This window comes from Urocitellus parryii, chromosome 10 (assembly GCF_045843805.1).
Source record: "Urocitellus parryii isolate mUroPar1 chromosome 10, mUroPar1.hap1, whole genome shotgun sequence".
Lineage (NCBI taxonomy): Eukaryota > Metazoa > Chordata > Mammalia > Rodentia > Sciuridae > Urocitellus > Urocitellus parryii.
In genome coordinates, this window is record NC_135540.1 from 88673573 (window position 1) to 88961930 (window position 288358).

General features: G+C 34.4%; 2 protein-coding genes, 1 non-coding gene and 1 pseudogene across 9 annotated transcripts; all 4 read left to right on the forward strand.

The window, feature by feature from the left end:
• The first annotated feature begins 78317 nt into the window (after nt 1–78317).
• Ankrd17 (ankyrin repeat domain 17) lies at nt 78318–227692 on the forward strand. Of its 6 annotated transcripts, none has more exons than XM_026402588.2 (34): nt 78318–78798; nt 144222–144375; nt 151110–151266; nt 156227–156374; nt 156694–156841; nt 157946–158179; nt 160368–160462; nt 162197–162434; nt 163774–163965; nt 164447–164556; nt 166729–166816; nt 168800–168927; nt 169164–169307; nt 169784–169886; nt 171383–172135; nt 176231–176379; nt 184580–184691; nt 184854–184999; nt 188694–188836; nt 189457–189670; nt 190562–190737; nt 191779–191941; nt 194715–194810; nt 196460–196576; nt 205094–205265; nt 207253–207700; nt 208156–208311; nt 209623–209772; nt 211701–213334; nt 217497–217694; nt 222995–223243; nt 223758–223936; nt 224333–224497; nt 225488–227692. In XM_026402588.2, the coding sequence occupies exons 1-34, from the start codon at nt 78406–78408 to the stop codon at nt 225545–225547; spliced, it is 7812 nt and encodes a 2603-aa protein (XP_026258373.1). In that variant the 5' UTR covers nt 78318–78405; the 3' UTR covers nt 225548–227692. The 6 variants fall into 6 exon arrangements, with proteins under 6 accessions (XP_026258373.1, XP_077659584.1, XP_026258375.1 ...); XM_077803458.1 differs by having other exon boundaries at nt 207256–207700; XM_026402590.2 differs by having other exon boundaries at nt 176234–176379.
• LOC113192420 (DDB1- and CUL4-associated factor 8 pseudogene) lies at nt 101435–103019 on the forward strand (annotated as a pseudogene).
• Nucleotides 144418–144490, forward strand: Trnaa-ugc (transfer RNA alanine (anticodon UGC)). Its single transcript has one exon. It is a non-coding gene; the product is annotated as a tRNA-Ala (tRNA).
• A 3305-nt stretch (nt 227693–230997) lies between the features above and the next one.
• Nucleotides 230998–241407, forward strand: Cox18 (cytochrome c oxidase assembly factor COX18). Of its 2 annotated transcripts, none has more exons than XM_026402581.2 (6): nt 230998–231527; nt 232775–232875; nt 235307–235470; nt 235828–235952; nt 238248–238355; nt 241032–241407. In XM_026402581.2, the coding sequence occupies exons 1-6, from the start codon at nt 231186–231188 to the stop codon at nt 241203–241205; spliced, it is 1014 nt and encodes a 337-aa protein (XP_026258366.2). In that variant the 5' UTR covers nt 230998–231185; the 3' UTR covers nt 241206–241407. The 2 variants fall into 2 exon arrangements, with proteins under 2 accessions (XP_026258366.2, XP_026258367.2); XM_026402582.2 differs by having other exon boundaries at nt 230999–231527; nt 235831–235952.
• Nucleotides 241408–288358: the final 46951 nt, after the last annotated feature.

Genomic DNA, 288358 nt, shown 5'->3' on the forward strand with positions numbered 1-288358 from the left:
CTCAATGCAAAAGACACAGTAGGTGTAAAGGGTCTAATAGAGGGTGGCTCTACTAGAGTGAACAAGTAGAGAGCGAGGGAGATGAAGCCCAGAGGGAGGCAGAAGCTAGGCTCTCTCTACCTCAGTAAAGAGATTGAACTCTATTCTGGTTGTTGTATTTTAGGTCAATTCTTAAGAAGCATCATAAGAAGATCTGATTTAAACATTAGAAAGATCACTGAATGTGAAGACCACAATGGTCATGACTAGAGATCAGAAAACAAGCAGGCTGTGGCAATAGCCCAGGCGAGAAAAAACAAAGGTCCAGAGTACCAGGATTATAGCAAAGGAAATGATAAACTGTGGCAAGATTCTGAATGTACTTTGGGATTAGAGCTGTCAGCAATAACCAACAGAATTGAAGTGTAAGGGGAAAAAAATGTTCTCTCAATGATGACTCTTAGGTTTTGCCCTAACAGCTGAGATAATGCTGGAGCCATTTATGAGGTGAGGAAGGTTAAGAAAAAGGGCAGATGGGGAGAGGGAGGTGGGAAGATATAAACTGGATTTAAGGAAGGTAATTAATACTTCTGTTTCATCTTATTAAGTTTAAAGTCAGACATCCTGAGAGATATGTTATGTTATTCCACATATGAATTTATAACACAGGGGACAAATCCTGGCTACTGGTAAAATTTGAAAAAGATCTTACATAAATAGTATTTAAAGCAATGGATTTGAATAAGGTATACACCCAGGAAAGGAGTATAGACAAGAAAGAGTTGGGTGCTGAGGATGCAACCCTCAGGACTGTACCATTTAGAGGTCTGAGGTTAGAGGAAGAGACAGAGAAAGCCAACAGAAAGGGGCAGTGAAGCACAGAAAAACCAGGAGCATGCAGGGGTCTAGAAAAGAGGACAGGCACACATGCATTGTGATGTTGCTGGTTAGTAGCACAGCCCAGACTTCTATTGTCACCTTATAAGTAATTTATATGCACCTTGAAGACAGCAGGGGCCTTAAATTATTTTATTTCTCTATCACCAACACAATTTAATGGAGCTGTCTATATGGAAACATGGGGAGAACTCATTGAGTTATTGTTGATTGATTAAACACATATGCAACACAATGAAAAACAAATTTACCTTGATATAAAAGATAATAAACTTCCATTTTTACTTACTTATAGTCCTACTGAGTTGTCAATGGATAATTTTGCATAACATCACTTGATTATTATCCTCATGGACAATTATTGGTTAGTCACATCACACTAACCAATGTCATAATGACATATTACCTGCTTTGGTAACCCTGCTTCTATATCCTGACTGCAAGATTTAAATAATCTTGTGCAAAGAACGAGATAGATTTATTGTTATGTGACTGGAAAGAAGAGTTAACTTGAAATTCTGTCTTGAGAGTTAATGTTCTATTAGGAACAGTACTGAGTATTTATGAGACACACAAAAATATAAATGTGCACATTAACTCCTTTTAATGATTTTATAAATTAAAAGCAAAGGCAAGGGGGAAAAAACTTTATAATACAAGAAAGAAGGCCATGAGTGCTAGAGTTACAAGCATTATGTACTTCCATTCACTCATAGTACTTTTGAATTTTGAAATTAAGAAATATTCAACACCTTAAACCTTAGCATCACCTCTGACCATAGTTAGAGACTTTGACATACAACAAGTCTCCTGTAGAAATCCTATAATGTATTAAAGGATGAATTTATTTAAACATTTTAAAAATATAATGCTCATCCAACTGCCTTTAAAGGCCTCTGACCTGATGTTTACACTATAATCTTCTGCCACAGATAATTCACAAAATCCAGACAGACAGCAAATACTCTACAACCCTAATTGACAAAGACTGAACTATGTCCATTGAAAAGTATACACTGAGCAAATGAATTACAGAAAGTCCACACACAAAAGCATGCCTTCCAAGGACGATGAGTTTGGAGGAAGGACAAATGCTGAGTCCAGCATTTGTGTATCAACTGGGATATCTCACAAGCAGAGGGTCAACAAATGAGTCTCATTATCCTCTAATGTGGGTGACAGTATAAAACTCTGAAAACCTCCAGTGAAAAACATAATAAAACAGTCATTCAATTAAATATAAAGATTTCATTTGAAGAAACACCAAAATAATATTTTATTGTTAGGTATCATGTTTTATCAAGTCCATTTTTAAGACATAAGTGGAGAAACATTTGTAAGGGACAATGTGGTGAGGTCATATTTCTATAATACCTGCAAATATCACTTTATGTCCTCCAATGTGAAAAAAATCCTTAAAAAAATTGCAATGTGTGCTATATTACACACAAATTAGAAAGATTTTTCCAGATACATTGGGCTTATGTAAAGAAGACTTTCCACTCTAAACCACTGTCAAAAACCCATGATGTAAGCTGAGCAGGCTGGTGCATACCTGTAATTCCAGTGACTCATGAGGCTGAGGCAGAAGGATTGAAAGTTCAAGGCCAGCCTCAGCAATTTAGTAAGATACTCAGCAACTTAGCAAGACCCTGTCTCAAAATGAAAAACATAAAAGGCTGAGGATGTATCTCAGTAGCAAAGTGCTCCTGGATTCAATTCCCAATGCAAAAAAAAAAAAACCATGATGTACAATAAGAACATACAGCCCTGATATCCTTCTAAATTCAGATGAAGAAGTGACTAAGAACATGGTCTGCCTGAGTATGATCCTCTTTCTGCCATTTACTAGTTTTTACTATTGGACAAGTTAGTTTTTTGTGTCTCAACTTCCTCAACCACAAATTGAGGACATAACTTTGTTTTGAGGATCCAGTGATTAAGTATATCCAGAGTGCCTAGAAAATAACCAGGCATATAAAAAAATTAGTTTCTCCATTTCAACAGGTTCAAAATAGAAACAAATTTGACTTATAAAAATTAAGGAATGTTTTCAGGAACAAGGCAAGAATGTCTCCTCTCAACACTTTTTTTCATAATTGTACTGGAAGCCCTGCATAATGCAATAACATAAGAAAGGGAAGAAAAGGTATACAAATTTGGAAGGAAAAAGAAAAGTTGTTGCAAATGACATAATCATAATCATCTATATAGAAAATCTGGAAGATTTTGTTGTACTTACAGCAATGTTTAAGGGTATAAGGTTAATTCCCCAAAGTAAATTGCTGTCCTATATATCAGAAATGAATAAGTGGAATTTTAAATGAAAAAAACAATACCATTTACTTGAGCATCCCCAAAAAATTATATCCTAGGATAAAAATCTAAGAAACTGTGTATAAGATCTATATAAGAAACTACAAAATGTATTAAAGAAATCAAAGATATAATAAATGGACAGATTTTCTATATTCATGGATAGGAAAATGATATTGTTCTGATGTTAGTTCTTCCCAAGTTGATTAATAGATTCAATGTAATATCCTAGTGAGTTATTTAGTAGGTACTAACAAAGTGAATCTGAAGTTTATAGAGAGGTAAAAGATCTAGAACAGCCACAATATTGAACAAAATCAGAGAACTGACATTACCTTATATTTTGAAAAAAAAATTTTTTTGTTGTAGAAAGACACTATACCTTTATTTTTATATGTTGCTGAGGACCAAACCCAGTGCCTCACATGTGCAAGGCACACGCTCTATCACTGAGCATAACCCCAGCCTCCTGACACTACCCTATTTTAAGACTCACTATAACTCACAGTAAACAGGCAGAAGAACAGGCAAGTAGATCAAAGGAACTGAAAGGAGAACCAAAAAATGGACCCACATATATATAATCAGCTAATATAGTCAACTAATCTTTGACATAGGACTAAAAGAAATACATTGGAAAAAAATTTGTGTTTTCAACAAATGGTGCTAGCACAGGGAAACATCCACATTCAAAAAACTGAATATAGACACAGACTTTATAAATTTCATTAAAATTAACTTAAAAAAAATATTACAGACCTAAGTTTAAACACAAAACTATAAAACTCCCAGGAAATTATATAAGATAAAATCTAGAAGGTCTCAAGTTTGGCAGTGACTTCTTAGGCATGCAGGGTTTTTTTTTTTTTTTTGCCTTCATGAATAAATTCTTTCTAAATGAAAGAACTGATAATCTAAACTGCATTAAAATTAAAATGTTCTTCTCTGCAAAAGACACTGCCAAAAGAATGAATGGACAAGCCATAGACTTGGAGAAAATATTTGCAAAAGAAAACTGATAAAGAATTGTTATCAAAAATACACAATGAATTTTTAAGACTCAGTAATAAGGCAACATCAACCTGATTAAAATATAGGTCAAAGACACTTCAACCAAAGAAGATATAAAGATGGCAAATAAGCATATGAAAAGATGTTCCATATCATATGTCATCCGGAAAATGCAAATTAAAACAACAGTGAGATACTACTACACACTTATTAGAATAGCTAAATTCCAGAATGGTCACTACAGCAAATGTCAGAAAGTTCTCATTCATCGCTAGCAAGACTACAAGATGTACAGCCACATTAGAAGACAGTTAGGAGTTTCTTAAAAAACTAAACATACCTTACCCTTACCATATGATCCAGCAATCGCACTCCTTGCTGATTACCAAGAGGAGTTGAAGACATATTCACACAAAAACCGGTCCACAGATGTTATAGAACCTTAAATATTTGTAGAACATCAATTTGTAATTGCCAAAATTTGGAAGCTGTCCTTTAGTGGTTGAATGGATAAATAAACCACAATACATTCAGACAATGGAATTCTATTCAGTACTCAAAAGAAATAAGTCAACCCATAAAAATCATGGAGGAAATTTAAAGGCATATTATTAGGTTTAAGAAGCCAATCTGAACAGGTTACATACCCCCATATGACTCCAACTATATGACATTATGGAAAAGGCAAAATCAGGAAGATAGTAAAAAGATCACCAGAGACTGGTGGGGAGGGAAAGATGAACGGGCAAAACAATGAGGATTTTTAGGGCAGTGAAACTACTCTGTGTGGTACTAAAATGGTAGATATATACCATAAACCTGTCCAAACCCACAGAACGTACAACACCAAGAATGAACCCTGATTAATGTAAACTATGAACTCCAGGTAATAAGGAGGTGTCCTTGTAGAATTATCAATTGTAACAACTGTGCCATTCTGGTGGAAGATGTTGGACACAATGCATTTAAGTATAGGGGATAAGGGAAAATGCAAAGTTTCTGTATTTCTGCTCAATTTTGCTATTAACCTAAAAGTGCTCTAAAATATACCCAAGTTTTTAATTAAGGAAAGTTACATTCTTACACAGTTACTCTATTTACAAAACACACCTGAACTCTCTCACACATCACACACAGCTAACACACACATATACAAATATACCTATACCTGTATGTAGCCAAGTAAATTAAAACTAATTTTGCTTTAAAAATTTATCTACATTTCCCCACATGTTTAGCAAACCCCAGGGGTTTCACAAATTCATGATACAAATAAAGACCCAAGCTATCACATATAATGGGGAAAATCATCAAACAGATTAATCATTCAGCATTATTTCTTCTCTTATTTATAAATCATATTAATTTATTAATCTGGTATCTTTTTGTTTCTATTCCACTATTAAGTATATTTTTAGAGTTTACTCATATACCCTAGTGAAGCTTTTTAGAGAAATCTTGAGTTCATTTTAAAATACATTATGCTTCTTTGAAATATTCATTGTTTTACTTACTCAGTCCACAAATATTTACTGAGTACCTACTGGCAGTGTGCCAGGAATTGTACAATAGTTAAAGGCAAAATTGCCTAAGCCCAATGAGCAATGGTTGAATAAAGCCACCAGTGAATATGTTTTGATAAAATCTACTGTGTGTATGGAGATTATAAGTACACATGATTACAGTACTAGAATTCAACAGTTTGCAAAAACCTTTGGAAATAAGAAAAAGAATTTTATTTATTTCAAAATCCATGGGAATAATTTCCCAATTTGTTTGTTTCTTAATTAAATATCTTGTATATAATTAAAACTGACCATCTCATACTTTAGACTGGATGTACATTATTCTTCAATTTTAATATGCTATCTGTTGTAGATAGAGCATCAATTTAATAAATGTTGGAAGGAAAGGAAAGGGGGAAAGATGCATAACACTAAAAATCAATTGCAAGAGCTTCTTAATTTAGAAATATTGCAATGATAAAACAAATGTGCATCTGACATTAGGAAACCGTGACATTTTTGAAATTGATATTTATTTCCATCCAACAGGATTATTTGTGCACATGTACACAGTTTGGTGCAAGAGTATAAATATAAATGCCCCTGTTCTTAGAAATTCATAGACTTAACTTTTTCTGGGAGAATCTAGCAAAATTCATGCTTTAAATAATTAATTTTTGCAACTTAACCATAAATATCAGAATTGATAACCTGATTTTAGCATCTCAGAAATCACATGTACCTTTTCACATACTCTATCGATTTGGAATATGCATCAAATTTTTCGATCACTGTATTGTGATGGTCTGGTCTCAAGGAATTTTAAAACTAAATTTTGGCAAATTATGTGTTTACCTTAGCAAGCTTTCTATTCTAACCAAGAAATTGTAAAGCTAATGAATTCAGGACATGTTTTAACAGAAATTAATTCAACTCAATTTACATTTAAACAAAAAGTGATATTCTAAGAGCTTGGAAAAATAAACTAAGAGATATTTAATAACAGTAAAATACTTAGAGAATCAGGAAAAGTAGAAATAGTATGACAGACTTCATTTCTTAGACCTAATGACAAAAACCCTTCTATAATATACATCCTTTAAAAGACTGAAATATATGAGAGAATATACAGAAGTCCTTTAAAATTGTCTTCTTAGCTCCCATAACTTTCTTAATTAACATAGAAATGAGTTACTGAAAAAAAAATTCATGAAAAGTAGAAACCCATAAAACAATGCTAAAATGATTGGCTGGTGTATTGTACATGAATAATAAATATTTGTCCAGTGAATGAGAGAATTAGTGTCTCACTCCACATTCTAACATCCTCATTTAAAACAAATGCCTCAGAAAAATTCGAAATTTGTATATGCAAAGCATCTTTAGAGTGACTTTGAACATCAAAACTTTGAATGTTATATCTGCAACTACTTTTTCTTTATCTGTCTTTATCTCTAAAGACAGCTCTTTTTCATCACAGATATGTCTTTGAACATAGGAGAGTGGCATAAAAGTAAACTCACTGAGAGTTAACAAGAGTTTCAGTTGACCCCAATAAAGAATTATCACATAAGAAAATCTTTATAGAAAAAATAAAAAATACTTTTATAGAACTGACCCTACAAGTAGTAGCTCTCCCTTAAAACAATACAACTTTTCCACTATGGTGGACATGTGATTGATTATTCACATCATAGTATATTCAAATCAAGTATATTTGTAGCCTTGAGTAAGCCAAAGCTCTCACATCTCAGCTCAACTTGGTGGATCTCTATAACCCACTGGCTCAAATAATTTGGATATTTCATGATCCTTGCTGAATTTTGGTGACCAACATTACTAAACTAGATCAAGTTGACCTACCTACTAGATTATTTAAAGTGATATTATACAAATAACTAAATTTCTTTAAATCTTGATTTCTTCCTCCATAAAAGGAAGAGATTGTGCCAGATGACTCATAGGTTCTTTTTTATAATTTTGATTCCTTTGAAACCATTATAAATGATAGATGTTTCCCTCATGTCTAAAAACCAAAAGAAATGACTTATAGTCAGGGCCGAGTAGCATAAGGCAGGGGAAGCAGTCTTCACTCCTCCAAAGAAACCCCTAAATAGCACTTAATGATGGACCAGATCCTGAAAATATGCATATATCTAATCTGCACAAAAAGTTAGTACTATTATTATGCCATTCAACAAATGAAGAGCCTAAAGCATTAGGCCAAATAATGTTTTCATGAGTGGACAATTAGCAAGTAATTGGGTCAAGATGCAAATTCAGGTGGTTTTGGCTTCAAAATCAGTGCTATTAACTACTCCACTCTGCAGCATGCCTAGAGTCACAGAAACCTCATACTTTATTCACATGGCAAACACTGATCATTTGAGACCTATAGAACTCTTTGAGTTTCCCTAAATATTAACCAAAGGCAAAGAGTAGGGCTGAACAAACATTGTGTTGTCAGAGTTCCAAAAGAAAATGTGACTCAGAACTCCTGACACTGCAAATTTAATTGACACTCTGGTTAAAAGTAACCAGAAGTAACCTATCTTTGCAAAAAATAAGTAAATATATATTATTATATTTTGAAAATAAAAGGCTCATGATTAATTCAGTTCTTTTTTGACAATCCTTATTATTATATTCTGAATTCCCATCCTCCTCTTGAAAGCCTTCAGTGGACTTTGTTTCTTTATCATAAAACATTTCTCACTGAAAATGAGAACTCAAAGGTTCTTTGAGAATTGAGACTTAACCACCTTAATTCTTACTCTGTCTCCATTGAGTAAAATATTGCACATTCAATAAGTATTTCTTAAATAAGTGAGCACATATGCAACAAGTGTTCTCTGAATTAAAAACAAAAATTTTTCAATTATTTTTTTAGAAAAGTTATTGATTTTCTACTGTTTCTTCTCCTTGCAACAAAATAAATACATTTAATAGAGAGAAATGTTACCCAAAATATTTTAAATGATCAAATTACTGGTTTCAGAAATGGTTTGATTCCGACACATGGCAAATCACAATCTAAATCTTCGGAAACAAACTAAATTTTTATGTAATTCTAATATATTCAATATTATCTTCAGATAAAGATAATTGAATAATTATCTTTCAAAATAAAGATAAAAACATACATGAATATGAACTTAGGTTATACATTTTAAGTCTTCCCACTTAAATTCACAAAGAAAAATTAAATCTTTTGTTTGACAATAATTTTTGCTCAAAATATGACCCTCATAATTTAATTAAACAGGAATTATCTTTAATTACAAGACCTAACAAGAATGGTAACACTATCATCTATGCAACAAATTACTTGTAGAACATTAAATACAATTCTTCTAACAGCACTGGAAGGCAATGAGGAAAGCCTAACAAGAAGAACAAACTTGCCCAAAGTTCAAATGCTAGTAAACGATAGAGCCAGAATGAAAACCTGGTTCTTCTAAGTCTAGTATTCTCCCATTATCCTAATATTCATTTAAAATATGCAACCCAATAGAATAATAGACTTACTAACTACTTCACAAATATCCAAGAAATATGTATGTTAAATATAGATGTCAAATAAAAGAGTGTGAGAGTAACATCTACCCCCCCCAAAAAAAGCTTTATTTTTTATGGCATGTGAAAGGATGAAACCAGGTGATTACAACTAACAGCAGATAACAATTGTGGTTTTGTTACACATTATAAAGTGAAATGCAAATCTTTCTTTCAGAAACCATAAAAGAAAACAGAGAACTGATCACTTGAAAAATGGAAAGGGGGAAGCCTAAATGATAAACCTGAAGGTACTCATGTAGTGTATGTTCTTGCACATTAAAACCCCTATTTAATGAGTTTGATGAGGTTCAATCTTAACTAATTTATCTTTAAAATTTTCTTTGACTGTTTGTTGACTGGTATACAAAAGACCTTTCCAATTAAAAGTGGAACATCTAGTTTATAAGACATAATTAAGATGTATTTCCATTTTATCTATAAAACAATAAATTCCTAAACTTGAATTTAGCATCAATTCAAAAGCCCAATCCTATTATTTACAAGGAGATCAGGAAGGATCCCTATTAACTGCATTCAGCCATCTTTCAGTAAGTTGAATAATTCTGACTGATATGAAATTGTAGAAAGATAATTTAAAATGGCGGAGCATGAAGAAAAGCAAATAAGATATAGTTACCCAGCTTTAAGAACCAAGTAACCTGAAGTAGAATTATGTGATTGCCTGAAACTCAAGGTAAAGGTTAATAAATCAAGTGTAGAGGGTGGGTCTCAGATTAATAAAACTGTACATCTGCTAAAAGGGCGTAAAGGTTATCACAGCTTCTCTAAACAAATTCTAAAGCCCATGCATGGTGACCTTTGAAATTTTAACAGAACATCACCAGAGTTGCCCTGATTGGATTTGCTTATATGCCACTGTTCGTAGAACTTTGAACTGGCCATTTTTGTTTGGAAACTTGTAGATATTGTATCTCTTTAACTTAAACAAACTCTTGGACATACACACATGCTGTTTAAGGGGTTTTGTCCCCTGAAACAGTAAACTTCACTGGTTAGGAATGCAATGGAAGAGTACAGACCAAAGCTTGTAATCCTCATGTTCAAAAACTACCCATATTTCCCATTTTCTCTGGCACCTACATTTCATATAAAAAGACACCTCTTCCTTTCTGCTTTATTCTTCAAGAGAATGATCCTGTATGAACTTGAGTTATAGCTACTTACAAATAATGCTAAAATATCTTATGGAATCATAAACTTCATTTGCTTTGCTTTATAATATTCTGCATTGAAATGCAAAAGTGTTCTTAGATTTTCTAATAGTGTAATTCTGTTGTACTATTGGATTTTCTGGAAACATTATAGGCTTATTTTTATAGGAAAAAAAAGTAACCTTTTGATCAATTAAAGCCACACAATTATATACCAAAGGCACTTTCAATCATTTAATTAAATAAATGAAATTAATTGCCTTTAAGTACTGACAATAGTGTTAATAATACTAATAATATTAATTGGCTGTGATTACTACTATTTATTTTGGAGTGAAAATACTAAAGAGAAAATGAACAACCAAGGTAAATTCTAAGAAGATCCACTTATCCCTTCCTTACTAAGAATTTTAACATATTTTGTTTAACATCTTTTTGTTCTGTATTGTTCTCCTACTTCCGAGTAGGCTGAAAGTAGGGGAGATCAGAGTAAATATAAATAGTAACACTGCAAAAATTGCCTTTTCCAAACATTGGGGTAACATCATAGCCAGAGATAGAGACAATTCAAGTGAGTAACTATTATCACCCTTTCATGTCCTAAATTTTTAACTCAATAAAAAGCAAAGATATGATATAAAATCTGAGATCTGAGGTCTAACCTAAACATCCATTTGATAGAAGTCAGGTTGTATGACCATTCCATAATGCAAGAGGTCTTTCCCTCTACACGTCAATCTAACTTATGCATTACTAAAACTCATTGATCAGTTACATAGATATTCTAGTTATTTACTTGGTGGTAAAAAATGTTTTAAAAGCATTTTAATCTGCATGTCATTAGGTAGATCATGGGCCATCCAGTTCACCACAGAACCTCACTCCCAATAGTTCTACCCTGGCCTAATTCACACATTTCTGTCATACCACTCTCCATCATTGCTCTGAAACTGCATTCAAGTCACTATTCAATCCCAATGAGAAAGAACTGGCTACATGTTCCATGCATATGAAAGAACACAGTCAATGGCATTTTATTAGCCTCTTTCACATTGATCTCAGTGAAACCATGTCCTTTTTACCCCTATATTTTTATTGGTGCATCATCATTGAACATAATGGTGGGATTGTTGTTCTTACATATTCATATATGTACACAATGAACCAATATAATTTTGGCCAATATTCTCCAGTATTGAAATCATATTATTCTTATTCCCCATCTTCTTTGTGAAAAATTTGTGCACTTTTTTATTTGCTCACAACTCTTTGTATCTTTTATCTTTTTGTGTTTCTTTGCCCCCTTTTAAACAGTCAATAAGTTTTTAATTCTTTCAATCTATTTGTACTTTCTCTTTCTGTCAGTTCTATTTTATTGTAGTGATGTATTAAGGAGTAGATCTACTTCAAACATAAGCTATCTTGCACATTACTCCCACAAATACAAATACCTTTCTGGAATTTGATATGCATTTGCTTATCTTACAAAAACTTACAATGGCTTTCCATTGCTTATAAAATAAAATCCAAACTATAATAATGTGATTGGCTCTGTGTTTAGTACAGAAAGAGAACAACCTAAAAGTGAAAGTCTTTCATAATCTGAATCATTCAGCCAACATAGGTGACAAATGCAAGCTCTTTAAAGCAGTGAAAGATCAATAGATGGGTAAAATATAAGGCTCCAAAGAAGAAGGCTGTACACAATTGATGCCTACTGTTTATTAGCAAGCAAAAAAGTAAGCAAAATCAAGGCAAGGAGGTATAGAGAAGAGATAAGAAATAGGCCAGGTATAAAAAGGCTGGAGATACAATCATGTTAATGCACCAAAGCAGGTAAACTAAACGAAATGAGACAGCATGGACTAGATGAATGTACATCCACAGAAATTGGGTGAAGATACAATGATCTGCTAGAATCTCTCTCTAAAGGAAGAGAGAAGAGGACTTTTGGAAGAGAGAATACAATCATTTCTGAAAAAATGTTATGGGTGAAAGCTAATTTATTAAAGGCAGGAAGAAGAAGGCAGAGGAAAATAAATAAACGAAACATGAATACATACATTTAATGGGGATAATTTTTAAAAATATTTTTCTTTTTTTATTTCCCTATATGCTTTGGGGAAGATTAAAATGTTATAGCAGGATTGAAAAGAGAAAGAAATGTCAATATCCATCTGTCATTATAGAGTTTTCAGGATGCAATAATCTTGAGACCTTTTTTTGCTAGAAGAGAAAGATTTTACACTTTAATCTTGTTCATCTACATATCAAAAGCAAAAGCTGAATGGTCTCAATCTTTTGGTTTTGTGTTTTTATGTCATTTTTGTTGATTTCTTCTTTTATAGGCTGTGGATAAAACTCTGAATGTAAATAAGGGACATTCCATTCTACCTAAAAATGAAATAAGGAGACTTTCCAGAGGAAGAATAAGTAAAGCAAAAGAGAATCTCAAAAAGAATAACAATAGGAAGAATACTTCCTAATGTCACCCTTAAAGGGAAGTAAGATGAGAGAAATATAGATAGGTTGAGGAGAAAGCCAAAAACAATTTTGCACCACTTCTCTTCTTATTTGGAAATTTCAGAACAATTCTCTCTCAAAGTAACTGCCTGGGCCAAACTAGGGAAGCCCTTGGAGAGTGGATATAAATACAATTACTTAGTGACAAGAAGGTTCTTAAACGGTCTTAATCACTGTGCCTTGAATATTTATAATCACATGCCCCATGAATGGATGAGAAGCATATGCACTAAGATCATACACCAGCTCTTGGGTCTGAAATTGGTGTAGGACAGCAGTATTTGGTAAATTCATCTGCCATACAGTCTTCACAAATCTTCATTGTTGTGATATTGAATCCTGGCTTTTTCACCTATACAGAGTTTGAAATATCTACCCAGGATAGTTCACTGTGTGGATAGAACCCTGTAGAATCCTGTGCAATAAGAGAATTAAATTCAAGTATAGTGAGAAAAGATAAAAGTACTTTAGAGCAGCGAAACGTAGAACCATATAAGATAGTGGTAAATCTTAATCATCCCTTTAGGTGAGCTCCAGATTAGAAAAGAAATAAAGTCCTGAAAAGTGACCATCATTCTGTCCTTGTGATAACATTGTCTTGGGATAAGAACATGGTGTTCTGGAAAGGTCTCGGGCAGACTAGCCCATGTCATTAGAGGGTAACTGTCCCTTTGGCAGGAGTTTATCACTAAGTCCAATATCACATGAAAAAACATCTAGAACATTCACAATGTGTCTTCTCCCAGAAAGCCTATCCACACATTTGTGTGCTCTGATCTCTCCTACAAAACTTTATCAATCCTAATGAAACCTTGTTGGCTCTGGACATGAAATACCACAGGAATTAAAGGTCACATATGATCAAGTTAAAGAGCTCACTCCCACTCCAAGTGATACCAGCTTCCAAAAAAAAAAAAAAAAAAAGCCTGGGACAAGTATCCCTTCCTTCTGCTTCTTCCATTTCTATTTCCAGGATTTCCACATCACTCTCAATACAATTTTCATGTTTCCTGTATTTCAAACAAGTCTCTGCACTTATTTCCAAAGTAAAGAGTTACTCAAATTCTTTTTTTCTTGTGTGACTCCTTTTCTCACTAGCATGGAAGAGTTCCTACCCTCTGAACCTTTATTTATTCTAAGTTGTTGTTCAGTGGGACTTTAAACTCTTTTTCCATGCAAGAAGTATAAGTGTATAAGTGTATAAGAGTGTAAATGGGAAATGACCAGTATTATTGACCATTCTGAAGTCACCATGATGAACACGACCCAAAGCAACACATGCATGGTTCTACTATCCCTGTGGAGGAGTAGGTTTCAATCTTTCATGCACATAAAATCATCAGTAGGGTAACGGGATATCACTTAGTGAATCATATTCCTCCAACAACATTTCACACTGTGAATAATTAATCTTGATTTAAAAATGATCTTCCAACCATCAAAACGTCCTCCACAATGCATCAATTTAATATTATGCCTTGCAGAGAGAAAGAGAAAACTCCTTACAAATTCATATACAATGGTTTCCAAAATATTTTGTTCAGAAAAAAATCAAAGTCAGAACAAAGTATAATATGTTACCACTTAGGTTAAAAGAAAAAAAATGAGGAAGAAAGAGAGCATGTGGGAGGAACATAGATATATGAACTATCTTATAATAAAACAATCTCTGGAAGGATGCATGATAAAGTGTAAAAGTCAACTTATAGGAAGAGCATTGGAAGACTATGGAACATATAATTTCGTTGAACTCATTTATGCCTTTGTGAAGCATGGATCATGTTAATGTATTAGCCTTTTAAAAATAATAAATGTTCAAAATGGGCCACTATCTAAGACAAAAGTCATCATTTATAAATCAAATTGCTGGGAAATTTTATTCTACCATCACATTAATCATAGGAAAGTGTCTCTAATCCTAGGAAACATAATGTCTGAAATCACATATTTCAGATACCCTCTCATATAGTTTACAGAGTAAAAATTCTGAAAAAACGTTCCTGCTGGACTTGGTCCATACCCTGATCCATCTAAGATCATGTTATTTTCTAAGACTGGTACCATCTCTTACTCATCCTTGCAGCACCCAGTACCTAAAATAGTGTCTTTCAATAATATCTTATGTGTGTGGAACCGTGGAATGCCTTAGACATTGGCAAATATTTGACTTGATTTACTTCTTTAAAAGTATATATAGATGGGGATCCAAGATGGTGAACTAGAAGGGAGGTTGCATTCCTTGTTGTTCCATAACTTGGGATTCAAGCAGAGGAAATACTGTTTTTCTGTGAGACAGACCTCGCTGCCCACTAACCCCCTGCTCCTTGCCCCTTATTTGTCCATTGTGATCACCAGCCCTTTGCCAGTCTATTGCCTTCCTTTTGCATGCAGATCACTTGCTGATTACCAATGACAGCCCACCAATTTCCTATCTGCAGCCTTTAGCCTGCCCGTGGCTCCCCACCCAATGTCTACCTGAGGAGCACCACCCTTTTCCTGCAGACACCCACAGAGCACCTGCACTGCGCCTTCTGCCCATTGCTGCCTGGACATCCATTGTCAGGGCACCCACAGGTTTGGTTACACATGGCCACTCCCATCTTGGGACACCCCAAGGGTCTGGGAGTCCAGGGACAAGGGGCCTGCAGGTTTGTCGCCACCACTGCCATCTCAGGGCATGGTTGCCTCTGTCTGGGAACACCAGCCAGGGTTTGGAGATATATTGTTGGGGAACCTGCAAGTCTGGTTGTACCTGAGGTCTTCCTGTTGGGAGTGCTAGTGGCCGCCATCTGGCTGCCTCTTTGCAGGGCCACTCCTTTGTGTGAGCATATCCCTAGTGGTCTCTCTGCAAGTTGAAATGGCATTGAGATCTTTGGACTGAAGCAAGGCAGAGCCTGGGGAATCTGAAGCCAGTGTCTGTCAGATTGCAGCTGCAACTGTATGGGCCAGTCTGTGCCTGGCAAGCCTGTGGAAAGCTGGAGACTGGGATCAGTTTCCCTGGGGGAGCACAGGATGGAGAAACTGGAAAAAATGGGCTCTCTCCTGCTCAATGACTCCTGAAGTGCGTGGGAACAGAAGGGGCCCAGCTACAATGGTGGGAAGACTGGAATAGGTCATGAGGGCATCTTGGTATGGGCTCACCAAGTCATCTGGTCAGGCACCCACTGGACTGGAGCTACGATTGAACTTCAGACAACCCCACCTATCAGCACTAAAAGGAAGCTGAGAAAATTTCTGAAAGCTAATAGAAGCAGTTGGTCAATTTTTCATATAGACTTTACCTTTTATTTTCCCCTCTCTCACATCTCTACCATCTTTGAATCCAAATATTTTTCATGAATCAATTTATTGAGGTGTGGGTTGTCTAAATAGTATATTACAGTTTGGTTGTGTATTCTTATATTTTTATTTATTTTCAATTTGTATATATTTTCTCTCTCACTTATCTGGCTCCCTGGATTCTCTTTCTCACTTCTCTCATGCTAACAGCCAACCTCTATTAATTCCTCCTTTGCTCTGTCAGATAATAATGGAATGAAACTAGAAATCAAGGGTAAAATAAAAAATATAAGCTACTCCAACACCTGGAGACTAAATAACATGCTATTGAATAATGAATGGATAGAGGAAAACAGGGAGGAAATTTTAAAAACTTAGAGACCACTGATACAATGTATCAAAATCTCTGGGACACTATGAAGGCAGTGTTAAGAGGAAAGTTGGTTACATTGAGCTCATACATTAAAAGACTAAAAAGTCAACAAATAAATTACCTAACATTACATTTCAAAGCCCTAGGAAAAAAAGAAGAAATCAACACCAAAAGCAGTAGAATACGGGAAATAATTAAAATCAAAGCTGAAATCAATGAAAATTAAACAAAAGAAACAATTGAAAAAATTGACAAAACAAAAAATAAATAAAATTGATAAACCTTCAGTCACACTAACAAACAAAAGGAGAGAGAAAATTCAAATTACCAAAATTTATGATGAAAAAGGCAACATCACAATGGACACTACTGAGATACAAAAGATAATTAGAAACTATTTTGAAAAATTATACTCCAATAACATAGAAAATCTCAAAGACATCAACAAATTTCTAGAGAAATATGATCCACCCAAATTGAATCAGGAGGACATACACAATTTATACAGATCAATTTCAAGCAGGGAAATAAAGATGTCATCAAAAGCCTATCAACCAGGATCAGACAGATTCTCAGCCAAGTTCTACAAGACCTTCAAAGAAGAATTAACACTAATAAAACTCAAATTATTCTATGAAATAGAAAAGGAGGGAACACTTCCAAACTCATTCTATGAGGCTAATATCACCCTGGTACCAAAACCAGACAAAGATACATCAAGGAAAGAAAACTTCAGACCAATATCCCTGATGAACATAGATGCAAAAAATTCTCAATAAAATTCTGGCAAATCACATACAAAAACATATTAAAAAGATAGTGCACTATGATCAAGTAAGTTTATCCCAGGCATGCAAGGTTGGTTCAAGATACAGAAATAAATAAACATAACTCAACACATTAATAGACTTAAGACAAGAATCATATGATTATCTCAATTTATGCAGAAAAAGCATTTGACAAAATACAGCACCTCTTTATGTTCAAAACACAAGAAAAACTGGCAACAGTAGGAACATACTCAACATTGTAAAAGCTATGTATGCTAAACTCAAGGCCAATACCATTCTAAAGGGAGGAAAAGTGAAAGCATTCCCTCTCCAAAACAGAAACTTTTTTGGATTGCTTCATTGGTAATTTTCTCCCTTTCTTACTCTCTTTCTATAAATCCTGTATCTTGAATTTTGAAATCTTGTATAAAACCTCTAGATTTCTTATCATTTACATCCCATTCCCTCAATTTTCTTTCTTTATATTTTTGTTCTACTTCTTGTGCTATTTCCTCAACTTTGCCTTACAACTCAAATTCTTTTGATATTTCTTTTGTCTTCTATCATACTTTCAGTTTATTTTTGGTTCTTCAGTAATCATCCATGTTTCTGTAGCCTCCTGTTCTTATTTCATTGATTCTATGATATCTTCTCTTATCTACAATTAACGACAAACATTTGTCCTCCTGTTACCAGCATTTCCTCTTTTCTTTGAATTGTTTATTCAAAGAAAATATTATTGTTTATTCAAAAATAATTTATTACAACCAGAGGTATGAAAATTGTGCTCTGTATGTGTAATATGAATTGTAATGCATTCTGCTGTCATATATAAAAATTTTTAAAAATGAAAAAAATAATAATTTATTATTTTGTTCTGCATTTTCAGTGTAAGAGACTCCTCAAATGTCTAGTGATCCTTGGTTTTCCATAAATACTTATAAATAATATGTGTTATTGGGTAATTTTGAGGCTTTGTGAAACTTATTGACTGTGTTTTTCTGGAAGGTGATCATATGCAGACATTTTGTTGTTTACTTGGATCTACTAGTTTCCTTATATTTCCTAATTTTCCTGATTATTTAAGTCCAGTAGTCAGTGTTCTAAAAAATCACTGGAGAAAAGGGCTGAAGTCCCACTTTTTAAAATACTTTTTAAATTTTTTCTTATTTTCAGTATAGTATCTTATCCTTGCTTTCTCCTGAATACAGATATTTTCTGATTCAACAATTTTATTGAATAAATCTGTGATCTCCTGCTATAGTACAGAGAGGGTAGTTTGCACAAAAAGGAAGGGAGATCTGAAGAGCTAACTTCTCTTTTAAATTCACTTAATCCTTTAGTTTTCCAAGCATCTTTCATGGCCATGTCCAAAGTTACTGGTTTCTCTTTTTACTGATGATACCCTACGTTGTGTGGCACATGTACATTGGATTTTTATTGGCCTCCATATTCATTTGTGAGGGATGTCATAACAAAATGAAAAAAACTGGAGGGCTTAAAATAACTGACATTGATCGTCTCATGATTCTGGAGACCAGAAATCCAAATCAATGTTTCAGCAGGGTAAACAATGTTCTCTCTGAAGTTTCTAACAAAGATCAATTCCAGGCCTCTCTTGACTTGTGGTACGGTGCCTAACTCCACTCTCCATCTTCAGGTGGTATTCTTTCTGTGTGTCATCACATTGCACCATCTTTTGGTGCATGTCTGTTTCTGTGTTCAAATTTCCCCTTTCTATAAAGATACCAATCAAATTGAATTAAGATCCACCCTAAAGACCTCATATTAACTTGGTTAAACATGCAAAGTTCCTATTTCTCAGTAAGGTCACTTTCTGATGTAGTGGAGTTAGAACCTCAACATACCAACATACCTTATTTGAATGGACACAATTCAACCCATGACAGTCCCTCCCTCACCACTTGTCTTAGGTTATAGCTTTGTCCAGCCTATTAAATATGCTAGATCTTTTCTATCTATTTTTCAGACCTCAAATTTTTGTTTGAACATGGCAGCGGGCGCGGAGATATCAAGTCTCTGACCTCTTCAGCTGCGCGGGCATAGGGAGTCTTAAACCGTCTAAATGCTGTTTGCTCAGGATCACTAGGCAATGCTGAGCTGACGTGGATCTGGGGCGAACAGTCTGGGCCTCTCAGAACACACACCGAGCCCAGATCGGCTGAATTCAAGCTCCCGTTCGCCTGCATCTCGCAGACAAACTTCTGTGACTCAGCACTAAACGATCCCGCTGAAACAACTGGTCGGCCCTTCTGAACCTGCGGAGGTTAAAAGCAACTGAGCCTTCATAGGCAGTGGCCACAGGATTGAGACGGGGCTTGGGAGAGCCAGTCAGGACCCACCCATTGCATTGGTCACCCGGCAAAGGGAACGAACTGTCGCCATTTGCATGGGATACCACCATGGCAGAGAACTGACGTCACCAGAATGAGGTGGAGGAGATAACTTCATTGAAATCTACACAGCCTTCCCTCTCCACACAACGGGGAAACCTTTAGGGCCCCTCCCAGCTCTCCCATGAGTGCAATAGTCAGACTGAGGGAATCAGGAGTGGCGCGGGACCCGCAGCACAGAACCCCTGGCTACCGCTCCCACCAGTGCTGACAACTGAGGTCTCTTGCACCAGCTACCTGGGGCGTGGCTACCGGAGGGCAAGCAAAATACACTGAGGGTTCTCAGCCCCAAGCTCCACAAACTTAGGGTCTGAGGGAATGGCAAACAGGGAGAGTGTGCCCTGTCCTTCAGGAAAATAGGGCTCCCAGGAGCAGCAGACCTGGCGTGTAGCCAGTATTGTGGTGAGCGTCAACGGTGAGCGGGGCCTGGCTTGAGGAAAAGTGGGGAAGTGACTAGACACAAGAAAAGGCCCTAGGCACTCAGGATTGGATACCTGCCCAGTCTGGGAGGAGGAGCTGCTGCACAGTGATTGGTTCCCGCGTATTGAGAGGAGAAGCTTGGCCCGGTGGGCAAATCTCCACCTACTGGAAGAGAAGTTAATCAAACTCTAAGACTGCATTTATTAAAATTTTTTTTAATTTGGGTTTTTTTCATTTTTTTATTTTTTAAATTTTTAAAATTTTTTAAATTTTTTAAAATATTTTTTTATTTGTTTTATTTTTTATTTTTATATTTTTTGATTATTTTTTTAATTTTTTTTATTTTCTATTTTTTTCTTTTGTCTTTTCATTTCTTTTCAATTTCCTTATTCCTCCTTCCTTGAATTCTACCTGTTTACTCTCATTCTCTTTAGAGACTTCTTCCCTTCCCTTCTAATACCTTTCCTCCCAAGCATCAAATAAATTTATAGGAGTAAACAGTAACTCAGCAGTCAAACAGAACAAGAAGTAACATGAGCAGCATGAAAAAGCAAGGAATAAAAGGAGTACAAACAATGCAGGACAGCCTAAATATTCAGGAGGACCTAGAGGCATCAGAAAAATGGTCAAATAAAGAACTCAAGGAATACCTTAGACAGATGGAATGGAATCTTAAAGAGGACATGAGACAGCAAATTCAAACAATGAAAGAACACATTGAAAATGAATTACATAAACAGATAAAAGAAGCAAATAAGCATCTTTATCAGGAGATAGAGATTATAAAAAAATCAAACAATAATTCTAGAAATGAAGGAAACTATAAACCAAATTAAAAACTCAAATGAGAGTATCACTAACAGAGTGGAGCAAGTAGAAGCCAGAATGTAAGATAATGAAGACAAAATATATCATCTTGAAAAGAGTCTAGCCAACTCAGAAAGGCTGGTAAAAAACCATGAGAAAAACATCCAAGAGATATGGAAAAACATAAATAAACCAAACTTAAGAGTCATTGGGATAGAGGAAGGTATAGAGGTTCAAACCAAGGGAATGAGCAACCCGCTGAATGAAATAATTATAGAAAACTTTTTAGAAATAAAAAAGGAAATGGATGTACAAATTGTAGATGCATACAGGACACCGAGCATACAAAATCACAGTAGACCAATGCCAAGACACATTGTTATGAAGATATCAAATATACAGAACAAAGAGAAAATATTAAAAGCTACAAGAGAAAGGAGGCAGTTTACATTCAGGGGTAAACCAATAAGGTTAACAATGGATTTTTTATCACAGACGCTGAAAACGAGAAGATCCTGGAACAACGTATTTCAAACACCGAAAGACAATGGATGCCAACCAAGAATTTTGTATACAGGAAAATTAAGCTCCAGGTACAACAACAAAATAAAAATCTTTCATGATAAAAAAAAAGTTAAAAGAATTTGCAGACAGAAAACCAGCATTGCAAAGCATCTTGAGCAAAACACTACACGAGGAAGAAATGGAAAAACAGTAACCAAAACCAACAGTTGGAAGTACCTCAGTAAAGCCAGAGGGCGGCGGGAAAGCTAATCATGGAGAAACAAACCAAATTAAAAAAAAAAAAAGATAAATAATCAAACATGGCTGGAAGTATAAACCATATATCAATAGTAATCTAAACGTTAATGGCTTAAACTCTCCAATAAAGCTACATAGGCTGGTAACATGGATTAAAAAACAAATCCAACAATATGCTGCCTCCAGGAGACACATCTGATTGGCAAAGAAATGCACAGGCTGAAGGTGAAAGGTTGGGAAAAAATATACCACACACACCATCCTCGTAAGCAAGCAGGGGTGGCCATCCTCATATCGAATAAAATCGATTTCAAGACTAAGTTAATCAAAAGGGATAAGGAAGGACTTTATATACTGTTAAAAGAAACCATTCACCAACAAGACATAACAATTATCAATATTTATGCACCAAATAAGGGTGCTGCAACATTCATAAAACAAACTCTCCTCAAGTTCAAGAATCAAATAGACCACAACACAATAATTATGGGTGACTTCAACACACCTCTCTCACCATTGGACAGATCCTCCAAACAAAAGTTGAATAAATAAATTATAGAATTCAATATCAAAATCAATAACATAGACTTAACTGACATATATAGAATATAGCAACCATCATCAAGTGGATATACTTTTTTCTCAGTAGCACATGGATCCTTCTCAAAAATAGACGATATATTATGTCATAGGGCAACCCTCAGTAAATATAAAGGGGTGGAGATAATACCATGCATTTTATCTGATCATAATGGAATGAAACTGGAAATCAATGATAAAAGAAGGAAGGAAAAATCCTACATCACATGGAAAATGAACAATATGTTACTGAATGATCAATGGGTTACAGAAGACATAAAGGAGGAAATCAAAAAATTCTTAGAGATAAATGAAAATACAGACACAACATATAGGAATCTATGGGACACAATGAAAGCAGTTTTAAGAGGAAAATTCATCGCCTGGAGGTCATTCCTCAAAGAAAAAGAAAAAAACAACAAATAAATGAGCTCACACTTCATCTCAAAGCCCTAGAAAAGGAAGAGCAAAACAACAGCAAATGTAGCAGAAGGCAAGAAATAATTAAAATCAGAGAGGAAATCAACAAAATTGAAACAAAAGAAACTATTGAAAAAATTGACAAAACTAAAAGTTGGTTCTTTGAAAAAATAAATAAGATCGACAGACCTTAGCCATGCTAACGAAGAGAATAAGAGAGAAAACTCAAATTACTAACATACGGGATGAAAAAGGCAATATCACAACAGATGCTACAGAAATACAATTAGAAATTATTTTGAAAAGCTATATTCCAATAAAATAGAAGATAATGAAGACATCGATAAATTTCTTAAGTCATATGATTTGCCCAGACTGAGTCAGGAGGATACACACAATTTGAACAGACCAATATCAATGGATGAAATAGAAGAAGCAATCAAGAGGCTACCAACCAAGAAAAGCCCAGGACCGGATGGGTATACAGCTGAGTTTTACAAAACCTTTAAATAAGAATTAATACCAATACTTTTCAAGTTATTTCAGGAAATAGAAAAAGAGGGAGCTCTTCCAAATTCATTCTATGAGGCCAACATCACCCTGATTCCGAAACCAGACAAAGACACGTCAAAGAAAGAAAACTACAGACCAATATCTCTAATTAACCGAGATGCAAAAATCCTCAATAAAATTCTGGCGAATAGGGTACAAAAACACATCAAAAAAATTGTGCACCATCATCCAGTAGGATTCATCCCTGGGATGCAAGGATGGTTCAATATACGAAAATCAATAAATGTTATCCACCACATCAATAGACTTAAAGATAAGAACCATATGATCATCTCAATAGACGCAGAAAAAGCATTTGACAAAGTACAGCATCCCTTTATGTTCAAAACATTAGAAAAACTAGGGATAATATGAACTTACCTCAATATTGTAAAAGCTATCTATGCTAAGCCTCAGGCTAGCATCATTCTGAATGGAGAAAAATTGAAGGCATTCCCTCTAAAATCTGGAACAAGCCAGGGATGCCCTCTATCACCACTTCTATTCAATATAGTTCTCGAAACACTGGCCAGAGCAATTAGAAAGACAAAAGAAATTAAAGGCATAAAAATAGGAAAAGAAGAACTTAAATTATCACAATTTGCAGACAACATGATTCTATACCTAGAAGACCCAAAAGGGTCTACAAAGAAACTACTAGAACTAATAAATGAATTCAGCAAAGTGGCAGGATATAAAATCAACATGCATAAATCAAAGGCATTTCTGTATATCAGCGACAAAACTTCTGAAACGGAAATGAGGAAAAACACTCCATTCACAATATCCTCAAAAAAAAATAAAAATACTTGGGAATCAACCTAACAAAAGAGGTGAAAGATTTATACAATGAAAACTACAGAACCCTAAAGGGAGGAATAGAAGATCTTAGAAGATGGAAAAATATACCCTGTTCATGGATAGGCAGAACTAACATCATCAAAATGGCGATATTACCAAAAGTTCTCTATAGGTTTAATGCAATACCAATCAAAATCCCAATGGCATTTCTTGTAGAAATAGAGAAAGCCATCATGAAATTCATATGGAAAAATAAAAGACCCAGAATAGCAAAAGCAACTCTAAGTAGGAAGTGTGAATCAGGCGGCATAGGGATACCAGATTTCAAACTATACTACAGAGAAATAGTAACAAAAACAGCATGGTACTGGTACCAAAACAGGCGGGTGGACCAATGGTACAGAAGAGAGGACACAGAGACTAATCCACAAAGTTACAACTATCTTATATTTGATAAAGGGGCTAAAAGCATGCAATGGAGGAAGGATAGCATCTTCAACAAATGGTGCTAGGAAAACTGGAAATCCATATGCAACAAAATGAAACTGAATCCCCTTCTCTCGCCATGCACAAAAGTTAACTCAAATGGATCAAGGAGCTTGATATCAAATTAGAGACACGGCATCTGATAGAAGAAAAAGTTGGCTCCGATCTACATACTGTGGGGTCGGGCTCCAAATTCCTTAATAGGACACACATAGCACAAGAGTTAATAACAAGAATCAACAAATGGGACTTACTTAAACTAAAAAGTTTTTTCTCAGCAAGAGAAACAATAAGAGAGGTAAATAGGGAGCCTACATCATGGGAACAAATTTTTACTCCTCACACTTCAGATAGAGCCCTAATATCCAGAGTATACAAAGAACTCAAAAAATTAGACAATAAGATAACAAATAACCCAATCAACAAATGGGCCAAGGACCTGAACAGACACTTCTCAGAGGAGGACATACAATCAATCAACAAGTACATGAAAAAATGCTCACCATCTCTAGCAGTCAGAGAAATGCAAATCAAAACCACCCTAAGATACCATCTCACTCCAGTAAGATTGGCAGCCATTATGAAGTCAAACAACAACAAGTGCTGGCGAGGATGTGGGGAAAAGGGTACATTTGTACATTGCTGGTGGGACTGCAAATTGGTGTGATCAATTTGGAAAGCAGTATGGAGATTCCTGGGAAAGCTGGGAATGGAACCACCATTTGACCCAGCTATTGCCCTTCTCAGACTATTCCCTGAAGACCTTAAAAGAGCATACTATAGGGATACTGCTACATGGATATTCATAGCAGCACAATTCACAATAGCTAGACTGTGGAACCAACCTAGATGCCCTTCAATAGATGAATGGATAAAAAAATGTGGCATTTATACACCATGGAGTATTACACAGCACTAAAAAATGACAAAATCATGGAATTTGCAGGGAAATGGATGGCACTAGAGCAGATTATGCTAAGTGAACCTAGCCAATCCCTAAAAACCAAATGCCAAATGTCATTTTGATATAAGGAGAGCAACTAAGAATAGAATAGGGAGGAAGAGCATGAGAAGAAGATCACCATTAAACAGGGTCGAGAGGGGGGAGGGAAAGAGAGAGAGAAGGGAAATTGCATGGTAAAGGAAGGAGACCCTCATTGTTATACAAAATTACATATAAGAGGAAGTTAGGGGAAAGGTGAAAAAACAAGAGAGAGAAATGAATTACAGTAGATGGGGTAGAGAGAGAAGATGGGAGGAGAGGGGAGGGGAGGGGAGGGGGGATAGTAGAGGATAGGAAGGGCAGCAGAATACAACAGACACTAATATGGCAGTATTTTAAAAAGTGGATGTGTAACCGATGTGAATCTGCAATATGTATACGGGGTAAAAATGGGAGTTCATAATCTGCTTGAATCAAATGTATGAAATATGATATGTCAAGAGCTTTGTAATGTTTTAAACAACTAATAATAAAAAAAGATATAAAAAATTTTTTTGTTTGATATTTCTTATGTGTTGTTACTTTCTAGTTCTCTTCATTCTTTTGTATTTATGTCATGGCAGAGTAGAGAAAAATGTGTATGCTCAGCGTGTGACACTTAATCTCCATAAGAATTATTTTAAAACTTAAGTCATATTACATCAGTACCCAGCTCAATCATCCAATGGCTTCCCAAAACATTAAGAATAAAATCCTGGGCTGGGGATGTGGCTCAAGCGGTAGCGCGCTCGCCTGGCATGCGTGTGGCCCGGGGTTCGATCCTCAGCACCACATACCAACAAAGATGTTGTGTCCACCGATAGCTAAAAATAAATATTAAAAAATTTTCTCTCTCTCTCTCTCTCACTCTCTCTTTAAAAAAAAAATAAAAGAATAAAATCCTAAATCCCTATCATAGTTCACAGGATCAGTACAACCTAACCTTTCAAAGTGTCTCCTCCCTCTCATCCTTTGCATGCCCTATTCCAACCACGTGGCCTCTTTGCTAGTCTTCCGAATTGCCAAGTATGTTCCCACTTCAAGCCCTTGGGATTTACTGGTTTCTCTTCTTCAGATATTCATGAGTTTTGCACCTTTACAACATGCAGGCTTCTATTCAAAATTCTCCTCCTAAGAAATAAAATTTTGGGATCATTGTCTTAGTTTGGTTTCTGCCAAGGCCAACTTTGAGACCAAGATTACGTGCAAAGATTTTAATATGTAATTCCTGTAAACAGGGTAAGGAGACAGGAAAATGAGGAATAGAAGTCAATGAACAGTATGTTTTGAGAAAATCACTACTGTGGGCATCTGAGGCTCAATCTACTGGAGATTCCCTGAAAGACTGAAACATACTAAAAAATTATCACTAACACTATTCCTCATTGGTTGAAGATTGTTTGGGGGAACTTAAATTCCCAGCCTGCCTCACTCAGACCATTGAACATAGTAATCTCTCAACCAACACTTATTTAATAAACAAATGGAAGGTGGAAAATTTTCTGGAGATAATAATTAAAATAAAAATAAGAAATCTTAAAGGAATTTTAATGATTACTAATGATTCTCTAAAAACAAAAAAGTTAGATATAAAATAGTGCCATAGTATGTTTCTGGGTTTCTAAAAATATGTATATATAATCATGAACCACATACTATTTCTGTCAATGATAGACTATGATATATAAAAGTGATCCCATAAGATTATAATAGAGCTAAAAAATTCCTAACTCATAGTGATGCATAGCCATCAAAAAATCATAGTACATTTAACAAGGCAGTAAGTAACTCAGTGAGACCCTGTCTCTAAATAAAAAATACAAAATAGGGTTGGGGATGTGGCTCAGTGGTTGAGTGCCCCTGAGTTTAATCCCCAGTACCCCCAACAAAACAAATTATAGTACCTATCTGGGGATGTAGCTCAGAGGTAGATTGCATGCCTGGCTCATGTGAGGCACTGAGTTCAATCCTGAGCACCACATAAAAATAAATAAATAAATAAATGGTGTCCTTCAACACCTAAAAATGTTTTTTTTTTAAATTCATAGTACAATGTACCACTCATATGATTGTGATGATACTGGTATAAACAAACTTATTGCATTGCCATGAATATATCTAGGAGTATAGTGTATACTGCTAGATATACCACATTATATTTAATAATGACAATAAACAGCTATGATACTTGTTTATGTATTTGTCATCCTATACATTTTATCATTATTTTAGAGTATATTCTTTCTACTTATTAAAATATATTTACTGTAGAATAGAATGCCTTGTTATGCTGTTTAGCAGCATCATACATCTTTGCTGAACTCTATCCCTTGATTGCTTCATTTTCTTTTGTATTTGCTTTAATCTCATGTTGTTTTTTTCATCATGGCACTAGGAGCAATAGACTATCCCATATAATATACCATACAGCATAAGTGCATTGTGGGCTATACAAGCTTTTGTAAGTACACACTATGATGTTTACACAAAACAAAAATTACCTATTGGTGCATTCTGCAGAACAAATTTCTGGGTCAAGATGGCTGCTCCACTCTCTCCATGCCCCAGCTAGCGGAAAAGGGGGAGAGAGATAGGGAAAAATGGGCCTAATCTTTTTAAAAACATAATATAGAGAAGGCACACATCATTTTTATTCATAGAATTGTCTAAATACACATCACATGAGCAAGTCTAGTTCCAAAAAAGGCTAGAAATGCAATCATTAATTGAGGGCACTTAGTCAAAACTTAGGAGACTTTTATTTAAAAAGAAAGGAAAATAAACATCAGTGAACCAAGAGCAATGTCACTCACAATTCAGTATACTTGAATATGAACAGAAAAATTCTGAAAGAGTAGTAATAGGTTCTGGGGATGTAGAATAGTATCACAGAGGTCTAGGTTAGGAAATGGCCTACTTATTTGGTTAATCACCTTATATTGTTTGGAATAATTTCTAGGTATGAATATTACAACATTAGAAATGCACTCAGTTCATTTCCATGCAATCTCAGTGCACTCAGATGTTTTCCATAATTGGTCTTACATCTTCTCCCCCAGTGAGCATTAAGAGATAAATTTTAATTTTTTAAATATGTTATCTTTAAACTACATTAAGGAATTATTTGCATAACTCAGTCTTTTTTGTTTTGATTTGCCTTGTTTAAGCATCCACTCTCGAATCACCCCCATTCCCTGCCATCCTTCCAAACGGGCACAAAGCTGTGTGATGGAGAGGGGTCGTGTGTTCTCGTGGCATTGGGGAAAATGAGAGCTCTGTCTTCACTAATGCTTGCCTTTAGATTTGGGCAATTCTTGCACTGTTGGTAGTAAGGATCCATCTCTGATACTTTGCCATCTGTTCCTGAGGCTCCTGGAGAAGGAGTCTGACACACATCCTGTCTCTGCCCATTCACATTGCTACACCATTCCAACCCATGCCAAGCAAGACCTCCCTATAGAAGAGTGGACACCCAGCATACTACAGCAATGAGACCAATTGTGCTCTATTCTCAATGTGCTCTTGCAAGAATAATTGTTCCCATCCCCTCAAATGATCTAACACTTCTCCTCTCCAGGATTTCAGTCTGGAGAGGTGAGGCGAGGATATCCATATATAATTTTCTTTCTCTCTCTCCTTCTCAGTCTCCTAGTATCATAATAGGCAGATTCGGGCTTTCTTCTTTATTTTTTTTTAAATTATATTCATATAAGAACATAGGAAACTTATTTCTGATTCATTCTACTGTCTTTCCTATTCCCAATCCCCCTCTCTTTCCTTCATTCCCCTCTGAGGCTTTCTTCTTTATTCAATCCCTCTTCCACCCTAGAATAGCAAGCTTTATGGCCTAACTATCATCTTTTGAGGCAGTACCATTTCAAAGCTAGAAAGAAACTCTATAAGTTAAACTTCCAGACATGTCTTGATATAGTAATGGGAGATACACAATTTGAAAAATTCTTTTTCTCAATAAAGCCTAGATTTCAAAGTTATTATAAGAATTGGGGAGGTAGTTACAAGTGTACCTCTTTGTTCTTTTTTTTTCTTTTTATTTAAAATTTGGAAAATCACACATTGGTAGAGAGAAATAATAAAATGTCAGTATTGTAAAGATTCGAAATTATAAACATTGCCATATTGTTTCATCTGTAGCCCTCCTTTTTCTGCTATACTGTTCTAAAATAAATTCCAGGTATACATATTATTTTTCTGTCTCTTTGTATTCTTTTAGTAGGTTCAAATTCACCAACTCCCAGGAAAATAGCAGTTGGGTGTTTTAGACTAACTAGGAAGAAAATCTTGAGCACAGCAATGCATTAAAAAAATTTCCTGGGAAATATCAAATTAAAAGACAAGTGGTTTGGGCTGGGCTTGTGGCTCAGTAGTGGAGTGCTTGCCTAGCACATGTGAGGCACTGGGTTTGAACCTCAGGATCATGTAAAAATAAATAAATTAAATAAAGACATTGTATCCATCTACAACTAAAAAAAAAAAATTAAGACAAATGGTTTACACAAAAACGCCCCTTTTTCCATTTGGAATTGTAAATGCCAAGATTTCTCACCTTAACTTGACAACATTCACATGAAAGTCTCTTAGGTTTGGAATACTCACTCTTTCAGTGGCTCTTTCTTATTTACTCTCAATTTAAAAAAAAGTATTAGAAAATTTCACTTTTCTTTTTGAATTTTTTAATTTGAAAGTATAATGTTTATTTTTTATTATATTCAATGATAGAAAATCAGAATGGAAATTGTAGATTCACTATGAGTATAAATATGGTTTTTTTAAAGGGTTCAGAAGGAGCAGTATAAACTGTAACCATATTGATGTGATTAGGACATTTGTAGAATTGAATAGGAATTTTTCCACTTAAAGTTTCCAGATATTCTATTATGTAACTATAATACTTCTATAGAAAAATAACATTTTAAGAAATAGGAAAAAATAAAGATTCTAAGGATTTTCTTTTTTTTTTTAAAGACAGAGTGAGAGAGAGGAGAGAGAGAGAGAGAGAGAGAGAGAGAATTTTTTAATATTTATTTTTTAGTTCTCGGTGGACACAACATCTTTTGTTGGTATGTGGTGCTGAGGATCGAACCCGGGTCTCACGCATGCCAGGCGAGCACGCTACCGCTTGAGCCACATCCCCAGCCCCTAAGGATTTTCTTAATGTAATTTTCCAAACTCTTTGTTTTTCATTTTACCTGGTAGTCTTTGCCAAATTACAAATTATTTCCAATATTTATCCAATTACACACTATATACCAAAAGTTCCAGATGGCTTCTCATAACAAATTTAAAGCAATCTTGTTTCTATTAAACACACTCCATGAAAAAATTTCAAAGGATAAATGATGCAAATGTATTTTGGCAGGGAGACCAAACACTTTAGGATGCATAAATCTCTTTTTGCACTCTGGGATATGTGGAAAGGCTATTCAAATGGTGAGAAAATTCTGCTGGGTGTACAAAGCTGGGTGAATAGGGGCTAAGAAAACCTGAGTTCTAATCTCTTTTCTGTTCTAACTTGATCTGCAATTCAAGAAGTTTTCTAACCTACCTGAGCCTGTCATCATATGCAAAACCGACAGAGAATCAGCCTTTCCCATCACAGACAGTATTGTTAGGCAAAGCTAAAGAGTAATTTTACCATTATTGGTTTTGAACAAGTGTCTATTCATCCAAAAAGAATTAGATGATAAGCTAGGTGCAGTGGCACACTCCTATGATCCCAGTGGCTCAGGAGGCTAATGAAGGAGGATCATGAGTTCAAAGTCATCCTCAGCAAATCAGTGAGGTCCTAAACAACTCAGAGAGACCCTTACTTTAAATAAAATATAGAAAAGGGCTGGGATGTGGCAAAGTGGTTCTATCCCAAATAAATAAATAAATAAATAAATAAATAAATAAATAAATGGCAATTGAGAAAAGTGTCCTATTAGTAGTAATGTTAAACAGGCCTAATTCAATTCCACAAGCTTAATGGAAATCAGAGTGAGAGAAAAGGAGTAAGTTCAGAAATAAAGCAATAAAAAGAAGAATATAAGCTGGAAAATACCACAGACTATGCAAAACAAAGATATTAAGTGTTTTAGAAACATTAACTTTAATTAAGCAAAATTGTATGTTAATTATCTTTAGGAAATCGTGTGAAGCTATAGACTTGCCCAGGTAAACCCCTTCCTGAGGACTTACTAGTGAATTTTTTAAAATTCATGTATTCAAATAACTAATACTTGGTAAAAACGATAATAATAATGCCCCCAAAGTTTTTCTTAGAGTATCACAAAAAGTTAAAATTTGTTGTTATTGTAACCACATTGGGAATCAGTGTTTTGGGAGCCTAAATAGATAGGCAGCACACTGCTATAGCTCTCTTGCTAAAATAATTCTCCTAATAGTGGTTTTAATTGATGTGCTGTGCTATCAGTTTCCAGGAATACATACACATAACATATAGTCTTTTTCCATAGAAGCACATTCTGTTACCCTGTTATAGGTATGCAGATATTTTTGAGGGACTGAATTGAACCAATTATGCAGATTGTTGATTGCCATTTAGCATATAGACTTCTGCAAGGAAAACTGCCCAGTTCTGATGGGGCCAAGAGTCCAGGTGAACTTGCTGCTGCTTCTTGCAACAATTAAAGTAGCTAATACACTTCAACTTGCCCATAAATTATAAGGCAAGAAATGTACAAGTAATGCAATTCATAGAAAAGAAAAAGAAAATGGCACTGTAAATTTTTTTTCTTTGACATCTAAGAATAAGAACTCTTTCAAAGTCAGTATACCCATTCACTTACAATATTAAAATATCTTATTTTCTTAATTCTTAGGTAGCTTAGGAGAATTAAAAGATGAACATATTACACATCTACAGAGAATGTTTTGCTTTATCTTTGTGCACCATTAAGCAACCTAAATTTTTTTTGCCAGTCTACCAATATTTTAATCACCTCTGGCTTTCTTGATGTTTTTCTAAATGTTTGCTTTTTCATATCATGTTCACTCCATGACCATGGTAATTTTGAAACATTAGGTTCTTCTACCTTTGAACATCAGGGAATTAATAGATGATAGGCATTTCAACAATGTTTTATATGAGAAAGAAAAATTCTCCATAGTGGTTGCATATGGGTAATTATAATAATAAGATAGCTTTTACTGAAGATTTATCATGTGCCAGGCACATGACTTTTACTGGTATTGCTTAATCAGGAATTTGGGGCATGCTGAGAAAGACTTGGACAACATAATCTTTTAAGTTCTTCTACATATAACTATTTTCTCTGTGCCCAAAGCTGTAACTGAAGAAGAGAGAAGTGAAGAAAAAGGATGTGTGTGTGTGTGTGTGTGTGTGTGTGTGTGTGTGTGTTGGGAGTATGCCAGGATTGAGCCCAGGGGCGCTCTACCACTGAGCTACATTTCCAGATTTTTTTTCATTTTATTTTGAGACACAGTTTTGCTAAGTTGCCTAGACTAGCCTCGAACTTACCATCCTCCTGCCTTGACCTCAGGAAAAGGATCTTTAAAAACATTAATAAATTCTTAAAACTTCTGGTAAAATTAAACAAGAAAAAGGGAGCAAAAGCATGCAAAAAAAATCAAAGAAAGAATACATAATTAGAACTACAGCAGACAAGATGAAAAATGATGGGGGTTTCTGTTTTCAGAAATGGTGTACCTTACAAACCAACAAAAAAATAGCAACCGTGGGAAAATGGGACTAGAGACAAAGGGAAAATATCAGGTTATCAGAACATGTGATCAAAACTTTCAAACACACATCAAATAGAAGAACAGTATAATCAATCTTGAACAAGCTGGGACCTACACATCCGAGGAGGGGTCACATGGTAGCTCATGGTATTTCTGAAGTGACACAATAATGCTGCTTCTGGATGTACAAGGAAGGCAGATACTGGACCCATTGCTAAGGTGAAACTGTCAGAAGCAGCCAGCCTCCAGGAAGGAGCATAAAGAAACTTTAAAATATCAAAAATATATCACTCATAGTGAAAATGTGTGTTTTGGAAGGCAATGTGCCAATATGTATCAAGAATCACAAAAATATTGATTCCACTTAACATGTTAATACTCTTTGTAATTTATGCAAAGACAGGATTCAGAGATGTGCCACAAAATTTATGTTCACAGAGGTTCACAATAATATTACATTTTAACTACATCCTCTAATATGTCCTATGCCCATAGTTTCCTTTCCACCCTAGCTCCTTGTGTAAATAGTCATGCCTATATAGAAAATCTTAACCCCTAACTTCTAAGAAATCCATTTTAAGCAACCTAAAAAAGCACAAGAAGTTTAAAAAGATGAAACTGGAAAGGAAGCAAGGAATAGGTAACTCAAAACTATATAATCTACTCTAGATATCTGAAGAGTTAAAGAAGAGATCAATAAACATGAAAATAAAGAACAAATAATTAAATATGAGCAAGGATTCTGACCAAATCACCTCCTCCAGAAAGCCTTCCCAGACAACCTGTACTACAGAGTAGCCATCGGGTCTATGAGATCCAATTACTCATGCTTTTCCCCCTAATTCATCGTGCTTACAGTACTCTATTAGGTGATGGTTTATTTCTCATATTTCTACTTGATGGTGTGACCTTTGAGAGACCCCGGTACCCACTCAAAGAAGTATTTGATAAATCTTGAGTGAATCAAGAATGGAAATAGGGAGAAGAATGCTTTTTCATGAAAAGGGAACATATTGCATTGTCATATAGACAGGACAAAAACATGTAGGGATAAGTTCATATTATTTTAATATAAAAAGTGGATAACTTGATATCCCAGTCTATGGACAAGTTCAGGCCTTTGCAGAGCTGCTTTCACTCACAGTTTCCAAACCCACATTATACCTTTTTCCACCCTGATCTCTACCATAGGGAGATGACTGTCATGAACTGTGTCATCAACTGAACCCTTGCCTGTAGATTCCAGGAGGTTCTGTTCATGGGAGGCCTCCTGGCAAACAGGGCAACCAGGAGGATGAGGTGAGGGTGTTCATTTCACTTGCTCCCTGCCTGCTGAGGCGCAGTGAACTAGACATCTTCCTGTGGGCAGCTTCAGCTCTGGTTGAGCAGCCATCTCCATGCAGCTTCCCTCTCTGTGTTCTGTTCTCTGTTTTCTTTCTTTCGTTACTTCAAGCCTGGTAGCAACATTACTTCCCCATATTGCTGGTTTCGAACTGTTTGGTTTTCTAAACTTTGCCCACAAGTTTGTAAACACTCTTCTCAACCTCCCTAGTTTATCTTCTGGTTCTCACCAGGACAATTCTTGAAAAAGGGACAACTTTATGGCTGATATTAGGGTCTTCTAGTGGTGGTGTTTTGAATCTGAGGCTATAATAAATACCAAGAGAATATTTCAAAGCAGTGTTAATAAGCAGAAAGGTGCCAAGAGTTTTACTGTGGGCAAAGATTCATAATTTCGGAAAATAAAATAATATAAATGATGGTTAGAAAACAAGTTATTTTATAGCACAAAACGAGCTAGGGAAAAAAAAACATTATTCTCTGTTGTCTTCTGCCCCTGACCCCCCCAAAAAATGCAATTTAATCACATAATTTTAAAGAACCATAAATATTAAGAATCTTCAGATAATGTGTCTGCATTACATTACCCATTTTTATCTTATACTTTCAATGCTTAGAACTGTACGTTATGCATAGATATTGAGAAAATGTTTATTGAATGAATTAATCAGGAAGAACACTGTAAACAAATAGAAAATGCCATCTAGCACTAACATTAAGAGGAAGATTCCACATGGGGAATATTAAGTGGCATCCCAGGCATTACATAAAAATAAAAACAGAACCAACTTGAAGATGGGCCCAGAAAATAGCATGTATTCATGAATAAATAAACAAAAAAGAATAGATTAGTATGTACATAGACTAAACTTACTGGACTTGCATGAAAATAATAGATACCATTTGTTAGGGATGTACACTTTGCTAGATACTTTATGTGTGCCAGATCCAAGCCTCACATTCTTGCCCAGTGGAGGTAATTAAGGAAAGCTGCTAGGAGGAGATGATATCTGTGTTTACTCAAAAAGAAGGAGCAGGAGTCATCCATGAAGATGAAAGAAGAAAATTCCAGGTAGAACACTATCTGTGTACACAATCACAGATACAAGAGAGCAGGAAGCATTTCCGGGGACTTCAGCCATTTCTAATGAAGGAGGACTGAAAGTCGACTGGAGACAAAGCAGGAATTTTTCCTGAAGACCGAAAGGAGCCATCATTTCTAAAGAGAAGTGTCATTATCTAGTGTTTTTGTATGCGTGTGTGTGGAACAGCAGTGTAAAGATGACTGTTATAAAACCTAACTAATCCAGGTGACTAATAGGTGTACTATAAAGCACTGTTCAAACACTAGTTCTTATTTTTCTTGGATTGTTACTATGCTGATTTTTGTCTCCCTGAACTATTGTATCAGTCCACTTTCTAAGAAAGGCCACCTATGGCTCTGGGTCCAGTCACCTGCTCAGGCTGTTAAGTCTTTTGAGCAGGGCCCCAGAGGCATTGGAACTCACCACAGAACACATTTTTTAAATTTTCATATCCTTTGTCTATAAAGCCCCAGCGCAGCTTTGCAGCACTCCTTAGGACAAGAGTGCCACCTCGTGTTGCATCACTGGCTGTTCATAATCCTCAATGCACTTTCTTTTCACGGGTTGTTTGTGGATAAGGCCTTTGAAGCTTCCCTCCAGGAGTAACATGAAAAGGAAAATGTGTTAACAAAGGTTTTGTTTTTTTGTTTTTTCCAAATATAACAGAAAAGGAGCCCAGGGTCATTTTCAATACAGTAATAGCACTGATGCCAGAGATTAGTAGATTGGTTGCTTCATGCTACCAAATGCTTGGCTATTATTGTTTTTAACAGATTTGTGGTCATGTTGTAATTATGTTAAAAAATACAACTAAAATTATAATCTAGAAACTGAAGTAGGTTAAATATAAATCTGCCCTGCTTTTTCTCCTAGTATTCCATATTTAATAAGTTCTTAGAAGATTCCAAAAGGTTGCTTGAAAACACATTCCTTGATGTTTGCAAAAGACTCTGCAAGCCTTTGCAGGCAGAGCAACTATTTAAACTATGTTAAAAGAATTACTGGAGACAGAAATTTCCTTAAATTCCTGGAGAAGGACCATGTGAGGATTCTTTCTGCTGCCTCCTCCCTTCTGCTCCACAGGCAGTTTTGCTTGACTCTTCTCCTCCCTAGCTTCATTTACCGCCCCCCATATTTGTTGAAAATGAGCTCTAAATACATGATTATTTTCTTAGTCAAAGTGGAAGCCAGTCTTCTGCCACTCTATATCCAAAACTGCCATTGGGCACATGTGATGAATATGTAATGCAATTTGCCATGCTGCCCCCACCCCCATAAAGTCTTTTCACTAAGCACTTCAAATTTTAAAAAGAGATGAGCATTTTCCACATCTAGAAAAAAAGATAATGATTCAAAACTTATTGCAAAGCTACAATAATTAATTCAATGTGGTACTGACATAAGGACAGACATATATATCAGTGTAATAGAATTGAGAACCAGAAATAAATATCTATGATCAACTGATTTTCATCAAGGGTGCCAAGACCATTCAGTAGTCTTATCAGTAAATTGTGCTGGCACAATTGGAAGACACATGAAAAATAATGAAATTGGACTTTTACTTTCACCAGACACAAAAATGGATCAAAGATCTAAATGTAAGAGCAAACACCACTAATCTCTTAGAAGAAAACATTGGTATAAATCTTTGTGACCATAAATTAGGCAAGTTTCTAGGATAAGATGCCAAAAGCCCAGCAGCAACAACAAAAATAGATAAAGTAGACTTTATCAAAATTAAAAACTTTTGTGCTCCAAAGAACAAGAAAGTGAAAAGTCAATCCACAGAATGGGAGAAAATCTTTGCAAGTATAATAAGGGACCTGTGCCTAGAATATAAAAGAATGATCACAACAATAATGAAGTGACAAAAAACTCAATTTAAAAATGTGCAAAGAATGTAAATAGAAGGTTCTCTAAAAAGAATATGCAGATGGCCAATAAGCACATGAAAGATACTTAACATCATAAGCCATCAGTGAAATGCAAATCAAAATTGGGGAGATGCCATTTTATACCCAGTGGGTTAGAGAAAAAAAAAGACAATTAACAAGTATTAGAATATGGAAAATTAGAGCCCTCATACATTGCTTGTGAGAGGGTAAAATAGTGGCAGTCACTTTGGAAAACAGGCTAGCAGTTCCTCAAATGTTTAAATATGGTTACCACGTGATCCATCAATTCTACCCCTAAGTACATACCCAAAGGAAATAAAAAAAAAAAATCCACACAAAAACATGTACCCCAATGTTCATAGTAACATTATTCATAATAGCCACAAAGTAGAAACAACTCCATCAATAGATGAATGAATAAATAAAATGTTCTATATAGATACAGTGGATTATCCAATAATAAAAAGAAATGAAGTAACAATATATGCCACAACATAGATAAACTTTGAAAACATTGTGCTAAGTGGAAAAAAAGAAAAAACAGTCACAAAGGACCATATATTTTCATGACTCTTTTTTCAAGAATGGGAAAATCACATAAACTAGATTAGCAGCTGTCTGGGGCTGGGGAGGATAAGGAGACTGGAATATGATGGCTAAAAGACACAGGGCTTCTTTTTGGAGTAAAAGAAAAAAAATGTTCTAAAATTGTGGTAATTAATGAATAGGAATATACTAAAAGCTCTTGAATTATACATTTTAAACAGGTGAATTACATGTCATAAAATCATTATTAAAATTTAGTTATAGGTGAGGATCATTCAGGAATATTTCTCCTTGACACAGAAGCAGAGTCAGGTGGTGATTTGGAGATAGTTATAAATAAGACACCAATGTATAAACTGCCAAGTCTCTAATCCTCACATAGCTTCCCCTCAGAAATGTGTTTAAGATGTTATTGGTTTCAAAACCAAGGGAGTTAGTGAACAAATGAGGTAGAATATAAAGTAGTAAAACTGCTGCAAAGTTTACCTTGATGATACTAAAGACGCAAGTTCATGGGAATAAATCATTGCCTTAGATGAAAAGAGATTACTCTCAAGAAAAAGAAGAGTCAATGTTCTTGTGCTACAAATGAAGTATTATTAAGCTTAGAGACATTTCAACTTCTTTAACCAGAAATAGCAATAACCAAGAGAGAGTCAGGAAATCACATTAATGCAGGAGAATCCCTAGTCTCTAATTATTAATCTTTGGAAACCAGGAATTGTTAAGAAATATCAGAATTTAGGCTAGGCTGTAATATCTTAATAATAATGAAGAACTACTCTTCAAAAATATTTAGTATTACTCAGAAGAATCATTCAAGGATTCAAGGTAGAAATTGCAAAGTCAATTATTTAATATAAATTCTATACCTATGTTTTATTTCTAAAGTTACTCTATTATTCATTTCTATAATGACACATGTATATAAACTCAAATATATAAACTCATATATATATAAACTCAAATACATATATAAACTCAAATACATATACATATATGTTTTAAAATCAAATTTAATTGGGGATTATTGCATTCAAAATTTGTAAATGTGAACTGATATTCAACTATTGATGAGGCCCTGTCATTACCATGAATCGTGGAGAAAGGAAAAATGATTTACTTAGAGTTCTCTAATTAGAGACAAATCTCTGATAAAGAGTTACTTCTCTCCCTTCCTGCTACTGCATAATAGAATCCACCTTTTTTAAATATTTCTTTTTAGTTGTAGATGGACACAATAATACCTTTATTTATTTATTTATTTGGTGCTAAGGATCAAACTCATCACCTCACATGTGCTAAGCAAGCCCTCTGCCACTGAGCTACAACCCCAGCCCCAACCTTTTTGTTTATATGAACAATCTATAAATGAAAAAAGGATGATATATGGTCAAATTAACTATGTGTTTACACACACAAAAAAAAAAAGCATGCCAAAAGTCACTATTTCCAACTGGCAAATTCAAATTTATGCTAACTGATTTTATGTATGCTTAACAAGATACTTACATATAAAAAGAGAACTTCTATTTATGTTTGGAAACACAACAAATCAGGAATTGATTTGCTGTTTTGATGATGGACTTAAGAAAATTATGAAGAAATGTTAATAATGAGATTATGCTTTACTTTTTATTATTTTATTTTATTTTTGTAATGCTGAGAATGGAACCCAGGGCCATATACATTCTAGGCAAGCACTCTACCACCTAGCTATACCTCCAGTCCCAGATTAAGTCTGCCATGTAACGTCACCTTATAAATAGCCCATCAAAATTGGAGAAATATCCTTTCAGTATCTAAAAACTATTATCTGATTGAACCAAGAAGTCACATACAATTGCAAGTGAGTGAAGTCTTTGTTTTTTCACTACCATCTTATTTGTTAATGTAAACAAATATATCAACCAGATGAACCATACCTGTTTATCAACTGCAACCAATTGATAAACTATGGGAAGCTGTGGACACAAAAGTTTGGTAAAAATCAATAAGACAATTTTTTAAGAATCAACTGGCTATATGGAATTTACAATAAAGAGCACTATGTATTTTGTTATCAAATACAAGTTGTTTGCTTGTCCTTTATGTCAATTAACTTATAAACATATAAATGCACACTTTTTCAGAGAACTAGTTGTTAAATATTTATTACCAAGCACTAGGAATAAAAAAGCTTCTGATATTCATTAAATGTTTTTATGTGTATACATTTAAGTACAGACACTGCGTAAGGATCTGTTTCTAATTACTATGTTAAACATAAAGATTTAGTCTTCTCAAGGAGTTAAAAAAATCCAACAGAGGAAATAGTTAGATAGGCAGTCTCAGTAACCAAAAAAGTAGAAAACTAAGATATTTTTCTATGTAACTGCAATAATAGCTTAGGTTTTATAAAGGGGTTTTTGTTTCATATTGTTTTTTAAGCAATGTGTCAATACACTTTTGTCAAAAAGTCAATCTAGAATTAGAAATGATTTACATACATTCCTAGACATTAGAAAAGTTTTACGACAAAGTAAGAATTAGTGTTTGTCAGAGTACTTTGTGCATAACAAATGCTCAATATGTGTGTCTTGAATTGTACTAAAGGGGAATCTGCAAGAAAAAATAATAATAAAATAAATATCTGTATGGGAAGATACTGCAAAGGATTGGGTCAAAGAAGAGGCCCACTGATGATTAGGAAGGAAAGTAGCAATGGAAATGGAGCAAAGGAGACACTCTAATAGGTACACCTGAGATAGGACTGAGTGGCAGTCCCAGATGGCATTTGATATCCTCAGAAGTTCTTGGAATTGGGCTTTAGTTTGAACAGTCTCCTCAAAGTAACAGTGTTAAGGGAATAGAGAGAGAAATCAACTTATTCTGGTCTCCCATTTTGAAAGTCCAATTTCAGACTTGGGGGCTATGAGTTAGTTTTGTATGCTTCATAAGATTTCAAAGGTCTCACTGACTGTCCTCCTAATGTATTCTTTCTTCCTGTACATACTTTTTAAACCCACAAATAGAGAGTAGGATTTAAATGCAGGTAGATGGTCAAAATTCAAATTAGAAATATGGAATCAACCCAGATGCTCTTCAGTAGATGAGTGGTAAGATAAATGCATATACATATATACAATGCTATATTATTTAGTCACAATAGAATAAAATAAAATTTACAGCAATGAATGGAACTGAAGGTCAGTATGTTAAGTGAAATAACCCAGAAAGACAAATACCACATGTTCTCACTCATTTATAGAAACTAGTAAATCAATCTTGTAAAATAGAATGGAACAGTGAGCAGTAGAGACTAAGGAGGGCAGTGGGGAGGGAGCAGAAAGTTCAGTAGAGGCACCAACACATAGTCAGAGATAAGGAATTAACTTTGGTTCTCCTAAAATTCTAGAGTAACTATAGGTTAACACAATCTATGATGTAGTTCAAGAAAAGAATAATGTCAAGAAAAGAATAATGCAAAATTCCCAGCACATAAAAATGATTAATGTTTGAAGAGATGAAAATGTTTATTACCCTGATTTGATTATTACACAGCATACACATGTATTGAATTATCATAAAGATGTATAAATAGTATGTGTCAATAAAAAGAAATTCAAATTAACTTCAGATTAAACATAATCCAATGACAAATAAATATGAATATACATTCCCAGACTTTTCCTGGTTTTAATAAGATGAATAGATAAAAAGAAAGCATGAAGAATCTTAAGAAGGAAAAAGACTACAAAAAGAGGAATCTAGACACAAAACTCTAAGCCTTCACATCTTTGACTTAGAAAAAAAATTGTAGACTAAGATATTTGTGACATAAATGCAATGATAATTTAGGTTATATAAAGTGTTTTTTGTTTTGTATCATTTTCTAAGCTGAGAATATTCCCAAAGAATTTAACTGAGGCATCGAAATGAGTAGATTTTCATTTTATTTATTTCCATATAAAAATAATGTATCGTTACTTTCATTTTATAATGTGGTACATGGAAAAAGATGATATATAGCTTATTGCATATAAAAGATTAATTTACACAAACAACATAATTTTTTAAATTTCTTAAAATGAACGATAAAAATGGCCTTGATAGTTTCAAAAACAAAAAAGTAAAATACTATATCCTAAAACCTGTGGGATGTCCCAGAGTGCATCTAAAGGGAAATTTAAAGCTTTAACTGTACTTAAGGGGAGTTTAAAGGGTGAGGGAAAACTAAATCTGTTAAGTAAGCATACAAATTAGAGGAAAAAGAGAGAAAACTAAGTTGCAGGAAGGAAATAATAAAGCTACACCCAGTAACTGAAGAAATATCAAAATAAAACAAAACAAACCACAACAAGAAATAAAGAATAATAGAATATCTGAAAACTAATTGTTTGAAAAGACTGCTAAAATAAATAAGCTGTTAGCAATTGAGGAAAAAGATGAAAGTCAGAAAAATAAGCAGTATTGGGAAAAGGCTAATCACAAATAAGGAGAAAATTCTTAAAACCATAAAATAATAGTTTAAGTTTTTGCCAATACTTATTATATATTTTTATAATTTTAATAAATAACACATTTATATGGTTCTAAACTCAAAATGCTCCAAATGTACAGTGAAGAAAAAGCATCTCTCACATCACGTCCATCTGCTACCCAGTATCTCTCCCAAAGGCATCCTATCGTTTACCTGTGATGCTTCCAAAGATGCTTATAATTTACAAGTTAATGTAAATAGGGCTTCTCTTACTCCTTTTCTCACACAAAAAAAATTAATTTAACTAGTACATTTAAAAGATCTCTCTGACAAAATGTGCAGACATATTTCATAAAACCTTCATGAAACAGATCATTCTTGTCTTCTACAAGTTGTTTCTGATAGTAGAAAATGAAGGAGGATTAGCTCATACAGTACCTATTCTGTCTCCTTAGAGAAGGCAAAGTCATTTAAAACTGAATTTCCCATAATCTCTCTTGCTCTGATATTAGATGTGATTTGGGCTCTGCTATTCAGCTTTACTCATATGAAACTTTAATTCTGAAGTGAGTCAAAGGGAAGCCAGCAGGGAACAGTGCAACCATTTTGCTATAGTGGATAGAAGCAAATTTACTGTGGTTCCTGAGCCTATAGCTGAGCAATGCATCCTGACTATGGATAACTTCTTGATTATCAGAGGTTATGGAATTCTGGATCTGCTGACCAATGAAGCTTCTTTGTCCTGACCTTGCAGGGAACTTCCTAATTCAATGACTTCGTAATATGGCAGAGATTGAAGCTTCATAATTTTTCAAATGCTTGATTAGAACACAAGCAGTATCTTCCTTATTGACTCAGTTCTGCAAATGCATTGATCATAGTTTCTGAAATTCAAATAAAAATCCCTTTTTATAGCTCTTGAAACATATTTCTAATAAACCATTTAACATTTCACAGGAGGGATTGGGGATATATCTCAGTGGCAGAGTGCATGCGTAGCATATGGAAGGCCCTGGTTTCAATTCTCAGCAATCCTCCCCACCCAATTTTTTAAAATCCTATAAGATAAATCTATAATTTTTATCTAATATGGAATATTCTGTCTTAAACTGAACTCTGACTAATATACAGTACTACCCCAATTTACCTTAAAACCAAAACTGAAAAAGGACAATACAAGAATGGAAAATTACATAGAAATGTCATTTATAAATATAGATTTAAAATCCTATAAAATATTAACAAATCAATTCTAGCAGTAAAGAAAGGACATAGAGGTGATCAAGTCAGTTTTATTTCAGGAATTCCAAAATGGCTCAACCACAGAAAATCAATTGATGCCATTTACCACATTAATAAATTAAGGGAATATCTTATGATTATTTTGATTGATGAAAAATGCATTAGTAAAATTCAACATACATTCATGATTTTTAAAAAATAGCAAATAATGAACAGAAAAAAATGTGCTTAACTAAAAGTTCTTTTTAAAAACCTTCCTCAAACATCATACTTAATGTTTAAATATTAGAAATATTTTCTTTAGAGCCAGAATGCACAGCTAGCCATATAATCTCTGCTTTGCAACAATATGCTGAAGCTCTCAGAAAATAAAACCAGGAAGGAAAAATAAATAAGAATTGTAAATATTGTATAATTGAAGAACTATATCCATATTCCTCTTTGCCCTCATTGTGTGGCAACAATCTTATTACCCTTATTTAAAATCAATCATGTCTGTCAGCACCTGAATACACTTCTTGCTTTGTTTTTCCAGTAACATGAATTGTCCAAAATAGCCAATGGGCAGTATTCATTTTCTACACAATTGAATTTTGTGTCCCCTGATGGAAATAGGTAATATCTTTTAAATAGTTATCTTTTAGGTAGTAATATCTCTGAGATATGAACACCTGTAAACCAGTAGAAATTAATGTTCTGAAGACAAGATGCAAAAAATATTGATAAGTAGGACATTTGGTGCAATTGTGTGAACCACCATTTATGGTCATTGCTTCCCAAATTATGCATTCTGGTTAACAGAAACAAACAGCCTATTTTCTCATTCCTGGTTCAACCGTATAATACATCATATAGAAAAAACACCCTGATCTCCCAAGATATTGTTTTCCTAATTAGCCCTGTAAGTAGTCCTCAGTAGAACATTCTGAAAACCTATAATGCCAAATAGTAAGAAATTAATTGTGAACTATTAAACGAATTCCTTGGAGGCGATACTGTGCAGGACACAATGACTGTGAATGAGATAATCAGAAATTCAAAGAAAGAGTTTTGCTAGCAAACGGATGGCAGAAAGAGAAATTAAATCTAAATTCTTTGTAGCTACTTGCTCTCAGATTGTTCTACTCCAATTTATGATGCTGTGAAAGAAAGAATGAATGAATGAGAGAAAGAAAGAAAGAGAGAAAAAGAACCCAAGGCTGACCCTCATAATCCCTACCCTCTTGTATTCATATTCCTCTATGATTTTCTTCCCTTGAGTGTAAGTGGGATCTGACTTTCTTCTAACCAATAGATTATGACATGGTGAAGAGATGTCACACTTTTGATTATATTATAAGGGAAAGGTTATGAAGAATTTTTGTGATTGTGTTATAAAAAGTCTATCTTAGTGGGCTAGAGCTATAAACTTTCCTTGCAGATGGAAAACTAACTATCAAATTTGTGAGCCCGAGTATAAAAGCAACATATGAAGCCCTTTATTCAAACATTATTAAGAATTTCAAAACAGATACAAGAGAATATTAAACCAACTGTAGGACCTTCTAAGCACAGAGACCCTTGTAACAGCATAGAATGCCTATAAAGACAGCTCTGCTTGTGAGTATGATGAAGTATGTGGCCATGTTCAAGAAGACCATATATCAAGGAACTGTGAGCAGCCTCCAGTCAACTAACAGAATTCCAGGTCCCTGAGTCATACAGATAACAATGTGACTGAGCTTAGAACTGGATTCTTCCCTAATGGAGCCTCCAGATAGGAATGCAGTTAGGCCAACACCTTGATAAAAGCCTTATGGTACCCTGAATAAAATACTCAATAAGCCATGATCTGACTCATGATCCATGGAAGCTGTGAAATTAATAAATGTGTGTTGTTATAAGCTGCCAATTTTGTGGGGTTTTTAATGCGACAATAGAAAATTAATGGAGATAGCACATTAAAGATTGATATGAATTCTTAGTGTTTTGCAAGTTGGGCACTCAACAATGATGGTACATAAATCAATCTTTGTGAGTAAAAATTAATGTTGTTCAATTCTTACAGAGCCTCCGTCCCTGCAGGACTGCCATTTTATTTATGAGATTATTGAAAAAAAATGATGTAGCTATTGAAAGAGGCTTGCTGACAGGCCCAGTGATTGTCATCTTGTCTGATTATTAAGAGCTTCCTCTGTAATAAGGACCTACATAGTGAATTTTCATTTGTGACAATATTTTCATGTTCTGAGTCAATCAGAAGAGGGCCATTCATGTATTTGGCTTATCAAATTCCCTAGATCTATTAGCCAATAACTATGAATGAGTACAAATTCTTGACTCAGCTACCCCTTCCACAAAATTACCTAAAATATAAAATTCTACCAATTAGAAGGTATTCTTTTTTGTTATTATTATTCTTACTGACAAACCTCTGAGCAGGTTTGTAAAACAGGCACAGTTCATTTCCACCTGGTGCCAGAAAATCATGTAACCAGGGTCAAATATTTAGGTCATAAGGAACTCATCATGAGACCATTAAAAAAAAAAAAAAGACAGTGTGGCAAAATAGCATGCTTAGAATGTGAATCATCTGCGCATGTGACTGACCTATGTCTCTAGACATTTTCCAGGTTCAGTTCCACATAGTATACTATGTCCATTTGATGATAGAATATTTCTGGGACTATCATTTTGTTGTTTTTATTGATAACATGTGGTTTCTCATGATGAGCTCATATCAAATAGTTATCTAGTCTCATGGTCAGGAATGCATTGTCCATCATTATAGTAATCATTTAAAGTTACCTCTATTGATTAGGTGGTTTACATAACCACTGTAAGCTGGGATCTTCTCATTTTCACTGATATCAAGGGATCCTCCAAATATTGGCATTTTCTTCTCTAATATATTTCTAAAGGACTTGCACAAGAGGTATCTGGGCTATATTGAGGAATTTAATTAAAAATGAGAAAAGCAGGATGCAGATAACAAATTAACCCAATATCTCTACCTCCCAAGTCTTTTAATTCTTTTTTTCTTTTTATTATAGGTAAATTTCTGTTCATATGTGCTATTGCATAGTTTTAGTCAAGCAAACAAGAAAATAAACCTCCTCCCAGATATTTGAACTGTTTCATTAAAAGTCAAATTTATGATAAGTTTATTTATATTGGTAAATTCTGTTACATCTTAATTCATACTCTTCCTTTATTTGCTTAATATGCTCAGATTCTATATGTATTGATCAGATTTATAGCTATAAATTAGCCAAGTCTTTTTATAAACTAAAAGAAATCTTTAAAATGTTTGTAAATTATGCGCTATATCATCTTGAGTCCCACCCCTACCACAAATACAAACAAGGATCTGGCTTTCATTATTGGTTTAGAGATAATAAAGGTTAGGAGTGGTGCAAGAAAAAAATTGGTTTCTTCTCTCAAAAATGACTTCTTAGGCAAGATCACAACAGTATCTTCAAGCAAAGTAAGAACAATTTCATCAGTCAGATGAAGATAAACCCTTCTTCAGGCAAGAGATTCTCTTCAGGGTAAAGGAGTCATCAAAGATTTCTGAGTCAATAAAATTAAGTCCTTCTATGCACCCTACTCCAGCTTGGGGAATAGCAAAGACATTATTTATCAAACTAAAACCGTTCACAAAAGACACTAGGTAAGACTGAACTCAGTTGACCTTGCAATTGGGAAATCTGGAAAATTAAACTTTGAGTTTGGTCCAATCCTATGGCTCAATCCTATGGCTAGAAAGAGAGGAAATAATTTTTTTAGCTGTTTTTCAGTCTATGCCATAAATTAGACATCTCAGAATGTTGCTCCTATTTTTTTAACTGCTTGACATGTTTAAAAACAACACTCCTAGCTCATTCCTGATACCCATTTGTATCTGTCAACAATTTTAGTTAGAAACAAAAAATAACGGGCTGGGGATGTGGCTCAAGCGGTAGCGCGCTCGCCTGGCATGCGTGCGGCCCAGGTTCGATCCTCAGCACCACAAACAAAAGATGTTGTGTCCACCAATAACTAAAAAATAAATATTAAAATTCTCTCTCTCTCTCTCTCTCTCTGTCTCACTCTCTCTTTAAAAAAAAAAAAACCAAGAACAACTGATTTGGGTAGAATAAAAAACAATTTTTAAAAGATTTTCAGGTAGTTCATAGCATTATTTGGAAGACTAAACAATTAGGAAGGGGGCTTTGCATGAAAAAAAAATGCACAAAAATCACCCATAGGAACAATCTAATGAAAACCCCACCATAACCTTCACTAAATAGTCTGCATGCAAACAGAACTGACTCTATATACTAAATGCCACCACTATCATAGTGGTCACTACTGCTGCAAATCTGCTGCAACCACCTATCTACACAGCTGTCCATAGTTCCTCTCTTCTGCATAGACTCCCAATTCCAACTACAGCCAAAATTCAAGTGCTCACACCCGAGGTGCAAAAAAACAAGTATTTGACATTTTCAATGTTGAGAAGCAGGGTCATTTCCCACTATGATGATACTTATGGGGAGTTCCCAAAACAGGAAGGCAAATTAGTTGATGAGTAGCTAAAATGACAATTGTCATGCATGAATAAGACTATGTGTGCTATATGTACACTATGATTCAGAAGCTCTACCTCTAGAATTTCAAAAGAAACTCTCAAACATGCACAAGATAGAAATAACGATTTTTAAAATCATTATATATGATAGCAAACATGTGAAAAGAATTCAAATGCCTTTGGAGAGGATAAGATAAATAGATTGTACTATGGTGGTATGATATCATTGTTTTTTATTCAGGTATTGAGAAACTACTGTGTCAGACATCATGATAAGCACTGTAGCCGAGACTGTGATAGGATGGGGAGAGGACTACATATATGAATTTAAATGGTGCTCCCAATGGATAGGAGGGTATCAAAGGCTTAAATGGATCATGTATGTGGTGCTAAGATGGTACAATTAGAAGAATCTAACTGCCTGCATTAGTGGGACAGACTTCACAGAGGAAAGATATACCAATGTAAGTTGGAATTTATAAGATGGGCAAGAACTCATGATGTGAAGCAGGAGAGAGGTACATTTCAGGCAGTAGGAATTTAATTTGTAAAGTCACTAAAGCTTATTATAACATTTCTGGAAAGTGCTATCAAAGTATTTGTCTTGCTTGATGTTAAATAAACATTTCTTTGTGGCAGAACTGTGGCATGATGGAAAATCTCCAAGGAAAAAAAATGTTTTATAGAAATTTACCTTCAATCTCAAACTAAAATAAAACACAGTAAACAGAAACAGCACTTGACACTCCTGTTTTTGTCCTTAAAAATGCTGCACCACTGTTTTGTTACACAATTATGTTACACCACTGGAAAAGTTTCCTGAAAATAAAGCAATTACAATTTAGCCAGTCAAAGAAATAAATCACTCATAGAAAACCAATCAATAATAAAGTTGAGTTACTTTTATACTTTAAATGATTTAAAAAACTTGAAAATGTTGCCATCTAGTGGCTTCATGTTTTAAAAAATTAAGTGAAATATTTCAAACATATTTCCTAGCAAACGTTTCTTTGGTAAATATACAAATATTACACTTGTCTCTCCTTTGAGACAGCAACCTGGATTTTAAAGTTTTGTTTCACCATTTATTAGCTGAATGACCAAAGGAATGGTGTTTAGTATCTCTGTAAAATTTACTTATAATAGTACCTACCTCCCAGAGTCATTAAGATTTATTAATTAAAAGATCCACATAGAGTTGTTTAGCACAGTACTTGGCTCATAGTATACACCTAGTAGGTAATAATAATTATATTACTTAATAAGGAAAAAGCTGCAAAATATTTGGGCTGTCACTGAGATTGAAGTTTTAGTGATACAATACTTAAAAGGATGGTAGGTATTGGTAGTTATGGTTGGAGAATTATATGGTTTTCTTGAATGATTAGAAACTTTCTATCAGTACATGGCTGCTATTTAGATAGCAGCTATTAATGACTGGTATTCTCTAACTTTGAAAGGTCCCTGAATCAAACTATGATTGTAATTTACTGTCACAATATTTATAAAGTCCAATTCATGCCTAATTTGGTATCTCAGCTATTCTACAAGAAAACACAAATCTTTCTATGAGAGCAGAAAGGAGAAGGAGGTTCAACACTTGGTTAAAAAAAAATCAAGGCTCATGTAGAAGGCAATCAACCCTAAAACTGTCAGTCATGAAGACAGATGGAATTCATCTTCTCTATTTCTGTTGAACTTTGAGCAGTAGTATTGCTATAACTTATTTTATTCTTGGAGATGGTGCTTGAGGCATAGTTTAACTTGATTTCACCTGTCCAGTTAAATGGAAACAGCATGACTTTAAAAATATGTTTGACAAATTTGTCTCCTAAGATGCAAGGATATGATGATAAAATATGAGATGACATCATAATTGAGAATTTAGCTAAGCAAGCAGCAATAATCATAGTATTAATTCATGTACTAGAGTCAATAATGGGGAACACACTATAGAATATCATGAATACCCTTCTTCAAGGTTTTTATTAACATCTCAAATAAAATGTGCTAAGTTGCAGAAAATTCTGGGTGAATAGGTATTGTAGGCAGACTTTAAGATGTCTCCAGTTATTCTTGTCTCTTGGTATTCATGCCTTTCCCTTCTTGTGTGAATTGGACCTAGGACTCACTTCTAATTGATACAGGAAAAGTGTTGGAAGTCACTTGTGATGTTAGGTTAGAAAAAGGCTGTGGTTTTCATCTTGTACATTCTTTCTTGATCTTTCTTGATGACTCACTGTAATGGAATTCAGTTATTAAGTTGTGAACTGTCCCATGTGGCAGGAAACTGAAGTAGAACTCTAGCCAACAGCCCATGAGGAATTGAAGCCCTCAGTCTGACAGCCCCTGAGGAATTAAATCCTGACAATAACCACATGGGATGCTTAGAAGCAGAAACTCTCTCATTCTAGCCTTCAGATAAGATCCTCACCCCAAACAACACCTTCACTACAGCCTGGTGGAGGACCTTGAGGCAGAGGCACCTGGACAAGCCATGCCCTGGATTTCTGACCCACAGAAACTGTAAGATAATAATATTTACTATTTTAAGCCATTAAGTGATGGAGTAATTTGTTACACAGAGATAGATAACTAATACAATTCATCAAAAATTGGCCTGTGGGCCAGATCTTCTTGAAGACTGTCCTTATATGGTATTAATGCTAAGAATTATTTTTACACTTAAAAGAATTTTCTTTTTTTTTAATGAAAGAAGAAAAAAATACCATGTTACAAAAATTTTCACTACCTAACTTTTTATAAAGTTCGCTGACCTCTGCAGTAAATAACGTGACCAATAACAGAATAAAGATTCAAACTATTGCCTAAACTGCCTAGAATGAAGAAGTGAATTTAATGAGATAAAAGTCTCTGCAGAATAAAATGAATCCAGAAATAAATAAAAAGCAGATAATTTTGACTAACTCTGAATTTATGAGTTATGAACGAGGAGCAGAGAGACTAACAAATATATTACGATTTATTTTTGTTTAAGGTGTTTTGAAGACTGGAGATATCATGTATACACAGACATAATTATCTCCACTTATTCTTTAATTAGATTAAAATCTACTCTTTTCACATTTCTCTAAAGAGATACTTCTCCTTATTTGAACATTATAGGCCACAATTCCTTATTGTTTACTTTAGTCCCTGAGAAATTGTTCTGAATATGGTACACAAGGATTGATAGATCCAGTGGCTCCTTTAACCTCCACACCAGCCAAGAGGAGAATAATCAAGGAGAACTAGTAATAAAAAGTCTTTGAGGGCTGGGGTTATGGCTCAGTGGTAGAGTGCTCGCCTAGCACGTGTGAGGCCCTGAGTTCGATCCTCAGCACCACATAAAAATAAATAAACAAAATAAAGGTATTGTGCCCAACTATAACTTTAAAAAATATTTTAAAATATTTTAAAAGTCTTTGATGTTGAACTTAAAAAAAAATCTATGGGAACAGTAAGAAATTTCTTCCTGAGGAGCTTATTTCTGCTTCGAGTGAGTGAAGAGTGACTATTTTCATACTCTAGAGGGAGATGCAGACTTCCACAAAGCTGATTCAGCATGGTGAAAAGAACGAGAGAGTGAAAAAAAAAAAAAAAAGAAGAGAACTGGAGTAATAACACTTTTGTTTATATTAAATTGCTATTTGAATAAAATAAAATACTGAGGTTAAGATTTAAATCTCAAACCTATATAGTCATCCATTGGTATCTGAGGGGGGTGTTGGTTCTAGGACTCCTGGATTCCAAAAATCTGCAGGTACTCAGGTCCCTTATATAAATGGTTTAATATTTGTATATTATCTGTGCATACCCTCCTGTATACTCTAACTTGTTTCTATATTACTTCTAGCACCTACTAGAATTAAATGCTATGTAAATAGTTGTTAAACTTTAATGCTTAGGGAATAATAATAAGAAAAATCTGTACACGTTCAGGACAGATGCAATTTTTTCCAGTATTTTTGATCAAAGGTTGGTTGAATGCATTAGTATTATCTATTGCCCAAAGAAATGGACAGCTGAATACTTTGGGGTAATACTTACATTTGAATTTATTTTGCTCCAGAAATACAACACTGGTGGCCCTCAACAACTTTCACTTTATATTTAAGTCATAGATCATGATATGCTATAAAAATCTTTGACTGATAAAGGTATAGGTTGAAATCACCATTGTCTTAATTATGTTTTAATTATGAATATCTCCATAAGAAATTTATTTCTAATATATTTGAATTTGGCTACTGTTTTAGTCAGCTTTTTCACTACTGTGACTAAAAGACCTGACTAGAACAATTTTAGAGGAGGAAAAGTTTATTTGAGGGCTCACAGTTTCAGAAGTTTCAGTCCATAGAAGGCTGCCTCCACTCTTTGGGGCTTCAGGTGAGGCAGAACATCATGGTGGAAGAGTATGGTGGAAGGAAGCAACTCAAATGATGATCGAAAGGAGAGAGAGAGAGAGAGAGAGAGAGAGAGAGAGAGAGAGAGAGAGAGAGAGAGAGAAATCTCCATTTGCCAGATACAAATATATACCCCAAAGGCAAGCCTCCAATGACCCTCCTCCAGCCACATCTCACTCACCTTCAGTGTCCAGTTAATCCCATAATGGGATTAATTCACATTAATTCACATGGGATTAATTCCCATCATGGGTTAAGGTTCTCATGACCCAATAATTTTTTCTCTAAACCTTCTTGCATTGTCTCACACATGAGCTTTTGGGGGATACCTCACATTGAAACCATAACAGCTACTAGGGCTTGCAAAATAGTTTTAAGTAATTTTAATAACTTAGTAAAAAGAGACAGAAAACTAGTAAGCCAGTAGTAGATCTTCTTATTAGAAAAGAAATTACATAGAATGGCCGATTTTTCTACTTTTATATTTAGTAAAAAGTAATTTCTCTGAGATTATTTGAAGTCTTCAATATATTTAGAAAATGACTTTGAATGCTCAATGTTTCCACTTGTCCAAGATTTGGAAAGTCATATCTACAGAAAATACTCTTTTTGGTATGAGGTTGATAGTTATGGGACAATTGCACATTCACTTTGAACTTCGGTTTTCTTGGTTGTCATGTATTGGTAGTTCACAAATTTCTGGGCCAATTAGAGATAACACACTTCCAAAATTAGTCTTGCCTAATATACATTTATTACTACTACTAAATACGCTATTCTTTATATTGGTTTATTTTTATATCATAATAGTCTAAGAGTATTCCTAAGCTAATAATTAGACAGATTTAAATATACTAAAGATGATATTCTTAAAAATATATTAAATTATCTGCTGAGCTTGATGGTGCACACATTAAGCCCAGCAACTCAGGAGACTGAAGAAGAAGGATTGCAAGTTCAAGGCCACGCTTAGAAATTTAGCAATACCCTGTCTCAAAATAAAAAATCAAAGGGGCTAGGGATATAGATCAGTAGTAAAGTGTCCCTGAGTTCAATCCCCAGTTCCAAAAAATAAAATGCTAAATTCTCTCTCTTATTTGTATCAGGTATCAATTATAACAATAGAGAAGTGGAGGGAGGAAAGGAAAAAGAGAGGGAGCTACAGAAAATGAGAATAGAACTTATATACTTTTATAGCATATACATGAAAATATAAACTACATTTCTTATAGGTAAATGACTGGTGTTTTTGCTCTAAAGATACAAGATTCTCTTTCATTTTCAATACTAAATTCTATGCTAGGTTCTGATCAGACTTAGACATTCTACAAAGTAAGGTATGATTTTGCATATCTTCTAGTCCTATAGTCCTAAATTCTAAAACAAGAATGTATAGATTTAGCTGAATGCTGCCAAGGGCAACAAGACTCTTTCAATTATGCAAAGGCAAGTCTTTTCCTGTTAGTCTGCTCTCTTCTGTGTCACTAAAACTCTTATGCTTATCTGAGAGTTATCACAATAAGCATCAGTGGCATAGTTTGTGCACACTGAAAAGAAAAATGGGGTGAGGGGACAGGGACTAAAGAACAGAAAAAAAAACCCTCTGAAATAATTAAAGCACTCTGGGGCGAGAATAGCTGGAATCAAGAAGTAGATATTGTTACAGTTTCTTACCTTTTAGAGTAATATCAGTAAAAATTGGGGTTAGGGATTAGGAAGTAAAGGAAGAACTGAAGTGATGCTTATGCTTCTCCTGAGTATGATCATGATCATCTTTACATTGTCACCCTCATATGCACCCAACATAGTTAAAACACTTTGGAGGACAATGATTGCTAAGTCACCACTACCCTCAACAGGCAAACTCCAAGTTAGAATTTCACATTTAGAGATTAATAATACAATTTTTCAGTTAACACAGTTAAACCAAGAGATGGCTTTGTTTGTAACAAAAAATATCACATATAACCAATAGAGAGCATTAAAAGTTATAGATTATCACGGTTGATTTTAGTATTTCAGATTTGACATGAACCCTAAAACACTAAAATTAAAGAAAAAATTTCAAAGAGGAATCTGCCAAAAAAAAAAATGAGGTGTTTTGGTAAGGAGTATAACTTAAATTCTGAATAAGACATGATTTATGCCTAAATATTTCATAAAAGCTAAGTGGTTTTATAATGTCTATTCTTATTTTAAACATAAAATCGTAATAGTCACACAATAAAATTAACTGAAAAAGACATATTTTTTTGCTTCTTTAAAAATATATAATCTTAAAAAATATGGTTTTCAGTTAAAAAAAACTTTTTAGCCTTTAAATTTTATGCATTAAATTAATGAATTTTTTCATAAGTGTTTAATCATGCCCCTTCGCTATGGTTGGGATATAGTTTGAGTGTATCCCCAATGATTCAAGTGTTGAGATTTAATCTCTATCGTTAGGTATTAAGAGAGCAGAAACTCAATATGACCACGGTGTTTAGAGATGGGGCCCTTTGGAAGGTTGAGGATTGGATAGAGTTGGTAGAGACCTCATGTCCTGAAATCTGATGGCTTTATAAGAAGAGAAAAAGAGACCAAATGGAGCATGTATATACATTGTTCCCTGTCCTTGCCATACAGTGCCCTAGACTGCCTTGAGACTCTACCAGCAAGGTTATCACCAGATGTAGTCCCTCAGAACCATGAGCCAAAATTAACCTCCTTTCTTTATAACTCACCTACACTCTGATACTATTATTGGCAATAGAAAACATACTAATATACCCCTTTTCACTTGTTCTAATTTCCAGTTGAAGGTTGATATAAAAGGAACTAGTTAGAAATTGTGCAAACTGTTGCAAATCTAATCTCTTTTTTAAAGTATTTTCAACAGTAAGTCTCTATTTCTAAACATCTCCAGTGTAAATTATTTTTCAGGGTCCTAGAGTTTTCATATCTGAGTCTAACTTTCCTATTTTATTCCCAATAATTTTGAATGCTTTTCTCTTCTGGTTGAATAGCATTGATACATTTAATAAATGTTTGGTGATTTCATATCTTGTGGAAGATACCCCAATGAAGTGATGGCACTGACTGCAGAATCAAATAAACCAGGTTAAAATATGGATTTTACCATGTACTATGAGGCTTATTAACCTCACAGTCTGTTTTCTTTGTCTGTCTTTCCTTTGTCCATAGTCTTTGTCTGTTTCCTTCTCTGTTGAAAGAGAATTGAATTATATTGTATATTTATTGTAAAGATTAAGAGAGATAGTACATGCCCAGTGCACAGAACAGTTCCCTGCACATTGTAAGCCCTCAACAAACATTAGGTACTCTATTAGGGAGCTTACAAATTAGCAAAAAATTAAAATAAAATTGGGGAAGTCCTATTTGAGAGGGAGGACAGGGTATCATAACAAGGACAAATGAGGTAACTCCATTATTAGGAAAGGTTTCCTAGAAGAAAGACATTAAAGCTGAGCCCTAAAATATAAGTAGGAATCAGCTTGGTGATAGAAGAAAGGTCAAGGCAAGGGGAGATACATGTGGAAAAGCCTAGGAATGCATTAGCATGGTAGCTTCAAAATAATTTAAAGAAATTCAGTAGAGCTGCAAAATGAGAGATGAAGCTAAAGAAGTGAAATAGGATCCAGGGTCAAAAGATTATTTAAGAAATTCTCAACTTCACACCAAGAGTAATAAGGAGCAATGTTGGAATTTTAAAAAGAAAGGCAATCTTTCTAGATTTAGGTCTGATAATATGTAGCTGCAGAGTAAGACTGCATTGGAGGACAAAAGGAAGGACAGGAGTATTTTGTGTCTTACAGTCATGACTGCTCTGCCATTCTTCAAAGACAAGATAAATATCATAATTTTTGTAAAATATTTGAGTTCTCATTTCTTCCTTGTAAATTCAAATAGCACTGTTCCAAAAATCTGACAGTGTGCCTTTAATTTATAACCTCAACCAGGTTAGTGCCCAAGAGGAGGAAGGTAAAGAGAAGGATTAGTCATCTGTCTTTCCAAGCATAGCTCCAGGAAAGAGTCTCACAGGATACAAAGGTGTTGCAGGTGACATTTTCAGAAATCAGACTCTGAGGTTGAGTTTAGTATGTCATGGGACTAAGGAATATCCACAGGGCTGACATCAATGGGAGAGAAAGAATATAAAAGTGGGGAGATAATTTAGGCAACATCACCAGCCAAACCCAACGGAAGCTTTGGAGCTAGAATAGCCTTTAAGATGGCAAGGCCTTTATACCTCACATTAATCAGCTACTGACTTCCCATATGGCTGTCTGAACATGAGCAATCTCTGAAAGTGCTGACAGTTAGAAGTGATCTGATGATAGATCCTTCAGTAGCTGAGGCCAATTCTTCACTGAAGAGGAATCCAGGTGATTATCACAGTGTCCACCATACTGGGGTGAGTTAGCTTGGATTGCTCACCCAAGAAACCTGACCAAACTCATCAAAATCCTCAGCAGACTTTATACTTGATTGTTTACTCATACTTCCTAGGAAGTCTGACCTTCTCACAAGTATAAGGATGAATTTTCAGTATAGACAGACAAAGGGAAAGGAGGATGATGGAGGAGGATGTGGAAATGGAAGTATAGGAGGAGGAAGAAGAAAAGGAAAAGGAGGAGAATAAGCAGAAGTTCAAACTAGTTAGAAAATTTTAAGGGAACATACATAGGCATATATTTTAGACAGGCAGCTGAGGACTATAATCATCAACTAACTACAGCTACATGATGCTGTGAATTCCTGGAACACTTAAATATTGAACTTTACTTGAGCCCAGAGTTCCACTGGACCATAAAACAACCATTTTATCTGATATTCCATTTTTTGAGGCTCCTATAAAGTACAGTTGGCCTAGTAAATGGTGTTCTTGAAATGTGAAGCAGATATTAACTATAAATCAATAGTTGACTACACAATCTCCTTTGTATCAATGGCTCAAACTTTAATAAAAGAAATCTACTCTATTCTTACTTTATTATACCTTTGAAATTACATAGATGTAATATTTGAGGCAATCTCTTAACCCACTTTGCTACTTTGCAAGGGTCCTGGTACTCTTTAAGAGAAGAATGAGAAACTCAACCTTTACCAAGGACTATTGCAACAGAATTGCTGTGCTCTTGTGAGACCATTCATCCCCAAAGTCTGAGATCAAGTCATAAAATCTAATACACATTCAAGAGAACACTTACCAGGGAACCATACTTTCCAGCCCACTTGGGGCAATTCAAATATTTTCAATATTTAGGTGGTCTTTTGATTTTTCATGATCCTGACATACCAAAAATTTACTCATATGAGTGCCTTCTTTTTGTGAGCCTAGAACTACTACAGCATTTTCACATCTTAGGAAGCTCCAATAAATGTATATTTGAGAGTTTTGAGTTTAAATGCCTGTGCTAGATTCTCTTTCCTCTATGGTACTAGGTTGGAGTTGGAAAAAAGAGGAACCACACAAAATTTGAAAGATAAAAGTGAAGTAGAAGCCTGGCAAAGGGGCAAATACCTGTAATCCCAGTGACTTGGGAGGCTGAAGCAGGAGAATCATCACAAGTTCAAGGCCAGCCTCAGCAATTGAATGAGACCTTGTCTCAAAATTAAAAAAATAAAACAGACTGGGAATGTAGCTTAGTGGTAAAGCATCCCCAGTGCTAAAAAAATAAAAAGTTAAACAAAAGTGGCTGCTGTCAAAAAGTCAATGTGGTCAGACATAGTGAAAAACAGCATAGAATGTTAGCAGATCTCAGTTTGTCCTCCCTTTCTTCCTCCGTATTCAGCATAGCTTCCTAGTTACTGGCCCTGCTGGACAAGAGTGACTCCAGACCCTTCACCAGGTACTCAACTGTGGACCCACAGAGGTGGTAGATATATGAAGACAATAACCTTCTATAGATCTCACCACACATTCCCCCTTTGCTATTGTTGCATGTTAGCAGTCTGAAGTCCTTGGTTTCTTGGTATCTGCTACAAGCAGTCTTGTCCATCATGTGGTTATTTAGAGAATAATGGTTGATGATGATTTTTCTGAAACTCTGATTCTCTTCTCCTAGACCTTCTTTTCCACTGTGGTTTTCACATTTAGTAAATCTCTTATTCTGATAATGTTTACAGTGGTTCTGCTATCCTGATAAATTCTTTTTTTTTAAATATTTATTTTTTAGTTTTCGGCGGACACAATATTTTTGTTTGTATGTGGTGCTGAGGATCGAACCCGGGCCTCACGCATGCCAGGCCAGCATGCTACCGCTTGAGCCACATCCCCAGCCCCCTAATAAATTCTTGAATGATAACTTTTTCAGGTGAGTAAGTTAGATAAGCCAGAAATCATTGGTCCACAAATGGTACTGATTCAACAATGGAAAGAGTTTCTTACCTCAACTTTAATCATAATATTCCATCTAATCATCTCCTCTTCTCATGATAAACAGAAACCTCCATCATCTGTATGGAGGAATCCCTGCCACAAGGGTACTTCAGGTCAAGATTAACTTGGTCAGCACACTTATTTCTAAGAAAGTTGTCTATGGCAATAATTAATTGCACTATATGAGACCAAATATGTTCACTGTAAACACTGTTTTTAAAGTCTGGATATATTAATTTAAGAGGCGTTAGAACTCTCTTATGACCTGATGTTCTTGACAAGGAAGAGCACAATCACAAGAGAACTACGTACATTTCAGATGCAGTGTGTCATATTTTCTGAGGAGTAAATTTCACATCACGTATGTAGCAGGCATACATACAAAGAAGGAGGAATCTATGAATTTATCAATTAGCAAGGTTTTTTATGCATGAGAGTCTTTGTACTCAAAGACTGACATGACCTTAAAACCACAGGTAGAAGTGAAAAAACTTCATCATGGGCACCAAGAGGCAAACACCTGGAATGGGCAGCGTTTGAGGGAGCTCCAGAATGACTGGAAGGATCTCTGAAAAATCCAAGTATTATTTCACTAGAAATGAAACCCTGACATATGTATTTCATGTCGGAACACTGACCTGGCTGGTTACTAAGACTCATTCAATCCTCTGAACATAACCCTAAAGGATGTCTGGCAATTCTTTTTCTGATAAAACTTTATAATCCTGCCAGGCACAATGGCACTCACTTGTAATCCCAGCAGTTCCGGCGACTGAGGCAGGAGGATCCAGAGTTCAAAGTCTGCTTCAGAAAAAGCAAGGAACTAAGCAACTCAGTGAGACCTTGTCTCTAAAGAAAATACAAAAACAGGGCAAAGAATGTGGCTTAGTGGTCAAGTGCCCCTGAGTTCAATCCCGGTACCCAGATCCCCCGGAGAAAAAACAATTTTTATGATACTAGTATTGCTTAAAGGATTTGCATCTAGAACCAAAGCAGGCCCTAGGAAAAATTATACTTTGATTTCTCAGTGCTTGTTAAGAAGCTCTTACCATGGTTTGTCCTAGTCGTTCCTCTTCATAAAGATTTAGCATAATCCTTCAAGCTTTCTCCAAAATGTGGCACAAAGTATCCTTTATTCTGTATCATATTTTTCAGGTCCTGCTGCCTTGCTAATTAGGGAAGTTTTCCTTCTCTACAAATAACCTGAAAACTTAGAGTGAAACCATGTCTTACAACTAATTATTCCTATGATTCAAGATTACATCCCTCAAATCCTTCCATATCTGAATGCATCACTTTCTTACTCATGAGTTTTTAAAGGAATGATCAGCCAAACACAGAAAGACAATTTTCACGACTACATATCAGATAAACAAATGACTAAGTCACTCATCAAAACGGAGAAGTTGACCTTTAACAACTTTTAAATATCCCTTTTACAGAAAATATGAATTCATTCCCATTGCTTTCCTTCATGCCTAGTATATGGGTACTTTTGCCACAGGTCAATTCCTGGGAGAACCAAAACAACCCAAAGGAGTTATGGATATTGCCTGATATAAGGCTTCTGCAATTTTCATATCCACTTCACCCAAGCCCTGCAGCACATAAGTCTTCAATTTCCTTCTATGTATGGGTTGCCAATTTTTATGTATAAATTCCCTGGGCAAATCCTTTCATTACCTCCCACTGTCTTCTCAAAGTAATGAACTATGCCTTTCACCATGCTTCCACTGTATGACAACTTGTATGGCTATCTATCCTTCTACTTCACTATCATCACTCTCTTCCATTTCCTTCCTTCTTTCAGGTGTGGACCCTCTCCTCTGTCTTCCAAACTTTAGTGAAGAGCCAACAAAGTAACCAAGACTTATCCAGAAATTTCTCCTATATCCTTGGAAACTTCTCTGAGCTCTCCCTTTACTCCCTTACTTTAACTGAAATCTGGCTGTCCCTTGAAGAATCTACTTCCTCTAAGTCCCCTCTGAAGTATATGTTTGTTGGCAGACAAAGAAGGACATTCTTGTCTGATTCCATTTTGTTAGTAAAGTATGGGAGAGGAGATCATCTAAACTGATCAGGTAGGTGGGCTGTTAGAGAGATGAATAAAGGGTTATCTTCCATTTTTACTTCATCAGCAAGCCGAATACTCAGACTTCAAAATTTATCTTGAATTTAGCTACTTCTAGTTACCTCCTTTATTAATAGAGTGATCTAAGTCAATATTGTATATTTCCTGGATCTATCAAATCAGTCTCATGACTGGTCTCCATTCATCCCTTTGATTTATTCCACATAAGCAACTAGGATGATCATTTCAAAACACAAATCACAGCACTTTCTGGCTTAATACACTTCAATCTTTCTTTAGATAAAGACAAAAATCCTTACAAAGGTCCTTTAGGATTAGCCATTACCTGTTTCTTAGACTCATCTGGCAACATACCTTCCATAGTTCTCTGACACAAGGGCAACAATGGTATTTTTTCAACTCCTCGAAGCTTTCACAAGTTCCTTTAACCACAGGGACTTAGAGTAGTTATACTTCATCCTTTCCTTACCTACTTTACTCCTACTTTCTCTTAAGATCTTAGTTTAACTATAATCTGTTAGAAAAGCAGTATTATACTCTCTTATAGAACCATAGACTTCTTCCTTATAGCATTCAGTATAGTTATAATTTTTCATTAATTATATTTATATTAGCATATTCACATTTGGTTATATGACATAGACATTATTATATTAATTATAGCATTAATTTCCCTTTAAAAACATTTAGATTAATAATATGTGAATATATTATACATTAATGTATAAAGTCTCTGTCTCACTTAGCCTGTAAGCTCAATAGTAGTAGGGAAAATGCTTGTTTTTGCTTACCATCATGTCTCCAAATTCTAGTTCAGTACCTAACATATACATGGCAGAGGCTCAATAAGTATCTGTTAAGTAAATAAAACTTCAAGTGGATAGTCTTGATAGTCATGAACATTAAAAGAAATAATACAGAGAGTAGACTCTGTGGGTCACCTCACAATAGATATATATGACTTATTAGTAGTCCTTGACCTATACAATAACAAGTTTCCTGACCCATAAAGTGGGGGCTTCCCACTTTGGGGTTTACCACCTATGCATCTCAAATTCAATTTAACTGATCCTTGGCACATAGTCCTAGAACATCACTCTAATGTCTTTGCAACTTATTTTATCTGCCAGAGACACAGAATCAAAATACACAGTAGGGAATGATCTAGACTTTGCTATTGTTATAGCTAGTCCTGGCACTTCATTTGGTGAGAACAGTATTAGTGGAGAAAAACCATATGAATAACCACTGATGTGACTCCCTTATGTAAGGTTTTGGTTGAAGCAGTGGTTCACGACCAGATATGGGAGTTGGATCCCTGCAGAATGATAAAAGTAGTGTGAAGTGGGAATGATCATTGGTACAGTTTTTTTTGTTGTTGTTGTTGTCATTTCTTTTCTTTTTTCTTTTTCTTTTCTTTTTTTTTTTTTTTGAGCAAATCAAGAATCAAAAACAGAAAACCAAATACCAAAGTTTAGTACAGAGTACAGGAGCAGAACTATAAATTGGGAATGCAGCCAGAGTCAAAAACCAGACGGAGTAAATGAGTATATGAGAAAATCTGGAACCAAAGAGGCATGTACACAGTAATTATAATGAACAGATCAGGGCAGGCCTGAGACCATGGCCTGGTTTGGCTAGTTTAAAGAATGGTGTTAGATTAGAGCCTCCTATCCGAAAGAATTGATAAGTTCTAGGGCAAGCCCTGGGAAACTCTTTCCTTCCTTGAAAGGTAAGCTCAGATGATTGTGTGAAAGCTGGGGGAACTCCACTCTAATCAGTTCTCTATGACTTGGGATCCCTCTCATATTCACCATATGACCCACATGAAATAGCAGGGAGTTCAGGCAATCCTGGTGATACCTAGATTGCTAAACTCTAAACTCATTGCCATCTTGCTCCTTTTACTCATTGCATTCCTATGTTGACACAACTTATGACTTCTGATTTTTTTTCTGGCATCTGACAATAATTCAGTTTCTTCCACTTGATCTCCAGTTTTTTTCCTTGGGCAATTATTTGTACATAATTTTTTCTTTCTTTTGCTTCTAGCTGCTCCAGATAATTAACTAACCTACTTGTTAAGTTACCTCTGGGGTCTGGGGACCCTTGAACTTGAGTGGCTACCCAACCTGTCCTAAACCTTCCCACTTTCAGAGTAGCAAGTACAGGATCTATAGAAGATACAACTGAAAATGCATTTAGTTATTATCTTTTAAAAATTGGCCATTCCACCAGAAGTAGTGGTGCTTACCTGTAATCCCAGAAGCTCTGGAGGCTGAGGCAGAAAGATCACAAATTCAAAAGCAGCCTTAGCAATTTAGTGAGGCCCTCAGCAACATAGCGAGACCCTGTCTCAAAATAAAAAATAAAAAGGGCTGGGAATGCGGATCAGTGCAAAAGCATGCTCCTGCCCCTGGGTTCAATTGCTAGTACAAAAAAAAAAAAAAAAAAAAAAAAAAAAAAAAAAAAAAACATGAAGAAGAAGAAAAGAAAAAAACCTGACCATTTCTTATTGTTTTTCTGTTTGTCTTATCTTACTAAATAAACCTTAAGTTTCTTGATAAATGTATTGATTCTATATTACCTCTCTAATGCTTATAATACTGAATGCCTAATCAACACTGAATTTGCAAATAATAACAAATTGTAGATGAGGGATGTGTGTATGGCAATGTTTATCTTAAGTCCAAGGACCCTACAAAGTTTAATGCTATTGGATCCTGTCCAATATGTTTACAATAAAATTTAATAAGATGCTATATAGTCTTAATAGGAAAGACATTTTTCAAAATGATGTTCTAATTCATTTTGAAGAGTATGTATTGTGTCATCTCATAGAAAATTACAATTAGAAAGATCTTCAGAAAATAACATTACACCCTGTTGAAGCATAGAATGTCTCTTAATGTTAGTGTTCATTTCCAAGCCTATGGATACAATCATAAAAAATATAATTCTATGATTTCAATATGGTTTGAATTTGTTTCCTAAGTCTTCATGTGTTGGAAGCCTGATTCTTAGTGTGATGACATTGGGAGGTAGGACTTTTAAGAGGTGGGACCTAGTGAGACATTCACAGGTCAGTTGGGGCCTTGCCCTTACAAGAATTGTAGGATCTCAGAGTCTTTCTGGATTCCTGTTTTGTGTGTGATGTGATCTCTTGTCCCCACACATGCTTCTATCGTGATACAATCTGCTATGAAGTAAGGCAGCCATGGAAGCCTTCATCAGAAGCCAAAATGCCTCTGATAGACCTGCCAGATCTTGAACTTTCAGCTTCTAAAACTATGAGCTAAGTAAACCTACTTTTTTTTGTAAAATTAGCCTGCTTCAGGCATTTCAATATCATAACCAAAAACTGACTAGTAGAACAATTTATGGAGGGAGGCCAAAGATTTTTTTCCCAGTGAAAATGATGTTGAAGGCAAATTCTGAACAATAGATATGAGTAATATGTGAAAGAGGGAGCACAAAGTATGGGGTAAAACCTAGGGTAGGACAGGGAGAAGTGTTTACAGAGTTTGGGCATCTGAAGGAAGCCTTGAGTAACCAAAATAAAGGAATTATGGCATTAAGATGAACAAGTGGTCAGTAAGTTTTGAAGAACTTACTAAATATTATAAACTTTATATTAAGAACAGTGAAAACACATTGACAAGTTTAATGAGAAGCATTATATAAAAAGAATTGTGTTCAGCTGGGTTCAGTCCTCAGCACCACATAAAAATAAAAACAAATAAAAATAAAGGTATTGGTCCAACTACAGCTAAAAAAAAAAAAAAAAAAAGGAGCTGTGTTCTTTAAAAAGTCACTTGGGACTTTTGTCCCTTGTCAAATGAGTAACTAAAAATTGGATTTATCTTTCTGACTGAAACAATTAGGAAAAAAATGGATGAATTTATAAAACAATAACTTCCAAAACATTGAATATCAGCAATGAAGAGCAATGGTCCCTGTCAGTTGAGAATAAAACAAATGAGATGAGATATATCATAACCCCAAAAAATTGTTTGGAAGAAATTTCTAGGCTACGGTGTAGGAAAAGAAAACCCAGCTTTGAGTTGAGGAGAAGTAGGTGGGAATCTGAAGAAGTTAAAGAGGCTAGAGTTGGCAGTGCAGAGTCCCAGAAAAAAGGAAAACTGCAGAGAAAAAACTACAGAATCTATATGAGTGCTTCTTGAATGGTCATTTGAGTACTGATGAGAGTATACACGTGAGGAAATTATCCAGAAATGGGGAAGAAGGATTAGAAGAAATAGAACACGTGGATCACAAACAAGGCCAGGAATAGCACCTGTTCTCAACAGAGTAGGAAATCTCAGTTTAAAAGATATGAAACAGGATATTTTAAAACATCTTGCCTCACTGGAAAGATTTAACCCTAGAATGAATGTTGAGTAACATAAATTAACAAAAAAATTTCATAGAACTACTGATAAAGAGCAAATATTAAATCAACCACAGGAAAAAATATTTGATGCAATAAAACTAAAGAGTTAATTTCTCATCAGAAGCAATGCAAACAAGAAGGTAGTGAAACAATATTCTAAAAGAACAAAATCCCTATCAATCTAAAATATTTTGCTCAGTGAAAATATCCTTCAGAAATATAGATAAGAGGGAAGGAGTTTTTCAGACACAGAAAAAAGCTGAAAGAATTTATTACCAGTGGTTCTGCACTACAAGAAATGGTAAAGGAAGTCTTTCAAGCTAAACAAAAACAAAACCCCCCAAAACAAACAAACAAATGGAAGAGTAAAGCCACATAAAAGAATAAAGAGCACAGAAATGGTAACACTATGGGCAAATAGAGAAATGTTTTTTATTTAAATGTCTTTAAAAGATATAGTTGGCTCTTTAAAGAAACAATAAATAGAATAATAATAATGCACTGTGGGGTCTTTAAAATATGTAGAAAGTAAAAGTAGGACAAATATGGCAAAAGATAGGAAGGAAAATAGAATTATTCTGCTGTATGGTTCTTATGGTATATATTGAGCAATATATCACTTAAAGGTAGAAAGTGGTAATGATGTATAAGATAAACCCTAAATCAACAACAAAGTTTTATAACTTTTTAAAATACCTTTATCTTATTTATGTATTTATTTATTTTTATGTGATGCTAAGGATTGAACCCAGTGCCTCACACATGCTGGGAAAGCATTCAATCACTGAGCCACAAACCTAGCTCTTATAAGCTTTTATTGTGAGTTATAAAGAATTATTACTAATAATCTAACAAAGAAAATAAAATGGAATAAAAAATTACATAGTTGTTCCAAATGAAAAGGGGAAAAAAGGAAAAGGATAACAAAGAACAAATGGAACAAATAGAAAACAAATATCAAGAGAGAATTAAACCCAAACATATTAATAATCACATTAAATGTAAACAGTCTAAATTCTGTCTTTTAAAATCTAGAGATTAAAAATATGGAATTTTAAAAAGCAAGAAACACCCAGCACAGTGATGTATGCTTGTAATCCTAGCAACTCAGGAAGCTAAGGCAGAATGTATACAAGTTTGAGGCCAACCCGGGCAATTTAGAGAGACTCTGTCTTAAAAAACAGAAAGGCTGGGGCAATAGCTCAGTGGTAGAGTGTGCCTGGGTTCAGTCCTCAGTACCAAAAATAAAAAACAAATAAATAAAAAAGCAAGACTCAACTATACCTAACATATATGTTGAAAGTGAAAGGAGCAGAAAAATGTAATATACTGATATTAACCATAAGAAAACTGGAGGGAAAAAACTGGGGAGATTATATTAATATAATATAAAACATATTTCAAATAGTATTATCAGAGATAAAGGACATAAAATGGACAAATTCTTTGAAAAACACAAACTGTCAAGTCTCACTAAAAAAGAAATAGGTAACCTAAATAATTCTTTAGTTATTAAAGAAATTGAATTACATTTAAAAACTTTCTTACAAAGTAAACAGTAGTCACATAAGTATTCGCTGATAAATTCCACCAAACATTGAAGCAAGAAACAACACCAATTCAATACAAATTTCCAGAAATTGAGGAGGGAACACTTTCTAACTTGTTCAGTGAGAAAGAATTACTTGATACCCAAATCAAATCATGATATTATAAGAAGCAAAAACTATAGACCGGCATATTTCATAAACATACAAGGAAAAATTTCTAACAAAAGCTTAGCAAATCAAATATAAAAATATACAAAAGGATAATACATCACCACCAAGTGGGGTTTATTTTAGGAATACAAAGTTGATTTACTATTCAACAGTCAATCACTATAATTCACTGCAATAACAAACTAAGAAAAATGTTATGATTATCTTAATACATACAGGTAAATTTTTGAAAATACAAAAACCATACATGATAGAAACTCTCATAAACTGAAAGTAAAAGAGAAATTCCTTATTTATTTATTTATTTATTTATTTATTATTTTTTAGCTATAATTGGACATAATACCTTTATTTTATTTATTTATTTTTATGTGGTGCTGAGGATCAAACCCAGGACCTTGCACATGCTAGGCGAGTGCTGTACCTCTGAGCAACGACCCCAGCCCTTAGAAATTCCTATTTTTAATTCTATAATTTGGAGATCAGAATCTGTATCTCGTTTTCAAGTAGTGTTGCTCTAGACTGAAAAGATGTAAGACTCCACTTAGGGTAATTACAGAAGTTCCCTGAATTTCTCATCATGCCTGGAATCAGGAATTTGAATGCTGAGTTTGTTATGGTAAAGCTTCACTTAAGTTTTTTTCTTTCTTTCTCTTTTCTTTTTCTGGTACAGTTAGAAGTGAACAGACCATTCTAGAAACCTCCTATTTCTCTTTCTCATTGTTGCCATGTGGTTTGCTCAAGCCTTCCATTCAGTAGTTACTGTATTCTAAGTGATCAAAGTGATCATTTAAATAACATAGATTTCCTGGGTTAAACCTACTGATGCTAAAAAAGATTTTTGCTTCTATAAGCACAGCCAGGTCAGATAACCAATAATCAGTTCCCATTTTCTTGAGAAAATATTGTCTGTAGGCAAATCTGGTACCATTCTATTGGTGAGAGGTTATAGAGAATAGAATACAGTCTTGTTCAAGCAGAAAGGGCTATATTATAAGACATTGAATAGTTTACAGAATTATTTTGATGAGCAGATCAATTGGATTTTAGATGAGCTCCCAGACTACTTCAAGTCACATCTCAGAATATGGTCACTAGGAGAGCTGCTGTTCCTGTCAAGATCAGGAAGGTAGATACTAACTTTTTTATTGCTAAAGCATCTAGCTTCAAAACCATCTAGCTCCTTTGTTATTAGAGCTTTTAGGTGAAAAAATCATACTATGGTAGCTACAATCAGAAAACTTTCTGCCAAATCTTGTTATTTTAAGGTACTTTGTCTTTTAATATGCCTTGTGATTTTTGTTGTTGTTGTTGTTAAGATGGACATGATGTACTGAGTAAAAGAAACTGCATTAACATAATGGTAAGACAGGGGAAGGGAAACATTCTACAGTCCTATGATCAATTTTCAGTTTTTCAGTGATGCTGCAGATCTGCATTGTGACTGTCACCAGTTTTTCAAGTTGCTTCCTTATTATTTGGGACAGGATGAGTAGAGGGGTTAGGAATTTAATATTTCCCTTCAGCGCATGGAAGCCCAGAACCACCTGGATATTTTCCATCCCCCAGGTCAGTTAGGCTTTGATAAAACCTCAGCAGGTTAGGCTGTAGGAAGACAGTTTCTCTTGAGGGCAAACCGTGTTAAAAACAGAATACGCTGTTATATTTCAAAATGGTCCCTACCTTGCATACCCTGGCTGGAAGCATGAAGGAATTTTTCCCTAATATTAATGATGATGAGAACCTGATAATGCTCAGGGAAGTTAAATGCACAAAAGTGTAGAACCCACCTATAACTGAATTGCCCTTGAGTTTTCCATTCTCCAGCTTGTCCACATTGATCCTCAAGCAGTTCATCAAATATGGTTCAGGTTTTCCTACTGGTTCCCACAGAGGTTTCTGCTCCAGTCAAATAATGGTTCTATGTAGCCCTCAGCTTCATTGTTACTTGGTTGCTTATCTGTCTCTCCAATTTGGGGTAAAAAAAAATTTCCCTATGAATTCACTCTTCTGATATTCAGTTATTGACTTGGTCAGCTTTTTCTTGCTATTAGGATGGAGTAGCAACCTCTAAGTTCTTTCTATGTCAGGCTAGAAATTCTACCTGCTTTTTAAAACTCATCGTTTTATGTGAAAATATCAAAGCTTACTTATACTTTATTTTCTAGAGTGTTGATAAAAAATATTTGCATATTGTAGGTTCCAGGAAGTCTCTGGGTGACCTTCTGTATTTCAGGGTATATTTTACTAACTATGGCTTGCACATAATGCATTCATGACTATGCATTTTTAAATAAGTTATACCCAGTGCCCTAAATAGTGTAGAGCATACAGTTTGGTATTTAATATTTGTGGAATAATCAATAAATACATGAATGAAAGACTTCCTTGGGACTCCTTGATTAATCCTGATGTCATCAGATCACTCACCAACTTTCCAATTGACTCAATTTGTCTTGGGAAAGATACAAGCCAGTAATTGTTCTAACTTTTAATATTGTTATTCTAACTTGCTGTAAATCTAAACCCTGAAAATGTTTATCTTGGTGTTCAAGTTGAAAGTCACAAAATTGAGGAACTTACAGATCTCTGCATAGGAGTTTTATGCAATAACCACTTTGTCTTCTAAACAACAAGGGCAACAATTGCCGAACTAACAAAAATTGGAACACCAAACTTAACCATAGGTAGCTTATTTGTTAATTACAAATACTTAGTGCACATTATTTTATTGTAGATTATCCTAGGACTATTTTATTATCAGATTGGCTTTCTTTGCTATCCAATTTTCCCATTCCTTTATTCCCCTTTTTACCTAACCTAGAAGTACATGCAGAAATATAATGGTGATTTTAATTTTAACCTAAGTAAAACTTTAAGCAAAAGAAATTTAACATGAAAATACACTATCCAAACATTTAACTTTTTTGAAATTTTTTATGGAGCAATTCAGTTTTAAAGTGCCTGGCGGTTAATTATACCTTGTGTTAGATTGTCATTTTCCTAGTCCTCAACTTCACTGTTAACTTGGTTGCCTCTAAGTTGCAGAACAGTGGACTAAGAAAATAATTAATTTTAGAAAACTGTGATCAAAATGTAAAGGGAATCACAAAATCATGTCATATAAAAAGTGAGTGACTAAAAAGAGAAGGATTTTTTTTTTTTAGGGAAAAGACTAGGGTTGTCGGGGACTAAAATTTAGATGAAGATAAATTCCATATCAACATCTATGCTAAAATCCTTAGCATGGTCCTCAAGCCATGAAAAAATCTTTGTCTTCTGTTTACATTTCCACCCCCATCCTACAAATATTTTTTCAGTCACTTTCTGTTTCAGCTCTTTTGACATAGTTTGATGCCTTCTTTAAAAAGATCTTTTGCACATATACACCCCTTGGCTAGGAATATTCTTCTCTACTTTATTTTTTCTCCTAATTACTTCCTACTATAGATCTCTGTTTAAAGAAAGGTTCATTGTTGATATGTCTTTATCTGTTCTCTCAAAGTGTGATTATTTTTCCACTTTCCTTAACCTCAGGGAAGACTCACTCTCCAAAATAAAATTTCCTAGTTGTAGTTTCCCTTGTAGCAGTAATTTCATGTATGTGCCTCTCACACTAGACTAGTATTAGTTTCAAAGGACAAGGAAGTATGCTTTGTTAAGATGTTCTTACCTAACACAGTGCCTGGCACATAGCATGTATGTAACAAATACAAAATGAATGAATTAAAATTCATCTTTATCTTGGGTTAATTGTAATTTTTCAACTCAAATGTCCAAAATTAAAACATACACACAAAAAACAATAAGAAAAAAATAAACACATATGACAAAAATAAGACTAAGCATAAGATAATAGAAAGTGGGAGAGATTGAGGAATTGAAGAAAGCCATGCCATGCATAAGGCATTCAAAATTCTAACAACTTTGAAATGTCATGATGACAAAATATAGCATGTGTATATGCCAGATTCAGGTATAGGACAATATTTGTCTGAAATAAATTGATATATTCATTACAAATGACATTATAAATGACATTTAATGCCATAAGAAAATTTAAAAATACTAATATATATATATATATATATATATATATATATATATATAAAGTCTGCTAGTGGCATTCTCATTTTGCTTAGAATATACAGAGAAAGTAGCATAAAGGTTGTGCTAAAATGTCAATAGTGGTTCTCCTTGGTTGATGGAATTATGTATTCTTGTGGGTGTACTTTTTGTATTTTTTGATGTTTTACAATGGAAAATATATTGTTTTGTATTCAGAAATGAATGATTTTTACAAGGGAGATAAGAGTAATTCAGTTGGCAATGGGAGGGTATAATGGAGAAGAACAGGATCAGAGGCAGGGAAATAGATTAGGGTATTAGTATGAGTGAAAGATGGTAAAGGCAAAATTAAGGAGTGGTTATGGGGAAAAAGTAAATAAATACTAGGATGTGGAGCAAACAGGATTTGGTAATATTAGTCTGATTAGGTTGGAGGGAAAAGGTTAAGGAAACATGATACATGGTAATTTCCCTTGGTAGTTCTGGATTTATATTGGCTGGAAATAAAAGTTATGGAATCATTAGACTTAAACATGGTTACTGAAACTGAAACTAAATGAGATTACTCTGGGAGTGTAAAATAAAATAGTGCAAAAGTCTGACTTAGGAGGGAACTCCTGAAGTTTAAGAGCCAGGTAGAAGAAAGACCTATAAGAAAATATGAAGAATTAGAGAAATAAAACCATAACTAGGAAAAATGGATTTCAAGTAAGAACTAGTCAGTGATACTAGTAGGAAAAACATCTTGAATGTTTCTGCTTCCTGAGTAGGGACCTCAATTACTTCCAGGTCTTTCTCTATACAATCCCTTTGTGGTATCCAGTCAAGCACTACTAGAAATTTAATGCATAAATTTAACTAATTCTGGAGATAGTTGACAGGCCTATTTGGTTTTCACACTCTTATTAATGATACAAGTAGACAACATTAGCTAACTTATTTTTACCACTAATAAAATGAAGTTTTGGCCCCCATTTATGCCCTTATTTCCTGAATTGTTGGAAAACTAGGCAACACAGAGGGGAATTATTTTATTGGGATTCCTTGGGAAACTGCAATAACTGATGTCAAATACTAGAAGGGTCAAGTAAGGTAGGAGCTGAAAAATAAATCTGGCAATTAAGTAATCAACAAAACTCTGTCTTAATAAAGTCAATTTCTCTAAAGAAGGTATTTGACTAGATATCCATGGTGGAGTGCTACAGTTAGGATAAAGTCTGAGAATCCTAACCAAGTTACATATGTCAGAGGCTTGGTCCTCATTGCAGTGGTCTAAACCTTTAGAAGGTGGGGCTTAGTGGGAGTTCCTTTGCAGAGATTTCTCATCTTTATGGCATTGCTGAAGAGGCACCTGGTCTGCTTGCTCTCTAGGTGCTTGTGACTTACCTTTCAAACTATTCTCTCAAAGTATAATTGTTTCCCTCTGTTTTTACCTCAGAACTTGGGAATATTGATGTGTTCTCAAGTGATGAGTTCTTAATTTTTTGAATATCCTCTGCTGTGGCATGTTATTGGTAAGCAATTGGGTGCTTATCATGAACAAAATTTACATGCCTCTTACAGAATTTTGCATCCCCTTTTACATATTGTAATCCAAGAAGATTCAGGAGTGGGAGTGGTTCTGCTTTAACACATTATTCTCTCATTTCTACTTAATGGTAGGTGTCTATGTTATATAATCTCCACAAGCCAGGAGCTTCATTTTTGAATTTCCAAGTCTTCTTGGCAGTATCTATTCCTTACATCCTGAGGTTTTAACTCTGAGAGCAAGGAAATACGTCTCAGATCCTGGATTCTTGTCCCTTTTGTAATATCGTTGAGACTGCCTGCTTTGCTGAAATGATCTAATTTTTAGACAGGCTCACTCTACGTCATGGCCAAAAGTCAAAGGCAGTTTGAGTTTTTACTTTATTCTAGTTAGGTGCTTCTTTGTCAACGTTGTTAGCCAAAATGGTGATACTGATTAACTTTGTTTTATTAATCTGCCCATTCCTGGCCTAATCACTATGACTGAAGAATAGGGTATTTGGCCAGCCTGAATTATGGGCCCACCCATGTGGTACGGAAATTAGGATTAGGCAATGGATAAATGCTCCTGGGGAAAGAGGGACAGGTATATTAGAATAAAATCTCAAATGCTAGTGGTTCAGCCACAAAGGAATATATATAAATTGATATACAATGAGCATTCCTATAGCAAGAAGATATCCTCCATGTGGAAATTCTAGAAATCAGTCTTTTAAATGAATTATTTTTTAGGAAACCAGTCTTTCATCTTGTGGCTTGACTATCTTTGACACATGGCTTCCAATGCAAATGTATCCACTTGCCTCAAATTGGAGGGGTGAGGGGAGATGCTGAAAAACTGTTCATGTGATGTTTTCATGGGCCAGCACTGAAATAGGAACTTATTACTTCTGCTTACATTCCACTGGTTGGAACCTAATTGGCTCACCTAATCCAGATATACTCCTACTTGTAAGAGAGGCTGGTAAATATAATTATGTGCTCAGAAGAATCTAGTATCTGTGAGACTCAATTGCTATGATCTAAATGCGTATTGTACCTTTTTTTCAACACAAAGGACATATTCCTGTAGAGAGAAAATCCTAAAGTTCTCTCCAATCATTGGATCAGGCTCAAAGTCTGATTTTCAAATAATGTGCAGCCCCATTCATTAAGCATAGATGTGATCTATGAACTAAAAATACAAATTATTTTGGCAAACCCAATGACAGGGGTAGATCAGGAAAGGGTAATTATAATATGTTCCCTCATTTGGAAAAGAGAAACATAAGAGACCTTGTGCAATACTGATGCACAATAATAGTGAAATACTAAATAAGCATTTTATAATACATGTCTTCTGAGAGTGGAGTCAGTTTTGGTGTGATCCCAACTCTATTCTTGGGGAAGAATGCTCTTGTCTATTATTTTTCAGGGCCTGATACCAACCTCTGAAATATCTTCTTTGTCCATTATTCCCCAGAGTCACATCCTCTAGGGTATTGTGGAGCTAGCTGTTGAGCTCTTACATTCTACTTCCCACTTATGGGGTTAAACAGTTGCCCCACTGTTTTAACACTTGAACAATTATATATGAGCCAGTTTCACAGTTTATTTAGTAATAAAATTCTTTCAAAAATGGGGCTTTTGGGCTGGGGTTGTGGCTCAGGAGTAGAACACTTGCCTAGCATGTAGGAGGTGCTGGGTTTGATCCTTAGCACCACATAAAAATAAATTTAAAAAACGCATTGTGTCCAACTACAACTAAAAAAACTTTTTTTAAATGGGGCTTCTGGTTTATTTTCTTCAGGTAAATACTACAAAGTTCTTTCTTATATAATTCTCAAGCCTGATTTACTTCTTTGCTTCCTTACATCATGCCAGTTTTTCTAGAACTTTACTATAGCTACCTTGAGGTCATTTGACATAAGGGTTTGGATGGGACAACCAAATCCTTGATCTGATCTTTCTTGCAGGACTAATTGTACTATTTCTTTCTTTTCTTTTCTTTTACTGTTTTAGGTGTTTAGGTCTAGAAAGTTTTTCCAATCCTTCCACCCACCTTCATTTCTGCAAATTATTTTTGGAGTTTCACTTTACAATAAAACTTTGCTAAATAGAAAAAATGTAAAAATCTAACACACACTAAAAATGTAAAATCTAACACACATTTTTAATCTTTTCAACCATTTTCTCTAGACTTATTCTCGATAGGTAATCTGCCTTTCAATTACTCCACATGACAGTTTTACCAATTACTTTTCATTTCAAATAGGGGTCTTCTTCTAGCCTCTAAACTAATTCCTCTACTGCTTGCTGTATCATTGTTAAGCCAAGGTAACATTTTATTTTATTGTCTTGGCAGGACTCAAATTCTGGTACCAATTTCTTCATAAGTTATGGTCATTTCAGCTCCTGTAACATATACATTTTCAAATCTCATTTTTTTTTCTTACAGTTAGTCCACAAGGGGGTGTTTCTAATTGGGGTTGCTCTTCTAACTCTGGAATACCCAACATATGGTCCTCAGGGTCATCATGCTCACTGATAAGAAGCTGATGGAGAAAGAGGGAGGACAGGGGGACTTCACTTAATTCTGAAAATGAACATATCATTTCTATTCATATTTCATTAGCTAGAAATCAACCACATGGTCATGGTAACAAGGAACTATAAAATTTAGTTTAGGTGTGTGCCCAGGAAGAAGAAATAAGTCTCAAGAATGTATAGTCAGTTTCTTCCTCAATGTTCTAAAAGGAAAACAAACAAAAAATGCTAGATAACAGAAAGTCACTCCAGGGGCCTCATCCATTGTAATAATTTTGATCTTATTCTACTAGTCCCAACAGGATCATTATTTCCCTACTACACAAAGAACAAAAATTCATTTTCTTCCAGGCTCTAAGCAACTCAGCGAGACCCTGTCTCTAAACAAAATATAAAAAAGGGCTGGGCATGTGGCTCAGTGGTTAAGTGCCTCTGCTTCAATTCCTGATACCAAAAAAAAAAAAAAAAAAAAAAAAAAAAAAAAAAAAAAAGAAAGAAAGAAAAAAGAACTACTTTAAAGAGATCACTTTTGATAGTATAGAAGGTAGGTACAGAAGCTTGACTGCAGAGGGCTGATGAGCCAATTTCAGATAACAAGACACTGGAAATATAATACTTTTTAAAGAAAGTTTTATTATGAAGGAAATACAATGAAAATTACATAAGGATAAGGAATCAGCATTTGTGGTGAACTGAAGATAGAAATGGAAGTTGGGGGCATGGTGGCACACATCTGTAATCTCAGCTATCTGGGAGCCTGAGGCAGGAGGATTACAAGTTCAAGGCCAGCTTGGGCAATTTAGTGAGATCCTGTCTCAATAAAATGACTAGAGATGCAGCTCAGTGGTAGAGTGCTTGCCTACTATCCTTGATGCCCTGGATTCAATCCTCAGCACTGTATAAACAAACAAACAAATAGATCAGAAAGACAGGAACTGGAACTAGAATATGGATGGAGAGTTAATCTTGCATAAGAAAAATAAGTTTCTCATATCTCTGATACTGGTGAGAAGATCAGGAAATTTCGAGCATTTGGAAAATTGAAGGAATCTGTGCTTAATTGCCTCAATCTTTCGGTGAAGAGTGATGTCATATAATGAAATTTGTTTGGGATTAAGACTGCAAAAAAGTATTCAAGAGGAAAGGAGACAAAGGTGCTGAAGGAAAAATAAAATGGAAGGGATCAACCTGAAATTACAGACCCTAAATATGTAGTGGTAAGATACACAATGTAGTTTTCTGTTCTACACTGGAACTCACAAAACGCTGCAGAGAGGAATAGGCAGATGGTGAGCACTTTGTACACATACTTATTATAGCACTTATTATACTGTAAAGCCCCTGGAAAGACTTTGATTTCACGAGTAACGCACACAGTAGGCACATGATGAATTTCTGCTTGAATGAATTGATTTAGTCATCGCCAATTCTGCTGTGGTACTCTGTAAAGTACTGGCAACTGCCCACATTTCATATGGCATGCTAGTGCTAAAAACAAAAATGCTACGAAAAAAAAAATTCAGGCACGCTTGGCTAAACTTAGCAGTCTTAAAATGGCAACTATGTCAGTTGAGACACACTTTTTATCTTGTGCCAGTACGTCTGTCTTTGATGTTTGCTTCATTTTCCTTATGCCACTATACTCGTACTAGAACAGAAATGGATAATTCTGAGTTCAATAAACTACACTATCATTTCAAAACTTCTGCAAGTTCTCCAGACACTTAAAAATGATCTCAGAATCCCGACAGTAATATTCTTTCAAAGAAATATATGGAGACAAACATGATTACTTATGACGCTCGCTTCACAGATAAAAGTTGTGCTGGTTAGAAGTGGAACAGCTAGATTAGAGACAATCGTCTGCAAACTCCGGCACAGATCCCACATCTTTTCTCCTCTTTTGAGTTGTAATGATCTTACACATCGCCTAATCTACTTTTTTTCACATTACACATGTGTAATACTCAGGTCCAGGAAGTCTCTGATCCAAGACTTCAACTTAGGCAAGAGATGCTCTTTTTCTTACTCAAAGCCTCCTCTCAAGATCCAGAACCCTAATTCCGGATTTGGCGGCGGAAAAAAAAAATGGCCAGACTAAAACTCCACACAACAGGTCCAGAACGCGGCCCCACTTCCCGGATCTGGCGGACCCCGCTGACTGTTAACAAAGTGTGGGTACCGCGCTTCCGCACTCGGCTCGTATTCTCGAGGCCCGCCCTCACGCCCCGCAACTGCGCGCCCGCGCGGTCCGGGTCCGGGTCCGGCCCTCGAAATCTCCCTTTCGATTTTTGGCCACCCGCGCGCCACCGCTCAGGCGACGGCTGATGGCGTCACTTGCGCTTCCGCCTGCGGCTGCGTTCTAATCACTAGCCAGGAAGGAAGAAGGGAGGGCTGTGTGTGGGGGAAGTAGCGGGGAAAGAGAAGAAATCCCGGCGCTCGTGGGCACTCAGGCGGAAACCGCGACCTCTGCTCTGCCTTGCCGTTCCCATCGGAAGCCACCCCGGGCACACTTCCCTTGTGTCTTTTTAGTTTCCCCTCCTCTGGGTCCCTCGACATCCGTCTCCCTCTACGCTTCGGCACCCCCCCTCCTCCCGCGCCTTGCTCCCTCACGCTCCCTCCCTCCCATCGTCAGGCTCCCCGCCCTTAGTATCGCGAGACGAGGTGAGAGCTGGCGGAGCGGCGGCGGCGGCGGCGGCGGCAGTAGAGGTGACCGAGGCGGTGGCGGCGGAGGCGGCACCAAACGCTGTGTTGGCCCCGGTGCGGCCGAAGTCGCGGTAGAGCGTAGCCCCCAGGCCCCTCCTCCGTCCGCGCCCTCCCTCTTTCCCTGGGGATGGAGAAGGCGACGGTTCCGGTGGCGGTGGCGGCGGCTGAGGGAGAAGGGAGCCCCCCGGCGGTGGCGGCGGTGGCGGGCCCCCCCGCGGCGGCGGCGGAGGTCGGCGGCAGCGTTGGCGGCGGCAGCGGGGCTCCCTCGGCTTCGTCTCCTCGTGGGATGGTGCGAGTCTGCGACCTGCTCCTGAAGAAGAAGCCGCCGCAGCAGCAACACCACAAGGCCAAGCGTAACCGGACTTGCCGACCCCCCAGCAGCAGCGAAAGCAGCAGCGACAGCGACAACAGCGGCGGCGGCGGAGGCGGCGGTGGAGGAGGAGGTGGCGGCGGCGGCACCAGCAGCAACAACAGCGAGGAAGAAGAGGACGACGACGACGAGGAAGAGGAGGTTTCTGAGGCAAGGGCCTGGTTTCAAAGGAAGGAGGGAGGAAGGGACTGTAAAGGTTTGGGGCCGAAGGTGGGAGGGGACTTGCGGTGGGACAGATTGTTCTAGGTTGGTCTATCTTGGGGTCTAGGCTTTCAACTGCCCCCTTTCTTTCCTCGGCCTAAATTGTGAGGTGTGGGAACGTGGGGGAGGGTAGCTGACACGTGGGGGTGGGAGGACCACAGAGTTCGTGAACAGCCTGTTATCTGGGATGGTTAACACGGTAAGGATGGAGAAAATTAGTTAGACTCCCCATTTGCACACCCCGGAGAAGGGTGGTCTGCCTGGGGCCAGTAGGGCCACTTATTCCTGAGGCGGGGGCGGAGCTAAAACGGGAGGAGTAAGATAATAGGTAGATGAGTCTCTCTGGGAACCCTAGGAGGAGGTTGATAGATTTCTTCCAGTTGTGAGGTGGAGGGGAGCAGTTTTGGAGGGACCCTAAGATTGTAAATGTACTTGGAGTTAAGTGTTTGGTGTGGGAGACACGTGATAGGCTGTACTTTTCCATACTGTTGTGCTGCAGGGTTTTTTTCATAACCATTGTGGCTGCTGAAGTAACCTTCGCTTCTTAAATCTCAAGGATTTTAGATGAACTCATCTTCTATCCTTACACATTTATAATAACTCAGTGGATGAAAAATGTATTTGATCCTTACCTATACATACACATATATCGTCAGGTGCTTCCTAAGTGGAAAGAATTAAGCTGGGACCTATTATTTTTCAAATAATAAGGGGCAGCAAATTGTGTGTTTTGCAACCAGGCTTGGTTGTAGTGAGTTGAAATAGAAAGGCCTCTTGATTTGTCCTAGTGATCTGGTTTCATAATAACTGTTTATAATTTTTCCTGGGTCCACAGACAGGCGGCGTTGCAGGATCTTATTCTTCAAAGAATGGCTTATAAACCAAAAGCTCAGTAAAACATAACATACTGATCAACTAAGAGTCAGCCTTAGTTGTTATCAGCTCTTTTATAACTTTTTTGTCTCCCCATGAAATAGAAGTTTGAGAAATCTTAATCTGGAGAAAGAAGGTGGCAGAAGAAAACAGCTTTAAAAGTTGATTAAAACTTAGTTCCAAGAGAACAACTTAATTATCTTGAAGTAACACTTATTCTTTTCCACAAACATAGAGCTTGGTGGAAGGCTGGTTTTCTGAACATTGCATTTATTGCATACAGGTTCTGGTCAAATAGAGAAGTATCTTTTTAAAGTGTTTTGAGACTTCATTAGCCTAACACCAGATTTTTTTTTTTTTTTAAACCTCAGAGTGGATGAAGTTAGGTAGAGTTGGAATTTAATATACATAAATTATATTAAAAAGATGGACACTCCTTGCTATTGTTTGTTTGGCCTATTGGATTCTGAGGATAGGTTTGCATTTATATATTTTATATTAGCCTAATGGAATGTTTCAGGATAGTGTGTTCACGCTGCATTTGAAGTAATGAAGAGAAAGGTGTGAATCATTCAATTTTATGATTATTCTCATAAGTGGAGAAGCATTTTAGAAAAAAATTATCCCAGCCTCTTTATTTTAAAAATGAGGACAGAAAGATTTAGAGGAAACTGGTTGTGGGTGGTAAGTGGAAATCAGTTTTTTAAAGGCTCAGATTAGTACACTTTCAAATAATTTTATTCTGTTGTATCTCTCTTCTGACTCTTTTCAAAAACATAGGCACTGAATTGGAAGCTAACCCATTTAAGTAGCAATGAGAAAAATAGCTGTGATATTTTATTAAGATTTAAAGTTTTCCAACAAAATATCAAGCTCTGGTTTGGAATGAGGTCATGATACTTGAATGTAATACTTGCAGGAATAGTGTGCTGCAAACTCAACGTTCCTACATAGTTTTGTCCATTGGAATGTGTCCTAATAACTTCTTTCATGAACGACTGTAAGTTTGTAGATGTTAATTTTGTCGATCAGGTGTGTTTTCCTTGAAAAATAGAAATGGTATAAGTTGATTTTGACCAACTAGGGGAGTGTTGCTTTGTTTTCAGTGTGCTTTGTACTGTCTTCTGCCAGTGGTGTAAACAATTGATTTGTATTTGTTATGAAGATGAGTCAGGAAAAAGGTGTAAGAAAATGCAGCCAATAAAAAAAAAATCTGTACATACACATGATGAGGAAGGAGCAGACAAAAGATAATATAGTTTGTATTGTTGCACTTGCCTCCATTCTTTGATCAAGGCAAAGAAATAAACCACATGGTTATTGTACACCATAGGCTAGTTGGGTGAATTGTGCAATGTTTTTCTTTTGATTACTGTTTCCTGACATGTTAGCAGAAGTTTAACTTTCTGGAGTTAGCAAGTCTTGTGGCTAGAATCATAGTATTTAAAAGTTTTATGTGTTTTTTTTTTTTTTCCCCCTACTTCATTGTTGTAGGCAACACAATTAAAAAATGTGGATAACTTGATTTTGAGCTAATCCTAGTGAAAATCATCAAAAGATTAGATATGAAAGTTTATATTTTTGCAGTATTTAACCTGAAAAAGTGAAGGATAAGTATATTTAACAAAAATATACTGGTTAGTTATGAAAAAATGATAGATATTCTTTTTATCTGCTAAAAGGAAAACTGGGAGGAAAGAAGAGACAATTTAATAAGAGATTTATTTAAATGTTGAAGAACCTGAGTATAATTCTTATTAAACATTAGAGTAGGTTTTTGAGAATTGGATTTTTCCTTAAGTATTTTAGAGTAGGATAATCACATCTTATATAATGTGTATATTTCAAATAGAGCTGGGAACGAAAGTATAAGGCCAAGAGCTCTCCATTTCCTGTTCTCCTTCTATTTGACACAAGACTTTAGATCAAAAACTGAAAATGCATAATTTTTTGGCTTTCAGTGGGTGATTGACCAGTATGGAAAAGAGAAATATATTTCCCAACATAAAAGCCATAATCCTTTTCTTTTGAAGTTAGTGGGCTAAATTAAATTTCTTACTCAAATATTGCAAGGCAGATGTTGAAGGGCTTATACTTCATTTTCAAAATAACATTACCTTCTACTGAGTGAATTTTTTGATGTGATTGAATGACATCCGTGTTTTTTAAAGCAAAATTCAAAGTGGGAAAAATTTGGTCTTAAAAAGTTAGGGCTTTATTTTCAGAAGTAATACTTTTGTTAAAGATGCATAAAATGTAAATACAGTAGGATTTGATCAGAATTCCAACCTAGTGAGAAATTTCAGACAAGGGGGACAAGTAAATGAATTAGTACTGACTTAGTATTAAAAGGATTTTCAAGGCTAGGGAAAATCTGTTTATAGACATAATAGAGAGGGTTGAGAATAAAGGAGAAATAAGAAAATATTTCAAAATTACTGTTCGATTTATTCCCCAGTCTTCTGTTTGTTTTTTAATGTCAAAATGCATAGAATGGGGATGGGTTGTGGCTCAGTGGTAGAGTGCTTGCCTAGCATGTGGGAGGAGCTGGGTTTGATTCTCAGCACCACATAATTAATAAATAAATAAATAAAATAAAGGTATTGTGTCCAACTACATTTGAAAAATAAATATTAATAAAAGAAAAGTATAGAACTCCAAATTAGCCATCCCAGAGAAACTTGCAAGTTCCCTAGTTTCATTTGTTAATGAATATAGCAGTATTTGTAAGCCACATGTTAAGCTCTTTGAGGCAGTAGTTTTTGTTTTAACTATTATTTTGTTTCCTATCCTGCTTCAATGTAGTAGATCATAAAAAAAAAAATATTATCAGTGAATACTTAGTACCTAGGGAAGATCCAGAATTCATTTTGGAAACCTAGAGAGGGGTAGAACTTTTGGTTTTCATGGATCTGGGGACTCTGAATAGCAGAGGTTTGGATTTCAGCATCTTTCAATTTTTTAATTCTCATACTTCTGTTTTTTTCCCCTATGTATTAAAGAGAAAATCAGTCAAACTAATAGGCATTGATTGATGAATGCCTGATAAGTAAGTCCCTTAGATTATTCAGATTTTAAAAACATGAAAGGTGAGGCTGGAGTCATAGCTTAGTGGTAGAGCGCTTGCCTTGTGTGTGTGAAGCACTGGGTTTGATTCTCAGCACCACATATAAATAAGTAAATAAAATAAAGGTCCTTCAACAACTAAAAAATATTTTAAAAAACATGAAAGATAATAAGTGTCAGAAGAGTATTTAACCTGGATCTTTTTAAATCAAAGCATGCTTGTTCATTTATTTATTCACTCACTTATTCACATGCTGTAGCATGCTGTTTGATAGAGTGGCAGCATCACTAATATTAACATTTTCTGATAGTGTTCAAAAAAGTTCAGATAGTACATAGGGGAATATATTTTTTTGGCAGCAAGATAACCACCATACACAGACTGGCAATCCCAAATCTTTCTTTCCTTTTCTTGTTCTGAAAAATACATTAAAAAAGGCAGGGGCGGGGGATAGAAAAAAGTACAGATAAATATACCCATTTCCTAAAACATGTGGCTAACAATTATTAACAAAATGAAAACTATAGTGAAAGCTACCCTCCCTGAGATTATTACGTCTCCCTGCCTCTCAAGATTTTTACTTCTCAAAATAATCTTTTCTTACTAAACTTAAAAAAAAAAAAAAAGTCCCCTTTAAAACAGGAATTTTAACTCTGGTTAGGATGAATAACAAGATTTTTTTGAAGTGCTTATAAGGATTTTTTTTTTCCTTTCTTTCCCACCAATTCCATAGTATGTGTGGAGATCTTTTATTAGACACACAGAGAGATCTACTACCTTGTTATTTTGAAGCATTCTCACAGCTGAGATAGTAGGGAATCTGGCAGCAATTTATTTGGATTGTTTAAAGTTTAGAAACTGCTTTTAAGAAGGTGATGTGGTAATAGAGAAGACCTGTTTGTGAAGAAGTAAATTGAAGATTTATCAGTTCTTTCTGATAAGACAGCCCTTAGCCTACTCTTTTAAATCTTCTTTTAAATCTTCAGCCCTTTAGTTGATGAAGCAGTTTATATCTAGTGTGCCACAGGTGTCAGATCTGGAGGCAGAAACCTGTCTTCCTTATATTTATGTCTCCTGTTGTACAGTGCTGTTACATAAGTCTTGCTTTTCATGAAGTCAGATGTATGAAGTAAGAATATTTCATAAATATTCCTTTATTACCCACTTACTGTGGGAATTATTTGGAACTTTACATCTTAAGGTAAGAGTATTTGGTTGCAGTTTTTTTTACAGTGGACCCTTAAACCTTACCTGTCTGGTAGAGGTGTGTCTATCCATTTGCAACCCAGAAACAAAATACTCTTCCTGATTTAGGATGCTTAACTACTTTTTTTTTTTTTTTAAACTATTTTTAGTCATGAGGTGAGGTGGAATTTGGAGCAATATAGTTATACTTTATCTTTTAAGAGATAAAACCAGAGTTTTGAAGGAAAAATGTGAAGATCAGAGTCCTTTAGGAATTCCTATTGGAATCAGTATTATTGAGTGTCTTTGTAAATAATTAGATATAGTAAAATCTTAGTGCTTTCAGATATACTGAATTGTGCTGGTGGAAGTAGACAACATGATTATTGAATAACTTGAAAATGTTAAATAAGTTTTTATGAGTCAGGGTTAGGAAATGTGCTGTTTAGGATAAATGGTCTGAAATACAGCATGGTTTTTTTGGGTAAAGATTAGTATGATGTAGAGTGAGGTTAAAAAAGGTACTAGAGATAACCAAAATTATAATTCTTATTTTAACTAATGCTATGATGTATCTACATAAAATAGATTATATATGTTTCTTGTTATTGTACTATGAAAGTGATGACTAAAACAAGGGAATGTGAAAATATTCAAATGATTGGAGGGTTTAAGGATGGAATCTACCATTAAAGAGGACTGCAGATTTTACCCGATTATATTTGTTATTGCTTATTACTTAATATTCAAGTTAATAAATTACTCAAATTGAGTTATGGAAAAAATACTGAGGTGTGTCAGATAGTGTTATTTTGAAAATAAACAAGTACATTTTTCATTTCTTGATTATTTGGAATTACAGACTAGGGGTAGCATATTTATGGAAGTAGTTAATAGCTATGCATCTCCAGCAGAGAGTTTTGTGTCCCTTCTTCCACCTTCCCCAAAAACATAGATGGTCTAAATTAATCTTTTATACCCCTGTAAAATGGAAGAATAGAAAAGTAAAAACCAACATGAAGAAATAAAAACCTGTCCTAAAATTAATTCCTCTGCTGTTGCTGCAGGTTGAACTCAAGAGCCTTGTGCCTGCTAAACATGTGCTCAATCATGAAGCTTCACCCATGTTCCTCCTGGATCCATCTCCTAAATAGTTTAAAAACATTTGATTGAAAAATATTTCAGAGGAATCTGTGGAGAGATTGATTTCATTAATTTTGAATTTAGAATACGTGTGCATTAACTTGGGAATATGATCTCCTTTACCACTTCCTGTCACCCTAAGCTTGAAACTTGAAAATAAAAGGAATTCTTCTTGTTCATGTCTTATTGGGTCTCTTTCCATTTCCGCCTTTGACCCTATTATTGTCTCTGTCTGTGTTCTGTTTCTCTTGCTTTTATATGGAATTAATAATGAAAATAGTCCTGTTGCAAAGTTTCTAGTAGAGGTCTTATTTGTGTGAGATGAAATGGAGGAGTTAATTCTTTTATTTGCCATTTATTTAGTGTCTCCTATGTGTGTGGCTTTTTTCAATATCTAATAGTCTCAGCCATTTCTTTCCCAGTGAATATGATAAAATTAGCTCTATTTAAAATCATTGCATGTGTTAAATGTGTACAAGTTAAATGAATTTATACATGTTGTAGTTAGTAAAATTTACCTCCAAGGGAACTTTGCACAGTAATAGCATTTAGTTTTCTGTATGATTTTTTTTTTTGTACTTGGAGATATTGGCCCTCTTTTTATTTTATTTTATTATTTTTTTTATTAGTTACACATGACAGTACAATGATCTTGACAATTCATACATTTGAATCAAATGGGGTCTAATTTCTCATTTTTCTGATTGTACAGGTTGCAGAATCACATTGGTCATACAGTCACCTATATACATAGAGCAATAATAATGTCTATTCTGCTGCCCTTCCTATCCCCCCTTTCCCTTCCCTCCCCTCCCATCACATCTCTCTACCCAATCTAATGTGACACACTTTTTTTTTCTCCTCACAACATCATACCTGTATTCTGTATAACGATGAGGGTCTCCTTCCATCTTCCATGCAATTCCCCGTCTCCCTCCTTTTCCCTCCCACACCTCTCTTCCCTATTTAGTGGTAATTTTCTTCTCATGCTCTTCCTCCCTATCCCATTTTGAGTCACCCCCCCTTATATCAGAGAAGACATTCGGCATTTGTTTTTTAGGGATTGGCTAACTTCACTTAGCATAATCTGCTCTAATGCCATCCATTTCCCTGCAAATGCCATGATCTTGTTATTTTTTAGTGCTGAGTAATATTCCATTGTGTATAAATGCCACATTTTTTTATCCATTCATCTATTGAATGGCATCTAGGTTGGTTCCACAGTCTAGCTATTGTGAATTGTGCTGCTATAAACATTGATGTGGCTGTATCCCTCTAGTATGCTCTTTTTAGGTCTTTTGGGTATAGTCTGAGAAGGGGAATAGCTGGGTCAAATGGTGGTTCCATTCCCAGCTTTCCAAGGAATCTCCATTTGCTTTCCAAATTGGCTGCACCAGTTTGCAGTCCCACCAGTATTCTCGCCAGCACTTATTGTTGTTTGACTTCATAGTGGCTGCCATTCTTATTGGAGTGAGATGGTATCTTAGAGTAGTTTTAATTTGCATTTCTCTGATTGCTAGAGATGGTGAGCATTTTTTTCATGTATTTGTTGATTGATTGTATATCCTCTTCTGAGAAGTGTCTGTTCAGGTCCTTGGCTCATTTGTTGATTGGGTTATTTATTTTTTTGTTGTTTAACTTTTTGAGTTCTTTGTATATTCTAGAGAGTAGAGCTCTATCTGATGTGTGAGGGATAAAAATTTGTTCCCAGGTTGTAGGCTCCCTGTTCACCTCACAAGGAGATAATTACCACTATTAGCATACTTTTTAAACTATGTTTATGAAGCATTGTTGAGATCTCCCACAATCAGCTAGGGATATTTATGGATTTGAACAAAAGGTGTTTTTCCTAGATTCATAAAATTTAAATTCTTATTGAGATGAAACTACTAATCAACTATGTAGATGATGTTGATCATGTATAGTCACTTTATGTGGAAGTCTGTGTTAGTTTTCAGTGTAACTTAGCAATTTTTGGTATTTAGGATGAGAGCCATATGTACCATTTTTTCCAGGGTGTCCTTGACAAGTAAATTACATTTAGGAGTTATTCAGTATAATTTTACCCTGAAGATTTTCTAGTAGCAAAGGGTTACATGTATCAATATATTTGGTGATTGCTGCACATAGAGATCTGTTAAAATAAGAGAAATAGAATTACGGGACTGTGTAAAGTGGAAAATAATCTTTTAAATTAGATTTCAAATACAGTGTTTCATATTATTAAACATCACTAGTTATATATTACATGTACTTGTAAAAACATATGTATTTGTAGAAAATTTGATAAAAACCTCTAAAAAGTAGAAAAAAAACACCCCAAATATTGCTGTCTAGAATTAATCATTTTCTGTAATTTGTCTTTTCATTATTTTCCTTGATATCCATCAGTCAAATATTTATCATTAAGAGCAGAATTGTTACTTAAAACTTTTGCTGAAAGCTTCTTTGAGTATTATTCAAACATCAGTTGGAGACTTCAGATAGTGATTATTTACTTACAGAAACTAATGAATACATTCATACTTAAATTTTTGTAGTAAATAATGTTTTTTTATCCCACTTTCTCAGATTAAATGCTGTTAACAACTTGGTTCATAATCAAATCTTCTAGTTTCTTTTTGTGGAGAGGGGGGGGGAGAGAGAGAGAGAGAGAGAGAGAGAGAGAGAGTGTGTGTGTGTGTGTGTGTGTGTGTTTGAGAGTACCTTGGAATTTTATATTCACATTTATGCTGAATGTTCTATAGTATGAATATTCATAATTTATATCTTTTTGTGTGGGTGGACATTTAGATTGTTTTTATATGTTACTATTACAAATATAGGGCTGAAACAAACATACTTTTGCATTTGTTTTTGAATGCAGAAGTATTTCTTTGGGATGGGTCTCTGGAAATGAAATTGTTGGACTGGGCCAGAGGATATACACGTATTAGATTTGATCACCAACCTCAAGTGTTACTGTGTCACAAGTTTGAGAATGCTCCTAGATATAATCAGTTTTCTTGGCTTTTAAAAAATTCTTTAGACAAAGGATTGTATTTTGTTGTCTTTTTACTTTGACAATTACTGTCAAAGTGGGTGAATTTTTATATTTATTGTTCATTTGGATTTCTTTTTGAAATTTTCCTGTTTTGTCCTTCACCAGTTATTCTACTGGGGCTGTCTTTTTCTTAGTCATTAATTGGTGGTGTTTATATTTATGGGTATTAATGCTTTATGGTGTTACTCATTGCATATATTTTTGGTTTATATTGCTTTCATAATTTGGGCAATATTTTTCTTTTGGTAAATTTTATTGTTTTATGATTTACAGAGACTTTGTTCACCCAGTATTTAAAAATTTTTAGAAAGTTTCTTTTGATACTTCAATATTTTATTTCTTAAAGATACTTGTATTTCTTTTTTGCTTGTAGTGTTGAGTTATTGTGTCCATTCATAATCTACTTTTTCAGTAACAATTGACCAACCCTTGCTTATTAAAAATCCTTACTACTTTGCTTTTATAATACTATCTCTTCTGTTTTTCCTTTACTAGCTGCCTCTTATTGATTTTCTTGCTTATTCTTAGGGTTTCACTATATATTCTTTGATTTTTTTTTTTTTTTTTTAAGCACCTCATCTCCCCACTATATTTTTTTCCCCTGTCGTGTTTCTGGTCTCCACTGGATGATTTTATTTAGTCCTCTGTTGTTCAGTTATCTATTCCCCTGACTCAGATTTACATCTCCAATTTAAACTTTTATTCTTGATCATTGGATTCAAATCTGGCTATGCAACATTTTTATCAAGAGAATCAATTCAGAATTCCATTTCATTAATAGTAGAACTGAAGGTGAAAGTCAAGTACATTAATTCTTATACCTTTTTCTTAATTCAGTTTATTAATCTGTAATCTTCTTTCTTAATCTATTGTATAGTGATGAGTAGGAATGGGATAACTATAACAAAAGCTCCTTTAAAAAAGAGAATAGGAAATGTGCAACAATGATTGGTTCTTGTTAATAATGAAATCCTTTTGGGCGGAAGTTGTGATGACTTTACCCTAGCAAATTCCTTTTTAAACTAATTTTGCTCTGTGAAAGGAATGTTCTTTTAATTGCCCTCTATGTCTTGGCTTTGTTCTTTATATGTTTTTACCTGTTTGTTAACGTTTCTTGACCCTGTCTGAAGTATAGTAGTATTGGAGAGTATGATACCCCTAGGAACTGTAACACTTTTGTCACCGCCTGCAGTTGGTATAGATTGAGGGCCTGCAGGATTTAAGTTTAATCATATATTCCTTTAAGTCATTACTGTACTTTAATGGTAAAACTCTTCTCAAAAACTTCATGAGTTTGTTCCATTTTCTTTAAATCAGGACCATGACATTAATTGTATAGCAAAAGATCTCTTAGTCATATGTTTTTGAAACCTGCTTATTTACTTACTCAGCTCTGTACTAGGTTGGTTCCACTCTCCCATGTTTCCTGGCTACTTGAGGATATCTAAACTAATAGTTCTGGATGATATATCTGTCAAGGTTAAAATAGAAGAGATGCAGAGGAGATTTATGTATTGATAGGTGGCATTCAGAAATGTATTACAATGAGTTGGCTTATGTGATTGTGAAGCCTGATTAAGCAAGTCTGAATTCCATAAAGCAGGCAAGGCAGAAAGGGAAGATTGTGGGCAAGCTGGAACTAATGGGCATTGGTTAAATGTTCTCCACAGGTAGTCAAGAGGGGAAGATAAAGTGAAGAGAAAACAAGTACAGAATTAGCTATTGTTTGGATTCCCCATTTTTGCCAGAAAGAACTAGATCTCTTGTAAGAGATAACTAAGTCAGGCTCACTGGTGATGATTATCCCAAATTATAGTCAGCTGATTAGAGACTTTAATTACATCTGCAAAATTCACAGCAGCATCTAGATTAGTTTTTAATTGAATAACTGAGGGAAGATATTGATGCTACAAATGGCTGCTGCCCTCTTTTCTTTTTCATAGTTTAGCCTAACCAAGTTGACATATCAGACACCATCACAGGTGTGAAGGCAACACTTTTTTTTTTTTAAGTTGTCAGAGGATCTTTTATTTAATTTATTTATTTGTATATGGTGCTGAGGATTGAGCCCAGGGCCTCACACATGCCAGGTAAGTGCTCTATCACTGAGCCATAACCCCAGCCTGGGAAGGTAACACTCTTAACCTGTTTTTGCTGCTATCTGGCAAAGAACTTTTGCGGTCACACAGAGCATTTAGAGCACAGAAGCAGTTGCCTTTTCTAGCCTAAAGAGATCCAAGTTAACTGAACTCTTGTAGGTTGAACTTCTCTTATTGTTGCTTTCTCATGTCCGTTTTTACTTGGAAACTACTTTATTTGTAGGTGGATTGATCTTTAACCAATATTCTAGCACACAGCAAATAATTCAGTTTCTCTAATTGGCTTTTCTTAGAGCTGTAGACTTCCGAGATACATGATATGTCCTCCCTCTTATTGTAGGCAGGAATTTTACTAAGTACTTTGGAACTGTACAACATAACACTAGCTCTCCAGCTTGAGGCTCATTTTCTTGCTACCTGTTCTATGAGTTGCATCAAGAGTTTTTAGGAGTTTGTTTTGGTAATACCTCACTTCTAATTTACTGTATTAGTTAAGGTATTAGGTGAATTCTTTGAGCAAAAAATACTCAAAACACATGTGGTTCAGATAGGAGACAAGTATTTAAATAATCATGTGTGGCCAGCACCCACCATATTAGAAAGTGCAGATATAGAACATTTCCATCATCACAGAATGCTTTATGGATACCTTTGCCTTGGGTGTTGACTTTATTTAATCTACAAGGTCTAACCTGGTTGACCAGCATTACATCCATGTTCTAGCTTGTTGTGGGCTGAATTGTGTACCCCAGTATTCATGAGTTGAAACCTCAACTACATCATAATATGACTGTATTTGGAGATAAAGTGTTTAAAAGGTAATTAAGGGAAAATCAGGTCACATGGGTAGGCCCCAATCCAATTTGACTGGTTTCCTTAAAAGAAAAAGAAATTTGGACACAGAAGGAGACTCCAGGGATTCATACACAGGCCTTTTGAGGATACAGGAAGAAGGTGTCCATCTGCAAGCCAAGAAAAGAGGCTTCAGGAAAAACCAGATCTGTAAATACCCTGATCTTGGACTTCTAGCCTCCAGAATTCTGAGAAAATAAAAGTTTGTTGTTTAAAACGCCTAGTCTGTGGTATTTTTTGACAGCCTTAGTAAACATAGCCCATGAAAAATAAGAAACAGGTGAGCACAGTTTCCTTTTTAAGGAATTGACTAAGGAGTTGCAAACATCACTTCCATTGTATCCCATCAGACAGAACTTTGTTACACAACCACACCTAGGATTTAGCTCTTGCTACATGGGAATGTAATCCGATAAAACATGTAGAGAAGTAGTAGTCTTTTACTAAAAGAAGAAGGGTAGTGTGGATATTGGGGGATAATTAATGTCTTATATAATTCTAGAATTACATTGTCTTTAGAGCTAACAATACGAGAGAATAAGTCATTCCTGGTTCCAGAAATAATCTTGTTGGCCTAACTTTGGTTATGTTTACATTCTTGAACCAGATAATCACTAAGGAAAAAGATATTTTGTTCAAGACTATATCATGTTTTTGTATCCTAGGTAGGAAGTGAACTAGGAGAGGACATTCCTATCTAAGCCTTATAGAATGTTTCCCAAAGAAAGAGGGTTTCTATTGCTAAAAAGCTGTGTTGGGATAATAGGAAGCGAAAGAGTATTGTGTATGAGACCTCTAAGGTATACCCTGAATTTTTATACTTTTCTCCATTTGTTACCATTACCCTAGCACAGACTGTTATTTTTGATTTCATAGTAGCATCCTAATTTGGTCTTCTAGTTCTCTAATTTCCCCATACTTTATTCTTCATGCCAGAACTAGACAAATCTTTCTGAAATGTGAATTATTATTTGACGTTTCATTGCTCATAGAATGAAATCTAAACTTCTAACTTGGCCCTCTATTTTTATTACTGCTTCTATTGTTCTAGGCTCCTTTTGTATCCCTTCAGTTTATTCACTATCTTCTTGTCATACTGACATTTCTGTTAAGAGCATGAAGGCTTTCTGGCTTGGTGTCTTTTTACTTTCTAGGATGTTTTTCTGGCGTTTTGTTTTTTCTTGTCCTTCAAAGCAGATATGCTTCCCTCTCTAGGATTGTTGGAGGAAACTTACCCCTCTATACCTCTCTTCTACCTTACTTTCAGTTTTTGTCTGGAATTATAAGATGAACTGGGGTGTGGAAAGAAGACCTGCTAATTTTTGTCCAAACTTTGTTGATATTAAATTTTAGCGGACTCATGTCTGGTTCTTAACTACTTAGAAAGGGGTTTGTGAATGTGGAAGCAGTGGGTTGGAGAAATTTGAGTGCTTAACAGACTCAGATTCCTAACAAACCTTTGTTTATTCCTGTGTCTGCATCAGTTTTACTTACTATTAGTTGAAACTTACGAAATTACTTTATTTATAAGTTAGAAGTCATCTAGTGTCTGTGATTTCTTATGATTCAACATGGTACATTAGCGTACTTTAACATCTTTGACAGTTCTCTCTTGTTTATGTTCTTTGTCAGGAGTTTTGGATATTGTGCATTTAACTTGTTAGAGGTGCTTTTGATAATTCTTTGTAAATTGCCATAAAATATTTGGATTCACATTTTGATAAGATATAATTACAACTTGGATTAATTTGGGGAGAAGTAGAAGTATAATGTTGAATATTCTCATCCAGAAGTAAGGCATGCCTCTATTATTTTTTCAGGCCCTTCACTTGTCTTCACTAAGATTTTATAGTTTTATATAAGTTTATTTTATTGCTATCGTGAATTATCTTTTCTTTCTTACATGTTTCTTGTGTAGAATTGTATTGATTTTGGTATTTTGATCTTGTGTATAGCCACTAAACTGATTTTTTTATATTAAGGCAGTTGATGCTGATGAATTTTATGACTAATATAATTTTGGTAAATTGTTTTGTATTTTTTTATATTGATACCCTATGTGTTTCTTCTCTTACCGTATCAGTTTTGAATGCCCATACTAAATTTTACCAGATATGTTTTTGGTATCTACTCTCCCTGTTCCCTCAATCTGTTCATATTGTAGTCATAGATTATCAAATACTAAATGGTGAGTATTTGCTATGATATGGTATTGTCAATATTGGATTTGATAACAGTAACATTTTCATTTTTTTAATGAAGATTATCTGTTTCATGTTAGATTTTCAGATATGTTAGGAGAAAATATTTTCTTTTGTACATTAGTCTTAGGAAGATTTATGTTTTACAAATGCAGTTTATATGTATCCCTTTTTCTTTTAATCTTATATGCTGTTTTTTTTTTTTTTAGTTGTAGTTAGACACGATATCTTCATTTTATTTATTTTTATGTAGTGCTGAGGATTAAACCCAGTGCCTCACACTTGCTAGGGAAGTGCTCTGCCACTGAGCCACAATCCCAGTCTTCCTATGCTGTTTTTAACCATGTTTGCCACTAAATTGCAAGAAATGAGATTGGCGAAGTGCTTTGTTTGGGCTGTATAGCTTAGTAACTTTTTAATGTAACATATAATTTATTGCATATCTCTTTAAATAATAAAAAAATTTTAAACGTTGGTGAAAAACTTAAAAGTTAATCTGTTTTTGTATGGTTCAGTACTGGTAAGTGTATTCATATTTTTCTGCAACAGATCTCTAGAACTTTTCATAAAAAAACTGATACTATACAGTAATGCCCATTGAGTAACAAGTCCACATTTCCCCCTCCTCCTACCCCCAGAATCCACCATTCTATTTTCTGTTTCTATATACTTGTCTACTTTCAGTAACTCTTATAGGTGAAATCATACAGTAGTTGTCTTTTTTTTTGTGATTGTCGTTAAAATTTAATTTTCTCAAGGTTCATGCACATTGTACCATGTGACAGGATTTCTTTCCTGTCACATGAATACCGAATAATATTCCATTGTATACATTGTATATCACATTTTGCTTATCTCTTTGTCAGTTAATGGACATTTGGGTTTCTATCACATTTATCTAATTAATTTTCACATTTACCTAATTTATTTCAAATTTATATTGGTACTTGGAGGGAGATAGGAACTTAATTTTATATTTCCAGATAGTTAATCAATTGACTTAGCTGTTTCAGTCTGTCATTTCCCACTATTTGAAATGCTATTTCTTCTATTTATACAAAAGAGTAATAGATTAAATTATATTTGCTTAGTATATTCACATTGCATTTGTGTAAGATGAAGGCCTACATAACTAAAATTTGTTTTGTATTAAGCAAATTCTTTTATTATTTGATAAACAGGTAGCATCTATGTAGGATTTTATGGTTAACAAACTAATTTTACATATTTTTCAGTAAATCCAGGCAGCAGTCTTTGGTTTTGTTTTGTTGTACTGGGATTAAAATAAAGAATATTCTACCACTGTGCTACATCCCCAACCCGTCAGCTAAATTGCTAAATCTGGCCTCAAACTTGTGATCCTCCTACCTCAGCCTCCCAAGTTGCCACAATGCCTATCTTCAGACAGTGGTCTTTTGAAGCAAAAATTTCCTCTTATTTCTAAGCCTTATACACTTGGCATCTTTCCTTTCCTTTCCTTCCTTATTGTCTTACAGATTTCTAGTGAAAAGTGTAAGTGCTTTTATGAAGAAGAAAAGAGCAGCACTAGTATCTATATAATGCTCTCACCAACTTGTGCGATGTCATTAGTCTTATTTAATCTGTCTTTGGGCTTGAATGTCTTCCGATGCTGTTAGTGCCAGACCAACAGACTATTGTATAGTTTTCTTGCACTATCAGTCTAGTACTCTTGTTTGTTGTACTATTCATTTTATATCTATTTCAGATGAACTGGGAATGATTTAAAACATATATAATTGTTATTCAGGTAATGCCCAAATCTAATGTAAATAAGTTTAATTCTGTTGTAGAATATGATGACATCCTATAAATCTAGCCTGTTCTAAAGTTTGTACCAATAATACTAAACTGTGAACACTATTTTTAATTTATTTATTTTATGTTGGAGAAATCTTAAAGCATATTTTTTTGTTGTATTAAATCATATAGTAAGGGTAGACTATAAAAATTTAACAGTAGAGGAAGAGTTGAAAATCTCTCCCCTGTTGTGATTAGAGGTGTAGTCCACCTTGCCTGGCTGAAACTTTCTTTATAATTAATAGTGTATCATGGATTCTTTCCATTCTTGTAGATCTGTAAAGTCCTAGGTGGAATAAGTAAGTCCTATGATTTATAGGAAACACATTTCTTGAGTAATTACACTAGAGAGGCCATAAAAGGGTAGTAAGTAGCGCTGTAGCATGGGAATTAAGAAAGCAGACTTTGATGTGAGACAGACCATATTCCATTTCCATAATTTACTGACCTTTAGCAGGTAACATCATCTTTACTTTGATTTTTTCAACTACAAATTATGGATAAAATTGTCAAACTTATGAAGCTATGAAGGTTAAATGAAGTGATATGCATAAAAGCAATTAAAACTGTGTAGCAAACAGTAAGCAATCACTAAAATACTATTGAGGTTATTTATAATTACTCAGCATGTTAGGTATTATAAACACCTGCAAAAGTGGTGATATTTGAACTGCCCCTTTATGGATAAGGCAATCACCAGAAAGGGACACGGCGGGGGCGGGGGGAGATGAATATATATATGTGTGTGTGTGTGTGTATATATATATATATATATATCACAAAGATAGTCAATTACAGCATTGTTTGTAATTGCAAAAGATCAGATGCAATCAAAATTTAATTATTTAAATTGGAAAATAGGTCATAATACGGGAATACTCCACAGCCATTAAAAGTAGTTTATATAGCTAGCACGGTATACTGTTTTACTTATTACAGGTACTCTTTAACTTATTTTGATATTTCTCTGAATTTAATTCTTAAATAAAATTTTGGAATGAAGTTGTCCTTTCAGTCAGAAATAGCTTTCTTTACTATTTTTAGGTTATGGACTTTAGTTGGAGACTCCTCAAAACATCCTTACATCATTCTGCATTATGCAAATTATTCCAGGAGGTTATAGAGTTCTTGAGGCATAGGTTTGTGAACCATGTATGAATTCTAGGTCAGGAGTACTGGATTTCATTTTTTGTCAATTAATGAGTTAATTGCCCTTTCCTCCTTTTTATCCCTCTAAAATTAAACAGTAAACAATCTTTCTCCTGTCTCTCAAATAATAACACCAACAGCTACAGAATTTTTCTTTTCAGGGTTTGTTTCTATATAATCTTCAGAGGATTTTTAAAATTTTTGTTTTGCTATTAATTGGTTAAAAAATTATAAGTCACTACCATTCATCCTTTTTTTTTTTTTCTTTTCTTTCTGAAACTATTGGAATCTTGACTTAGGAAAAAACTAAGTCAAGAGAGAGTTGGTTTTTATATCTGTTTTTTTTTTCTTCCTAGACATTTGAAGATGGTGGATATGGGAAGATAAGATCTACTTAATTAAATGTATAGCTGTTTCTTTGTTATATATTTAACAAACTACAAAGCTATAACTTGATGGCTTCAGATTTATATTATAGGTATTTATTGGACTTTTGTTTTAAATAGGTGGGTTGAGCATGTTCCTTCAACTGTTTTCCTCACAATGTCCCACTGATATTGTTTAAAAATTGAATTAAACCATAATTCTGAAGAGGAGGAACAGATACTATTATATTAATTCCACTACCCTAAAGAGGAGCAGAAGGACTTCATTACTTTATAATATAATCTTAAGTGTGTTCACATGTTTCGGAGGGAGGAAGTGAGAGGATCTAACTTAGGTGTACGAATGGATACAGGCTTGAATAATGCCATTGGTACTGTTTCTCTCAATGTTTTTGTTCTCTATTTTTCTTTTGTATTAGCTTTATTTTTAGTAAAGATGTCTGTCAAAGGAGAAGGGGTTAGGATTTCTAGGCAGACATGGGTCATGAGGCTACCATTTACACAAACCATATGAAACATGTTCCCCATAGAAAAGAGGGATTATGTTATTTGGAAAAGGGAATAGGGAGAAAACATGTTGAACAGTAAAATTACAGTTCATAGTCCACTACAGGTACCATCAGAGGACCAGAAATTTTGAAGATAGAAAGCTCATGGAATTGGATCAACAACAAATCCAGAGGAAACTGGAATCCAAGATACCCCAAGGTAAGCTCAGGTTTTCTCAGGCAAACCTCGGAATGGCTCCAAACTTGAAATCAACAAATACAAAGAACAGTACTGTACAGTTGGGTAATAATCAACAACTTTTTGAAGAATTACTTTCCAAAGTGCTGGATCAGCCTCCTTTCTGACCTTTCTCCAGCCTACACAACCCAAGGCAGTATGTCTGCCTTTAGGCCTCAAGTTTTAAGAACTGCTCTCTTAAAAAATTTGTCCTGCATTTCCACTGATTATTGCAACCTGAAAGAGAAGTAGACATACTACTACTGTAACAGGGAAAAGCAATTTTGTCTGTTCCCTGCTAGCTGATTTCCTATCCATGTGTTCTACTTGCTTAAACAGTGCTTTCCCATTTAAGGGAGAGACTACTTGGAAAAACAAAACTGGACAATCTTAGAGAAAGTCCACACAATCACTGTACTCTCTAAAGCAAATCTTTTATTCACCAATGTAAACAGGGATAATCAAACACATGAGGATCAAGAGGATGGAAGAGGATAAGATGAATAAAAAACAGCTTACCTCAGATATCATTCAGAAGAAAACTTCAAGGAAAAACAATCAAGATTTAAAACAATTTAAGATTTAAAAGCACATAATGATTAATTATAGCTGCACTGAAGAGGGGTCAAAGAACCAGAAAAGGTTTGAATATTATAAAGAAAGAAATTAATGGTTGGGCTAAATACCAATTTAGCATGAATCAAAATTGAGTTGTAATTTGGAATTAAGAGGAGAAACTATGTGCGTATATGAAACAAAAAATATGGAAAAATTTGAGACAAAATTTAAGAGTTTTGGAAAGCATATCACATAGTTTCCATATCCATAAATATAGAGCTTTAAAAGTAGAGATTAGGAAATAAGGAAAAGAAATTTCCTAAGTTAGAGAAAAAATAATGAGTTTTTAGATTGAAAGATCTACCTAGTACCAAGCAAGATGAATGAGAAAAGATCCACCTCTAGATACATCTGGTAATGTTTCAGAATCATAAGGATGAAAAGAAAATTCTAAATTACTCCCAGAGAGAATAAACTATACAAGGTTAAGTATTTTGAATTTTTAGCAGCTATATTGAATGCTTGATGATAGTAAAACAGTAGTGATTTCTTTGTTCAAGGGAAAATAGATTAGGACTCATAGCTCTTATGCCCAGCTACACTGTTACATGAGGACAAGCACATCTTTTTCTACTTGAAAAATCTATGCACTTCACTGTATATGAAAGTATTTGAGAAACTATATTAAAATGAAAAAGATAATTTTAAGATAGAGGATATGGTAGGTGGTGGGGAGTGGTAGAAAATAGTGCCCTACAGTAGCAGTCTTGGGCTTTCAAAAATAACTGAAGAAAGCTAGAAAATTCTAGACTAATTTTATTAGTCTAAAATATATGAAGTTCTTCAATCAGTAATGTATAAATGACAAAATTATATTTGACTTTAGTGACAGCATTTACCTCATTACAAATGTACTTAATTGATCTTTAGTTTTTAGAATCAATCTAAAAAAATGATAAAATGGACTTAATTAATGGAGTAGCATGTCTTTAAAACCTTTAAAATATAAAAATAATATCTATAAAATTAGGAGATGGAGGAAAACAAAGGAGAGGCCAGTCAGTGCTCATTTCTTCAACTGACAGTAGATAGCAATGTAACAATGTTTTCACCATTTTGATGTAGGAAGATAATGCAAAAGATCTTTTATTCATTTTGTGGCTTTGTAGCCTTGTGATTATTTAAAAACTCCAAGTTCTTTGCACCACATTTATAATATTAAAGATATGGCAGATATGATGCATTTACCTGTCTACCTATCAGTACTACTCTTAGAGAACAAATACATTCTAGGGCTTGATTGTTTTTATAAACTGAGATAGAAATAGAAAATATATAGAGGTTAATTCTAGGAAATGGGAAATATAGAGGTTAATTCTAGGAAATAAGCAAGTTATATTAGAATACAAATATGCCTTTTTATGTAGGGTACATGATTTATTTCTTATCCGGCTCTGAATTTTGAATGTTGATTCCTGTCTGAAGAAACTCCTTTTTTCCTGTTTCTCTCTCTCTCTCTCTCTCTCTCTCTCTCTCTCTCTCTCCTACCCCTTTACTCTCTGACATACCACATAAACACAATTGTGAAAAATATGGAAATATGAGAAAATCCTGAGTCTTCCTTCTTTCTAGTGCCTCAGATGAGATGACTTTTTGTCTCAAGTATTAAAGACCAGGATTAGAAACCTGGTTTGTCCTTAAAGTAGAAGTCATGTGGTCAGGTATAACCACAGCTATTGGGAATCAATATTTGTGTTCTGAAAGCTTGGAAGAAATGAGATGGAAATAAAAATTGCTGTTTTGTTATATGGCATTACTTTTTGTGGGAGATTTCATAATAATTAGGTATCTGAAATTTATGAGGGAAGTTGAAAGTAATTGTAACATTAGTTCTAAGATAGTGTGATCTGAGATATCCACATGATGATCTAAGAGGTAGTACAGAGTTACATCAAATGAGATCAGTGTACTTTATTTTAGTTTTGAAATGAAGTCTTGCTATGTTACCTAAGCTGGTCTGGAACTCCTGGGCTCAAGTAGTCCTCTTACCTCAGCCTCCTGAACAGTTGGGAATTCAGATGCAGCCATCTTGCCCTAGCTGAGATCAGTATTTCATTTCATTTCATTTCTTTTTTTCTTTTTTTTTTTTTTTTTTAGTTATAGGACACAATGCCTTTATTTTATTTATTTATGTGGTGCTGAGGATCGAACCCAACGCCCCACTCATGCAAGGCAAGTGCTCTACCACTGAGCCACAACCCCAGCCTCTCTTTTCTTTCTTTTTTTTCTTTCTTTCTTCTTTTTGTACTGCGGGATTTAGCTCAGGTGTGCTTAATCACAGAGCCTAGCCCTTTTTGTATTTTTGTTTTGAGGAGGCTTTTGCCAAGTTGCTGAGGCTGGCTTTGAACATGCAATCCTCCTGCCTCTGCCCTCTGACCTGCTAAATTTATAGGTGCCCAGATGAGATCAGTATTTATTTATATAAATATGCCTGAGGATAGTGGTAGAATCCTGTGTATATATCCACCTGGGGAACTTTTGAATGTTACAGTCATGTTCTGAGATTCTCTTTATGTGACAACCCCTAATGATTGTGAGTGGTCGGGATCAGGTTAATGGAAAAGGGAATGGTGTCCCAGTTTGCAATTTCTAGCCTAGCCCATGATGAATAGAGACAATTTAATACATTTCTTAATAGATAGAATTGAATTTGAAAGGGTAGTGTTTGGTAATTGAAATAATTCCTTGCAAACCATTCAAGATTTGTTAGGAATAAATTAGGCTAGAAATAAAGTAGTAACAGATATCTTGAGACCATACTAATTGGAATTTGATATCAGGGACCTCAGACCACTAAGGACGAGAGGAGGAAAGATAGTGAGAACAGTGGGATGCATCAAAACTTGGGTAGTTTTTACAACTGAATTATTCTCTGTGTCTTTCCTTGGATTTCAAATTTTCCTTATAATTGCTATTCCCTGATCTTTCATGTGTGTGTGTGTGTGTGTGTGTGTGTGTGTGTGTGTGAGAGAGAGAGAGAGAGAGAGAGAGAGAGAGAGAGAGATTTTTGTGTGGTGTGCATATCTGTTAGACAACTATTACCTATAGCTTTAGAGCAGAGGACAGTTAATATGTTGCTAACCAGATTGAAAGTTCTATACCATCTGTAGATTTAGCCTATTTAAAAACAAAACAAAAAAATTTTGAAGTAAATTATGCATGTACTAGTTTTTATCTTTATTTGAAAATGTACAGTATACCATGTAAGATTAGGGTGGCATTGGTGGCACCAGTGGTTGGGCCTGGAAAAGTTGGAGCAGCCACTGGCGGAAGGATCACTCGAGTGGTAGTGGGCTGCAAAGCCTCGTCAGCGCCTGTGCTTGTAACTGCCCCAGCTAAACACCATGCCCTTGAGCTACCTGTCCTTCAGTGAATCTATAGACCTATTTTCTTAGGAAGGAGCTTAGCCTGACCTTACTTTAGTGATGTCCAGCAAAGGGAGCAACATAGATGGGAAAACATACTTAGCTAATGGAAGCCCATCTAATGAGCCAGAGGAGATATCTGGAGTTAAGGAGGAAAGGGAGACATTCTCAGGCTTTAAAGTAGAGGCCTTAGACCAGAGTTTGAGCTTGACTAGGTGTGATGGTGGCCCCAATTTTACCAGTAGAGAAAGTCAAGGCATAGAGAGCGCAGGTAAAGAAACGGATAGCATGTTGGACACTGACCATCACTCTATCAGTGATGATAACTGAGTCCGTAACTGCTCAGAGGAAGAAGAAAAAGAATAAAAGCAATCATGGCACTGTGTTTAGCACAAGCAAGCTAACCATGTCCATGGGGTCCATGAAGAACAGGAGACAACAGCCCTACTCCAACCTTCCAGAGTAGGCGCTGGTTTTAAGTGCCACTTTGTATGTGAGGCCTGTGGGGTAAGAAGGAGTCTGTTCAGAATTTCCACCTAAAGAATGGACTTGAGGGTCATACTGGTTGTGTCAGTACCAGCATGGCACCTGACTGGCCAGTGGCAGTGATGATGACCTGAAGGTGGTGGTTTGGGATTAGGTATGGCAGAAGCCAATACTCAAGAGTGGCCACAAAGGTAATATCTTTTAGGCCAAATTCCTTCCCAACAGTGTTGACTCCACCCTAGCCATTTATGCTGGGGATGGGCAGGTTCTGATAGCAGAACTGTCTGCCCAGTGCTACAGGCATACAAAGTATATGGCCCAGCACAAGGGAGCATCCTACAAGTTGGCCCTGGAACCAGATTCTCCCTGTGTGTACCCTGTATGTTTCCATCTGCATTTGAAGATGCAGTTATTTTCACCATTGACCTGAGACAAAGACTGGCCAGCTTTGAAGCTGATGGTGACAAAAGAGAAAGAGAAGAAAGTGGAGCAGTATACAAACTCCATAAATCATGCCAGTACCTGCTGGTTTGCAGTAGGTGGACAAGACCAGTTTTAAGGATTCATGACCAGAGGAAAATTGATGAGAATGAGAACAATGGAATACTCAAGAAATTCTGTCCTCATTAGAATTTACTCACTGGTAAACAGTCCAAAGCAAACATCACTTGTCTGTGTATAGCCACCATGGCACAGAACTCTTGTCCAGGAGCTCTTTATAATGATGAAGATGTTTTTCTTTTCCAACTCCTCTCAGAGTGATGGAGCCCAGTGTGTGAAGAGATGTAAGGGCCACAGAAATAATGCTGTGGTGAAAGGTGTCAGTTTCTATAGCCCCAAGAGTGAATTTGTGGTGAGTGGGCACATCTTCCTCTACAAGAAATCATCCTGCCAGATCATTCAGTTCACAGAAGGGGAAAAGGGAGGTGTGATAAATTGTCTTGAGCTCTACCCTAATTGCTGGCAACCAGGGGCCTACATCATGAAGATATGGGCACACCCACAGCTGAAGCTTCCACTGAGCTGACAAGGGTTAAAAGATCTGATTAAGAAGAACAAGCAAGAGTGGGATGAAGATAGCTTACAACATACTGTCCTGTTTGATAGGCACAAGCTCTGGTTCCTTATATATCACCTGAGTCAGAGACACTATCACTAGCACCTGGGATTGGAGCCATAGACTTGGAATCTGAAGAATCTCTGAGCTCCTCAGACACAGAGTACTAAGAGGAGGGCCCTTATTGGTGTGTGCCTGCCATCCTGAGGCCTCATACCTATGAGGGGTGGGCTGGGGCTCCCATCCTGATCCTGCCTGGGTACCTCTTTTCTTGTCCCATACCCTTAGAACCAGCAGAAACACACTTCAAACTTTTTGTTTATATAAATACATCTCGGGACGACAACAGATCAGAGGACATTGAAACAACAGAGAGCACCTAGGAGTGGGGTTCTGTGAAAAGGTGTTAAGGACTTAGCAAAAATGACTTCTTCCTGAAGTTTTTTTGAGGGGGATAGTAGGGATGTTTTGTTAACTGATTTAGAGTTAGAGAATGTGGCTTCTTTTTCTTTAAATCTCGTTTGTTTCCTATGTGGAGATGGTATGAGGAACAATTGGCTGTTCAATACCACAGTGCCAGGGTGAAGGGTAGAAATGTCCCTCCCTCTTGGGTTTAGGTTTTTTCCTTTGTTTTTTAAAGTCTATGACAGTTTCATTGTCTTTTTTTTTTTTTTTCCTCCCTGAGCAACCCAAGATCCTATTTTTCTGGGAAGTCTTTAGATCCCCTAACCATTCCACACTTTTCACTTTATCTCATTCATTCTCTGTACTTTCCACAGTGTTTTGCACTTGATTATGTATCCTTTACTCTCTTACCTTCATCCCATCACCCCCTAAGTAGATCTGGTGAAGTAGGCTGGAGGGGGGTGGAAGGGAGAAGGATATTACCTCTTTTGTTATATTTTATTAAAAAAATTGATGGTAGCAATCTTCCTTATCACTATTAGAGGCCGTATGTTATGTATAAATATTGTTAAAAAACAAGTCAAACTTGGGGAAAATGTACCGTATGGATAAATTTTGGGGTGAATATTTTATCAGTTTTATATACATAGAACCTGTTGTGAAATAGTGGAAAAGCATTGAATTTATGGTGTGATCCCTCATAGGTAACCAGTGCAAATGTCCAACAGAGAAAAATTGTTATTAGAGATGTGAAAAAAGGAACTAACTGCTTTATTTCTTACTTTGGTCAGTATCTTATTCATATTTGGACAAAACTGGGCTTATATGTAGGATCTGTATGTAGGATAACTTTGCATTTTAAGTTTTATTTATTAAATTATGGGAAAAATGGACAGACTATAATTGATCAAAGAAGTGGAAAAAAACATTGAAGATTTTAATGGTAAACTTTGTCAAAATTCATGATCAAGTTTATATAGATATTTAAAAATAAGAATAATTAGTTGTCACCATAATCTCCAGAATAATGACAAACATACCTCTAGATAATGTGGACAGTATTTAAAAAGCTTAAGTAACAAGCCTTAAATTGAGGATATATAAAATTGCGACTTATTTTTTAAAAAAGTAGCCATCATCCATTAGTAGTATATTGTACAAATAAGGAATAGTATAATTTTAAGTATTTTTAAATATTGCTGAAATGAATTTTTTCAAGGCCAGATCATTCATTTGTACAAATATTTACTGAGTGCTTTACAAGGTAGCACATACCTATAATCCCTACAATTTGTGAGTCTGGAGTAGGAAAATCACAAGTTCAAGGTCAGCCTCAGCAATTTAGAGAGGCCTACACAATTTAGTTGAGACCCTGCCCTCCCCCTAAAACAATTTGTACATGTGCAGTACAGATGCAAATTTTTTTGTTATTGAATATTCTTTATTTGTGATGGGTAGAATTCCATAGATGTTAACCTGTGAAAACTTGATCTTCACTAAGAAGTGCTTGAAATTTGTATGTTATTTCACTAGTTAGTTGTGTCTCAGGGTTTGGTGAGAGGTTTATTTTTCCCTGTATGTATTTTTCTTTTATACTGTGAATGTTTTCTTTGTATATGTATTTAATTTTATAGGTAAAACTATAGTTAATTAAAAAAACTATAGTGGTAATATAAACAATATTACTCTACTGCTCTCTATATATGTCTGGAACCTTTCATCAATTATAGCATAACTGGTTTAGGAGAGATAAAAGTTAATATCATGGGATACATTGTTGTTTTAATTAAATATATGGACATTCAAAAGTCTTATCAAATTTTATTAGCTTTTTAATTTAAATTCTGTTTAATTCTTTCGTTTTTGCTTGGTCTAGGCTGTTGCATACCTTCAGTTTCATATTTCTGATCAGTCTTACAGTGTAGGAAAGAGAAAAATCAAAGTTATGATGACAAAATTTATACATTTTACTTTTTATTTTTATTTATTTATATTTACATATGACAGCAGAATGCATTACAATTCATATTACACATATAGAGCACAATTGTTCATATTTCTGGTTGTACACAAAGTATATTCATACCAATTTGTGTCTTCTTACATGGACTTTGGATAATCATCTCATTCCTTCATCATTTCTAACCCCATGCCCCCTCCTTTTCCCTCCCACCCCTTTGCCCTATCTAGAGATCATCTATTTTTCTCTTGTTCCCCCTCCTTACCCCATTGTGAATCAGTCTCTATATCAGAGATCATTTGTTTTTTGGGGATTGGCTAACTTCATTTATCATTATCTTCTCCAATTCCATTTAACTGCAAATGCCATGATTTTATTCTCTTACTGGTGAGTAATATTGCATTGTGTATAAATGCCACATTTTTTTTTTTAATTCATTCACCTACTGAAGGGCATCTAGGTTGGCTCCACAGTTTAGCTGTTGTGAATTGTGCTGCTGTAAACATTGATGTGGCTGTGTCCCTGTAGCATGCTGTTTTTAAGTCCTTGAGGTATAGACCAAGGAGAGGGATACCTGGGTCAAATGGTGGTTCATTCCCAGTTTTCTAAGGAATCTCCAAACTGTTTTCCATATTGCCTGCACCAATTTGTAGTCTCACCAGCAATGTATGAGTGTACCTTTTTCCCTACATCTTTGCCAACACGTATTGTTGTTTGTATTCATAATAGTAATAGCTGCCATTCTGAGTGGAGTGAGATGAAATCTTAGAGTAGTTTTGATTTGCATTTCTCTAATTGCTAGAGATGATGATCAGTTTTTCATACATTTGTTGATTGATTATATGTCATCTTCTGAGAGGTGTCTGCTCACATCCTTGGCCCATTTATTGATTGGACGATGATGATGATGATGATGATGATTTTATTTTTTAGTTGTAGGTGTATCCAGTACCTTTATTTTATTTTTATGTGGTGCTGAGGGTCAAACCCAATTCCTCACACATTCTAGGTGAGCGCTCTACTTCTGTTCCCCAACCCCAGCCCCAAATTTATATACTTTTAAGAAAAACTTGATTCTTATTTTTTCCTGTCTCTATTTATTTATTTATTTATTTATTTACTTTTTTTGGTGGTATGAGAAATGAGCCTCTCTTTACTAGTTTACAACTCTCTAGTAGTTTACTACTCTCTAGTAGCTTGTTTTTGTGTTGGGTGAATGAAGTCATTTTGTCTTACTACCAGTTATCTATTAATTCTGTTTGAAAGTGTGGATTTTGAGCCAGAGGTAGTAGGTATCTTTAATCCCAATTACTTAAGTTTGAAGCCAGCCTGGGCAATTTAGGTAGGAGACCCTGTCTCAGTATTTAAAAAAAAAAAAAAAAAAAAACAGTGGGCAGATTCAGCTCAATGGTAAAGCACCTCTACGTTAATCTGTAGTAGGAAAAGAAGTGGATTTTGGAGTAAAGGCATTTCTTAAATAGAAAGAAATATGTATTTGATGGGTGGAAACAGAACTTCTTTACAAGGAATTGTTGATTCTAAGAAGTTTTCTATTTGGTGGTGTATGCCTATAATCCCAGGGCCTCCAGAGGCTGAGGCAGGAGGATTGCAATTCAAAGTCAGCCTCAATAACTTAGTGAGATCCTTAAATAAAATATAAAAAGGAGCTGGGGATGTGGCTCAGTGATTAAGTGCCTCTGGGTTTAATCTCTGGCACCAAAAAAAAAAGAGAAAAGTTTTTATGTAGAGCAATAAACATCAACAAGGTGTTAAGTCATACAAAATAGGTGCCTGTCAGCACATTTCTACGTGTTTTTAATTTTGGTTTCTTTTTCTCTATTTAGTGAGAGTAGCCCTGGTCCTAGACATTTATTAAACTTCTATCCTTTTCCTCCTTTTTACTGTGAGACTTCACTGTGGACATTTGAATCTTATTTTAGTCAATATTTTCTTTTGTGAGTTTATATTATTTTTATGTGGTGGTTCACATATTTGTTTTTATATTATTTGTATTTTGTACTTAGCTATTATTTACACTTTAACGTCTTTGCCACTGGCAAAACCTGAAAGGTGTTTTGCCATTGATATCCATTTTAGACAAATGGGAAGACAATTTTTGTTTTGTCTGTCAAGTGAGGTTGAACTGAAGTTGGCTCACTTTTATGATGATGGATGTTAAGACACAGGGATATGAATCTCCTTTTGCCTTGTACTATGGCACAGGTCATCGTTATTAACAAAACAGGCCATGATATTAATAATAGTGCTTTTATTTTTTAATAACATTTTCAAAACAAATTTTTGTAGTTATAGATTGAGAGAATAACTTTTTTTTTTTTTTAATGTGGTGCTATGGATCAAACCCAGTGCCTCCCACATGCTAGGCAAGTGCTCTGCCACTAAGCTACAGCCTCAGCCCCAAAATTGTGCTTTTAGAAAGCACAAAATATAGTCAAAGAATAAGTGTTTTCATTATCAAAAATTATTTTTAGTAAGAGTTAGGGTATGCTCAGTGGTAGGTAGTCTGTGTGCTTAGCATACACAAGGCCCTGGGCTTTATTTCCTTTTACATTTATCATTATCACCCTAATCATTACTGGTGGTGGTGGTGGTGATAATTTAAAAGGGATTAGAATTCATTATTGGACATTTGATAATTCCTTTATTCTTGCATTTGTTTATTCAATCAACAGATACATGAGTGCCTGCTCTGTAAAACTTTTGATCCTGGGTATGCATTGGCAGATTGGCAAATTAAGTGTTTCTGCTTTCATCAATCTTCTAGTCGATATGGGGGACAGTTGATACCCATTATAAAACAGGAAAACCATAATCACATATTAATAAAATCTTGGAATTGGGGATGTAAATTCAGTTGAAGAGTGTGCTCAATCCCCAGTACTACCAACCAAACAAAAATAAATAAAAATTTAACAGAAAACTTTTATAAGAGCAGTACCCTATAAACAGAACAGAAAGAAGGGGCAAAGTAAATGGTTTGGTTGACTTGAGTCTTAGGGGTCCTCATTTCTTTTCAAAGACTTTGGGAAGTCTGTTCTTGGCTTATGGGGAAAATGAGTGCTGTATTATGAGATTCTTAATCCTGAGTCAGGTTGCTTACATTTGAGGAAGAGCGACTGTTGTTTACTTAGTCAAAAGATGGAAGCTATTGATTACTTAGTCAAAAGATGGAAGTTAAAGCTTCCTAAATCTCTTTGAAGCATAGAAATAATTGACCTGGAGGGTAGGAAATAATAAAAGGCAGTTCACTGGTTCCTTTTTAAGCCAAGTGGCAACAGTAGAAATTACTTTGTTTGAGAAGCCACCAAGTACCACGCATACATATGCATAAATGAAAACAATAAGTATGGTCTGAAGGAAAACAGTTATATCTTTACCATTAATTCCACTTAATCCTTTTGAGTCACACTATTCTGGATTTGAATCTGAGTTTGACTCTCCTATATAACTGTGTACCCTGAGTCTTGGTTTCCTTATATATAAAATAAGAATAATTCCATCTGAAGACAATATAGTTGGTGATTGTGAAGATAGAAATTGGAGCCAACTGCCTACATTCAAGTCTTAGCTTCTCACTTGAATTAGTTTAGCTGGGAATAATTGGGCAAGTTGCTTAGCCTGTCTGTGCCCTAGTTTCCACATGTGTAAATGGTGATAATAATAGCACCTTTTATGATTAATGTGAGAATTAAGTCAGTTGGTATTCACAAAGCATTTAAAAAGGCACAATAATACATTTATTATTTTAAATCATTATACATAGATGGGTTGTTAGGGCTTGATAACATGTATTGAAAAAGTGTAGGTATTAAAAAAATACCTACACATTGCCTAGCATTCTACTAATTCTTCCTAAATGCCAAAAACTAAGTAGTAGATAATTTATCCAATTTCATCTCATATAAACTTTTTAAAAAAATATATTTTTAGTTGTCAATGGACCTTTATTTTATTTATTTATATGTAATGCTGAGAATAGAACCCAGTGCCTCACACATGCTAGGCAAGCGCTTTACCACGGAGCCACAACCCCAGTCCCTCATATAAACCTTTTTAGAAGAAATCGTGCCTCTCTTGTTGATTGTACCTATCTTGTTGATAGAGTACATATGCCAAATTTCTTATGCTACTTTTTAAAAGTCTACTAAGGGAAAAGCAGATCATTTATTTGGTTAGTAAATGAAGTTAAAGGTACTACCAGAAAGTAAATGTACCCATGGTGTATAATTTCTTGATTTAGTAAACAAAAATCAGTTGAATGTTAATCTCATTCTCATAGGTATTTATAAACTTGTGTATTGAAAGCCAATTTACCACTAAAAGAAAAAAAATCTAATTATTTCTTACCCTCTCAAGTATTATATAATCCACTTGCTAATGTTGCAGATTCCTAACTTAACATTATCTTCCCTACTTCTTTGCATCTTTAATACAGCCATTAATCTCACTACAAGGTTTCACCAAAGATAAATCGCTGTGTAACCCACTTCAACCTCTTTTGTTCAACCAGGAAGCCAGACGTGTTAAATGACTTAAAAAAAAAAAAAAGAAAAAGAAAAAAAACATACACACGCACACATATAATTCTTATTGGAAATCTTAGTATTTTGAAGTTTGAACTGGCAAACTAAGAGACTTCATCTATTTTGTCTTTTGAAATTACTTGACATAAGTTTGCTTTGGAATAGAGCTTCTGTGTCTTTAAAAAATACACAGTGAGTCACCCCCTGCTCTTTTGGTAGATGCCTGGCTAGTGAACAGCTAAGCTGCTTTAGGCATGTAATAGAACATTCCATTTCCTGTTCCCTTGCTGACACAGAGGAGTGTTCCTGCTGGCAATGATCTAATCATAGTGCAGTAAGAAACATGGCAGTTTGATAAAACATGGTGGAGACAGCGGCTGAAATGGAAGCATATGTTCTAGAAGACATTCTTGAGGTAGGGTTAGGTTTGTAAATGAAATGAAAGTTGAAATCTTAACAAAGAAATCTTATCTGCTGGAATTATTTTACAGATGAGTAGATTAGAGGAGAGAGCAAAAGAGAGGCAGAGCATAAAAGCAGGACACGGTCAGACCTTATTCCGTGTGAGAATGTTGTTAGTCTGGTTCACACTATTACCATATAAGTCTAGAATTATTTTATTTAAACTTCATGTTTCATAAATTGCAGATACGTGTTCAGTAGGGAAATAAAAAACGGAGAGGGGGTTTGGACTTAATAAAAAGCCTTGTGTGGTGGTGACCTTTAGATTAACTCATTAGAAGGTGGGGTCTGCAAAGCAGCTTTGAGTAGGTTTAGTATTTTATGTCTTAGAATTCATTTACATATCTAAGCCTAAAGCTGTGCTTCCAATTAACTCTTTAAAAATGGCTGGTTATTTTATCTTAAAACTAAGTATATAAAGCTAATTGCTTAATTTAGGTGGTACACTCTGATCCTAGATTTCTCATGTGACTTTGATTACTATTAAGTACATTATGAAATTTAAAATTTTAGAAACTAAAATTTTAGAGTTTGAATGCTAGAGTGCTATCAATAAAATTTTCCAGTAATTCAAGCTGTGAGAATTTCAAATTATATATATATTTCCAACTGCATCAATTTTATAAAAATCTGTATAAATCAAGGAAATACATGTTAAGGTGAAACTATAATTGATTTTGTCCTTAGTTAGAGTATACTACCAAAAATTGTATTTATAGATAAAGGAACTTAAATCTCATTTTCTTATCTGCTTGGTAGTAGGTTTTTTTTTGTTGTTGTTTTGTTTTTCTTTTTCCTCATTAAGAAAAAAAACCTGCTTAATTTAGATAAAGAGGCTTTCTGATGGTGAGTGATATTCCTAATACTTAGGCTGCTAGGATAATTTTTATTAACTATTTCGCTGTCTCCAGGAAAAGATTTTATTGTGGGGAGAGGGCTTAGGAGAAGCTGCAAAGAGAAGCTAGGCGGGGTTAGTAGGAGAAAAAAGCCTATGCGCATTATAAAGTGCTGCATGATCAATGAGCATTTTCTGGAGTCCCTCAGTGTGTGCCTGGAGCTGACATTGCAGCAAGTCTCATGGTGGTTCTGCGGAATGAAAACTGATTCCATTGTATTATCTACCTCCTTGCAGACACCTGCCAACATACTCTTTTTCCCCCCTTTGCTAAAAACTATTTTGTGGTTAGTTTCCATTCTTCTTTCCTTTCCTTTCCTTCCTCCCTCTTTCTCTCTTTCCTTTGGTACTATTAGTGAGTTCCCTTAAAAACAATGTGGTAAAATTATCTACTTAGGAGTAGTTGTTTACACTTTCATCAAGAGACTTTAGTAATTATGAGTGGTCATGTGACTTTTTTAGTGGCTCAGTTTTTAAAATTCTAATTAGATTATAAAGTTATAGTGACACATTTTAATTTGCACTTAAAATTATGCTTTGGATTTTACAGAAATAAAATATAGATGTTGATGAATCTTAACGTTTTTTTTCCTTGGCCATTTAAAATTTCAGCATATAATAGATTCTAGAAGTTTTATATATTTTTGGTGAAAAAAAATCCACTTAGGCATAGTTTTATGCTTTTAAGTACAGATTTTTAAAAACACTATCTTATAGTTAGCTTTTCATTAAAATTGGTTAAGTTTTTGTATTACCTAATTTATTCATTGTTATTATTAAAATAACCTCTGCAGTTTTAATTGTTGGTCCTGATTTTCCATCTATCTATCTTAATTCACTTGGTTTCTTTTTACCTGTTGCATTAAACCATATTAAGTTTTAATATTAATATTAAATATTAAATCATAATATTTAAATTAGTGTTTATAATGAGTAGGCTAGATGTGAAAATTTTCCAAGTAATAATAATAATAATAACATTATTTTCCAAAATGACAAGTACTTATAATGATCTCATGCTAAAAATAAAAGTGCAGACAATACATTTAGTAACTCTAAGGTGAAATGTGTTATTTTCTAAAGCACCTCATATTGTAAGTAAATAGATATGTATTTAATAAGCTTTCCAGAAAAATGAATTTAAGAAGTTACCTCCTTGTATAAAGGTCTGAAAATGAATAATGACATTTTTTCCACTTACCAAGTGACAATTTTATATTTTGAGCTATTTGAGGGTTGTTTCCTATTTTCACAATGTGAATTTTTATGTAGATTCTATTTAAGTTAAATTAAGGTTGAACTTCTGTTTTTTTTCTGTTTTTGTAGCTTGATCCTTTGAATCATGAATTTTTTTAAAGGTGCTTTTATTATAATATCTTGGTAAAAGGGAATAGTGTCGTAAGTGAACATAGTGCAAATTAGTTCTCATAATACTGTGGTGTGGTTTACTTTTAAACTGATTGCTTATTATATATACCCACATGAATTTAAGTTTTTTTTTTTTAGTTAAAATATGGAAGTTTCTAAAATTGGTAACTAAACTAGAAAAGGTTGCTTTCAGTTTATATGATTACTTTTCAAATGTTTAGGGTAATGAATTAAAGAGAATAACCTATTTCTGTTCCTTTGCCCCCTTTCTGTAAAAGGAACTCTAATAGGAAAATAAATAAAGGTAGAGTTAAAAATAATAGGGATGAGAACCCATATACTTATTTCTTATACTGTTTGTTATTTTTCTTGAGACATGATCATAATTTTAACATTTTGATGTGAGTCTTAGTAGTTAAATCAATAGGAAGAAAAAGTCTTCCAAATTTTTGATCTTTTTTTTTGTATATCCTAAATTTGTATGACCAAGGACTATGTATATGAACCTGAGGTTTATAAGTAGACTTTTTAAAAATATGAACACTCTGAACAGAAGGAAACATTTCAGAAACTTGATTACCATATATTCCTATAAAAATTGACTTAGAAATGAGGCATCTTCACAAATACTTAAATGGTACTTTAAATTCAGGATGCTTTTTGTCAGAATATAGTGTTTGATTTTTTTTACTTTTAAAAATAGCAATTTTGGGCTGGGGATGTGGCTCAGTTATAGAGTACTTGTCTGGCCTGCAGTAGACCCTGGATTTGAACCCCGGAACTGCAAAAATGAAACATAAAAAAAAAGCAATTTTTATGAAGATAAGAATATTTCTAGTAAGATAAAGCCCTTACTCTGTGGTTGTTTCTTAGGCACAATGGATTTGGAGATTTGACCGAGCTCTTTAGATATGAACTGAATAAGGGTCAGATCTAAGCAAAGTAAATAGGTTTATTATAGAACTTTTTCTTGCTTTGTATTTATCTTGGTATCAGAGGGCTGTTTTGTTTTTGATTTTTAAATAAGATTGAAAGAGTTACAGGGAAGTTATTGCCCCCCCCCTTTTGCCCATTTGTCAGGACTATGGACTAATAGTAGTAAATGGTGGGTAAACAGGGAAAATCCACTTGCTGTTTACCATTATTTTTTGGTAATGATACCAACTCTCCCAAGTAATTAATAGCCTCGTTTGACAGTTTCTTGGTATATTTCTTTTTATCCTATAAAATGTTTTAGCTTATGTAATGTATACCGTTAATATGCTATACCAGTAAATCTTTTATGGATTTCTAAAGTTATATTTAGTGTAACCATGGTGACATTTTTTACTAGGAAGAGTTGGAGTAACTCTTAGGAGATAAGAATAAGTAGGTCTAGAGATTAAAAAGTTGGAAAAAATATACAAATTATTTGAGTCATTACAAGGAATATTTCCCATTTATTGAAAAGTTTTGGAATTAAGTCCAATTACGTAGGACCATAAAATCTCATAATTACACTCACATATTTACTAAGAACCTTCAGTGTGCTGGACACTTTAGAAATTCCATAAGGTTAGTCCAGCTAATTTTGTTTCACAAAAGGAAAGTGCAGAAAAATAAATGTTTATTATTGGTATTTTAAATAGTCTTGAATTCAGGTTGCATGCAGATGTGAATATTGATATTTTACTTCATTGGCTCTATCTGAATAGTTTGAAACCTGTTTTCAGCAGTGCCCTTAGAAAGCCAGTATCCTATCTTGTATCCTTTATCTACATCTTTAGATTGTCTTTTTTATGTGTCTCCTGTAATATATATATTTAAGAGTCTGTGGCTCTCAACATTCTCTGGATCTCATTTTTATCTTTTTATTTGATGATTTTTTATCCTTATCATATAAAACAGTGTATATATGTATATAATATACACATGCTTATATGTATTAAACATGCATGCTCCTAACTAGTATGTAATGGACTGTGGATGCTCTTATTTGGAAGTCTAGTTTATCTTGGAAGGATTGGGCAGAAGTTACAACATTGCTTTCATATATCAGCTTTGGGAGAATGCATGGGAGAATAGCAGAAGGTAGCTAATATATACATTTATGTTAATTAATATCCCCATAAAGACATATTTTAGTGGAATATGGAGATTCCAGATGGCTTGCAAAAAAAGGTAGTGTAACTAGAAGTTTGTAAATTAATTTATTATGTATTATCTGTACATCTATGCAGAAACATTGGCACTTTCCTGGTTCTTAATTCAGGGATTTTTTTTTTAATTTTTTTTGACACTTAAAAGAACTCAGACATGAAATAACTTGATCATTACAAAATAGGTGAGTATCAAAGTCCTACTTAACCATTGATTTGGTTTACTATATGTAGCTTCCAAATTTATCAAAACAAATGACTTTTCATGAGGTGTTCCTGTTAATGTCTGTGAGATTATAACTTGTTTTCGTGAGTAGTTGGATTATTCTTGACTATTGATAATTTGATCTTGGATGGAATCAGCCTTATAACTAGCTGGATTTGTCTCATAAGTAGGATGGCCACATAATTGTGTGATGGCAGTAGTAATTAGCAAATTAGCCACCATGTATTGGGTATTTAAGTTATAAATGAATCTGTGTCAAGTGTTGCACAAATCCTTGCTTTATTTCATCCTCTGATTCTTTGAGGAGTCTGGTACCTACTTCATATAAGGTTTCTAAGGAACAAATGAAGTAATTTATGTAAATGTTTATAGTATAGCACTTAGGAGTTGACATTTAAATAAATGCTCTTTTTTAAAGCAATGATAACTTCAATACTGTGCTTCTGTTATCATCCCCCTTTGATGGATGAAAATTTGAGCCTCAGGGATGAGTAAAGCTGTTGCAATACACTGTTTTGATTGAAGTTTCTGAAAAAAATCTGATATGAGGATAAAAATGGGGAGAGTATGTTCAAAGCCCTTTGAAATAATTGTGGATATTTTTTAATACCACTTAGGGAGGAGTGGTAGTTTCTTAAAGATTAGTAGCAGTGTGAAATCTGAAAAAATATCAGTGAATTTTGTAAACTATGTTAAATTAAAATTCACTGGTTTATTCTGTACTTGGAAGGTATCAAAACAATGCATGATTTTGTAACATCATATACTTCATTTGGAAAATACTTACTTAAAATTCTACAGTATTTTTTTTTAAATCACATTTCCTAATATCACTAATTTTGGAGAATTCAGAAACTGGGAAGCTATGACTTGCATAGTATCAAATATAAGTTTTCCAAAATTCTCATTTTGCTAAAACTGGAATTTAATCTTTAAAAACACAGAATGTAAATTTTTTTTAAATGATAGGTTTATTGTACTTTTTCTTTTCTTTCTTTTTTTTGAGAAAATGTCTGACAGATAAGTTTGAATAAATATAGTCTAAGAAAAAATGGTGTTCCTTGTAAAATAGTGTCTTATTCCATTCACATTTGTAAGTTTTTCTTGAGATACTTTAGTATGTAGCAGAAGTGCTTCCTGGTTTGTCACACAGAATGTTAAAAAAGCCATCTACTTAAGGTTGAACATTTTAATAATTAATACTTTTTCCTGCTTCATAAAGGAAACTGGTCTTGAACCCCCCCATCTCCATCACTTTTTAAAGGATTATAAGTGCATGACACAGAAGAATATTTGATTATTAACTAGCATAGATTTGTGTCTTGTCTTGATGTGAGTTAAAAAGCAATTTTACCCACCACTGCTTTTTGTATCAGTGGGAATGTCAACATGGTAAAACACACATGTAGCCATTTTAGTATTATAAAAATAATTTTGACCTCTGAAAGAGTCTTGGGGATTGCCATAGATCCTGTGGACTACACTTGAATAACTATTGATTACTAATATATTGCCCAAATTTTATAGTTTGTAAGGGGACAGTGCTAAGATTTAGACTTAGTCTACTTGATTGAAAGATATTCTTTTACCATTTTATTGTTTTAAATTTATTAAATATTTCCAACTTTATTTCTGACACTTGTATATATATATATATATATATATATATATATATATATATATATATATATATACCATGTAGCAAGTTTAAGAAGTGGAAAAATACTTGGTGTGGTAATTTAAATGTTGCTTTAATATTATAAGTCCTATCCTAGTCTTTCAGAGGTTCTGAAAGTAAGGAGTTTGGGGACTCCATAGTGGAAGGAGAAACTGGAAATAACTAGAAAATTGTTTTGCTTGTGGAATAAAGAAAAATTTTAAAAGAATTTGTAATTTTTTCGGGAGAGGTATGCACAGGGGATTTAACCCCAGTATTTTACCACTAAGCTATGTATGTCTAGCCCTTATATTTTATTTTATTTTTTGAGATAGTGCTCTTGCCAAATTGGTTAGGCTGACCTATACCTTTCTATTCTCCTGCCTCAGCGTCCCAAGTCTCTGGGATTATTGATATGTGTCACTCAACCTAGCATGCATTTGTAAATTCTATTAAATGTTTTATGTTACAATTCTACTGAATGATTAGGAATGGAGTTCATAAATTGTAATTGTTTAATCACTCATCTTGGCAAGCAAAACAAATAATATGAAGTATTTGCCAAATTTGAATATTTTTCATTTTGAAGGCTATAGATTTACTTTCTATTCATTCCAGTCACAAGTGTCACTTTGGTTTTCATGCAGTCAAGAAAGATTTTTCTCATGAGACTTGTTCAGTATTATATTGTCTATAAAAGTGAAAAATAAGATTCTGATAATATTTATATTATTTGAAAACTAAGTTGTTTCAAATTTTTTTGTATAGTAGCAAAGTAGTAATTTAAAATTTACTTTATACTTTCCTCCTGTTTATATAGTATGTTTATGCATACTATAATTTTATCACAATTTGAATATTGGTGTTGGAATAAATATGTTTGCTTAGAAAAGAGAAATCTCAGTAAGTAACATCTACATCTCCATTTTTCAACTTTTCGAAGGCCAATTTTTCTCACTGCCTCCAAATTCTAAAGGACTCTTAGATAAGAAATAGTGTTGGACCATTGTTAAACTGCTTTGGTGTTTTATGCTATGTGGTCTTTTTGTCATTTACTCTCTTTCTTTCAGCTTTGGTACCCACTCTTTTTCTTGCTACAGATTGTCCAGATTTTGATCTGCCACTTGGTGTTTGAATTTTGCTGTCATCCTAATTTATTTTCACACAGACCTTTTCAATTTGTTAACTTTTTTCATCTTACTGGTATTTATCCTTAGCTGGAATTTATCCTTAACCTTGAATTTGTCCAATTGCCATTTCCTCTGTCCTTGTCACATGTTCTATATTTATAAATTATGACCTTCCATCATAAGACAAACATTTGTGTGAACTGTCTAAGCAAGTTTGGGAAATATAGTTTGTAAATTCTTGTATTTCATAAGAAAACATTAGTTATGATTTTCCCCAAAATATGTGCTGCATATAAGTGATCACACACTTTGGAAAATTTCATCTCAGCTGCTTTGGAAAATAAGTAAGGAGGATCTCAAGTTTGAGACCAGTCTCAAATTAGGGAAAGCCTGGCTCAAAAAGGTCTGGGGATATAGCTAATGTGGTCAAGCACCCTTGGGTTCAATCACCAGTACGAAGAAAAAAATAAAAGATATTTTTTTAAAAATACCTTTATTTTGTTTATTTAGGTTTTTTTTTTTTTTTTCTTTAATGTGGTGCTGGAGATCAAACCCAGTGCCTCACACATGCTAGGCAAGCGCTCTGCCACTGAGCCATAATTCCTCACAAAGGAAAGATTCTGTGTTACAGCTGTACAATATTTTGTTATATTTTTCAAATATTTTTCTCAGTTTCTCTCCTATTGTGTTTTTGGTTTTCTCCATGAAATAAAGTAACGGGAAATAACATTGGATAGAAAAGTACTCTCTTCTATAAACTATACACAGTGCCCAAAATATTAGTGTGAAGCTCATCATTTGTCATTGGAAAAAATTTTGACAGATTATCATTTTATATTTTATGAAGAATTTATATTTTATGAATTACTAAAGAATATATATTTTAGAAAGTTGAATAAATGAGAATGTGAATTATGTTGGTATTAATTTTTAAGTACTATTTAGTGGGCTTTCTATTTCATTGTGTTGAGTGCATAATATTATAGTCTGATTTTCTGTGAATAGCTTTATTCTTGATGACTTCAGTTACCTAGGCTTGTATTTTGAACATGGTGAATGTTTGTTTTCCATTTTATCTTAAGTTATTCTTGTACAGTGAATAATCTTTTATATTTTTTTCTTTGAGAGTATCTTTGAATTGTTCTTGACTTTAGGTGAACTTATGAAATGAGGAAGTAGAACTAAGTCATTAATGTCCATGTAAATCAACCCAGGTGATCTTGTTGGTTGAGATTTTAAATATTATAATCTTTTGTCTATTGTTTCAAAGAAGCATTTTATTGCTGTGTTCTTAAATCTCTAAAATTAGTTTGTACCATTTAGTTTTTCTAAAACTTCATTTAGTTATTAAATTTACAACTGGATTTCTTATCTAACACCCTGTTGCTGTTCTAATTGCCTGTCTGCTAACCTCTTCACCATTATTATTTCTAAGTCTTATATCACACCCTATTCTCTCTCCCTTTGATGTGCATTATCCCTCATCCTTTTCCACTATGAGAAAAAAATGAGACCTCATATGTTTAAAATATTTTATAGTCTGTATTGTGTCTTTGATTAAATGCTAAACTTTTAAATACAGGGAACTCGATTCTCTTTAAAAATTTAAAAAATCATTTGTATGTTTTTATAAATTACTTAATACCCTAAAAGAATTTAAAGTAGTTCATAAATACATATTCTATAAAAAATAAAAATACAAAGGTAAATAAAGACCAGGGCAAGAGTAGAATACAGAAAAACATACATAATGTACATGGGTCTAGTTAACTGGCAACCAAAGTGAAATTGGGAAACTTGATGAGTTTTGAGGTTTGTGTAGTCCATAGCTCTGATATGTATGCTAGTGATTTGGAGATCTCATATTTCTAAAACTTAGGTCTAAGAAAAAAATTTCTCTTTGGGTTTTATAAAGGAGTTGTTATAGTCTAAGAAAAAATGGTGTTCCTTGTAAAATAGTGTCTTATTCCATTCACATTTGCAAGTTTTTCTTGAGATACTTTAGTATGCTAGGTAAGCTCTATACCACCAAGCTACATCAAATCATTTTTGATCTGTAGTTTAGATGAAGAACCCTTTCTGAGAATGGATGTATGGGTTATTTAACGGTTGATTATTTCATTTCTTTGATCTTTTAAAAAGTATTGTTTCATTTCTAAATATGACAGGATATTATAGGCTTTCAATTTAATTTGTATGGCCAGGAAATGTAGTACATTCTGATTTCATTTCTTTTAAATGTATTAAATGTTGCTTTATTTCCCTAAGTATGGTCCATTTTAGTGAGTGAATGTTCTCTGGATTCCTGAAGAGTATATTCTCTGTAATTTTTAAATATTCTATAAATGTCAATTAGATTGTTTGTTAATAATGTTCAAGTTTTTTATGTTCTTACTGATTTTCTATTTTTTTCCCTTGATGTTGGGACAAATGTTGAAATCTCCAAATATAACATAGAGAGGTTTATTTTTTTCTGATTTGTCAGTTTTTGCTTTGTATATGGAACTTTTTTTATGAAATATGTTCAAATTTAGGATTACTATATATTCTTGCCATAATGATCCTTTATTATAAAATGTTCATCTTTAGCTTTGTTAATATTTCTTATTTTTTCTGAAATATACTTTGATGTTAATAGTAGTTCTACCAGCATTTCTATGACTAATGTTTGCGTGGCATATCTTTCTCCATTGTTTTAAAATGACTATATTTAAATAGTGTTTCTTATAGAGGGCTTGCAAATAGTTCTTGCTTTTTTTTGTTAATATTTTTGTCTTTTCCTACATTTAGTCCATCTTCACTTAATGTGATTATCAGTATTTTATGTTTTTTACTATCTTGCTAATTGTATCTATCTGTCTGTCTGTCTATCTATCTATCTATTTATTTGGGGTCGAGCCCAGGGGTGCTCAACTACCAAGTCACATCTTGGCCCTTTTGTTTTGAGACAAGGTCTTGCTGAGTTAATTGGGGCCTCACTAAGTTGCTGAGGCTGGCTTTGAACCCATCCTCCTGCTTCAGCCTCCAAAGCTGATTAAGTGTTTTCTATTTGTCCTGTTTGTTATTCTTTTTCTTTTGTTTATGCCTTTTATATTACCTTATTTAGTGTTTATAATTTTAATTTACAAATAAAAATTGTATATATTTATGTTGTAAGGCATGATGGCTAAACTGAGCTATTTGATCCGTGCATCGTTTCTCATACCAACTATTTGTGATGAGAATACATAAAATCTACTTTCGGGAGTTTTCAAGTATACATTGTTACTAGCTATAGAGCCATTGTAAATACATCTCAACTTATTTCTCCTAACAGAAATTTTGATACCCTCCCCCATTCTACTTCTATGAACTTGACCCTTTTTTGGTTGTACAAATAAGTGTATATGTGTGTCTGTGCATGTCTTGTTTCCCTTAGCATGATATCCTCAAGGTTCATCCATGTTGTCTCAAATGGCAGGATTTCTTTTTTAAAGGCTAAATAGTATATCATTTTGTATGTATAACGTATATTCTTGTTAATTTATCCATCATACCTGGCTATACCACAAATTTTGATGTGTGGCATTTTTATTAATATTCAATTCATTTTTATTAATATTCAGTTTACTTAGATTGATTCCTACATCTTGGGTTTTGTGAAAAATGTTTCAGTGAGCATTCAATTGCAGTTATCTTTGTGAAATACTGATATTATTCCCCTTAGATATATAATTTTAGTAGTGAGATTTCTGAATCATACGTTAATTCTTTCATTTTTTTTTCCAAGAACTTCCATACTGTTCTTCCTAATGGCTGTACTAATTTGTTTCCACCAACAGTATACCTTTCTCTATGTCCTTGACCAATACTTGCTGTGTTTTGTTGTTTTGATATTAGCTGTCCTAGCAGTTGTGGGATATGATATCTGAATGTGTTTCTAATTCACGTTTCTCTGAAAATTGATATTATTGGAACACTTTTTCATATACCTGTTGGCCATTTGTATGCTTTCTTTGGATAAATACTTATTCAGGTCCTTTTCCCATTTTTAAATTGAATTGTCTTCTTGGTATTGAATTCTTATGTTCTAATTTTGGATATTGGCCCCTCATAAAGATGTATAGTTGCAAGTGTTTCTTCTCATTCTGTAGGTTGTGTCCTAACTTCATTGATGGTTTGTTTGCATGTGCAGAAACATTTTCGTTTGAAGTAAACACATTCATTCATTTATTTTTTTCCCCTGTGGTTTTTGGTGATATCATCAAGTAAATCATTGCTTGAGCAGTATCATAGAATATTTTTCCTGTGTTTTCTTCAAGTAGTTTAAGAATTCTTACTCTTCTATTTAAGTCTTTGATCCATCTTATATTTAAGTCTTTGAGTCATTTTTTTTGTATGTGATGTGAGACAAAGGTCCAATTTCATTCTTATAAATATGAATATCTATCTAGTTCTCCCAGTATTATTTGTTGAAGTGACTGTCCTTTCACTGTTAAATGTTCTTGGCTTCTTTGTTGAAAATCAGTTGATTGGAAAAGGGTGAATTTATTGCTAGACTCTCTATTCTCTTCCACTGGTCTGAGTTTTTATGCTGCTATGGTCCTGTTTTTATGTTAATACCATATTATTTTGACTATTATACCTTTGTAGTATATTTTGAAATGAGGTTGCAATTCTTTTCTTTTCTGCTAAAGATTTGTTAGATTATGCTGAGTCTTTTGTGGATATTTTTAATATTCCATTTTATTATCTCCATTAACTTATTATCTGTTTTATTTGTGGTGGTTCTTGTGCTTGCGATATGTATGTGCTAGTTTATTTATCATTGCCTTTGCATAATATATCATTTCTCATATAATGTTAAGAATCTGATACCACTTTATTTCATTTCATATATGTCTGTTCTGGTTATCTGGTTATTATCATGCATTTAATTGCTGTGTATGTTGTGAATTGCCTCAATAGATTATTGTTATTTATTTTCTTAAATGAAGAAAAGTTAGACATTCATGTTTATATATATCATTTCTGTCCTCTTTATCACTTTGTATCCAGTTTCACTGGTTATTATTTTCTATCCACTTTTTGGAGATTTCCTTTTAAAGTTTCTTCTTTTTAAAAAAATTATTTTTTAGTTGTAGTTGGACACACTACCTTTTATTTATTTATTTGTTTTTATGTGGTGCTGAGAATTGAACCTTGGGCCTTACACGTGCTAGGCAGTCGTTTTGCTGAACCACAACCCCAGCTCCAGAGTTTCTTTATTAAATAGTACATATTTGATGGAACAAATTTAGATTTTTGTCTAAACATTTCTATATCTCCTTACTTTTGAAGAATATTTGTGTAGCATATTAGATTTTTCATTTAAAAGTTGTTTTTTTTTTCCTTTAGCACTTTAAATGAATTTTTTTTTTTTTTTTTGGTCTTCTGTCTTCCAGTCCTTCTGATGATAGAACTTCTGTATATAATGTCATTTTTCCTCTTTTTCCCCTTTATTATTATTTTTCTATAGTTCCAGTGTGATATACTTTTCTTGTGTATTTTTCTTTATGTTTATCCTTTTTGAAGTTTGTTGGACTTAATGTATTTGTAAGCTTATAGTCTGTCAAATTTAGATAGTTTTCAGACTATTTCTTCAAATGTTTTTCTTGTCTTTCCACCTGTTTTTATCCCAGAATTCCAGTGACATGCTGTTAGATCACTTGATATTGTCCCAAAGATAATGTTGTCTCTGTCCTTTTTTTTTTTTTTAACCTTTTTCTCTTTGTGCTTAAATTTGAATAACTTCTGTACTGTCGTAAGATTACACTGGTCTTTTCTTTTGCAACATCTAATCACATGTTACAGGCTATTTAGTGAATTTTTTATTTCAAATATTGTTTTTCAACTCTAGAAATTCTGTTTGATTATTCAGTTTCACAGACTTAATTTTTCTCCACCTTATGTTCATATTTTCTTTAAATCTTCGAGCATACCTAAAGAATTGTTCTCAAGCCTTTATTTGCTAATTTGTAGTTTAACATCTCTCATTTCAGAGCCTGTTTCTACTTTTTCTCCCACTGGTTATGGGAAATATTTTCTTGTTTCTTTGCAATCTAGTAATTTTTATTTGATGCTGGATATTGTGATATTACAGCGTTGAGTGTTAGGATTTCATTCCTTTTAAGAAGTATTGAATTTATTTTTGACTGGTAGTTAGGTTCCTTGAGAATTAGCTTCATCCTTTTGACACTTGTTTTGAAGCTTTTTTAGAACATTTTTCTAGAAGTCTATGAGTGGCCCCACTTTTATGTTTGGCCTTTCTGGGTTCTCTACCAAATACCTCAGGTGTTCAGTGAAATTCTCCTTTTTTTTTTTTGGCCTGGTTCGATCTCTGTGTCTCCCATACTTGCTTAGCTTACAGCTCCCTAGTAATTCTTTTCTCAATCTGTTGTTCTTCATGAATTTCTGCCCCCAAGTTATAGCTACCTTAGCTTTTCCAAACTCTAATGTTTATCTCCTGAGCTAAGTAGTACTTTGGTTCCCTCTCCCTGCCCTGTGTTTGGTAAATACTGCTGGATTCAGCAGAAAGCAGGAAAGCAGCAGATCTCACTTCTTTGTTATTGTCAGTGGCCATGCCCTTGTTTTGCCTGTTGTCCATTGTCTAAAAGAGATGGGTTGTCTACTTGGATACCAGTTAGTCTGTTGTGACTATAAATGCATAGTTATTGTGTTCAAACTACTGATTTGTGGAGACATTTGTACTGTACCAAACCCACTTTTCTGTAGCAAAATTGCAATGAAATATCTTTTTTGGCTAATTGAGTGCTACATCTTAAATCTCTCTAAATCTCTTCTGTTTCCTTGTAGTCAATTCATTTTGTGTGCATGCAGTATATACTTAATAGAAACATGTCAGTGCAGTGACATTGTAGATGCCACTTGGCATAATGATCTGTCAGTGTTAACTATTGATAGTGTACCATGCCTGTATAGCATCATCTAAGGTGCTTTTGTTTCTTTGCACATCTTTGGTGAGCTTAACATACTGAGTGAAAAATTAAAAAAAAAATTGCCCCAACTAATATAAAATAAACTGTTTGAGGTTATTATTATTGATAGCAATCATCCTGTGGTTAGCTCTTTAGGTATGAATGAGATGGAAAATGTTATTAGTTATAAAATATTATGGAAAGCATAGAAAAATCTGGAAAGATTCAAAGAAAATTAAAATTGCAAGTTTAAAAGGTGAACAGTATTAAATTTTGATATTTTTTTAGTCCATTCTCTGCAGATATGTACAATTTTAGTCTTTTGTGATCATATTATATAAAAATATTTGTTTTTGCTTTTTCCCCTTCACATATTGTTTATATTTTCCCTAACCCTTAAATCTAATGGAAGTACCACTTTTTATTATTACATAACTCTAAGTACATACTATAACTAATATTATTGCATAATAGCTTGGGAACGTAATATTGTACATCTGTATTTTTGTATGTTTGGATTACTTTTAATTTTCCTATTGGAATCAATTTGGAGGTGTGGCTTTATGTTTTGAGGTAGTTTTCACATATCAGGGATCCAGTTTTATTCTTTAGTGACTAGCACAGTGCTGAGAATATTACAGGTATTTTAATGGTATTTGCTTAATAATTGAAAGCATGAGAAAGATTCTTTTATGTGGCTTATAAAATGCTAGTTTTGAATGTAAACAAAAACCAACAACAGTTAAAATGACTAAATGCTTTTTTTATTAGATATAAGCCAGTTTTATCTTCATATAATAAACTACTTTCATAATGGAGTTGCTAATTTTGATCTTTTAAGCAGTGGTTTTGACCTTGACCATGATACTTAACCTGGGGAGCTTTTAATTGTCCTTGTGCCCAAGCACAAAATATCCCAGATTGAGTAAGTCAGGGTTTGGACCAGGCATCAGTATATTTAAGAAATAATTCTGGTGTATAACTCCACCATACTGAGACTATGGGTGAAGAGCATTTAAAGAAGTTTCCTGAAAAACTTTATGAGAGAATAAAGTTGCTTCTTTATTAATTGCTGAATGGAAGCACAAACATGAACTGGGTGATGCTTTCTAAAAAATTTGAATAGGGAGTTTTCATAATCTGTCATAGTCTTTTTCACTGTTTAAATAATTTGGAAAAAATTTTTCTTCCTATATCATTTTATTTTGTAACTAGAATTATGTTTGTTCCATAATCAGTGCAAATGGAGAATAAAGCTCTTTATTCTTTAAAGAATTCACTTTAATATTTAGCATTTTTCAAGTTTTGGAAGGTACATATACTAAACCAATATGAAATGTCAATGCAATAGTACCCTATAAATGAAGACGTTGTACTTCATGGATATACTTTTTTTTTAGAAGTGTTTTAAGTGATGAAAAAATAGGGAGGAATGGAGGTGTCTCAGGATCCCCAAATAAAGGATTTGTCACAGTTAAATACCCCCCCACCCCAAACTCTTAGGGATCGAACCCAAGAATGCTCTACCACTGAGCTAACATCACCAGCCCCTTTTATTTTCAATTTTGAGAACAGGGTCTTGCTAAGATATGTATCTGACCTCAAACTTATGATTTTTCTTAGCTTCCTGAGTTACTGGGATTACCGATCTGTGCCCCTGCACTTTACTTCAAAGCTAAATATCTTCAGTGTAATGTTCATTCAAGAAATTGCTTTCCTGTATCCTGCACTGCTCTTGACTTGAATTACAGCAAAAAAACAGATTAATTTTCTGTTTTTACAGAGTTTGCATTCTAGTTAAAATACCAACAAATTAGATGAGAAAGTAAATAATACAACTTAATATAGTCATTAGTACCACTAAAAATTAATGCTAAGGTAATGGGGTTTCTTGGGAATTCTTAAGATTTTTGTCAATTAGACCTATCCTTAAATAATCTCTTTATCAATGAAACATTGAGTTGACGGCTTTTGAGTAATTTCCTTCTTATATATTTGCAGTGTAACCAAACATGATTTTTATTTGCATTGAGAAACTACACAATTTGTTTGGGTGATTTAAGGGTTTCAGTATATAGATTTATTTTTACTGCTAATTAAATAATACTGGATATCTTGTCATTATTACTCTAGGTAATGGATGACAATCAATTTAGTATGAGTGTTCTGTTGCATTGAATGTTTCTATAATGTAAGTTTTGTATACGATTAAGCAGGTAGATAGATCAGTGACCATATATTTCAGTATTCTTGGGACAATTCTAGTATATAATTACTGTTCTGGCATAATTTAAAAAATATTTTGATTTAGATTATATGTGCATGGTTACCCTAAAGTTAGAGGAAATGATGGTGGTCAAAATCTGAAGAAACCTTAGTTTGTACACAGTAGTTCTCAATATTTTTAATTTTATACTATTAAATAATAGTGGCTGACTTATATAATATACTGCCATGGTTGAATATACCAAGCCTTGACTATATTTAATATGATGTCTTTTACCTTAATTTCTTCACCTTTGCTCAATTTGTTTTCTTGTGAAGTGCTTTGATAGGATTCTCTTTACTTTTAAAAATCAAGAATTGGGCTTAACATAGTATATTATTTGTGGAAATTTAATGGCTTTTCAGTTGTGCTAGTATTTTTATTACTATATGTTTTAATGTTTGAATACAGAATTGGTTAAGTTTCCAGTGGAATATCCTCAGTCCTATTTTCTACTCCCTTACCCTTGTTGTTTTTGGTGTGCTGTTTTGTAAAATGTGAAGCTTAATCAGACTATATTTTTTGCATTATATCACAGTGGTTTATATTGTAAAGAACGTGTAAGCCTCAATTTCCTTAATGTAAACAGTATTTACTGTATAGCTAGTGATATCTAAAATTTGAATGGTATTTGTGTAGTAACATGCATTTCTATCTTGTACCTTTCTCTTAACTGAGAAGTATTTGCACCTATAAGATGAGAAAATTTTAGAGCTTTTCAGTTTAGAGTGATTGGGAGTTGGTGACTCAAACACCAATGTAAGTTGAGATGAGTCAATTTATTCCGACAAATCGGACATTGGAGTTAATTGGAGATTAATTTTTTTCACATATTTTAAATCATGGAAATAAAAAGTAGTACTTAACATTAAATTTAACTAGCATTTTATTTGATGTGTGAAACATCAAATAAATAGGTTAAACAGAGATCAGTAAAGATAGGCTTCACCAACCAAAAGTAAATTTTCTCATCATTGAGACATATGTCCAAATTATTTAGCTAAACAGTGTCTACTGGATCACCCAGGAAGATCTTTTAATAATGCAAATGATAAGTTTTAATCTTTGTAAGTTGAGGTAGTTCAGTGTTATATTTATTTAAATCAGTTGCAAAATAGTCCTGTTTTTAGTATGAAAGCAAAACTTTTGTGTAAATACTCATTGGGACTCAAATCTTGTATCTGGTTGCTGCTTGTCTGACACCACAGGACAAAAGTAGTAGATGAGAAAATAAGACTTCATTGGAGAAACTAAAGCAGGGCCAGTTTTTTTTAAAAAAAGGTTTTTTTTTTTTTCCTTTTCCTAATTCAAGAGCATGGCCTTTTATGATTCTGATTTCATGTATGTAACTCTTATTTCAAAATAAGAGTTACTTGGTTATACCTTGCAAAGTGCAGGTCAGTTTCCAGGGATTGTCTAAATAGTTTGCAGACCTTTTTTTAATCACGCCATGCAAAATAAATAAATAACCAATAAACAAACAACTAAGTTATGGAAATCTTAATATTTCAGTACTGTGAAGTTGATCATGAGGCCACTTTTAAGCGAGGAGGACAGTGTAATTTCTACTTAAATATAAATTTTAGTATATAGAGGAACTACTTAAATGTCTACTTACTTTATAAAGTAATTTTTAAACCAGTCTCACATTTTGTAAAGTAATTTTATCCAGATTTTTATATGTACCTTTGCCAATAATGTCTTTAACAAAGTTACTTTTTGTGTCACGTGGCACAGTATTCCAGAGCGCATCTTCCCACGCACTTAAGATTTTTGCAAGGAAGCACTTTCATAGTCTGTATAATGCTGGTATATCAAGTCAAAAATACCTACTCTTAGAGAAGATGGTATTAAGACAATTGTTTTTCATTTTTTTCCTATATAGCTATATATTCTTTTTTTTCTTTTAATTTTTTTTTTTAAAGAGAGAGTGAGAGAGGAGAGAGAGAGAGAGAGAGTTTTTAATATTTATTTTTTAGTTCTCGGCAGACACAACATCTTTGTTGGTATGTGGTGCTGAGGATCGAACCCGGGCCGCACGCACGCCAGGCGAGCTCGCTACCGCTTGAGCCACATCCCCAGCCCTATAGCTATATATTCTTGATGTCCACAATGAAATTATTTAGGAGTTAGTTTTTAAAGTAATCTTTAAAAGGCTTGTTTAAGCACTTAGAATTGAGACCATATCTTCAGGAATATTAGTCTTGATACATTTCTTTGCCTTAAAAAAGTCTTTTTTTTTTTAATACGTTTATTTTATTTATTTATTTTTATGTGGTGCTGAGGATGGAACCCAGGGCTTTGCGCATGTGAGGCGAACGCTGTACAGCTGAGCTATAACTCCAGCCCCTTAAAAAAGTCTTTCAAGTGATGTTAATATAAACTGTATGTTAGACTTGAATTGTTTGGGCTACTGTGTGTTTTCCAAACAAAGAAGCAAACATAAGGTGACTGTCCCTTTTCTAATGAGTTTTTTTGATAATAAGGGAGGAGCATTGCTTTACATTTGTTTGTTTATGGTATTTGGTTTCTTTCTGTACTTTCAGCTTTTTAGGAACTAATGTCTATGCAATATACATTTTATTTTAAACTTTCTCAATTTGAAGTTCTTTCTCAATTTCATCTAGACTGATGCTAATACAAATGTTCAAAAGCCTTACCTAAAAAGGAGTTCACTATTTTTCCCAGTTTTTTTTAATTTTAGAATTTAATGGAAATCCAAGCAAACATAATTTTAGTCTATTTTTATTGCATTACATAAAATATACCTTCTAATTGGTTTTTCCTTTAGACTCATATAAAGCAAAATTGATAAGAGAAATACTAGTTATAACTGACAGTTCTGGTCGTTTAGATAAATACTGAAATTTATTAAATATGGCACATATGTACATGTTTGATTTTAAATGAGCAACTAGAATATTAGTAACAAACTAGTATTCCACTGCTACTTCTTGTTCACCATGGTTTGATATGCCAAGAATATCCATTTTTGTTGGATCTTATCCAAAAATTGAAAGTTATTATTTTTGTTGCTTAGGTTACATAAATGACCAAACAGATAATAATTCTTGCCATTTGGGGACATTGTTAAGACTTTGGCTTTTTATCTAAGTGAAATAGGAACCATTGGACAGCTCTTAACAATAATTATAAGACCTGATTTTAAACAGAATTGGAATACTTTTAGGTTTATATATATGTATGTATATACGTATGTATGCATGCATGTACATGCAATTGTGTATATATATAAATAAACAGTTCTATAATTCATTTGTCTAATGATAACCTATTAGAAATCCCCTGTTGTTGCTGCCCCCTGTGGAATATTAACTCTGGTCAGTGAGGTCTTTGAAGAAATGAAGATAATACGGGCAAAACTCTCTTCTTTCCTCTGAGAAAACTATATGGGAGGAATAAGAGGTCTCTTTTTGTTGGTGATGAGGAAGAGGGTACAGAAAGATACCAGTTGAAGATATGCTTAATTGAAGTACCTATAATATATCCAGGAGAATATAACTAGCAGTTCAGGTGATACAGAACTTAAGCTCAGCTGAAACTGGGAAGAGATAAATTTTTCAAGTTATTTCAATGAAGTAATCATGGTTAAAACTTCTGTTTATGGTTGAAATTACCCTGGCATATAATTTAATAACAAACAAAAGGGTCCAAGGTGATACAGAGCACATGTCAGTATTTAAATTAGTTGATCAATCAAAGAATAGAAGCATATGAAGTTGTATTTTGAGGGAGCTACCCAGAGAGTACTCTTGAATTATGGGCACAGTTAACTGTGAACTGGACAGGAAAGAAATGACCCAGAAGAGAACAGATAGACTGAGTGAAAGGGAAAATGTTTAAGTTTCTAGAATGTAGTTCAAAGTTCAGATTTAATAGATATAGCAAAATGATAGAATTGAAGTATAAGACATTAAGATGGAGCACTTCAGAGTTACCAACATATGTTCAAGAGGTAAGTGTGAGACTAGATACTTTTGATCTTTAAGAGCCATTCTACCTTTAAAATTTTTAGGATTCTTAGAATGGCTCCCCCCCCCCTTTTCCTATTGAATTTAAAAGAAATACTAGTGTAACTATTTCTATTAACTTTTAAATCTCTTTCTCTGATTTGATAAACTCTGCTCACAAAGGATGATTATTTTTCCTTGTTTTTGCTTTTTTTTATTGTAGTACAGTATACATAACAAAATTTAGCACAATATGCCTTTTTTGTTAATTACCTTTCCATGAAATTCATTTAAAATCCACACAGTAAAAGTAATTATTTATTCTAAACAAAATTTCCAGGGCATATTGACTTTTTAGTTAAAAGATTTTCTGTTCTCTGACCATAATGAAATAGAAAGCAAAAAGATAATCTGGGAAATCTCCAAATATTTGGAAATTACTTAAAAGTAAAATATGGGTCAAAGAGGCAGCCACACTGGAAATTAGAAAATATTTTGGATTGAATGGAATAGGTCTAATTTTTTTGTATGTTGCTAATGCTATGCATAGAGTGAAATTTATGTCCTTAGATGTTTATATTAGAAAAGAAGGAAGTTTTCAAATCAGTCATCTAGACTTCCACATAAAAACAAACACAAACCAACCAAAAAAACACACAGCCAGGTATGGTGACAAATGCCTGTAATCTTAGTAACTCAGGAGGCTGAGGAAGGATTGAAACTTTGACTAGCCTCTGCAATTTCGGTCCTAAGCAACTTAAGGTCTCAAAATAAATAATAAAAGGGGCTGGAATTGTGGCTCAGTGTTAAAGTGCTCCTGGGCTAAAGCCCCAGCAGCCACCCTCCCAAAGCAAGCAAACAAACAAAAAACATAAAAGAAGGGGAAATTAAACCAAGGCATTTTTAAATGTTGATTTTTAGTTTTTACCAACCTTTCTCTAAAACTTTAGGTATTATTTGTCAATGATGAAAAATGATACTTTATTTTAGTTTGTTTTTAACCTGATTCCAGTAAAGTTGCATCTCTGTATTTCTTCAATATTTTGTCATTTTTATCCTTACTGAAATTTTAAACTTCTATAATTTTTTTAACAATATATACAATATAATTTGTAATAATTTATCCTAGCCTATCAGTGTTCTTTTAAATCTTTCAATTTTCATTTTTTGACTGTCAATTGTGTTTTCTTAGGTTCTAGACTTTTGTGTCTTTTCTAAGAAAAGCCTTCTTATCCTATCAATTTAGTTTCTTAACATTTTCTACTATTGCTTTTGTATGTTTCAAGTAGATTTTAATCCATATATATTTTTTAAGTACTCTGTGGTAGAAGTCTAATTATTTTTTCAGCTATATAGCTATTCTACAAAATAATTCAGTGATATATCTTTTTTCCCTCTGTTTTGAGATACCATCTTTTTTACATGTTAAATGTCCAAAATATATGTGTTCTGGATTCAATATTCAATTTTGATTATTGTCAATTCCATATTTGACATCTGGTAGGGCATCCCTTCCATTGTTTTTCAAAAAATTTTTTGGCAATTTTGTGTATTTTCTCTTCCAGATGAACTTTAGAGCCAACATGTCAAGTTCCATTAAAAATCCCTTTGGGATTTTGATTAGAAGTGCATTGAATTTACAGATTTATTTGGGGAGAATTGACATCTTTATTGAGTCTTCCTATCCAGGAACATGGTATGCTTCTCCATTTCTTCAGGGTGGTCTTTTATGTCCTTTAGTAAAGTTTTGTAGTTTTTTTTGTGTGTAGGTCTTAACACTTTCCTTGTTAGGTACATTCCAGGATTTTTTAGCATTTGCTATTTTGAGTTACATCTTTTCTGTTTTACACTTTCTGATGGGTTTTATTGCGAGTATACATAGGAAGGCTATTGGTTTTTCTTTTTTAATCTCGATCTTACAACTTATTTAGTTTTCATTTGATTACTTTGAAGTTTTTAGAAGGATGATTACTTTTGCAGAAAATGATGGCATTTCATTATTTTCTTTTTCAATATTTGTACTTTTAGGATTTTTCATTTGTTTTGTTCTGGTCTTATTGCATTGGTTAGGTGTTTTAGAACTGTTCACTCCTATTTCTGATTTGATCATCTTGTTCCTGATTTAAGTTAATATTACTAATTTTTAAACTTTGAAAGTTTTGTGTATGTTTGTGGATATGTATATGTAGTCTGCACATATACATGTGTATCCATGTATATATTTTTTTTGCTTATGTATGTGTGTGTGTGTGTATGTTTGTGTACGTGCCTTATATTTTTGGTAGATTACTTTTAGTTTAACAAGTATTTTTTATAGTAATGGCTATTATATTTAATCAAGTTCTTTGTTGAGATGATCTGTGTTCTTTTTGAACTCTGATATTTTAATATAGTAGACATTACACTTACTAATGCTGGTCATAATATGTTTTATTTTAAAAATATCCAGTATTAATTTATTGGAATGTGCCCAGAACTGTGCCACATACAAGTGATGTGCAGTTATTACCATAACGTCATTATTCAGAAAAGTCTGAAAATCTCCTCTTTTTTATGTGAACAGAGATAAATAAAGAAGTACTCAATAACAAGGTAATTTCAGGCTCTGTTAGTGTTCTCGGAGGACATAAACAGAATGGGTGGTATGGTAAAGAGAGCCTCCTTTGATGATATCATTTGAAAAAATAGAAGCTAAGACCTGAAGAAAGAAGTGTTAGGAAAACCTAAGCAAGGGAAATTACTATTTCTTTTTTTATAATTAATTCTCCTTCTTTGTGTCCTCTTTTATTGTTTCTTTTTTGTAGTAGTTATATTACTTCAACATTTAATTTGCTAATAAGTATTATTTAAATTTTTTGTTTTATTTATTTGTTTTTTGCCATTCCATTTTAGGTTTGTTGAGATTATTTATAGTGAGCTAAAGAGTTTTCCCATCTCTCTTCTGGGTATTGTAAATAAAATAATAATCAGTTTCTTTAATATTCTAATGTTTCTTAAATTTGGTAGAAATTACCTCCAGATCCATTTGGGATCAGTACCATTTTGAAGGTCAGTCATTGACTACCCTTAAGATTTCTTCAGCATACATATTCTTCAAGGTTTAATTTCAATAATACCTTTTTCTACAAAACCATTCATTTAGTTTAGACTTTTACATGTATTGATTGTGCTATTTTCTAAATTTAATAGCTCTTTTTATATTTTCACTTTCTTTCATTGTCTTTGATCATACTTGCCAAAGACTTGTTTGTTTTTGCTAGTCTTACCCCAGGAACAGATTTGAGGTTTCAATAATGAAACTTCTGACTCCTCTCAATTTCTTTGCCTCTGTTTTTAGCATTGTTAATTACATGGATACATTTTCATTTGTATTTTGATTTTAAATCTTACTTATTTTAATTCTGCTTTGGTTCTAATGAATACATTTAAAGTGCTAATTTTTTTCTGTAAAAACAGAAATGGCCAAATCCAATAGGAAATAATAATAATTTTTATTTCTTTTGATTTCTGAGAGTTAGTAGACTTTTTGTATTTCCTTTTTAAATTTTCAAATAGCATGACACCCTGGTACTTGTTAATTTGTAGTTTCTTTTAGCTTTATGTACCAAGAATGTGACCTTGTATAAATTTTTGAAAACAATTGAGATTTTCCTTTTGCTTAAAGTTGATCAGATTTTTGTTTGTTTGATTTTTAAGGACTGTATACTCTATTCTGTTTTCCAGAACTATAGAAAATTCGATTTCTTCATCCTCTTTATTCTTGTATCATATGCTTGCTCTTCATTTCCTAATAGTATGTGCAGAGTTTCTTACTAAGTTATATGGATTTTTCTAGTTTCTTATATTTCTAGCATTTTTACTTTTTTTCTTTATTATATTGTTTGGTGCATTAATGTTGGCTATTATATACTCTGAGTGTATTTTAACTGTTATTATAAAATATCTCTTTATCATTTAATGCTTTTTATTTTGAATTCTTTTTTCAGCTGATATTAATTGAATAATGTCACCCTTGACTGAAATTGCTTTTTTATTCCATTTTCAATCATGATGATTGAAAAGTATCTCCCTCAAAGTAGAATATGGTTGGATTTTTTCTTATTGTTTCTTTTAAGCCTAATCTGCGTGTCATTAAAAAAAATAGAAGAATTTTCTTCACTTAATTGTATATTAACTTGTCCTTTTTGTTTTGGGTCCTCTCCTAACATTTAAGGTTATAATGAAAACATTGTATTTTATTATTGCTTTGACTCCCCATTCCCTTTCCTGTCTGTAGCTAAATTTATTGAGTTTCTTTTTTCTTCCCCATTTGGGAATTAGTCTTATCCTGTGGTAGATCTTAAATTAAGCTAACTAGCATTTGTAACTAATTGCTCCCTTCCTTTGGAATGTAGGTTTTGGCATATTTCATTATCGGTTATGGCTTTTATGTTTATAAAAATAATCTTACTAATATGTTTATGTCTTAATATACTTTCACTTTTCTAGCATTAAGGAATTATTTGTTGATAATTAATCTGAGAGGTTGAAGATATATTGTATTTACTGGTTTCTTTTCTAAATGCTTAGTTTTACGAATCCAAGCGTGTTTCTTTCTTGGATTTAGGAAATCTGATATGAATCTGATTTTTAATCATCTTAACAGCCTCCCCCTTCATCACTCCAAAATCATTTTGTATTTTCTATCTTTAGAATTCTGAAATTTCAGCAGGTTTATGCCTGTAGATTTTATGGTATATGTGTCTGTAGATGTTTTAAAGCTATCTCATAGGGATCATTATATTCAGGAGCTGTTTTTATGATAATTGATGAAAAAATGATAATACCAGAAACAAGCTAAATTTGTAACTAAATTTTATCCTTCTACTGAATCTTACTGATCATAAAGAGTTTGGTAGAAATTTTTTTAAATACTCTTCAACTTTAATTCTTTTACAGAAGAATCCACTTTTAAAATCTAGATTTGAGAATTTACGAATTTTGTCTTACTTTAAACATTTGTAATTTGCCTACTTGATAAAATTTATAATCATTAAATTTTATATTGGATTATATTAATAATTTTATATTGAGTGCCATGCAAATAAGTACTTTGAAGCATAAAACAGAGTTCATGTTTTGTGTCAAGTAAAGCCATGTTAATTGTATCACTGATTCTTTGCGTATTTCTAGAAGATAGTATGTGCTTAACTGATGTTTGTTATGGATAGATGAATATGAAAAATGTAGGAAGGAATAAATCACGTTTTATAAATATACTTTTGAAAGCTGACTTATTTAATCAGGTTCACTTTAGTTTTGATCTCAAAATTTTATCATAATCATAGTATTCATTGACATTCTTTTTACAAGAAAAACTATTTTACTTTATTTTATCTTTTTAGTTTTCATGTTATAAGTATATTAGTTTTCAGTGACTTTGCTGCAAATTTTGTCTGTATAGAGTAAAAAAATTCTCTCTCAGTTATGTTAGTTTTGGAACAGTTTAGTCTTTATGAACAAGTATAGTATTTTACTGAAGTTTAACTCTTGTTTGTGACTATATGAAACACAAACCAAAGGAATTTTTATTAGGATATGGGGCTATGTGCAGAAGAATAAATTAATGATGAGTTTATAAGTTATACTATTTTATTTTATGTAATTCCATCCCAGCACTTATCTGTGGAATATCTATGTATCTGTGATTATCTGTATTCAAAGAATAAGGTGCATTCTACTGTCGTAACCATTAGAACAAAATTTTAAAAAAAAGAACTTTGAAAAGCAGATAATATTTTTTCTGGGCTTTAGAGACATTGTAAACTATTAAGAATTTCTTCAGGGAATTGGGTGTGTAAGTGTGGGTTAATCACCACCATCACCACACACAAAAAAAGAATACATTCAATTACTATTGTCATAGATTCAAGTTATAGTTTCTTAGCTTTTATGTGCAGCTCCTTTATGTACAGCTCTTTAGTATCTTTTTATATGCAAAAGATATGTTCATGATAATAAATGATACCAAGATTTGGAAAATGTATTTAGCTAGCATTACGTTCACTTAGTCTATGATTTTAATAGCACTGAGTAAGTGACATCTTAAGTAATTCAGTTCATAACAGTTCTAAGTTGTTTTAAGAGGGTTTTTTGTTTGTTTGTTTTGGTAAGTAAAAATAGTATTATAGATGTGTATTTATAAACCCATTTATATCATTGGAATGACCAAATGGGTCATAAAAAATCAAATACATTCAGTAAAAGTAAAATTCCAGGAAAAAAAATAAAAAAAACTTTATCATAAACATTCTTTTAGAGAGGTTTTCTATATTGATTGGATTTATTAAGATATTTAAAAATTTTAAGTGTGGTGAACTTTGGATTGAAAATATTTTTATTTCCTGGAGCAAGTGTGGAATTATTTGTTGTTCTAAGAAACATTTGTAGTTTAATAAAGATTTAGATTACCTTTCTTGGAAGATACATTATCAGTTTAAAATTCAAATCACTATCTTGAAATTCAGTGATAAATAAGTACACAGGATAGAAGTATGTTTGTTTATCCTTAGAGATATTTTTCCTTATTCTCACATCATGTAATCTTACATTTAATGTGTTAAAGTAAGTTCCTGATTGCTTTCTTTGTCTCTGATATCACATTTATATGAAAGGTGATTTGTCCAAAAACACCTTTTACAAGGTCTCTAGTTATCTTTCTTTTTTAAAAAATATTTATTTATTTATGTATCTTTAGTTTATGTAGACACATTATTTTGTTTTTATTTGGTGCTGAGGATTGAATCCCAGTGCCTCATGCATGCTAGTCGAGCATGCTACCACTGAGCCACAACCCTAGTCCCTCTAGTTATCTTTCTAAAACACTAAAATTATTTGCCTTACTGCTCAAATGTTTGTAAGCTGAGCTTAGCCTCATAATTTAAGCATCATTCTTTTACTATTCTTTCAGAATTTTTTCTTCTTCCTGTGCACAATGTGTTATTATCTATTTAGCACTGTTTTCAAACTTGTTTGAGTTGTTTGCACTTAATGTTGTCTTTCTGTAGAAGACATTGATATTAAAATCCATTTTTGTATTTCTTTTTAACAGTGGTTAGGGTACTCTTTTACCCATAATATGTAATTGGTGGTAGATATTTTTTGAGTGGAGTTTCTATGCATGATGTCTGATTAATCTAAATATACTGTCTCCTTATCCTGGATTATTCTTCTCTAGTATGTCAGAAATAATGTATCTATTTTGAGGAAGAGTTCCTTTTAAATGTAATGCTAATATTCACAGTTAGTCAGATAATCTAGCATCTCCAAATTTCCATGTCTTTGTGTTTTGAGTATTAAACTGGGTTTACTTTGGGGAGAAGGTGGGCAAAGTTTTTCTTTTAATGCTATAGTTTTTTTCTTTAAACAAAAGCAACCTCTGCAATGAAGCATCACCTTTAATCTTTCAAAACCAAAATCATTTAACGTGCACAAAATTGCAGAGACTTATACAAAAAAGCCTCTTTCTATATATGTGTATCTCTCAGGTTCAGTATTAGTAAGAATTTTCCAATCAGCTTTGTTTTCCTCAAGCATTTTATGACAGAGTCTTAACATTATTTTTACATTCTACAGTGTGCATGTCTAAAAGATAAAGGACATTTTTTATATAATCAAAGTAATATCTTTGGATTCCTTAATAGCCAGTACTTATGTAGATTTCTTCTTGTCTCAAAAATGCAATTTTTTTATAGTTGGCTTGTTTGAATCAGGATTTAAATGTCTATATTATTTTGCTGGTTATATTTTTCAAGTCTCTTTTATTTAGAGCAGTTCTTTTATTATTTTTTATTTTTTTGTTCCTATTCTGTTTACTTAAAGTGGTTGGTAATATTGTAAAATATTCCACATTTTAGATGTCTGTTTCTGTTTTATTAACTCAGTGGTTCTCAACCTCCTTGTTCCTCCTAGGATTTTATTGGGGGGGAGGTTCTTTTCTCTTCCAAGGGGATATTTGGAAATATTTTTGATTGACAAGATGAGGTACTGTTGCTACTGGTTTCTGATGAGTAGGGACCACAGAATGCTGTTAAATACATAAAGTGAAGAGGACAGCCCCCCAACAAATAATTATCTGACCCAAAATATCAGTAGTGCCTATTTTGAAAAACTAATTCATCTTGTTCTCAATGCCTTATTTTGTTTTTAAACTGGAAGTTATTTCTAAAGGCTTTATTAGATTATTGTTTATTTGGAGGGGCAAGAATTCTTCATTGGAGGTACTGCTTGTTTTTATATGTTGCAGAAATCAGGAGCATATAGTGTTTGACTATTCCACTTTTAGTACTTAAATAGTAGACTTAGGTGGTAACAGCCTGATTTCCTAAATGAAAAATTCAAACTCCACTTTTCTAAAACAGTACAAAAGCAGACCTTTTTATTACTCCAGTCTTGAAATTTTTGGTGTTCTCTTGAACTAGTTAATTGGATAATTGGTCCCTTTGTGTTAGATATTTAGAAATCTGCCATTTCTCTGGCTCTTGGCATTGTCTTGCTTTCTTTTCTCTCTCTTCCCCCACCCTCCCTTTTTTTCTTTTTTTTTTTTGAGGTACTCAGGATTAACCTAGGGCCTTGTGCATACTAGGCCAGTGCTTTGCCACTGAGTTAAGTCCTTAGATTTTTTTTGTTTTGAGATAGGGTCTCCCCAGGTTGCCTAGGCTGGCCTTGAACTTGAAGTCCTTCTTCTTTGTTTGATTTCCCCCCGCCTTTTCTCTGGCTCTTCCAGATGGTTCTTCATACATAAATTTGATACATGCATCATTTCATGAAATATCCAACTGGTTTAAACAACACAACCAGAATACTTTAATTTTAACTTTGTCATACTTTATGTAGTCATAACCTTAATAGCATTTTCCCCCTCTTAGCGAGACTTTAAAAAAGACATTCCTTTTCTCTTTCCTGTCTTCCTGAGAGTTATTTATACATTTCATCTAAAGAAAATATAAGGTTGTAACTGAGTGGTAGAGCCCTTGCATAACATATGCAAGGCCCCGGGTTCAATCCCAAGAACCTTATGTAATAAAGTATTTAAAATATTTATTTAAATTTCTTAATTCAGACCGTTTTTAATATTTATTTTCCAGAACTTGATTATGAATCATAAAAATTTTTTATAAGAATCATATAGTAAAGATGAGTGAGTTTTCCTTGGGAAAAAGCATCAGTTTTTAGTCTGAACTACCTCAACTGAGGATGTAGTAGAGAGGTGTATGTATGCTCATAATCTGTCTTACATTTAAATAAGAGAAAAATAAGTGTATTTTTGTATGTTTATGAGATTGCACCTTCATTTTATTCTTTTTGCACTTACTCTATAATGTAGCATAAGATCCTCCCAGTTGGAAAGAGTATTGAATATTATTGTATGGCACCAGGTATCAACCCTGGAGTCTTTCGTGAGCTACACTCCCCTGACCTTCAATTGGAAAAACAAAAATTGATGTTAAAGGAGGAAGTACTCTTAGACTTTTTCTCTGAATTTGTATGGCTCTTTTTTATCTCATTACTTATTTATTTTTTTATCTTGTATTTTTTTATTTGTATGTAATTTCATTAAAAGATATATAAGTTTCTTAAATGGTAGGGTTGGTTTTTACAAACATTTGTATCCTCTAGTAGTAAATCGTTATCTTTTGCCCATAGAATGTGTTAATCAACTTTTTTATTGCTATGACAAAATACATAAGAAAACCAACTTACGAGAAAAGGAAGGATTTATTACAACTTATGAGAAAAGGAAGTATTTATTCTGGCTTATGATTTCAGACCATGATTGACTGGCTTTATTGTTTTGGATCTGTTGGTGAGCAGAGGGATGTGACTGAGCAAAAGCTGCTCACTTCAATGGCAGCTGGGCAGTAGACTGAGTGAGGGGAAGGGGTCCTTGGATAAGAAATACCCCTTCAGGGCACATCTCCTAGTGACCTACTTCTTCCAACTAGACCCTACCTCCTACACTGTCCACTACCTCTCAATAATGTCATCAGCTATGAATCTACCTGTGGATTAATCCATTGATGAGGAGAGTCCTTATGATCCAATCTCTTCCCACGAATCTCACCTTGCTGCCTTGGAACTAAACCTTCACCCTTGAGCCTCTGGGGGCAATTCCAGATCCAAATCATAAAAAAAAATGGTTTTAAATAAATATGTGTTTAATAAAGAAATAAAGGTAGCATTTTGTTCCACTGGCTACTTTAAAGTTCTCTATGTAGTATTTCATAGTCATTTAAATTTACTGTTTTTAAATTATCATTTTAAAAAATATTTTTTTAGTTGTTGATGGACCTTTATTATATGTGGTACTGAGAATTGAACCCAGTGCCTCACACAAGCTAGGCAAGCTGTCCTACCACTGAGCCACAATCCCAGCCACTCAAATTTTTTTATATTGTAAAAGTAATGAATTTAAAAATCAACTTATGCAGGGTATGATAGAACACATGTGCCATCCCAGTTACTCAGGAGGTTGAGACAGGAGGATCACAAATTTAAAGCCAGAGTTAACAACTTAGTGAGGTCCTAAGTAATTTAGTGAAACCCTGTCTCAAAAATATTTTTTAAAAAGGTGGGGATTAGGGAATCTATCAGTGGTTAAGCACCCCAGGTTCAATCTGGGACAAAAAAAAAAATTAAAGTCAATTTACAAATTTTTATAGTGTTTATTGTAAGTTTAAAAAACGTAATTAAAAAAATTTTAAATTGACACAAAGTACATATTTATGAGGTCCAGTGTGATATTTCAATACAAGTACACAACAGATTTTTTTCTAAAATAATTTAAAACATTTTTCATCTATTCATTCTTACCTGTATTAATGTTTCTATATTTCCTTTGTTCCCTCCACCCACTCTCCACCCTCCTCACCCAAGTGAGAGTTGAACACTCAAGAATATTCTACCACTGAGCTACATGCCCAGCCCTTGCTATTATTTTGAGACAGGATCATACTAAGTTGTCCAGGCTGGCCTCAGACTTAGTGATCCTCTTGCGTCAGTGTCCCAGGTCCCTGGAATTAGAGGTGTCTTCACTGTGCCTGATTCCTTTCTTTTGTCTTCTCATTGAGTTGAAATGATTATGGATATTTTAATAGATAAATTTTCATTGGGCAGTAGCTTTTTCTTTAGATCCAGACTCATCTTTTGAACCATTTTTTAAGATAGGAAGGCATTTTTACCACTATGTAGTTTTGAATCATACCTTGCTGTGACCAAACCATGTCCAAAGTCCAGTTCCCAAAGTATAACATATTAGTTTCCAATTTTCCCAGACTATAACAGTTTAATTTATTACCCAAGATGATTTTTGCTTTACCATGCCTTTGCCTCTGCGTTTGAAAATAACCGAACCTATAAAAAAATTGTTGTGTTTTTTTTTTACTTTAACACCTTAACAGTGGTTTTTGATTGGTTAAAGTTAATGTATACTTTAAAATTTTTATGAAAATTTTCAAATATTTACACTATTTCAGGCAATTCTGTATTTGTTTGCTTTTGAAATAATAGAAATCTAATTTAATAGTAAATGTGTTGATTAAAAATTACACTATGCATGGTTACTTGATAGGTGACCATTTGTCACCTCATTTAAAAATGGAACATTTTAGAATTCTTATATGCTTGTTAACATATTTATTCTTTAAGGTATTTTTCTTACTCCTGACTTGTGCATACTAGGTATGAGCATGATTATGCTGTAGGTTGTTAATTGCTTTTATATGTCTATTTTTTATATGTCTATTTTAGTTATTAACAGTGTTAAAATTACTTTAGATTTGTGAAGTTAGTTTCTTTGGATCATATTAGTGACATTTTATATAATAATTATTATCAACATTGTTATTAATAAACAGAAAGAAATATATATATATATTTTAAATTTTATTTATTTATTTGTATGTGGTGCTGAGAATCAAACCCAGTACCCCACGCATGCTAGGCGAGCACTCTACCCCTGAGCCACAATCCCAGCCCAAGAAATATACTTTAATATCTCTTTATAAGTAGCACTACAATAGAGATTTTCAGAATGAAAATTTTCCCTATGCCTTAGGAGTTTATAATTCTTTAAATTTCTTTTAATTGAATCTGATTTTTTTTTTTTTTTAAGGTTAGTGGTTCTCAATATAGGTCTGTGGGCTTCTCAGGGTCCCAAAGTTCGTTTCAGGGTGTTTAAGGTGTTCAAAACTATTTTCATCATAATACTAAGAAATTGTCATTTTTACTAGGTTGACATTGTACTAGTGGTACAAGAGCATCTTTGCAAGTAAACATTCTGATTTCTTAAGGTCACGGCATCAAACTATTCTAGTTTCATTATATTTTTGGTTGCCATGTACTTGTAGTTAAAGAAAAATTAAAAGCCAATTTTACCTTAAAAATGAAAGCAGTAAAAGTTATTAATTTTATAAAAGCTCCACTTTTTAATGCATGTTCTTCTAATAGGACTGGGTGTGACAAAATTGGAAGTATACATAAAGCACTTCTGCTACATTAAAAAATAGGGTGTTTGGAGGAAAGGCAGTGGTGTTTTTGTTTTCAAGATGTAAGGTGAATGAGCCATATTTTTTCATGAAATAGCATTTGTACTGAAAAGTACAACTGACAAGCTCAGTGTTTGGCAGACATTCTAAAAATGATAGAAGCGAGCCTGTTACTTTAATTAAGACAATATTTATTGCCAGTAATAAAGTTTCCAAGCACAAATAAGAATTTTAGAATTCATATTTATTTGCCTAGATAATTGATAGATTTCCAGTACTTAAAAGATTTTTCTGATGAAGTTAATGGTTATATGATTTTTTATATTATAGTTTAATCTCAATATTTAATAATATTATTAAATATAAGCCTTAGATGAAGTTCTTGCAAGCATAGCAGTTCATAAATGTATAAAAGCATCCTGAAAGTAATGCATTTAAAGACTGATTTAAGGTCTGAAGGAGGGAGGAACTGCTGATTTATGTCTTCTCCTAAAGTCAAAGTTTTATAGCATAATAACTAACTTTGTAAACTTATATATATCTCATAACCACATTAAAATTGAAAACAAAATGAGACTGTTCTTAAATAATAATTTCTTACACAAATATAATTTTCTATTAAGCAAGGAGCTTAGGTATCTTTTTTAAATTTATTTAGGGTTATCATTATATTTATAATTGGTAATTATGTTAACATATTTCTCTGTCCTTCCCTTCTTCCTTTTTTTCCCTTTCCACTTTTCCGTCCATTCTTCTTTTCTTCTTCTTTTTTCTTTTTTTCTTTTTTGTGTTTGTTTTCTAGGTGGAGTCTTTCATTTTGGATCAGGATGATTTGGAAAATCCAATGCTGGAAACGGCTTCCAAGTTGCTCTTGTCAGGTACTGCTGATGGTGCAGACCTCAGGACAGTAGATCCAGAAACACAGGCTAGACTGGAAGCTCTGTTAGAAGCTGCAGGTATGTCTGTTAACTCTACATAATAAGAAGTCTACCTGGGCTGGGGATATAGCTTAGTTGGTAGAGTGCTTGCCTTGCATGCACAAGGCCCTGGGTTCAATCCCCAGCACCACCACCAACAACAACAACAAAAAAAAAAAAAAAAAGGAAAAGAAATCTACCTTATTATCCAAAGTTGCACATAAACCTAATAAAAACTCTTGTTATTATAAATGTGTGGTCTTGTGTGTTTAGTATGATAACAATTCATAAAGGTTAATCATTACTCTCTAGACAATTACATGGAACATATTTTAAAATAGATTTTAATTTTCATTACTCGAGTGAAATGTTTGTGAATTTGCCTACCTGCATGCCAAAATGTACTTGTAATCTCCAAATCAGTATTCAGACTTTCATGGATAAGCACAGAACAGCAGAATTTTTGAGTTACCATATCTGCATGTTCCCAGCTAAGGTCAAGCAAGATGATGCTTCCTGCTTTTAACTCTTGTTCTTTAGCAGTTTGTGTAGTGCCTTTTTTCCTCCCACATTTTTGCTCCCCCTTTTTAAGTACTGGGGATTCAACCTTGGAATGCTTTACCAATGAGCTACATTCCTAGCCCTTTTTATCTTTTTATTATGAGACAGAATCTAGTTCTTGTTAAGTTGTCCAAGCTGACCTCAGATTTGTATTTCCTGTGCTTTAGCCTTCTAAGTCACTGGAATTACATACAAATATGCACCACTGAATCTGACGCATTTGTGTGTGTGTGTGTGTGTGTATTTACGTGTGTGTTTACTAGTGATTTCACTGCTTAAAATGATCCCCAAGCATAATGCTGAGTGCTATCTAGTGTTCCTTAGAATAAGAAGGTGTTCCCTAGTATAAGAGAGTGTTATGGAAAAAATGTGTTTGTTAGGTAAGCTTTGTTCAGGCATGAGTTATAGTGTTGTTGATTGTGAGTTCAGTGTTCAACAATACATGTCAGATAAGATGTAAACAGAAACACATGTGTCAGATAAGATGTAAACAGAAACACATGTGAACAAGGTTATGTGTTACTGAAAATGCTGTAACCAGATATTTGAGATAACCTAATCTTGTATTTGTCCTAGGAGTAATGGTTCAGAATTTAGTAATTCAGGTTAACAGCAACTTCTTAGAACATATCTTCCATAAATAACTAATAAGTGATTGTATATAATTTCTCCTAGGCATTGGTATAGGCTCTCTCTTATAACCTTGCATAGTAAATCATCATACTTTTGTAGAGTGTATTGTAGTGTCGCTGTAAGAATGATGTTTTAATTAGAGATTATGTACATAATCAAAGATTTAGTACCATATATGTAAAATATGCCCTAAATGTAAGGTGATAATAACTCTGAATCTCTATAATCAGTTTTACAAATCCTATATATCTTTTTAAGTTTTCAAAAATAGGCATAAATATACTCTGAACATTTATTTTTCATGGCTTGAGAACTCTGATGCTCTATATATTGTATATCAAGTGCATGCTGCTATTTTATTATAGCATAAAAATGACTTATTAGTGTTCAGTAATTCTTTCAATATGTCTTGTAACAGAGCATCTAACTGTTGGAAGGACTCATGATTAAATAAATTGTAGAATGGATTATTAAAAGGATTTCCACCAAACACAGGCAATCCATACATAGTAAGGCATATGTAAGGTGCTCTTTTTGAGTATAGAAAACTGTTTTTAAAGAATGGTTGAGACATAATTTAGCTTTTGCTAGAAATTTGCTGTTGCTTTAGAAGTGCAAATTATACTATAGAAATTAGAATGATGAAATTATTTGGAAATATGTCATGAGTAATAGGAGATAACTTTTTCTGCAGAAAAAAAAAAGCCTTAGGTTGAATAAACTACACTTTAAATGCTTAAAAGACTAATTAATAGAATAGGGATGTTTGTTTTCTGTTGACCCTAGAGGCAGAACCAAGTTCAAAGATGAAAATAGATTACAATTGATAGCTGACTTTTGGAGATAGAGTGCCTCTTTATGGGACGCTAGTAGTTGCTTCACTATTCTTGTTTTTATATTCTCATTTTTTCATTATACTCGCTAACAAACTAGCCTCCTTTTGCCCCCTTTCTTCCTCATTTATCTTGTTTTTCACTTCTCTTCTCCCTTCTTCTTTTCTTTCCTAGTAATAAAAATTTTCAAACAAAAGCTTAGAATAACATAATAAGCTCTCTGTATCTCCATTGTCATCCATTTTCAGTAACTACAGCTATATGGGCAGTATGGTTTCATGTTTATCCATTTTTGCTTGTTTTTACAATTGATTTGTTTGAATTGGGATCCAAATAAGGTTATCCTATTTTAAAGTATTATTTTTTCTAAGTGTATTTAATTATATTTGTCCTTTTTTTTCTGTTGTTGAAGTGGTAGTTATTTGGACCACTATATGGATTTTGTCATTCCTCTGAGTTAAAGTTACCATAAATCAGAATTCAGATCCAGATATTTGATTAATTCCAGTTTATTTTGTTTTTGGCAAGAATAATCTTTCATGGTGCTGTATATTTCCTATGTATCATACAGGTACTGTCTGGTTTTCCTCTTTCTGTAATGTTGATATTAAATAAGGTTTAAGTATCTAAAGCTTTATTTGAGAAAGGATGCGTGGGAGGTAAAAATATTTGAGACCTGTCTGAAAATGTCTTTCTTACTAATCTCTTACTTAATAGTTTGATTATATACAGAATTCCAGTATAAAAATAATTTTCCTTCAGACTTTAGAAGCTTCTACACCCTTATTGTCTTCTTTCTGGTGTTGCTTTTGGGAAAGTTTGGCACATTTATTTATGATTTTTCCAAATCTGTGCCAATTTTCCCTATTCCTTTTTCAAAGCTTGAGAATTTATGTCATTTTAAAATTTTGATCTTCTTTGGAATACTCTTGGTTGTTTTTACATTCAGAATTTCCCTCAAATGTCTGGTGATCACTTTATTCTATTTGTAGTCAATAGCAGTGACATAAAAAGATAAATTAGAAACTTTACAAATGTTTCCCCAATTCACATGCTTTACTATAATGCATGTATTGGTTTCCTGTTGTAGTATAACAATTCATTTAAAACATGGCTGTGTGACATGGCATTTATTTATTATCTCTTAGTTTCTGCCATGTTTCTCTTGTTTAAGGTCTCACTGGGCTGAAATTGCCCTTGCAAGTTGTTATCTGTTGCTTTGGGAGAAAGTTCACTTCCCATTTCATTGTTATCAGTAGCAGAATTCACTTCTTTCTAGGTGTAGAACTGAGATTCCACTCTTATGGTCTATATTAGCTGGGACTCTTCTCACTACCCTTGAGCATGCCCACATTCCTTGATACATGATGATCTTTTTTTTTTTTTTTTTTTAAAGAGAGAGTGAGAGAGAGGGGGGGGGACAGAGAGAGAGAGAGAATTTTAACATTTATTTAATTTTTCTTAGTTCTCGGCGGACACAACATCTTCATCTTCCTTTGTATGTGGTGCTGAGGATCGAACCCTGGCCGCACGCGCGCCAGGCGAGCGCGCTACCGCTTGAGCCACATCCCCAGCCCGATACATGATGATCTTTATGCAAAGAGTGGCATGCAGAATTTTTTTATTCCCCAAATTTTTGACTTCTATATTTCTAACCAGCCAAAGAAATCTCTGCCTTTTATGAGCTTGTATGATTGGTTTGGCCCACCAGGGCAATCTATCTTCAGATCAACTGTGCCCCATAACATAATTTAATCATGGAAATAAAATGTATCAAATTCAGTATCACAAGAATTGTGTAAGCTATGTATGCCAGGGGTAGGTAATATAAGGAACATTTGAGAATGAAACTTAGCACTGATTACACAGAGATCTTTCATTTATATGTGAGCGCACCAAATATTGATATCTTTAGATCTTATCTTTGTGTCCAGTTTTTCGAAAAACATACGTGATAATTTTTAGGATTATGGGTACTGAGAAAGTGTAAGAGGACTGAGAATTTCACTGCTCATCATATAGATGTTCGCTTATTCTTCATTTTCCATCTAGTACTTTATTTCCTTTTCCTCTAGTCCTAGACCTTTCTGGTTCTAGACCTAGTCCTAGACCTTTATGGTTCAGTTTGGAGATGGACACTTGTGTTCATTTACTCAGCACAGTTGTTAAACCACTTTTAATGTTTTACAAACAAAGCCTTACCCTTGTGTCGGGTACCTTTAATTCCTGAGTCTTATTAGGGTGATCACCTTGTTTGTCTCTTGTTAAGTTTTTCTTATTCTGTTGTTAAATCAGTTACATCTCCTAATTTGCCTTCATAAATAAATGCTTTTTAGATTTAAAACTATTCCCTAGTTTTTTCAAGGATCGAGTTTCTGTTGCATTCCACTCTTTTAAAAATTATTTTAAGAGGGTCAAACAATTATTTTTTACTCCCTTATGTTAAAATCAGAAATCTAGATATTTTAATGTGCCTTCTTAAGTTTTGTGATTCTTTTGTTCACTTGTTTAAATGTCAGAAGTTGGAAAGAATAAATGTGGTCATCTTGTTCTTCCTCTGTTTTTTGATTGGTGCTGATTAATATAACTAGAAAAAAAGGATCATTATAATGCAGAATAACTAGTATGATTAATTTTTGATGACTACTTATTCAGAAGGTTATTATCATCTATATCTTTAGTTATTTCCTATTTAGTGATAGAATAATCTGTTTATGAATGCATGAGATGTTCATAAAGATTTATTATAAAGTCTTTTGATAAATATTTATCATCTTGCCTAGTTCCTTTTGCTATCACTGACAAATATTGTTATATAGTTGATCTGGGTTGGCTGCAAAATTCAAACTAATTCTCTTACATGGAAATCTGTGACCTTGAACTTAGTGGTGCCATAATAATCTTTTAACAAATATAGATGATATCTGGATAAATATAACTGTAGCAGATTCAACAAATTACATGGTAAATTATCAGTCTTCCCAGCATAAGACTGTTTTCATCTTTTGCACATCTTGATTAGCGGTATGAAATTTGACTTCTGTGAACATCTTGTTATAGCTAAATCATAGAGGCTTCTTGCCAGATTACCTTTGATCTTACAAGATATAATACTTGATATCTTAGATTTTTTAAGAAAGAAAATAAAGTTTTCTTCTATAAACTTTAAACCCAAACTTACAATTATTGTGCCCCCTTTACTGTTACAAAATATATTTGTGTAGATATTTTTATTACCAAATGAACTTTTTGTTTCTGCCATTGTTCTAAAACCTTTGTTGATGTCTCTTAAGCTTCGATTTGCATGTGAGTCACTTGAGGATCTTTTTAAAAATACAGGTTTTAGATCAGTGAAGCTTGGGGTCTGAGATTCTGAATTTTTGACAAGCTCTCAAGTGATGGCAATGCTTCTATTCAATGGACCACATATTTGAGTAGCAGGGTTCAATAATATCCATCATAATATTAGATATTAAAGACTGTTGATCTTGATTATACATCAGAATTGCTTTTAATATGTGACTGCCTATGCCTTACTTTTTTTTTTTTTAATATATTTACTTTTTAGTTGTTTTTTTTTTGGCAGACACAACATCTTTATTTGTATGTAGTGCTGAGGATTGAACCCAGGCCGCACGCATGCCAGGCGAGCGGGCTACCGCTTGAGCCACATCCCCAGCCCGAGAGAGAGAATTTTTTAATATTTATTTTTCAGTTTTCGGTGGACACAACATCTTTATTTTATTTTTATGTGGTGCTGAGGATCGAACCCAGCGCCCGCCCCATACATGCCAGGCGAGCGCATTACCACTGAACCACATCCCCACCCCTCTACTACTGAAATAGATCTGCAGATGTTGGAGAGCTTAAAACCTGTATTTTTGAAAAGTACCACAGGTGATTCAGTGCCTGGATTAAGAACCACTGAACTATAGTGGTTAGAGATAAGCTTGCTTTACAGGAATATCTAGAAAAGAAATACATGATGTTTCATTTAAATGGTCACTGACCATTTCTGCTTTTGAATTTCTTTTTTTTTTTTTTTTTTTTTTTGCTTTTCTGAATGACTTTTAGAATGGTAATTTTATATACTTATATTTAGTAAGTATATGTAGTAAGTAGATATAATTTGAAATAAGAAATACTCATATATAGCTTATAGTCTAAAATGTATTTATTATTGGGTCACTTTTTTTTTTTTTTTAAAGTGATAGGCCAGCTAAATATACTTGAGCAAAAGTGAACATTTACCAAAAATAAGGGATGGTACTGGTGCTTCTGTCGTCAGTGCATCAAAAATAACTTTTTCAGGATGGTTTCTCCTTTCTGTTTTTCTACTCTCCTCTTTGTTGACTTTATTTTGGATGTTTTTTTTCTGTATGTGGTGATAAAAGTAGCTAAATAGTGCTTGACTCATACCTTTCTAATTTAGCAATCTTTGAACTTAGGTTTCTTTTCCAAAGTCATGACAAGACTTCTGAGAACTTCTGGTTACCCCAGCATAGGCTAATGACCCATATCAGACATTGAGGGAGTGATAGGATCACATAGTTATAAGCCACATGAGAAGATTAAGATGTTTAGAAAATTTGAGGAATTTTTCCCCATATTTTAGTGAGATAAGATATATGGCCACTGTACCATTTGGAGATTTTTATTTTTTAACGTATATAGATTTAAGTAACATGAACTTTGCTTTGTTTCTTCTTTTGGGTATATCCATTTTTGTGTGAAATGATATAATAGGAATAGGCAAATTATCCACGGCTGATGGTAAAGCCTTTGCAGATCCTGAAGTTCTTCGGAGGTTGACGTCGTCTGTTAGTTGTGCGTTGGATGAAGCTGCTGCTGCACTTACCCGTATGAGAGCTGAAAGCACAGCAAATGCAGGGCAGTCGGACAAGTAAGTACTTTCTTGCCATGATCAGTATAAGAATCATTTTCTTAATAATAAAAATGACTAAATGATTACGCAGTTATTTTGTATTTGACACTGTGCTAATCACTTAACAAAAAAACCTTATACATTATAAATTTTACTGTCATTTTGTAAATCAAAAGCTGAGAAAGCTGAATAACTTGATCAAGATCAAATAGGTGACACATGGCAGAGCAGCAGTGTTTGTGTTACTGAAAAACCAATTTCCTAGTCAATGATATTAAAAAGAAAATTTTTGCTTAAAGTTTTGTTTTATTTTTATGTGAAAAAGAAGTAAATTCTTCCCAATTAGTCATACCATCTTTTAGTTCATGTGCATAGTTCCAACCAGTTTGAAGGACATGATTTCATTTGTCTTACTGTGTTTTATTGTAAATGAGAATCCAAGGGACCTAATTTTTAAATTTCATATAATTTTTTGTACATAGTACTTTATAGTAAGGAAGGGCTCAGTAAATATTTTGTGACATGGTGTTCTAAGATTTCCTGATGATAGGCCATAAAAATCACACCATCTCATATGTAAACACAATTGTGTGTGTATAAATGTATATATAAACTCTTAAGGAAGTGACTTTTGAAAATAATCATTGATATTTTATTTTTTCAGTCCCCAGTGACATTTTTCCCCCTCTAAAATAAAGCTATTTTGCCTACTTTAGCAATTGAAAAAATGGGAATATTCTATTATAGTCCTGCCTCACATAACAATGGGAATATATTCTGAGAAATGTATTGGTATGTTATTTTATTGTTGTGTGAGCATTGTAGAGTGTGCTTGTTGAATTAAGACAGGTAGTACTTTTTTTTTGCTATTATTTTTTTATTGGTTGTTCAAAACATTACAAAGCTCTTGACATATCATATTTCATACATTAGATTCAAGTGGGTTATGAACTCCCATTTTTACCCCAAATACAGATTGCAGAATCACATCGGTTACACATCCACATTTTTACATAATGCCATATTAGTAACTGTTGTATTCTGCTACCTTTCCTATCCTCTACTATCCCGCCTCCCCTCCCCTCCCATCTTCTCTCTCTACCCCATCTACTGTAATTCATTTCTCTCCTTGTTTTTTTTCCCATTCCCCTCACAACCTCTTATATGTAATTTTGTATAACAATGAGGATCTCCTTCCATTTCCATGCAGTTTCCCTTTTCTCTCCCTTTCCCTCCCACCTTATGTCTCTGTTAAATGTTAATCTTTTCCTCCTGCTCTTCCTCCCTGCTCTGTTATTAGTTGCTCTCATTATATCAAAGAAGACATTTGGCATTTGTTTTTTAGGGATTGGCTAGCTTCACTTAGCATAATCTGCTCTAATGCCATCCATTTCCCTGCAAATTCCATGATGTTGTCATTTTTTAGTGCTTCGTAATACTCCATTGTGTATAAATGCCACATTCATCTATTGAAGGGCATCTGGGTTGGTTCCACAGTCTAGCTAATGTGAATTGTGCTGCTATGAACATCAATGTGGCAGTATCCCTGTAGTGCGCTCTTTTAAGGTCTTCAGGGAATAGTCTGAGAAGGGCAATAGCTGGGTCAAATGGTGGTTCCATTCCCAGCTTTCCCAGGAATCTCCATACTGCTTTCCAAATTGGCCACACCAATTTGCAGTCCCACCAGCAATGTAGAAGAATACCCTTTTCCCTACATCCTCGCCAGCACTTGTTGTTGTTTGACTTCATAATGGCTGCCAATCTTACTGGAGTGAGATGGTATCTTAGGGTGGTTTTGATTTGCATTTCTCTGACTGCTAGAGATGGTGAGCATTTTTTCATGTACTTGTTGATTGATTGTATGTCCTGTCTGAGAAGTGTCTGTTCAGGTCCTTGGCCCATTTGTTGATTGGGTTATTTGTTATCTTATTGTTTAATTTTTTGAGTTCTTTGTATACTCTGGATATTAGGGCTCTATCTGAAGTGTGAGGAGTAAAAATTTGTTCCCATGATGTAGGCTCCCTATTTACCTCTCTTATTGTTTCTCTTCAGGTAGTACTTTTGTAGGTGATCATCTTATGTGATCACTATTGTATATGTACAGACCATTGTTGACCAACATGTCATTAAGGCATGTTCATTTTTGTGTATATATGTGTGTGTTTGATTGTATACATAGGTTGAGAAAGAAAACAATAGCATTTAAAAACCATCTTAAAATAATTGTTTGGTAGTGTTTTTATGCAGTATCTCCTGAGAGCATAAAAGAGCTTATATAGAATTGAGGTGTATGAATTTGTTTTTATATTAACTCTGTTAGTCATTATCTAGATTTTTGCATTTTTTATTAATTTACCATTTTTCTAGATACACTTTCTTTACTTGACATTGGGTTCTATTGCTAGTTAATATTCAGTTCTACTAGCCTTAAATATTATTGACAATGTCTAAATATTTTTAATGAGATGCCTGCTGAGACTGTTGAAAATTAAAAATACCTTGAAAGTATACAAGTCTAGTTAAACTGAAACAATAAAGCATGTTTGTAATAATCTTATTTATTCAGCAAAGCTTGAGAAATATGATGTAGTTAAATGCAGTGAATGTTGTGTGCCAATTTTTATGTTAAGTATGATGCCCTGTGCCAGATTTAATATGCTCCTTGTTCAAAGTTCTGAAGTTCACCTATTGCTAGAGTAGATCCTTCAAGGCTGTTTAATAGTTAGCATACATGTGGATATTAAATGAAAAGACAGAATGGTAGAAGAGGAATATGCATAAAAAAAGTGAGAGATAATACCTTGAAAGAGAGAAAAGATGTTTTTGTACAAGAAGCATATTGTGGAAAGGATTTGTCCTAACTTGTTTAAAAGTGAAAACGTAGGTGTGGGTGCTTTCATTGTCCAATGAAGTGGGAAATTAAGAGACTTTAAGAGGCAAACTTGTTGAGCACTGTTTGAAACTTTGACTTGGGTAAGGAGAAAATCTAATTGACAAGAAATGAAGTAATATAATATAGTATAGCATACATTGATAAGAACTGTGGGTTAAAAAAAAAAGAAACAATCTAATGGGGAAGTGCCAGAGTAGTATTTGGTTTGGAGGTCATGTTGCATTTTTAATTTGGAGGAGAGTGTCAAGGAAACTCCTGTGGCTTTTTTTTTTTTTTATATAGTAGATTGACACAATGCCCTTATTTTATTTTTATGTGGTGCTGAGGATCAAACCCAGTGCCTCACACATGCTAGGCAAGTGCTTTACCAACTGAGCTGGAGCCCCAGCCCTCCCATGACTTTTTTTGCAAAGACCTGAAATGGGTAAAGGAATCATCTGTGTCTGAAAGAGGAGCTGTCTTGGCAGAGGGGACAGCAAATGGAAATATTTTGAGGTTGGTGCTTGTTTAGTACATTTGATGAATAGTAAGACCACTGTGGCTATAGTGGGAAGAAAAATTGTGAGAGAGGAGGAGATAGAGCCAGTGTAAAAGGGAGAAGGATCATGGTATCCTGCCACTGGTCAGATCCAGGATTTTAGTTTTTACTGTGAGATTACAGGATTCTGAGCAGAGAAGTGGTATGATCTAATTCCCTGTAAATTACTTGTCCTTTACCTTTGCCTTTTTAAAAAGAGTCTGTAGAGCAAAGGTGAAAGATGAGAAGCTTTATCATAATCTGGGCTAAAAATGATGTTCTTGAATAGCAAACAGTGGAGAAAAGAGAGTGATTATCCAAGAGTGGCTTTAGTAACTGAAGTGACAAGGCCATGTTTTAGAGGATGATGTATGAATTGAGTTATATTTGAAATAAAGTTAATACTACGGGCCCTGTATTTTCATTTAGAGGTAAAAGGAATGTCTAATATAAATTCTTTTAGAAGGCTTAAAGGGCAAAAACTTTTCTCTTAGTCTTATTTTCTGTTGTTCCATTTTTCCTTTCCTTGTACTTGAATGCAGTTTTTTCCTTGACTCTATTTTTTGGAAACTTTGCCTGAAATATGATTATATAAGTAAATATACTCCCAAAAGATTCATTGTCATTTTATTAATATAACATGCCTCCATGTTTTTTTTGTTTGGGTTCCATTTACCTGATCAAGGGACCTTGTCTTTATCCATTTTACGTTTTTGGGGGTAAAGTTTAATGAAATTTATATGGGGACCAAACAAAGGGAAGTATAATTATAGCTTGTACTTTGTGTGAGATTTCTATAGAATCTTGGCTTTTGTTTTTGGTATAGGGATTGAACCCAGGGGTGCTTAACCACTGAGCCATATCTCCAATTTTTTGTTTATATATTTTATGTAGAGACAGAGTCTCCCTGAGTTGCTAAGTGCCTCATTAAGTTGCTGAGATTGGTTTTGAATTCATGATCCTCCTGCCTCAGCCTCCCACACCACTGGGATTACAGGCATGTGCCACTGTGCCCAATAAGATTTTCTATAGAATTTAATCTTCAAATTTTAGTTATTTTTCCACTTAAAGTAAGTTAAATTAGATAGACATTATCTTTGAGTTGAATAACTGAAAATATTTTAGAATATTTGACTATCTGCTTATTTTTTTTTTTGGCTTTTTTCTTTTTGTATTGATGATTGAACACAGGTTCAGTCAAATATACCACCAAACTATATCCTTAGACCTTTTTGTATTTTTTATTTTGAGGTAGTCTTGCTAAGTTGTCCCAGCTGGCCTCAAACTTGGAATCCTCCTGCCTGGGCCTCCCAAAATTGCTAGGATTACAGATGTGTGCCATTACACCCATCAGAATAATTTTAATTTTAAATAATTGACTTTTATGTGTAAATTTTAAGTTCAGTGAGCTCCATTTTTTAGCTTTCTGATATGAAATTTGTTGTGATTATTGAAATAATCATTCTTGTTCACAGAGCTGTTATTAAGAGTGACATCAAAAACCAAGTTATACTGTACAATTTTTTATATTGTTATCTCCTAATCCTACAATATTCTTCACCTAACAGCCGCAGTTTGGCAGAAGCCTGTTCAGAAGGAGATGTAAATGCTGTGCGGAAGTTACTCATTGAAGGGCGAAGTGTAAATGAACACACCGAGGAAGGGGAAAGCCTCCTTTGTTTAGCTTGTTCTGCTGGCTATTATGAGCTTGCACAGGTTTGTCTCATCAAAATAAATCTTTTTTTTTTTTTTTTTTAAATCTGGCCTACTTAGTAAGAAATATTTTGAGATAGAGTCTTGCTAAGTTGTTCAGACTGGCCTCACACTTTCAGCCATTAAGTTTATTTCAGTATAGTTTTGTTAGATAAAGTTTGTGTGTTTATCGACTTATGAATAGATAAGTGTTAAATATCAGTGTTCAGGTTTTTTTTAATGATGCCCTGTGTTTTATCCCTGGCACTGCAAAACGAAAATAAAAAAACAAAAAATTTGATAAAATATTTTTTAATATTCTTTACACTTTGTTTTTCTTAAGGTTTTGTTGGCAATGCATGCAAATGTGGAAGATAGGGGAATCAAAGGTGACATTACACCTTTAATGGCTGCTGCTAATGGAGGACATGTCAAAATTGTGAAGTTGCTGCTAGCTCATAAAGCCGATGTCAATGCACAGTCTTCAACAGGTTGTATTTCTTTTTAAGTTTCGCTAAATAGTAGCATGCTTTGGTAATAAATGTTTCACATGGAAGTGATCATTAATGTTGCTTTCACAGTTCCCGTATTTCTTAGAAGTGTTACATATTTTCAAAGTGTTTAAGAGGTTTAAATAGAATATATTTTAAGTGAAATTTCTTCCATTTTATGAGGGCTATTACATACCCTTTTAAAGGGCCTTTAGATTAGATGAAACACTGATTCAGTTAGAAAGACCATCATCTTGCAAAATGGAAAGGTATGGGTGATATGTCTCAAACCTTGGTTTGCTGTATTTCTGGTGAGAACAAGAAGGGAAATTGGGAAGAATTCTGTACTATTACTAAACTGTAGCCTGGCCTGGGGGGTGGTGGTGGTGGTGTATAATGAAAAATTGTGTTCCATCAGGACATAACTTTAGCCTAAACTCATTTTCTTCCCAAATAGATTTATGAAGTTCTAAAATTATATGAAAATACATTTTGTTTATTTCCTCTGTGTAAAAATTTCAGTTTTATTAGATTATTTAAATAAATTTGAAGGTCTACATGGAATTTGTATTTTATTCAGACATGGGAGGTTTTTTATCATCAGGAAAGAATGTTTTTGAAATCACTTTAATTTTAAATTAGAATTAATTTTAAATTTAATTTTTAATCTGGTTAACTAGTGTTGGAAGTTGTAAGTGAAAAATTTATGTGATTAAAAGAAATATGGTGTAAGATATATTAGGATGAATAATTTAGATATATAATTAATTCATTAAAAAGAAGCTTATGAAACATTTTTTTGATTACTGTTAAAAAGCATGTTTCTCATTTGAAAGAATAATCAGTTTCAGGGCAGATTTGCTGTCATTTTACAATTCCACAATCTTGATGAGTGTATGTGATTTTCCTCACATTATTTTACATGGAAAGGTAGCATAGGGGGTTAATTTGAGAAAGTTAAATTTCAATAAAAAAGGGAATTATATATGTCTATTATTCAATATTTATTATGATTCTAGTTTTCCCTTTTTGTGTTCTTCTTACTCAGATGTTTTATTTTAGTGTTTTATGTTAACGTATTTTTGTTTTTCTTTAATAAAATAGGCAATACAGCACTTACATATGCTTGTGCTGGAGGCTATGTAGATGTTGTAAAGGTGCTCTTGGAATCCGGTGCTAGTATTGAGGACCATAATGAAAATGGTCATACTCCTCTTATGGAAGCTGGAAGTGCTGGACATGTGGAAGTAGCCAGATTGCTGCTAGAAAATGGGGCTGGCATTAATACACATTCCAATGAATTTAAAGAGAGTGCCCTTACATTAGCTTGTTACAAAGGTATAGTATAGACCTTTTTTGAACCAAAATTTTTAAACATGTGAAACTAGTTCTTTTATATAACCTTTTTAAAATTCAAATAATAAGACAACATGATAATAGTATATAGTAACTAATTAAATGTTAAGTATTTAGAGTATTTGAGAGTTTGTTTAATATGTAAACTTTTAAAAATAGACTCAATATTACAGATATTTTCAATAAAATGAGTATCAATTGATTTAATTGTTTTTATCAGAAACAGTTTTTGATTTTAATATGAATTTTACTTATAAGAGGATTTTGCATGTTGGGAATATATTGCCTGATACAAAAATGGGTACATGATATTTCAAATGCCGACCAAACTAAAAATTTTGGTAATACAGAAAATACCCTCCTTTAGGTAGGCCAATTCCTTGAAAAGATGCCACAGCCACAGAATCAGACATTTCTCAGATTCCCACGTGTATAACAGATATATGACAGATAACTATAATGTAAGGTGTTTTTTTTTTCTTTTAAAGAAACTTTAAAAAAAGTAGATGCCATCTATTTTGTGTCTGTAAAGACATTCAGTTAAGTGCTCCATACCATCTGCAGCTGTGCCATATTTGTATCATAAAACAATTGGTTGGTTCTTGGCTTTGATGTATTAAGAAAAAGCTGTTGGAAGATCAGGCAGAAGATTTAAGGAAGGACTCAAGTCTCAAGGGCTGACCCTTCACTTGCACAAGCTTGTGAGTGGGTGACTTCTTAAATTTCACACCCTACTCCTAAATTTCTTCAACTTAGTCCTGGTCCTGATGTTGTTTTATTTTATTTTATTTAAGAGTGGCTGGGGTTGTGTGATGTAGTTTGGATTAATTTACTTTAAAAGTATAAGAAAATAATGCTTTAAATACATAAATGAGTAAAATATAAGTTAAATTTGAAAGATATAGTTGATTTAAAGTTCTTCTGATAACTGATGTTAACAGATTTTCTGATAGGGAGCACAGCTGAAGTCCTTTACTTCCCTAACTCTCTTTGGTAATTAGGCAAAGATTGGTCTTCACTGGGTAGAAGAGTTAAACCTTGGAGCAGACTGATTGGGTTATTCTCTCCCCGTTTCACAAATACTTTTAAACCCAGAACTCTGTGCATTTCACTGAGACTGCAAGTAGCCAACCATTTTTGCCTCTCCCCTTTGCTTGTATCCCCATTCTACTTTCCAAAGCCTGGGGCTTGCAGGCTTTGATTAAATGAAGCTGGGTAGAGAACTGAGTTGGTGGAGTATATCTCTACTACTTCCTTTCCTTTCTTTTTTCTGGTGAGGTTTCCTGGGACATAGATTGACAAGGAGACAGGAAAGAGATAGAATTCAGGCTGTCACCGAGCTTTGATATAGGTCTTAACAGTGGGAAGAATGACAGAAAAGGGATGTGTTGATAGTTGTCAAAAACAAGATGTAGCAGATGCTATACTTACTGAAGTAACTTTTAAATGTTGCTTATGACTCCACTGTCTGTCTCTTCTTTCCCAAGTCCAGTTGATTACAATTGATTATAGATCATTGCAAATAAAAGTAGGGAAGGGGACCTTTTTCTGTATTTCCTTGCGTAGTATCTAAAATACCATTAGTGGTGTATTTTTTAACCACTCCTGTATATGTGTTTGTATCATATGGTTAATTTGAAATTATATTAATATGTGTATATTTGTGCATATATTTATTTTCTAAGTGAATAAATGTAAATTAAAAGAAATTTTCAAGAATATTTTTATACGTGCTCTTCCAGTGTTTAAGACTATTCCTGAAAAGTTTGTGAGTTATTAGAACTTAAAACATTTCCTCATAGAAATAGCTTGAATGATGATCATCTCAGGATACTAGTTTATGAAAGCTAATTTATTCCATGGCATACATAAAATAACTATAGCATGCCTGGGCTCATAAAAAGTTATATAGAGGATATTCTGGATGTTGGAAAATGGCATCTTTGTACACCTATAGAAGGAATTCTAGGCAGCAGACTTAAGTGAGGAGTAGAGCAGCATGGGCACTTATATAATTTGTTTTTGAAAGTTGAGGGTGGCTTATAGTTTGCTTTAGCAGTATATTTATAACTTTAATACTATATATAAATGTAAATATGTAAATATAACTGATTTCCAATAATTTTTTAAGTGAAATATTTTTAAGTAATTTTATTCACTTTTGGTTTAGGACACCTAGAGATGGTGCGATTTCTTTTGGAAGCTGGTGCAGATCAAGAACATAAAACAGATGAAATGCACACTGCTCTAATGGAGGCTTGCATGGTAAGTCTAGTGAATTACATACATGAAATATATACCAGATAGGGAAACACAGATCCTAGTGTACAATAAATCCCTTTTCCTTGTGTACAAAGTTCTGTTTATTATAACCTGATTATTGAGTAGAACCCTGGCCATCTGAATTAATAGTTTTCAGAGCTATTCTTTTACTTTCTGAAACTTTACAATATTTCTGCATTTTATTTGTCTCATAATTCTAATCTGGTTTTATAGTTGACACGTAAGTGACTTTAAAAGGCTGGTCAGTGATATTAAAGAGGAAAAAAATAAAAGAGTATTATTTGTGTTACATAATTGTTCTTTTGTCATGTTTTTTTCCTGAGCCATAGAATCCTTTACTAGGAATTGCTTCTCAGCATTTGTACTTGGGAATTTGTCATAATAGTACCTTAAACTTTTGTATCTTAGTTTATGATAGACAAAGAAATTGATTAGAGTGAAATTACGGATTTCTGAAGATGACATGTCAAAGAAAAAGATCCCAAATGAATTTGAAGTTTCTTATCTTAGCTTCTCATCTAAGAATGATTATTGAAAAGATGTTAAATTTTATTTACTTGTTTTTAAAATATTAGGTACCATCATTTTAAGACTCAGATTTTCTATTGTTTTTCCTTTTGTCCAAATTCTAGAGTTTGCTTAAGTGAATTATTCTTTTGAACAAGTTGTCCTTGAAGATTTTGAGTTCTTCATTTGTAAAACTAGGATAATACCTTTCCCTGGGGTTGTTTTGAGAGGATTCAGTGAGCTTTTGTGTATAAAACATGCCAATAATATTAACAGTTACAATAATTCCCTTTGATAAGGAAAATTTAATCATATTGCCACCCTATACTAGGGGGAAAAAAACCTTATGTATCAATTAAGAAATTAAAATGGAATATTCTATAGGACTAACCTACATTCCCTGGATGTAAATATTATAATGAAAGGTATTTGGAGGGGCCAGATATTTGGAAGACTTACTGACAGTTGAGGTTTTTAAATTGGACTTGAACAGAAATGTAGAAGTGAACTTTTCAGGGAGGATTCAGGAATGAGTAAATAGCAAAGTAACCATGATAATAAGACATTAGAATTGTATGTGACGAGTACATGGACAAAAATGGGCAAGACAAGTGCAAAAGAAGATGAAATGTTAATGATGTAAAAGGGGGCAGTTTTCATTCAAAGGAAAAGGAATTTTTTTGAAGTTGCAAGTAATTAGATAAGCTGTGAAAGAGTGACTAGAAGGAAGACAAAAGATAATAACTTTTCTTTTCACTAGTGTTTAAATATTGAACAGCAAAGTGTACTTTGTGTTCATCTTAACACATCATATATCCTTTCCAGATTCCTCCAAAAAGTATTGCAGTTTTCTTTTTCTATCTAAATAAGTTTGCTTACTCTTTTTAATGAAAATCCTATTTTCCTTCTCTAAACTTTATCCTTCAGCATTTAAATTTGTTTGGCCCAGTGGTGATATTATCTACGCTATCACAGTAGTCTATTGTTTGATTTAATTACTATTTTCTTTCCTAATGGTTAGTAAGTCTTTGATGGAAGGTAGCATTTTTTTACTTGTTTTATATCCTCAACTGCTGTTCCTACTTCTGTGGATTTATTCTCCTTTGAATGGAGATCGTTAAGCTTTATTGTATAGTAATTAAGAAGTCTTCAAAATTTGTAAGATTTTTAATGGTTCTGATAAAAATTTTTTAATTGCATTATGATTAGGATGGCCATGTTGAAGTAGCCAGGTTACTTCTTGACAGTGGTGCCCAAGTGAACATGCCTGCTGATTCATTTGAGTCTCCATTGACTTTGGCTGCATGTGGTGGGCATGTGGAACTTGCAGCTTTACTTATTGAAAGAGGAGCTAGCCTGGAAGAGGTCAACGATGAAGGTTATACACCTTTGATGGAAGCAGCTCGTGAAGGACATGAAGAAATGGTGGCATTACTTCTAGGCCAAGGTAACCATATCAGCCAAGACACTAATAAAATCATAAATATGTAACACATGAGTATAATTTTGTAAAATTGAACTTGAATATTTTATCATTCTATAGATGTACAATGAGATTATTACCTAAACTTATGATAAAGTATTTGGTCTAAAAAATGACTTCTGTACATGTTAAACATAGACTAATTTGAGGTACAGTTTTCAGAGTCATAAACTATGTGAATAAAAAAACAATTGGGGTTTGCATAGACTTGTGTGTTAGGGAATATGAAATTCAACATTACTCAAGCTAATATATGGAGGGAATTTTGGGGGGAGCAGAACAATTATTAATAAATGTTATGGAACTAGTGTTTCGTAGAATAATATGGAAACTCTACCATAAGGAAGAGAAAGAATGTACATCAGATGTTAAGTACCTCAGTACATAGAGAACTTCTTTTTTGGGAAAATTGAAACACTTTATTGTGTTAAAATTAAATTTCAAAGTAATCCCCCATATCTATAGTTGTTCCCTGATTTTGTTTTTTTAATAGTAAAGTTTAGTTTGCCTTGTAAAGTTAAATTCAGGACAAATTTAGGAATGAGGTAATTTTTAAAAAACTTGTTTATATTTTGAGGCAATACTGGCTACAATTTTGAAAGTATAGGTTTTGGAGCAGGCTTCTTAGGTTTGAATCAACTCCACTGCCAATTTTGTAACTTCAGATAGTTTTTAACCTCATGTGCCTCAGTTTTCTCTTCTGTGAGGTTGGTGAGACACAGAAAGAGGAAAAATATGTAAACATATATAAGTGTATATATGTTTATGTGTATAGATGAATATGTGTATATATAACATACTATTTGAACAGTGTTTATTATGTAGTGCCTGTTAAACATTAACTATGGTTATGATGATAATAGTGATGATAGTAATGTTGTGATGTTGCGGAAGCTAATTAACCTCAATTTTCTTAGGTGTAAAATAGAGCTATTGTTAATACCTAAACAATTTATAAAATCCTTTGAATATTGCCTGGCAAACAGTAAGAGCTTACTAAATGTTAGTCATTTTTGAGTCCTTATAATGAGCAGATATAGCTTATTTTTCTGAGTCCTCATATGACTTATGTTTTCTGGCTAAATAAAATACTGTTGTAGCTTTGTACATTAAATATGGACTTCTGAATACAGTTAATGGTTCTCTTTATTTTTAACTGCCTCATGAATAGGAGAATAAACACTTATTTAGAATAGTAATATACATGTTCATTTATCAGATTTTGTTTATTAGGCAACAACCAAGTTTTGCTTATGTCTGGAATATGTTTTATGAATGTCATTTATTAAAATTTTTATTTTAGGAGCAAATATCAATGCACAAACAGAAGAAACTCAAGAAACTGCCCTGACTCTAGCTTGCTGTGGAGGCTTTCTGGAAGTGGCAGACTTTCTCATTAAAGCAGGAGCTGATATAGAGCTAGGGTGTTCTACCCCTTTAATGGAAGCTGCTCAAGAGGGTCATTTGGAGTTAGTTAAATACTTACTAGCTGCAGGTAGGCATTTTTGCATTTTGGAAAAACTTTTTTTAAAACATGATTTATTTAAGTAAAAATGTCATAATGCCAGTCTTTTTTATTTTATAATACACTGTATGTTGAAGACAAAGTAATATTCTTGTATGTGTATTCTGAGTAATTCACCTTACTATCTTTTTTTAGAGTATTTCTAGATGGATCATTTATTTTAATCATTTAATAAAGTGCTTCACAAAATTTTTCCTCAGAGTTAACCAGTGTGAAACATATAGGCTGTATGATTTACTATCTTATGAAGTATCTGCAGTTTTAATTTCAAGCAGTTTTATTTGTAATTGTTTTTTTTCTTTTTTGCTTTTAAAGATTCTACCAACATTTGGTTTCTAGAAATGGATAAGGTTATTTTGTCTAATTTGAGGAGATATGGCTTACCCATAAGAAATTTCTATGTTCATTTATGTCTTTTGGTTCTTTGTATTATTTGTTAACACTGCTGTAGGAGCTAATGTTCATGCAACGACAGCGACAGGAGATACAGCACTAACATATGCCTGTGAAAATGGTCATACTGATGTAGCAGATGTCTTACTTCAAGCAGGAGCAGATCTGGTAAGCTAAGACACTTTTTTAAATGTTCATTTAAAAAGACAAGAGGGGCTGGGGTTGTGTCTCAGTGGCAGAGCACTTGCCTAGCATGTGTGATGCACTGGGTTCGATCCTCAGTAGCATATAAAAATAAATAAATGAAATAAAGGTATTGTGTCCATCTACAACTAAAATTTAAAAAAAAAATGAAATCAAGCTGGGCACGGTGGTACAAACCTATAATAAACCTAATGGCTTGGGAGGCTGAGGCAGGAGGATCACAAATTTGAAGCAAACCTCAGCAAAAACAAGGTTTAGTGAGATGGTGTCTCTAAATAAAATACAAAATAGGGCCAGGGGTGTGGCTCAGTGGTTCATACCCCTGAGTTAATTCCTAGTACCAAGAAAAACAAAACAAAACAAAAAGAAAATAATTCAAAAGTATATGGAGATTCTAGGAAAATATATTTTTACTTCAAGGTTTTTATTTGTTTGCCATTCCTTTTCTCATGTAGGCAGTATTTTTTCTATACCAGTCTGTGTTCTTGCTAATAGGACTGTCCAATCCACTATGCCTCATTCCCCAAAGAAAAAGAAAATTTTTGTGTTAGAAATGTTAATAGAAATTAGTTTTTCCTTAGGTGTTTTCTATTTTTAGAAGCTTGTAATTACAACACCAAGTTTATAATTTGATTTAAAAAGGTAAACAAATATGACTTAACGACATTTCTATAACTTTAGAAAATAAATTTTGCCTACAGTGGTCTGAGCATTATTAATTAATAAAAGTGCTAAAAGCATGAAGTATATAATAAATAATTTTTCTCCCAAGTTGTTTATAATTTAGTAAGAAAGGATAAAATAGTAATGTCATTATAAGGTAGATTCTTTATAGATGTCACACAGGAAAAGTGCAGAAAGTTTAAGCTTAGAGGATCTGACTTCCTATATTTTGGACCAGGTAAAGTTTAGAAAGAGGATGTGGCAATGTTGAAGCAAAAGAGATAGTCCGGTTAAAAAAAATACAGTGAGATCATAGTCTATAGTCTAAAAAGTAGAAAACAAAGTTTGTTAATATGGGGCAAAATAGTTAGTCTTCCAGTGTAATCTGTGGTGAAGTATGAATAAGACATTAAAAAGTAGGATTGGGTTAAAATGTAAGCATATTTTCATGGGACTGAGTTTCTGAGATTAACAGACAAATGTTATTTCCTGTAGAAGTTCATAGTTTATGACAAATTCATATGCAAGTAGAAACAGGCCTGTTGAAATTAACTTCAAAAACTTGTAATAATACACTTAATTTCTCTTTCCTCATTTACTAAAAGGGCTGAATTAGATGATTGTTGTTGCCTCTTTAATTCTGAATATATTCAAAACGTTTAATGTGTAAGTTCTATTTTACTTTTGTATAAAGATTTCCTTGTTAGACTTTGAGCCACTTAAGCTTAGAAATTCTATTTCCAGAGCTTACCACAATAACTATGAAACATACAGCACTGTAAGGTTTAATACTTGTTTAGTTAAAGGGTAAGGAGAACAAACTACATATTGACTGGAGAAAAATCAATTTTTCATCTTTTGTAAATGATAAACAAATATAAAATCCTGTCAAAAGATTTTTTTTTTTCAAATGAAGACCTGAAAATGTCTTTACTATTGTTCTCAATTACCCAACTATCTCCATTGATTTTCATCCTTTTTTGGTATTCTCCAGAAAGCTCTAGTAACATAATTGGTGGTTTTGGAACTAAATCATCATTAGTTTTGTAATTTTTATGTAAGGTAAAATAGAAAATAAATATTTCTTGAGTGGATGATGATGATGCCAATTATGTGCTAGAGTGCCATACACTGTTCCAGTTTCTTTTTTTTTATAGAGCAGAAATTACAAGATGGATTTTGATGAGGGTGTCAACATCACATGACTGTAACTCCAGCGCTTCCTTTTTTTTCCCCAATTAAATTAAACTGAGAATGAGTCTCACTGAATTGAACCCTCAATCTTCCTGCTTCATTCTCCCAAATAGCTAGGATTATAGGAACTCACCACCATGCCCAGAGATTTCCAGTTCTTAAATTATTTCTATGGAACATGTTTCTAATATATGATTTCTTTAATTTAAAATTATATTTTATTAATTTCTTTCTCATGATATTAATTTATTTTATAATTAAGTGCATTTTTAAAAACAGGAGCATGAATCTGAAGGTGGAAGAACTCCTTTAATGAAAGCTGCAAGGGCCGGTCATGTTTGTACTGTTCAGTTCTTAATTAGTAAAGGTAAGTTTATATAAAGCACATGTTTTTTTTTCCCCCAAAGATGTCTGCCTATATCCTTAGGCATTTAGAGATTGAGGGATATGGAGCATTTTTGGGGTATAGAATGATATGGAGGAGAGTTACTTATTTTGTTCATCTTAGTATTATCTTGAAACACAGGTTTTTGTTTCTGCCACTGAGAAATTTGTGGCAAATCCCTTTTCTGCTTTATATTTACTTGGGCCTAAGTTTTCTTCTTTATAAAATATAGGGAAATGGTTATAAATATAGCATAGAAAAATTGTTCAAGGTTGAAAGGTGGCAAAATGCATGAAGGTTTTAATTTATGGCCAGTAATTCTAGTTTGAATACCAAAGACCGTAATGGCCAAATTAGCATGTTATTATTTCCTTTAAATTATTTCTTAGGTATTTACTATACCTAAGCTCTAGTTTTTCGGGAAGAGTTTAACATATATTTTGTTTAAGAGATTAAAGATTCACTTTTGAGTACATATTGATAACAAAGTTTATATGGCCATATTAAATAAACTATAAATTTGTAATGGTTTATAGGTAAAAAAATCAGTAAATGACTGGTCAAATCATTTTAGGCATTTTGAGCATACATTTGTGATAGGTTTATTGCAGTATTTTTAAGAATAGAATTATTACATAAATACTATACCCTCTTTGGTTGAGTTTGACTAACATTATTTCGGTTTGTTTCTGCCATATGCCATAATTCCTTATAGTAATCCAACTCAAGGATAGATAAATAGATAGACTTTGAGTAGAAAACATATCTGTCTTTATTCTCAGACATTTCCTAATTAAAAAAGAAAAAAGATGGTACTCTATTGTTAGTTCTTTACATGTTTAACCCATAGAGTGCAGTGTGGATTATTTAAATTTTTTTTCACTCATCTTTTCTACCAAAGAATATATGTATAAATTTACAGGCCTTTGCAAAAATTTTTCTAACTTGTATATTTCTCATTTCTCTAGAAGTAGTCCACATCCCTCATCAATGTTTGTAATTGTCAATCTTTACACTATTAACTCAAATAGATACTACTGATTTATATTTAGTTTGTATTTTTCCAATAATTAGTTGAATTCCACTTACTGGTCATTATTATAATTTTTCTTGCAAAATGTGTTTTTAGTTTTGATAATATCTAAATTATTCACCCTTTCCTTCATGCTTTGCAAATATTTTGTTTGAAAGACATTAAAATAATAAATAGACAAGGTACAAAGAACAGAATCTTTTAATTTTGATGAGAAACAAATAACAAAAATTGTCTCTTTAAGATCATGCTTTTGGTATCTTATTTAAGATGTTCTTGTGTAAACAAAGATCAGGATTTTCTTCTATAGCTATGCTCATTTAATTTTTTTCTGTAGATCCTACTGATTTATGTAATTTAGGAATGCCAGTTTTGTTTCTTCTTATGTTTATATATTTGAACTGTTTTTTTATTTTGCTGCCTAGGAACTCCATTGTAACAATGACTAAAAATTATTAAAGAGATCAGTATCTCATTCCAGACTTTAAAGGAAATCTATGTAACATTTCATAGTTAGCTTGGAGAATTTTGTACTTTTTGGATATTTTTAACTATGTAAAATAAATTTGCTAAGACCTAAAAAAAAAAAAAGAACTTAAAATGTAAATACAGTTTTGTATTTTTTTTAATGTGATAATTACCCTGAGGGTAGTACTTGTTTTGGTTTTATTTTACTGGTTCATACTGGAATATGTATGGATGAAATTATATTTGTCTAGGATTTGCTTTAGAATAATTCAGTGTGGCAGAGAATTGATTGTGGGGTTATATGAAATGAGGTTGCCCTGTGTTTATAATTGTTGAAGCTAGGTAATGGGTATGTGGGGCTTCATTATTGTATTCTATCTACTCTTAATGATTTTTAAATTTAACATATTTTTAAGAACAAAACACTCTGATCAATGTGATTTTTCATGTCTTCTCTGTTTTAGGAGCGAATGTGAATAGAACCACAGCTAATAATGACCATACTGTACTGTCCCTGGCTTGTGCAGGGGGTCATCTGGCAGTGGTGGAACTACTTTTGGCTCATGGGGCAGACCCTACCCACCGTTTAAAAGTATGTAACTCAAGTGTTTTGGGTTGGATTTTGAATTAATTCTTCACTTGAACACCACAGACTATAATGTATAAGTTGTATTTATAATGCCATTCTGAGTATTAGTTTTGTTTTATTAGAGGAAGTGCTCCTTACTAAAAGCATTATTTTAATGTAGCCAGGACCTGTAAGCTTTTTCTTTTTAAATGATTCTGTAAACTAACTTATTTTTCCCCCTCTATATGCATTCGTTTTAGGATGGCTCTACTATGTTGATAGAAGCTGCAAAAGGTGGCCATACAAGTGTTGTTTGCTATCTTTTGGACTATCCTAATAACTTGCTTTCCGCCCCTCCACCAGATGTCACTCAGTTAACACCCCCATCCCATGACCTAAATAGGGTAAGATTTAAAACTAAAGCATTTTATATTGTGTCTCCTTTATTTTCTTTTGCTTATTGTTTCATTTTTAACTAGATTTTTAAAATTATAATATATAATTTTCTTATGATTAATGTTATATTCAGATTCTAGATTGATGTGATTTTGCTTTGATTTCTTCTGAAGGTTATAACAGCAACTTAAATTCAAAGCCCATTAGAAAAATGTCAAAGGGGCTGGGAGGTATAGCTCAATGATAGAGTGTATGGTTAGCATGCACATGCCCCTCCCTGGGTTCAATCCCTAGTACCACCCCCACCAACAAAGAACAAGTCAAGGAAAATAATTGAACTCTAGCATATTTTAAGTAGATATGTTCTTGAGATGACTTGTTAAAAATATTTTTAATAAATCTCTATCTTATTCTTCATTAGCATATTACTTAATGTATTATGTAGGCAAAGGTGAAATAATCAATTTAGTGTTTGTTGTCCTAGGCACCGCGTGTACCAGTTCAAGCACTGCCCATGGTTGTCCCACCTCAGGAGCCTGATAAACCACCTGCCAATGTTGCTACCACTCTTCCCATTAGGAATAAAGGTCAGTTATACTTCTAAAGACAGTTCTTACATGTTGTCTATTTGAAAATAAGATCACAAAAATTCTAGCCATTTAAAATTATTTTTCCATAAAAAAATAAATTTTTTATTAAGTTGGCATACAGAGTCTTTTTTTTTTTTTGAACCAATGAGAAAGATGTTATTGGGAGAAAAGATATAATAAAGTTAATCTATGCTAGAATTAGAAGGAGAAATTCAGATGTTCATTTTTAATGGAATTCTAATTATCCATGATTTCCTCTAATAAATAGTAATTTTTATTCATGTAAAATGTTAAGCTGGGTATAGTTGGTTGATATTTTTATAAATTACTTAAATATCTAATGATATAAGGTATAAAGATTAATCAAGTTGGATCAAAAATTAAAATTTATTTTAAAGAAACTGGTTTAATATAGATTTTTATATCTGGGATACCTTTTCTCAACCAATAATTCAAAGTTATTTCAGATAGACATGTTAATTTCTCTAGAATTCTGAGATCCCTATTTGACTTGTGGATGTTACACCATGCATGTTCTTAAGTTATGTCCCCAAACATTATACCTACCAGTTTTGAGTCAAAAAAAAAAAAAAAAAAAAAAAATTTTTTTTTTCAAGTTTAACCTGAAGAACCAATGCAATTTTTGTTTTGTTTTTTTTTTTTTTTTTTGGTTTTGGCTACCAATATTGTTTTTCCAACAAGAATGCTAAGTATTTCCACCAGCTCTTTTCAATCACTACTACCAACCTAGAGCCTTGGCACCTTTTTCAATTGGTTGCTAAACCTGTAGCCAGATCAGTCTATTCACCTGGCTGTCAGAAGATAACTGTGGATGGCGTAGTCCAGCATCTTTTCTTCCAGAGAAACTGAATTCCAATTCTCTACTGGCCAGGTAGCTGTGTGAATATTGAATTTATATCTTTCCTTTGTCAGTCTTGAAGATGATAGGCCCTATCAAAGAAAGATGTTTTAGTTGGATTTTAATTTCTTAATACTTCTCAGTGGTTTTGGGCACTCTGTGTGTGTATGTGTGTGTATTTAAAAGGCACAGACTATTAAATGTGGAAAAACCTTGAGGTAGAGGTCTAAGTTTTCTCTGCACTGTAATAATTTAGCATTATTTTTCTGTTCTTATGATGAGTTTTTACATCTTTATGACCATATGAAATATCTACACATAATTAGATTTTTCTTTAATTGCACCACTTAGATATCACAAACCTGCATCCCTCTATTGTCTTAATTTTTAGCCATGTGATAGTTTTAAAATTCTGAAATTAATTTTCAAAGATTAGTCTATGCACATAAAATACATACATTTTATATTTATGATAAAGAAGGTGGACTTGTTTTTAACTCCTTAAAAGTGCATTTTCACCTTCTCTGAATATGATAACTTGGTGCATAACTGTTGGCACTAAACCTCCCAACAGTAACTCTGTAATGAGGATGCCATTCATGTGCACTTCTGAGGGGGTTTCTTTTTCACACAGCTGCTTCTAAACAAAAGTCCAGCAGCCATTTGCCAGCAAACAGCCAGGATGTACAGGGTTACATCACCAATCAGTCTCCAGAGAGCATTGTAGAAGAGGCTCAGGGAAAGTTAACAGAACTGGAACAGAGGATAAAAGAAGCCATAGAAAAGAATGCACAGCTGCAGTCCTTGGAACTGGCACATGCTGACCAACTTACCAAGGAGAAGATCGAGGAACTGAACAAAACGAGGGAGGAACAGATTCAGAAGAAACAAAAGATTTTGGAGGAACTACAAAAAGTAGAACGAGAGTTACAACTCAAAACTCAGCAGCAGCTTAAAAAGCAGTATCTAGAGGTTAAAGCTCAAAGAATTCAACTTCAGCAGCAACAGCAACAGTCTTGCCAACACCTGGGACTACTGACTCCTGTTGGGGTTGGAGAACAGCTTTCCGAGGGAGACTATGCACGGTTACAGCAAGTGGATCCTGTTTTGCTTAAAGATGAACCCCAGCAGACTGCTGCTCAGATGGGTTTTGCACCAATCCAGCCTCTGGCGATGCCTCAAGCTTTGCCTCTGGCGGCAGGTCCCTTGCCTCCAGGGTCCATCGCAAATCTTACAGAACTGCAAGGAGTGATAGTTGGACAGCCAGTACTGGGCCAAGCACAGTTGGCAGGGCTGGGGCAAGGAATTCTGACAGAAACACAACAAGGGTTAATGGTAGCCAGCCCTGCTCAGACCCTCAATGACACGCTGGATGACATCATGGCAGGTGGGTTTATATTGTTATGAGCAGGTATCAAATATGATTTGCTTAAGGCGAGTAAGAGTGTTCCAGAATTTTTTGCCATTGCCCAACTTGAAAACTATTTTTGGACTCTTGACCCATGTATATCTTTAGAAATACTAGTTCAATCTCAGAAGTTTTCAGACGGATACAGGTTGAATTAAAGATTAGTTTCATTCAATACAAATGACTGAAGCTTTCTGGCTTAGCTGAGTAGCCTGGGGATCTAGGTTTTTTAGTAATTGGGTTGATGTTTGATTTTTGCTTTTTTTGTTTTTTGTTTTTTGTTTTTCCCCCCTTTTAAGTTCAGGACACTAAAATTGAATTTTGGCTTTTTTGCCTCAGTATTCTCACAAATAAACTGGAAAATTAATAGAAATTGAAGTAAAAAATAGTAGGACACATCAGAAAGTTTATTTAAATCTGTGAACAAAAATACTTTATATCCTAATGCACGAGACTTCAAACCTGATGGATATTTAAAAACAAACAACAACAACAAAAAATTAAGTATCTTTACAACATTAATAAAGTACCAAACCAAATAGGGTTTGATTATACTGTATGTCAGTGATTTTATCCCCTGTGAATGTACATGTGTAGTCTTTTTCTCACTGTATTATGGAAGATGTTGTCCCCTGATAGTATCATAAATGATATATTTTTAAATGTGCAGCAGAGAAACCTTATTTCATTATTTTTAGTTTTATTGGCAAGAAGTAGTTCTTTAGAAGGCTGTTTTAATGATTTTTATTTGGATGCTTATTTTATGTGAGTTCTGTAACAAAGTAGTGGAATGAGATTTGATAAGGTTATCTGCTACAATAATGCTATACTGAGAAAGATAATTTGAAGAAAGGAAGGAAATTTGGAAAGGAAAAGAAAAAGCAAAGGGAATAAATTGTATTTTGATAATTTTATTCTGATTTCTCCCCATTTTTTTATTTATTTATACTTGGATGACTGCCTTTGTCTACTCTTAAATCTATTTTTCAGTAACATCATATTATGATGAAATTATACATTATGTAAATTTCATCTTTTAAAAGAATAAAAGAAAATAAGTTCTGTAGTGTTTAGATATTTGCTAACATGCAGAAACTAAGAAACTAGTTAAAGAGACAGTTTGTATTTAAAAACTGGTCTAAATTTTCCCAGTCTTTATTGGTCTCAAACTCAGCAGTAATATGTGGAAGCAGTAATAGGTGAAATGAAGATTTCTGCTTCAAATTAAGATCTTTGCTAATCTTAATTTGAAATAAGAAGAAATGCTAGCAATAATTAATAGTAAGAACTGTAAAAAATCCCAGTATTGATAAGTTTATGATTTTTCTATGGATTTGAAAGTTATTGCTAGTCACCACTAAACTGGTTAAAATAATAAAATTTTAAGTTTTTAAAGTATTCTGTGAAACTTAGAGCACAATAGCCATAAATCCTTAAGTCCTGTGTCCATGGCCATTAACTTAGATCATAATAGTGTTCTGTTTTGTCAGTCTGACTACCAGATATATAGCATTAAATGTTACTTACCCACTTAATGAAGAATGGACATTCCTTACCAATCAATGTTTAAAATTTTTATATACTGTCAGTTTACTTAATGTACTTGGGCATAGTTGTCAACAATGATTTGTCAGTTGTACATTTTTTTATGCTGTTGAGAATTATCAGAGGTTTGTAAAGTAGTTTTTCTGTTGATTCATATCCACCCCCCATAATTTTTGTCTGTTTCAGGTATAACTTATATAAGACAAATACTTGTCATACTATAAAAATACTTTCTTGCTCATTTATGAAAGAGGAGAAACAGCCAGGAGGAAGAGCAGGATTAAACTATCTACGTGCAGCTAATCCTTAGTACCATTCATGTTCCCAGGTGCATATGCAGGTGTGCACACTTACACAAATACACAAACTCATACACTCTTTTTCTGCAACTTCATTTTTTAAACTTCTCTAGTAGTATATATCCTTTCAGTTGAGTAATATATATATTTCACTTTTTATATATACACTTTCACTTATTTCTTTGGATTTCTAATGTACTAGAGCCACATTAGGCTTTTAGATTTATTTCTCTCCCTCTATGATATTCTCTGTTATTTATTACTGAGTTCTCATTTATTAGACTTCTCTTTTAATATTTGATCTCCTTTTCTCTAGAACTTCAACTAATCAAAATCTCAGTCTTCCTTATTCTCTATACTTGCTAAAGCAAAATTAGTTTCCTATTTAATCTGTCTTAACATCTTGCCTTTGCTATGATCTTAAGTTCCCTCCTTTCTGTCCCTATCTTAAAATTTTCCTGAGCATGCCGTTTTCTCTTTCTAAAACTAACCTGATATGAAGCCCCACATGTAAAGATTTATAACAGAGTTCCTTCAGGTACTTAAATATTTACATTTGTAATAGGCAGCTATTTAGTTTTAGTAAACCAGTTTCATAAGTACTAAAAGAAAGTCAAATAAGAGGATTGGGTTTTTTTTTCCCTATCCTTTTAGATGAGTTGATAAGAACAACCAACTTGAAAAAATGTAATTTTAGTAGAACCTTTAAAATAAATTATACCAGTTGAAATGTGAATTATAATTTAGTCATTCAACACTAAAGCTTATATAGATATATTTTTTAACCCATTTAGTATCATGAAATAAAAATCAGTGATTTGGACAGACTGGTGTTCATACTGTTTAAGCTACTTTTTGTATTTAGCATTTCTGTTTGTGAATATCTAATCAAAGAAGATATGGAGTCTGTTTTAAGAACTATATATGAATTTATAAATTTATATCTACAATATGTATATTAAATTACTTGATCTTTTTCTTAACATACAAAATAATTATATCAAGGTCATTAGATAATAATTTTACATGCCCTTTTCTCTTGATCTGGAAACCTAAGGATTCAAACAGTGTTTTGTTTCCTTTATTTTTCCTTTGACTTTAAGTGAACTTTAAAATGTATAATTGTAGAATGTGTGTTGCTATAATGTATAGTGTATGTTTGTGCCTGAAGTAAGGATTTTATGTAAAGTAAATTTCTCAATTAACAATCATGTTTATAATTGTTATGAGATCAATTTCAGTTTTATTCTTGGCAGGATCGTAACCTCTTTTCCCTGGTTTCAGATCCAGTTGTGAATCATGATTGCTTTCTGTCTGATATAGTTGATAACTACTTTGGTAACATACACCCACACTCCTGTTGACCATTCAAAAATTAATGCCCATACTTATATATTATGGCATTTTTAATAGTGGGATGAAAAGGAATGGTATTCACATTAATTCCAGAATTGAGTCAATGAGTAAATAAATTACCTGCAGCTGAATCTTTATTTTATCATATGCACCTGACTTAACTAGCTATTACTTACATTACCTATTTGGGTGAAAATAATATCACAGCAAAATCTTAGTTAGAATAACTATTAATAATCCATATTTGAAGGATGACTGTGTGTATACATTTGTTTCTACCCTAGTCTTTTAATTTTGTCCTCATATATCAGTGTGATTGCCAGATTGATTGTTAGGCATTTTAAGACCCCTCAGAATAATTCTTCTTGTGAGAAAATTTATTTCTATGTAAGAATCAAATTTTTATATTTGAAAAATTACATTTACATTATAGGGCTATGATGTAGAATGTAGTCATGTTATTCCCCACCTGTAGTTAGTGAAAAAATAAAAATAAAAGAGGTTTTGTGTGAGTCAACTATTTTCCCTTTTTGGTGTGGACTATTTTACCTTTTATTTCTAATTAAGAAGTTAAACAATTTTCCATTTGTATTTAATTTTAGTACATAAAAATATTTTTGTTTTTGGTGTTGTTTTGAATTAAGGTTTTATATAAGTGGGGAATTTTATCTTTCAAGTGGATTATTAGAAAATGGATTACTCTCTATACATATTTATATTGTCCAGTTAAAACCAGGAACATGAGTTATTAGTGCTGTAGTAGTCTCCCATAACATTTTATTTTTAAAAGTCCTTAATATTTTTTAATAAATAATTCTTAACTATTACCTAACAATGTTTCATCCGTATTAAGTGCAGTTATTTTGTTCAACAGCAGTCAGTGGAAGAGCTTCTGCAATGTCAAATACTCCTACCCACAGTATCGCTGCTTCCATTTCCCAACCTCAGACTCCAACTCCAAGTCCTATCATCTCTCCTTCAGCCATGCTACCTATCTACCCTGCCATTGATATTGATGCACAGGTAAGCTCCAAATTAAGTGAGAGATGTTTTTTCATTAGAATTATATCATCATTAAGTATTTTAACCTTCAGTGATTTAAGCCATGTTAGACTGCTTTGTCGAAGACTTGAGCCACAGTTATATATTTTAAATCATGAATTTTTTGTTTGTTTTTAATAAAATACCTAGTAGAGACTATTGTGGATAATTTTGTGATGTTCCGGTTTCCTTAATTACCACAAAAAAATTTTGTTATAGTTTAGAAAAGGATGTAATATAAAAAGAAATGTAACATTAATATTTTCTTCTAATACTAAATTTGAATACATACTTTAAAATGCGTAAGGGGTTTCATATAAAATAAAAATGTTATAACATTTATTGATAGTATATCACATATACTGAGTTGCATTTATATATTATTTTTCAAATTCTAATATTGCTGATTGAAATATATAGTGAATCTCTATCTGTGCCTATAAAATTTAGCATTTAAGTGATTCCAGAGGAATTAGAAGTACTTATTATCTCTTTGAATTATCTGAAAGAATAATGTGTGGAGGTGAAAAATGTCACCATTTTTAAGTTATACTTTAGAAAACTTGAGTACTATTATCTAATTTCTTTTAAATATTATTTTACTATGAAATCTCAGGGTAAGGTGAGATTGTGTTTTGTACTGAAGAAAGGCCAAGAGGCCTAACTTATAAGACTGCTGAGCAAGGTGAACGTTTATTGACTTAAGGAATGAGAAAATGTTTGTAGTTCATATAGTTTTTGTATTTTGGTTAATTATTGAGGGAGTTTGTTACCAAAAACAAAAAACAAACAAAAAAAACACCTGAGTTTCAGGGGGCTGTGCGGGGGCGGGGGGAGAACCATTAAGTGTATATATTCCTAACCTATTAAAAAATAAAATCTCTCTTTTACTAAAATATTTCTTGATAACACTGTGAAAAGCGAGTTTTATTTTTACTTCTGTTCTTGTTTCTCAAATGTCTGTTGTTTTATATATGTTAATAACTTTTTCTTGAGTACTTGAAATTTAAGGAACTATCTCATCCTAATCCTTAGACATACATATATGAGGTAGCTGTTCTTCATTACAATGGAAGGAGATCAAGCATTTTGTTTACAGTCACTTCATTTGACTAAGAAGTTGTAAGGCTTGGACCCAGATTGTGTGTTTGACTTCAAAAATACCACTCTTGGGCTGGGGGTATAGCTCAGTGGTAGAGCACTTGGCCTAGTATATTCATTCCCCAGTTATCCCCAGTTGTGTGTGTGTGTGTGTGTGTGTGTGTGTGTGTGTGTGTGTATGTAGACATCATTCTTAAGTACCATGCTGTACATTCTTTTTTAAACAACCAAAACAATTTGAGTCACGCATGTGTTGAACCACAGATTCTTACAATTAATGTTGGTAGCAGTGTATAATTGGGTTAAACTTGGTGTTGAATTTGCATTACTTCCCCCAGATTTTTTTCTTTTGCTTTAAGCCTATTATATTTAACTATAATATTTTTTGAATTTTTATGGGAGCAAGAATTGATAAAGTAAAAATAATCTCTTTTAAAGTGATGAGTATATATTTCAAATGAAATAGGCACAGAAGATGTGTGTCTAAGTGTGATCGTGATTTTACCAAAGGACATTATTATAGTCAAGGTGAAATGATTTTACTACTCAACTAGTTACCACTATTACCTTGAAAGGTAATTTATAAAATTTTTGCCTTTTAAGCATAGTAGCAATGCTTAAAAATAAAGATTTGACTCCTTCCTTAAAAGTATCCGTTTTTATCTGATTTCTACATTGAAGTTTTTCATTTGTTGAATTAGCCTAACCTGAGTTAAATTAATTTTTTCTTCTTCTTGTTTGTGTGTTGTTTATTGTGGTATTGGGAGTTGAACCCAGCAGTGCTTTATCTTTGAAGTATACTGTTGGCCCTTTTTATTTTGAGACAGTCTTCCTTGGACTTGTGATCCTCCTGCCTCAATCTCTGAAGTCATTGGGATTATAGGTGTGTGGCACAATACCCAGCCTGAGTTAAATTATTTTCTGTGCAGTTTACTATAAGTGCTGTGATGTTACAAAGTTCCTGTATTAGAAGAAATACCACAATAATATTCAGAAATAATTGTTCACAACTTTTGTCTTTTTCACTTATTTTTAAAAATTTTACTAGTTTTTATATCAAGCAGGAAATTTTAAGTGATAAAAAGATTTTTTTTGTGGACTAGGATTGTAGCTCAGTGGTACATACAGCACTTGCCTCTCCTGCATGAGGCACTTGGTTCAATCCTCAGCACCATGTAAAAATAAAATATTGTGTCCACCTACAACCAGAAAATATATATTTTAAAAAACAGATTTTTTTGCATAATCCATCTGAAACCTTTTTTTCAAAGAAAAATTATGTGAGTTCTTACATAATGGGATATTTTAGTTTATATAAGACAAGACTGCTGTAGCAGGTAAATGATACAATGAAAAAATACCAAGATTCATCTTTTTTTTAAGAATTGAATTTTTCTCTAGTAGTTAGACCTTTTGTTCATTTAACACTTTACAAATACAGATTGTGAATTCTTTATGTTTGGGATCTTCTTAGAAATGTTGTAGATTTCAGATTTTAGAATATTTACATAGATCTTACTAGTGAACATCTGTCATCAAATCCCAAGTTCTAAAATTTGAGACTTTTCAAGCATGATGTCAGCACTCAGAATTTCATGTTAGGAATGCTCAACTGGTATTTTAACTTAAACTAACTTAATCTTTTTGATAACTTCATGAAGTAAATACTGTTTTATTCCCAATTTACTGATGAGAAAAATGAACAAAAGAAGTGTTATTTTTTTAAAGCTTCAACATATGACTCCTTTTATAAAATGCTAATGATTCTGAAATATGGTCAATTCTTAAACTCCTTGAATTGAAAATTATAGACAGGAATTAATGTTCTTAACAGGAATTAGCAGGAACCTTATATTTAATTTCTGTACCTGGAAGAATGCTAAAGAGTTTGCATTCTGTATAATGTTCCTGAAACCTATGTTTTTCAACTAGAAATCACTTTCTGTGTACAAGAGTGTTCCATTGGGTTGTGTACTCTCATAATGGCTTTATTGAATCAGGTCTGTCTGGATAGTTTCAAATTTAAGATTAATAGTACATACTGTTTTGTTACCAAAATGTGTTTTAGGAAAAATAAGTAAATTATAACTCAAAGGAATTATTTGGAGTACTATTTTACCAAAACTTTTAATAATATGGCTCTGATCTTTATTTTGAGGGATGTAACAAAACTTATTCCTGAGTACTGGACATAGAGAAATTAAGGAATCAAGTAGGGATTTTTTTTTTTTTTAAAGCACAGATTTTGTAACTGGGGGTGTGACTCAGTGGTAGAGTGTGTGCTTAGCACGTACAAAGTGATGGATTCAGTCCCCAAAGCCAAATAAATAAACCAATAGCTGCAGATTTTACATGACACTATAAATCTGGCTTCAAGGTTTAGAATTGAAAACCTCTGAGTTAATTGAAGTTTTCTTTCTTTCTTTCTTATTGTATTTTGTGAAATTTGATTGAGTCTAGTTACCACTAAATGTGAGAAAGAACCAGTTGTTTGGTTCATGGGATACAAAACTTACTCCATGGCTAGAGGTCTGGCTTAGTGGCTCAGTGGTAGAATGTTCGCCTTGCATGTGTGAGGCTTTGGGTTTAATTTGTAGTACCTTAAAAAAAAAAAAAAAAAAAAAGGCAGAAAATTTCAAGAAGTTATTCCAACATCTTTGTTGTCAACATGTCCCTCATCTCTCTACATATATATTTACACACATATACATTTATTTTTTGGTGGTACTAGGGTTTTAAGCCTGGGATCTATACCATTGAGCTAGATTCCCATCCCTTTTTATTTTTAATTTTCAGGTAGTCTTCCTAAGTTGCTCAGACTACCCTTAAACTTTTGATTTTCCAGCCTCAGCTTTTGGAGTAGATGGGACTACAGGCATGCAGCATCAAACCCAGCACCTTTATTTATTTCTCAACTGCTTACCTTTGTTTTACTCATATTTCTAAAAGCTTTTATTGTACTTAAGTATGGAAAAAATACTTCCTTAGACAATTTTGCTTTTTCCCCCCAGTTTTTAATAATTAAGATGTGTTATTATCTCCTAAGGAGAGTAGATAGTAACTTTAACTTGACATATATCAAGACTAAGGGGATGCAGCTCAGTGGTAGAGGGCTTATTTATCATTCTTGAAGCTATGGGTTCAAACCCCAGTACCACACAAAAATCATCCATATTTCAAGACTTAAGTTGTAAAATGTGTGAAATTGTTTACTTTTAATGTTTTAAACATCGTTTGGATATTTTTCTCTATTCCTGTTGATTTTGAAGTATAGAGTTTCATTGTAATATAAGGAGGTTGGGAAAAATTAATTCAGTTATATGTAATATGCTACCGTTAAAATATTTCTACTTTAGAATACATGTATTCTGCAGGTTCATATGAACTATAGTTTCAAATAGGTTATTCATTTTACTAATTATTTTCATTTATTGGATACCCTAAAGTGCTATTTTACTTTTTAAACTCACATATAACCTGACTGGATTAAAAATGAGAAGTTTGGAATTCTAACAGTTCAGCTCTTTAAGTCCTTATAGTTTCCAAAGTAATTTATTTACTTGAAGACTAATTAATAGATGTACATCTTATTTTATAGAGAAGTTAGGTATGTTTTTTATCAGTATATCAGCTCATTAAAAGTGGCCTTTTCTTGAAGGTTAAAACCTTACCATGTGTCTTAAGATTTTTTTTCACTATGAATTACTATTCCAGATTTAGTTATAGTGAGAATTTACATAATGTTATGTATATTGAATACAATTTTATCATTTTTCCCTAAGGCAGAATTCACCAGAACAATATCTGTTAGGTATTAATTGATACATTATACAGTATCATGGACTAAATACTTTCTTTAAAATGTAAACTTGTAAGAGCCAGTAAGCAAGCCCTGGGCATCTTTTTCCTTTTTCAGGTTTGAAACTTTTTCGTAGATATATGACAAAGAAATGTAACTTCTTGACCACTCTATTGTAACATAATTTTGTGGGACATACTTTAAGTCAGATCTTTTCATTAAACAAACTTTGCCCTCCAGAAACTCATTGTTTGTACTGTTATTGTTTTGATTGGCAATATTCAAAATACGTGATTTTTTTCTGTATCTTGTCAGTCATGTTGCCATCAACCCAAACTTCTGTATCAATTAATTTGTTTATTGATGTATTGTGAAGCAGGGTAATAGCATTGGGGGATTGTACAGGTGCATGTTTGGGATATGGATGCCTCACTTCAGAACCTTATGTTTGTTATTCTCTTAAAAAAGTGTCATAAAATATTAGTGGCTTTAATTTCTCCTTAATGTAGAAATACAGTGGAGCTGTTCTTTTAAGTTTGATTCCTAAGGGAATTTGACCTGCTCTCCTTTCTCAGCTTCAAATATTTTTTCCTTGCACTCATAATATATAATACTTCTCTCATACTTTGAATGTAAATTTGCTCTGTACAGTAATCAGTAAGATCTTAGTGAGCAGGACCTAAATTTTCTTTGTCAACTTTAGAGTATACAGCAGAGTTCTTTTATTATCAAAGGTGCCTAATAAATGTTAGTTCGATTTTTTTAATAACGTGGGAAAATACATGTTACTGATCCACAAATATTTTTCATGTTTATCTTTTTCAAATTTTGAGTGTGTCTTCTTTTTATAAATCAGCACAGCTTCATAAATTTTCCTTTAGCCCTGAAAGAATTTTTAAAACTTATAAATTTCATCATGAAATTGACTTGTCTGCATATACACTAACAGAGAGGACATAAAACAGATATGCTTAACATTATATTCACTTCAATCTGCAGTGTGTTAGGCTGCTTATCATGTAATGGTAAGAGCAGGATTTTGTTATCAAGAAAATCCTCTTGGTTTTTAAAGCCTATCTCTACCAGTTATTAGCTGTGTGGACATTAGAAAGTTATTCTCCCCATTTTGTCTCTTTTTTTTTCTGAAATCAGACATAATAATTTCTTTTTTATTACCTGAAATGAAGATCAAATACTATAACACAATCAGAGCTGTCACTCATGTAAGTTTCATGTCCTTCTCCATTGTTGTAGTTGGTGCATCTCTCCCTTGTGGCCATCCCTGATCTCTGCAGTCAGTAGCTCTGCTCTCTGCCAGCCTCTTCTGCAGAGCAGCTTTTGCGGTCTCCCTCTTCATCACTGACTAGTAGGCTTTTTCTTATTTCTTGACTCTATCGATTTTGCCTTTTGTCTCGTTTTTATTTTTATAATGGAGTTTGTTTCTTAGAGTGATTTACATTCTGGGAGGATATGCCTTTTTGTATTGATTACATTAAATATTATAAACATTGTATAGAAATAATACATATTTCATATATTTATTCCTTTCTTTTATTAGTAATAGCCTTTGAATCTATGACCTTTTACAACTGTTGTCATTGATTCTACTTAATTTACAGTTATTATTTCCTGGGCAAAGCATCACTTACAGATGGAGAGTGAAAACACATTCATTACCTTTTAAAAACATTCAAAACCTTTTAAATGCTTTGAAAGTGATGGGCACATAACACAGTTTGGTAGAGATACATATGTGTAATGTTATATCTCTATGGTTAAGAGAGATCAACTCATCCTGAGACTTTCCTGTTTTTAGTACCAAAAGTCTCTCACTCATTCCAGAAATCCACCCTTGCCCCCAGTCCCATGATATCACTTTTAAAGTATATCTAATTTGAATTTGCACTGCAAATACTCATTCATATTTGGTTTTGATTAAATGTACAGTCAGAATAGTATATTCAGTTGTTAAGTTGTTCCAGACACCCTAAAAAGTTTTCTAATACATTGATTATCAGTCATTCAATTAAATTAAATAAAAATTAATTCCCTCAGTCATAGCCATAGTCATGAGCCATATTTCAAGTTCAGTTAGGCACATAACACTAGTCATTATCTTTTTAGACAACACCGGTTTGGAGTACTAAATGTATGAAAAATTAGGTACTTGACTACATCAATATTTGAACTATGATAGATTATGATTACTAGTAAATCCAGTATTGGTCACTATCATAGCAGATGTTAAATCATATATTGACTTGTCATGTCTAAATAATAATAGTCTTGGTGTTTCAAAGTACATAGAATACTTTATATATTTTTTGTTCCTTTAAGTATCTGGGGGCTTTGGTCTTAAACATTGCTAAGTTACTTGGAAACTATTTTTTCATTTCAAGACTTGCTTTTCAGCATTGTTAGGTGGGTCCAGAACAACTAATTTGGCCTCACTACTGAGGATTCTGCTCGATACTTTGTGTGTTTTAATGTGTTTCTACTCTGGTGGGTAGGAACCAAACTATTCCTGGCCTTGTGTTCCAGCTTTAGGTGTTCAACTTAATCCCTTCTGGTGATCTTTTTTCTGGCCTCCAATAATTTCCTCATGCACATGTGCTCATCAGAATTCAGCTGAAGATTTGAGGAGACCCCCCCTGCAGAACTCCAGAGTATTCTCTCTCTGCAGTGCTCTCCTCTTCAGTAATCTGCGCCATGAATTCTAGCCAACTTGACCTCTCCAGACTATCTTCTCAATTAGGGGAGATTGCCAGGTTCTGGGCACCCATTCCATACAAACTCTCCAGGCAGTTAAGTTGTGTTAATCATTTCTATTTTTAGGGATCCCTGTCCTGCATTACCTGTCTGAACAGTCGTTTCAAATAGTTGTCTTTTTTTTTTTTTTTTAAGTTGTTTGAGATAGGAAAATAAATCTAGTCTGTGTTATTCCATTAATGGCCTGAAGCAGAAATGAATCCACACTATATCATTAATCATGTAGTTGAAAACAGTATATGGTAGAACGTTAATTCTTAAAGTAAATACTAGGAAAAAAAGTAGAAGGTCATGCTTTTTTCCCTGGTATTTACTTTAAAAATTGCCCATGGAGTTCAAGTGTTAACTTGTAGTTTTTTTTAAAAAAGTTACTGGTTAGCCACTAATGGGGGGAAAAAAACAATGAACATTACTATTCAAGTACTTGATATTATAGTGGTACACATGTATATCTGTGTATTTACTGTTAACATTTTAAAATTAATAAGCTAATAAGAAATTAATTTTTTACAGACTGAGAGTAATCATGACACGGCACTAACGCTTGCCTGTGCTGGTGGCCATGAGGAACTGGTACAAACACTGCTAGAGCGAGGAGCTAGTATTGAGCACCGAGACAAAAAAGGTAGGCCTCACTTTTATTAATTTTATTTTCTGTAATATTTGTGAAAGAAATTTTATGTATTTAGAAATATTGCTTCTTGAGCCCCTTTTTGATGCTTAGGTATATTGGAAAATAGTATTGTTCTTTGGCTGAGCACATAGTGAGATCATTGTTTTTCTCCAGGTTTTACTCCACTCATCTTGGCTGCTACAGCTGGTCATGTTGGAGTTGTGGAAATATTGCTGGACAATGGTGCAGACATTGAAGCCCAATCAGAAAGAACTAAGGACACACCACTATCCTTGGCTTGCTCTGGTGGCAGACAGGAGGTAAAATTTCCCCTTAGTGTAATTTTTTTCCTTTCTTGTTTAGAAAATGCTTATGTGATCTTTGTGTCTATAGGAACAAGGATTTGATGTTTACATTTATCACAGTAATTCAAATATTATCTATTAGTAAATACAGTGTTAATATAAGCTACCTCCCAGAGAAGTCATATTTTTTGGAATCCTAAAAAAAAAGTCTAAAAGCAGTACCTGTCCTGTATATTGCACTTAGATTAAGAGAAAGACTACAATGACACACCGCCTATAATCCCAGGAACACAGGAGGGCAAGGCAAGACGATTGAAAGTCCAAGACTAGCTTCAATGACTTAGTGAGACAACGCCCCCCCCCCCCAATCTCAAAATAAAAAGAACTAGAGATAGATCCCAGTGGTAAAGTGCCCTTGGATTCAATCTCCAGTACCAAAAGAAAAGAAAGCCTTAAGACATTCCAAATCAGATTAGAAAGCACCTGATGAACAGGGCTTATTTTCACTTATCTTTTTCTGTCTTAGAATAACTGGTGTTAATCAAGTAGGTCTAAGAAATTATAGGTTTACACACACTTGTGTGTCTTCTAGCATTTAATAATTAGCTGAATAGCCAGGTGTGGTGATGCATGCCTGTAACCCCAGCTACTTGGGAGGCTGAGGCAGGCGGATCACAAGTTTGAGGTCAACCTGGAAAACTTAGTGAGACCTGTGTCCAAAATAAATAAAAAGGACTGGGGGTGAATTCAGTGGTAGAGCACTTGCCTAGCTTGATCAAGGCCCTGGGTTCGATCCCCAGTACTGGGGGTGGGGGTGGGGTGGGGGCAAATTAGCTGGATAACTTTAACTTTTATTCTCCAGATCCATTCTTATGTAACTGGGATCTAAGGTTTAAAAACCAGTCTCTGTAGATTCACAACTTTTCCATCAGGGAAAAGATGAATATTAGGTATAGGAAGCATCCTATGTCATCCAGATTAGTTTCCTACTGAAAAGTCATCTTCTTTCCCTTCCCTTCCACTCTTCTCCTTTCCCATCAAGTTGCCAAGTTTCCCCACTGTTCTTAGTTCTGTTCTTTGAACAAATGAACAAAAGTTTATACCCTCTTCTATGTTCAGATGTTTGAGTGTTTGTTCATCAATGTTACCTACATTCTGTGGGTAGCAGGTCCTGTTCTTTCAGTTGTTAGCCAGAGAATACCTTTTCTTTGTTGTTCACTGTCTTAGTTTCTCCACCGTTTATGTCAGTATCATTTCTGAAATGTTATATCAAAAAAGTGCTCTGACCAGCCAATTATTATCTCCTATTTGAGCATTTTAAACTAGCCCTTCCTTCTTTACCAGTCATAGCAAAGGTTATATTGAACTCATTGTTAAACTTACTAGGTTTTTAAAATAAACTAACAAAAAAAATATTTGGGAAGCAATTTCTACACAAAAGAATGGGAAAGCTAGTAAAATGGAGCAAGTATAGGAAGATAGGGGATGGTTATCCATTATCTTATAGATTAAAAAGAATTAGACTAACAATAATACAGGCATACATACATACATACAGTTTTTTAATAGACAGTTTTTGCTTTGGTTGACTGTTTTTACAATTTTTTCCTGTTGGATTTGGAGTAGATATAATATGGGTGAATAGTTAGATTCACTTGCTACTAGAGATGATCTGCCAAGAGACAGCAAAGACTTGTTTCTATTGTGTGTTGTTTCTTCTGATCATGTTATTTCATTCTTCCATAATCCTCAGTGGAGGTGGTGGGTGTGGTGAAAGCCTTTTTTTTACCAAATATTAGGTAAGACAATTGGAAGTAAACAGTTTGATAAATTTTATTTCTACTACATAGGAAAAAAATAGATTCCTGTCAATCCTACATTCAAATATGAGGGCATAAATTTTCAGTTAAATACCATTGAACTGTAAAGCTTATAATAATTCTCTTTTTAAATGTAATAAAAGTGAATTTTTTCTTAACTGAAATTTTCTGTTATGCAGATTGAAATCATACTTGCTACATATATTAACAAAATTTTCAGTGTTGAATCCAAGATATTCTTTTGAAGATAAAATAAGGCCAATATAATACTGTGGTTTTGAGTTACATATTCTTATTAAAATGCTACAGATGAGGTTTATTATGAAAGTCTTTCAGATAATAATTTAGTTTATAAACGTCTCATTGCTTTAATTTGTTGTCTTTAGAATTAAGTGTTTTGAAATAATTAGTTAAACTTAACCAGCTTTACTATAAAAATAACAAATTTTTAGATAATGAACTCAAGAGAACTTCACAAATTTGAGATTTAGAGTTATACTATATTGACTTTAAAAAACTCTGTAAAATAAAATAGCCTAATATCATTTTTTTGTTTTGTTTTTATACCTTGTCAAGCTGCCTGATCTTACTGGCTCTGAAAGCAAAATGTGAAAGTCATATTTAAATTTGGTATAGCTTTATTCGAATAAATAAAATTTTAGCTAATAAGCAAAAGAAAGCAGTTAGTATTTTCACTAATACAATGTTTATTATTTTCCAGTTTTTACCATCTGTAAATAAAATACAAAGTATGGCTGAGGATGTGGCTTAGTGGTCAAGTTCTTTGAATTCAATACCCCAATCCCCAGTAAAACCACCCTCCCCCCAAAAAAGTGCTGTTTGGGTATAATATAGTATAGTAAATAATAATTATTATTATGATAATATAATAATATTAGCAAAAACATGAATTGGGAAATAATGAGTGTAGTTATTAGTAAGAGCAAAGTTAGGAGCCAGCTATGGTTTGGAGTCAATCTTAACTTTCCTGTGTAAAATGAAGATGAAAATAATAGTACCTGTTTCAAAGGATTGTTTTGTACTTTAAATGGCAAGGGGCAAATGATGTATGAATGGCCAATAAGCACTTATATAAATCCTAAACATTTTTAGTTATCAGGCAGTTGAGACCCAATGGGATACTGCCACACATCCTCTATAATGGATATAAAGTTAGACTGGTAATAAAAAATGTTGCTGAGGATATAGAACAACCAGAACTCATGCATTGTTTATAGGAGTATAAATAGAACAACCACTTTTGGAAAAGTTCTTTCAGTTTCTTGTAAAATTGTACATCCAGAAATCCTATAGCTAAATAGGACTTAGCATAATAAAATATTAATGGTAAAATCTAGATAGTTCATATATATAAAGTTTTCTCAACTCTTGTATATTTGTAAATTTTCATAAAATTTTAAAAGATAGTTTATTACCTTTTATTCTAGTTTTTAAAAATCTAGTTACCAATTGAAAGGTTTAAAATTATTTGAAATGCATTCATATATACAAATGCAGAAAAAAAATCTGTCCCATATTACTTCTACTTTAGTACTATATTGTGGAATAACCCAGAAACACTGATTTCCAGAATAGCATCTCTTTAACAATTTTGAGGTCTAGGTCCTCCATGGACAATACTGTATCTTTTCAGTAGATTTCTAAATGGCTTTTACTTGACAAACTCTCTCTTTGTTTGCTGCTAAGACCTCTTGCTATTATTTGAGGCTGGTTTGAGCCTCAAATAATAGAGAATAAATGAAGGAAAGTTCTCTTTGGGTTATATGATAAACCACAAAAAACGTGAGTGCGGGGGGATTAGAAATATACACCTTGAAAATGACTCACCCACCATAAGAAAACACATTGCTTTCTTTTTTTCTTTCCAGGTGGTGGAGCTGTTGTTAGCTCGAGGGGCAAATAAAGAGCACAGGAATGTTTCTGATTACACACCTCTAAGCCTGGCTGCTTCTGGTGGCTATGTGAACATCATCAAAATATTACTAAATGCAGGAGCTGAGATTAATTCTAGGTAAGTTTTATTCTTTCACTGTAAGCCATTTATTTCGTTATGTTTCAGGTAATTGTAGAACACCTATTCTTAATGCCACTTTTAGGCCTTTAAAATATAAGTTGTGAAGAGATTTTTAAGATTTATTTTATTTAAATAATTAAAACTTAACATATAAGTTGGAAAATATACTATATTTCATACAATAGCACTAAACTTAGACACAATTTGCTTAATTTTTGTTAAGCAAGCAAATATGTGCCAAGAGATGAAAAGTTCAGCTGGATGTGGTAGCACATGCCTATAATCCTGGTGACTTAGGAGGCTGAGGCAGGAAGATCACAAGTTTGAAGGCAGCCTCAGCAATTAAAAGATAAAAGTTTATTATCATATTAGTAACTTAATAACTTTCTAGCCCAGGTTATTATGTTTGAATGAGTTAAAGACAAAATATCTAATAAAAAGATTTTTAAAGGAGGCTTGGCAATAAATTGAAAGATTTACTAGGACTGAGAAAAATGGTTAAGTTTTTAAATAATCCTGCAAAATAAATAATCTTATTGAAATTCTTTATCATCATCCAGTTCTTCAGTGTAAAATATATTTGTTCCTTCTGTTCTTCCCATAATGCTCACCCCCAGAACTGGTAGCAAATTGGGCATTTCTCCACTGATGTTAGCAGCTATGAATGGGCATACAGCTGCTGTTAAGCTCCTGTTGGACATGGGCTCTGATATAAATGCTCAAATAGAAACCAATCGGAACACTGCCCTTACATTAGCCTGCTTCCAAGGAAGAACTGAAGTGGTTAGTCTTCTGCTTGATAGAAAAGCAAATGTTGAACACAGAGCTAAGGTAAGAAAAAGTCTGAGATTTACCCATGAAATTTGCTGCTTTCATATTTCAGGTGTATTGGTAGCAATATGATAATTATACTTTTAGTACTTTCTTTTAAAAAAATTTTTTTTAAGTTGTAGTTGGACACAATACCTTTATTTTATTTATTTTTATGTGGTGCTGAGAATTTTGAACCCAGTGTCTTCCAATGCTAGGCAAGCACTCTACCACTGATCCACAATTCTAGCCCTAATTTTTAGTACTTTCTATTAACATTTATCTCCTACATATATATTGAATCAAAGTTCAAGCAGTGGCACATGCTTGTTATCCCAGGGGGCTGAGGCAGGAGGATTGCATGTTTGAGGCCATTTTCCATGATTTAGTGAGATAATCAGCAATTTATTAAGATCCTTTCTAAATAAAAAATGAAAAGGATTGGGGATGTTGCTTGGTAATAAAGTGCCCCTGGCTGGGTTCAATCCTTAGTACCGAAAATATAATAATAAAATAATGATAATAATAGAAATCATTTGTTTAACTTAAGCATTAACTCTGAAAATAACTCAGTAACACATTTTTGTAGGTATTATTGTTATTAGGATTATCAGCTGAAAAAGATGTGCTATTTTGAAAGAGAACAGAGAGGAAATTTTATTTAGTGCCAGATAGAGGTCACATAGTTGGATCTCATTCATGTTCTCATTACAACAATATCATTGATTTTTGGTGTAATTTTATCTTCTTTTAGTAGATCAGACTGTAATTCAGACTAATAAGTGTTGATGGTGAAATTTAGTTGTGAATCTTTATAAAAGCTATTCCATATTGCTTCATCATATTGTTATTCTGTTCCATGTTGGCTGTTTCTAGTCTGTTCCATGTTTTTTTATTTTTCACTAAACCTAGACTGGTCTCACACCACTAATGGAAGCTGCCTCTGGTGGATATGCAGAGGTGGGCCGAGTACTTTTGGATAAAGGTGCTGATGTTAATGCCCCTCCAGTGCCCTCCTCAAGAGATACAGCTTTAACCATAGCAGCAGATAAAGGGCATTATAAATTTTGTGAGCTTCTCATTGGCAGGTATGATATTACTTACTATATCTTTCCTATCCTTCATATTATGAGCATAAGTATTACCAGTGATCATTATTCTCTCTCGGCAGTTGCACTATTAAAAAATCAAGTGTGATTACTTTTTCTATGAACTATTAAGTGTTTTTTTCAAACCTGTTATTTTTGATTCATCCAGGACTATGCTGCATTGTCTGTATTTCAATGCAACCTAAAATAATTTTTCTTCCTTTCTTGTATGCATATACTTTTAAAGTGTTATAAGCTCTTTAAGCATCCAGTTGCTGTCATCCATACAATTTGGATTTTGCAGAGTATTACTCTCAAGTCTTAAAACTCTGGCAGTGATCTAAGACTTCCTTGTTGAATTTCTTATTGTTTACAGTAGTTAAGAATTTAGGTGTCAGTTGTAGAACTGTTCAAGGTATCAGAGAGGATCCAGGATAGTTTTTACTTTCACTTTAAGTTGCCTGCCAGTTTCCTAAATACATTTGTCCTCCTTACTTGGATTTTCTACTTTAAAGACCTTCGCATGGTACCCTAAACAGTAGTATTTGGTACTGACTACTATTAACTATGATTATTAACTACTTTTACTTTGATATCCACTGAGTGCTAAATCTACATTTATTCTTTGACTTCATTATTTTCTGACATACACAGTCCAAGTACATGGATAAAAATAATCTGAAACAGGTATAATTGCCTCAGAGGATGCTGGTTTTTGTCTCTAGGATACTGTGTTAGTATATCGATTATGCTGTTAATAGGATATACTTCTATTTTTCACTAAACAAATTTTCACATTCTTAGGTTTTAAAACTCAGTATTATGTAGTCATTATTTTAAAAATACAATCAATTATTGGATATATGAAATTTATTTGATTTGATGGCTGGAAATTGTCATGTAATTCTGAGAGAGAACTATTTTGGTCCTCGAATATTAAGAACAATTTTCATCTGTTTAGAAATTTTCACATAGGTATAATTGATTTTTATTACATTCCATTTCATTTAAGACAGTGCTCTCTGTGTCATTCATTTTTAGGGGAGCTCATATTGATGTACGTAACAAGAAGGGGAACACTCCGTTGTGGCTAGCAGCAAATGGTGGACACCTCGATGTGGTTCAGTTACTGGTGCAAGCAGGTGCAGATGTAGATGCAGCAGATAACCGCAAAATAACTCCTCTTATGGCAGCATTTAGAAAGGTAGAAGTCTTTTCATTCCCTTTTACTTGGATATTTTCCCTTTCTGCTAGGAAGTGTATGGTCCAGTGATTACTGAAGACTCTCAATTTGTAATTTAGAACCTTTGGTGAAAGCAAGTGATAGAATATGCAAATAGTTACTCTGTTGGCAACAATGAAAGATGGACAAATACAGGTATTATGGAAAAGCTAGAAATATTATCCACATTGGACATGAAAGCTAAATAAACTTTTAGAAAGCTATTGTAAGTAGTATTTTCAAAATTTAGTTGTAGTATTAATCTTTCGCTGTAAATCCAATTAAGAGTAACCAATTTGAACTACTTGTATGTAGATGTTTTTGTGTATTGTTGCTGTAGAGAAAAATTTACTTTATGTGTGTGTGTACATATGCATTTATTTTTGCAGTGTTGGGGATTGAACCCAAAGGTATTCTATCAATGGAGCCACATCCCACCTCTTTTAAAATTTTTTTTTAAATTTTGAGACAGGATCTCACTATGTTGCCAAGGCTGGCTTCAAATTTGCAATCTTCCTGCAATCAGCCTGCCTAGTCATTGGGATTATAGGTGTGTGCCACCACAGCAGGCATAATCATTTTTAGGGGAAAAAAAAAAGAAAAATGAAAATCTAAATATTGATACTTTAAACTCTAAAAATTCAAGTATACTACCTTTAGAAGTAGAAATATGAATTTGATGAAAATTAAAGAAACTGTTATTTTCTATAGTAAAAGCTGGTATAAGTAAAATGATTGGGTTAATAATATCTCATTGATTTCCTAATGTAATTTTCATTTGTTATTGGGAAAACCAGATCACTATTTCAGGGATTCTGTGCTTTTTGAATTTTGTCATTTGGTGAAATGTAAGTGAAATTCTCTGTAGATTCCAAAATGTTGATCAGTTCTAATATATAAATTGCAAGAAGTAATTTCTTCTATTATTTTCTCTAATGTGTGGGTGTGTGTGTGGTGATACTGGATATTGAACTAGGGCACTCTACATAGTACTGAAGTACATTGCCAGACCTTTCTTTTTATTCTGTTGTTTCCTTAGATGTTCTGGACTACCTAAATCCAATTGTCTTGTGTTTTTCTTCAATAGTCAAACTTACTCACCTCTAATCTAAACAAGCTAGCATATTATTATCAAGTTAATCTTCCTAACCACTCCACTACATTACTACTCTCTTTTAAGAACTCTACAGTCTCTGAAGTCTTTGAAATTCCAACAGTTTGGTATTCAAAGCCACTCCAGTATAGTGCTTTAGGTATCATCTCCCTTTATGAATTCTCTCTTTGCTTGATCTTTTTCTTCTTTATCTCATATAATCTTTGTTCTCATCAAGAATGCCAAGTCCTTTTTTTTTTCTTCAAAGTTCCTCATTCTTTGGGTACTTTAAATTTCTCCTCCTGTATAAACTGTTTCCATTCCATTTGCGCTCACACTGAGATCTCTGATCTCCTAGAGGTTATAGAAGTTCTATAGTCCTTTATTGTCTTTATCATTTGGTTTGACATATATATTTATATGTCATTACCCTTAAATATTAGTAATTTCTCTATTATTATTTGTTACTCTTAATGTCTGGCATGCATATATATCTTTGTAATAGGGCATTTTAACTTCATATGAATGGTGCTTATCTTTTGTATTCATTCTACTATTTATTGAGTATCTGTTATATGAAATTGTAATGACTGTAATATTATGCTAGATAGGATGCAACAGTTAGGCTTTTCCTTTCTTTCTTTCTTTCTTTCTTTTTTTTTTTTTTAAATGAAACCTAATCAGGGATAATCAGGGAGGTGAGATCCCATGCCCAAGTCAGATAACTGTCAGTTTTCCCATTGTAAATAGTTAAAGCTAAAGACTAAAAGTTTTAGGGAGATCATTAGGAAATGAGGGTAGTGGCATTTGAGCAGTTAAAGAATACCTTATAAAAGCTACAAACAAAAAGGACCAAATAGAGGTAATAGAAGACATATCTTAAAGACTAACAGCTTAAATACTATCAGCTGTCTATCTAGACTGGCTGAATTATAGGTATTGTGTAGAGAGCAGTGGTGCATTTTGGGGAAAGTGAAGCAACTGTTGAATGTTAAATAAGATTTTGAGCCGGGCACAGTGGCACGTGTCTGTAATCCTAGCGGCTCAGGAGGCTGAAGCAGGAGGATCAAGAGTTCAAAGCCAGCCTCAGCAACTTAGTGAGGTACTCAATGAGACCCCATCTCTAAAATAAAATATAAAAGGGGGCTGGGATGTGGCTCAGTGATTAAGCACTCCTGGGTTCAATCCCTGGTACCAAAAAAAAGATTTTAAACATTACTTAGATACTGAACTGTTTCTCCTCAGAGTGGTTTTGCATTATTTGGTGCTGTTGTGGCACATTCCTGTAATCCCAGCAGCTTGGGGAGGCTGAGGCAGGAGGATCAAGAGTTCAAAGCCAGCCTCAGCAAAGGCGAGGTGCTAAGAAACCCAGTGAGACCCTGTCTCTATATAAAACACTAAATAGAGCTGGGAATGTGGCTCAGAGACCAAGTGCTCCTGAGTTCAATGCCTGGTTCCCCCGCCCACTCCCAAAAGAATGAACAATGTAGATTTAACTCCTCAGAACCACAGCCTACCTTTTTCTTTTTTCATTTTTAGTGCAAACATGCAATTAAGTTTACTTTGTGGCTCTAATGTTAATTAATGTCAAAGTTCACACTGTGTAGATTTATTGAATCCTGTTAGAGTCTGTGTTCGATCTGACATTGACATCTCTTTTAGGGTCATGTGAAGGTGGTACGCTACTTAGTCAAAGAAGTCAATCAGTTTCCATCAGATTCTGAATGTATGAGATACATAGCAACCATCACTGATAAGGTAATATGTTGTTCATATTCATCCCACTATATGAGTTGGAGGTTCCATTTAATTGATATAGCTCCTATGCTAAGAAAAATCTTGGTTTGAACAATAAATATATAAAATTTCATTTATCTCTGTGAAGATAAATGAATGTAACAGATTAATGGATTAATGAAACATTCTCTGTGATAGAATTACTTTGCTTTTTAACTAGTTTTAAGCTGATTTTTAATGTAACACTAAACACTTCAAAGCAAAATTATTATTCATTATTATTATTATCTATGTAGATATATACATATATATCTAGATTGATAATATATTCTGAAAGAGGAATTTGCTGTTTTTTTATTACCAGCAAAAAATAGTATGTTTAGTCATAGGCAGAAAACCTTAAAGCCATGTTATGTGATGTAAAATTTAGGGTTTAACTATCAGTTTATTAATGAGTTGGAAGCTGGGCATGGTAGCACATGCTGGTAGTCCCAGCTACTCTGGATGCACAGGTGGGAGGATCACTTGAGCTCAGAAGTTCAAGGGACAGTCATTACAAGTCATACATAGTTAGACTTCATCTCAAATGACAAAACAAAAATCAAACAAACAAACAAAACCAAAGCGTATTGGCTAGAATTATGGAGGAAATGTGGGGAACATAAATAAAATCTTTATTCTTTTTCTTTCTTGCTTTCTTTCTTTTTTTTTTTATTTTTTTTTTTAAGGTTGGGGGTATGGTAATAGGTATTGAACCCATGAGAGGCGTTCAACCACTGAGCTACATCCTCAGCTCTTTTTATTTTTTATTTCTACAGAGTCTTGGCTAAGTTGCTGAGGTTAGCCCCAAACTTGAGATCCTCCTGCCTGCCTTAGTTAGCCTCCTGAGTTGTTGGGATTATAGGCATGTGCCACTGTTCCTGGCAAAATAAATTTCTATTCCATTTTGTTTTGTGGTTTATACATTATATGATAGTGGGCAGTTTTCCCCCCTTATGTTTAATTTAAAATAAACTAGGTGATTCTCTGACTCCAGATTTTTGTATGACAATTAGCAGTCCTGGATTCTATATGATTTGGTATATGGGGAGAAAGAGGAGATTAAGATAAGAAATATTTTTAAATTATGGGAATATTTTTAATATTAAAAAATAAGGAAATATCCCTTTGTCTTTTGAGAATGAAAACGGAAAAGTGTGTTAGGGTACATGTTTCTGTGATTCCTTTTGTGAATAATTCTTGCCTATAGAATTGTAGCAAAAATGCTTAAATATTTGAGGACAGTTCTTGCCAAATAAGTACTTGGGAAATTTGTAAATTTGTAAATTCCTTTCCTTTGTTGACATTGCCCATTTTCATTCAGCCCATTCTTTAACCAGTTGTCATAAATTATTATAGTGTTTGCTGTATGATTTTTTATATTCAAATTATATGTGTACATAATTTTAATTTTCTAAATATCAGTCAAATGGCTCTTATAATGAAAAACAGGAACTCTTTGTGTATATTTTAAAATATGTCATTTAAATTATGTTTTATTTGTACTCCCTTTTTTTCCTGCCACTGGTCTTTATTGCTTATGTTTACGTACTTCAAAAATCTTTGTTTTTAGGAATCTAATTAGCTCAATTTTTTTTGAGACTGCAAATATATTCAATTTTTCATTACAGGAGATGTTGAAGAAGTGTCATCTTTGTATGGAGTCAATAGTACAAGCCAAAGATAGACAGGCTGCTGAAGCAAACAAAAATGCCAGCATTTTGTTAGAGGAGTTAGACTTGGAAAAGGTAATGACAATCTTTAAATATGAAAACTACTCACTTTTTTTTTCCTGGTTTTTCTTCCCTTAATTTGTAATTTATTCTTTTGTGATTTTGTTTTATGCTGTAATTGTGTACATGGTTTTCTCCCTAAGTTTATCTCAAATAGAGAAAACAGTTGTCATTATCATTAAAAGCATTTTCATTCAAATTTTTTAAAAACTTGATTGCAAGAATCAAGGTGATCTGGAAGTCAGGAAACTTAGCTTCTAATTCTGGATTTTAATCTTATCTGAACTAATGATCTCTTGATTCCCAATCGTATCTATAGTTCTTTGATCCTTGACCTTATTTTATTTTTTATTTATCAAAAGTACCACATAAAGTATAAAGGTGTAATCACCTAGTGGAATACAACCATCTGTTATATTTAGTGAATATGTTTTTTTTTTTTAATGAGTAACTTCTTTTGTACTTTTTCAGGCAGACTAGAGCATCTGTTCCTATAAAGAATAAAATTCTCCAAAACAGCATATAGTTTGTACAACCTTATAACTCCTTTTTCTGCCAACTTTCCCCCACTAACTCTGTGATCCAAAACTTATTGAAATACTAATCATTAGTAGGAAAAGAATTAGTTTGACATTTAATATTAAGGAATACAAAATCTGCTGTATCTTGTTTTTAATGGTAAGATAAAAAATACTATAAAGTTTAACAAGTTTTTAAATTTATAAAGGATATGTGGTAAATATTATACATAAGCCCTTTTTGAGTAAAATCCATTCTTTTACTATATTTGCTAATTTTATTAAGCTATTTTATCCTACAGAAAAAAATATGTATTATTCTAAATATTTCATTCAAATAAGAAAATATATTCTTTTGGAAAAAAAATTACGTTGGAGGGTCTTCATTTTTAAAACTTTGTTGTTTAGCTGGGCCCAGTGGCATAAACCTATATAATGCCAGCTACTCAGGAGGGTGAAGCAGGAGGATTGCAAGTTTGAGGCCAGTCTCAGTAACTTGTGAGACCCTATCTCAAAATAAAAACCACTAAGGATGTAGCTTGATGGTAGGTGATAAAGCACTCCTGATTTCATTCTCTGGTAAAAAACACACAGAGTCAGCCCCCCACACACACACTCAATTGGTTTAGATTCTGATCAAAGTATATTTACTTTTTGAGCTACTTTAAAAGAGTGAGTGCATTGAAAGATGTTGTAATGAACATCATAACTGTTAACTTGACCTATTTCCTTTCTTCTTCCCTTCCTTCTTTCCTCCCTTTCCCCTTCTCCCCTTCCTCCCTTCTTTCTCCTCTTTCCTTCCTTTGTTTTCCCTCCCTTCCTCCCTCCTTCTCTTTTCCGTCTTTCCTTCCTTTCTCTCTCCCCTTCCCTCTCCCTCTCCCTCTCCCCCTCCCTCCCTCTCCCCCTCCCTCCCTCCCTCCCTCCCTCCCTCCCTTCCTTCCTTCCTTCCTTCCTTCCTTCCTTCCTTCATTGTTGGGGATCAAACCCAAGACCTTGCTCATGTTAGGCAAGCCCTGTACCACTGAGCTACATCCCCAGTAAGCTGTTTTCATATTCACTTTTATCAAGCCAAGTTAGGAACCAGACTATTTATTACTTTATTCTTCTCAGTAAAAAACATTACTCTCTTAGTACAGATGGAGAAATTCAGTCAGTAAGAGGTGGTTAAGCAATGTGCCTAAAGTACACTAGGATTTTAACCGAATTTTTAAAATGTAAATTTTCTGATTCTCTGCACTCCCTTAATTGAATGTAATCTACCTCTTAGGTTTTTCTTCCAAAATTATTTTAATATTCTTTTCCCCCATTATTTTTCTATTTGAAAATGTCTGAATCTGTGAATAATAGTTCTATCCAGAAAGTATCCTTTTTGTAGCTGAGACATAGATTATCTGATACTGAATACAATCTTTCATTGTTTTCATGCCTTTGATATTTATATACTTTATTTTCATGCCTTTGATGTTTATACATTTTATTTTCATCCATTTAATGTTTATACATTTATTTTCATAGCTTTGGATTACCAAGTCAGGAAGCAGCATAGGAAATATCATATTAAAGATGTCTGTTTTCAGCCACTCTAATTAAACATTTTTCACCTTTATTATAGTAGCATGCTCAGTTTAAATTGTGTAATATACAAAGATAAATACATGACATCATTGTAATCTAAAGTTGGAGATCTCTTATGGTAACTAAAGTATGCACCACTATACTTACCTAATATAGGGCCTTTTTAAGACCCTACATGATTTTCTCACCCACACTATTTCTTACTCCTCTTTGCCCTTATTTCTTTTTATTACTCCTCTTCTTGATTACTTAACTGCATCCATACTGACCACATAATGACCATCATTTTTTTGGGGGGGGGGTACTAAGTTTCTTAATATGGGTCAGTACCAGAATATTTTCCTACAGCCATCAGCAATACATGAATGTGATTTTTGCATTGTTGTCATTATTTCTCAGTCTTGATATTTATGATTTTAGGAGTTCTTAATTTAAGGAAAATCGAATTGCTTCTTTCAAATGTCACTGTATATTCTTCTCTAATGTTAACACTCAAAGAGGATTAAAATTTTCTTAATCATAAATTGATTAGATATAAAGCAGTTCTTCCTCATTAATTAATTAGATATAAAGCAGTTCTTCCCCATACACTCTATATACTTGTCAGTTTTGATAGGTGATGGTGATATATATATATATATATTCCTACCTTAATGTGAAGCCTCTTCTGAACTGCAGCCCATATTTCTATGTGAAATATTCTTAGTCCCTGGGACCTTAGGATTATGCTCATTATTTTATAAATGATGATATATGTCTGTGAAAATGCTTTTTTTTACCTTTTTGGTTCTGCTAATTTATGATTTAGAAACATTGGAGTTGGTCTTGACTGGTCTGAGTTGAGTTTACTCATGGATAATTTACTTAATGCATAAAAATGTTTCTTTAGCTAGGCACAGTGGTATACACCTGTAATTCCAGAGACTTAGAGGCTAAGGCAGGAGAATTGCAAGTTTGAGGCCAACCTCAGCAACTTTGTGAGACCCTGCCCCAAAATAAAAAATAAAAAGGATTGGAGATGGACGTATTTGCGGACTCAATGATTAGGTCTTAGTGATAGCTTAGTGATATAAAACACCCATAATTTTAATGCTCAATAATTCTCCCCCCCAAAAAAAGAAAACAGTTTATTTGATCAGTATTTGTAATTTGAAATTTTTGATTTTTAAAACTTGCTGAGAACACTGCTTAAGTATACTTAATAGATTCCCTTATACTTACTCAATAAATATTTATTTATTGAACATTTGGTATGTGGAAGATTTCCTTCTCTGAAGTACTTCCATCTGTTTCAGATTCCAAATCCTCTTAAAATTAATTGCTTGTTTTCTTAGTACATTAACATCTAAGTTATGTACTTGGCTGTTAGAATCCCTAGCAGATATTTTTAATTTGCATTTTAATATTGCTCTTACTCCTTCTAATTCATTACTTACTTTTTTCCCCTTTCCATTTTTTATTTTGTAAATTTTCATAAACTTTTAAGTAGTTACATACCTAACATATATATTAAATGAACCCATCCCACAATCTCAGTTTTACACATTCCATTCTTATTATCACCTCCTATCTTTTCAGTTTTACACTCTAGATTTCTGCCTCCAACGCTCTGCCTACCAGTAAAGGGTAGAATTCATTTGTACTTTATTATCCTTATACTGTCCATTACCCCTTTTTCCTTGTGTTTAACTTCTACCCAGTAACTAAATGTATCTAGAAAAAACACTCAGTCTTGACAGCTTTTACTCTGCATGTGTAGCAGTAAACCTTTTCCTGATGATCAGTAGTCATATGGTTGGCCCCCTGTATTTGTGGGTTCTGGATCTGAGGATTCAACCAATTGTGGTGAGAAATACCTGGAAATTGCTTCTGGGTTGTATTGTGCATACATTTTTCTTATTATTTCCTCTAAAAATATAGTGAAAAGAAAAAGGGGGCAAAAAAGAATAAAATAAATAAAAATACAGTAAAACACCTGTTCAAATTGATTTACATTGTATTATGTTAGATACAAATATTTTGTCATTTTATAGAAAGAACTTGAACATCTAGGATTTTGGTATCTGGAGGGTTGAGAAACTGCAAGAACCAGTCCCACACATAAAACAGGGGATGACTGCTATATTTTCCAAGCCATTCAGTGTTAACCAAGTAATTAAAATTCTATATCCCCTTGACTTAATTTAGTCTCTACTTACCTGGGTAAATTTTTCTCCTTTATCCTCAGACTTCATCACCTCCTTTGCCTTTAATAAATGAGTTTGTATCATACATTAGTCAAAAAATCAAAGCATCAGAAGAAAACTTCAGAAGACTTTCCTCTTTCTATCCACCCATTAATATTTAGGTTTTCTACTATATATACTTCCTACCAGTGATTTGTTAAACTTCATAACCAGCCCCTCTATTTGTTTACTATATTCAATCTGGTTTCTCCTACTCAACAACATTGTTGTTGCAGTTCTCTTCTTTCTTCTGTATTATTTTCTCCCTTTCCTGGATCATACCTATCAGCGTACAAGCTTATTTCTCCTTTTTTTCTTTGAAGTACTGGAATTGAACCTAGAGTCTCATGCATACTAGACAAGCTGTCTCCTACAGAGCTACATCTCCACCCTATTTTATTTCTATTTTAAGACAGGGTCTTACCAAGTTGCACACACCAGTCTTGAACTTAAAATCCTCCCTTTTCAATCTCCCAGTTACAGGCATGAAACATCACACACAGCTTATTTCTCAAGTCTTAAAAAATCCTTCTTTTGACTCTCATTTTGCCTCACCTTTAAGCTACAGACCTATTTCTCTGTCTCCCCTTGTAGGTACATTCTCCTAAAAAGAGTCACCTATTTTGGCTATCTCAAATTATTCCTTTCTCTTGAATCTAGTTCTGCCAGGTTCTCACTCCTACAACTCCACAAAAATTGTGTTAATGGTTTCCATTGGATTGCATGTTGCAAAATTCAATAGTTACTTCTCCATCCTTATCTTACTGATGCTAATAAAATTTGATATACTCTCTTTTCTGGGCTTCTGTGCCATTTCTTGCTCTTGGCTTTTCACCTACCTATATGGATATTCTTTCTGTATGTCTTCTACTGATTCCTCTTGTCATCTACCTTTTAATTGAAAAGGTTCTTAGTTCATTATGTCCTTATCATCTTTATTCATTTTTTCTACCTCCTAACTTTAAATATATAATAGCTGATTTCATATTTTTATCTTCAGCCCAGACCTCTTCTTTAAACTCCAATGTCATATCTAGCTAGCTACTTATTATGTCCATTTTGGTACTTAATTTAACATCTGAAATTTATATGTCCAAATATGAACTCCAGATCTTTGTCTACCAGAAACCTATAACTATCTTCTAATTGCACAGACCAAAAATCTTTACATCATCTTTGATTCCTCTGCCTCCTCTGTTTTGATTGAAAGTCTTGTGGCTTGTGCCTAAAACTATATACAAAACTCTTGAACCAGTTTTTACCACTTATTTCCCTAGTCCAAATCATTAATATATAGTCTCTTACCTGTATTCTTTCAGTAGTCGCTTAGAGAGTCCCAAGTACCCGAAATAAAAAACAAAACAAACTTTCAAAAGAAAAAAAATGACTAGAATAATGCTTGCCATATTAAACCTTCTGCATATCAGTTGTTTCAGTATTATCATCTCCTTTTATTTAGCTTTGGCTGTCTCTTTTTGTGCCTTCTGTTCCATTTCTTATTTGAGTTATCATTTCTCATCTGACATTTTATAGTCTTTCTGTGTAAATACCTTTACTTTTCAATCTTTCACATTGTTCACCTTCTCCAATGTAAATTCCAGTTCCACACAGTATTCTAAATATGTACATCATATTGCTTTACCTGTCTTCAAAAACCATCAATGCCTCTTCATTGACTTCATGGGAAATTCTAAATATTCAGATTTTCTTATCTTTCCTTAGTCTTTTCTCTCACATGGTTAAACTGCCCCCTCCCCATTAACTTTTTTTTTATACCAAATTTGTGAATGGTATTTCCTTAGCCTTTATTGCTGCTCCCTAAATCTTCAAATTCTCATCTTCAAAAGTTTAACTCTCGTATGTAATTTAATCTCCTAAACATTGAGTTAAGAATGACCAATTGGGTTAGTACCTTTTCTTATTCCACAGTGAGATTATTTCTCCAACTTGATTTTTTTTTTCTTGTCTTAAGCCACTACCCTCCCCTACATGTGTTTACTCTGTAAGTGAAATGAGGTTTGTCTTTCTGTGTGTATATACCGATATATATATACGCACATATCTTATGAGAAAACATAGGATGAAGACTGAATTTCTAACCATTTTCTTGTTTTTCTAGACTTGAGTTATCATTGTTTAGTTATTACAGCTGATATCTTTGGGGTTTTGTATCAATCTTTAACATCTATTCCTTTATCTTCTTTTTTTGTTGTTTATTTTTTGTGCTGGGAATTGAACCTAAGGCATACTAAGCATTTATTCCACCATTGAGCTTTACATCCAATCCACACAACCCTACCACTTTTTTTTTTTTTTTTCCTTCCCCAACAGACAAGGTCTACCTATGCTGCCTAGGTTAACCCTGCCTAAACTCCTGAGGCCCAAATAGTTCTGCTCTCTTAGCCTTCTGAGTAGCCTCCTATTATAGCCTCTTGAGTAGACTATAGGCTTAGGCCCAACTACTTGTTTTGTTGTTGTTGTCATTATTCCCTAAAACAACTAATAACATAGCATTTACATTGTATTAGGTACTATAAGTAATTAGAGATGATTTAAGTTATAGGAGAAGATGTGGATAGATGATATGCAAATACTTAAATAGTACAAAGACCACTTTGTAGCCAAGGATGCCAGCCTCAGGAACTTAGTGAGATCCTGTCTCAAAAAAATAAAAAAGGACATGGGGTTTTGGCTCAGTGGTAGGCCACTTGCCTAGCAAGTGTGAGACACTGGGTTCGATTCTCAGTACCACATATAAATAAATAAAGGTCCATTGACAACTAAAAAATATTTTAAAAAATAAATAAATAAAAATGTCTGGGGATGTGCTTCAGTGATACATCATCTTTGCATTTAGTTCTCAGTACCAAACAAAGAAAGCCATTTTATGTAATGATTTTTGAGCATCTGCAGATTTTGGTATCCTCATGGATCCTGGATTGTCATTCCCCTTTAGATAATGAGGAACAACTGTGTTTGTTCCTATTTGTCTTCTGCTCTACTGAACTGGCTTAAGTGGAAGTCACCAATGTCATCTTAACTGCCAAATTGTATTACTTCTTTTCACTTTGTATTCACACTGACCTCTTTGCAGTGTTTGCCCATGTTAACCACACCTTCCTTCTCTCACCTGATTATGCCTTCTATAAATCTCATTTGCTCTCTTAAATACTGGATACTTGCTCCCTCAACACACTCATTCTCTATCGGTACATAAACACACATATATAAAGTTGTAACTTTTTCTCTCTAGTGACCTCATTTAATTTATTAGTTTCACCTATCACCTGCATACTTATAATGCCTCTTAAATCTGCATCTTTCAATCCACACTTCTTATTTCTGCTTGGTTTAAGGAAGTTCTGTGTTCCTTTGTAATCCTAGCTTGGGATCTTCTCCAAAATAGTCTTCCTTAGACCTCTGAATTTTTGTCCCACTCATTGGTGAGCACAAAGGGTAAGATATACCAGATTATCAGAACACAAGCCTTAACATTAAAAAAAATTAGAAATCAAGAGTAAATACCTCAAACTTTTAAAATATGATAAAACTCTAAAATACGATAATCTAGGCTGGAGTTTTTGTGACCAGAGAAGCAGCCCCCTCAGACTGAACTGTTTAATCCCTAAGGTACTTGTATACCTAAGATCCAGCCATAAACTCATATTGTGACTTACTCAGACCCTACCACTTTCACCTACATCTGGACCAGTTGATTTTAGATCGAATCCAATTTTCACATTTAAACTCTTCTCTATATCCTGGGGTGTTGTTAAGGCAGGAGAAGCTCTGAACCCATAAATTTGAGATCAGCCTGGGCAACAAGGCAAGACTTTATTAAAAAATCTGCTTCGATGCAGCAGCATACACCTACAATCCTGATAACTCAGGAGGTTTAGGCAAAGAGAATCTTGTAGTTTCAAGGCCAGCCTTGTGGGGATTTAGCTCATGGATAAAGTGCCCTGAGTTCAATCCAAAGTACCAGAAACAAAAAATAAAGGTGAGATTGTGTCTCATTCTTGATTTGACCTTACCATTTAAAAAATATGATCTCTAGAGTAGTTTGAATATTACTTACATCAAACAATGAATTGAACTAGTTGACTTTGAATTTTAAGTATCTCTGTACCCTTGTGATAAAGCAGTATTCCGAGACAACTTTTTTCCAGATTTAATTTCTGTGTTGTATTTCTGTTTTATTGATCCTTTAACAGTTAAGGGAAGAAAGTCGAAGGCTGGCTTTGGCGGCCAAAAGAGAAAAGAGAAAAGAAAAGAGAAGAAAGAAAAAGGAAGAACAAAGAAGAAAACTAGAAGAAATTGAAGCCAAAAATAAAGAAAACTTTGAACTCCAAGCTGCTCAAGAAAAAGAAAAACTTAAAGTTGAAGGTATTTTCTCTACAAAAATTTAATTGGTTTTTGGTTTTGTTTGATAGGATTGAGGACTGAACCCAAGAGTGTTATACCACTGAACTATATCTCTAGCCTGTGTTATTTTTTACATTTGAGACAGAGTCTCACTAAGTTCTAGAGACTGGCCTAGAACTGGTAAGCCTCCTGCCTTAGCCTCCAGAGTAGCTGGGATTACAGGCACTTCAGCTTGCTTTTTTCATTTATTGACTTCCTCCCCAGCTTGGTTTTGGTTTTGGTTTTGGTTTTACTGTGTTGCTCACACTTGTCTTTAATTCCTAGACTCAAGTCATCTGCCTGCTCAGCCTCTAGGAGGGTTAGTAGTTAGGACTACAGTTGTGCACCACTACACCCAGCTTCCTAATTTTTAAATTATGATCAATTTCAAACCTACACACAGGTTGAAATACTTAAATCAAACAATGAATTGAACTAATTGTCTTTGAATTTTAGGTATCTCTGATCCCTTGTGATAAAGCAGTATTCAATGACATAAAATGAACACCTAGAGACCCTCTACCTGAGTTTACAGAATTGTTAACATTTTACCTTATTTGCTTTATCCTTTCATCTCTAAATATGTACATATATTTGATCTAGTTGGAAGTAAACTGAAGACAAATGGCATTTCACTGGAAAATATTTTAGTGTACATCTTTAAAATGATATTCGCTTATAATTATGAAATATTATTTATAATTCCTAAAAAATCCCATAATATTATCTACAGTCCAGATCATATTCAGATTTCCTCAAACAAGAAGATTGTTTTTAACTACATTTTAGTTGAAAGATTATTTGAGATAGAAGAATTGTGGGAATGAACATTTGGCACTAAATCAATCAAATGTTTTGCATGCTGTGTGCATGTGCATGCGCCTTTACCCTTCCTCCATCCTTTTATTTTAAAAATGTTCAGACTATAGAGAATTTTAAGGATTAATATGATGGTCAGGCACAATAGCTCATGTTTGCCTGTAATCCCAGCAACTTGGCAGGCTGAGGCAAGGAGGATCATTGCAAATTCAAGGCCAGCCAGGGCAACTTAGTGAAGACTGTGACTCAAAATAAAAAAATAAATAAATAAAATTTAAAAAGGACTGGGGATGTAGCTTAGTGGTAAAATGCCCTTGGATTCAATTCCCAATACCAAAAAAGGAAAGAAAGGGGGAAAAAAGTATTAGTATGATCAACACACCTGTATTTTACCCGAATTCTTAAAACATTTTGGCACATGTTTTATCTTTTTTTCTTTTTGAGCAATATGCATGTCAGCTATACATATTATATGAAATCATCCTTAAATACTTGAGTATTTCCCATAGAAAGAACATTTATAGCCATAATAACATTATTATACCTAAGAAGTTTAATAGGTATGTGATATGTACACATGGTACACATTCATATTTCCCAAATAATCCCCAAAGTAAAAGTAACCCTCATAACTACCTGTTAACAATTTTTCGTCCTCTGCTATGGAGGACTGAACCCAGGGATGCTCTCTACCATTGAACTACATCTCAATCTTTTTTTAATTTATGTATTTTGAGACAGTATCTCACTAAGTTACTGAAGCTGTCCTCAAACTTGTCATCCTTCTCCCTTAGTCTCCTAAGTTGCTGAACCAAAAAGTTGTACAACTATGCCCAACTTTTTGTTTTTGTTTTCTGGGGGGAAAGAATTATACTAAAGTGTCCAAGATGGCCTTGAATTTGGTGATCCTTCTGCCTCAGACTCTTGAGCTGCTGGCATTATAGGCATGTGCTCCACCACATCTGGCACTACCTTTTATGCTTTGAGTAGTTAATTAGGGGCATAGATCAATCATATCCTCCTCATTACCAACACATTCTGGAATAATGTCCAATAGTAATGAAATAACTCCTGGGTTTTTACTCTTTGTTTTTATTAAAGTGCTTAAGGCTAAATAGAACTTGCTAATTCACTATTGCTGCTTTCACAGAAGAGCCTGAAGTCTTGACCGAGCCTCCAAGTGCCACAACCACTACAACCATAGGTATATCTGCAACCTGGACAACTTTAGCAGGTTCCCATGGTAAAAGAAATAATACCATAACTACAACCAGTTCAAAGAGAAAAAACAGGAAAAATAAAATTACTCCAGAAAATGTTCAAATTATATTTGATGATCCACTACCAATTTCATACAGTCAACCAGAAAAGGTGAATGGAGAGTCCAAGAGCAGCAGTACGAGTGAGAGTGGAGACAGTGATAACATGAGAATTTCTAGCTGCAGTGATGAAAGTAGTAATAGCAACAGTAGCCGGAAGAGTGACAATCATTCACCAGCTGTGGTCACCACCACTGTGTCCAGCAAGAAGCAGCCATCTGTACTTGTTACGTTTCCAAAGGAAGAAAGAAAATCTGTTTCTGGCAAGACTTCAATAAAGTTAGTTCCATTTTTAATTTTTATTTTTTATAACACTTTACTGCTGAATGTGTTGGTAGAAAAAGTGAATTCACAACTTGTTAACTAAGAATTTTTCCTTGTGCTAATAGAGGCACATTTTCAATTGAAAACTAAGCTGGTTTTTAGATTTTGTAATAATAGGATCAGATCATTTTTACTATGAAATATCTTCTTTGTTTTTAAACTTAACCCATGTATTATGTTTTTACAGGGGTTATTGTAACTCAGTTCTGGTAAATTTGTCCCCTATATATCTTCTTAAAATTGGCTCTACATATTGTATGTTAAAACATTAAGAAGCAGTGAAAAAGGGTTCTGTTTGTTTACCTTATTTAATCTAAAAATAAATAATAAAATTATGTAGTAGACTACTACCTTTATCATTTAAAAATTCTGTATCTGTATTTAAAATACTTTCCCTCCTTCTGTTAAAGATTGTCAGAGACTATTAATGAAGGGACCAGTAATTCTCTGTCCACTTGCACGAAATCTGGTCCATCTCCTCTTTCCTCTCCAAATGGGAAGTTAACAGTAGCAAGTCCTAAACGTGGGCAAAAGAGAGAAGAAGGATGGAAAGAAGTTGTAAGAAGGTGAGTTATTCTTTTTATTTTTTCTCATTCGTTTAATTTGCTGTGAATTACAGCGAAGTGTTATTTATAGTTAAATTCTTCCTACTATTCCCAAAGGTGCAAACACACTCATGGTGCAAGAAGACAACCTTGCCATCTTTCAGATTAAAATTTAAAAACTTAAAAAGGTGGTTTTTTTTTTTTTTGGCCTTTTTTGCACTTTAATACTTAAAAAATTGAAGAAGGCCAGGTGTGGTGGCACATGTATATAATCCCAGGATTTGGGATTATACCCTCTATTTTGAAGTAACTGAAGTGTCAGTATCAGTGTTCTCTATACAAAGGAAGACTTTTAGTTCAGTGTTTCTATGTATATACCTGTGTATACTAAGAAATATTTAACTGACTAGGAAATAATGATCACTGGCTGATTTCATGCTCTTTAGGGAAATAAAAAGAATTGTCAAGGAACTTAGTCAAATGTATGTATAGCAGATCATATCTCTTTTAAAATATGGCAACTTAATATTTAATAGGCTATAAATAATTTATTTGTTCATTGAAACATAATTGACTGTTTCCCTTGGTTGAGAATTATACTGTTTCTCTTGGAAGCACTTTTTAATTGATTTGTCAGGAATTTATATCCACCTTTATAGAACCTATTTAAAATTAAAATATAATGTCAGCAAGTGTTAAATGGATATTGCTTTTCTTAAAAAAAATAGATTTCTTTTTCCTAACATTACTAAATATTCTTTTCTAGTTTCTGTGCTTGTGGATATTGTTTTAATGCATCTAGGAGAATACAGAGACACACAGAATTAATGTCATTCTTTTTAGTCATAAAAGTGTGAAAGAAAGAATGAGTAAAAGACTAAAAGGAACCCACAAGAGGCCTTTCTTGACTCTTGAGATTAGATGCCCAGACTCATTTATCTCTATGATGCCTTATAAGGACACTCATGATGTGGTATTGGGTTTTTCTTATTTGAGGTCTGTACAGTCAGTATATGTGGACAGGAATCCTAGTCTGTCATATTTACTATTGGTATTTACATTAGCACGATGCATGACTACATAGTTATGTGAGAGTCAAGAAAGCCAAAAGTCTTTGATAACAAGATGGGAAGCTTAGGTAAAGCTGTCTGTCATTGCTAGTTGCCTTTTAATATATTCATCTGGAGTAAGAGTAGATATAAAAGACTTATTTAAGGGTAATCTATTTTCTGCAGAAAAACATTTTATTAATACTCTTTCCCTTTATTTTAATTACAGACACTGATATTAATGATTTATCTTAATTTATTTACTTTTGCAACTTGTAAACAGGTCAAAGAAAGTATCTGTTCCATCAACTGTAATATCCAGAGTGATTGGAAGAGGAGGCTGTAATATCAACGCTATTCGGGAGTTCACTGGTGCACATATAGATATTGATAAACAGAAAGACAAGACAGGAGATCGAATAATAACTATAAGGCAAAATTTATCTCTTATGTTTTCTTTCTTTCTTTCTTTCTTTCTTTCTTTCTGTTTTATCATACTATAGCTTAATGAAATAGAACCATTTAAGTTTTTATTGGAACTTTGTGTTTAATAGTACACTTATCTTAAATAACTCAGAATATGTCTGTGTCTGAATAGCTTTAAAATAAAAAAAACAATATTCTAAGAAACAATAGGGTGTATTTAGCTATATTAGATTACTTTAAAGTAAATCCAAGTTCCTTTGAAAGAGTTTCATGTTTTGTGATGGCTGTTACAAATTTGCTTGTGGGAGGCAGATGTACTTTTGCAGTGTATCATAGGGCCAATAGTTGTAATGTACTTATAAAATAAGCAGGTAGTTAACCATCTCTGTTTTTTACTCATCCTTCTTTCTTCTTATTTTCCCTCTGCTGGAATAGTTGGGTAGCCATAACTTTGCCCTGACTAAAGAGGGAAACAGATACTCTTTCTGGATAGCTTCTTCCTTAGGTTTCTTTAAAACTTTCATTACAATCAAATGTTTCCCTTAACATACAACATTAGGGCTTGATGTTATTATAGTCGTCATTTGTACATAATATAATTTGGTTCAGTTTCATTCCCTAAATATCCCCCTTCCACTCTTCTCCCTCATCTCCATTCTCTATATTCTAGTGATCTCCCTTTTAATTTCACAAGTTCCCCCCATATTTTTCCCCGTTTTCTTTAGTTTCCACATAGAAGAGAAAACATGGCCCTTGACTTGCTGAATCTGACATAAATATAATGCTTTCAAGTACCATCCATTTTCCTGCAAGTGACATAATTTTGTTTTTCTTTATAGCTGAAAAAAACTCCATTGTGTATCTATCATACTTATTTATTTATTTTTAATTTGCCTTTTTAAATTAATCCATTGTTGTAATGGCTAGTTCCTAACTTGAGCATTGTGAATTGCACTGCTGTAAATATGGATATGCTATATCACTAGAGTATGCTGACTTTATTTCTTTTCTATAAATACCAAGGAGAGGCATGACTGGGACATATGGTGTCCATTCCTATTCTTTTAGTAATCTCCATACTGATTTCTGTAGTCCTCACTCGTTTTTGAGATCCTTTCCCAGAGGGATTATAATAATTATCCTACTAACAGAGAAACTACTAGTGAATGTATAGTAAATGAGGTCATCTTAGTCATCTCAGATACCAGGATTTAAAAGAAAGACTTTTGTTGGGGGGGGGGGCATTACTGGAAATTGAACCCAGGGCCTAAAATGTGCTAAGCAAGTGCTCTACCGCGAGGTACATCCCCAACACCTATTTTCTTAGTTGGATTGTTTTCCATGTGTTACTTTTAGTTATTTATTTTTGCAGTGCTAGGGATCAAATCCAGGACTTTTCATATGCTGAGCAGACTCTACTCCTGATCTACAGCCCTTGCCCCTCTTGTATTATTTATAGTACTGATCATACAGCTTACATAGACTTTTATATGCACGAGTTTTCCGAACCATAATGTATTTTACAGTGGGAAAATGATTTCTTAGTCTAAGGAAACACTATTAAAATCAATTTTTACAAATAATTCAATCAGGGCTGGCATTGTGGCTCAGTGGTAGAGTGTTCACCTAGTATGGGTGAGGCACTGGGTTCGATCCTTAGCCCCAAATAAAAATAAATAAATAAAAATAAAGGCATTGTGTCCACTTAAAACTTACAAACATAATAATAAAAATAAATAAATCACTCATTCCTCTGATACATATAGTATTAATTCAGAACAGTTTATTGCTTTATTTGGAAAATACTTTGGTCAGAAGATTACTTTTTAGCTTTTATCTGTTTTGTATATATGTATATTAATTGCATGTAGACTTTAATATTATTAGTAAATAGAAAAAATTAGACCTAATAATTTTGTTTTGGTCAACATACAGGGGTGGCACTGAATCAACAAGACAGGCAACTCAGTTGATCAATGCTCTCATCAAGGATCCCGACAAAGAAATTGATGAACTTATTCCAAAGAATCGTTTGAAAAGCTCCTCAGCAAATTCCAAAATAGGGTCATCAGCACCTACCACCACTGCTGCTAACAGTTCCTTAATGGGAATTAAAATGACGACTGTAGCTCTGTCATCAACATCTCAAACTGCCACAGCACTCACTGTGCCTGCAATTTCTTCTGCATCTACTCACAAAACCATTAAAAACCCAGTGAATAATGTGAGGCCTGGTTTTCCAGTTTCTCTTCCATTAGCATATCCTCCTCCACAGTTTGCACATGCTTTGCTTGCTGCTCAGACTTTCCAGCAGATCCGTCCACCACGGTTGCCCATGACCCACTTTGGAGGTACTTTTCCACCAGCTCAATCCACTTGGGGTCCTTTTCCTGTCAGGCCTTTGAGCCCTGCCAGAGCTACTAACTCGCCTAAGCCTCACATGGTGCCTCGCCATAGCAATCAGAATAGCAGTGGTTCTCAGGTGAATTCAGCAGGTTCTTTAACTTCAAGTCCAACAACTACAACCAGTTCATCAGCTTCAACGGTGCCTGGTACATCTACAAATGGTAGTCCAAGTTCACCTTCTGTCAGAAGGCAGCTTTTTGTCACAGTTGTGAAGACATCCAATGCCACCACCACAACAGTCACAACCACAGCAAGCAACAACAGCACTGCACCCACAAATGCCACATATCCTATGCCTACTGCCAAAGAACACTATCCAGTATCATCCCCATCTTCCCCATCACCACCAGCCCAGCCAGGAGGGATTTCTAGAAACAGCCCTTTGGATTGTGGATCAGCATCTCCAAATAAAGGGGCATCTTCCTCCGAACAGGAAGCAGGTAGTCCACCAGTAGTAGAAACAGCAAACAATAGACCTCCAAACAGCAGCAGTTCTTCTGGGAGTTCATCAGTTCATTCTACTCAGCAACAGCCTCCGGGATCTGTTTCCCAGGAGCCAAGACCACCTCTTCAGCAGTCTCAGGTTCCTCCCCCGGAAGTTAGAATGACTGTTCCTCCTTTAGCAACAACAAGTTCTGCTCCAGTGGCGGTGCCTTCTACTGCCCCAGTGACTTACCCTATGCCTCAGACACAAATGGGATGCTCCCAACCTCCTAAAATGGAAACCCCTGCTATTAGACCACCCTCTCATGGCACAAGTGCTCCTCACAAGAATCCAGCTCCAGTGCAGAATTCATCTGTTGCAGTTCTCAGTGTCAATCATATCAAAAGACCTCACAGTGTTCCCTCCTCTGTCCAACTACCTTCAACCTTAAGTACACAAAGTGCTTGTCAGAATTCAGTACATCCAGCAAATAAGCCTATTGCTCCCAATTTCAGTGCCCCCTTACCATTTGGGCCCTTTAGCACATTGTTTGAAAACAACCCTACTTCTGCTCATGCCTTCTGGGGAGGATCTGTTGTTTCATCTCAGTCAACACCAGAATCTATGCTATCAGGAAAGTCTTCATATTTGCCAAATTCAGATCCTTTACATCAGTCTGATACTTCCAAAGCTCCAGGTTTTAGACCACCATTACAGAGACCTGCTCCAAGTCCCTCAGGTGAGTTTCTATTTTCTGACATTCTGCAGCTACTCACCGAGGTGGTAGAAAACTCTTGATCATTTTATAATATTTCAATTCTATGGCTAGGCTATGTGGATAGAGGTTATAGTTGTTAATGTTTGTTTTCTTTCTGGATGCTGGTGATTTAACCCAATATCTCAAGTACTCTATCACTGAGCTGCAATCAAACAAGATTGTTTTATTCAATTAAATCAAATGCTGTTGTGTTGTGTGTGTCTAGCATACTGGTATTTTTTTTTAAGCCTTTGAAAACTATAGTAGATTTTATCTTGAATTTCCCATATATAAGTTTATCAGGTCAATTTTTCTCTCTCTCTCAAAAAAAAAGTCTCTTGTGTTCGAATTAATAAGGTAATGCTGCCAAAACTTTTATTTCAAAAACCTTTAGCTAACAAGAAATTTTTAAAATTTGGTTTCATTTTTCCTTCAGTTTTGTTTCTAAAATAATGGGAAAATGTAGGGCTAAACAGTCTAATAATAGCCTAATAAATAGCCTAATAATAGCCATATGTGCTATTTAAATTTAAATTAATGAAAATTAAATAAATTTAAAAATTCATCCTCTTAATCAAGCTAGTAATATTTCAAAGGCCTAATAAGTACTTGTGGCCAGTGCTCCCACATTGGACTGCTGCAGAGATGTAGAGCATTTCCATTGTCACAGAAAGTTCTATCAGACAACACTGATATTTATAATTTATGGAGGATCTAAAATCCTGTGATTTTAAGCTATTTTTTAAAGAAGTTTTTACTTCAAATTTTTTTGGATTTATAATAGAATTCTTATATAATTCCTCTAGCTTCCTGCACGTAAATAAAGATCTAAGAAATTGTGTGTGTGTGTGTGTCTGTGTGTGTATGCTTGTTTACTGAGAATTGAATGCAGAGACTACCACTGAGCCACACCACCAGTCCTTTTTATTTTATTTTGAGGGTCTTAAGTTACTGAGGCTACACTGAAATTTGTAATCATCCTGCCTTAGCCTCCTGAGTCATTGGGATTACAGGTGTGCTCCATTGCTCCTGGCATGTAAACACCTTATATAAACATGGTACCTTTCCCAGAATATCGGTACAGTACTACTAACTAGACTACAGATTTCACCAGTTTTTCCATTAATATCTTTTTTCTTTTGTAGAATCTAATCTAGGATACCCAGTTGGATTTAGAGTTATTGTGTTTTTATTATGTGCATTTCAAGTAATGAAAGAAAATTCATGTGAGAGATTGACACACAATGGCCTGTGGGCCAAATTTGGCCTATTGCCTGTTTTCACATTTTTAAAATTTATTTATTTACTTACTATCCCTATATTTATTTAAATGGAGTCATGCTTTGTTGTCCATCCTGGGCTAAAATGGTCCTTCTACCTCAGCTTTCCCTGAGAGCTTGTGTGGAGATTCTACCAGGGAAGCACAGCTACTCCATATACCCTCAACTGAGGAACAGTCCTCCTCTATTGGGGAAAGTTGTCCTCTTCCATTGAGTGTGCAGTTTCAGAGAGACATTTTCTGAAAAGCACTACAGGTGCACAGCGTACCTTGCTAAAAATTGTTTTTAGAAAGAATAATATGTGATTTGAATTTCAGTGTTTATAGATAAAATTTTATTGAAACACAGCCATGCCCCATTTGTTTGCATATTATATGATTGATTTCACACTATGACAAGATCGAATAGTTGGAACAGAAACCATGTGGCCTTCCAAGCCTAAAATATTTGGTAATTGGTGAGATTTTTTTGTTTATTGTTTGGACTGTTTTGTTTTTTCAGCACTGAGTATTCAATGCAAGGCCCCACACATGCCAGGCCAGCACACTCCGCCACTATATCCCCAGCCCTTTTGCAGGCATGTCGTTTACAGAAAAGCTTCCATGTCCCGTCTTTATTTTTAGAGATACAACACTGTAGGACAAAAATTTTCAGATTTACCTATTTCTGCAACATGTAATTATAAACAACATGATCAGTAATTTTTTTTTTGGCTGGGGGTTGATTTTGTATATACTTAAAAAAAAACAATTTTTCTTGCTTACTTAAACAGTGTCCTTGTTTTAATTGAATTTTAAAGGGATATGATATGCCAGTGTATGGAACGCTTTTAAATTTCATTTTTATGACAGAATTTATTCTTTGTCATTTATTCTTTGTCAAAAATACTTTGTCATTCCAAAAATTGTGATAATCTAGGCGGTATATTTCAAAAGGCTAGAATTAAGATTCAGAGAACAAAGAAATCAATTTTTATTTTGTAAAAAGCCATGCAAAAGCTGGGTGTGGTGGCATACAATTTGTAATCCTAGTGACTGGGGAGGCTGAAGCAACTTAGCAAGACCCTAAGCAATTTGGTAAGACCTATCTCAAAATAAATAGATAAAAAGGGCTGGGGATGTGGCTGAGTGGCTAAGCACCCCTGGGTTCAATCCCTGATACCAAAAAAAAAAAAAAAGAAGAAAGAAAGAAAGAAAGAAAAAGGCATGGGGCGGGGGTGGGGAGAACAGCTTTATAAGAGCACAAGTTGATTAGAGTTAAAATTAGCATTGAAATTTAAGAATTTCTCAAAGGAGAACATTGCTAGATGAAGGTCATTAGTTAAAAATTTTATTCTTTATTACACAGGAAATGCCTCTTAAGTTTTTTTAAACCTCTTCCAGTTACTATTTTTTTCCTAATTTATTTTGCATTTCATTCTTTTTTGTTTTCTTTGCTTAACTGTTTTTTTTTTATTCAACTATTTGAAATCTATTTTTATTTTGAAAAACTTTTGAGGGGGGAACGGTATTGGGGACTGAACTCAGAGGCATTGGACCACTGAACCATATCCTCAGTCCTATTTTGTATTTTATTTAGAGACAGGGTCTCACTAAGTTGGTTAGTTCCTTACTTTTGTTGAGGCTGGCTTTGAACTCACTATCCTCCAGCCTCAGCCTCCTCATCTGCTGAGATGACAGGCGTGCACCACCGCACCTAGCTGAAAAACTTTTAAAATTGCGGGGAGTGGGGAGGCGGTTGGATTGTACATTTTAAGGGAAAAAAATACTACACAGAAATGAGTACCTGTATATTCCCTCACTTTTATTATCTACTTATCAATGTCTTTTCAAACCCTCTTTTGCCTCTTTCCTTTCTGTCCCCTCTTGCTTTGCCTCTCAGGCCTTTCCTTGTTCTTCTTTCCTTCTTCTTTCCCCTCTTTTTATCCCTGTCTCTGTTTTCTTTTACTTTCTACCTTTGTCAAATCATGAGAAGGTAGGTTCCCAACATTATGATACTTCACTCCAAAGTGGGTTGGCTTCCATTCCATATTCCCAAAACATGCATTTATGCCTTCCCAGTTATGCCACTATTACTACCTTCAAGAAAATTGGAATCAATCATAGTACCTAACTCATAATACCATTATCCCAAATATATTGTTTATGAAGATTACAGGTGTGCACCACCACATCCTGCTGTCATGCAGTTTGTGATATTGAATCCTTTGAGGAGTCCAATTTTTCCACAAATGTCTTCAAATTTATCTTTTTTTAATTATTAGATTTAGACCAGTCATTTCCAAGAGGAGTATCACATAGGTGATATGTTTCAAACTTCACTCCGTATTATATTAGAAGTACTAAATGGTAGATTATTTTGTTACTGACTGTGGAAACCAAAGCCACTTGGTTAAGCTGCCAACATCAGATTTCTTTATTGTAGAAGCATACCTGTGACTCTGTGGTTGAGGGATGGGGGGAATAGCTGGAGAATAAAACTTAAATTAAGGCACTACTACATAGGTGCTCTCCCAGTACATCACCAGACCCTTTCCTATAGATTTTTAAAGATAGAAATTTAATTCCTTAACCTTTAAGCCTGTTTAAATTACAAGTTGATATTATCAGTACTTCATAATAGCAAATAATAAATGAAATATTAGAATTAAATGTGAAATCATCCCCTTAATGATTTTTTTCTTTTTATAGTTATCTTTATAAAATGAAGAAGTGACAGTGGACTGAAAGAAGTAACCAAGGAGAAATTTTTTTAATAATTAAATAGTTTCAGATATATCTGTAGCCTCTTAAAATTTTGACTTTGTCTAATTCTCTCCTAATGGTAATAACTGTTATAAATTATTATGGTCTTCTCTTTTATAGGTATTGTCAATATGGACTCGCCATATGGTTCCGTAACACCTTCTTCTACACATTTGGGAAATTTTGCCTCAAACCTTTCGGGAGGTCAGATGTATGGACCTGGAGCACCCCTTGGAGGAGCACCTGCAGCTGCTAACTTTAACAGACAGCATTTTTCCCCACTTAGTTTGTTAACTCCATGTTCATCAGCATCAAATGGTGAGTACTAATAGGTATAATTCCAAAAGAAGAATTGTATGTGTTCCTTTTTTTTTTTTTTTTTTTTTTTTTTTTTTTTTTTTTTTTTTTTTGATGGTGGTGGTAGGAGATACAGGGGATTGAACCCAGGGTATATAACCACTGAGCCACATCTCCAGCCCTTTTTATTTTTTTGTTTTGAGACAGGTCTCCATAAGCTGCTGAGACTGGCCTTGAACTTGAGATCCTCCTGCCTCAGCCTCCCCAGATACATGCATTACAGGCATGTGCCACCATGCCAGATTTTTTTCTTTGATCTTGGTGCTGTGATTGAACCCAGGGCCTCCTTATATAACTATATTGTTGATACATTGTCTTTGATGCTATTAAAATTGCTTCATTGCAACATTCCAAGAACTTTGTAGGACAAAAAACATTAAAACCTCTAGAAAAATTGAAAGAATAGTTCAAGAAACTCATATTTCCTTTACTTGAACTAAAGATTTCATTACATTTATTTTCCCTGTTTGCTTTTTTGTTGCTGTTTTTTTAAATTTGAAAACACAATTAAGATGTAGATATACTTCATACCTAAAAACAATGCATTACTTAAGAATTAGGACCTTTTCTTAAACAACTACAATATTATTGCCAAATACCAAATAGATTAATAGATTAACATTCAGATGCAATTATATAATACTAATTCACTACTAATCTTGATACACAGTCCATGTTCAAATAGTCCCAGATCTAAGATTCAGAGCATGATTTTTTTTATTTGCATTCTTCTCCTAAAAATGTTTCCCAAAACTGTATAAGCTTAAGGCCCCACAAAAACCTAGATCTGCCCTAATCTCTAAAACCTATTTTTTCTCTACTATATCAGTTTATTTTATAATAATATGACTCAGAATTACATTTTTCTTTTTTTATATTAAATAAATTATGAGAGACGAGAAAACTATTTTAGGCCCTTTTCACAGCAAAGAATATAGGTCCATCTAAGGAATCCCAAGGAAAATGATGTTATAAGGCTATATGGGATCATTTTTAGAACCATACAGGACTTAAAAGTAGCTATGTTCATATCCCCTCCCTCTCCATCTACCATTGTCTTTTCCTGTGAGTCTTTTTTTGTTTTTTTACTGATTTTGGCTTGAACTCTGTTAGATGTGAATATAGCGGCTACTCCTACTTGCTTTCGAATTCTATTTGAAATATTAACCCTTTTGCTTGCAGTCTGTGTATGTCTTTAGCATTGAGGTGAGTTTCTTGTAGGCAGTATACCATCGGGGGTTTCTCGTTCATTTGTTTGTCTTTTTTTGTGTGTGGTTGTGGTGGTGGTGGTGGCGGGTAGTGGGGGGAATACTGGATCCCAGGGGTGCTTTACCACCGAACTGTATTCCTGGTCTTTTTTTAATTTTTACTTTGAGATGTGGTCTCACTAAGTTACTGAGGCTTGCTTTGAACTTGTGATCCTTCTGATTACAGGTATGCATCACCGTGCCCAGCCTGAGTCTTGTTATTCAATTTATTAAGCCAGTTTTGTCTTTTGAGAATTAAGGCCATATACATTGAGGATTATTATTGAAAGATATGGCCTAGTTCCTGTCATTTTTTCTTCTCATAGTTTTGAATACTCTGTACGTTCATTTCTTCCTGATTTACTCATTTTAGAGATATAGTTGTTTACTAATGAGATTTATTCTTTCCAATGTCTTCATTATGTTTATCTTTATTCTCCTTCTGTGTAGGATTGATTCCTTTAAGTATCTTCTGTAATGATGGCTTAATAGTTATGAGATTCTTATGCTTAGCCTGGAAATTCTTTATTTCATCTTCATATCTGAAGGAAATTTTTATTGGATATAATTATATATAACCCAGGTTGAGTTATTTTCTTTAGGGCTTCAAATTATTGAGATCCTTTAGAGTTCATGCTGAGAAATCTGCTGTTGTTCTGATGGACTTATCTTTAAATGTGATTTGGAGCTTCTCTCTCGAAATTTTTAACATTTTTTTCTTTGTTCTTTACTTTGGGAAGTTTCTGGAGAGCTTCTTTTCTAGTCAAGTCTATTTCGGGTTCTAGATGCCTCCCGTACCTGGATGTGCATGTTTTTCCCAAAGATTTGGGAAAGTTTCTGTTAATTTCACTAAATAGGTTTTCTGTGCCTTTATTCTATAGCTTTTCTCCCTCATCTGTTCCTATAAGTTATAGTCTTTTAATGGTGTCTCAGAGATCTTGTATGTTCTATTTATTGTTTCTTTTTTCTTTATTATTGTCAGAATGTAAGAATTTATCAACCTTGTCTTCAAACTCTAATATGCCTTCTTCCACTTGATCTAGTCTGTTGTAAGGCTTTCAACTGCATTTTATCTGACCTATTGAAATTTTCATTTCCAAGATGTTTGGTTGTTTTTCAGAATTTTTCTTTATTGAATTTTCTTTCATACCCTGCATTGTCTTCCTTAATACATTTAGTTGTTTACTTATATCCTCTTGGAATTCATTAATCTTTTTTAAAAAAATCATTCTTTTTAATTCTTTTCTCAGCTATTTATCTACTTTGAAATCTTTGGGATCAGTTACTAATGAGTTACAACCTTTAGGATGTGTCATATTCACTGTATTTTCATATTTCTTGCATTTCTATGTTGAGTCTGTACATCTATTGGAATGGATATCCCTTTAACTTTTGTGAAGATCTTCTTAGTAACCTGCTCTTGACAGTGTGCCCTGGGACACTGGTGTATTTTGTAATATCTGCATAATTCTACTTCAACAACATAGCATGGTTTCCATCACTATTTCTACTGTGATTCATGGGTTTTAACATAATATGTGCTGTGTTGGAGCCTGAGGGACCTGCTTTCTCTGTAGGTCTCATGTGCATGGGATCCCTCTGGTAGTTTAAGCAGGTGTGATGTAGACAACAGAATATATGGTATAGGTGGTATACACTCTCTGTGGTTACTCCTCCAGTCTTGTCAGGAATGATATGTCCATCTGATACATTATGGAAACAACCTATGTTGAGGCCCTTCATAGGGGAGGTGTCTACAGCCTTTTGTGTATTTTTTTCTTTGCTGTTATTATGGGAGTGAATGTCCAGGAAGTAGGTCTTCAGGCTTTAGTACCCCATAGAGGAAAGCAAACAACATGGACAACAACAAATAAAAGCCCAGATAAATAAATAAATTTTTTAAAAAGCAGAAATGAAGGAGGGAAAAATAACATAGACTAAAAAGTTTATATTAAGTTAAAAAAATAATAAAAATAAATTAATTTTACAAAAAAGTAATAATTTCATTGGTGCCTGCCTATTATTCTAGCTAATAGGGAGGCTGAGGCAGGCGGATCCCAAGTTTAAAGCCAGCCTGGGCAACTTAGCAGACCCTGTCTCAATATAAAAAATAAGCAGGACTGGGGATGTTACTCAGTGATAGACCACTTGCCTACATTGTACATGGTCCTGGATTTAATCCCCACTACTGGATTCAAGAAAAAAAAAAAAAAAAGATCACAAGAACTCATTGAGAGGTGCAGTAAGTTTAACTGAAATGGATCCCAGTGAGCACTAGTGAGATGGAATTGATCACCACAGCACTTACTCTTTTTTCTAAGTGTTTTTAAAAGCATAGTATCACATAATACCATAGTATTATGAGTGGCATATGCCCATAATCCCAGCAACTAGAAAGGTTGAGGCAGAAGGATCACAAGTTAAAGGTTAGCCTCAGTAATTTAGCAAGACCCTGTCTCAATATAAAGTCTTAAAGGACTGGGGGATGTGTAGTTTAGTGGTAGAGCATGTGCTTTCACATGCATGAAGGCCTAGTTTTGATTCCTATCATCACCACAGTACAAAACAAAAACTTAATAGTGACTAAATTTTTCTTTGACTTCCCAATTCCCTCAAAAGTGCCTTGGCAAATAGTAGCACTATGTCATGTTAGAGGTGTATATGTGTAGATAGATGACTTCATAATTTACATCTATCATCTATCCACATCCCATATCTATCCATCATCTACCACATTCACATATAGCAAACTGTATATGGAAAATGTATAAATAATTAAAAATGTATAAATAATTAAATGGAAAAATATTGTCTCTGGGCAGTATGTAAGGTAGTTATAAATAGATTGTAGATCTGCATGTTAACAGTTTTGACTTTTAAACTATACTGGTCGGGTGGGTCACATCTGTAATCCAGCTACTCAGGAAAACTGAGGCGTGGGATCAGAAATTTGAGGTCAGTCTGGATAACTTATCGAGGACCTTGTCTCCAAAGTAAGAAGACCTGGGGGGTTGTGGCTCAGTGGTAGAGTTCCCCTGGGTTCATTCTCCATTAATGCAAGAAAATTAACTTCAAACTTCTACTTTCTTTAAGTTTAAATGTATTTTAATATTTTAGCTTTCCACATGCAATAAATTTTGTTATTTTGTGTTTTTTTTTTTTGTCTCAATAATAGAGTTGGAATCCCTAATAAGTATTCTCAAACTGGCTTTATTAAAATCCATACCTTATTTTTATTTTTTTTAAGATTTTTTAGTTGTCAATTAATCTTTATTTATTTATATGTGGTGCCGAGAATCGAACCCTGTACCTCACATAAGCCAGGCAAGTGTTCTACCACTGAGCCACGACCCCAGCCCTCTATACCTTATTTTGATAAGTAAAGTTTTAGGTTGTTATTACCAAGAGTAACTTTTATAGACTACCCGTGGGAAAATAAAATAAACTAGAGTAACTTTTATAGACTACCCGTGGGAAAATAAAATAAACTAGGATAATGAAACAGTTTCCTATTAGTATTTTATGAGCATATGTCATTTTTTTCCCCTTAAACTAGGTATTCCCAATTTTGTAGATAGTTGAATCTCTTTTGTTTTTTCATCATAACAAAGCAAAAAGTAAGTGTTCCCGAAAAAGTACTGTTTGGGAATTGCCAGTACAGGCAGTGTTTTGTTTTTTGTTTTTGTTTTATTTAACAATGTGTTCTCATTGTTCTGGTGTTATATTTTAGTTAGTGTCAAGATTACTTTATTTGAATGTTAATTAGTCTAAATGGTTTATTATATAAGTAGTTAACTACCTTGTGGCATTGACATTTTTACATTCTACCACAAAGTCATAGAAGTTTAACCAGATTTTAATATGCATTAACTTATTATTTGAACGTTATTCTTATATTTAATTTTTCCCCAGTGAATACATATTTGAAATATCTTCAGAGTTTAAGATTTGGTTTTACAAAATTATATATTCTGTAGGTGACCTGTATTCTATTTCAAAATGTCTCTTCTCCAGATTCTCCTGCACAGTCAGTATCCTCTGGAGTTCGTGCACCATCTCCTGCCCCATCATCAGTACCTTTAGGGTCAGAAAAGCCCAACAATGTCTCTCAGGACAGGAAAGTTCCAGTTCCTATTGGGACTGAACGCTCTGCACGTATCAGGCAAACTGGAACTTCAACTCCATCTGTTATTGGAAGTAATTTGTCCACATCAGTAGGGCATAGTGGCATCTGGTCCTTTGAAGGGATTGGTGGCAGTCAAGGTATGATATGCTATCCTACTCACTAGATATTAAATTTATGCATTTAACTATACTACTTAAACAGTATCTAACTTTCATAATCTTAATTTTAAAAGATCTTTATTACTATCTTTGTTTTGACTTGTGAATCACTTTTTGTTCAGTTCCCATATGATCTCTCCTTTGCTTTAATTTATCAATGCTTACTGAAAATAGGCTAATTAAAGCATGTTAATTCTTTTCATCATATTAAGATGTTACCATTTCTTTTGAGATCATTAGGTTTTATCTTAGTTTTGTTATGTTTTGTAACACAAAGTGTTTTTATATCACTTCCCACAAACATGGAAGTGTTATAAAAATATGTATGTGTGTGTTTATGTGCATGTATTTCTGTGTGTATGTATGTGGGTTTGTATATCCTAGTCTGAAAGAATCCACAGCCCAGTGTGACAACACTTATAAAAATATAAATTGCTTCGTTTAGCTGTTCTTCAATTTTAAATGTTACCAATTTTTGTTTCTTTTCCCTCAGACAAAGTAGACTGGTGTAACCCTGGGATGGGAAATCCCATGATTCACAGGCCAATGTCTGATCCAGGAGTGTTTTCACAGCATCAAGCAATGGAGCGAGATAGTACAGGAATTGTAACTCCTTCTGGTACATTCCATCAGCATGTTCCTGCAGGATACATGGACTTTCCTAAAGTTGGGGTAATGGTGATTTAAACTGGCATTTTCATTATTTCAAAATATTTCTTATCATGAACCTTCTTTTACTTGCAAGTATATTAACATTTACTTGTAATATGAAGCTGGCGCTTGGACTGCAAATACTAGTCAAATTCTGGCTAAAATATAACTTCTTTAAGTCTTGATTTTTACCTTAGAGGAGTGTTTTTTTGCCAAAATATTTTGGATATAGTAGATGTATTTATAACCTAATGTTAAAAAAAACTTAAAATAATTTTTAATTTCCCTATATAACACACACACATTCCCAAAATGAGATAAAGTTTTAAATATCAGTTTTAAAGCTGCTGACTCTATTGGCAAAAAGTAAATAGTGTATTGAATGTTAATTTGGGTTTTTTTTTTCCTTTTTATAAGGGTATGCCTTTTTCTGTGTATGGGAATGCAATGATTCCTCCAGTAGCTCCTATCCCTGATGGTACTGGAGGACCCATATTTAATGGCCCTCATGCTGCAGATCCCTCTTGGAACTCACTGATAAAAATGGTTTCAAGCTCTACAGAAAATAATGGTCCTCAAACGGTAAGATTGATTATTCAGCAAGCAAACATTTATTTAATGTTTATGAAATGCAAGGACAAATAGGATTCAAGTATATTATGGTAACAAAAGAATGTAATTATAGGATCAGTTGAGGAAACTGATTTAATTTAGATGAAATATAGCAGAAGGGTGGGAAATGCTATAAAAGGGAGTTGTTTGGGGTAAGATTATGGAACACCATCATATATACCATTGGGTAGCAAATAATAGATAAAAGATTTTAAGTTACAAGTCAATTGTCTTGTAAAATAATTTTAGGTTGACATAAAAATTTAGTGGTGATATGAAAGGGGCCATCTAGAGATTATTTGTTAAAAGTATATACATGTTGGGGCTGGGGTTGTAGCTCAGTGGTAGGTTCCTTGCCTAGCATGTATGAGGCACTGGGTTTAATTCACAGCACTACATACAAATAAACAAATAAAATAAAGATCTGTCAATAACTTAAAAGAAATACATATCAAAACTATCATTGACTCTAAAAATTACATTTATATTTGTAAATTTATCATATTTGGTATGTTTAATGATTCATCGTCTTCAACAGCCACTAATCTGTATCTACAAGTGAGGATTTTGAAAAACAAAATGTTGATAAATAATATCCTGTTTGAGGAATGAGAGAAGTAGATATTTAATGGCCCTCATGCTGCAGATCCCTCTTGGAACTCACTGATAAAAATGGTTTCAAGCTCTACAGAAAATAATGGTCCTCAAACGGGGACTGGAGTTGTAGCTTAGTGACAGAGCACTTTTTTAATATGCACATGGCCCTGGGTTTGATCTCTAGCACTACAGAAAAATAAGAAGTGGATCTTAACAGTGTTTTTCTCCATTTTTTTCTAGTACATTGCAAATTGGATATAACTTAGGTGTTTAGTACATAGGTACTAAGAGTATTTCATTAGTATTTAATGAAGTATATGTGTTAAATATATATTTGATAAAATATGTATTTTCTATTCATAGGTATGGACTGGGCCCTGGACACCTCACATGAACAGTGTGCATATGAACCAGCTTGGCTGATGAGGATCAGCTTGTTAGCCTGCAAATTCCTTTTCATTCAGAGGAAATCACAAGTGGCTGGAAAAAAAAAAAAAAATTACGCTCCCAAATCATTCTACTGATGTGCTTGACTGAAGTGTGTAGGCTTTTTGCAGAAGAACTTACTAACTGACCTATTTTCTGTGAACATTTGTGACTGCTCATTCCCCATCATCATCTGTTTTACCTTAGTTAGCATTTTTCTTATCATTTTTCTTTTTTTCTTTTCCTCTTCCCCTTTGGACATAACTTTCTGTTGAAGCTGTTCATTGGCTGGTTGGTTTTAGTACTGTAAACTGCTTCTGAGCAAACACGGAAATTTAGCAAAATTATGTAAACTTGATCCTGAAGTTTTAGAATGGCAAATAAATGTACAATTGTTTACATAACAGAAAAAGGCTAAGCAGAAAGTAAATTTCAATATGTCAGTATAGAGGCTCTACTTTATGTAGACTTAAATTAATGTGAGATATGTACCTTCATATTCAGAAATCTGGATGTTTCCTTCATACATTAAACTATTAATAAGCATAACTTTTCTACTTGTGTAATTTAAGTATAAAGTAAAATAATGGGCATTATCAGTGGATGTTTCCCTACATTGGCTTTTAAAACACTCGCCCCTCTCTTTTGGGTTTGTAGCAAGGCACATACAGAAGAAATTTCTAACTTTCCCTTGTCTTGTTATTACTTTTCCACACTCCTAGAATTAATTCTCTTCACTTTCTTCTCTTTTTGCCTGTTATCACTAATACCAGTAAAATTCTCCTGCTAATAGTGCAAAAATTCTGTAAAGATTTTCCTATAATGATTGCTACAGAGATGGAGCATCTTCATCATCGCCAATGGTTTCTTCTAACCACAAAATGTTTAGACTTTTTTGAGAATTTAAAAAGCCACCACTGTTACAGTCAGCATATACAAGTTCTTAATATACTGTTTATTATTAAACAATTCAGTGTACTATTTTATATTGGATAATATTGATTCTTAACATTGGCTTTCCATTTATCAAGGCATCATAAAATTTTCAATTTTCATTAATTTAGTGAGAAGTATTTCTTTTTTAGTTTGAAAGGCTTCTTGCTCTCTACACTTGTATATTATCAATGAAAAGGATCAACAGCTAACTTGGGTTCAAGTAATAAAAGAAAGTTTGCGTTTGTCATTAAGACAGTTTATGGTAGATACATGAATACAAAGATTACAACATAAAGTCTCCATTTATCCTGTTTATGTAAGATACAGGACCACACTAAACTATTCAGTGGGATTTATATATTCCATCCACTTGAAACAATAAACAGCAATGTATCCGAGAAGAATACGTGTCCTGCCCTGTCTCCTATGGAAAAATAAATTATATGGTTGAAATGTAAAAGAAAGCATAAAAGTGAAGTAATGTATATATATCAATTTGTCTTTTTTTTTTTTTAGTTAGACACAAATTCTACACTGGTAAAACATAAACTAGAATTCAGATAAATTACCCAGAGTTGAAAGTATGATTCCTTGGCTGTTCAAGAAAATGAATATTTCTTGCCTCTGATAATCTGACTAAAGAATAGAAAGTTGATTTTTTTCAAACACATCTAGAAGTCTATAAACAACACCCTCATGTTTTAATTTAGCATATAATCTTAAAATATATAATTTTGTTAAAATATGTAAATTTGTTTTTTCACTTGACTATGCCCAAATTTAAAGGAAAAGATAGAAGATCTACAAATAAATAGTAATGAAATAAACTACAGCACTTTACTAAAAAGGGGGTGTAATGTTATTTAACAAAGTATATATGACTTTTGCCAGTGTTCTATATTTTTTTGCCTATTTCTTTTCTGTGTTAACTAGAGTTATTTTCAACTTAATCTTCCTGGAGAGCAGATACTACTCAGTATTTATTACAACACATGAATTTGGTTGTTTCCTCACTAAACAGAATTTCTTAATATGGGGTGACATTCAAAATGCAGGGGGAAAATCCCTTTATTTTCTTGACTTTAAAAACTGGAGCAGGTGAATATAGATTGGAATGCTCCATATTTTGAGATCAGGCTTGTGAAGTACATGATTTTAGAAGTCTGTACTAGGAACATTTTTCAAATACATTTTTTATATTTCAGATGTAATAACAGTGCATATTTATTTGAACAATAAAAAAGCAATTTTTTGAGACCCTGAAGGTCTTATTTTCTTCCAAAGTATGCAAGATATATACATGCAGAACACATTGTGTTTATTTCCTCTTATTTTTAAGAAGTGATTTAATTCTTGGAAATAATCCATGGGTTATTTCACACCTTAATTTCCCAAGTAGTATCTCAATTACTCTGCAACCTATTTATACCAACTATTCCATTTTAAAAATGACTGCTTAGCATTTCCAACAAAATCCCCCTTTCATATCTTTTCAACATATAAACATAACCAGCAAAACTGATTTTAGTGTTTATATGAAAGAAAATTATGTTTTCTATTATTATAAAGTAAAATCATTTTTATTTTACTAGTAGAATATTTTTTTTTTATAAATCATGAGTAGTCATTGTTGTTCTCTGGGGAAACAAAATAGGTAAATAGTGTATTAAGTATTCCTGCTTGTTCTTCAAAAAGTATTCAATCTGTCTTTCGACTCAAATTACCTAAATACACATTTCATTAAAATAATGTTGCACACTATATTATTCACTTTATCTTTAAAATAGTACAAGGTATTATAAATTGGGAAACTCAGGATCGTAAAGCCTCTTCAAATCCTCGGATTCAGTCTATTTTCACTTTGATATTTTTCAAAAACACTCTTATAAGCTAGGCTTATAGATTACTGGTATAGTGCTTTCCTAGCATTTACAAGGCCCTGGGTTCAGTCAATCACCAAAACATTTTTCACTCCCACAGATCTGACATTAAAGTGTACCAAAACATTTCATAAATAAGAAATTTTCATGTCAGGATTATTGTAAAATATCAAGGGAAAATTAAAACATCAGAAGAAAACCAATTTTAAAAAAATATTTTTAGTTGTTATTGGAGCTTTATTTATATGTGGTGCTGACAATCAAACCCAGTGCCTCACACATGCCAGGCAAGTGCTCTTCAACTATACTACAACTCCAGCTCCCCAATTTACTTTTTGAGCACTAGAGATTCAGTATACCATTTATCTATTTTTACTTTAGATATATGAATTATGTTTCATATATATATATATGTACATATATATGTACATATATATGTTATACTTTGTAAATTTGGGATGCTCCCAGATCTCTTTGGAAATACACATCTCACTGAATAAATGTTTGCTTGAATAAGGCATAGCGTTTGATCAACTCAGGTAACTGGCATTTAAGATGAGAACATTAGTGCTTTATATTGGACATCTTGATTGCAAAAAATACTATCATTTTAATTTTGAATAGGTGAACATAGAGAAAACTGGAACTTGGACAGAATTCCTTTATAATGTGAGACACAGTAATGGACTAACAGTTCTGTTGTAAGAGATTTCATGTTAGAATTCTATGTTTAAATGGATTCACATTGTTATAAAGTGAAAGCCAACTTCCCAAGTTCAGTCCTTGAAAACCAAAGATAAAAGGGATATTTCTCAGTGCAGTGAGTGAAAACTAATTGCATTAGGTAGTTTCAGTTTTGAAAAGTAATACCTTGAAGAAGTAGTAAAAACTCTAAATCTGATTCCAAGGAGTAACTTGCTCATGAAAACAATGGTACTTTTGAAACATTTCAGATGAAATATATATAAATATATATATGGGAAATGAAAAATCTAAATGACATGATAATCTATTCACATTTTGAAAACTTTGGTCAGTTATTACCAATCTATTGACTGCATGGCATTAATAAATTTTATTTCTCATAGTTCTGAAAGCTAAGATATCCAATATAAACCTGTTGGCCTATTCTGTTCCTGTCGAGGAACTTCTTGTTTCTTCACATGGGGTAGTTATCTTTTTTCCTCTTATAAGGACACTAATTCAACTTATGAGGGACCATTCTTATAACTTAATTACTTCCCATGGACTCACACCCAGATAACATCACTCTTAGATTTTTATAAACTGTAAATTGAAAAATTGTAAATAAAAATGTATTTTTACATTTATCAAACAATAAGAACACAGTAATGCTGTATGAGTAGCCTTTTGGAGGGTGAGTTGTTTTGTGCTGGAGTTTGAACCCAGGACCTTCTTTACACAGGCACTCTACCACTGAATCACACCCACCCCCAGCTAGTGTAGGTTATCTTTATGATGACAGAGTAGCTGGGAGCTGCAGCAAGAATATAAATTATTAGCCTAAGAAAATATTTAAAATTTGGAGTACAGTTACCACTGAATGCATATAGCTTTCACACTATCACAAAATCGGAAAATCCTAAGTGGAACCATGCAGGGCTTTATACATTTAGTTACTCTGTAAGGAACTCAAAGCTGAGGAAACCATTAACTGTGACATAACCCTAAAATTAAGGACAGTGGTAGAGTGCTTGCCTAACATGCATAAGGCTTTGGGTTTGACCCCAGCAGCACTGCCCTCTCCCGCTCAAAAAAAATGCTGTCCTATAATCTGGCAACAACAACAAAAACTCATTCCTATAAATCTGGCATCACAGTACGTTTGAACTATATTTTAAAAACTTCCTTTTGAGGGGCTGCGGTTGTGGCTCGGTGGCAAAGCGCTCACCTTGCACATGTGAGGCACTGGGTTCTATCCTCAGCACCACATAAAAATAAATAAAGATACTATGTCCCTCTATAACTTAAAAAATTTTTTTTTTAAAAAAACAAGGTTCTTTTGAATAGAAACTTTAGAATATTATTTCAAGATGATTACACCGAAGGAAAAAAATCCATTTTTTAATCACTGTAGAGGTTAAATAATCCATTCTTTTGATGTATTTTTACTTGAGTTACTGCCCGTGATCCTTACTATTTAAATCAGAAGATAATACGTAAGATTTTTGCTACTATATATAATGTATCGAAGGAAACTGGGGTTTAAAACGCTAGCCGGAAAAGATGGACCAATGAAATATTATACCAAAGACTAAATTATGCCTAATGTTTAACGAATGCTGATTAACACCACTTTCGGGAAAGCCGGCATTTCAGCAAAGCATTGACTCTTGGGCACTATTGTCGTACAGAATGTCTAGCGGAAGCAGTTGGATGCACGAAAAATGGTGAGGAACAACTTCTGGACACAAAACCACATAGCAAGCAGAGTTCACTACCAATAACACGATTAGGCTTGGTGAAAACGCAGAAGACTAGATTATAAAGTAAACTCTCCCTAGAGAACACCCCGCCCCTGTCCGCAGTTCCGGTCGGGACCCCAGCCGCTGGAGCTCCTCCAGTGAGTTCCAGAACTGCCTAGTGCCGCGTGGGAAAGGTGGGACTTCCTTGACTCTTACGTCATCTCCAGTGCGACGCAAGACGTCACCGACTTGAATAGGAAGGTCAATCGGAAGGCTGCGGAACGGCGCGCACGGCTACGCCTAGTGCAGTTGGCGCCTGCGCGGGGTCTGGGTTGAGCCGTGCGAATCGCCGGTCCCGGAGTCCCGCGACCTGAGCTCCGCTCCAACGTAGGCATGATGTGTGGGATGGGTGGTCGGTGGCAGCGGTTGCTACCTACCCTACAGCTGCGGACTAGGGGCCTGCCTCTTCTGCCATCCCTCTGGAACGGCGCCAACCCCCCAGCTCTCCCAATGTGGGCGGTGGCGTCAGTTTCTGCAGTTTCCCCCGACGGTGCGGGCGGCTGGTACGAGGCCCTGGCCGCGTCCGCGCCGGTGCGGGCCGCTGAGGAAGTGCTGCTCTGCGCGCACGCCGCCACAGGCCTTCCCTGGTGGGGCAGCATTTTGCTCACCACCGTGGCCCTGCGCGGCGCGGTCACGCTGCCCCTGGCCGCTTACCAGCACTACATCCTGGCCAAGGTGAGGAGCGCCGAGCCGCGCGCATACTTGCTGTCGCCCTAGCAGTGGAGGTTAGACGTCTTCCTGGGTCTCAGATCCCGCTATGGTACCATAGTGTTATTGTTAGTCATCGAGGCCACTTTATTACTAAAAATTTTAAGTGGCATTGGATGTGTAAATATTCTGTCACAGGTGTACCTGAAATTTTCGTTTGTCCTCCTGAGTTTGTGCTCAGAGCACAAGTGGTTACTCAACTTGTTCATGATGAGACCAGTAAAGAAATGAGAATATTGTTTGCTTGTACAAATGTTTAAGAACGAATTCTACTACTATGTATAATTATGCACCGATAATTTTTTTCACACTACAAGCAAAAACTAAAGTCATCAAACATTACACTTTAAAAAAATCAGAAGAAATTGTATGGAAAAAACTATGTAACATTAACATCTTAAAAAGTTTTATCAGGCAGTATGTCAGCAGCATCTTTGACCAAAGTATTCCAGCTTATATTTCTTATAAGAAAGAAACTACTAAGGTATCAGTTTGCAAACAATATCTTATCTTGGCACTTACCACCTGTAACAGTTTTGCTGTCACTTGACTTTTTAGGACATCCTTCTTTCTGTGGTGTCAGTATAAAAATACCTTCCTTTACATAACAACTTCATGATATGAAATCATATAACATGAGTTGAAATGCTTTGAAAACAAAAAGGGATTATTATTGTGAGATTTCATAAATACGGTTTTCATATTATTATAGTTAGGAAAAAGTTACTGGAAAGCAAAACAAGAAAGGTAGCGGCAGCAGCATGAAGGCAGTGAGCTTCTTTACAGAAAGAACACAGGGCAAGAATAAATGCAGTTTTTAGTTTTGGTTTTGTGGCTATCAGAGCATACTAAAAGCATATTAGTAGTGTGCTGTTTTCTCTGTTTACGTTACTGGAAAATCTAGGGGTGAAACAGTAAAACCATGGATGCAGTTTTCATTTAATACTTACAATTCTGTGCTGTTATACCTTTTAAAAGTGAGGGAATAGGATTTTAGGGGTTAAATCCCTTACCTAGGATTAGACAACTAGATATACAAGCTGGAATTTGAATTTGTGACTAAGGACATCCCAAGCAAATTGACATTTTATGCTTAGATTTAAAGTTTTTTGACGTAAACCACAATTTTAAAATGAAGGAAGAATAAAATTATGAAAGGTTATGAATAAGATCCTTTATGTGCTCATAACAAGTTCTACTTTTTCTTTAGCTAGGTGGAAAATTTGCAACCAGAAATAAAAAACATTGCCAAGCATCTTAATCATGAAGTTGCAGTTTATGCAAATCAGTTGGGATGGTCCAAGAGAGTTACCAGGTAAGTAATTTTATGCATATAAGACCACAAATTATCTGTGTGTGTGTGTGTGTGTGTGTGTGTGTGTGTGTGTGTGTGAGAGAGAGAGAGAGAGAGAGAGAGAAAGAGAGAAATGTGTAAGTGATGTTAATTGTTGGTTTGGGTAAATTTGTCAGGAAAGTAGTTTCTATTTCATATTCTAATAAATCAGTATGTGGCATGATACTTTTATATATTGAATAAAAAGCAAAGAAATAGAACAGCAAAGATAAGAGCCTACTCATGGTTTTTACTTCTGAGATAGCAACTTGCCCAGTTCTTCAAATCCTGAGTTCTTTTGATCCTTTCACCTCAGCCTCCCAAGTTCTAGGACTACCTTATTGAGCTTTATTCCTATTCTTGAGGGACTCAAGCCCACTGAAAAAGGCCTATCATAAATAATGATGACAATGAATTAAGGAGAGTATAAAGAGTATGTGCAAAGAGCTAGAGCATTGATGAAGGTTTTATGACATGAAGATACTTTGCCATTCTGTTGGAATATTGGTCCAGAAATTTGCAAATTTGACCTTTTTGAAAAGATACAGATAATAGACCATATGAAAGGGGACATAGAAAATGTTAATGCCATAGTAGAAGCATTTACATAGCCATGGTGCTGCCCAAACCACTGTGGTGGTTCTATGCCTCTTGGAAAGCCCTTGTCCAAAGGTGCTTTACTGTGCCCAAGGATGTCTGTAGTCATCTACCGGGAACTAAGCTACTCGCTAGTTGATTTCCAGTCTTTATTAGACTGTAACAAAGTAGTCACCAGTTCACAGCAATGAGAAAAATAAGGGTTTTGTAGTATAAGTAAGTGTTGAATATATTGTTATTCATATATTTTATATAGATGTATATTTGCTATCTTTAATATGAACTTGTGTCTATATTTAGTGCAAAAAAGACCTGATATTTTAAAAAAATTATTGGGATAACTCAATATCTATTTGATAAAAGTAGGCAAGCCTATAGTTTTGAAATTTTATTTTTCAGAGAAAATTGATTATTTTTGACAAAAGCAAAAAGAACAGATTAATGGCTATTCACCTGGGTTATGAACACAGCCTAGATTGTGGCACCTTGCTTTTGTAGCACTGGCAGGATGGTTGGCCTGAACCATCCTTATACAAACTGTTGACTTTGTAGGAAGACTTATCTGATGAGGGCTTCCTGTATTTTTAGCAGTGTTGTCTTGGGAATCTGTTAGGTTATATAATACTTCCAAAGCCATGCTTATGTGGAAGTCTGGTTTGTTGGATGACTGAAAGTCATTCAGGAACCAAAATGTGCAGGTGTCATTAGAGAAGTAACTAGGGGTAAAGTTAGAAAAAGAGAAAGATCTGAATGTATTATCTTAATTCAATACTATAATTTGATTAAATTGAACAAAACTGTTGAATGCCTGCCTTATACAAAATGTATGATATAGGAAGCTGGGTGCAGTAGTGCATACATATAATCCCTTTGACTCAGAAGGCTGAGGCAAGAGGATCACAGGTTGGAGACCAGCATCAGCAACTTAGTGAGACCCTTTGTCAGAATACAAAAAGGGCTAGGGATGTAGCTCAGTGATAGTGCTCCCCTGGATTTAATCCCTAATGCCATATGTATTATAATGTAAGAGATTTAAAGATGAATAAAACGAACACTTGCCCCTCAAGGAAACTAGACTTATGAACAGAAGTAATTAATATGGTAAACAGAAAACAGATTGAGAGAATCTTCGCAAGAGTTCACTGAAACATGGAGATCAATTTTATAGTCCAAGAGAATATACAGTACAAAATCATATAGCTACAAAAGATACAGAGATCAAGTAATAAGGTTTAGGCATGCACAGATTTGAGTAAAATGGACTTCCAGCTTTAATATTTCTGATATTAATTGTAATTAGACCATGTCAGGAGTGAAATTTTCTGTTAAAATCTAATTGACTTCCAGGCACAGTGGTGCAGGCTGTAATCCTAGCAAATCTAGAGGCTAAGGCAGGAGGATCCCAAGTGTGATGCCAGCCTCAGCAATTCAATGAGGCCCCAAACAGCTCAGCGAGACCCTGTATTAATAAAAGATAAAATGGGCTGGGGACATAACTCTGTGGTAAAGCACCCCTAGGTTTAATCTCCAGTACAGCAACAACAACAATAACAACAAAAAGAAAAAAAAAAAATACTGAATTGGCTAAAGACCATCAGAGACAAAGCCTGTAGTCTGAAGGTGTCAGATTTATCACATTGTTATGCAATTTTGTACATTGCTATAGAAGTTTCAGTAAAGGTTTAATTTGCCTGCACAGTATATCATAATTAAGACCCCTTTAACTGTAATCATAGCATGTGTGTGTTTGTGCTTTGGGGATGAAGAACTACCAGCAGTCAAATGATATTATCTTTCCCTCTTCCCTCAAAAATAGGCTCACTTATCTAAAGAATATGAGGAGGCTTGTTTCAGAGCTGTATGTTCGGGACAACTGCCACCCTTTCAAAGCCACTGTGTTGGTCTGGATTCAGCTTCCAATGTGGATCTTCATATCTGTTGCCCTCCGGAATTTTAGCACAGAGGGAGCACATTCAGAAGGTAATTATTATAGAAGTTCTGCTTCCCCAAATAAGTTCTTTAACATTTTTTTTTTTGTACTTAGGAAAGAAAAAAAAATCATAGTTTTTATAATTACCATTTACTCTCTTTCTCACAAGGTATAGAATTTAAAATCTGAAGTGTAAATAGGCTAGCTCTGTTAAGAAAAATATTTTGTATTGAGTAAAAAATAACAAAAAAGAAGAAAACATATTGTGAATAAAAATAACCTTTTAAAACCTTTAAAATCTCTAGTGTTAGGGGTACTTTATTAGAATTGTCAAGCTACTTAGGTTTTGTATACTTTCCTCTGCTATTTTTAAGAATTCTATTATTTGATTTTTAAAACTGTTTCAGCAGGTTTTTCTGTTCAGGAACAATTAGCTACTGGTGGGATCCTCTGGTTTCCTGATCTCACTGTGCTGGATTCTACTTGGATTCTTCCTGTCTCCCTCGGTGTCACCAATTTATTAATAGTGGAGGTCAGTGATTTTAAGTGATATTTGTTTGACATTTAAGTCATTAGAACTTTTGTTGCTGCTCTTCTGACATCAAAATACATGTTTGAGTTGGTGGAGATACCTCTGAGCTGCAATTGAGACATTAACTGAGGCCAGTCCCTTAACCTTTCTGCATCATAAAATTCTCATAATTAAAATAAGATCACTGAGTTAGAACACTTCCAAAGTCTCTTTCAGCTCTCAAAATACCTGATTTTAATACATTCAGTTTTATAATTTACTTTTGGTACATATATTAATTAAGATTCTTGATTAATCTGATTTTATTCCCACAATAAGTAGTATTTTGTGTGTATGCATAAAATGAAAATTTGTAGGTCAGGAACACAGTCAGTACCTGACTGCCATTTTCTTGCTAAATGATCTTAGAACTAAGTCATGGAATTTCTTTTACAAGATGAATTGAGAAAATACATAAATATAAGGTATGTCCTCTTGGTCTTCTCTAAGCCATTATCATGTGCTGCCTTATCATCAGTTTGAAGGCATGCTTATAATTTCATAAAGAACTCTTCTCAATTGAGTGTGCTGGCACATTGCTGTAATCCCAGCAACTCAAGAGGCTGAGGCAGGAGGATTGCAAATTTGAGGCCAGCCTAAGAAAATTAGCAAGGCCCTGTCTTGATATTTTAAAAAATTTTATTTTTTAAAAGGCTGGGCATATAGCTCGGTGGTTAAAATTCCCTAGGTTCTGTCCACAGAAATATAGACATACACACATGCACACACACAAAGTCTCGGACTCAGACTCTGAATAGACCACACATAGAACTGGAAGAAACCTTAAATTTTCTTTTTGGTACTGGGGACTGAACCAAGGGGCACTCTTCCACTGAGCTATATCCGCAGCTGTTTTTATTAATTTTGTAAAGTCACTGAGGCTGGACTTGAGCTTGCAGTTCTCTTGCGTCAGGTCCCTAGTTGCTGGAATTAGAGACATGTACCACCATTACTGGCTAGAAATTTTTTACCATGGTTGGAATCTCACAGACCTCAGGTCCACTGATCCTTGGGAAATCTAAACATCTTTTTAAAAATATTTCTTGTATACTGTTTATTTATTTTTTCAAATGAGGAAAATGAAGATGATAAAGCCTAAGGTCTTGGGTAAAATTTCTTGAGGAAAAACTTCATTTGTAGTATAAATATATTTCCTAAGAGCACCTAGCATAGCCCCTTGAATTGGTTGGTAGTGAATATTTGGTATAAAAAATGTAGTGATAAACAAAGGTTAAAATTAATTAATATCAGTGCTCTAGTCTTTTCCTCCATACCCTCTAATGACTAATAAAAGCTTGTTTTGGGGGCTGGGGATGTGGCTCAAGTGGTAGCGCGCTCGCCTGGCCTGCGTGCGGCCCGGGTTCGATCCTCAGCACCACATGCCAGCAGGGATGTTGTGTCCGCTGAGAACTAAAAAATAAGTAAATATTAAAAATTCTCTCTCTTTCTTTCTCTCTCTCTCTCTCTCTCTCTCTCTCTCTCTCTCTCTCTCTCTCTCCCTCTCTCTCTCCCCCCCCCTCACTCTCTCTAAAAAAAAAAAAAAAAAGCTTGTTTTTATTAAATATACAATATGTGCTGGACATTTTTGTACACAATGTACATGAATTAACTCTTTTAATTGTTAACCTTGACTATAATGACCCCATTTTAAGGAGCTGGGGGAAAAAGGCACAGAAAGGTTTAAAGTGTTGCAATGTTATTCAGCCACTAAAACTGCAGGGCTGCTGTCTGACCCTAGCTAGTTTGGTTCTGCAGTCATGATAATTACACTGTGCTTCCTCTTAAATAATTCACACATCGTAACTACTTTTCCTAGCCTTGGTTCTCCCCTTTACTCCATGTAATCAAGTCGCAAATCTATGAGGTATCTATTGAATGTATTTTCTATACCAGTCACTATATTTAGGTGGCAACAAATAAAGGCAATGATTTCTACACAGTTCATGTCTTTCAGGGATTCTTTAAGCTCCATTTAAGAATTCTGCATAATTGGGGCTGGGGGTGTAGCTCAGTTGGGTAGAGTGCTTGCCTCAGATGCTGAAGGCTCTGGCTTCAATCCCCAACATCATCACGAAAAAAAAAAAAAGAACAACTTAGAGTAGAGGAAGAATTCTGCATAATTATTAAGATTTTTTTTTAAGAAAGATGATCAGTCACATAAAGTTATCTTAAAGCTTAAGTTATTTTGTATAATATACATGATATAATATGCATTGTACTAATCATTGTATGTATATATATATTCTCCTCCTTCAGATTTTTGCTCTACAGAAAATTGGAATGTCTCGTTTTCAGACGTATATTACATACTTTGTCCGTGCTCTATCAGTATTGATGATTCCAGTTGCTGCAACAGTACCTTCTGTGAGTAAGCACCAGCATTGTGTGTATCATATGCTAAATCTTCTCCTGAGCTTAAACTGACTGGGATCTTGCCTCTTTTATTGAGTTTCCTCTGACCACTTGATCTCTTACTGATATGGTAATGTGTATAATAACTAAGCTACTCTATTTCTATCACTAAGAAATTTGGACATTTCTTGGGATTGGTTAATCTTCTTTTATGTAAATATGTCTTAACTCTCCTACTAAATCAAACTCCTTTTTCCTGCCTCTGTTTTTTTATACTTGCAAAGTATTTTGCATCATACCAAATATAGTATTTGCCCTATTTAATTAGTTGATATATTGAACTTTTTCTTTCTGTATAGACAGACTAAAGAAATTAGTTGTTATTTCAGTCCTTTGTGTATTTTCCACAGATACTTTAAAGCTGTGGTAGGTAGCTCCATCTTTACTCAAAGCCAACACAAACCATTAAGTAGAATTTACTTGTTGCTAGTAGTTAGGGTTATATCAGCAAATATTTAAGTAATTCATAGTAGTTTTAGAAATTAGGAGTAATATGTTTTTTATATCAAAAATGTGTTTTTTAAGCTATCACATGAATATAATTCTGTCTTTAATCCTGTGCAAAATAAGTAAGGTTCCTCATCTCTGAGATACACATCATAATGTCTATGAGAATTACTGAAAAAGCATCAAGTACCTAGTGTAGTACTTTTTATATAATGGTAGTATTATAAAATATCCCATAAAAGTAGAAAGAATAGTACAAATTTCATTGCATTTATGGGAATAAACAATACCAGTTCAATCAGAGAAACTCCCCCTAATGAAATAAAATAGGAGCAATGAAGTTTCAGTGAAGGACCAGATTCAGAGTAACACATCTAAAAAATAGTGTCTTGAGTACCAAAGCTTATTCTGTCAAACATAGGAATCCAAGAGTTAGGTAGTTTAGGGATGATGTGCCAACTTCTGAAGACAGTGGAGACCCACCTGCTTCTCTTTTTTTTTTTTTTTCTTTTGTGGTACTGGAGCTTAAACTTAGGGGTGCTTTACCACAGCATCCAATCTTAAATCCTTTTTGTAAAATTTTTTGAGACAGACTCTCCTAAGTTGCTGAGACTGGTCTTGAACTTGCTATCCTTCTGACTCAGCTTCCCAAGTCACTGGGATTACAAATGTGCCTGCCTATCTCTGCTCCAACATCCATAGTCTGTGATTTCTCTCCCTAAGGCTACAGGATGACCACAATGACTTCTAGAGCTTGCTATCTTGCTGCTTTAAATACAATCAACTCCTTTTAATAAGCATTGCCAGCTATCCCACCAAACTATTGTGTTTATATCTTAATTGTGTGGCCACACTTGACTGCTGAAGAGACTGGGAAGTATGTATAGACCCTCTCCCCCTCCAGATGGCAGCGTACCCAACTGAAAAATCTGGATTTTGTTGCTCAGGAAGAAGAGGGATTGATATTTACATGAAAAATTATAGTCAACGAGGTTAGGCTTAGGTGGTTTTCTGGTTGATGGATAAGTCAGATGATGATAGCTAATGTTTATTCAGTGTTGACTTTTGTGCCAAGCACTGTAAAATGGTTTAGGTACATTACCTCATTTAATTCTCCCAAAAGTGCAATGAGGTAGGTACTCTTTTAATCTCTACTTTGGTGCTGAGGAAACTGAGGCACAAGTAGGTTAAATAACTCCCAAGTGTTTACCTACTTATGCTGAGTCTTACCACACATCCAGGCTGTTTGGCTGTTGCTCTTAACTGCTATGCTAATCTACCTTTGATGACATTTTGTATTCTGCCCTGAAAGATTTATTTTGGAACAGATGCAAGTGCTTAACATAGGCCATATACTGTGCTTATTACCAACTATATGAAATATCTCATTTATTCCTCAAAGCAGTCTTTTGAGGTGCATTAGTTTCTGGCCTATTTTAGGTGAAATAACTGAAACGAAGGAAAATAACTTACGAAAAGTCAGATAAGTAGCAAATAGGATCAAACTAAGGCATTTGTCTCTACAACCAGTACTGAACAACCACATGGTTTTGCTTGTGGATCCTGACCCAATGACAAAAGTTTGGGACAGATGTGTTGTATAGGAGTGTTTTGAGAGGCTGTAGAACTTGGTCATTGACCTAAATAAACAGTCTGGATGATAACAAAAAAGAAAGATGCAGCTAATGCTGAAGCTCTCTCAAGAAGGCAGAGATAATGCATTCCTGACTCCTCTGAAACACTGGTTATGGGAAATATTTGGGGAAGATAAATGAGTACATGGGGGAAAATAAGGTCTAGGGAGTCTTAATATTGCTATCACAAATGGCCACAGCCCCATTTTTCGTATTCCACCCTCAATATATAATCAGTTTGTCAGAACCTTTGGTGGAGAAAAATATGCTTAATTGTCAAAGTGGGGGTGAGATCACTCCTGGGCCTCACCTGACAACTGCTTTCCGCCATCCACTTGATATCAAAAATACTTCTTTTTGCTTTTGGTTTTCCTTTCAACTTACTTTCTTATTAGATCCCTCACAATATATAATAACTGCACATGTTAACTTGGTCCCAGTGTACTTTCATTTAGAGATTTATTTTCTTTTTTATTGCTTTTTTGTCTCTGGACTTTGTATTCTTCAAGAATGGACAAGCACTAATATCCATGTTCTCTCTTTTTAGTCAATTGTTCTCTACTGGCTGTGCTCCAGCTTCATGGGCCTTTCACAGAACTTGCTGCTGCGTTCTCCTAGATTTCGCCAATTTTGCCGAATACCGTTGACCAAGTCCAATTCAGATACTCCGTATAAAGACCTCTTTGCTGCCTTCTATGCCAAGTTCATTTCAAGAAAATGACATATTTTCCAATAATTTTGAAATGATTGTATCATTATGACTTTAATGTATTAAGTTTAAATATTTAGGTATTATTTAATTTGCCTTTATATAAAAATCATGAACTCTCTGAAAATGTATGGGTTAAGCTATAATCCAGATACATTTGACAATAATTAAAATCTTTGAAGTACTAGAAATGTAGTATGCTTAATTGTGAAAGAGTATGTCCCCGTTCATAAAATTACAACTTGTTAGAGGTGTTTAGAGAATGGGATCCGATAACGAATGATGTCAAATTGTACAAAAAAGTCCCACACATTAAAGTTTTGTAAAATAAAAGGATATAGTGAGATGATTCTTAGTATTTTGCATAGGGGCAGAATTACAGATTTAAGTTTAAGTGTACATTCTACTGGGTACAGTATCACATACCTGTAATTCCAGTTACTCAGGAGGATGAGGCAGGAGAATCAAAAGTTTGCACCCAGCCTGGGCAACTTAGCAAGATCCTGTCTGAAAATTAAGAATAAATAAATAAATGAATGAATGAACAAATGAACGAACGAATGAACTGGAAGTGATAGAGCACTTTGCTTGTCTTATATGTGCTAGGCTCTGCCTGGGTTTAATCCCATGTACCACCAAAGGGGGGAAAAAAACAAACACCTATGCATTCCATTTTCTATTTAAGAACTCTGGAATACAGAATATGACACTATTTACTGCTAGAGCCTAAAGTAGAAATTTTTAGGCATTAAGTTTATTTAGCCAAAGATAGAAAACTAGAAGGGCTGTTACATATTATGAAGGTGATTTTAAACATTTATTTAGAAGGATAAAGTATTCTAGTGGGCTTGTGAAAGAGACTTAACATAGGAAAACTTGACAGGTAACAGAAGTTATGACTCCAATTTTTTGCTTAATTTGGAACCATGATAAAATTAATTATGGTTGAATATTTAGGAATAAGTTTGGCAGATAAATTTGAGAAGATTATAAATTTTCCTTGAGATAATATTTGGACCTGATTCTAAGAAACCTTGTTATACCATCTTTTTTTTTTTTTTTTTTTGGTAGGGGTGGGTACTTGGGATTGAACTCATGGTCACTTGACTAATGAGCCATATCCCCATATTTTATTTAGAGACAGGGTCTTAATGAGTGCTTAGCGCCTCACCATTGCTGAGGCTGGCTTTGAACTCGCCATCTTCCTGTGTCAGCTTCCCGATCCACTGGGATTACAGGTCACATAATTGCAAGTGAAGTTGTGCAGTTCAGAGACTGAGCTATTCAAGTGTTTTCCATAATCACCAAGTAGACCCTTGTCTCCATGAGCAGCTGAAAGCCATAACATTCTAAGAGCTTAGAACTGTTAGTGGCTAGAACGCCAGCAAACAAAGCAAAATGAAAACAACTGAACCAAACTGATGTCAGCTGAGGACTAACAGCCACAGAGACAATGTCATTGGGTGACTGGAACAAATTACCATGATTGCAAAGCCTTAGTGTGATACAGTCTAAAAGCAAAAGGAATTACTAGGAAATTGTGAACTTCATGCCATAATTAAAATTCTCTCGTTGATATTGCATTATTATGTTTTGAACATTTTTGTTGTCAGATGAAAAATAGTTGTGTTCATTAGGTGTATTAGTTTATGCTACCAAGACAAATTCTATTATGCTGCTCATACCACCAAGAAGATATTATTGAATATATTTATTGGAAATGTTATAAGATTCATGTTTTCAAAATATACTTTTAAGATTGTAGAATTTAGGGTCAACCCAAAGTTGCTCACAGTCTGGTCATAGGGATCACCCCTGGAAAAAAAGGATGACTTCCACAAAAGATGATCCTTCATCCCCCATGCTCAGAATGCCTGACTTTCATGTCTGTTTTACCTGTCTTTTCACAATCCCAATTAAGAAGGATGTATGAAAGTATTTTGATAGTAATTGATTGATATCCATAGGAACCACAAGACCTGACTGATATAAAAAATAAAAACAAAAGGAATGTCTGCAAAATGCCCAAGTGTTATCAATGAGATTTAAATTAAAGAATACTTTCCTCCACAGACCTTGCCTAGTTCTCAGAACACTTAACTTGCTTTGCTGTAAATTGAACAAGAAGACTTATTAATGTAGTTATACTGAAAAAGTCCTAAAGAGAATCTTGTTTCCTCAGGTTGTACCACTGACTGCCTTCTTAGGTAAGTTTGACAAGATATCTTTGCCTTTTATTGCCTAGTCTTATACTGCTGATTTTTTTTTGGGGGGGGGCGGTTTTAAATGAGGACTTCTGGGTATTTTAGTTAAAATTTTTGATGGAAAGACCTGGAAATAAAAATAAATGCTCCGACAGAGCAGTCACTCTTATTGAATTATTCTACATGAGGCAACAAAAAAAAAAAAAGACATATCCTTGAAGATCTTCACCAGACTTCAAAGGTCTAAGAACTCTGTTACAAGTTGCTATGGAAATGCCCAATTTGTGTTTTTTAAATATTTTGAAATTTCACAGGCATGCTTCTTTCCCTTTATATTCCTAACAAGGCAATTACATTTATTTTGCCCTATTTGAGAATTGGAAAGATGGTACTGTATTTGATTTAGCTTTGATTTTTATCACTTTATTATGGGAAAATCATAGCTCTGCAAGACAACTTGAAAATGGAATGTGAAATATACCTATGTTCATGTCTCCAGCTGCATTTGTGTGTGTTCCAACTTGCATACAATTAATAATTTGAGAAATTTATTCTAATTATAACCTCAAGCTTCTAGAATGTTTGTGAATGATGAATGCTTCTGAGGGTGGGAGAGTTAAAAATATAAAATCTGTATTATGAGATTTCAGCTTCTTATTCCACGCTGTTTGAAATTTATTTCGTGGGTTGATACAGGCGAGAAATTTTTGTTAAGTTTTATAGAAGCTCTAGTTTTGTCTACAAATATTAATTTTCAAATATACATGTCCCATTTTGGATTCCAAATAAAAAATAGTATTCCCATTTAAAATTATACTCATAAGCAAATGTGATTTCAAAATGAAATATCTTCTGCCTCATCTTTCTCACCACTCCTCCTCCAATGAACTAAACTTTTTAGATGAATTATTATGATTTATTCTTGTATGTCTATGTGATAATGTGTTATCTCACTTAAAATACAGCTTTTTATCATTCACAAATTCCATAGTTGCAAATTCACCTACTCACCAAAACTTATTTGTGACCCCCCCCAAATCAATATTAGTATCAGTTTTGTTATCATGAGCAGATAAACCCATGTCCAGACAACAACAAAAACTTAAGATCACCCTGTGCTGATGGGTTGATGTTTTGCTGTAACTTTCTTTTTTCAGCTCTCATGTGGTAAACAAACATCCTTCTGGTCAATGTAGGAAATTGTTTTTCTCTTTGTGAACTTTTTGTTGATGATGTTGCTATCTAAAATGACCCCTAAGCATAGTGCTGAAATGCTGTCTAGTGATCTTAAGCACAAGGAACACAGTGATGTGCCTTACAGAGAAAATACTTACGTTTGCCAGATGCAGTGGCATGGCCCTGTAATCCCAGCAATGCAGGAGGCTAAGGCAGTAGAATGGCAAGTTGGAAACCAGCCTCAGCAACTTAGCAAGAGCCTGTCTCAAAATAAGAAATACAAAATTCTGGGGATATGGCTCAGTGGTATAACACCCCTGAGTTCAATCTCCAGTGCCAAAAGAAAAGGTAAATTACCTATGTTAGATTAACTGCTTAGGTATGAGGTTATAGTGCTATTGGACACAAGTTCCATGTTAATGAGTCAATATAGAATCTTGTTCTCTGTGTTACTGTTTAAAGACACTGTATGTGTGTGTGTGTGTGTATGTGTGTGTGTGTGTGTGTGTGTATATATATATATATATATACATATATATATGTATATATATATATAGTAATCCCTTTTATCTGTGGTCAAACTGTTGTAAATTGGAGGTTCTCTGTGCTGCCAGAAATGAGTGTTTGTGCCAAAGACCTAATATCAGAGCACTTAACATTCTGCTCAGCACACTGCAGATTGCACAGATGCAGTAATAATCACAATTTGATTGCTATGTGTACTGCCCTACTGTGACATTTGCCTTTATTCAGTTTATGTCCAATCAAAACAAGAAAAGTAGAATTAAATGTGCTTTTAAGGCATAGTAGAGTGAGGATTACTTTGTTACTGAATCCAATGGCAAAACATTTTGTTTATTATAATTGCTTGGCTAAAAGAAGATAATATATGATGACATTATCAGATATCACAATATTCCCAACTCACAGGAAAGCTATAGTCAGAAAAATTAGATTACTTAAAATGATAATCTCTTCGTAGAATGAATTTTAAATAATAGAATTAATGGCTTTTAATTCAGCACAATTGATATTTGAAATAGGTTCTCATCAGTCAGGTTAGTTGTATGAAGGCTCTGGGATTGGTTGAAATCATGTAGAAACATGCCACTGAGCTACAGCCCCAGCCCCAAAGGCTTAGCGTTTTAAGGAAGCATTCTAGAAAAACTGTTTTCTTAGAGAAAAATTACTGACTTAATTAGATCATACTAATGATTAATGTTGTAATACTTGGATTTTAGAGTCCAGCAAAATTAAGTTATATTTAAAATATGGCATTGGGGAAGTGATCTCAAATAGATCAGTGTTACACATTGAGAATGCAAAGTGCTTCAACTGCTGAGCCACACCTGTGATACATGTGGTGGTGACTGTGAGGATGGTAGAACTGGCATTGGTGGTGGCTGGTGGTGGTGACTTTTCAAACATAAGAATTTTCCTGGAAGACTAGCCCTGTTGTTATGGGAGCCCTGGCCCTGGTTACCCCCTGCCCCCAAATTGCTATTCATTGGTGTGTTCCTCTGTTTTGTGCTGTTGTAACAAAATATTTGAGGCTGGGTAACTTATAAAGAGGTGTGTTTAGCTCATGACTCTCGGTATGTTCAGACAGCCTGGCACTGTTATCTGGAAAGATTCTCCCTGACTGCATCACAACATGGCAGAGAAGAAGAAGGGGCTTCTCTGATATTTCCACATAACAGTTCTTCCTTCTTATGAAATCGATTGTTAGTACATTGTAAATACTACCTTGTTCTTCAACAAACTGCCAAGGATCTGTTATGTCACTTCTGAGGGACACACACACACACACACCAAAGGTGTCTATGTCTCAGACCCCAGAACCTGTGAGTGTGTCCCCTTACATGGCAAAAGGAACTTTGAAGATATGATTAAGATGAGGACCTTGAGATACAGGGATTTGACTGGATTATCCAGGTGAGCCCAAAAGAATCACAAAAAAGAGGCAAGAGATCAGAGAAAAGGGAGGACACAGTGCTGTAATCTTGAGGGTAGAAGAAGGGGACTAGAAGCTGAACAAGGCCAGGAAGCACATTCTGTCCTAGAGTCTCCAGGAGGAACACAGCCCTGAGGAGCCGTTTCTGACTCTTTTAAAACTATGAAGTGATAAATTGGTTTTAAATCACCAAGTTTGTATTTGTTACATCAGCAAAAGGAAATTAATACAGCCAGTGATGATTGCCCATCCCTAAACCAACTGTTCTAACGTTGGTGAGAGGTGGGGGGAGCAGTATACTTCCAGATATGGGTTATGTGTGCCACTCTCAGGACTGGGCTGGGGTAATTCCAATCTGAACTACATGAATGGAGTGTTGGGAAGAAATGTTCAAAGGATGCATGACTTCTCCATTGTACTCTTTTTTCTATTTTTGGTGATATTGGGGATTGAACCCAGGAGCACTTTACCACTAAGCTACATCCCCAGGCCTTTGTACTTTCTGTTTTAAGACAGGGTCTTGCTAAATTTCCCAGGCTGTCCTCAGACTTTAAATCCTCCTGCCTTAGCATCCTAAATTGCTGGGATTATAGGCATGTGCCACCACACCAGGCTCACTTAGCTGCTCAATAACACCCCCCACCTTGTGTGTGTGTGTGTGTGTGTGTGTGTGTGTGTGTGTGTATGTGTGCGAGCGCTCATATGTACACATATACATTTGAAATTTAAAACATAATATAACTATTCTCCAACAGGAGATAGACTACATTCTCCTTTAAAAGAGTTTTGAATTAATTTTAGACTTAGAGTCTTTTTTTCTTTTTTAAATTTTTGGTTTGCATTAATTTTAGATATAGAGACTTTTTTCTTTTTTTTTAAAGTAAATTCTATGGTTTTTATTTCTATGAATTAATAATTGAAATTCCAAGATATTTTTAACTTTAAATTTTTATTTAATTAATTTATTTATTTTAATTAGACATTTATGACAGCAGAATGCATTTTGTTTCATTGAACACAATTGCAGCATAACTTTTCATTTCCTTGGTTGTACAAGATGTATGTAGCGTTGCACCATAAGTGCAGTCATACAGGTACCTAGGGTGATGATGTCCATCTCATTCCACCATCTTTCCTACCCCCATACTCCCACTCTTTTGCCCAATCTAAGTTCCTCCATTTTTTCCATGCCCCCCTCCATTATGGTTTAGCATCCACTTATCAGAGAGACCATTCGGCTTTTGGTGTTTTGGAATACATTTACTTCGCTTAACTTGATGTTCTCCAACTCCATCCATTTACCTGCAAATTTCATAATTTTATTTTCTTTTAATGCTGAGTAATAGTCCATTGTGTATATATACCACAGTTTCTTTACCCATTTATCTGCTGAAGGGCATCTAGGTTGGTTCCACAGTTTAGCTATGTGAATTGAGCTGCTATGAACATTGATATGGCTGCATTACTACATTGCTGATTTTAAGTCCTTTGGATACAGACCAAGGAGTGGGATAAGTGGGTCAAATGGTGATTCCATTCCAAGTTTTCTAAGGACTATCTGAACTGCTTTCCAGATTGGTTGCACCAATTTGCAGTCCCACCAACAGTGTATGAGTGTGCCTAGTTCATTTCCCTGGTTGTATAAGATATATGTAGTGTTGCACCATATGTGCAGTCATATTTCCTCCATATTCTTGCCAACACTAATTGTTTGTATTCTTGATAACTGCCATTCTGACTGGTGTGAGATGAAATCTTAGAGTAGTTTTGATTTGCATTTCTCTAATTACTAGAGATATTGAACATTTTTTTATATATTTGTTGATCAATTGTATATCTTCTTCTGAGAAGTATCTATTCAACTCCTTAGCCCATTTATTGATTGGATTATTTGTTTTTTTGGTGTTAAGTTTTTGGATTTATTTATATATCCTGGAAATTAATGCTCTATCTGACATTCGTGTGGCAAAAATTTGCTCCCCAAAAGCAGGCTCTCTCTTCACCTCATTGATTGTTTCTTTTGCTGAGAAGAAGCTTTTTAGGTTGAATTAATTCCATTTATTAACTCTTGATTTCATTTCTTGCTCTTTAGGAGTCTTGTTAAGGAAGTAGAGGCCTAATCTGACATGATGAAGATTTGGGCCTACTTTTTCCTCTATTAGGCACAGAGTCTCTGGTCTAATTTCTAGGTCCTTGATCCTCTTTGAGTTAGTTTTGTGCATGGTGAGAGATAGGGGTTTAGTTTCATTTTGCTGAATATGGATTTCCAGTTCTCCCAGCACCATTTGTTGAAGAAGTTATCTATCTTTTCTCCAATGTATGTTTTTGGTGCCTTTGTCTAGTACGAGATAACTGTGTTTATGGGGGTTTGTCCCTCTCTGTCTTTTTTTCTTTACCATTGGTCTACATGTCTATTTTGGTGCTAATACCATGCCATTTTTGTTACTATAGCTTTATAGTGTAGTTTAATGTCTGCTGTTGTGATGCCTCCCGCTCTACTCTTCTTGCTAAGGATTGCTTTGGCTATTCTGAGTCTCTTATTTTTCTAAATGAATTTCATGATTGCTTTATTTCTATAAGGAATGACATTGGGATTTTAATTGGAATTACATTGAATCTTACAGCGCTTTGAGTAGTATGGCCATTTTGACCATATTAATTTTGACTATCCAAGAGCATGGAAGATCTTCATCTTTTAAGGTCTTGTTCAGTTTCTTTCTTTAGTGCTCCGTAGTTTTCATTGTAGAGATCTTTTACCTCTTTTGTTGATTCCCAAGTATTTTATTTTTGAGGCTATTGTGAATGAGGTAGTTTTCCTAATTTCTCTTTCAGAGGATTCATCACTGACGTATAGCAATGCATTTCCTTTATGGGTATTGATTTTATATCCCACTATTTTGCTGAATTCATTTATTAATTCTGGAAGGTTTGTGGTGGAGTCTTTTGGATCCTCTAAGTATAGAATCATGTGGTCAGCAAATAATGGTAGTTTGAGTTCTTCTTTTCCTATTCATATCCCTTTAATTTCTTTCATCTAATTGTTCTGGCTAGAGTTTTAAGGACTGTGTTGAATAGAAGTGGTGAAAATGGACATCCCTGTATTGTTCCAGTTTTTAGAGGAATGCTTCCAATTTTTCTCCATTTAGAATGATGTTGGCCTTGGGTTAGCACAGATAGCTTTTTCAATGTTGAGGTATGTTCCTACTCTTCCTAGTTTTTCTAGTGTTTTGAACATGAAAGGGTGCTGTATTTTGTCAAAAGCTTTATCTACTTCAACTGATATAATCATATAATTCTTACATTTAAGTGTATTGATGTCATGAATTATATTTATTAATTTCTGTATGTTGAACAAACCTTGCATCCTTTGAATAAACCCCATTAGATCATGGTGCACTATTGTTTAAATATGTATTTGTATGCAATTGTATGCCAGAATTTTATTGTCAATTTTTGCATCAATGTTCATCAGGGATATTGGTCTAAAATTTTCTTTATGTTTCTCTGCATGGTTTTGATATCAGGATGATACTCGCTTCATAGAATGAGTTTGGGAGAGTTCTCCCCTTTTCTATTTCATAGAATAATTTGAAGAGTATTGGTATTAATTCTTCTTTGTAGGTCTTGTAAAACTCATCTGTGAATTCATCTGGTCCGGAGCTTTTCTTGGTTGGTAGGCTTTTGATGGTGTTTTCCTTTCCTTGCTTGAAATGGATCTGTTTAAATTGTGTATGTTCGTTTGACTCAGTTTGGGTTGATCATATGCCTCTAGAAATTTGTTAGTGTCTTCATGGTTTTCTATTTTACTGGAGTATAAATTTTCAAAATAGATTATAATTGTCTTCTGTATTTCAATAGTGTCTGTCATGATATTTCCTTTCTCATCATGAATTTTAGTAAATTGAGTTTTCTCTCTTCTTTTCATTAGCATAGCTAAGAGTTTGTCAATTTTATTTATTTTTTTAAAGAACAAGTTTTTTGTTTTGTCAATTTTTTGAATTGTTTCTTTTGTTTCAATTTTATTGATTTCTGCCCTGATTTTAATTATTTCCTGTATCCTACTACTTTTGGTGTTTCTTCTTTTTCTAAGTCTTTGAGACATAATGTAGATCATTTATTTTTTGACATTTTTTCTTTTAATGAATGAGCTTAATGTCATGAACTTTCCTCTTAGCACTGCTTTCATAATGTCCCATAGATTTTGATAAGTTGTATTGGAGTTCTCATTTATCTCTAAGACTTTTTTATCTCCTCCCTGATGTCTTCTGTTATCCATGTATCATTCAATAGTGTATTGTTTAGTCTCCAGGTATTGGAGTAGCTTCTATTTTTTATTTTATCATTGATTTTTAATTTCATTCCATTGTGGTCAGATAAAATGCAGAGTAGTATCTCTGTATTTTTGTATTTTCTAAGACTTGCTTTGTGTCATAACATATGGTCTGTTTTGGAGAAGTATCCATGTGCTGCTGAGAAGAAAGTGTATTTGCTTGTTGATGGATGGAATATTATATATATATATATATATATATATATATATATATATATATATCTGTTAATTTTAAATTATTGATTGTATTATTGAGTTCTATATTTTCTTTGTTTAGTTTTTGTTTGGAAGATCTATCCAGTGGTGAGACAGGTGTATTAAAGTCACCCAGTATTATTGTGTTGTGGTCTATTTGGTTCTTGTAGTTGAGAAGAGTTTGTTTGATATACATAGATACCCCATTGTTTGGGGCATAGATATTTATGATGGTTATGTCTTGTTGTGCATGAATCCCTTAAGCAGTATGAAATGTCCTTCTTTATCCCTTTCACTAGTTTTAGTTTGAAGTCCACTTTATCTGATATGAGGATGGAAACCCCTGCTTGTTTATGTGATCCATGTGAGGGATTTGTTTTCCCCGACCCTTTTACCTTCAGTCTGTGGATATCTTTTCCTGTGAGATGAGTCTCTTAAAGGCAGCATATTGTTGGGTCTTTTTTTTTTAATTCAATCTATCAATCTATGTCTCTTAATTGATGAATTTAGGTAATTCATATTCAGGGTTATTATTGAAACATGATTTGTATTCCCAGACATTTTGGTTTATTGTTGGTTTTTAACTTGACTTGGTTTCTCCTTTTATTTGCCTTTCCTTTAGTGTAGTTACTCCCTTTGCTGATTTTCATTGTTGTTTTTCATTTCTTCCTCCTGGAATATTTTGCTTAGAATGTTCTGTAGTGCAGGATTTCTTGTAAATTTTTTTAAATTTTTGTTTATTTTTATTTCACCATCAAATCTGAAGCTTAATTTTGCTGCATATAAGATTCTTGGTTGGCATTCATTTTCTTCCAGAGCTTGGTATATGTTGTTCCAGGATCTCCTGGCTTTGAGGTCTGGGTTGAAAAAACTGCTGAGATCTGAATTGGTCTCCCCCCTATATGTGATCTGATTCCTTTATCTGGCAGCCTTTAAGATTCTCTCCTTATTCTATTGTAGGCATTTTCATTATAATGTGCCTTGTTATATATCTGTTGTAACTTTGTACATTTAGTGTCCTGTAAGCTTCTTATATTTGATTTTCCAATTCATTCTTTATGTTTGGGAATTTTTCTGATATTATTTCATTGAAGAGATTGTGCATTCCTTTGTTTTGAAACCCTGTGCTTCAATAAATCTTAGATTTGGTTTTTTATGCTATCCCATAATTCTTGGATGTTCTGTCCATGATTCTTCACTGTGTGGTCAACTTTATTTTCAAGATAGTATATTTCGTCTTCATTTTCTGACGTTCCATCTTTGAAGTGATCTACTTTGTTGGTGATGCTTTCTATTGAGTTTTTTAAATTTGATTTATTGTTTCCTTAGTTTCAAGAATTTCTGATTTTTTTTACTCCCTTATCTCTTTGTTGGTGTGATCAGTGGTTGCCTGTAATTCCTCTCTTATCTCTTTGTTGGAGTGAGCAATTTTTGCCTGTATTTGCTCTCATGTTATTCTTTAATTCACAGATCATTTTAATTATGTACACTTGAACTCCTTCTCTGACATTTCATCAACTGTGCTGTCCATAGATTCTATTATTGTATATCTTGGTTTGTTTGGGGCACTTTCTTCCCTTGTTTTTTCATGTTGTTTATTTGTCTTCCTTTCTTGCAGTGCGGCTCTGAGGTATTATAGTTTCTACCCTATAATCTTGTAGTGTTCCTGCAGATTACCTGTACCTCACGTTGGTGTTGGGCTTCTAGTCCCTGCCAGTGTCCCATGATGGATGCTACTGCAAGTAAAGGTGGTGGTGGCAATGGTAGAGTTAACTCAAGATAGGAGTGGGGGTGTCCCAAGATGGATGCGACCACTTTCATAGATGGGGCTGAAAGGACATGCTTTACAATGGCCGCCTTTTGGAGAGATGCAACTGCCTCCAGGCTGTGCTATTGTTCCAAAGTGGAGGCTGCTGTTGCGTGGGGAGGGCTATGATGATGGCTGCAGTGTCCCAAGATGGAATCGAGCTAGGCCTGGGCTCTGCTGTGAGTCTGACAGTAGGTGGGGTGGTCCTGGGCCTAACCTAGGCCTAGGCTCCTGCATGCATTGACAGAGGCAGTCCTGGGCCTAGGCCTTGGCTCTGGCGTGGGTCTGCTGGTTGGCAGGGCGGTCCTGGTTAAATTTGTTTTAATTACTTATACATGACAGTAGAATGAACTTTGATGCATCATATGTAATGGAGTATAATTTCCCATTCTTCTGGTTATACATGATGTAGAATACCACTGGTCAAACAGTTATATAGGTACATAGGGAAATAATGTCTGATTCATTCTACTATCCTTCCTACTCCCATACCTCCTATTTTATATATGCATATATACACACCCTCATAATATGCTCAGTTGTGTATATACAAAAACTTAAGGAAAAATTGAAATGTACAGATTGGTTTGTAGAGTGAATTCTGGGAGAGGTTTTCTTAGGTAATTTGATTATTTTGAAATGTGTTTTTTATTAATATTGTTATAATAAGACTTGTTTAATAAATTATTATCAAAAACTTTAAAAAGCACTCTCTTTTGTCCCCACCCCCAGTTTTATTGTGGTAAAATTGAATAAATTCAGGGTTTTTGATCTGTATTCCTGAGTCAGTTTGATGAAATTAATCTTTGGCAAGAAATCTATATAAGAATCTAATAATAAATAGTAGGAGGGAAAAATTACAATAAAGGTTCCCATCACCCAGGACCAGGAAAAAGGAGAGAGCATACTGTGGTTGCAGGTCGTTAGCACACACATCCTGGGGTGCTCTTACCCAGCTTTAAATGAGTTTTCAGTTTGTTGGGATGATGGACATGAATGGGTACTGGGCCAGGGTTTCCCTTCTGTACCTACCCCAACAGGTATTGTTTGGCACCTGTTCTCTCTCCTGGCAGGTACCTCAGGCCTTTTTAAGTCAGGCTGAGGGCTTCTCTGGCAATGCATTTACTTTGAAACCTTACTAGTCTTCTCCTAGACTCATTTTCTCACAGTTCTGTGGTCTGGCAAGCAACACCAGGGACTTGCTGATGTATGTCTGCGAGTCCCAAATTTGTCCCTTCAGCAACAGGCCTTGTTGCACTGTACATCTTCCCATTCTCTACTACCTCCTCCCTGTGGTCCTCTTCATCAGGAACAAGGGATTGCGACTGTTCTGCAGTCAATCTACCCCTTATTGCCAGGCTGGTTACCTAGCAGTAGGTGGTTTTCCAGAAGGGAGCCAATATTATCATTATTAGTGTGAGGGAGGCAAAACTTTACTCTCTTAGGAAGGGAATTGAATTGAAATGAATCAGGTTAACAGGAGAAAAGCAAATAGGTTTTTACATGTAAAATAGGAACCCCCACAGGAAATTGAAGGTCCAAAGAAGTTACAAAACCTAAGTGCTTATATCCTCGGTTGAACAAAGAAAGGTAATTGTGGAAAAATAATGAAAACATAGAGAGACAAAAGGAAAATATGAGTCATTTTTAACAAAGTCTTTTTGTACAGAGCTCTCTTGGCCTTGACTCCGTGTGTGTGGAGACAGGAGCACCTCTTTCCTCTTGATAGTGGGAGGTCCTCTTGTGAGAGCTTATCTCCTGCTTTCAGGAAGAAAAAGGGAGCTCAGAGTGCTCCTTCCTGCACCTGTTGTTTTTCAAATGCCTTTAACTCAAGTTGGTCCTCCTGCTAAAGTGCCATATTTTGGAGGTAGTGTCCTATTATCTTTCATAGGCAGAAACAGCTCTTTAGGACATGCATGTAAGGTACTATAGTGACAGTGTGCTACACTTCTTATATAGTGACAGGGGAACAACAGACACTTCCAACTTTACCTAGCAAGCTTCTTTGATTTTTACTTGCCTTCTATCTCCCAGTGCAGGGAAAGGAATCTGGGTTAGCCAGGCTATATCAGCAAGCAACACTGTCCCTTGGGGGTGATAGGGATCTGAGGTATAATTCTGAACCATATCTCCATCAGTTTCAGCCTTCTTGACTATTTTCCAACACTCAGAAAGAATTCCCCAAGAGTTTGCCATCGCAGGCCTATCTTATATATCTGAGGCAGAAAAATGTGGCATCTTGAGGAAAATAGCCCTGAACTCCTCTAGGAGCCTCTGGCCCTGAAAGGGTGACATTGGTGCAGCTGCAAAAACTGCAGCCTCTCTCAAGGTAATTAGTTGTGTTTCAGACATCATGGCTTAAGTTGAAGTTGGGGATATAGTCTTGTCTGCTTTTTTCTTGATGCTGATAATTTAAAAAGAACTTCATTGTATTTAAAAGACCCAAAAATCTCCACCAAAAGACTTCTAGAGCTCATAAATCAATTCAGCAAAGTAGCAGGATACAAGTTCAACAGTCATATGAGTGTTCCTATACTCCAATGATGAATCTGCTGAAAAAAAAAATTAGGAAAACTGTCCCATTCACAGTAGCCTCAAAAACAAACAAACAACAAATAAAACCACTTGGGAATTAATCTAGTGGTGAAAGACCACTACAATGAAAACTATAGAACACTAAAGAAAGAAATTGAAGAAGGCCTTAGAAGATAGAAAGAAGTCCCACATTCTTGGATGGAATTAATAGTGGCAAAATGGCCATACACCAAAAGCACTATACAGATTCAATATAATTGCCATCAAAATTCCAATGATGTTCTTCACAGAACTAGAAAAAGCAGTTATGAAATTCATTTGGAAAAAAAAAAGAGACCCAGAATAGCCTAAGCAATTCTTTGTGAGAAAAGTGAAGCAGAAGGCATCACAATACCAGACCTTAAATTATACTCCAGAGCTATAGTAACAAAAACAGCATGGTACTAGCACCAAAACAGGCATGAAGACCAATGGAATAGAATAGAAGACACAGAGACAGACCCACATAAGTACAGTTATCTCATACTAGACAAAGGTGCCAAAAGCATATGTTGAAGAATAGGTACCCTTTTAAACAAATGGTGCTAGGAAAATGGGAATCCATATGTACTAGAATGAAACTTAACCCCTATCTCTCCACCGTACACAAAAATCAACTCAAGTTGACCAAAGTAATTATACCAGAAACCCTGTAAGTGCTAGAAGAAAATGTAGGCCCAACACTCCAACATGTCAGCTCAGGAACTGACTTCCTAAACAAGATTCCTAAAATGTAATAAGTAAAATAAAAAATCACTAAGTGGGATGGCATCAAATTAAAAAGCTTCTATTTATTTATTTATTTAATACATGACAACAGTGGAATGCATTACAATCCTTATTACACATACGGAGCACAATTTTTCGTATCTCTGAATATAAAGTATGTTCACGCCAACTTATGCCATTATACATGTACTCTTTTTTTTGCATTACAATTCTTAATACACATATATGCCACAATTTTTCATATCTCTGTTTGTATATAAGGTATATTGGCCCCAAATTCAAATCTTCATACATGTATTTTGTATAATGATGACCATCACATTCCACCATCCTTGCTAATCCCCTTCTTGCTCCTTTTCCCTCCCATTGAAAAGCTTCTTCACAGCAAAGGAAACAAGAGGATGAAGAGAGGGTCTACAGAATGGAAGAAAATCTTTGCCACCTACTCATCAGGGCATTAATATCCAGGATATTCAAAGAACTCAAATAAATCACTTAACACCAAAACAAGCAAACAAACAAAAAACACCAAAACCCCAGATAATCAATAAATGGACAAAGAAATTAATAGACACTTTTCAAAATAAGAAATACAAATGGTCAACAAATATATAAAGAATGTTCACTATCTCTAGCAATTAGAGAAATACAAATTAAAACTACACTGAGATTTCATCTCACTCCAGGTAGAGTGGTATTTATCAAGAATACAAGTAATAATAAATGTTGGCGAGGGTGTGGGAAAAAGGGTACCCTCATACATTGCTAGTGGGACTGCCAGTCAGTGCAACCCCTCTGGAAAGTAGTATGGAGATTCCTCAAAAAATTAGGAATGGAACCACCATTTGACCCAACTATACCACTTCTCAGTGTATATCCAAAGGATTTTAAATCAGCATATTACAGTGATGCAGCCACATTAATGTTTATTGAAGCACAATTCATGATAGCCAAGGTATGGAGCCAACATAGTTGCCTTCAACAGATGAGTGGATAAAGAAAATGTGGCATATATACACAAAGGAGTATTGCTCAACCATAAAGAAGAATGACATTATGGCATTTGCTGGTAAATTAATGGAACAGGAGACTGTCATGTTAAGTGAAGTAAGCCAGTCCTCAAAAGTCAAAGGTATAGTGTCTTCCCTGATATGTAGAAGCTAATGCAAAATAAGGGGTGGGTGATAAAAAGAAAGAAAAAAGGATAGAAGAATAAAGATCAGTGGAGAAGACAAAGGGGAATGAAGGGAAGAGAGGAGGGATGGGATAGGGAAAGACAGTGGAATGAATCTAACCTAACTTTCCTATGTACATATGTGAATCTCTGTGAATCTCACCATCATGTACATCCACAAGACACTAATTTTAAAAAAACTACCAGTAAATAGTGGAAAGATCAATATAGTAGAGGTAAGGGAAGTAGGGGAGGGAGAATAGGGAAAGGGGAAGTACTGGGGATTGAATTAGTCCAAATTATATTCCATGCTTTTATAATTATGTCAAAATGAATCCTTTTGTCAAGTATAACTAAAAAGAACCAATAAAAAAAAATTGAAGAGATTTAGTGAAATTACCATTGCTGAGTTTTGGTTTTTAGCTATCATTTATTTTAGAGAAGTTCTATAGATGAAGACATTAAACTTATTAAAACTTGACAAATGTAAAAAAAATAAATAAATAAAGTGCCTCTGCTATCTCCTTTCCCACCCACTCTGCATCAGTGCATTATGGAGCCCAAGGCTGGTTGATGTCCCCTGGGTGATCTGTGCTTTTGCAACACTTGGTGAGCAATGTGTGGTATCTTGTGTCTTCTTGCATGCTTCCCTTTGCCACCACCTTATAGGATATTTCTATAGTCTCATGAACTAATTAGAAGTCTCTTTGGCTTTTCTTGCTGAGTGATCCAACACTTGGACTGAAATTTCTCAATATTCTCTTGTCTTTTAAAGCCATCAGTCCTTTGTGCACCGGCAAATGTGTGGCTGGCATTGAACCCACATATTCACTTTGAAGGCAGAGGCTGCTGTTCTCCAGAACCCTCTTCTGTTTTATGGTTTCAGATTCATTTTATACTTGCTCCATACTCTTACTTTGCAAAATCTGTTGTTCAAACTCTTCTAACCAGTGAACTGGTTTGCACTCCTGAAATCCACCTTCTGTTTTCTGTATCTACTTTTATTCTGCTTAGGCCACAGGGCATTTTCCTCAATTGTCACAGGCAGTCGCACAGTGATACAATAGCTTGATACAATAGCTTGTTTCTAGCTCCTGGTCAAGTTCTGTCATATCACCTGTGACTGGATCCTCCCTTCATAGATGTGATCAGATTTTAAACAAACAAACAAACAAACAAACAAACAAACAAATGCTTTTTCTGATAGTGTGGATCTACATGCCCCTATCCATATATTTCAGGAAAGCTCAATAAAGGAAATGACCTACTGGGTTTGCAGAAAGTATAATTTCAGTCTTCTCAATTTGTATATCACCCCCACTGGTTCTTGTGACAAGATCACAAAATAACCTATACTGTTTCTTTCTCCCTTTATCTGGATATTTTAAATCCCCAAACCACTTTCTCCTAGAGATTCTTTTCTTGGTATCATTTTTTTTTAAATAGTTTGACTGCCATAGTGGTGTGTATCCTAGTTTAGTTCTTTGTTATTATTTTATTCAGGTGCAACTGGATGTTACTGGATGCCCCTGGTTATATCCCAAGTGGAAGTCCCCAAATATAACTTGGTCACTCTCCTCTTTGAGGTGGAAGGTTGTGATGATCATTGGAAAGAAATAAGAAAAATCATCGAATAAAGTTGGGTATTTGTTCCAACATACAGTTCCCCAGCACCCCCCCCCCCCACATACACACACTGGGAAAAAAGGCCTCTGCTATTAATGTTGGGGGAAATATCTGAACTTTGAAATATACAGACTCTTTCAGGACATTCCTTCAAATGACTAGGAGCAGCCAGGCTTGGTGGCTCATATTTGTACTCAGCTATTTCAAGGCTGAGGCAGAAGAATTGCAAGTTTGAGATCATCTTGAACAATTTAGTGAGATCCTGTCTGAGAGAGAGAGAGAGAGAGAGAGAGAGAGAGAGAGAGAGAGAGAGAGAGAGAGAAAAAACACTAGGGATGTAGCTTATTGTAGAGCACTTGACTAGCATGAATGAGGCCCTGGGTATTGTACACACACAACTCAAGAGAGACTAAGAGCAAGGTATAGAGATTAAACTTCAGGTTCCTCTGCTTGAAGAGACTAGGTTCAGGCAAATCCAAATTTAAAAGATAGAGGAATTACGGAAAGAGTCTGGTTTTTATAATAGAAATTATTGCCCAGATTTTTAAACCTTGGGTTATACCTGGGCATCAAAGATGTGAACAAATACTTAGCAATAAGAATATTTGTTTCAGGCTGAGACAGGAGGATCATTAATTCAAAGCCAGCCTCAGCAATGGTGAGGTGTTAAGCAACTCAGTGAGACCCTGTCTCTAAATAAAATACAGAATAGGGCTGGGGATGTGGCTCAGTGGTTGAATGCTCCTGAGTTCTATCCCTGGGACCCCTGACCCCCAGGAAAAAAAAATATTTGTTTCACTGTTCTGAAATTAGAAACTACATAAGGCTTCCAAAACATCAACTGCCTAACTTTCCCTGTACCTAGAATATAATAATGTGCAGATATTAGTGAACGTGATGGAGAACAGAATTAATGACATGGAAATGTTCATAACACAATCAGTGGGGAAAAGCAGGTTATCGAAAAAAATATGCAATGATTCTACAAAAGCAACTGTTAAATGCCTATACAAAGGATAAGCCAGTGATATTTTAAAAATGTTAAAATTTTGGAGATTTCTATAGTCTTTTTGTGATTTTTCTGAATTTAAAAGATTAGCTAAATATATTGTTTTGTCATTATAAAAAGTGTCACTATACATATTTTTGAAAAGCACATCTACTTAGATAAAACAAATACCTATATAATTGTTTTCATTAAAAAAGAATCTCATGCTAGGGGTATAGCTCAGTGGTTGAACACCTGCTTAGCTTGCACAGGGCCTTGAATTTAATCTTCCAAACCAAACACACACACACACACACAAATCTTAAGTTTTTCTTGAACAACTATAGTTTTAACAGAATTTATAGAATAATTTTGAATCTTATTTTTATTTTTTTAATTTATTTTTCGTTGGCCTGGGGATAGAACCCAGAACCTTGAATATGCTAGACCAGCTTTCTACTACTGAGCTACACCTTCATCCCCTTACATGATAATTTAAGTCATTAATTAAAAGTCTAACTAAAATAGATCACTAAGAGTAGAACCTAGGGACAACTGATAGTGAAAACAAACAGAAATATAATGCTGAGTCTCTAATTCTTTAAACTTTTGTAGATATCCTTGGCTGAAGTTACTTATAGTACACATGAGATAATGATTCTAGAAAATGGTAAGTGAATGGCAGAAAATTATAATAGTGCTAAGGTTGTTCTTTAGTGCTTTGGGGATCTCTTTGTTCACCTGCAGATTGTCTCAGGCAAATAGCCCAACACTGCCCACTAGTGGTTTATAGAAACATAGTCTCGGTGTTAATAAAGGACCATTTGCTTCTTCCTCCCTCCTCTAATTTTTTTTCTGATGCTGGGGATGAAACCCAGCGCTTCGCACAAGCTAGGGAGATGCTCTTCCACTAATATGCATCCCCAGCTCACAACAGCTATTTCTTATAGTTTTTATTACACCTTGGACTTTTAAATTATAATTTTTATGCTTATAGGGATTTATCATTCTTATGCAATAGCCTCATTATTTTATAGACGAAAAATATGAGAGTTTAAACATGTTGCCCTAGATCCCGTACCTGAATTGTGATAAAGATGGAGCTAGAACCTGGGATTCCAGTGTCTTTAGCCAACATGATCTCTGCAGAGCTGAGTAGCCTTCCAACTAGGTAATTCATAGCCTAAATGAACAAGGTATTTCTCCTGCATAGTCCTGAGCTGTAGACTCACTTATGCAGAGGAAGCTCCTAACTTCTTATTTTCAACTCTCCCTTAATTTTCTATAATGATTGATAATATCTTGAGTATACACAGACAGGTCTTTGAAACTCAGTGCGCTATTTACTTCAGTCAGTGCTCCATGGATGAGATATGCATGTAATTAATTTAAAACATCATGCAGATATTTGGTATTGCTGATAAAAACTGGAAAATAAGGGCAGAACTTTCTGGAAATGCACTGCGGTCTCCTACCAACAGCAATAGTCACCAGCTGAATCTGATATAACTTACTGCAGACACAGTATTATTAGGTCTTATTTTAGTTATGCCTTGCCTGAAACTATTATGGTTCCCCTTTCATCTTCTACTGACAGCCCACAACATTGTGGTCCTTATGTTGTATATCTTCCTTGCTGCATGAGTGAAACCGTAAAGGTGTTAATGAATGAATGGGAGAAGGATAAGGAGTTGACAGGGCATGTGTGTTTGCATGTCCCCTCTTCATGTGGGCTTACTGAGGCACCCTAAGAGCATTTAGAGATGGGAATACTTTACTGGATTAACTGTGAAGTCTGTGACTAGGGGAAGAACAAGTGAATTTGGAACTAACTCATATCAGAGTTCACTGACAGCTTCTGCAGTGATGCCTCTAGGTGGTGCCTGTGACCTGCGAATGGCTTCAGCAGCTCCTCAGCAGCTTCACATAAGCAAGGCAGGACAATGTGGGGAACACCTTGGGTTTTTGCGTTTTCATTTCCAGGACTGTAGGGGAGGCAGAGTTCAAGACCAAAGAGTCAGCTCAGGGGGCCTAGCAGTTATTCATTTTTCATGCTTTCAGTTTCTTTTGTTTTCTCCTCCCTGGGTAGAGATTTTATAAAGTTGACCCAAATTAGAGGATGAAACGGTAGGGAGAAATTTGGAATTTTAGAAACTCATGAAAGTTTCATGTGTGTACAAGCATATGATATTTGTATATTAAGCATGCTTACAAGGCATTTTATTAGAATCATGGTAGCTTTCTCTGCATGCTTTTATCTCACCTGTTCCTGTTGTCCCTCTCCCTCATGTTTTGGCTCTGGAGTATTAAGATGCTCTAGTGTCTTGTCAAAGCTAATTTGGTCACTCAATTTTCCAAACTGACCTCACGTGTGGTTGTAGGTTCTGTTAGTGCCGCAGTGCACTAACTTGCACATACGTGTATTAGGCTAGCAGGCAGAGCTGAGAGGGCCAGGAGGTCAACAAGGACAGGAGTTTCAGACCCTTGGTTTCTGTGTTCAGTAATCTTTCTATCACTGAGCATGTCATTCCATCCTGGTTTTGGAGTGACTAAGAAAAGCACACAAGGTCTGTAATGCATGGAGCCTGTTAAGTGAAGTCAACGGGTCTCCAGACTCCAGCTGCTACCATTACCTACTCTTTCAGCAGGTCTCAGTGAATTTTTAGTCATTTCCTACACAAAAGTGTGAGGGTCAGAGTAGGGTTGGTAATGTTTTATAGAGTAAGACATCCAAGACACCCTGAAAATCCAAATCATCAATCATGTCACCAGTACTTCATAAGAAAGGGGATATTTTAACACCGTATAGATAAGAAAGGTTTAAACTATAGGGCACTACTTTAATTTAGTAACTTAGCTTTAGTAACTTAATTTTATCTAAAACTCTACATTGTTCACTACAGCAAGGACAGACAACTCCTCTCAGGTGGTTGGTGAAAGTGGATGGAAATCCCTGAGTCTTCACAAAAAAATACCAGTCTTCACAAAAAATGACCACCAGGGGGCAGTTGTGGTCAGATTATGGTCATTCTGCCTCCTGCCAAATTATAGAGCTGCCACTTTTCTGGTAATTGGGTTTTTTCCTTCTGTCCCTCCTTTCTTCTTTAGAATGGGTCCACTAGGCATATATTTTTTTCTTTAATGTGTCTTGACTCCCAACACTTTAATATGATAACATGGAAAGTAAATAGTCCTTTTATGAGATGCCTATGTACTACAAATGAAGTATCAAACTTGCTAGCTGCCTTGACCATTGCCTTTTAGGATAGATTTATTAGAGCTTTTCTCCAAGATGATGCTGTTAAGATGCCCATGCCAGAGAAACGCCCCCTGCCTTCCACCTCCAATATTCAGTTCTAGTCCATCTTTTACAGCCAAAATTAAATTCCTTTTCATTTAATAAGATATTCTCTGGCTTCTTGGTTTCCTGATAACTTTCTTTTAAACTCTTATATCATTTGGTTGAGTACTAGCTTCATGTCAGCCTCAATGTGAATGCAATTCAGCTTATCAAGTGTTGATTTATTTCCTCCACAGCTAACAGCTCCTGGAGGAGAATGGATGGGAAACTTTCTCCCCAGGCCACAATAGTCTGGGTGAAACAGGGTTTTTTTCAAGGACAATGGTGAAACATATTTGCAGTCTCTATCCTCACTCGTTTTGTGAGAACACCAGTTTCCCCAGATCCCTTCAAGCCAGTTCTATGATTCTGAGTTTCCTTCCCTTGCTGGCCAGCAAGTCTTGGTGGCTGTCAGGAGAAATTTGTGCCCTTCTTCCCTTTTGCAAGATGTTGCTGCTACAACTGCCTGAAGGCACCTGGGTCCTGCTGTACAGGTGGCTTGTACCAGCTTGGCCAGAACCCCCAGGGCTGTTCATCAGAGCTGAGATCCTCCCTGGAGATGTGACCTCCTGGGCTTCACTCCTCAGGCTTCCATCCTGCAAAGGTGACCAGAAGGGGAGAATTTCATCCTCATGTGTGTTGTTCTAAAGGATCACTCCACGCAGTATAATACCTTTGGGAATCTTAAAGAAATAGGGATTTTAGTGTTTAGCACCCTTTATTTACCTTTTTATTTTCTGAGAAGCTATCTTTACTTTTTTTTTCTGATTTAAAAAATAAATCCAAATCCTTAACAATAAATTTTGCAACATAGAAGTGGAATCCTACATTCCCATTGAGATGCGAGGATTTATGTATTTGTGTATGTTTATATGTCTATTTTTAAGACTTTATGCTTTTACCAAACGGGGTGTTACTGTGTTAAGAAATTTATTTTGACAAAGGCTGTTCACAAAATACAACTCTCTTTCTGTTAAAATTTACATAATAATGGCTATGACACTAACCTGACAGAGTGACAGACAGTCTAGGCTTGTCTGTCCCTGGGCTCTTTGTTCCAAGTACCCTGAAACTTCCCAAGGTCACCGGCATTCCTACTTCAATTACTTATCTTGTTTTTCTGCCTTCTGACATTTACCTCGTCCCTGAGAGCCCTAGGCAGTGTCTTCTCACCCCCAGCAGAGTTAGTCCTACCTATGGACTGAGTTACCACCAGGCATTTTCCTTACTGTGCAGTCACCATGCCAAGGGATTCTTGACACCCAACTTGCTTTTGTCCTTGCTGTTGGTGCAAACATCTTTGGACCTGCATTGAAGGTTTGAAGGAGGTACTTCTCAGTACCATGCTTACGTGGAGTGTCCACAACAAAAATGCCTGGTCCCATGTGGACAATTTTTGATTCATTTATTGATTCACTGACTCACTCATCCGAGAAAAATGTTCATTGAGTACTAGCTTCATGTCAGCCTCAATGCTAAGAACTGGACAGACATTTCTTTCATGGTGTCTTCACAGGGCCTGTGGGTAAGCTGCTATGTTGGATCAGTACTAGCTGCATGTGGATCCTCAAACCCACATTTCCTTCCATGACTTGACCCTGGGTCTCACTTCTGGTCACTAGTGACCTAACCTTTCTTTATATGGAATTTTTTGGAGGCCAGGACTTCCTTTGTTCACATCTCCTTTAGTTTGCATACAGCTACCCTCTCTCACTCTGGTTCATCAAATGTATTTTTCTCTCTCTGATTATCAGGAGTATGACTCTGGGGCCCCTTTTTTCTTTTACCAGGAAGCACCATTTACTGTATATACATTTACTAAAAGCAAATGGCTCTACTCAACTCACCAAACAGATCTAAGTTCTAAATTCAACTGCTGTGTTGAGAGAGGTGATGCAATTCTTTAACCTACAAAACCAGAGCCCTGCTTCAGCTGTAATATCATGTAATCACTATGCATGTCACTTGGAGTTCTTTTTCTCTTCTTTTTCCTGTTCCTTCTCCATCCCAGCTTTACATATGATAAATCTCAGCAGATATTATTAAATATTCCTTAAAAGCATAATTATCCATTATGTGAACATATTATAAATGATTTCATTATGTTATTGGCTAGTTTGGCTTTATACATTTTTTGCTGCTATATAAAATGCTACGATGAGAAATTGCAGATATAAATATCAGCCCATAATTAATTATTTCTTTATGAGAGATTTCTAGAAGTAGAATTACTGGCTTTTATTAAACAGCAAAAAAATTTCCAAAATTATTCACCAATCTTCCCTTCTGCCAGCATTGCATAATGCTGTCCCATGGTATCATTGTTAACAATGGTTACCATTTACAGTGTTGGTGTTTTGATAGCTGCATTGTTTTAATATATATTTTTGATTATCACTCAGAATAGACATTTTTATACACTTGTTGGATTTTGTATTCCTATTACTTTTAATGCATTTCATATTGATTTATAAATTTCCTTTGTATGATCAATATAATGGCCTTTTATTATGATTGTGCCAAGATTTTTCCCCTTTTCATTGTTTTTAAATTTTAGTTATAGTACTGTTGATATGTATAAGCTTAAAATTTTATGTGTTCAGATCTTTTCATGTTTTTCTTTGTGATTGCCTAAAAAGTATCATTCATATTCAAATACCAGAAAAATATTTGTGTTTTTTATCTGATTGCTTTAAGATATTTAAAGACAAATAGACAATAGCCTCCTTTTTTTTCTTCATGGGTTTATCAATTTACATTTATCAGTCTAACATTGTTGTATAATAATATATTTTCCCCATTGTTTTGGAACATTGTCTTTACACACACACACACACACACACACACACAGAGGTAATTTTTTAAACCTACTTATCCCTTTGTCAGTACAAAATCTACTTAATTTCTATGATTTTATAATAAATTTTAATAGTTGTTAAAATGAGATTCCTTTATTATGACATTAAAAATCATTGAATAATCTTTTCTATTTGTAATTCCAGGTTAAACTGAGAATAGTTTTATCCATTTTGGATTTTTTTTATCCCACTCAGCTAGTAATTGTGGAGTCTTTCTCTGTGTCAGGTATCCATCTCTGTGCTGGGGAATGGAATGATGTACCAGACAGTCATTGCCCTTGTTAAACTCACATTCATTCTCTCTCTCAGTATATTTTTTTCTCAAAAAATATATATGCATCTCTCTCTCTCTCTCTCTCTCTCTCTATATATATATATATATATATATATATATATATTTCCCCAATATTGGGGATTGAACCCCAGGGAATTCTACCACTGAGCTATATTCCTAGATCTTTTTATTTTTTTTATTTTTTATTTTGAGACAGGTCTTGTTAAGTTGCCCTGGCTGGCCTTGAATTTATGTTCCTCCCAAGCCTCCCAAACCGCTGGGATTACAGCTTGCACCATTGTGAATTGTTTTTTCTCCCCTTATTATGGGGTGATTTACAGACATCGTTCCAGGCAGTAAACACTAGCCAGGGTTACAGATGTGCACCACCACAGCCAATCCCACATTCTCTTGGGAAGAGACACAGTAGACAAATCCATGAATGGATGTGCAAGGAAATGTCAGTTAGTGATGCGAGTAACAAAAACCATCACGTAAAGGCAGAGAACGATGGGGGGTGGTATTAGTTATGCCCTTGACTGTTTCTTTGAGGAGATGACATTTAAATAAAGGTGGGGGGAGGAGGAGCAACCTGAAGGGGAAGACAGGTACAAAGACATTGAGGTGGTAGGTTGCCTGTCATGGAGGAACAAATTGAGGACTTCTGTGTGTTTGGAGAGTGGGGAACAAATTAGCCATGAGGACAGAGATGTAATTAGGAGCCAGATGATACTGAGCTCTGAAGGCACTGGAAAACACTGGATGTTAGCCAGGTATTTTGATTAAGACTATATAAAAATTTAAAAGTTAATTTGTGAAGGAATTGAGGAAATACATGTCTCATAGTTTTTGTACTTTGGACTTTTTGGTCACCTTTGCTATTTTTTGTTTATGCTAATTTCATAAAATTAACTGAATTGTTGACCAGTAAAACTTTCTGGTCCTAAACTCTTTTATTAGAGATTATGAGTTGATAACTTTCAAGGTCATTGATCTTTTCATTCTTAATATTTTTCTCAAATCAGTTTTTATCATATTTTCCTTGTCAATATTCTATTTCATTGAGATATTGGAATTTATCAGCCCAGACATGTACATAGTAATTATCTAATTTCAGAAAAACACCTGTCTCTTATTTTTCACCCTAAAATCCTTCCTGTCCCTGGGACTTCAGCTTAAGGCCATAGAGGTAGGACTGGGAGACTGACATCCACTCATTTGTTCTTCTTTTCTTGTTGTAGATTGATTGCTGTTTGCTTGTTGGTAGACTTTGTCTCCTATCTTCTACTTGTAACATAGCTAGTTCCTTAGAATGAACAGCTATTTTACTCTGTCCCTCCTATACCCTGATTGGTCGTTCCAGTCTCCTATTCTCCTGACAATCTGAGATGGATTTGAGTCTTAAGAGTGTGATATTTCAAGTAGATCTTCCTTACGTGAATTGGATCTCATTAATATAATTCTAAATTATAAAAGGACAGTGAGAAGAAGCTAAAGGAAGCTATATTTGGACTCTATAGAAGGAGAAATTTTTAATCATCTTGTCTCAAACTGGAATGGGCTGTTTTGAGTGGTAAAACCTGCCACCTATCAAATGAAGGTATCTGAAAATTGATTGCGTTTTTACTTAGTCAATGTTATATAAGAGAGTCAATTCAACAGGCTAGTGGTCTCTTATTATGACAGTCTATGATTATATCTTTGAGTCTCCTACAGTTCACTGATATACAAAGTCAAAAGTGATAAATTAAAAATAATCTGCAAGAATACTTCAATGTTATAAAAGCAGAAAAATGGACATACGTGGTGAATCTGACCCAGGCATAGAAAACCCAGAGAAACTAAACAAATACATGCTACCACTGGTTGTTAGGCATGATGGTGACTATTGTCAACTAAGCACCTATGTTGTGACAGGGTCTTCATAAGCATTTCACAGTGGTCTGTGAAATAGGCATCATTTGCCCCATTTCATAAATGGGTACTCTATTTTAAATGATAAGAAAATTGGATACAGCCGAGTTTCCCAAGGGTTGTAGATGTAAATAGCTTATGGGAATGCTCAGATATGATCTCAGCCCTAGAAACAGATGAGGCAGCTGAATCCCCAGGCTAGTCACCTTTGACGAAATGCTACTTTGGTCATGTGTGCTGCACAAATACAGTTCTTTATGCCTACCAAGATGTGGAAATAGCAAAGCACATTAAATTTCCCATTCAAGATTTTAGGTCTCACACAGAGCCCAATTAGGCATCTAAACCAAGCCCATTTTCTTTCCACTATGGCTCATTGTCTTTGAAGATCTGAGGAGGGATGCTTCAGAAATATCAAGTCCTTCAGTTGGAAGTGGAGGGAAGCAGCAGGAGTGGTTTAATTGTGGAACATGGGTTTCTCACAGAAGGTGTAGAACCTGAATACTTTAATAGCACAGAGCTGGTACATGATGTGAATTAGTTTGTGGTTAACATTGAGGGTTCCACTGCCTGCTAGCCAGTTTCCTGGTTTTAAAACAGACTTTATTACTAAATAGCTCTTTGAATTTAGGCAAATTATTTTTATTCTCTGGGCTTCATGTTCCTCAATTGTGAAATGAATACTCAGTTATTTTTTGATTCAACAAATAGTTGTTGAGGGGCTCCTATGTACCAGGCCAGAGTCTGCAAATGCAGCTGTGAACAGAGTACCTGATCTTTGAGTTTATTCTACGTGGTATGCTTTCAGCTTCTTGAGTGTGTAGATTAATTTTTTTTTCTTAAAATCAAACTTGAATTGTTACTGGTCATTTTTTATTCACATTTTCTCTTCCCTTTCTTCTCTCCTCTGGAACTTTCATTGAGTATATGCTGGTAGCTTTATGGTTTCCTGAAGGTGTCTGAAGCTCTGGTCATCTTCTTAGTATTTCTCTCTACTTCTTGGTCTGCATAATCTCAATTAGACTATCTGAGTTTTTGGTTCTTTCTTCTGCCTGTTCTGCTCTGAAGAAGTGGTAGAGAGGAATTTGGGATGGGTACTACATTTTAGTAAGGGTGAATATGGAAGGCTTCTCTGGAGGTGACATTTGAGTTGAGACAGATTTGTGTATATTTATGGAAAAGAATATGACCGTGCCCAATTTTTCTCAAGAAACAGGAAGAGCATTGAGAGGTGTGAGGGTAGAGAGGGGTCCAGATCACCTAGGGCCCTGAAACATGACACATAGTTTTGGATTTTTTTTTTCTGGTTGTAGAGGAAAGATAATGGAGAGTTTTGAGTAGGACATGTTGGGATCTGGTTTAGGCTTGAAAGAAAAATAAATGTGATTGGAGATTAGTGGGTCATTAAGGAATAAGATTTGAGACTGGGAGACGACTGAGAAGGATGCTGTACAGTACTTTGGACCACAGATGATGGTCACTTGGACAGGGTCATAGAGTGGAGATGGTGTGAAACTATCAGTTTGAGAGTACAATTTGGAGGTAGAGTTGACAGGATTTACTGATAGACTGGATGCAGACTAAAAAGGTATCAGATGATTCCTAGGATTTAGATCTAAGAGACAGGAGGGATATCAGAGCTATTTCCTGAGATGAGGAAGGTTTTGGGTAGAAGTGGTAGAGAAAATTAGGCAGAGAGAGGTAAGAATAAATAATATTGTTTGAAGAAATGTAAAATGAATATTTCATTTTTTTCCTCCAGTACTTATTGGTTCTTAGCCAATTTTTGCTGAATTGAATAGCTGGCAGTCTCTCTTATCATTTCATTGTGCTGCCTAAAGGAACATCTAAATATATTCCGGTTTGAGCAATGAGAAATGAATTTTTTTAATTGCATTTTTTTCCAAGAGGTTGTATTTCCTTATATGTGTGTAGGTGCAAAGTTGTAACCACAGAACATTTTTAAAGCCTTATTGTTGAGAAAGAATGAGGTTTTCACTTTGGTTAAGAGATTTTTAAAAATATTTATGTTTTTATTTTTTATTTATTTTTTTAAATTTTTATTTTTTTATTTTTTTTAGTCAAACATGACAGCAGAATGTAAAAATACTTACGTTTTTAAATTGACACACCCACACTACATATTTATGGGAGATGATGAGATGTTTGAAATACACACACACACATATACACATACATATACACACACACACACACACACACACATACATTGTATAATGTTCAAATCAGAGTGAGCATATCTAGGCCCTCAAACATTTATCATTTCTTTGTGGAGAAAGCATTCAAAATTCTTTCTTCCAGCTTTTTTTGAAATATATAATACTTAACTATAGTCATTATCATTATCTATAGTCACCCTATGTGCAATAGAACACCAGAACTTACTTCTAGAAAGTTAGATTCTAAATATTTTTCTCGGTCATGGTGAAATATGTTTGCTAAAGATGGTTGGACATTCTCAAATTGTAGATTCTGCTTGGAGTCATGGGTTGTAGGGATTCATCATTCCTTGAGGATCTTCATAAACCAGAATATTCAATGGGATTTCTGTAGCCCTACCTGAGCTCTCCAGATGTGTAACACAAATAAATGTTCTATTTCGGAAGACTTTATTTATTTAATTTTTAACTCATTTCAAATTGTTTCACCCTCCCCAACATCTGCAAAGTTATGTTGTATTTAGGCAGACTTGAATATTTTCATGAAGAAGTGGGAGGACTTAATTACAGTTTCAACACACATTGGCATCCTTAGAGCAATTCAGAAGGAAGTCCGAGAATTTTGAGAATTTAAGCCAAACTACTTATTCCATCTTAATAAGGTTGTGACTTGATGTTTATTTTACCAGAGAATATTCCCATAAGTACCAAGTAATTGGGCTTTATTCTATAGCCTGAAGGCCAATAGCCTACACTTGGTGAAACCAACTGAAAAAGTGAATTCCAAAGATGGAATTTCTCCATGGAAAAATGTGCTGCTTACAGCCTTGGTATTCACACCTAAGGCCTGTTGGCAAGTGTTCTTTGGCCAGCTACAACAGGCATGGTGGTACATAAAGGCAGTTTCTATGGAAACCTGAATCCAAATGCTACTGGGGCTTTGAGATCAAAGGCAAGGTTCTGAATTGTTTGGAGAGCCCAGTGAAGGTTTTAGAACTTTATTGTACTCCACAGAAAACAGTACAGTCAAGGTTTTGGAATGCTTTCTTCTCCAGGTGCACTATGGGCACAAAGAACTATGGGCACAAAGTAGAAGTTTGTAGTTTATTGTGAATTTATCTGTTCTAATTATTTTACCAGCCCCTTTAAAAAATTCACCTCTGCCACAAAGAAAGTTGTCACCTTTCATTTTCCTCTTTCTCATCTTTGTTTTAATAAAAAGGTGAAGAAACAAGGCTTACGGAATATACTGAGCTTGTAAACTTGGCCACAAATAATGGTTCCTTTTCCTAGATCATGGGTAATCTGTTCAGGGTACCATTTTTCACCTACTTTTATTAATGTATACAAATGACTATGTTGCCAAGTATAATTCAGGTGAATTTCACTTCACTTCTGCCTTTAAAGTTTTGACCTACAGTAGTGTCCCCTCATAAAGGTATCGTCTTTAAACTGATTCCTTTTTTAGTATTTATGACACAAACTCCATTATTGCAATATCAGTAGAAATTAAAGTGGTAGAAAATATTTTCCGCGGATGTGTCTTTCCCAAGAGTACATGTTTTTGGTGGATCTTTTTTTTTTTTTTTAAATATTTATTTATTAGTTATTGGCGGACACAACATCTTTGTTTGTATGTGGTGCTGGAGGATCGAACCCAGGCCGCACGCATACCAGGCGAGCGCACTACCGCTTGAGCCACATCCCCAGCCCCTTTGGTGGATCTTGACTTAGACGTATTCCTTCTGACAAATTCCCACTTTATAAAAGACACAATGTCCTGACTAATGACAATGGAACATATTCTTTTTGGCTAATGGAGATGTCATCATGAAGGATCTGAACATGCTGCATTTGTCTGTGGGGATTCACTTCCTTGGTTTTGAGGGACACTTTAGAGTCAGTTGGATGTGTTGTAATGAGACCTAGTATTCAAAAATCATCATAGTCATCATGAAGTAATGAAATGAAGATTGGGAGGCTACATCAAGATTTGTGGTGATTAATCTGTGCACATGAAACGTGGACAGAGTGGTAGAATTTGGAGAAGCTCCCCATGATGCATTTATTTAACCCTTTAAAGACTATACTTCCAGAACCAAACTAGTGGAACTGCCTAGACTGTATTCTAGAGTCCTCTGTTTTCTGAGCTTTCCTGTTGGAAGACAGGTGCCTCCTTCTCTGCTTCATTTGTCCCAGCCACATTTCCAGGTTACATCTAGATATTATTTTTCCTTCTCACTCTTGCTTCATGCTTCCCCTGTGGAGAATGATGTGCACACTTGCAAGAATCTTCTCCTATTATAACTTAGGTTTTTCTTTCCTCTACCATTAAAAATAGACATTTGACTTTGAATTGTGATATACCTTAATCTGGAATTTTAATTTCTCTCTATGCAGTGCATTATTTTAAAATAGTGAGCTATAGCTAGGGTTTAAACCAAATTGGAAAAATGGCTGTTGGCCATTTAACACATAGAATCATAGGATGAAAAGATATAGGAGGCACTCTGGGGAGCATTTATCAGTATTTTGCCATCATTTCGATGGAAGGATTTCCAATAGCAGAGGAAAAAGAGACTATTCACCAGATGTCTGGGAGCAAGCATAGAGAAAGTTCCACCCAGAATGTGCATAATGGCTTTGAAGTTTACCATTTTATCTTTAACATGGTGCAAATTTTAAAAATTCCAGATTACATCATTACTTATTTTCTAACAAAAGTAATGTTTAATATCACTTATCATGGAGCACAATAGTCCCTGTATATAATTCACCTTTATGGAGCACCAAGTGCATATCCATATATCTTGAGAGAGTGGTATAGCCCCATCCCTGCAAAAAATACCCCCCACTATCTGAGCAATTATGTTCTATGGTAGTTGAGGGAACTGAGGTCTAGAACTATAAAGAGATTTTCTCAAGACAGCCCTGCAGAAGCAGCATGCAAATTCAGGTCTGATGACTTGCAGCCTCCTGGGTTTCCCATTGAACTTTGACACAGTTTCAACTTGATATCTTTTCCACATGAGTTCTTGGAGATGACAGTTCGGAAGGTCAATCTTTGGAACCTGACTGATCCCGTTTAACCTGGTCTGTAGTATACAAGTAAAGTTGGAAAACTGCCAGGAGTGTGACATCTATCTATAGTGCCTCTGGCAGCAGTCTTGCTCAGAAGGGGACATGAGGATAGGTATGGGGAAGGGGTGAGTGACGGTGGTGGCAGCCGTGGTAGGTAGCCTTCAATAGTGGATCATCATATTTTCCCATTTTCTGAAACCCTTTTCTGAAAGCCATTAGTCTGCTTTAGGCTTTGGGCTGCTGGAGGGAAGCATTACTTAGTGAATGTGGCAGGGGCTGATTCTTGTGCAACTCATGAAAGTCAGATTTGGCTGATGTCAATATTTTCACAAGACTTTGAATTTTCCGAGACCTTTCTTACTCTCCATGTGAGCTTGCTCTAAATAATTCTGTTCTCTATCTCTCATATAAAATTAATGGATATAGAGAACTGATTGGTTCCATATGGAAGACATAAAATGTACTTGAGTGAGTGAATGGATAGATAGTAATGAATAATCATCACTCAGATTAATAGTGCCATTTTCAGAGGAGTTCAGTCTGTAACTCTAAAGTCACGTTCAAGTCTTCACACCTTCATAGATAAGGGGAAAATTTGCAATTCTAAAATAAATTGATGAGGAGAGAAAAGGTAATATTATATCCCTCAAAAGATTAAAATAGAGAAATCTGGCTCCTCTTGTTGGTCAGATGAACTACTCATGGGTGTTCATTATGTGAATGCATTCATCAAATAATCCTGGCCTTCTACTCAGTGTCAGCCCTCAAGAGGAAATTGGAAATGCAAAAGTTGACCAAGTACAGCTGTGTCCCCAAGTGTCTTACAGTCCAGTGGAAAGAAATGAATAATTAACCAGTGCATAATAAATGTAATGAGCATTTGTAAGTGGTGTACACTGGAAGAAGCGCTGTGTTAATTTTTATTATTTGGGGAAAGGGAGTTAAGGAGGGTTTCACTGAGAATACAAGTTGAAAGGTGATGGTATATAAATATATATATATATTTTCCCCCAGGGAAAAGGGAGGAAAAGTCATGGAGGGAGGTGAAGCAAGGACCAGAAGTAGAAGTGGGAATGTACAATGATCTATTGGGAAATGGCAAGGAGAAAGGTCAAGGGCATCTGCATGCCAGTGTGCGTGTTGGTGCCAGCCACGAGATCAAATATGGGCTTTTTGAAATGATGTCTCTGACAGGGGCTTGTAGGATTGATTTCGTGATGGGTATTGTGAGAAAAATGGGGAAAAGGAAACCAGGGTCATATAATTCTATAATACCTGTTTTTTATACAAATGCAAAAACCATAAAATCAGCTAAAAATAAAGGCAGACTTTAGGAAAGTCTTGGCAGATAAGATGACAATAAATAAAGAGAAAATATAATTGCATGCAATGAGAAGGAGAGGTGTAGGTGCAGGTGTTGTGTGAGAAAATAAGAAAAGGATCTTTAAAATAAGATTCATGCTGGGTTTGGTGGCACACATCTGCAATCCCAGTGGCTCAGGAGGCTGAAGCAGGAGGATCATGAGTTCAAAGCCAGCCTCAGCAAAAGCGAGGTATTAAGCAACTCAGTAAATAAAATACAAAATAGGGCTGGGGATGTGACTCAGTGGTTGAGTGCCCCTGAGTTCAATCCCTGGTGCCCCCAAAATAAAAAAATAAATAAATAAGATTAATAGGTTTCTTGGCTGAAACCAGGGGAAGGTGAGGAGTCTTGGGCCTGGTGTGACATGAGGCTTCCAATTGACGGCACCTATTGAAGTGAGCTGACCTAAAAGGATGTTTAGGTTTCTAGAAGGCTTGAGATGCTATGAAGGCATTGCTTGGGGAATAGGACATGACTGCTGCTTCCATTGCTGATGTTCTACTTTTTTTTTTTTTGTATAGTTTGGTTGGTTATCATGGATGCAGCAATTATTTATCCCACTGTGGGTGAGTTCAATCACTCATAACCTGCCTACAGTGTTATGGCATCTGACCATTAATGTAGTAACAGTTGATTGTACAAGCCTGGGTGACAGTTACAGTGAAGGTTGTCTGGGTCAAACAGGACTGGCATTTGGCTATTCACAGGCTTCATGTTGGTCTTTGGATCTCTGATTGCACTGATGTACTGTCTTTGGAGGTTATGCTAAAGAAAAATCCATCATAACCCTGAAATTGCTATAGTTGTCCAGAATGCCTTCAGCTTGTTTGGAGGGCTTGTTTTAAGTTTGGCTGCACTAAAGAACATCTGATTTCCTACAGTATGGGTTGTTTTCAACCACTCACTTTCAGTCTTTTGCAAATGCCAGTTTCTCAAATTATTTCTAATTGTGATCTCAACTTAAAGTTGGGTATTACTAAAATCACAAAAAATCCCTGCTTACACAATAACAACAACAACAATTCTATTGTGATAGGCACTTGATTAATTTATCAAATGTTAAAAGGAACTATTTTCATGAGTAATTTTTGTCAGAATTTGATCAGAGTGTAATTTGTAAAAAATAAAAGGTGAAAAATGAGATTTTCAGAAATAATGATTTGTCCTAGATTGTAAGGATTTTGGAAGCAGGCACTTAGCCAACTGGAGAAAAGCAAGAGAATGCACCAAAGGCAGAGCCTTATTTTGACATTAAAACATTATTATCACCCCGTCTATTTATTTGCATCTGCTGTAACAGAATACTATAGACAAGAGCTTATAAACAATAGAAGTTTATATCTCACAGTTCTGGAGACTGGGCAGTTCATGATCAAGGTGTGGGCTGATTTAGTGTCTGGTGAGGGCTGGTTTTCTGGTTTACAGATGCTGTGATCTCCTACAGTGAAAGAGGCAAAGGAGGAAAACTCTGGGGTTTTCTTTCAAAAGTCACTAACCTCAATCATGAGGGATCTACCTTCATGACCTACTCAACTACCAAAGGCCCCACTTCCTAATACCATCACTTGAGGATAAGGGTTTCAGCAGATGGATTTGGAATGGGGCTCAAGCATTTAGTTTACAGCACACACAAAGTCCCAAGTTTACATTAGTGTTCACACTTGGTATTTTATATCGCATGGATTTTGACCATATATGTATGTGCCATAATAGTGTTCTATTTAATAGTTTCACAATCCTAAATATCCTCTGTGATATGCAAAACTTTTTAAAAATATTTTTTAGAACTGTATATGCATGAGTGTGTATTGTACACACACACAGACACACACACACACACACACACACAGGATGGTAGGCTATTGTATGATTACAGCTGGGATAGACCAAGTTCCTGGAGAGTTTGGTAAAATAAAGGCTGATATTTTAATTGTATTCAAAATAAGAAGATTAGAAAAGAGGGAAATTATTGGTTGTATTTTTACATGGTGAAAAGAATTATTCTAGGAAGGCTTTTTCTTCTGTTCATTACCACCCACTTTCTTGTGAATAAATGTGGGCACGATTTTCTTCTTAAGAACATTGAAATGTCATTTTCGGGCATAATTTCCTTTTTTCCCATGTGTGGGGTTTAAATAGTGATGTGCTTTAGACATGCTTGAGAAGTCGGGGAAGATTGCATGGCAACGTACCTTCAGCTCTAAAGCCAGTGTCTTTCTCTCTAACTATCTGAAAGGCAGTGATGAGAGCAGGCACAGCATGTGGTAAATATACGGTTAAAGACAGGAAAGCTTTCCTTGGTCTGATGTGTGGCCAGTTTGCCTCCCACTCTGTCCCTTTTCTGGAGTTCACTGAAGTCCCTTATAAATGTGATTTTAATGAACCAAGCAAATTTCTTTATTTCTTTATTGTACACAGGCCAATATGAATTCTCCCCTTGAGATGCTTTTGTGTAAATAAAAAAGTGCTACTTAATCAAAATCATTATGTGTAAGCATACAAACTAAATAACATCAAGCCTGGAAAGCTTCTCTATGATATAAATTAAAAGTGCTGATCCCGATTCATTATTTTTGTAGTAAAAGTCTGTGGAAATGTGAGTGAGAGGCAGTAGAGGAGTAGGGATCATCTTCAAAGGCATTAGGATGTTAGGACATCAGGGACTATTATATGATTGCTTTTTGCAAAAAGACTTCTGGAGAAAGCAAATTAACTAGGTAATGAATTTGCCAGTCAACTAAAGACAGAAATGAGATTTGTTGAGCTGAACACTAATGCAGTGCATACCTTTCTGAATATATGTTATAATTAACCAAATTTGTGCTTAAAAATAGTGAAGCACAAATTTTGGGATTGACAGATACCCAGGCCACTAAGATTAGAGCATTCAAATAATAAAGAAAGATGAATACTGACTACTTGTTTTTGGTAAAAATATGACTCATGGATTGGAAACAGCAGCTTGGGACATGGTTTGTTATTGGAGAGAGTTTTTTTTTTTTTTTTTTTTTTTTTTTTTTTTTTAAGGCTATCACAAATATTCTCCAACCAAATGCTGGACAAAAGTATTCTATGGTCTGTCAGTGAGGGAATCATACAAATTGAAATAATAATCTGTTCTTTAGTTGTCAAATGCTTGTACACTTGGGAATGAATGCTTGGGTGCTGGAAAGAAAAATCCACCAAAGGTGTGATATAAAAGCTTTTCAAAAAGTAGGCCCTTAATAGTGGAAGAATGACTGCTGGGAGAAAGAATGGAAATAATAGTAGCAATAACTGAACCGGCTGGAGGACATAGTCCAACTAGAAGATGAGCCCCCAGGACTCAGACAGGACTTGAAGCCTCAGGGCTCAACATTCAAAGGACACCATGATTCTTATCTACAGACATTACTTCCTCTTTCCTGTGATATCCCTTCTCTCTGGAAAGTAGGTGTTGACCAGGAAAGCAGGTGTAATGTTCTCATTGCCATTTGAATCACTAACTCTTTTCCTGAACCGGAATTATTTCAAAGAAATAGGTTTACATTTCACATTAAAATAGCTAGTGTGTGCAAGGTGGACATTGTTTAAAATAGACATGTGTAGCCAGGTATGGTGGTGCATACCTGTAATTCTAACAACTAAGGAGGCTAGGGCAGGAGGATCACAAGTTAGAGGCCCACTTGAACAACTTAGTGAGATCCTGTCTCAAAAAAAATAAAAAGGGCTTGGGATGTAGCTCAGTGTCATAAGGCCCTTGGGTTAAATCCCTAACCCCGCCCCTTCAAATAGACACATAATGTAAATATAAACATATATGTGTGTTTAATCCTATTTTATGGCAGAGTTCAATTCACATATAGCTAATATGCCAATGGTTTATTTAGGGCATTATGGTAAGTATTAAATCAGGCACCAAGATGTTAAGAGTCAGCGTTAAGACTCAAAAATTTAGTGAGAGAACAGTTCTGGGACTATGTGGTAGGTTTATGCGGTAAATCTTTCACGGTTGTGCTCACTGTTGTAGAAGCAAAACAAAATAAAGCAAAATAACTCTCAAGTTGAGCAGAGTGTATATCCTACTTTGTGGCAGGTCAGTAGGGTGAAGGGGTCACTCCATGCAGTAACATAGGGCCCTACCTGCCTTCATTCGGTCTCTACCAGCATATTGGCCTGGGAGTCCTCCCTGGATTTTCTACATTTGGCCTTTAGTTAAGGTTCAGACCTAGATGAGCCAAATGTCACTCCTCCCACATTCCAATGACCAGAACTGAGCCACATGACCCACGGTTGACAAGGAAGGCTGAGAAATGCAGTCTTCTCGTGTTCCCAGAGGAAAAATGAAGTGGGGTCAGGGTGACACACAGCACGTTCACTGCCCTTAGAAGGGATTTCTCAGGGTGACCTTTTCTAATTTCTTGGAGCTTGAATTGGATTTGCTTATTATTCATTAAATTTTTCATCTTTTAATAAGACATGGGAGTAGGGAATGCAATTAAAACTTAGTGAAAACCTCCTGTATACACACATGATCTTAATCAGCCCACACACCATCTATTTCTGTGGTGTCATTCTAGATCACATGCCCAGTTACAGAGGCTGGGGGAAGTTAGGCAGCTCGCTGGAGGGTCCTTCCCTACAGATTGGTGGAATACAAATTTAGATGTCTGTTTCTCAGGCATCTTCTCTCTCATTGTTCTGAAACAGGAAGTTGGCTCAGGATGAATAAATATTAGAACGAATGAAACAGATACAAAAATTAAATTATGCACAAAAGATTGAAGAAAACAATTTAGAAAAGAATCCAAGAATCACTTTTGGGATTTAATAACGAAACAAAACAAACAAACAAACCCATAAAATACAAATTGTGTGCTTAGAATGATGAAAAGGTGCTCAGCAGTTAGCTCATACTTTATTCTCATCGTAAGTCTAGAGAGCAGTAGATTGGTCCATTTTTCTGAATCACACATTCCTTCAACAACTATTTTAGAAAAAGCATAAATCATGAGATATAGGGATAAGGAAGACAGTTCCTTCCTTCATAAAGCTTCACATGAAAAGGCACACACAAACTAATTTCATGCCTCTGTTGCTGGATATGGGTAGCATGTTCCTTTCAGCAAATGCTGCGGTTCAAACCTGCCTAATAATGATTTTATTCTCTCCAGGTGAGTGGAGAACTATTCCTTATAATGCTGAGTTTTGAGAATTCCTTCTGTGGAGGAAGCATAGTAAAAAGGAAATTGTTTCTTATGGTTGCTTTTCTGAAATTGTTGCATAGCTTTTCCCAACAAAGAGGGAAGTTCAACATTTAATTATAATTCCCCAAAGCAGCATCTTTGGATAGGTATGGTTCAATAGGTTAAATAGATTTTGTGTGTGTATGTGTGTGTGTGTGTATGTGTGTGTGTATGGTTCAATAGGTTAAATAGATTTTGTGTGTGTGTGTTTGTGTGTGCACGCACACACACACATAGGGAATTGAACCTGGGGTGCTTAATCAGTATGCCACAATCCCTGCCCTTTTTATTTTGAAACACGGTCTCACTAAGTTACTGAGGGCCTCCCTAAGTTGCTGAAGCTGACTTTGAACTTGTAACCCTCCTGCCTCAGCCTCCGGAGTCACTGGGATTACAGGTGTGTGCCACTATGCCCAGCCTGAATAATTCTTAAAGGTTTAAAAGTTATAGCTTTGTGGCTCTGTAAATTCACTTCCCCTCATGCTCATATTTCTCCTTCTCTACTAAATTCAGTGACTTTGCTTTTTCTAAATTGAGCTGTTCTCAAAGCTGGAGCTATTGAAGAGGAAATTTCAGGTGCTAGGTAAAACTTTTTCACTAACTCTGTACCTAGTGAGTCTCAGTAAAAATTATCCAAATAAAACAAAACAATAAAATAAAGCAGAATCATGATTGTTATCTTTATTCTAAAACAAGACTCTACTTATAATTTTAAAACACATTGAGATACTAAGTGGATTTATAATATAATTACTTTTAAATCAGATTAAGTTATATCCATAGCCTGTGTATATAATCCCTTCTACCATATACTACTATTCCTCAAATTTTCTGAAATTTGGAAAAGTACCTTTATCCTGTCGAAATGTTAATCAAATGTGTTTAGTTTTTCTATTAGAATTATTAATTCCCTCATTGCTTTTTGAATTTTCTCCTTAAAACTTAGGTTTTCTAGTGTAGATACATTATCATTTTTAGTCTTAATCATTCAAAATACGATTATTCAACACTTCCTATGTGTCAGGCACTCTACTAGGTACTTGGGAACCTTCTATGAACCAACAGGAGAAAGTCCCTACCCTTGGCTTTTGTTCTAGCATCAGGAGATAGGATAATAAGTAAATAATGTGGTTAGGGATAGGACTCCTTGAAAGGCAGAATTAGAACAAAGACTTGTAGGAGATGAGAGAGTTGCCCTGTGTATATCTTGGGGAAGAGAATTGCAGACATTAGGAGCACTTCTTTCAAAGGTTGAAAGCAAAGGCATGCTTGGCATATTAGGAACAGTAAGGAGATAAGCATGGTTAGAGCAGATAGCTGGGGCTGGGGGCTGGGGGGTGGCTCAGAGCTCTATAGTGGGCAGTGTAGGCCATTGTAAAGATCTTGGATTTTACTGAGTGAATTAATGGACTACTGTGGGGTTTTGCCCACAATAGAATCTTTATTTTTCTCTGTTCTTAGGCTCTTTTGCTGTTGTATGTCTTTGTAATACTTATAATACTCTCGAATTATGAGCACACATTTTTATCTGGGATCTTTTACTTACAGGGTGGAAAATCAGATCCTGGTACAGCTTAGTTATGTAAACAATTCTCTCTTTGTGGATTTCAAGTGGTCAGAGATTTTTTGAGTTCTGATCAACAGTCTTTGCTTGTGACCCGGCTGGTCAGCCTATCAGCCTGGATGCACATTTACAGAATGCAGATTTTAGTAAGTAATCTGACAGTAAGGTGATGTTTGCATATTTTATATGTTATTTGATTCTACTTTTTCTAGATGCATCTCTGAACATTTCCATTTTAATCATCTGTTGGCTCAGAGGAATGCATTTTCCTTGTGCACGAATTCCCCTAAAAATGAAAATGTGAGCAGGCTTATATTTCATAGTTTACACCCACTGCCCTTTTGTGAATGGGTTGTAGGACACTTCTCATGCTCTGAGGGAATGTTTTGTATTTTCCAGGTAGCTTTTGGGTCTTGCTGTAGGCTTGTGGTTTGGAGAGGGTGTTGCCCAGTTTGCCCAGATCACCCAGGGGTAGATGAACCATAGGTGCTTATGGATTACTGGGCTCATTTGAGAGAAGAAGTATTATTTGATATATTTCTGTTTGTATTACTTGAAATATTTTATTTCTTTCTGTTTGCATAAAGAGTTGAGTGGCTAGAGTGTTGAACATATAGTTGTCAGTTTCTTCAGCTAATGGAAACAATTTTATTCTAGCAGCTGGTGAGGTCAAGTGGGTTGCCTATGGTCATTGTACACTGAGGAAAAGGGCAAGAGAAGCCTCATTCTGATCATAAGACATCCCTGAAGCAAAAGCCATCCTGGAATTTCCCACATGATTCAACTCTCTTATCAGAGGCTCCGCCAGGCATGTGATATGATTCAAATTTCTCAGCCTTATCTTCTGCACACATGTGACTTTTCAAGCCCTCAGCAGGGCTATATCATGACTTTGAGCATAAGGCACTATTTTATTGACCCTTTCCTCCATAAAATGTATTTAAAATTATATTTTATGTCTGTATTGATATAAAGAAGAATATATTTATGGCTAGGTGTTAATAACAGGGTGAATTCTAAGAAATGCATCATGAAGAGTTTTTACCATGATGCAAACATCATAGATTGTACTTATACAAACCTAAATGTTGCAGTCAATCCCCCCATGTTTTCTCTTGATGCAAATAGAGACAAGGTGAACAATAAGACATCTGAGGCTGTGGCTGGCATAACAGGGCTGGCACACTGCCTGACAGTAAATTAGGAGTATACACTAAAATAATGATAAAAAATGTCATATAGTAAATATACAAACCAAAACCAGCAGTATATTATTGTTATCAAGTAGGATGCACTGTACAAGATTGTATGCACTATACTCTTATGTGACTGGCAGTATAGTAGGTTTGTTTATGCCAGCATCACCACAAACATGTAGTGATGCTTTGCATTACCATGTTGCAATGGTTCTGATGTCACTCAAAGATAGGAAATTTTCACCTCCATTATAATTTTATTGGACCACTGTCATATATATGATCTGTCATTGATCGACTTGTTATATGAAATATTATATTTAAATTTTTGATCTAAAAGTTTGTTTTTGTTTCATTTGTAAAATGAGAACATTCTGTGAACTTGTAAATGTATTATGGAACCTGGACCTTGGGGCACTCCTGGGTCTAATGAGGAAGTTGGTCCTGACCTGAGCTGTCTGGGGGTGGCTGTAGTTATGGAAGGCAGTTTAGGATTCAGGAATCTTGGTTTCAGTATGATTTGATGATCAGTAATAATCTGAGCTTGAGAATAGTCTCAACAAGGATTGAACCTATGCATCTTGTTTAGAAAGTCTGGGTGTTAGCTGGGGGTGCTGGCATATACCTGAAATCCCAACAACTCAGGAGGCCAAGGCAGGAGAATCACAAGTTTGAGGCCAGCCTGGGCAACTTAGGAAGACTCTGTCTCAAATAGAAAGTAAGAATGGCTGGGAATGTAGCTCAGTGATAGAACACCCCTGGATTCCATCTCCAGAATTATAAAAAGTCTGAGTCCTCCAACAACTATGAAGGGGAGGACATGGTTTTGTTTCTTTTTATGCAATGGCTGCCATGAATTTGTCTTTTCCTGAAGTGTAACCACATAAATAAATAGTCTGGGGTTAAATAGGAAGACTTTGGGAAGGAACACATGAGCCAAAGACTTTTCTATCTCTACTACTGCAGCACAGAACATTTTAATGGACTGACTGAATCAACAACTTTTATAGGGCACTTACTTGCTCAGACACTGTGTGGTGCTAGAGTCCTTGTGAACATGATCATCAGGCTCCTTGACTGATCTCAGAGTATGTGGGGTGAGGTGTGGTAGGAAGAATGGGAGAGAGATTAGACACCAGGCAATTATAATACAGAGGATGACATGTGATCAAGGGGGAAACACAAGAGTCTAAGAAAACTCATGGGAAGGATGCTTAACCCAGATTCGCAAGGACAGACAGATAAAGCTTTCAGAGTAAGTAAAATCTGAGTTGAGGCCAGGAGGGTAATTAGGAGTGAGCCAGCTGAGAAAAGAAGAAGGGAGAAGAAGAGAAGATGATGACCTTGAGCAGCCAGAGAGAACTAAGAGTAGGGTAGGTGGAAAGAAGGGGTCAGGGACAGGAGACAAAAAGGGTGCATTAGAAGAACTACAAGGAGTTTGGTGTGGATGGAACATAGAGTGCATCTGGGAAAAAGCAACCTAAGCCATAGAAGCAGGATCTCAAAAAACAGTTTCAAGAGCAGCAGGGAGACACTAGAGGGTTTTAAGCGATAGAGTGATCAGCTTTTTTGAATTTAAGAAAATTCTTTCATTGTAAAAAAAAAAAAAAAAAAAAAAAACAGTAGCTAAATCAAGTGGACCCAATGAACACTTGCAATCAAGACCCTTGTGCTGACCTGAAGAGACAACATAAGCAGGGTTCCTCTTTGTGGATTAATGCTGAATGCTGTCTACTCATATATGAATGTGATGAATCTACACAGCTACTGCTTAATTGGTCTCTTATGACCAAATTTATGGCAGCATTACATCTTAGTACACTCTTACATTTCCTCCTTTCTTCTTCCCCTTTAACTCTATAACCTTCTAAAATTTTTCCCAACTTCCATCCCTTTTTTGAAGAAACAGCCCAGGAATGCCAACCTCATGGTAGGACTGTATTTCAGCAGGAGACTCATCACCAGCTCCATCTGGTAGCCCCTTGCTTTGGCTCTTGAATGAAAACCTTAGACAAGAAGGAGCTGTACTTTATTTGGGTATCACCTGATTTTTTAATTGGCCAATGAATGCCATTGCCTTATCAATTTTCAGAATTGCAGAATGTTGGCAATTTGTCACTGTTTAACCCCTAAAGCTGCCAAACTTGTCTCAAGCTGGACCAGAGGTAATTCCATCTCTTCGTTTAATTTCAGGGAAGAGAGTCCTAGAGTAGAGGGGATGAGAAAGGTGAGTGAAAGTCTGAGATATAAGCCCTACCAGAAGTTTATTTTCTTTTCCTTCTCTTTGTTCTTTTAAAAATAATACCGACTTTCCATCTCTAATTGGAAAGTCTTGCCATCCACAGATGTTGACTTGGCCAGTGTGAACAAGGCGGTCAGAAAGCTAAAGCAGCAGAGTATGGGTGCCAGGTAAGGAGCATGAATTTTCAAGGAAGCAACACCTTCCCAGTTCTCTGGTGAACAGCAAAAGCATTATACCCTCCATCCTACTGTTTTCTTTGGGGTGTTAGAAAAGGGTTGGGTGGGAAAATTAGGTTGGGCTGGGGGGAAAATAGAAAGAAATGCAGAGGTTTTTTTCAGTAGAACAGCTGGAGTCTCTGTCCCATATCTTGGGTTCGGTTTGGGTTTATAGGGCCATCAATGAAATGCATAAAGCCTAGGCACTAGAAGGATTATAATAAAGTCATCTGGAATGAATGTAGGCACTGAGTGTAACCTCCTCAGAAGAATGGTGCTCGATGAAGATAGTGGGAAACTTACATAGATGTGGGGGGCTGACACACTCTTCACTTTCCAGGGGATGTTTTGTGGGGGCTGCATGCCAAATGCTTGTAAAATGTTCCAAAGGACAGGCCTTATATGGCCTGAGCATTTGCAATTATTTTGTTGGCTGCTTCTTACTGCTACATTTTTCAACCCTTTCTTGGCATAGGAAAGCTGTCTTCATTTCCTTGCAGGCTATGAATTTTCTAATATGTAGTCCTTTGTCTCATTGATTAAATTCAAGCCACAGATTAGCAAATTAGAGTTTGATTATTTCAGTTTTCTGTGAAGATTGGAGTTACATTGCTAGAAAGCAGAGAACTAACCAGAGACTGGGAGAGAAGCCTGTAAGAGTCTTCCCTGATGCCTTAGAGGGAGCATGGCCCCTTTGACACCTTGATCAAACTTCTAGCCTCCAGAACCATGAGACAATAAATTCCCCTAGTTTAAGCCATTCAGTTTGTGGGTACTTGAAGACAGCCTAGGAAACACGTATACTACCTAACCTTTTTTTTTTTTTTTTTTTTTTTTAACAGAGCTAATATGAGAACCTGACTCTTGAACACCTACTTTCTCTGTTTCTTTTGCAAATGTGTTTTAGGGTATGAAGGTAGCTCGGGTGGAGCCTGTTTGCAGTATTGTTACCAGGTTACACTTCTCTGCACATTGTGCATTTGTGATCAAGGTGAGTTTGCAGCATCATGTAAATCAGGGTGCTTAAAATGAATTGGGATATGAGCCCTAGATGAATATGTCCTTTAGAATCAGGAAAAAATTATTCTTAGTGTTTGAAAAACTATTTTTACATTTTAAGATGGATTTCAAGGAGAATTAAATGTTCTATATTTAAATAATTGTTAGAATGAATATAACTGGGGAACCTCAACTAAGTTACTTACCTCTTTAAATCACACTTTTTTTGTAGTTCATAAAGCTTTTATTTTGATTTTAAAATTAAACATTATATTTTTGAGTTTATTGTAGATTTTTAAGCAATGATAAGAAATAACAGAATGATCTCCAGTACCCTTTTCCCAGTTTCCGCCAATGGTCACATTGAAAAATTACATATGATATCGTGACAGGGACACTGACATTGATCCAAGTTATACAACTTTTTTTGTCAACACAAGGATCCCTCAGGTTACCCTTGTAGAGCCACACCTACCTCCTTTTTACCTGAAAGGAACTCTCCTTAAACTCTGGTAACCTAGCGGCAATCTACTCTATTATTTTTGTCATTTCATTAGGTTATATAAACAGGATCATATACTACATAACCTCATAGTAGTTGTTTTAATTGTAATGTTGTAATATAAACTTATAATTACAACATATTCTCTGGAGATTCATCAAAAACATTGGCTGTATCAATCTTTTTCTGTAGTATAATGCACCACAGTTGAATCATTTGCCTATTGAGTGACATATGATTTGTTTCTAGTTTGAGACTACTATGAATAAGTCTGCTATGAACATTCCTGTACATGTTTTAGAGTAAACAAATTTTCATGTCTCTGTAAATCACACATTTAAAAAAATGATGGAAACAACAGTTCCCTGCTAACATTAAAGGGTTGCTTTTTTTAATAATTTTTTAAATATATGATAGCAAAATGCATTACAATTCTTATTACACATATAGAGCACAATTTTTCATATCTCTGGTTATATACAAAGTACATTCACATCAATTCATGTCTTCATACATGTATTTTGGATAATAATGTCCATCACATTCCACCATCATTGCTAACCCCCTGCCCTCTTCCTTCCCCTCCCCAACTCTACCCTATCTAGAGTTCCTCTATTCCTCCCATGCTCCCTCTCCCTACCCCACTATGAATCAGCCTCCTTATATCAGAGAAAACATTTGGCATTTGATTTTTTGGGACTGGATAACTTCACTTAGCATTATCTTCTCTAACTCCATCCATTTACCTGCAAATGCCATGATTTTATTCTCTTTTATTGCTGAGTAATATTCCATTGTGTATGTATACTACATTTTTTTTTATCCATTCATCTATTGAAGGGCATCTAGGTTGGTTCCACAGTTTGGCTATTGTGAATTGTGCTGCTATAAATATTGATGTGGCTGTCCCCTGAAGTATGCTGCTTTTAAGTCCTTTGGGTATAGACTGAAAAGAGGGTCAAATGGTGGTTCCATTCCCAGTTTTCCAAGAAATCTCCATACTGATTTCCATATTTGCTGCAACAAAATGAAATTAAATCCCTATCTTTCACCATGCACAAAACTCAACTCAAAATGGATCAAGAATTTAGGAATAAAACCAGAGACCCTGCATCTAATAGAAGAAAAAGTAGGCCCTAATCTCCATCATGTGGGATTAGGCCCCAACTTCATTAATAAGATTGCTTTGGCACAAAAATTAAAATAAAGAATCAATAAATGGAATGGACTCAGACTAAAAAGTTTCTTCTCAGCAAAAGAAACAATCTGTGAGGTGAATAGAGAGCCTACATCTTGGGAACAAATCTTTACCTTACACATTGGATAGAGCACTAATCTGTAGGATATATAAAGAACTCAAAAAGTTAAACATCAAAAAACAAAAACAAAAACAAATAACCCAATCAATAAATGGGCCAAGGACTTGAACAGACACTTTTCAGAAGATGATGTACA

Coding starts and splice junctions, on each gene's coding strand:
- Ankrd17 (XM_026402588.2), top strand. CDS start 78,406: ATGGAGAAGGCGACGGTTCCGGTGGCGGTGGCGGCGGCTGAGGGAGAA. Junction 163,966..164,446: donor TAAATACTTACTAGCTGCAG/GTAGGCATTTTT, acceptor ACACTGCTGTAG/GAGCTAATGTTCATGCAACG. Junction 191,942..194,714: donor TTATGGCAGCATTTAGAAAG/GTAGAAGTCTTT, acceptor CATCTCTTTTAG/GGTCATGTGAAGGTGGTACG.
- Cox18 (XM_026402581.2), top strand. CDS start 231,186: ATGATGTGTGGGATGGGTGGTCGGTGGCAGCGGTTGCTACCTACCCTA. Junction 231,528..232,774: donor AGCACTACATCCTGGCCAAG/GTGAGGAGCGCC, acceptor TTCTTTAGCTAG/GTGGAAAATTTGCAACCAGA. Junction 235,471..235,827: donor AGAGGGAGCACATTCAGAAG/GTAATTATTATA, acceptor AAACTGTTTCAG/CAGGTTTTTCTGTTCAGGAA.